The sequence below is a fragment of the Toxotes jaculatrix genome, chromosome 9 (genome assembly GCF_017976425.1).
Source record: "Toxotes jaculatrix isolate fToxJac2 chromosome 9, fToxJac2.pri, whole genome shotgun sequence".
Classification (NCBI taxonomy): Eukaryota; Metazoa; Chordata; class Actinopteri; family Toxotidae; genus Toxotes; species Toxotes jaculatrix.
This window is the reverse complement of record NC_054402.1, coordinates 14,582,010-14,857,629: the sequence shown is the minus strand read 5'-3', so window position 1 is coordinate 14,857,629 and position 275,620 is coordinate 14,582,010. Positions and strand designations below refer to the sequence as shown.

Here is a 275,620-nt window from a genome sequence, read left to right as displayed (position 1 = left end):
GAACAGCGGAGAAAAAAAAAACAAAAAACAAAGGACAACTATGACACACTTGCCTGCAGCATTCATTTTTTTTATTTTCCGAGAAGATACCATCCTGATACCTACAAACTGACCGGAAAGCCAGCACAGACTTACATGAAATGAAATATGAGCTGTGAACATGACCACAAAACTGATCATGATGATGATGGTGATAAATGATGATCACAGCTGACGGTTAAAAAAAAAAAAAAGACAACCAAACAACTCTGTTCCTGCTCTGTCTTTATTGGACAATGTTGGCCAATGAGCCAAACCCTTTGACAACGCCTTACTAAGACTAGAAACATTGTTTTCATCATCATCATCATCATCATGGTCATAATCATCTTATTTTGCCTGCAAAGACTGAGTGCCAGGTATTATCACCCTTAGAAGACCAGAAAACTGTAAGCTTGAACGTTCGGACTGTGCAAACCCACTACTTTGCCATGGACTGTTCAAACTGAATGAAAATGCTTTCTTACTACGCATATAGAATGATTTCTCATCCCAGACCAGCGAGATAATCAGCCAATATAGAACAGAAGTAACCTCGAAACACGTGTGTGTGTGGCTGATCTCGGCCCATAGAATTCACAGGGGTATGTAAAAGAAAAAAATAAACATTAGTAATTAATGAAGTCCGTCATCAACAGCATCATCATGACAGTAGAAATGCTAAATAGTGATGATTACTTTTTGCCAGGTGGCGAAGGCGAGGTTCAAGCTGTATATTCAGTGGTGGAAAAAAAAAGTAGGCAGATCTAAAATGGCTACCTAACAAAGTGCTTCTCAACAGGAGCACTGGGCCCTTACAGAAGTTTGAATGACAGAACAGATGGGAACAAATGCAGTGTTTAAAACGTGGGTTAAAAGCTTCCACTTGTGGAAAAATAAATTCAGCCTCCGTGTCCCCTGATCCAAACAGCAATGCAATGGAAAACGCAAATCAAAGTTCTTTCTTCTTTGCACGTTTGCCCACAATGGGGTCTCTTGACTAGTAAACCATTTGTTCCAAGGTCCGTAATAAGGCTAAGAGTAACTAGTCTATACTGTGTGCACCTCATTTGACTTGAACTATGTAGACCTACAGGAACGGTTTTCCATTTCTCTAAATGTATAGACTCTAATGGGCAGTTTGGTTGTCATTTGAGATCCTCAGTCTTTTCCAGTGGCCGAGGTACCATATCAGAAAGCTTGCTTTTTAAAACTGTTGTAAATAACTGCGTAGCAAAACAGATCTCACCTGTCTTTTTTAATCATCTTAGATAACAATTCATTGCAATAATGAATATAAAAGAAAATGCCACTACTTGTAATTAAGATAAGATCTTTTTTTATAAATCTACATATTATATATATAATACAAATAAATATATATCTATAGAGAGCTATAGAAAACATTGATCACTGATTGTCAGAGGCCATGGCATACATTCTGTTATATGGCTGTTTTTTGATAACTTGAGAATATTAATATGCCACAGTCTTTGTGTGTCCTACTCAACACTGAATGTCCATCTGGTACTCACGCGGACACACACACGTAGAGACGCACGCACACACATTGCTGCATACACAGGGTCAGCTCAGAGTGATCACTCCAGCACCATGAGAGGTTCGGATGATTTTGTTTTTGCCTGTCTGTCTGTTTCACCGTTGGTTATTCACTGCTTTTTCATTGTCTAACAGTGTTTTTACCCCAAAATCTCTCTGTTGGTGGGCTGCAAAGGCCCCCCGAGACAGCGTGTAGTCGCCAGTATTCAACACTAAAGCTAATACAATGAGAACACATTTTAGCAGGCCTCGAGAGAGGATGGGCCACTGTGATTAATGTACTGTAGGGAAACAATGCTGTATGACATTTCAACAGTGTAGCATTTGTGTTGCATTTCATATCACCTCTGTGCTTTTTGTTGTTTGTCTTCTCACCAAATGTGAGTCAGCGACAGATTGAAATCCAGAGTTCAGACTGAAGGGGGTTTGTACTTTTTGAGGACATGATTGGATCCATCGTGCGAGGCAAGAGCAATCAATCCTGTAACATTTTTAAAATCTATTATATACTGTTTGGCGGCCTTTTTGGTACATTTACTTACTACAGGCCTTGGGGATATGAAAATTCACATGATGCACAGGTACTGTGTCATAATACAGTCTGATACTGTATGTGGGAATGAAATAGTGTTTTCTGCCCTGCTCACGTCTGCTATTTCTCCTGTGACCTACATCTTACCTGTCAAATCTTCCTTGTTTTGTCTTCCCCTCTCCCTCTGCTTTCATCTCCCCTCCTGTCCCACTGTAAGACAGAATCTGTACAAAGTGCATCTCAGCAACAGCAAATGACTACATTTTCTGCCCTGATACACTGCAAAATAATGGGCTAGAGATGAAACAAGAACCTGAGACACCAGTTGACAATCTTGAGTTTCTTCTGGCTCCTTGTTCAGAACATTGCATAACTTTTTGCGTTGTGACGCACAAAAACGTATTCTCTTGAAAAACTTCTCTGTGAAATTCACACACATACCTCATCATGCATCAGATGTGCTCAAGTCAAAGTCAACAGACAAAAACATAAATAGAAAATGATATAAAATAACAAGTATCTTGAACAGCATATTAAAACCTTCTTTATGTCTGAAACAAATGAGACAGACACTTTCCAATCACTTCCTCTCAGCCCAGAGGATCAGTGCAGCACTACTGCAGCAGTCCAGCATGCAAGAAGTATCAGGTTTCTATAATGAGTACATTTGAGAAAGACAGTTAACACTGATCTAGCTATCACCAGACCAGAAGCATCAGGCAGTTAAACTGTACATGACATTGTTGCATTTATTTCTTTGCCACCTCCAGCACATAAGATTTCATGTGTAGACAGCAAAACGCTGACTGCTGGCTTTAACACTCTGTTTCTTTCTTTCTTTCTTTCTTTCTTTCTTTCTTTCTTTCCATTTGGTTTCTTTTTCTAGTAAAACATCAGTGCTGAACCCGCTCTCTCTGTGTGGTTATTTATCCACCGATTCTGCTGTGTATTGCAAACAGGCTGCAGGCTTTGTTTACAGCCAAATCATGGGAAGTTATTGGGGAGTTTTTCAACTTATTGGTTTAACGTCTTCTTTGTTTTATTTTATAGTTTATATTTATATTGTTGTTTTCTTATGAATAGGCCCAGTTCATAGCAATGTCTCCACAAAGTCCAGATGCTTATGATAATATGGTGATGTGCTATGGCTAAATCTGATTGCAAGTCAAGGGATCACCAATGTCAATGGAATTCATCCTCAAGGGGAGTCATGAATGTCTGGACATACTTTTGTGCCAATCCTTCAAATAGTTGTTAAGCTACTTAGAACCACAAGCATAGCTAGAAATTACATTTGTTGAGAAATTCACTAATTAGCCGTGAGCCCAGTTGAACATTTTTATGTTTGCTGTCACTGAGGTCTCAAAGTGGAGGATTTAACAACAGAGCAAGTTCAAACCAGAGTCAGAGTTTTCTTTCCCTTTTTTTTCTTTCTTTTTCTCTTTTTTTTTTTTTAATCTTCCGTTGTGTGTTTGTGTCTCTGATGTTGTAGACCAGCAGTTACGGGGTTAAAAATTCCCTGCTGCGATTTTGTCATTTGAGCTCCTTTTTTCAATCCATGGAGACCTAACGCTCCTAATGCAGAGCCATCACTGACAAGAATTTCCCATTATTTCCCATCTCGCTCACATTCTCTCTCTCTCCCTCTCACACACACACACACACGCACACATAACATGCTGGGTTATTACTGACAAGTATTTCCCATTTACCCCAAGATGAAGCAAAATAACAATTTTGAGGCGGTTTTGCCACCCTTTTAACCTTGCACCTTCACATGCAAATGCACATGTGCGCAAACACACACACACACTCACACACCTCTTTTATTGTCACTTGCAGAGTGAAAACAGTCTTTTCACCTTTTTATTTTCATTGGCTCACTTCATCTCCCCTTTCTCTGTCTCTGTCTATCCCTCTCTCAGCTCTGCATTACGCCCCGTTTTTTTTCAACCTCTCCTCTTCTCATTCTCTTTATCTTCCCTCATCCTGTTATACTTCACCTCTCCATTTTTGCATCCCTCTCTCATGGGAGTCCATCTCAAACCCCAATTTCTCATCCACAGCTCGTCTTCCGATATCACTGCCTTCCCTGCTCTCTCTTTTTTCTTCAAGGCATCTCTCATGATCGGAGAGGAAATTAAATTCCACCAACACTCTCACAAGCAGCTCTTCCTTTATGCTGTTTTGTTGTTATTGCTGCTGGTGGTGCTGTGGTCTATTTATTTAAAGACTGCTGAGAAGTGTGGTTCCAGCATACAGTACATACTTACTTATGTACAGTACACACAGGTACATAGATATCTATATCTGTATCTATGTTTGTACCCTCATCCCGTGATAAATGTATTTGACAATATTAATGTGTTATATATTACATACATTCAGAATCAGTGACCACAGACCCTCAGGTCAAGTTATATACAAGTGCAAGTCTCCTTCTCTTTAATACAGCTCTCAAGAAACTGTAGAGAGGTAGAGAAAGAAATATTTCAGCTGTGCCTTTATAAATGCACACTGAGTTCATTTTTTGATGCTTGGTGCAAAAAGCAGCATATCCCCAGAGTGCTTTTTAAAACTACTGACAGCCTCTTTAATCCAATGCCCAATGGCTCCAACAGTATCACTTTCTCCCCTAAATGTGATGAGTTAGCTGAATATTTCAAAGAAAAGATAACAACGTTTAGATTATATTCAATCAGAAAGCTTTAATAACGCTTGCTCATCCACTCTGTGTCTGCATACACAGCTGACATGGCCCCATTTAGAGTGGCTGAACTGATCTCATACCTTCATGCTCTTTGATCTAGCTAACATTAAAAAATGATAACGTGCTGTATAGCACGTTTCCTTATAATGCCATTCTTTATAATAAGTTCTGAGTAACTCCAGATCAGAGTCAAACGCAAATAATCCTTATTAAATGTGGATCCAAGGAGGGTAGGGTCAACAAAAGCTGAACATTATAACCTTCATGAAACTTCATGAATCGGTTTAAGTTAGAGTTACCAAAAATGGCTACTGAGTCCATTTTTAGTGCTATGCAGATGATACACAGCTAAATGTGTCATCTACCAAAGTAATCCCTGTCAGTATTAAAATTACTTTGATGCAGATTCTGATGATGCAGATAAATCCAGATTTTTGCAGTTTTTGCTTTGGGACCTGATTACAGCCTGTATGGTCTATGTACACACGTGCACAGCATTTTAATGTTCAAGAAATGTTGCCAAAGTGAAAATGACCACCAGCAGGCTTGGCTTAATAACTTTCCCGTCTATGCTGCTGAAGAAAACCCTTGGTAATATGAAAATTGTTCAAAATTCTGCTGCGAGACTCCTCAGAAAGACCTGTAAGGCCCATCCACTGTTTTTCAAATCCCAAAACACCCGAGTATACTGAATATCAAACATGCTTTTAAGGTATTAGACACCTTAGATCCATGGGCACAGACCTTCAAGCTGCACTAGTAGTGAGATTTGTGACCAACAGCCTGTACATTCTGTACAGTTATTTCCTTTGGTGGGTTTCTCAAAATATTTTTGTGTTTGTCGTTCATTTTAATTGTAGCTCTGAACTGAGTCTGGTTTGATTTTCCTAATTTGACTGCCTTACTGATATATTTGGGCCATAATAAATGTGGGTTTAAATATCAAAACTTGATACCGTTTCACAAAGAAAAATTACCATGTCTCAGGCTCACACATATAGTCTGCACAGCTGTGGGTTGAGTTACTGCATACCTCCAGTGCTGAGGGACCCTGCTCATAATACGGTGGATTTTCTCTCCACTTCTAAATCCAGACAGAGCTAAAGAAGAGTCTTTTATATATACTGTAGCTTTCATCTCACAGGCAGACAACAAAATAACCCTTAGACGAAAAAAGAAACTAGTCTTTGCGATTCGATCTGCCTGCTTTGAGTCCCCTGCCTCTGTTTGTGTAGGAGCTCAGGTGATTTTAAAGTTTAAAAGAGGTCTCACTTACGGATTTGGATTTGTTTCTTTGTCATCTCAAACTGGCCAGCTTTAGTGTCTCTGCTCAGTTAAGAGTTTGAGGCACCAGTTTTGCAATTTTTACAGTAAAAAGTCTGTCCATGCTTTCATGTAACTGGGACATATTTTTAAACATTTTTCAACTCAAATGTGAAAAAAACAAACAAAAACATGTCGCCAGGTTACATCAGTTGACTCTGAAAAGTTGACTCTTCAGGGATACAGAGTATATGATGCGCATCAATGTTATGCTCTCAAAGTGATTTTTAATGCTTTTTTTTTCTTTTCTTATTTGCCTGCATTGATCTGGGAACCCCTGATGCTCTTCCCAAGGAGCATCAATACAACAGAGACAACAAAGAAACTGAATTATCTTCTTATTTTCGTTTGCCATTATTCTTCAAAGGCAATGCTGAGAATACAAAGGCATGAGAGAGACCACAGAGGTTGGTTGTCAAAAGCAGAACTTTAGGGCTTGAATGTATTACACAGATTTTATTCAAATTTTATCATTAGAAAATTTGTCAGGAAGTCACTTTTTTTTTCCTCAGCAAAGATTACTTACAAACTTAGTATCATCCGAGCCACAGGGGCTGTAAGAAATTATATTTAGAAAAAATTTTTTTTTACATGCATTGGGGATAAAATTGTAATAGAAGAGAATAATAAAATATTACTGCTGGTCAGGTCATGAGTTCTTTAAAGAGACAAACTGGTGTTAACAAACAAAAAAGGGGGGATAACTGTTACAACATAACCAAACAGTATTTGTATTACTCTAGAATTAAAGAGTTGTTTAATCATATTGGAGAACATAACCCTCAGAACACAGCAGCAGAATGTAGTTTCCAGTAGCCAGTAACACTTTACAATGTGTTTACAGCACAACAGAGCTTAAAATATAAGCTGAAGAAAACATAGTCATAAAGGAATTTCACTTTAATTTTCCATCATGCAAACCACACACGCAGTAGCTGCTCACCACAGATCTTCAGGCTCTTTTTCAGGTCCACAAATCTTAATGACAAAAGCATCAAACATTAACAAGCCTTATTCACAGAAGACACTTTCACACATGCCACAGTAAGAAAAGCACATTTGGTAGAGAAGAGCCATTGTTAATGTTATTAGTACGGTAACACACCTGTTCTTTTCCTGCTGTGACAAGGCAAAAATTTTGTTGTGAAAAACAGTAAAGGTGACATATCAGTTTAAAACAGATGGACAAATATACAGAGCCACAACTATTTCCATGTAAACGATATATTTTAACACAAACACTTGACAGCAAAACATAAATAGTATAAAAATCTCTCTCTACAAGTAACAGTTGTGATTTCTAAGTATTAAATTATATAGGCAAGCACCCATGCAGTGGATTAAGTGGCACAAAATTGATGCATTAATGTAAAGAAACACATCTTGATCCCATTTTGTCAAATGCACCATTATAAAACTTTTCCACAGTAGTAAGAACATGTTGCATTAATATGCAAGCATTTAATGTTCTGCACATTTTGTGTATATTTGGATGCAGCACTGAACATCTGCTCAAACATACGTTATATGTTCATCTAATAACCAGCTCTGTGTGCCTAACAAATCCAGACATTTATTATCATGGCACCTTTTCTGTCCTGTCACCCAGTGTAATGAAGACATTATAAGGCACTGCTTTATCATGATGGTCTTGAATATGCCAGCCCTCCATCTCTGTCTTCTCCTTGGCCAAATTCTCATCAGTAGTGATCCTTTAAGTGGCTCACACTGTCTTTAAAGATATGGGTGTGTATGAAATTAGGGTTGATTAGGGAAGTTTCTGATGCACACATGCTGTGTTCTTTCCGGTATTAAAAACACAGCAGAGGCTGGTGAAAATCTAATTTATTCATCACTTTCTCTCGCTTATCAGTCTCTTTTATCAGTCTTTTTCTCAGTGGCTCTGATGATCTTTATGCAGCTGCATTCTTTCTTTCTCCACCTGGAGGCGTTCTCTCTCAATCTGCAGTCTGCCGGCCTCAAATTTGAAGAACTGCAGTCTCTCTTTTTCCAGCTGCAGTCTCTCCTTCTCCAGTTTTAGCCTCTCCGTCTCCAGATCCACCACTGACATCCACCCTTTACCCTCCTTCTCTCTCTCCCTCTGTCCATCATAAGAACAGGATAAAGAAGGCGTGGAGGACGAAGGCGGGCCTTGTTGTGGTGGCAGGTTAAACGAGGAATCGACGTGCTCTGATTGGCTGAGGAGCAAAAGCCTCAGCCTCTCCCTCTCCACCTGTAACCTCTCTCTCTCCAGCAGCAGTCGCTCCTTCTCTACCTCCATCTGACGAAGACGCTCCTTCTCCACCACCAGCCGCTCTTTCTCCACTGCCAGGCGCTCAGTTTCCACCGCCAGGCGTTGTTTTTCCAGCTCCAGTCGCTGTTTCTCTACAGCAACCAGAAACCCTGCACCCATGTTTTCATGATTGGTGAGTCCTCCCAGAGCATGAGGCGGCGTCCCCATCGGGCCATCAACCAGCGGCAGGTCTCTGCTGGTGGTGGAGGTCGGAGCCTTGGAGGAGTTGTGCAGGCCCGAGTTGTTGTGAGAATAAACATCGCCAACACTCCCCTCGGCACGTGACTCAATGTCACTGAGGAGGGAGGGAATATCATCTTCATCTAGTTCTCCTTCTCCGTCTCCCACATCACCATCACCATCCAGCTGGAGGGAGAGAGTGACATCATTAAAGGGAGACGCCACCGATTTTGCATGTAAAGTTCAGCTCACTTGTCATAAGAAGTGCTGTTAGTCAGCTTGTGAAAACAGCTGTGTAATGTGGTTCTGGAGCGAGCTTTCCAAAGTCTCAGAAAATACCCCTGAAGAAAAATGTGATCAAGATGTATTATGGGAAATGTAGGCTTAACACATACAAGAGACTAAAAGTCAGAATATGTATGCTTCTGCAGCTTCCAGCTTGTTTATCTTCGATAATCGTTTATCGTCTTTAATAAAGTTTAGCTTATTATTATTAAGGTATGCTTTAATTCACTTTAATAACACTGTTAAGAAATAAAGTGGAAGATTTTTTTAAGGAATTATTGTGAAAGATAGTATTAAGAGGCCAAATAGCAAAAGAAAGTCAGACAGTCAAGATAACTGTGAACAAATCTTGATGCACTCAAAAAAAATGTTGAGTTTAAATGAAATCCCAATTGATTAATTAACACATCCTTAATTTAATTTGAGCTCTACCTTGCGAACCTACGCGAGCCCAATCAAAAGACCAGATTAACAAGAGCCACTCAGGCGACATAACATGACGTATAATCACTGTGATATATTAAACATAACTACCTTTGCTGATGAGGATATTCATTAAGTTAATTAACACATTAGCAAATACTTGCATGTCAATTTAGGGTGCTTGTCTTCTCATTACAGGAGTGGCTTTATCATGAGCTCTGTATCACAAAGCATGAAGATGGTTGAGAAAATCATTTTGTCCTCACTGACATGAAAATTTATTAAACAGACTCTAAGGTTTAATCAGAATATATCCACTATTAAGGGAATCTGTGGAATAAGTTTTTATCTTGTATTGTGATTGTACACATACAGACACTATAGGATGATGTAGTTGTCTTCCTTACTCTGTATTCACTGACGTCGTCCTCCATCTTCATGCCCGGGGGTGCCATCATGGCTTGACCACTCGGCTCGCCGAGAGCCGCCAGCTCCGGCCAGTCGCAGTGACAATCTTTTGGGAGGCCTGAGAGGTCAAGCAGCTGGTCGCACCCAGATCCCAGAGAGGCTGCCTCATGCTCAGGGGAGGACTGATCGTACTCCGTCTTCAGGGCCAAAGATGAGGACGAGGAGGAGGAGAGAGAGAGCTCAGCCTGAAGCTGTTTCCTCTTCATCAGTGCGCGCCAGTCCAGGTAACGTCGCTTCACCTGTAGAGGAGACGAGAAAGTTACAGAACCGGCAGTTAAGAGATCAGAGGGGGTGAGTTTTTTTTATTTTTCTGTAGGAACACTAAGAAATAAAGACTAAAAGATGAAAAAAGTGATTTGAACACACCTCAGCAGCAGTTCGTAGCTCGCCCTCCCCCAGTGAATTGACACCTCGCGCCACTTCCTCCCATGCCTGTCTCTTCAGCTCATTAATGGCTGTGTTCTGTTCAGACACACAGAAGAGAAGAAGAACAAGAACAAACAATTAGATTGTTTTGTTCTAACAACCCTAACAAGGAGTTTTGACGGCAGTGTAGTGTTGTGATAAATGAAGAAGTACTTGTGGGACTGTAGAACAGAGTGAGCAATGCAGGCTCCTGTCAAAATAGTGGAAATGCTAGTTTCCCATAAAACATTACAAAGTTGCTTAGTCTATAACACAAAACTGCCCAACCAATGCTGGATTTTTAAAGCAGTCTGCTAATTATATATCAATCAATACAGCATTTTTAAACATAAATTATTAACATGTTTGACAAGTATTCCTTTTAGAAGTTTTTTTTAGAAGAACTGGGACCATGGTGTGTGATTTGCAGGCCGACTTATATGTTTATACCAGAGTATCTACTAATATCAACCAGTAAATCAACCTGGGTGACTGATCTATCCAGCTTTACTCTTTCTCTGACTCCCCTCAGGCAATTCTGTGATGTACTGTATATATTATAAATTTGAAAAAAACATGAGTGTAGTTTTTTCGTTAATAATGAGTGAGTACACTCACTGAGGCTTACATTAAACAGCTGGTTTAAAAAACTTAATTTGCACATTTACCTTTGAGGTTACAAAAAGGTACAGAAGGGAAGAAAGCTGCTAATTAGAAAGGACGGGAGAGTTAGCTAATTGGTCTATGCTGTTGCTGATCTGTTCAATGCTTCAGATGACAGAGTTCACCAAAAATGATCAGAGAAGAGCAGCACCTGCTGTCTGGAGAACAACACATCCCTCCTCTTGTGGATCTCCCTGATGAGCGTCTGTGTTTCTCGCACACTGTAGTTGCTCTTCCTCTTCCTTTTCAGATGTTTCACCTGCAGGAAATCCAGCTTGGCAGCAAGGAGGGGACAGAAACCCCAGAAATACAGAGAGAGAAAAACAGAAAGAGGAGAGATAACTGAGGAAAAATAAGAAAGAAGGACAAGGGGAGGAGAGAGGTGTAGGTATGGAGGGGGAAATAGAAAATAAAGGAGGAGGAAGGTATCAGAAGAGGAAGGGACAATAAAAACAGAGCTACAAAGAGAAACAGGGCACAGGTCAGAGTAAAGGGGTGACAGCCCTCAGATGGAGAGAAGTGTGGATGTCTGTTGTTAAGGTCAGTCCATGTCTAGCAGTATAGCTTCCCTTAAAAAGCACAAGAGTTTTCTTCAGGGAGGAATTCCTCTGTGGCTCCAGCAGTTCCAGTGAAGTTGTCCCACCTGGGAGACGAATCCCAGCTGTTACACTAGAGGTAGGCACTGTGTAACAACATGTGAGACTTAGAGTCATGGAAATATCTAGTTTAAAGAAGTGTGGGCAGCTGCACAGGTTACACCAGGTAGGCTGGAAGAGTACATCATCAAAAGCTGTCTTTTTCTCCCAGTCTGAGTGAAGGGTTCTTGCCTTGATGAGGCCCTGATCTGATGTAGCTAAGGCCACAGAGCACTTCTGATCAAAGATTTTCTGGGTTTTCCACTTTTATTTTCTGGACTGGACTGTTACCAGGTGTGCTTACACAAGCAAAGAAGCATCATATGATAAAGTGATTGTGTAGTCTTCCTGGTTGTTAAGATTCAGAACACTGAAAAGCTTTAATATGAAAAAAGGGAGAAACCACAAATGCTGACATTGACAGCAGAAGCAGCAGCCGAATTACAACACAGAGAAACAGAAGGCCAATATAAAGTAAATAAAGCACATCACAAATGATATTAAGGGTAATATATGTTCCTGTCTCACTTTCTTTTGCATTCAAAATCTTGTCGTGAGGTTCGTTTTAGATAAGGTGGAAACTAATTTTATATTAGATCACTGGTGCCATACAGATGCTTTTCAAAGGGGTCGCAGTAAAGGGGAAACATGTTTTTATTCTCTCATTCATTTTTGAGTGAGGGATCCCTAACTAAAAAATTCGTCAATAAACAGAATTACCTCTCCTATTTGATTACTGCAACCAAACATTCAACGATGTGTAATGGATATATTTTATTAAAATAAAATACTAGACATATTCAGTGAACAGTGAGACATTTTATGCAAGTATATTTGGCATGTACGTTTCTTCTGTCAGCTTACATGTAAACAAAATGCCTATATATGCAGTCTGTGCTTATGTCCTCGTGTATCTCCCAAATATTTATAATTAAAATAACGTTGTTTTTTTCGAGGTGTACTGGGCTACGAGATTCTTATTTTTGTAACCAGACGAGCCCAAAATATTTTCATCACCACGATAAGACATGTAACGCTGTCTTGTGTATTGCCTAACCCTCCACCACCACCAGTGAAACATTATTTGTGATATAGTGTGAAGACAACTCACCTTGAGCTCACAGTACCGCTATCAAAACAACATCGGAGAAATGAAATTTATATGCTGCTTTCATGGATACCTCGGAGAATGAGAATGCTGAGGTTCAAATTATGAAAGGCGATTGAGACGTTAGTCAAAAAAAACAGTACATCGCTAATTTTTCCATTCCGTTATAGAGGAAATGGGGTACACTTATACAAGAATTGTTCGTTAATTGATATCTTGTAACATTTTCCTCTCAAATGTCACATCTCAGCCATGTGAACGCTGCACTGCAGTGCCGGCAGTTCTCACTACTTTAACGCAGCTTGTTGGTGTTTACAATATTCCTGAGAGCATTTGAAGGTAACGTTAGTAGATGGCTCCCATTGGTCAATCCTCCACCGCGCCCACTTATGACGATATTGACTCTCGCCGGACTCTTTTTTGGAGCGTGTTCCGGTATTACATTCAAAATGTAAACTGTTTAGAATAGTGTTATGAACATCTTTCATTCAATCGCAGCTGTGGCGCTTCCTTGTGAAACCCTGAATGTCTGAGACAGAACATTTCCACTGTTCTGTTGTCGGTCAAACCCCTACATGCTAACGCGAGATGCTAATGTTAGCTCACCAAGAGTCTATGAACAGCCTGAAGTTGTGGCGGAGTCCAGATGACAGGGTGGGACAGAGGTGAGGACATGGGTTCTGTCCGGTGGGCTTTTCGCTGTGGGTCGTGGACACCGAGCAGATGCGACTGGCTTTTCGCTGCTCGTTGCATCCAGAGAGAGGAAAAAGACAGAATCGGACAGTTTGTGTTTGCCAAAGATGCGAAATCAGCCATGGTGAGTCCGAATGTTAACTTTCTGTCACCTTCCCCTCTCGCCACAGCAAGATATCCGTGAGTAATACATCGTCTATCTGTCTGTCAGGCTGGCAGGTTGTTGCTCAGGAGGTTTGTCTGTGAGAGGATGGGGGTCCCATGGTCAGAGATCAGACTGGAGCGATCTCCCAGAGGGAAACCTTACCTGGCAGCACCGCTGAAGGTTCATCATACTTCTTCTTCTTGTACAGTGTTTGCAGAAAACATATCAGTCTTAAATTTTAACGGTTGACCTCACTTTGTTGTGCTGTCTCTTCACTGATACTCTGCCTTTGCCTTCATAAGCATATACTTTTAACACACTGTGATGTGGTTGTAAGCAGATGTAAGTGTTTGTTATTGTGTTTCTTTATGTCCTGTGGGCACCCATAAGTGAGGGCTGTTGTATAAACAGATAATAAATGGTAAATAAATGACACATGCTGTGTTGCACCACATGTGTTTCTAGTCTGTTTGACTTAGTTCTATATATTTCATTTTGTAGTTAGTAGGTTTTGGGTTTTTTTGGTCATATAATTGAAAGTATTTAATGTTTCAATATCTCTGATCTCCCTTGTTGCTGTCTGAAACCAGGTCAGTTCAGATTCAGGTCAGGCCTGGAGTTTCAACATCTCCCACCAGGGGGACTATGCTGTGCTTGCTGCAGAGCAGGGTGTGCAGGTGGGAGTGGATATCATGAAGACCACCATGCCAGGTAAATGCTGAAGTTAACACTTAAAGCAGCACTAATAATATCAATCATTAATAAAAGATTAAAAAAAATAGCTGCACTTTTGTAGTTTTTGACCAAGTGTGAATTTCCTCCTTAGAGTTGAATGAAAAGGCTCACAAACAACACAGCAAGCTGAAGAGGCCTTTCATTGTAAATCTATTGTTTTTCTCTTCAGGCACACTCTTCTTTGAAATTACTTCCCATCTCAGTAATCTGTGCAAAAAACAACCTGAACAATTTTGGCATTAAACATAGGAAATAGCTTGACTTTGGGGCACAAAAAGCACACACACACACTGAAAACAACAGTGGAGAGACATCAATCTTAACAACAAGCTTTAGTTCTAAGTGGCTGTTTCTAGTCTTCAGCGAGCTTTGACTTGATCTCTGCTGGTGTGTTCAAGCCACAAATTAATCAAATTGTGATGCTTCTGTCAGGATCATGGCAAAAGCATGAAGATCAAACTACAACAGTCATTGTCAGCTGTTGATTTCAACCACATCACACTAAGGCTAATTAACCCATAACATACCAATCTGTTAGCTGTAATCATTAGTGGAGTCAGCCTGTCTGAAGTGGAGCGCAGATGTTTTGTTGCTTGTGTATTTCCCAGCTCAACCACAATGAGTCACTGTTGTCTTGTGGGTGAAATAGGTGTAAGCCAAGCTGCTTGTGTGCAATTGTTTAGATTTCTCTGTGCGTGTGTGGTTGTGTGTGTGAGCGTGTGTATGTTATGAGACATTTCTCAGAAAGGCACCAGTCCAGGCCACACTAATCTCAAAACTTATTTTGAATAATATTACACTTCTGTTTTGCATCTAACACTTTCCTCCATCTTCCTCTTACTTCATGTTGTTTTCCCTTCATTTTCCGACTTTCCCTTCCTCCTGTCTCTTTCCTCTTTCTCTTTTCTGCCTTCCCTCCCTTCCTCTTTCTTCCCCTCCAGGTAGCAGCTCTGTGCCGGAGTTTTTCCGCATCATGACTCGTCAGTTTACAGTGTATGAGTGGAGTGTCATCCAATCAGCTGGCGCAGAGCACCAGCAGCTCGCCGCGTTCTACCGCCACTGGGTAACCACAGCAACCATACTTCCTTGTCGTCACATTGCTTTGCTGCTGGGCCCCACGGGCTGTTTTTTTTTTTTTTTTCTTTTTTTTGTGTGAAAATCAAACGTAGGGAGAAAATAACATTGCCAGTGTCCTTTGAGACACATACACACCTATGTACGTTTTGTACATAAATTTGTGAATTCTTCTCAAGTCGCATTTTCCTCCATGTCTGTCTTTTCTTCACATTCTCTCGTCCTCTATCTCTGCATTTCATCCTCGCAGACACATGGTACTGCTGTCTTTCTTTTCCATTTTTCTGTTTTCTCCTTCTTTCTCTCATTTTCTTTCCTTCTTGCACACACACACACACACACACAGATGGACAGCGATAGCTATGGTGGTGCTAAGTAAAGATGTGAGATTGAGAGGGTGGCACAGAGACGTCAAGCTCTGATATCATCACCACACTGTTGACTAATGGCAGAGCTCGACGGTTGCCATAGCGATTAGCCTTGTAATACTGTTATTGTGGCTCATTGGCTGCCAAGCAGGGTTGGTTTTGGCTGGACACACACACGTACACACACAAAGTCCCTCTTTTGTATACACATACTGTTATACATGTGTGCATAGATTCCCATCTGTTGTGGATTTAAGTTTTTGTGCTGCTGAGCCACACATACACACACACAAATAAGCACTCAGACTGTTCTTCTCACCTGTGTTAGACGTATTTTTCTTTATGTGCCTGTGATGATTTGTTGTAGTAACTGATCAGTTTTGCTCCCTTTACACCAAGGCCCTGAAGGAGAGCTTCATCAAAGCCATCGGCACAGGTCTGGGCTTCAACCTGCAGAGGGTAGAGTTTCACCTGTCCTCTGAACCACTCACACAGGGCCAGGCACTGCGCCAGACGAAGATGCATCTAGATGAGGATGAAGAAGAGGACTGGATATTTGAAGTGAGTCTGTTGTAAGACAGGTACAAAGAGTAGCCTACAAGAGAACGTAAACTACCCGTCTTCTTGTTCATGGTCTGTCAAAGGACAAATTGAAAACAGACTAAAGATGGATGCAATGGTTTAGTCACCACATTTGAAAAAAGTATGGGCATGCACAATTCCCAAAGAGAAACAGCAACATGTCTGTGTTGGAAGCAGTCTGCAGTGTTTTCTCCTGCTGATCAGGTGCCAGATTCAAAAGGCATTCTGCCAAGCTATTTTATTTTCTGTGTTTTCCACTTGTGCCATAGCCTGTTTAAGATGCACTGGGCTTTATTCACATCATACATATTAAATTTGGATTCTGTATTCACTGTTGAACAGTGTTCAGAGCGGGTTCTGTACTCTTCCAGATGCTGATTTTTAATACAAATTCAGAACAAATAGTTTCTTTTTAGTGGAAGGAGGGATACTTTTATTGCAAGGACGAATTTTCTCCTTCAGGTTGTTTTGTCATCTACTGTTTTCATGCTCAAGAATGAATTTTCAGTCTCAATTTTTAAGCCTGAATGAACGAGAAGTCCTTTAAGTGCTTAGAGGAATGGAAATCTGAACATCTACTTTTTTCCATGACAACTGGGCAACTCGATCTGCTTAGGAAAATCATGTGGTCCAATCAGAATCACTCTAATAAAGCTACTGACTGGATGTTGTAGTAAGACCATTTTGTCAGTTTTGCAGTTTTTAAATTATTTTTAATCAGTTACTTCCTATTATTAAAGCATTTTGTGGCATAATTTGTAGTAAAGTAACATGTATTGCAGCATTTAGAAGCAGCTTTTAGGAAACCAATGAGCTTAAATGCAGTGGTGCTGCTGGGTCCTCTGTGCTCTGTTCCCCCGTGGCTGCGCCCTGCAAAGCTTCTGCAAAGTGAATCACAGGTGGTCCTACAGACAAAGCCACACAAGAGATTGCGATGGGGGGCTCTCAAGTGGCCCTCCAGCCCTCCTAACACCGTGACAAGAGATTAGAGGAGTGCACCCCTCTGTCAGAGCAGAAGAATCATCTATTGCCACTCCTTTCCCCTTCTATTTCCTATTTCATCTCCTCTTTTCTGCTCTTCTTGTCTTCTCTCCTCACCTTCATTCCCCCTCCTCTCCACTTCTCCCTTTGATGTTTTCTCCAATATCTCCGTCTCTTCGCCGTGTTCCTTCATTTTACTGTACCTGCCTCCTCTCCTCTCTCCCCCCTGTATTTTTCCTCTCTGTTCCTATACCCCTCCACCTCTTACTCCTTTTCTCCATGCTCAGTGGCAGAGGGATTAATGAGTGAGTGCTAAAAGGTTACCACTGGTTTGAAAAGGCTGATATTACATCTCCTCTCCTCTCCTCTTCTCTCCTCTACTCTCCTCTCCTCTCGAGGTCGTGGAGGCCTAATGCTGTTTTTGTGTCTGTGTTTTGACACCAGGGAATAACAGCTCACTTGTATCGATCGCAGGTAGATGGTAATGTGTGTGTCTTTTTTTAACTATAGAAGGGTAAAAGTGAAGTAATAGCAACATATTGTATAGTCTGTTGGATTTGTAAAGGGTTCAAAACATGAGGACATGCAGGATTGTTCAAGAATGAATGAAGCAAAGAGGAACAGAGAGAAAAGCAGATTTTTTTATATATAACACTGAAAAACTCACCCACATTGTCTCATTTTAGCCCTGGTTTATTTTGTATTTATTTAACAGTACATTTCAGTTTAAATGGCCATCATCAGATAGATGAACAGGCATCACACCAGTTTCAAGTTAATACACAGATGCTAGACTGGTTGTGTTTTTTTGTGTCATTATAAATGACACACCTCCAAGCTTTTGGATGGTTGGTTGGACAAAACAAGATGTTTGAAGATGTCACCTTGGTCTCTGGGAGTTTGTGATTGGCTTTTTTAACTATTTGCTGATATTTTTCTGAGTTAGAGCCCTAAGTCATGCTCATGCTGTTGTTTTGTCAAAAAATATATGAATGTATATAAGGATAATATACAATTTCACATTTTAGATGCTCAACAGGTGAAAGACACCAACGCACCTCAGTGTGTCTCTATGTCTTTAACAACACATCATTATGTCTGATCAGTGAGTGATTGCAGTGACCTCGAGAGGTCAAATGAACTCAAATCGATTTCACTGATTTGTCTTACGTACAAATAGATGCAGAGCTCTGAGTGTTACCACAGAGATGAGATGAGCAGCAGTGCTCTTGACTTCATGTCCTCTGTCTCAGTGTGTGCTGATTGGCTGGATCAGAGAGAAGCTATGAGACTTATTACTTCCTGCTGACCTCTTATGATGTCACCCCCGCAGGCTTTTAGGCACAGATGCTGAGGGACTGTAACAACACTCTCCTCTTTATAATCAGCAAAATGACAAAAAAATTAAATACAGTTCCTGGTGATATTTCTCTCACTAACTCCCCACCACACACACACACCACAACCACCACCACCACCTGTTACTCCCACATGTACACATTCAGCTTTGGCCTCCAAGTGTATTTTGGCAGCATCAAAGACAAAATACACCATTTTAACAAAAAAGAAGCACGCCGTTGGTATTTGGAGTAGAAGTTGCAGAGTTGACATAATCCTTCCCTCCAGGAAAAAAAAAACTTTGAATGGATGTTTGTAGGACAAACAGTGGGTGGGGGCATGCTGAACAATGTGTGTGTTGTTTAAAATGTGAGTATAGGATGCAAAACACAAATGCAACCATAGCATGTTTTATGTTGAAATAAGGGCAAAAGTAGACAAAATATCTTCATAGATTCACATAAACAAAGCTGTAAAATTGGATAGGAATCTGCTTTTGCCACATGGATTAATCACATATACTCTAGAATGGATTTATTTCTGCAACCTCTACAGTGATATTATTCAGTGAACATGCGTCTGCTTGAGGTTACCGGGTATCACAAGCACCATTTTTGCATGGGAAGCGATGTGTGACCTGTAAATGCAGTGGTTATCTGACTGCACCTTCACTCGCTCTTATTAGAAATCATGCAAACACGTAGATATTCACATGCATATATTCAAGAGATTATACACGAGTGGACGCATGCTGGGTTAATGTGTGACTGAACGTCTGATAAGGATGCATGTATGCGACTTTCATCATATCGTATGTATTTGCTCTGAATTTGAATGAGCTTAAAGGTTAATTTTTTTTCTATTTAGTGTGGTACGCCATATACTGTGTTTGCATGGGCTGATGTGCAGACTTTTATGTGTGTGTGTATGTGTATGTGATTCTGCAGGAGAGCTTGCTGGATGCTGACCATCATGTTGCTGTAGCACTCAGCCCAGGAGACAAACCAGATTCAGTAAGGACAGATAACGTCTATATGTTGAACATTTGACAGTTGCTTGAGCTTTTCTCAAGATTTTATTTTACATTTGTCCATTTTCAGTCACTTTAAAGGCTAAACAGACTCAATAATATAATTTAATTGCAGCACTATTAGACACTACAGTCTGTTTCTAAAACTAAACACTTTCTTTTGTGTCCCCCTCAGCCTCATCCTTCATCTCTTCCTCGTCCCACCACATTTGCGCTGCTGTCATTCAGCGACCTCATCTCCTCGGCCTCACCTCTGACAGAGGAGGACCCCGCCTACTGGGACAGCTTCAAGATGAAGGCTGAAGCTCCACAGAGACAGACAGAGATGCACACATCCAAATAACCATCTGACACATACCTGCCATATACAGACACACACATACGCATTCATACTTCAGAAGTGCCAAAAAAAGAAACACTGGTACACTGACAGTGAAGCTGCTTTCTCATTCAACACAAGTCCAGTCAAGTCCAAGCCAAAAGTCGAAGTTTGTCGTGCAGAGCGTGCATAGTATGTATGATAAGTAATATGAATTAATAGATAAATAAATTGTGATACATTTATTTTAATCAAATCTCAATGTGGTCATGGATGCAAAGATCAAATAAAGATTAAAACAACAAAGCAATTTCTGTGCAGGGTGTTGGTGAAAGAAACAATAATATAAAACAATAGAGCTGGACAACTAATCAGTATTACTTAAAAGAATTCAGTGGAATTTCATATCATGATCATATTGGGTTATCCTCTTTCAAACTTCTGTCATCCCAGTTATTCCTTTCAAGCAAAATATAATTCAAAACAAAACAAAAAAGCAAAAGCTTTTTAGCCTAACAGTGGAATACATTTCAGTAGAAATTTAATTTCACATTTGATCTTGCATTACTTTGCCATTTTATCATGACTTATATTGAAGTCAGAAAGACTTTCATGGTAATATTTATATATTGATTTCAACCATAATGCTAAACCCTGTGTGCATGTACATGTTGTGTGTGTGTGTCTATGAGAGAGAGAGAGAGAGGCTTGAATCTCCTGCCTTTCTCCTCTCCCCTGAACAGCTAAATGTCTCCGCCTCACTTCTGTTTTATCTTGCATTCATCCTTTCTTTCTTCCTCTATGCTATCTCTGCTATTTTGTATCTTTCGCTCCTTTTCTCCACGTCTATCTCGTCTCTCCATCTGGTAACGTATCTTTTAATCAAGGACTTTTAGTCGACCACTGCGTTCTCACTTTGTCTTTCTATTTCTTTGCAGTTCGTTTCTCCTCCACCCTCTCTCTCTCTCGCTCAAGGCTCATAGATGTAGTGTCAGTCTTCATGTTTCTTTCTGCATTACATTACTTCAGTCACAACCTATAATTACAAGCCTCCTCACCTGTATGCACACACGCACAAGGAAATGACTGGCTATCAGAGGTCAAATAATATGTATGTACTATATTTGTGACATTACACACTCCTGCATCCCTTTCCTGAGGTGAGCGGATGCATAAACACGTGAAGTGAAGATCAATGAGTTATCCCACTGCCAAACCTAAAGTGAATTTGTAGTTAAATTTGAATTAAAATCAGACCAAAATAATCTGACCAATTCTAATTCACAACAGGAAAAGGAAAGTATTGGTTTCTCTGTTTCTTATTCTATATACATAAAATGACCCAAACACACATACTGACAATGACCTGCGATTTCACACACTGACCTGTTAACCTGCTGCTCATCTTCATATTAGTTTACCGTCTCTCTTTCTTACTGTCTGTCTTTTTTTGTGTTTTCAGTCATTTGTTACCATCTCTTTTTCCCTGCCTCCACCTCTATAGCCTACTATTTTGACATCACTGTGCTTTTTGACCTTAGCATTCCAGGGACAATAGAGGGGAATTATGAGTATTGATGAAATGGCAACCTGCTGTCCAGATGGCTTCCACGGAGGTCCTTTGTTTGTATGTGAGAGACACAACAAGTATAGACAGCATGTCAAAGAAAGAGTGTAGTCAGTCAAGTGTGTGTAGGTGAGCATGTGCATGTGCATATACTGTGACTGAAAGAAAAAGAGCTTGAAAACACACACATTGCCTCCAGCTGGAGTGAATTAGTTTGCCTCCTCGCCATCTTAAATATTGTGTTTTCTGCAGCAGTGAAGGAGGAGAGAGGAGGCAGTGGGGTCAGACTGGAGTCACACAGGCTTTCCTCAGAGAGAAGCCATTTTTAGTTGCCTCATTTTACTGCTGTTTTTTTTTTCACATGTGGGATGGAGACATGAGTGCTTTGGGCATCAGACTGAGAGCTTAGTCTGAGGTGAGAGATGAGACCCATCTCATCCTGCTGTTGAGGATAAGAACAAAGTTTCTTCCTCTGGAGGAGGAGGAGAGCACTTTGTGCCACATTTAGACTTTCACTGGCACATTAAAAAAAATAGATTCAGTTTCAAGGCTGCATAAATGTTTTCTAAGCTGCTGCTTTTCAACCATTGTTACAGAGTGATACCATTTTAGTACGATGACAGTTACAACCCTATCAAGTGCTCTGTGTTTGAATGAATCTCATACTGTATATCACATAATGCTAATTAAAGAAACTATGTAGGATGGACTGCTAAAGAGAACAACTGACTCTACTGACTGTAGAGTAAGTTTCAGTCAGTCTACAGGTTTTGGTCCACACTGAAAAATATGTTTACAACTATTGGATGAATTGTCATGAAATCTGATAAAGAAGACCAAATACCTGTAAAATAATGACAGAAAGCAGATGAGCACGTCTCTAAATGGTGTATGCCAAACTATAATTGAGCATGTTAGCATTTAGCCAGCGCAGAGCCCCTTCCCTGGCTACACTCTTGTTAGTTTTAGTTCCTGTAAGAGTGATTTCAGGAGGATGATCACTTAATTAAGACAACATATTAGCAAATAGCAGAAGATCCTCCACTGGGTATCGTTCAAAAATTTTCGATACCGATACCCTGCCTTTGATACCAATTTCTGAACAATACTTTTACCAATAACAAATTTTTTAATCTACATTACACATTGAAAAACTTTGGTTTTATTTTTCACTTTCTGCACTTTTTCATTCATACATGGAAAACGTTCAAAAAGTGAAAAAAGTACAAAGCAACAAATGTAACTAACACAACGACCCAGTGCAAATAGTTTTCAGTGCAAAATTAACAGTTTCAAGTCAGTATATTAGGCTTACTGCAGCATGCCATTATATCACTCAGCAATTCTTTTTTTTATAATTAAAAATTTTAATTGAATTTTTAGGCAGCATATAGGTAAGTATAGGGTGATAATACAAATGTTGGGTCATATAACGTCATATAAAAAGAAAAAAAGAGTTTAGACGATCAAAACAAATATCACATATAAAAAGAAATCCGCATATAAGAAATCCAGTCCAGCAATTCTTCTTTAGAAAAATCAGCATGTCTGCTTTTTCAGGTGTCAGACGAGCTCCCTCCAGGCTAATAGTTTCCCCAGCAGTAGAAAATGTACATTCTGAGGGTGTGGATATTGCTTGCATACAGAGATAACTTGTTGCCAATTCAGAATTGGTAGTGTCCATCAAGCCTATACATATTTTGCATTGTGCACTGTTAGTATCGATGCTGCTAAAACAGAGCCACACTCTAGATCTTTTCCACATTTTAAATGGATTTACACGGATTACAGTCGGAAGAATGCACGCAACGACACAGCTTCGCGTGAGCTACGTAGCTCAAACAAATGTAGCTGACAGCTTTGCGACAGAGTGAGCTACGTAGCTCAAGCGAAGCTGTGTCGTTGCATGTATTCTTCCGACTGCAATCCGTGTAAATCTATGGAAAATGTGGAAAAGATCTAGAGCAGGGGTCGGAAACCTTAAATACTCAAAGAGCCACTTGGACTGTCTCCTGTGGAAAAGAAAACACCTGGAGCCACAAAACCATTTGACAACTAAAATGAGGACAACAGTGCATGTATCGTTTTTTTTTTTTTTACCTGTATGCTATGTATAAAAAACTAGAGTGTGTTCCATTTATGAAATCAGTGACCTGATACAGAGAATACAAAGTTTTATTTATGCATGTAACAAAAGCATTTCGAACTCCGAAAAAAAGACAATTGGTTGATGCTTACTTTAAAATAAAATACTCAATGTCTATTTGAGTCCTCCTTGTATTTATGAAATAAAGATCCAAACTTAAATTAAAGCTGCAAGCAGCGATGGGCGGGCCCTCGCAGTCCTTGCCAGGAGTCGCAGCCAGTGCAGCCATGCACAAGAGTCCTATTTTAGTAAGACCTAAAAATGTCAAAAAAAAAAAAAAAAAAAAAAAATGTCATACGGCCGTAAGGCTTCAAAATATGCCAAAAAAAAGTCATATTTTAGTAAGACTTCAAAATGTCATAAAAAATGACATATGGCCGTAAGACTTAGAAATATGCCAAAAAAAGTAATACTTTAGTAAGGCCTCAAAAAGTCATTAAAAAAAAAGTCATAGTATAGTATGACGTCAAAATATGCCAAAAAGTCATACTTTAGTGAGGCCTCAAAATGTAATAAAAAACGTCAAACTGCAGTATGACGTAAAAATATGCCAGAAAAAGTCATACTTTAGTAAGGCCTCAAAATGTCATAAAAAACATCATAGAATAGTATGACGTCAAAATATGCCAAAAAAAGTCTTACTTTAGTAAGGCCTCAAAATGTCTTAAAAAAGTCAAAGTATAGTATGACGTCAAAATATGCTAAAAAAGTCATACTTTAGAAAGGCCCTGAAATGTCATAAAAATGTCATAGTATGGTATGACGTCAAAATTTGCCAAAAAAAAGTCATACTTTAGTAAGGCCTCAAACTGTCATAAAAATGGTCATAGTATAGTAAGGCTCAAAATCGGCAAAAAAAAGTCAATTTTTTTTTTGGCCTCAAAATGTCATAAAAAACGTCATAGTATAGTAAGGCGTCAAAATCGGCCAAAAATAATCAAAATTTTTTTCGACCTCAAAATGTCACAAAAAACGTCATAGTATAGTAAGGCGTCAAAATTTTTTTCGACCTCAAAATGTCACAAAAAACGTCATAGTATAGTAAGGCGTTTTTTTCAAGCAAAAAAAGTCAAAATTTTTTTCGACCTCAAAATGTCATAAAAAACGTCATAGTATAGTAAGGCGTTTTTTTCGGGCAAAAAAAGTCAAAATTTTTTTCGACCTCAAAATGTCATAAAAATGTCATAGTATATAGTAAGGCGTCAAAATCGGACAAAAAAAGTCAAAATTTTTTTCGACCTCAAAATGTCATAAAAAACGTCATAGTATAGTAAGGCGTTTTTTTCGGGCAAAAAAAGTCAAAATTTTTTTCGACCTCAAAATGTCATAAAAATGTCATAGTATATAGTAAGGCGTCAAAATCGGACAAAAAAAGTCAAAATTTTTTTCGACCTCCAAAAGTCATAAAAAACGTCATAGTATAACAAGGCGTTTTTTTCGGGCAAAAAAAGTCAAAATTTTTTTCGACCTCAAAATGTCATAAAAAATCTCATAGTATAGTAAGGCGTTTTTTTCGGGCAAAAAAAGTCCAAATTTTTTTCGACCTCAAAATGTCATAAAAAACGTCATAGTATAGTAAGGCGTTTTTTTTCGAGCAAAAAAAGTCAAAAATTTTTTCGACCTCAAAATGTCATAAAAAACGTCATAGTATAGTAAGGCATCAAAATCGGACAAAAAAAGTCAAAATTTTTTTCGACCTCCAAAAGTCATAAAAAACGTCATAGTATAGTAAGGCATTTTTTTCGGGCAAAAAATGTCAAAATTTTTTTTGACCTCAAAATGTCATAAAAAACGTCATAGTATAGTAAGGCGTCAAAATCGGACAAAAAAAGTCAAAATTTTTTTCGACCTCCAAAAGTCATAAAAAACGTCATAGTATAGTAAGGCGTTTTTTTTTGGGCAAAAAAAGTCCAAATTTTTTTCGACCTCAAAATGTCATAAAAATCGTCATAGTATAGTAAGGCGTCAAAATCGGACAAAAAAAGTCAAAATTTTTTTCGACCTCCAAAAGTCATAAAAAACATCATAGTATAGTAAGGCGTTTTTTTCGGGCAAAAAAAGTCAAAATTTTTCCGACCTCCAAAAGTCATAAAAAACGTCATAGTATAGTAAGACGTTTTTTTCGAGCAAAAAAAGTCAAAATTTTTTTCGACCTCAAAATGTCATAAAAAACGTCATAGTATAGTAAGGCGTCAAAATCGGACAAAAAAAGTCAAAATTTTTTTCGACCTCAAAATGTCATAAAAAACGTCATAGTATAGTGAGGCGTCAAAATCGGACAAAAAAAGTCAAAAATTTTTTCGACCTCCAAAAGTCATAAAAAACGTCATAGTATAGTAAGGCGTTTTTTTCGGGCAAAAAAAGGCAAAATTTTTTTCGACCTCCAAAAGTCATAAAAAACGTCATAGTATAGTAGGGCGTTTTTTTCGGGCAAAAAAAGTCAAAATTTTTTTCGACCTCAAAATGTCATAAAAAACGTCATAGTATAGTAAGGCGTCAAAAACGGACAAAAAAAGTCAAAATTTTTTTCGACCTCCAAAAGTCATAAAAAACGTCATAGTATAGTAAGGCATTTTTTTCGGGCAAAAAAAGTCAAAATTTTTTTCGACCTCAAAATGTCATAAAAAACGTCATAGTATAGTAAGGCGTCAAAATCGGACAAAAAAAGTCAAAATTTTTTTCGACCTCCAAAAGTCATAAAAAACGTCATAGTATAGTAAGGCGTTTTTTTTGGGCAAAAAAAGTCCAAATTTTTTTCGACCTCAAAATGTCATAAAAATCGTCATAGTATAGTAAGGCGTCAAAATCGGACAAAAAAAGTCAAAATTTTTTTCGACCTCAAAATGTCATAAAAAACGTCATAGTATAGTAAGGCGTCAAAATCGGACAAAAAAAGTCAAAATTTTTTTCGACCTCCAAAAGTCATAAAAAACGTCATAGTATAGTAAGGCTTTTTTTTCGGCCAAAAAAATTCAAAATTTTTTTTGACCTCAAAATGTCATAAAAAACGTCATAGTATAGTAAGGCGTTTTTTTTCGGGCAAAAAAAGTCAAAATTTTTTTCGACCTCAAAATGTCATAAAAAACGTCATAGTATAGTAAGGCGTCAAAATCGGACAAAAAAAGTCAAAATTTTTTTCGACCTCCAAAAGTCATAAAAAACGTCATAGTATAGTAAGGCGTTTTTTTTGGGCAAAAAAAGTCAAAATTTTTTTCGACCTCAAAATGTCATAAAAATCGTCATAGTATAGTAAGGCGTCAAAATCGGACAAAAAAAGTCAAAATTTTTTTCAACCTCCAAAAGTCATAAAAAACGTCATAGTATAGTAAGGCGTTTTTTTCGGGCAAAAAAAGTCAAAATTTTTCCGACCTCCAAAAGTCATAAAAAACGTCATAGTATAGTAAGACGTTTTTTTCGAGCAAAAAAAGTCAAAATTTTTTTCGACCTCAAAATGTCATAAAAAACGTCATAGTATAGTAAGGCGTATTTTTCGGGCAAAAAAAGTCAAAATTTTTTTCGACCTCAAAATGTCATAAAAAACGTCATAGTATAGTAAGGCGTCAAAATCGGACAAAAAAAGTCAAAATTTTTTTCGACCTCAAAATGTCATAAAAAACGTCATAGTATAGTAAGGCGTCAAAATCGGACAAAAAAAGTCAAAATTTTTTTCGACCTCAAAATGTCATAAAAAACGTCATAGTATAGTAAGGCGTCAAAATCGGACAAAAAAAGTCAAAATTTTTTTCGACCTCCAAAAGTCATAAAAAACGTCATAGTATAGTAAGGCGTTTTTTTCGGGCAAAAAAAGTCCAAATTTTTTTCGACCTCAAAATGTCATAAAAAACGTCATAGTATAGTAAGGCGTTTTTTTCGGGCAAAAAAAGTCAAAATTTTTTTCGACCTCAAAATGTCATAAAAAACGTCATAGTATAGTAAGGCGTCAAAATCGGACAAAAAAAGTCAAAATTTTTTTAGACCTCAAAATGTCATAAAAAACGTCATAGTATAGTAAGGCGTCAAAATCGGACAAAAAAAGTCAAAAAAATTTTCGACCTCCAAAAGTCATAAAAAAACGTCATAGTATAGTAAGGCGTCAAAATCGGACAAAAAAAGTCAAAAATTTTTTCGACCTCCAAAAGTCATAAAAAACGTCATAGTATAGTAAGGCGTTTTTTTCGGGCAAAAAAAGTCAAAATTTTTTTCGACCTCAAAATGTCATAAAAAACGCCATAGTATAGTAAGGCGTTTTTTTCGGGCAAAAAAAGTCAAAATTTTTTTCGACCTCAAAATGTCATAAAAAACGTCATAGTATAGTAAGGCGTCAAAATCGGACAAAAAAAGTCAAAATTTTTTTCGACCTCAAAATGTCATAAAAAACGTCATAGTATAGTAAGGCGTCAAAATCGGACAAAAAAAGTCAAAAATTTTTTCGACCTCCAAAAGTCATAAAAAAACGTCATAGTATAGTAAGGCGTTTTTTTCGGCCAAAAAAATTCAAAATTTTTTTCGACCTCAAAATGTCATAAAAAACGTCATAGTATAGTAAGGCGTTTTTTTCGGGCAAAAAAAGTCAAAAATTTTTTTCGACCTCAAAATGTCATAAAAAACGTCATAGTATAGTAAGGCGTCAAAATCGGACAAAAAAAGTCAAAATTTTTTTCGACCTCAAAATGTCATAAAAAACGTCATAGTATAGTAAGGCGTCAAAATCGGACAAAAAAAGTCAAAATTTTTTTCGACCTCCAAAAGTCATAAAAAACGTCATAGTATAGTAAGGCGTTTTTTTCGGGCAAAAAAAGTCCAAATTTTTTTCGACCTCAAAATGTCATAAAAAACGTCATAGTATAGTAAGGCGTTTTTTTCGGGCAAAAAAAGTCAAAATTTTTTTCGACCTCAAAATGTCATAAAAAACGTCATAGTATAGTAAGGCGTCAAAATCGGACAAAAAAAGTCAAAATTTTTTTAGACCTCAAAATGTCATAAAAAACGTCATAGTATAGTAAGGCGTCAAAATCGGACAAAAAAAGTCAAAAAAATTTTCGACCTCCAAAAGTCATAAAAAAACGTCATAGTATAGTAAGGCGTCAAAATCGGACAAAAAAAGTCAAAATTTTTTTCGACCTCCAAAAGTCATAAAAAACGTCATAGTATAGTAAGGCGTATTTTTCGGGCAAAAAAAGTCAAAATTTTTTTCGACCTCAAAATGTCATAAAAAACGCCATAGTATAGTAAGGCGTCAAAATCGGACAAAAAAAGTCAAAATTTTTTTCGACCTCCAAATGTCATAAAAAACGTCATAGTATAGTAAGGCGTCAAAATCGGACAAAAAAAGTCAAAATTTTTTTCGACCTCCAAAAGTCATAAAAAAACGTCATAGTATAGTAAGGCGTTTTTTTCGGGCAAAAAAAGTCCAAATTTTTTTCGACCTCAAAATGTCATAAAAAACGTCATAGTATAGTAAGGCGTTTTTTTCGGGCAAAAAAAGTCAAAATTTTTTTCGACCTCAAAATGTCATAAAAAACGCCATAGTATAGTAAGGCGTCAAAATCGGACAAAAAAAGTCAAAATTTTTTTCGACCTCAAAATGTCATAAAAAACGTCATAGTATAGTAAGGCGTCAAAATCGGACAAAAAAAGTCAAAAATTTTTTCGACCTCCAAAAGTCATAAAAAACGTCATAGTATAGTAAGGCGTTTTTTTCGGCCAAAAAAATTCAAAATTTTTTTCGACCTCAAAATGTCATAAAAAACGTCATAGTATAGTAAGGCGTTTTTTTCGGGCAAAAAAAGTCAAAAATTTTTTCGACCTCAAAATGTCATAAAAAACGTCATAGTATAGTAAGGCGTCAAAATCGGACAAAAAAAGTCAAAATTTTTTTCGACCTCAAAATGTCATAAAAAACGTCATAGTATAGTGAGGCGTCAAAATCGGACAAAAAAAGTCAAAAATTTTTTCGACCTCCAAAAGTCATAAAAAACGTCATAGTATAGTAAGGCGTTTTTTTCGGGCAAAAAAAGTCAAAATTTTTTTCGACCTCCAAAAGTCATAAAAAACGTCATAGTATAGTAGGGCGTTTTTTCGGGCAAAAAAAGTCAAAATTTTTTTCGACCTCAAAATGTCATAAAAAACGCCATAGTATAGTAAGGCGTTTTTTTCGGGCAAAAAAAGTCAAAATTTTTCCGACCTCCAAAAGTCATAAAAAACGTCATAGTATAGTAAGACGTTTTTTTCGAGCAAAAAAAGTCAAAATTTTTTTAGACCTCAAAATGTCATAAAAAACGCCATAGTATAGTAAGGCGTCAAAATCGGACAAAAAAAGTCAAAATTTTTTTCGACCTCAAAATGTCATAAAAAACGTCATAGTATAGTGAGGCGTCAAAATCGGACAAAAAAAGTCAAAAATTTTTTCGACCTCCAAAAGTCATAAAAAACGTCATAGTATAGTAAGGCGTTTTTTTCGGGCAAAAAAAGTCAAAATTTTTTTCGACCTCCAAAAGTCATAAAAAACGTCATAGTATAGTAAGGCGTTTTTTTTGGGCAAAAAAAGTCCAAATTTTTTTCGACCTCAAAATGTCATAAAAATCGTCATAGTATAGTAAGGCGTCAAAATCGGACAAAAAAAGTCAAAATTTTTTTCGACCTCCAAAAGTCATAAAAAACATCATAGTATAGTAAGGCGTTTTTTTCGGGCAAAAAAAGTCAAAATTTTTCCGACCTCCAAAAGTCATAAAAAACATCATAGTATAGTAAGACGTTTTTTCGAGCAAAAAAAGTCAAAAATTTTTTCGACCTCAAAATGTCATAAAAAACGTCATAGTATAGTAAGGCATCAAAATCGGACAAAAAAAGTCAAAATTTTTTTCGACCTCCAAAAGTCATAAAAAACGTCATAATATAGTAAGGCATTTTTTTCGGGCAAAAAAAGTCAAAATTTTTTTCGACCTCAAAATGTCATAAAAAACGTCATAGTATAGTAAGGCGTCAAAATCGGACAAAAAAAGTCAAAATTTTTTTCGACCTCCAAAAGTCATAAAAAACGTCATAGTATAGTAAGGCGTTTTTTTTGGGCAAAAAAAGTCCAAATTTTTTTCGACCTCAAAATGTCATAAAAAACGTCATAGTATAGTAAGGCGTCAAAATCGGACAAAAAAAGTCAAAATTTTTTTCGACCTCCAAAAGTCATAAAAAACGTCATAGTATAGTAAGGCGTCAAAATCGGACAAAAAAAGTCAAAATTTTTTTCGACCTCCAAAAGTCATAAAAAACGTCATAGTATAGTAAGGCGTTTTTTTTGGGCAAAAAAAGTCCAAATTTTTTTCGACCTCAAAATGTCATAAAAATCGTCATAGTATAGTAAGGCGTCAAAATCGGACAAAAAAAGTCAAAATTTTTTTCGACCTCAAAATGTCATAAAAAACGTCATAGTATAGTAAGGCGTCAAAATCGGACAAAAAAAGTCAAAATTTTTTTCGACCTCCAAAAGTCATAAAAAACGTCATAGTATAGTAAGGCGTTTTTTTCGGGCAAAAAAAGTCAAAATTTTTTTCGACCTCAAAATGTCATAAAAAACGTCATAGTATAGTAAGGCGTCAAAATCGGACAAAAAAAGTCAAAATTTTTTTCGACCTCCAAAAGTCATAAAAAACGTCATAGTATAGTAAGGCGTTTTTTTTGGGCAAAAAAAGTCAAAATTTTTTTAGACCTCAAAATGTCATAAAAATCGTCATAGTATAGTAAGGCGTCAAAATCGGACAAAAAAAGTCAAAATTTTTTTCGACCTCCAAAAGTCATAAAAAACGTCATAGTATAGTAAGGCGTTTTTTTCGGGCAAAAAAAGTCAAAATTTTTCCGACCTCCAAAAGTCATAAAAAACGTCATAGTATAGTAAGACGTTTTTTTCGAGCAAAAAAAGTAAAAATTTTTTTCGACCTCAAAATGTCATAAAAAACGTCATAGTATAGTAAGGCGTATTTTTCGGGCAAAAAAAGTCAAAATTTTTTTCCACCTCAAAATGTCATAAAAAACGTCATAGTATAGTAAGGCGTCAAAATCGGACAAAAAAAGTCAAAATTTTTTTCGACCTCAAAATGTCATAAAAAACGTCATAGTATAGTAAGGCGTCAAAATCGGACAAAAAAAGTCAAAATTTTTTTCCACCTCAAAATGTCATAAAAAACGTCATAGTATAGTAAGGCGTCAAAATCGGACAAAAAAAGTCAAAATTTTTTTCGACCTCCAAAAGTCATAAAAAACGTCATAGTATAGTAAGGCGTTTTTTTCGGGCAAAAAAAGTCCAAATTTTTTTCGACCTCAAAATGTCATAAAAAACGTCATAGTATAGTAAGGCGTTTTTTTCGGGCAAAAAAAGTCAAAATTTTTTTCGACCTCAAAATGTCATAAAAAACGTCATAGTATAGTAAGGCGTCAAAATCGGACAAAAAAAGTCAAAATTTTTTTAGACCTCAAAATGTCATAAAAAACGTCATAGTATAGTAAGGCGTCAAAATCGGACAAAAAAAGTCAAAAAAATTTTCGACCTCCAAAAGTCATAAAAAAACGTCATAGTATAGTAAGGCGTCAAAATCGGACAAAAAAAGTCAAAATTTTTTTCGACCTCCAAAAGTCATAAAAAACGTCATAGTATAGTAAGGCGTTTTTTTTCGGGCAAAAAAAGTCAAAATTTTTTTCGACCTCAAAATGTCATAAAAAACGCCATAGTATAGTAAGGCGTATTTTTCGGGCAAAAAAAAGTCAAAATTTTTTTCGACCTCAAAATGTCATAAAAAACGTCATAGTATAGTAAGGCGTCAAAATCGGACAAAAAAAGTCAAAATTTTTTTCGACCTCCAAATGTCATAAAAAACGTCATAGTATAGTAAGGCGTCAAAATCGGACAAAAAAAGTCAAAATTTTTTTCGACCTCCAAAAGTCATAAAAAACGTCATAGTATAGTAAGGCGTTTTTTTCGGGCAAAAAAAGTCAAAATTTTTCCGACCTCCAAAAGTCATAAAAAACGTCATAGTATAGTAAGACGTTTTTTTCGAGCAAAAAAAGTAAAAATTTTTTTCGACCTCAAAATGTCATAAAAAACGTCATAGTATAGTAAGGCGTATTTTTCGGGCAAAAAAAGTCAAAATTTTTTTCCACCTCAAAATGTCATAAAAAACGTCATAGTATAGTAAGGCGTCAAAATCGGACAAAAAAAGTCAAAATTTTTTTCCACCTCAAAATGTCATAAAAAACGTCATAGTATAGTAAGGCGTCAAAATCGGACAAAAAAAGTCAAAATTTTTTTCGACCTCAAAATGTCATAAAAAACGTCATAGTATAGTAAGGCGTCAAAATCGGACAAAAAAAGTCAAAATTTTTTTCGACCTCCAAAAGTCATAAAAAACGTCATAGTATAGTAAGGCGTTTTTTTCGGGCAAAAAAAGTCCAAATTTTTTTCGACCTCAAAATGTCATAAAAAACGTCATAGTATAGTAAGGCGTTTTTTTCGGGCAAAAAAAGTCAAAATTTTTTTCGACCTCAAAATGTCATAAAAAACGTCATAGTATAGTAAGGCGTCAAAATCGGACAAAAAAAGTCAAAATTTTTTTAGACCTCAAAATGTCATAAAAAACGTCATAGTATAGTAAGGCGTCAAAATCGGACAAAAAAAGTCAAAAAAAATTTCGACCTCCAAAAGTCATAAAAAAACGTCATAGTATAGTAAGGCGTCAAAATCGGACAAAAAAAGTCAAAAATTTTTTCGACCTCCAAAAGTCATAAAAAACGTCATAGTATAGTAAGGCGTTTTTTTCGGGCAAAAAAAGTCAAAATTTTTTTCGACCTCAAAATGTCATAAAAAACGCCATAGTATAGTAAGGCGTTTTTTTCGGGCAAAAAAAGTCAAAATTTTTTTCGACCTCAAAATGTCATAAAAAACGTCATAGTATAGTAAGGCGTCAAAATCGGACAAAAAAAGTCAAAATTTTTTTCGACCTCAAAATGTCATAAAAAACGTCATAGTATAGTAAGGCGTCAAAATCGGACAAAAAAAGTCAAAAATTTTTTCGACCTCCAAAAGTCATAAAAAAACGTCATAGTATAGTAAGGCGTTTTTTTCGGGCAAAAAAAGTCAAAAATTTTTTTCGACCTCAAAATGTCATAAAAAACGTCATAGTATAGTAAGGCGTCAAAATCGGACAAAAAAAGTCAAAATTTTTTTCGACCTCAAAATGTCATAAAAAACGTCATAGTATAGTAAGGCGTCAAAATCGGACAAAAAAAGTCAAAATTTTTTTCGACCTCCAAAAGTCATAAAAAACGTCATAGTATAGTAAGGCGTTTTTTTCGGGCAAAAAAAGTCCAAATTTTTTTCGACCTCAAAATGTCATAAAAAACGTCATAGTATAGTAAGGCGTTTTTTTCGGGCAAAAAAAGTCAAAATTTTTTTCGACCTCAAAATGTCATAAAAAACGTCATAGTATAGTAAGGCGTCAAAATCGGACAAAAAAAGTCAAAATTTTTTTAGACCTCAAAATGTCATAAAAAACGTCATAGTATAGTAAGGCGTCAAAATCGGACAAAAAAAGTCAAAAAAATTTTCGACCTCCAAAAGTCATAAAAAAACGTCATAGTATAGTAAGGCGTCAAAATCGGACAAAAAAAGTCAAAATTTTTTTCGACCTCCAAAAGTCATAAAAAACGTCATAGTATAGTAAGGCGTATTTTTCGGGCAAAAAAAGTCAAAATTTTTTTCGACCTCAAAATGTCATAAAAAACGCCATAGTATAGTAAGGCGTCAAAATCGGACAAAAAAAGTCAAAATTTTTTTCGACCTCCAAATGTCATAAAAAACGTCATAGTATAGTAAGGCGTCAAAATCGGACAAAAAAAGTCAAAATTTTTTTCGACCTCCAAAAGTCATAAAAAAACGTCATAGTATAGTAAGGCGTTTTTTTCGGGCAAAAAAAGTCCAAATTTTTTTCGACCTCAAAATGTCATAAAAAACGTCATAGTATAGTAAGGCGTTTTTTTCGGGCAAAAAAAGTCAAAATTTTTTTCGACCTCAAAATGTCATAAAAAACGCCATAGTATAGTAAGGCGTCAAAATCGGACAAAAAAAGTCAAAATTTTTTTCGACCTCAAAATGTCATAAAAAACGTCATAGTATAGTAAGGCGTCAAAATCGGACAAAAAAAGTCAAAAATTTTTTCGACCTCCAAAAGTCATAAAAAACGTCATAGTATAGTAAGGCGTTTTTTTCGGCCAAAAAAATTCAAAATTTTTTTCGACCTCAAAATGTCATAAAAAACGTCATAGTATAGTAAGGCGTTTTTTTCGGGCAAAAAAAGTCAAAAATTTTTTCGACCTCAAAATGTCATAAAAAACGTCATAGTATAGTAAGGCGTCAAAATCGGACAAAAAAAGTCAAAATTTTTTTCGACCTCAAAATGTCATAAAAAACGTCATAGTATAGTGAGGCGTCAAAATCGGACAAAAAAAGTCAAAAATTTTTTCGACCTCCAAAAGTCATAAAAAACGTCATAGTATAGTAAGGCGTTTTTTTCGGGCAAAAAAAGTCAAAATTTTTTTCGACCTCCAAAAGTCATAAAAAACGTCATAGTATAGTAGGGCGTTTTTTTCGGGCAAAAAAAGTCAAAATTTTTTTCGACCTCAAAATGTCATAAAAAACGCCATAGTATAGTAAGGCGTTTTTTTCGGGCAAAAAAAGTCAAAATTTTTCCGACCTCCAAAAGTCATAAAAAACGTCATAGTATAGTAAGACGTTTTTTTCGAGCAAAAAAAGTCAAAATTTTTTTAGACCTCAAAATGTCATAAAAAACGCCATAGTATAGTAAGGCGTCAAAATCGGACAAAAAAAGTCAAAATTTTTTTCGACCTCAAAATGTCATAAAAAACGTCATAGTATAGTGAGGCGTCAAAATCGGACAAAAAAAGTCAAAAATTTTTTCGACCTCCAAAAGTCATAAAAAACGTCATAGTATAGTAAGGCGTTTTTTTCGGGCAAAAAAAGTCAAAATTTTTTTCGACCTCCAAAAGTCATAAAAAACGTCATAGTATAGTAGGGCGTTTTTTTCGGGCAAAAAAAGTCAAAATTTTTTTCGACCTCAAAATGTCATAAAAAACGTCATAGTATAGTAAGGCGTCAAAAACGGACAAAAAAAGTCAAAATTTTTTTCGACCTCCAAAAGTCATAAAAAACGTCATAGTATAGTAAGGCATTTTTTTCGGGCAAAAAAAGTCAAAATTTTTTTCGACCTCAAAATGTCATAAAAAACGTCATAGTATAGTAAGGCGTCAAAATCGGACAAAAAAAGTCAAAAATTTTTTCGACCTCCAAAAGTCATAAAAAACGTCATAGTATAGTAAGGCGTTTTTTTCGGGCAAAAAAAGTCAAAATTTTTTTCGACCTCAAAATGTCATAAAAAACGTCATAGTATAGTAAGGCGTCAAAATCGGACAAAAAAAGTCAAAATTTTTTTAGACCTCAAAATGTCATAAAAAACGTCATAGTATAGTAAGGCGTCAAAATCGGACAAAAAAAGTCAAAAAAATTTTCGACCTCCAAAAGTCATAAAAAAACGTCATAGTATAGTAAGGCGTCAAAATCGGACAAAAAAAGTCAAAAATTTTTTCGACCTCCAAAAGTCATAAAAAACGTCATAGTATAGTAAGGCGTTTTTTTCGGGCAAAAAAAGTCAAAATTTTTTTCGACCTCAAAATGTCATAAAAAACGCCATAGTATAGTAAGGCGTTTTTTTTCGGGCAAAAAAAGTCAAAATTTTTTTCGACCTCCAAAAGTCATAAAAAACGTCATAGTATAGTAAGGCATTTTTTTCGGGCAAAAAAAGTCAAAATTTTTTTCGACCTCAAAATGTCATAAAAAACGTCATAGTATAGTAAGGCGTCAAAATCGGACAAAAAAAGTCAAAATTTTTTTCGACCTCCAAAAGTCATAAAAAACGTCATAGTATAGTAAGGCGTTTTTTTTGGGCAAAAAAAGTCCAAATTTTTTTCGACCTCAAAATGTCATAAAAATCGTCATAGTATAGTAAGGCGTCAAAATCGGACAAAAAAAGTCAAAATTTTTTTCGACCTCCAAAAGTCATAAAAAACATCATAGTATAGTAAGGCGTTTTTTTCGGGCAAAAAAAGTCAAAATTTTTCCGACCTCCAAAAGTCATAAAAAACATCATAGTATAGTAAGACGTTTTTTCGAGCAAAAAAAGTCAAAAATTTTTTCGACCTCAAAATGTCATAAAAAACGTCATAGTATAGTAAGGCATCAAAATCGGACAAAAAAAGTCAAAATTTTTTTCGACCTCCAAAAGTCATAAAAAACGTCATAATATAGTAAGGCATTTTTTTCGGGCAAAAAAAGTCAAAATTTTTTTCGACCTCAAAATGTCATAAAAAACGTCATAGTATAGTAAGGCGTCAAAATCGGACAAAAAAAGTCAAAATTTTTTTCGACCTCCAAAAGTCATAAAAAACGTCATAGTATAGTAAGGCGTTTTTTTTGGGCAAAAAAAGTCCAAATTTTTTTCGACCTCAAAATGTCATAAAAAACGTCATAGTATAGTAAGGCGTCAAAATCGGACAAAAAAAGTCAAAATTTTTTTCGACCTCCAAAAGTCATAAAAAACGTCATAGTATAGTAAGGCGTCAAAATCGGACAAAAAAAGTCAAAATTTTTTTCGACCTCCAAAAGTCATAAAAAACGTCATAGTATAGTAAGGCGTTTTTTTTGGGCAAAAAAAGTCCAAATTTTTTTCGACCTCAAAATGTCATAAAAATCGTCATAGTATAGTAAGGCGTCAAAATCGGACAAAAAAAGTCAAAATTTTTTTCGACCTCAAAATGTCATAAAAAACGTCATAGTATAGTAAGGCGTCAAAATCGGACAAAAAAAGTCAAAATTTTTTTCGACCTCCAAAAGTCATAAAAAACGTCATAGTATAGTAAGGCGTTTTTTTCGGGCAAAAAAAGTCAAAATTTTTTTCGACCTCAAAATGTCATAAAAAACGTCATAGTATAGTAAGGCGTCAAAATCGGACAAAAAAAGTCAAAATTTTTTTCGACCTCCAAAAGTCATAAAAAACGTCATAGTATAGTAAGGCGTTTTTTTTTGGGCAAAAAAAGTCAAAATTTTTTTAGACCTCAAAATGTCATAAAAATCGTCATAGTATAGTAAGGCGTCAAAATCGGACAAAAAAAGTCAAAATTTTTTTCGACCTCCAAAAGTCATAAAAAACGTCATAGTATAGTAAGGCGTTTTTTTCGGGCAAAAAAAGTCAAAATTTTTCCGACCTCCAAAAGTCATAAAAAACGTCATAGTATAGTAAGACGTTTTTTTCGAGCAAAAAAAGTAAAAATTTTTTTCGACCTCAAAATGTCATAAAAAACGTCATAGTATAGTAAGGCGTATTTTTCGGGCAAAAAAAGTCAAAATTTTTTTCCACCTCAAAATGTCATAAAAAACGTCATAGTATAGTAAGGCGTTTTTTTCGGGCAAAAAAAGTCCAAATTTTTTTCGACCTCAAAATGTCATAAAAAACGTCATAGTATAGTAAGGCGTTTTTTTCGGGCAAAAAAAGTCAAAATTTTTTTCGACCTCAAAATGTCATAAAAAACGTCATAGTATAGTAAGGCGTCAAAATCGGACAAAAAAAGTCAAAATTTTTTTCGACCTCCAAATGTCATAAAAAACGTCATAGTATAGTAAGGCGTCAAAATCGGACAAAAAAAGTCAAAATTTTTTTCGACCTCCAAAAGTCATAAAAAAACGTCATAGTATAGTAAGGCGTTTTTTTCGGGCAAAAAAAGTCCAAATTTTTTTCGACCTCAAAATGTCATAAAAAACGTCATAGTATAGTAAGGCGTTTTTTTCGGGCAAAAAAAGTCAAAATTTTTTTCGACCTCAAAATGTCATAAAAAACGCCATAGTATAGTAAGGCGTCAAAATCGGACAAAAAAAGTCAAAATTTTTTTCGACCTCCAAAAGTCATAAAAAACGTCATAGTATAGTAAGGCGTCAAAATCGGACAAAAAAAGTCAAAATTTTTTTCGACCTCAAAATGTCATAAAAAACGTCATAGTATAGTAAGGCGTCAAAATCGGACAAAAAAAGTCAAAAATTTTTTCGACCTCAAAATGTCATAAAAAACGTCATAGTATAGTAAGGCGTCAAAATCGGACAAAAAAAGTCAAAATTTTTTTCGACCTCCAAATGTCATAAAAAACGTCATAGTATAGTAAGGCGTCAAAATCGGACAAAAAAAGTCAAAATTTTTTTCGACCTCCAAAAGTCATAAAAAAACGTCATAGTATAGTAAGGCGTTTTTTTCGGGCAAAAAAAGTCCAAATTTTTTTCGACCTCAAAATGTCATAAAAAACGTCATAGTATAGTAAGGCGTTTTTTTCGGGCAAAAAAAGTCAAAATTTTTTTCGACCTCAAAATGTCATAAAAAACGCCATAGTATAGTAAGGCGTCAAAATCGGACAAAAAAAGTCAAAATTTTTTTCAACCTCCAAAAGTCATAAAAAACGTCATAGTATAGTAAGGCGTCAAAATCGGACAAAAAAAGTCAAAATTTTTTTCGACCTCAAAATGTCATAAAAAACGTCATAGTATAGTAAGGCGTCAAAATCGGACAAAAAAAGTCAACAATTTTTTCGACCTCCAAAAGTCATAAAAAACGTCATAGTATAGTAAGGCGTTTTTTTCGGGCAAAAAAAGTCAAAATTTTTCCGACCTCCAAAAGTCATAAAAAACGTCATAGTATAGTAAGACGTTTTTTTCGAGCAAAAAAAGTAAAAATTTTTTTCGACCTCAAAATGTCATAAAAAACGTCATAGTATAGTAAGGCGTATTTTTCGGGCAAAAAAAGTCAAAATTTTTTTCCACCTCAAAATGTCATAAAAAACGTCATAGTATAGTAAGGCGTCAAAATCGGACAAAAAAAGTCAAAATTTTTTTCGACCTCAAAATGTCATAAAAAACGTCATAGTATAGTAAGGCGTCAAAATCGGACAAAAAAAGTCAAAATTTTTTTCCACCTCAAAATGTCATAAAAAACGTCATAGTATAGTAAGGCGTCAAAATCGGACAAAAAAAGTCAAAATTTTTTTCGACCTCCAAAAGTCATAAAAAACGTCATAGTATAGTAAGGCGTTTTTTTCGGGCAAAAAAAGTCCAAATTTTTTTCGACCTCAAAATGTCATAAAAAACGTCATAGTATAGTAAGGCGTCAAAATCGGACAAAAAAAGTCAACAATTTTTTCGACCTCCAAAAGTCATAAAAAACGTCATAGTATAGTAAGGCGTTTTTTTCGGCCAAAAAAATTCAAAATTTTTTTCGACCTCAAAATGTCATAAAAAACGTCATAGTATAGTAAGGCGTTTTTTTCGGGCAAAAAAAGTCAAAAATTTTTTCGACCTCAAAATGTCATAAAAACCGTCATAGTATAGTAAGGCGTCAAAATCGGACAAAAAAAGTCAAAATTTTTTTCGACCTCAAAATGTCATAAAAAACGTCATAGTATAGTAAGGCGTCAAAATTGGACAAAAAAAGTCAAAATTTTTTTCGACCTCCAAATGTCATAAAAAACGTCATAGTATAGTAAGGCGTCAAAATCGGACAAAAAAAGTCAAAATTTTTTTCGACCTCAAAATGTCATAAAAAACGCCATAGTATAGTAAGGCGTCAAAATCGGACAAAAAAAGTCAAAATTTTTTTCGACCTCCAAAAGTCATAAAAAACGTCATAGTATAGTAAGGCGTCAAAATCGGACAAAAAAAGTCAAAATTTTTTTCGACCTCAAAATGTCATAAAAAACGCCATAGTATAGTAAGGCGTATTTTTCGGGCAAAAAAAGTCAAAATTTTTTTCGACCTCAAAATGTCATAAAAAACGTCATAGTATAGTAAGGCGTCAAAATCGGACAAAAAAAGTCAAAATTTTTTTCGACCTCCAAATGTCATAAAAAACGTCATAGTATAGTAAGGCGTCAAAATCGGACAAAAAAAGTCAAAATTTTTTTCGACCTCCAAAAGTCATAAAAAAACGTCATAGTATAGTAAGGCGTTTTTTTCGGGCAAAAAAAGTCCAAATTTTTTTCGACCTCAAAATGTCATAAAAAACGTCATAGTATAGTAAGGCGTTTTTTTCGGGCAAAAAAAGTCAAAATTTTTTTCGACCTCAAAATGTCATAAAAAACGCCATAGTATAGTAAGGCGTCAAAATCGGACAAAAAAAGTCAAAATTTTTTTCGACCTCCAAAAGTCATAAAAAACGTCATAGTATAGTAAGGCGTCAAAATCGGACAAAAAAAGTCAAAATTTTTTTCGACCTCAAAATGTCATAAAAAACGTCATAGTATAGTAAGGCGTCAAAATCGGACAAAAAAAGTCAAAAATTTTTTCGACCTCCAAAAGTCATAAAAAACGTCATAGTATAGTAAGGCGTTTTTTTCGGCCAAAAAAATTCAAAATTTTTTTCGACCTCAAAATGTCATAAAAAACGACATAGTATAGTAAGGCTTTTTTTTCGGGCAAAAAAAGTCAAAATTTTTTTCGACCTCAAAATGTCATAAAAAACGTCATAGTATAGTAAGGCGTCAAAATCGGACAAAAAAAGTCAAAAATTTTTTCGACCTCAAAATGTCATAAAAAACGTCATAGTATAGTAAGGCGTCAAAATCGGACAAAAAAAGTCAAAATTTTTTTCGACCTCCAAAAGTCATAAAAAACGTCATAGTATAGTAAGGCGTTTTTTTCGGGCAAAAAAAGTCAAAATTTTTTTCGACCTCAAAATGTCATAAAAAACGTCATAGTATAGTAAGGCGTTTTTTTCGGGCAAAAAAAGTCAAAATTTTTTTCCACCTCAAAATGTCATAAAAAACGTCATAGTATAGTAAGGCGTCAAAATCGGACAAAAAAAGTCAAAATTTTTTTCCACCTCAAAATGTCATAAAAAACGTCATAGTATAGTAAGGCGTCAAAATCGGACAAAAAAAGTCAAAAATTTTTTCGACCTCAAAATGTCATAAAAAACGTCATAGTATAGTAAGGCGTCAAAATCGGACAAAAAAAGTCAAAAATTTTTTCGACCTCAAAATGTCATAAAAAACGTCATAGTATAGTAAGGCGTTTTTTTTCGGGCAAAAAAAGTCAAAATTTTTTTCGACCTCAAAATGTCATAAAAAACGTCATAGTATAGTAAGGCGTCAAAATCGGACAAAAAAAGTCAAAAATTTTTTCGACCTCAAAATGTCATAAAAAACGTCATAGTATAGTAAGGCGTCAAAATCGGACAAAAAAAGTCAAAATTTTTTTCAACCTCCAAAAGTCATAAAAAACGTCATAGTATAGTAAGGCGTTTTTTTCGGGCAAAAAAAGTCAAAATTTTTTTCGACCTCCAAAAGTCATAAAAAACGTCATAGTATAGTAAGGCGTCAAAATCGGACAAAAAAGTCAAAATTTTTTTCCACCTCAAAATGTCATAAAAAACGTCATACTATAGTAAGGCGTCAAAATCGGACAAAAAAAGTCAAAAATTTTTTCGACCTCAAAATGTCATAAAAAACGTCATAGTATAGTAAGGCGTTTTTTTCGGGCAAAAAAAGTCAAAATTTTTGTCGACCTCAAAATGTCATAAAAAACGTCATAGTATAGTAAGGCGTCAAAATCGGACAAAAAAAGTCAAAAAATTTTTCGACCTCCAAAAGTCATAAAAAACGTCATAGTATAGTAAGGCGTTTTTTTCGGGCAAAAAAAGTTCAAATTTTTTTCGACCTCAAAATGTCATAAAAAACGTCATAGTATAGTAAGGCGTCAAAATCGGACAAAAAAAGTCAAAATTTTTTTCGACCTCAAAATGTCATAAAAAACGTCATAGTATAGTAAGGCGTTTTTTTCGGGCAAAAAAAGTCAAAATTTTTTTCGACCTCCAAAAGTCATAAAAAAACGTCATAGTATAGTAAGGCGTTTTTTTCGGGCAAAAAAAGTCCAAATTTTTTTCGACCTCAAAATGTCATAAAAAACGTCATAGTATAGTAAGGCGTTTTTTTCGGGCAAAAAAAGTCAAAATTTTTTTCGACCTCAAAATGTCATAAAAAACGTCATAGTATAGTAAGGCGTTTTTTTCGGGCAAAAAAAGTCAAAATTTTTTTCGACCTCAAAATGTCATAAAAAACGTCATAGTATAGTAAGGCGTTTTTTTCGGGCAAAAAAAGTCAAAATTTTTTTCGACCTCAAAATGTCATAAAAAACGTCATAGTATAGTAAGGCGTCAAAATCGGACAAAAAAAGTCAAAATTTTTTTCGACCTCCAAAAGTCATAAAAAACGTCATAGTATAGTAAGGCGTTTTTTTCGGGCAAAAAAAGTCAAAAAATTTTTCGACCTCCAAAAGTCATAAAAAAACGTCATAGTATAGTAAGGCGTTTTTTTCGGGCAAAAAAAGTCAAAATTTTTTTCGACCTCCAAAAGTCATAAAAAACGTCATAGTATAGTAAGGCGTCAAAATCGGAAAAAAAAAGGCAAAATTTTTTTCCACCTCAAAATGTCATAAAAAACGTCATAGTATAGTAAGGCGTCAAAATCGGACAAAAAAAGTCAAAAATTTTTTCGACCTCAAAATGTCATAAAAAACGTCATAGTATAGTAAGGCGTCAAAATCGGACAAAAAAAGTCAAAAAATTTTTCGACCTCAAAATGTCATAAAAAACGTCATAGTATAGTAAGGCGTTTTTTTTCGGGCAAAAAAAGTCAAAATTTTTTTCCACCTCAAAATGTCATAAAAAACGTCATAGTATAGTAGGGCGTCAAAATCGGACAAAAAAAGTCAAAAATTTTTTCGACCTCCAAAAGTCATAAAAAACGTCATAGTATAGTAAGGCGTTTTTTTCGGGCAAAAAAAGTCAAAATTTTTTTCCACCTCAAAATGTCATAAAAAACGTCATAGTATAGTAAGGCGTCAAAATCGGACAAAAAAAGTCAAAAATTTTTTCGACCTCCAAAAGTCATAAAAAACGTCATAGTATAGTAAGGCGTTTTTTTTGGGCAAAAAAAGTCAAAATTTTTTTCTACCTCCAAAAGTCATAAAAATACGTCATAGTATAGTAAGGCGTTTTTTTCGGGCAAAAAAAGTCAAAATTTTTTTCGACCTCAAAATGTCATAAAAAACGTCATAGTATAGTAAGGCGTCAAAATCGGACAAAAAAAGTCAAAAAAATTTTCGACCTCCAAATGTCATAAAAAACGTCATAGTATAGTAAGGCGTCAAAATCGGACAAAAAAAGTCAAAAAATTTTTCGACCTCCAAAAGTCATAAAAAACGTCATAGTATAGTAAGGCGTCAAAATCGGACAAAAAAAGTCAAAATTTTTTTCGACCTCAAAATGTCATAAAAAACGTCATAGTATAGTAAGGCGTCAAAATCGGACAAAAAAAGTCAAAAAATTTTTCGACCTCCAAAAGTCATAAAAAACGTCATAGTATAGTAAGGCGTTTTTTTCGGGCAAAAAAAGTCAAAATTTTTTTCGACCTCAAAATGTCATAAAAAACGTCATAGTATAGTAAGGCGTCAAAATCGGACAAAAAAAGTCAAAATTTTTTTCGACCTCAAAATGTCATAAAAAACGTCATACTATAGTAAGGCGTCAAAATCGGACAAAAAAAGTCAAAAATTTTTTCGACCTCAAAATGTCATAAAAAACGTCATAGTATAGTAAGGCGTTTTTTTCGGGCAAAAAAAGTCAAAATTTTTTTCGACCTCAAAATGTCATAAAAAACGTCATAGTATAGTAAGGCGTCAAAATCGGACAAAAAAAGTCAAAAAATTTTTCGACCTCCAAAAGTCATAAAAAACGTCATAGTATAGTAAGGCGTTTTTTTCGGGCAAAAAAAGTCAAAATTTTTTTCGACCTCAAAATGTCATAAAAAACGTCATAGTATAGTAAGGCGTTTTTTTCGGGCAAAAAAAGTCAAAATTTTTTTCGACCTCAAAATGTCATAAAAACGTCATAGTATAGTAAGGCGTTTTTTTTCGGGCAAAAAAAGTCAAAATTTTTTTCGACCTCAAAATGTCATAAAAAACGTCATAGTATAGTAAGGCGTTTTTTTCGGGCAAAAAAAGTCCAAATTTTTTTCGACCTCAAAATGTCATAAAAAACGTCATAGTATAGTAAGGCGTCAAAATCGGACAAAAAAAGTCAAAAATTTTTTCGACCTCCAAAAGTCATAAAAAACGTCATAGTATAGTAAGGCGTCAAAATCGGAAAAAAAAAGGCAAAATTTTTTTCCACCTCAAAATGTCATAAAAAACGTCATAGTATAGTAAGGCGTCAAAATCGGACAAAAAAAGTCAAAATTTTTTTCGACCTCCAAAAGTCATAAAAAACGTCATAGTATAGTAAGGCGTTTTTTTCGGGCAAAAAAAGTCAAAATTTTTTTAGACCTCAAAATGTCATAAAAAACGTCATAGTATAGTAAGGCGTCAAAATCGGACAAAAAAAGTCAAAATTTTTTTAGACCTCAAAATGTCATAAAAAACGTCATGGTATAGTAAGGCGTTTTTTTCGGGCAAAAAAAGTCAAAATTTTTTTCGACCTCAAAATGTCATAAAAAACGTCATAGTATAGTAAGGCGTCAAAATCGGACAAAAAAAGTCAAAATTTTTTTCGACCTCCAAAAGTCATAAAAAACGTCATAGTATAGTAAGGCGTTTTTTTTCGGGCAAAAAAAGTCAAAATTTTTTTCGACCCCAAAATGTCATAAAAAACGTCATAGTATAGTAAGGCGTCAAAATCGGACAAAAAAAGTCAAAATTTTTTTCGACCTCCAAAAGTCATAAAAAACGTCATAGTATAGTAAGGCGTTTTTTTCGGGCAAAAAAAGTCAAAATTTTTTTAGACCTCAAAATGTCATAAAAAACGTCATAGTATAGTAAGGCGTTTTTTTCGGGCAAAAAAAGTCAAAATTTTTTTCGACCTCAAAATGTCATAAAAAACGTCATAGTATAGTAAGGCGTCAAAATCGGACAAAAAAAGTCAAAAAATTTTTCGACCTCCAAAAGTCATAAAAAACGTCATAGTATAGTAAGGCGTTTTTTTCGGGCAAAAAAAGTCAAAATTTTTTTCGACCTCAAAATGTCATAAAAAACGTCATAGTATAGTAAGGCGTTTTTTTCGGGCAAAAAAAGTCAAAATTTTTTTCGACCTCAAAATGTCATAAAAAACGTCATAGTATAGTAAGGCGTTTTTTTCGGGCAAAAAAAGTCAAAATTTTTTTCGACCTCAAAATGTCATAAAAAACGTCATAGTATAGTAAGGCGTCAAAATCGGACAAAAAAAGTCAAAATTTTTTTCGACCTCCAAAAGTCATAAAAAACGTCATAGTATAGTAAGGCGTTTTTTTCGGGCAAAAAAAGTCAAAATTTTTTTCGACCTCCAAAAGTCATAAAAAAACGTCATAGTATAGTAAGGCGTCAAAATCGGACAAAAAAAGTCAAAAATTTTTTCCACCTCAAAATGTCATAAAAAACGTCATAGTATAGTAAGGCGTCAAAATCGGACAAAAAAAGTCAAAAATTTTTTCGACCTCAAAATGTCATAAAAAACGTCATAGTATAGTAAGGCGTCAAAATCGGACAAAAAAAGTCAAAAATTTTTTCGACCTCAAAATGTCATAAAAAACGTCATAGTATAGTAAGGCGTTTTTTTTCGGGCAAAAAAAGTCAAAATTTTTTTCGACCTCAAAATGTCATAAAAAACGTCATAGTATAGTAAGGCGTCAAAATCGGACAAAAAAAGTCAAAAATTTTTTCGACCTCAAAATGTCATAAAAAACGTCATAGTATAGTAAGGCGTCAAAATCGGACAAAAAAAGTCAAAATTTTTTTCGACCTCCAAAAGTCATAAAAAACGTCATAGTATAGTAAGGCGTTTTTTTCGGGCAAAAAAAGTCAAAATTTTTTTCGACCTCAAAATGTCATAAAAAACGTCATAGTATAGTAAGGCGTTTTTTTCGGGCAAAAAAAGTCAAAATTTTTTTCCACCTCAAAATGTCATAAAAAACGTCATAGTATAGTAAGGCGTCAAAATCGGACAAAAAAAGTCAAAATTTTTTTCCACCTCCAAAAGTCATAAAAAACGTCATAGTATAGTAAGGCGTCAAAATCGGACAAAAAAAGTCAAAATTTTTTTCGACCTCAAAATGTCATAAAAAACGTCATAGTATAGTAAGGCGTCAAAATCGGACAAAAAAAGTCAACATTTTTTTCGACCTCCAAAATTCATAAAAAACGTCATAGTATAGTAAGGCGTTTTTTTCGGGCAAAAAAAGTCAAAATTTTTTTCGACCTCAAAATGTCATAAAAAACGCCATAGTATAGTAAGGCGTTTTTTTCGGGCAAAAAAAGTCAAAAATTTTTTCCACCTCAAAATGTCATAAAAAACGTCATAGTATAGTAAGGCGTCAAAATCGGACAAAAAAAGTCAAAATTTTTTTCGACCTCAAAATGTCATAAAAAACGTCATAGTATAGTGAGGCGTCAAAATCGGACAAAAAAAGTCAAAAATTTTTTCGACCTCCAAAAGTCATAAAAAACGTCATAGTATAGTAAGGCGTTTTTTTCGGGCAAAAAAAGTCAAAATTTTTTTCGACCTCCAAAAGTCATAAAAAACGTCATAGTATAGTAGGGCGTTTTTTTCGGGCAAAAAAAGTCAAAATTTTTTTCGACCTCAAAATGTCATAAAAAACGTCATAGTATAGTAAGGCGTTTTTTTCGGGCAAAAAAAGTCAAAATTTTTTTCGACCTCAAAATGTCATAAAAAACGTCATAGTATAGTAAGGCGTTTTTTTCGGGCAAAAAAAGTCAAAATTTTTTTCGACCTCAAAATGTCATAAAAAACGTCATAGTATAGTAAGGCGTCAAAATCGGACAAAAAAATTCAAAAAATTTTTCGACCTCCAAAAGTCATAAAAAACGTCATAGTATAGTAAGGCGTTTTTTTCGGGCAAAAAAAGTCAAAAATTTTTTCGACCTCAAAATGTCATAAAAAACGTCATAGTATGGTAAGGCGTTTTTTTCGGGCAAAAAAAGTCAAAATTTTTTTCGACCTCAAAATGTCATAAAAAACGTCATAGTATAGTAAGGCGTTTTTTTCGGGCAAAAAAAGTCAAAATTTTTTTCGACCTCAAAATGTCATAAAAAACGTCATAGTATAGTAAGGCGTCAAAATCGGACAAAAAAAGTCAAAATTTTTTTCGACCTCCAAAAGTCATAAAAAACGTCATAGTATAGTAAGGCGTTTTTTTCGGGCAAAAAAAGTCAAAATTTTTTTCGACCTCCAAAAGTCATAAAAAAACGTCATAGTATAGTAAGGCGTTTTTTTCGGGCAAAAAAAGTCAAAATTTTTTTCGACCTCAAAATGTCATAAAAAACGTCATAGTATAGTAAGGCGTTTTTTTCGGGCAAAAAAAGTCAAAATTTTTTTCGACCTCAAAATGTCATAAAAAACGTCATAGTATAGTAAGGCGTCAAAATCGGACAAAAAAAGTCAAAATTTTTTTCCACCTCAAAATGTCATAAAAAACGTCATAGTATAGTAAGGCGTCAAAATCGGACAAAAAAAGTCAAAAAATTTTTCGACCTCCAAAAGTCATAAAAAACGTCATAGTATAGTAAGGCGTTTTTTTCGGGCAAAAAAAGTCAAAATTTTTTTCGACCTCAAAATGTCATAAAAAACGTCATAGTATAGTAAGGCGTTTTTTTCGGGCAAAAAAAGTCAAAATTTTTTTCGACCTCAAAATGTCATAAAAAACGTCATAGTATAGTAAGGCGTCAAAATCGGACAAAAAAAGTCAAAATTTTTTTCGACCTCCAAAAGTCATAAAAAACGTCATAGTATAGTAAGGCGTTTTTTTCGGGCAAAAAAAGTCAAAAAATTTTTCGACCTCCAAAAGTCATAAAAAAACGTCATAGTATAGTAAGGCGTTTTTTTCGGGCAAAAAAAGTCAAAATTTTTTTCGACCTCCAAAAGTCATAAAAAACGTCATAGTATAGTAAGGCGTCAAAATCGGAAAAAAAAAGGCAAAATTTTTTTCCACCTCAAAATGTCATAAAAAACGTCATAGTATAGTAAGGCGTCAAAATCGGACAAAAAAAGTCAAAAATTTTTTCGACCTCAAAATGTCATAAAAAACGTCATAGTATAGTAAGGCGTCAAAATCGGACAAAAAAAGTCAAAAAATTTTTCGACCTCAAAATGTCATAAAAAACGTCATAGTATAGTAAGGCGTTTTTTTTCGGGCAAAAAAAGTCAAAATTTTTTTCCACCTCAAAATGTCATAAAAAACGTCATAGTATAGTAGGGCGTCAAAATCGGACAAAAAAAGTCAAAAAATTTTTCGACCTCCAAAAGTCATAAAAAACGTCATAGTATAGTAAGGCGTTTTTTTCGGGCAAAAAAAGTCAAAATTTTTTTCCACCTCAAAATGTCATAAAAAACGTCATAGTATAGTAAGGCGTCAAAATCGGACAAAAAAAGTCAAAATTTTTTTCGACCTCAAAATGTCATAAAAAACGTCATACTATAGTAAGGCGTCAAAATCGGACAAAAAAAGTCAAAAATTTTTTCGACCTCAAAATGTCATAAAAAACGTCATAGTATAGTAAGGCGTTTTTTTCGGGCAAAAAAAGTCAAAATTTTTTTCGACCTCAAAATGTCATAAAAAACGTCATAGTATAGTAAGGCGTCAAAATCGGACAAAAAAAGTCAAAAAATTTTTCGACCTCCAAAAGTCATAAAAAACGTCATAGTATAGTAAGGCGTTTTTTTCGGGCAAAAAAAGTCAAAATTTTTTTCGACCTCAAAATGTCATAAAAAACGTCATAGTATAGTAAGGCGTTTTTTTCGGGCAAAAAAAGTCAAAATTTTTTTCGACCTCAAAATGTCATAAAAAACGTCATAGTATAGTAAGGCGTTTTTTTCGGGCAAAAAAAGTCAAAATTTTTTTCGACCTCAAAATGTCATAAAAAACGTCATAGTATAGTAAGGCGTCAAAATCGGACAAAAAAAGTCAAAATTTTTTTCGACCTCCAAAAGTCATAAAAAACGTCATAGTATAGTAAGGCGTTTTTTTCGGGCAAAAAAAGTCAAAAAATTTTTCGACCTCCAAAAGTCATAAAAAAACGTCATAGTATAGTAAGGCGTTTTTTTCGGGCAAAAAAAGTCAAAATTTTTTTCGACCTCCAAAAGTCATAAAAAACGTCATAGTATAGTAAGGCGTCAAAATCGGAAAAAAAAAGGCAAAATTTTTTTCCACCTCAAAATGTCATAAAAAAACGTCATAGTATAGTAAGGCGTCAAAATCGGACAAAAAAAGTCAAAAATTTTTTCGACCTCAAAATGTCATAAAAAACGTCATAGTATAGTAAGGCGTCAAAATCGGACAAAAAAAGTCAAAAAATTTTTCGACCTCAAAATGTCATAAAAAACGTCATAGTATAGTAAGGCGTTTTTTTTCGGGCAAAAAAAGTCAAAATTTTTTTCCACCTCAAAATGTCATAAAAAACGTCATAGTATAGTAGGGCGTCAAAATCGGACAAAAAAAGTCAAAAAATTTTTCGACCTCCAAAAGTCATAAAAAAACGTCATAGTATAGTAAGGCGTTTTTTTCGGGCAAAAAAAGTCAAAATTTTTTTCGACCTCCAAAAGTCATAAAAAACGTCATAGTATAGTAAGGCGTCAAAATCGGAAAAAAAAAGGCAAAATTTTTTTCCACCTCAAAATGTCATAAAAAAACGTCATAGTATAGTAAGGCGTCAAAATCGGACAAAAAAAGTCAAAAATTTTTTCGACCTCAAAATGTCATAAAAAACGTCATAGTATAGTAAGGCGTCAAAATCGGACAAAAAAAGTCAAAAAATTTTTCGACCTCAAAATGTCATAAAAAACGTCATAGTATAGTAAGGCGTTTTTTTTCGGGCAAAAAAAGTCAAAATTTTTTTCCACCTCAAAATGTCATAAAAAACGTCATAGTATAGTAAGGCGTCAAAATCGGACAAAAAAAGTCAAAATTTTTTTCGACCTCAAAATGTCATAAAAAACGTCATAGTATAGTAAGGCGTCAAAATCGGACAAAAAAAGTCAAAATTTTTTTCGACCTCCAAAAGTCATAAAAAACGTCATAGTATAGTAAGGCGTTTTTTTCGGGCAAAAAAAGTCAAAATTTTTTTCGACCTCCAAAAGTCATAAAAAAACGTCATAGTATAGTAAGGCGTTTTTTTCGGGCAAAAAAAGTCAAAATTTTTTTCGACCTCAAAATGTCATAAAAAACGTCATAGTATAGTAAGGCGTTTTTTTCGGGCAAAAAAAGTCAAAATTTTTTTCCACCTCAAAATGTCATAAAAAACGTCATAGTATAGTAAGGCGTCAAAATCGGACAAAAAAAGTCAAAAATTTTTTCGACCTCAAAATGTCATAAAAAACGTCATAGTATAGTAAGGCGTTTTTTTTCGGGCAAAAAAAGTCAAAATTTTTGTCGACCTCAAAATGTCATAAAAAACGTCATAGTATAGTAAGGCGTCAAAATCGGACAAAAAAAGTCAAAAAATTTTTCGACCTCCAAAAGTCATAAAAAACGTCATAGTATAGTAAGGCGTTTTTTTCGGGCAAAAAAAGTTCAAATTTTTTTCGACCTCAAAATGTCATAAAAAACGTCATAGTATAGTAAGGCGTTTTTTTCGGGCAAAAAAAGTCAAAATTTTTTTCGACCTCCAAAAGTCATAAAAAACGTCATAGTATAGTAAGGCGTCAAAATCGGACAAAAAAGTCAAAATTTTTTTCCACCTCAAAATGTCATAAAAAACGTCATAGTATAGTAAGGCGTCAAAATCGGACAAAAAAAGTCAAAATTTTTTTCGACCTCCAAATGTCATAAAAAACGTCATAGTATAGTAAGGCGTTTTTTTCGGGCAAAAAAAGTCAAAATTTTTTTCGACCTCAAAATGTCATAAAAAACGTCATAGTATAGTAAGGCGTTTTTTTCGGGCAAAAAAAAGTCAAAATTTTTTTCGACCTCAAAATGTCATAAAAAACGTCATAGTATAGTAAGGCGTCAAAATCGGACAAAAAAAGTCAAAAAAATTTTCGACCTCCAAATGTCATAAAAAACGTCATAGTATAGTAAGGCGTCAAAATCGGACAAAAAAAGTCAAAAAATTTTTCGACCTCCAAAAGTCATAAAAAACGTCATAGTATAGTAAGGCGTCAAAATCGGACAAAAAAAGTCCAAATTTTTTTCGACCTCAAAATGTCATAAAAAACGTCATAGTATAGTAGGGCGTCAAAATCGGACAAAAAAAGTCAAAAAATTTTTCGACCTCCAAAAGTCATAAAAAACGTCATAGTATAGTAAGGCGTTTTTTTCGGGCAAAAAAAGTCAAAATTTTTTTCCACCTCAAAATGTCATAAAAAACGTCATAGTATAGTAAGGCGTCAAAATCGGACAAAAAAAGTCAAAATTTTTTTCGACCTCAAAATGTCATAAAAAACGTCATACTATAGTAAGGCGTCAAAATCGGACAAAAAAAGTCAAAAATTTTTTCGACCTCAAAATGTCATAAAAAACGTCATAGTATAGTAAGGCGTTTTTTTCGGGCAAAAAAAGTCAAAATTTTTTTCGACCTCAAAATGTCATAAAAAACGTCATAGTATAGTAAGGCGTCAAAATCGGACAAAAAAAGTCAAAAAATTTTTCGACCTCCAAAAGTCATAAAAAACGTCATAGTATAGTAAGGCGTTTTTTTCGGGCAAAAAAAGTCAAAATTTTTTTCGACCTCAAAATGTCATAAAAAACGTCATAGTATAGTAAGGCGTTTTTTTCGGGCAAAAAAAGTCAAAAAATTTTTCGACCTCCAAAAGTCATAAAAAACGTCATAGTATAGTAAGGCGTTTTTTTCGGGCAAAAAAAGTCAAAATTTTTTTCCACCTCAAAATGTCATAAAAAACGTCATAGTATAGTAAGGCGTCAAAATCGGACAAAAAAAGTCAAAATTTTTTTCGACCTCAAAATGTCATAAAAAACGTCATAGTATAGTAAGGCGTCAAAATCGGACAAAAAAAGTCAAAAATTTTTTCGACCTCAAAATGTCATAAAAAACGTCATAGTATAGTAAGGCGTCAAAATCGGACAAAAAAAGTCAAAAAAATTTTCGACCTCCAAATGTCATAAAAAACGTCATAGTATAGTAAGGCGTCAAAATCGGACAAAAAAAGTCAAAAAATTTTTCGACCTCCAAAAGTCATAAAAAACGTCATAGTATAGTAAGGCGTCAAAATCGGACAAAAAAAGTCAAAATTTTTTTCGACCTCAAAATGTCATAAAAAACGTCATAGTATAGTAAGGCGTCAAAATCGGACAAAAAAAGTCAAAAAATTTTTCGACCTCCAAAAGTCATAAAAAACGTCATAGTATAGTAAGGCGTTTTTTTCGGGCAAAAAAAGTCAAAATTTTTTTCGACCTCAAAATGTCATAAAAAACGTCATAGTATAGTAAGGCGTTTTTTTCGGGCAAAAAAAGTCAAAATTTTTTTCGACCTCAAAATGTCATAAAAAACGTCATAGTATAGTAAGGCGTTTTTTTCGGGCAAAAAAAGTCAAAATTTTTTTCGACCTCAAAATGTCATAAAAAACGTCATAGTATAGTAAGGCGTCAAAATCGGACAAAAAAAGTCAAAATTTTTTTCGACCTCCAAAAGTCATAAAAAACGTCATAGTATAGTAAGGCGTTTTTTTCGGGCAAAAAAAGTCAAAATTTTTTTCGACCTCCAAAAGTCATAAAAAAACGTCATAGTATAGTAAGGCGTTTTTTTCGGGCAAAAAAAGTCAAAATTTTTTTCAACCTCAAAATGTCATAAAAAACGTCATAGTATAGTAAGGCGTCAAAATCGGACAAAAAAAGTCAAAATTTTTTTCAACCTCCAAAAGTCATAAAAAACGTCATAGTATAGTAAGGCGTTTTTTTCGGGCAAAAAAAGTCAAAATTTTTTTCGACCTCAAAATGTCATAAAAAACGCCATAGTATAGTAAGGCGTTTTTTTCGGGAAAAAAAAGTCAAAATTTTTTTCCACCTCAAAATGTCATAAAAAACGTCATAGTATAGTAAGGCGTTTTTTTCGGGCAAAAAAAGTCAAAATTTTTTTCCACCTCAAAATGTCATAAAAAACGTCATAGTATAGTAAGGCGTCAAAATCGGACAAAAAAAGTCAAAAATTTTTTCGACCTCCAAAAGTCATAAAAAACGTCATAGTATAGTAAGGCGTTTTTTTTGGGCAAAAAAAGTCAAAATTTTTTTCTACCTCCAAAAGTCATAAAAATACGTCATAGTATAGTAAGGCGTTTTTTTCGGGCAAAAAAAGTCAAAATTTTTTTCGACCTCAAAATGTCATAAAAAACGTCATAGTATAGTAAGGCGTCAAAATCGGACAAAAAAAGTCAAAAAAATTTTCGACCTCCAAATGTCATAAAAAACGTCATAGTATAGTAAGGCGTCAAAATCGGACAAAAAAAGTCAAAAAATTTTTCGACCTCCAAAAGTCATAAAAAACGTCATAGTATAGTAAGGCGTCAAAATCGGACAAAAAAAGTCAAAATTTTTTTCGACCTCAAAATGTCATAAAAAACGTCATAGTATAGTAAGGCGTCAAAATCGGACAAAAAAAGTCAAAAAATTTTTCGACCTCCAAAAGTCATAAAAAACGTCATAGTATAGTAAGGCGTTTTTTTCGGGCAAAAAAAGTCAAAATTTTTTTCGACCTCAAAATGTCATAAAAAACGTCATAGTATAGTAAGGCGTCAAAATCGGACAAAAAAAGTCAAAATTTTTTTCGACCTCAAAATGTCATAAAAAACGTCATAGTATAGTAAGGCGTTTTTTTCGGGCAAAAAAAGTCAAAATTTTTTTCGACCTCAAAATGTCATAAAAAACGTCATAGTATAGTAAGGCGTTTTTTTCGGGCAAAAAAAGTCAAAATTTTTTTCGACCTCAAAATGTCATAAAAAACGTCATAGTATAGTAAGGCGTCAAAATCGGACAAAAAAAGTCAAAATTTTTTTCGACCTCCAAAAGTCATAAAAAACGTCATAGTATAGTAAGGCGTTTTTTTCGGGCAAAAAAAGTCAAAAAATTTTTCGACCTCCAAAAGTCATAAAAAAACGTCATAGTATAGTAAGGCGTTTTTTTCGGGCAAAAAAAGTCAAAATTTTTTTCGACCTCCAAAAGTCATAAAAAACGTCATAGTATAGTAAGGCGTCAAAATCGGAAAAAAAAAGGCAAAATTTTTTTCCACCTCAAAATGTCATAAAAAACGTCATAGTATAGTAAGGCGTCAAAATCGGACAAAAAAAGTCAAAAATTTTTTCGACCTCAAAATGTCATAAAAAACGTCATAGTATAGTAAGGCGTCAAAATCGGACAAAAAAAGTCAAAAAATTTTTCGACCTCAAAATGTCATAAAAAACGTCATAGTATAGTAAGGCGTTTTTTTTCGGGCAAAAAAAGTCAAAATTTTTTTCCACCTCAAAATGTCATAAAAAACGTCATAGTATAGTAGGGCGTCAAAATCGGACAAAAAAAGTCAAAAAATTTTTCGACCTCCAAAAGTCATAAAAAACGTCATAGTATAGTAAGGCGTTTTTTTCGGGCAAAAAAAGTCAAAATTTTTTTCCACCTCAAAATGTCATAAAAAACGTCATAGTATAGTAAGGCGTCAAAATCGGACAAAAAAAGTCAAAATTTTTTTCGACCTCAAAATGTCATAAAAAACGTCATAGTATAGTAAGGCGTTTTTTTCGGGCAAAAAAAGTCAAAATTTTTTTCGACCTCAAAATGTCATAAAAAACGTCATAGTATAGTAAGGCGTTTTTTTCGGGCAAAAAAAGTCAAAATTTTTTTCGACCTCAAAATGTCATAAAAAACGTCATAGTATAGTAAGGCGTCAAAATCGGACAAAAAAAGTCAAAATTTTTTTCGACCTCCAAAAGTCATAAAAAACGTCATAGTATAGTAAGGCGTTTTTTTCGGGCAAAAAAAGTCAAAATTTTTTTCGACCTCCAAAAGTCATAAAAAAACGTCATAGTATAGTAAGGCGTTTTTTTCGGGCAAAAAAAGTCAAAATTTTTTTCAACCTCAAAATGTCATAAAAAACGTCATAGTATAGTAAGGCGTCAAAATCGGACAAAAAAAGTCAAAATTTTTTTCAACCTCCAAAAGTCATAAAAAACGTCATAGTATAGTAAGGCGTTTTTTTCGGGCAAAAAAAGTCAAAATTTTTTTCGACCTCAAAATGTCATAAAAAACGCCATAGTATAGTAAGGCGTTTTTTTCGGGAAAAAAAAGTCAAAATTTTTTTCCACCTCAAAATGTCATAAAAAACGTCATAGTATAGTAAGGCGTCAAAATCGGACAAAAAAAGTCACAATTTTTTTCGACCTCAAAATGTCATAAAAAACGTCATAGTATAGTAAGGCGTCAAAATCGGACAAAAAAAGTCAAAAAATTTTCGACCTCCAAAAGTCATAAAAAACGTCATAGTATAGTAAGGCGTTTTTTTTGGGCAAAAAAAGTCAAAATTTTTTTCGACCTCCAAAAGTCATAAAAAAACGTCATAGTATAGTAAGGCGTTTTTTTCGGGCAAAAAAAGTCAAAATTTTTTTCCACCTCAAAATGTCATAAAAAACGTCATAGTATAGTAAGGCGTCAAAATCGGACAAAAAAAGTCAAAAAAATTTTCGACCTCCAAATGTCATAAAAAACGTCATAGTATAGTAAGGCGTCAAAATCGGACAAAAAAAGTCAAAAAATTTTTCGACCTCCAAAAGTCATAAAAAACGTCATAGTATAGTAAGGCGTTTTTTTCGGGCAAAAAAACTCAAAATTTTTTTCGACCTCAAAATGTCATAAAAAACGTCATAGTATAGTAGGGCGTCAAAATCGGACAAAAAAAGTCAAAAAATTTTTCGACCTCCAAAAGTCATAAAAAACGTCATAGTATAGTAAGGCGTTTTTTTCGGGCAAAAAAAGTCAAAATTTTTTTCCACCTCAAAATGTCATAAAAAACGTCATAGTATAGTAAGGCGTCAAAATCGGACAAAAAAAGTCAAAATTTTTTTCGACCTCAAAATGTCATAAAAAACGTCATACTATAGTAAGGCGTCAAAATCGGACAAAAAAAGTCAAAAATTTTTTCGACCTCAAAATGTCATAAAAAACGTCATAGTATAGTAAGGCGTTTTTTTCGGGCAAAAAAAGTTCAAATTTTTTTCGACCTCAAAATGTCATAAAAAACGTCATAGTATAGTAAGGCGTCAAAATCGGACAAAAAAAGTCAAAATTTTTTTCGACCTCAAAATGTCATAAAAAACGTCATAGTATAGTAAGGCGTTTTTTTCGGGAAAAAAAAGTCAAAATTTTTTTCGACCTCCAAAAGTCATAAAAAAACGTCATAGTATAGTAAGGCGTTTTTTTCGGGCAAAAAAAGTCAAAATTTTTTTCCACCTCAAAATGTCATAAAAAACGTCATAGTATAGTAGGCGTTTTTTTCGGGCAAAAAAAGTCAAAATTTTTTTCGACCTCCAAAAGTCATAAAAAACGTCATAGTATAGTAAGGCGTTTTTTTCGGGCAAAAAAAGTCAAAATTTTTTTCGACCTCCAAAAGTCATAAAAAACGTCATAGTATAGTAAGGCGTCAAAATCGGACAAAAAAGTCAAAAATTTTTTCCACCTCAAAATGTCATAAAAAACGTCATAGTATAGTAAGGCGTCAAAATCGGACAAAAAAAGTCAAAAATTTTTTCGACCTCAAAATGTCATAAAAAACGTCATAGTATAGTAAGGCGTCAAAATCGGACAAAAAAAGTCAAAAATTTTTTCCACCTCAAAATGTCATAAAAAACGTCATAGTATAGTAAGGCGTCAAAATCGGACAAAAAAAGTCAAAATTTTTTTCAACCTCCAAAAGTCATAAAAAACGTCATAGTATAGTAAGGCGTTTTTTTCGGGCAAAAAAAGTCAAAATTTTTTTCGACCTCAAAATGTCATAAAAAACGCCATAGTATAGTAAGGCGTTTTTTTCGGGCAAAAAAAGTCAAAATTTTTTTCCACCTCAAAATGTCATAAAAAACGTCATAGTATAGTAAGGCGTCAAAATCGGACAAAAAAAGTCAAAAATTTTTTCGACCTCAAAATGTCATAAAAACGTCATAGTATAGTAAGGCGTCAAAATCGGACAAAAAAAGTCAAAAAATTTTTCGACCTCCAAAAGTCATAAAAAACGTCATAGTATAGTAAGGCGTTTTTTTTCGGGCAAAAAAAGTCAAAATTTTTTTCGACCTCAAAATGTCATAAAAAACGTCATAGTATAGTAAGGCGTCAAAATCGGACATAAAAAGTCAAAAAATTTTTCGACCTCCAAAAGTCATAAAAAACGTCATAGTATAGTAAGGCGTTTTTTTCGGGCAAAAAAAGTCAAAATTTTTTTCGACCTCAAAATGTCATAAAAAACGTCATAGTATAGTAGGGCGTCAAAATCGGACAAAAAAAGTCAAAAAATTTTTCGACCTCCAAAAGTCATAAAAAACGTCATAGTATAGTAAGGCGTTTTTTTCGGGCAAAAAAAGTCAAAATTTTTTTCGACGTCAAAATGTCATAAAAAACGTCATAGTATAGTAAGGCGTCAAAATCGGACAAAAAAAGTCAAAATTTTTTTCGACCTCCAAAAGTCATAAAAAACGTCATAGTATAGTAAGGCGTTTTTTTCGGGCAAAAAAAGTCAAAAAATTTTTCGACCTCCAAAAGTCATAAAAAAACGTCATAGTATAGTAAGGCGTTTTTTTCGGGCAAAAAAAGTGCAAATTTTTTTCGACCTCCAAAAGTCATAAAAAACGTCATAGTATAGTAAGGCGTCAAAATCGGACAAAAAAAGTCAAAAATTTTTTCGACCTCCAAAAGTCATAAAAAACGTCATAGTATAGTAAGGCGTTTTTTTCGGGCAAAAAAAGTCCAAATTTTTTTCGACCTCAAAATGTCATAAAAAACGTCATACTATAGTAAGGCGTCAAAATCGGACAAAAAAAGTCAAAAATTTTTTCGACCTCCAAAAGTCATAAAAAACGTCATAGTATAGTAAGGCGTTTTTTTCGGGCAAAAAAAGTCCAAATTTTTTTCGACCTCAAAATGTCATAAAAAACGTCATAGTATAGTAAGGCGTTTTTTTCGGGCAAAAAAAGTCCAAATTTTTTTCGACCTCAAAATGTCATAAAAAACGTCATAGTATAGTAAGGCGTTTTTTTCGGGCAAAAAAAGTCCAAATTTTTGTCGACCTCAAAATGTCATAAAAAACGTCATAGTATAGTAAGGCGTCAAAATCGGACAAAAAAAGTCAAAATTTTTTTCGACCTCCAAAAGTCATAAAAAAACGTCATAGTATAGTAAGGCGTTTTTTTCGGGCAAAAAAAGTCCAAATTTTTTTCGACCTCAAAATGTCATAAAAAACGTCATAGTATAGTAAGGCGTCAAAATCGGACAAAAAAAGTCAAAAAATTTTTCGACCTCCAAATGTCATAAAAAACGTCATAGTATAGTAAGGCGTCAAAATCGGACAAAAAAAGTCAAAAAATTTTTCGACCTCCAAAAGTCATAAAAAACGTCATAGTATAGTAAGGCGTTTTTTTCGGGCAAAAAAACTCAAAATTTTTTTCGACCTCAAAATGTCATAGAAAACGTCATAGTATAGTAGGGCGTCAAAATCGGACAAAAAAAGTCAAAAAATTTTTCGACCTCCAAAAGTCATAAAAAACGTCATAGTATAGTAAGGCGTTTTTTTCAGGCAAAAAAAGTCCAAATTTTTTTCGACTTCAAAATGTCATAAAAAACGTCATAGTATAGTAAGGCGTTTTTTTCGGGCAAAAAAAGTCCAAATTTTTTTCCACCTCAAAATGTCATAAAAAACGTCATAGTATAGTAAGGTGTCAAAATCGGACAAAAAAAGTCAAAATTTTTTTCGACCTCCAAAAGTCATAAAAAACGTCATAGTATAGTAAGGCGTCAAAATCGGACAAAAAAAGTCAAAAAATTTTTCGACCTCCAAAAGTCATAAAAAACGTCATAGTATAGTAAGGCGTCAAAATCGGACAAAAAAAGTCAAAATTTTTTTCGACCTCAAAATGTCATAAAAAACGTCATAGTATAGTAAGGCGTCAAAATCGGACAAAAAAAGTCAAAAAATTTTTCGACCTCCAAAAGTCATAAAAAACGTCATAGTATAGTAAGGCGTTTTTTTCGGGCAAAAAAAGTCAAAATTTTTTTCGACCTCAAAATGTCATAAAAAACGTCATAGTATAGTAAGGCGTCAAAATCGGACAAAAAAAGTCAAAATTTTTTTCGACCTCAAAATGTCATAAAAAACGTCATAGTATAGTAAGGCGTTTTTTTCGGGCAAAAAAAGTCAAAATTTTTTTCGACCTCAAAATGTCATAAAAAACGTCATAGTATAGTAAGGCGTTTTTTTCGGGCAAAAAAAGTCAAAATTTTTTTCGACCTCAAAATGTCATAAAAAACGTCATAGTATAGTAAGGCGTCAAAATCGGACAAAAAAAGTCAAAATTTTTTTCGACCTCCAAAAGTCATAAAAAACGTCATAGTATAGTAAGGCGTTTTTTTCGGGCAAAAAAAGTCAAAAAATTTTTCGACCTCCAAAAGTCATAAAAAAACGTCATAGTATAGTAAGGCGTTTTTTTCGGGCAAAAAAAGTCAAAATTTTTTTCGACCTCCAAAAGTCATAAAAAACGTCATAGTATAGTAAGGCGTCAAAATCGGAAAAAAAAAGGCAAAATTTTTTTCCACCTCAAAATGTCATAAAAAACGTCATAGTATAGTAAGGCGTCAAAATCGGACAAAAAAAGTCAAAAATTTTTTCGACCTCAAAATGTCATAAAAAACGTCATAGTATAGTAAGGCGTCAAAATCGGACAAAAAAAGTCAAAAAATTTTTCGACCTCAAAATGTCATAAAAAACGTCATAGTATAGTAAGGCGTTTTTTTTCGGGCAAAAAAAGTCAAAATTTTTTTCCACCTCAAAATGTCATAAAAAACGTCATAGTATAGTAGGGCGTCAAAATCGGACAAAAAAAGTCAAAAAATTTTTCGACCTCCAAAAGTCATAAAAAACGTCATAGTATAGTAAGGCGTTTTTTTCGGGCAAAAAAAGTCAAAATTTTTTTCCACCTCAAAATGTCATAAAAAACGTCATAGTATAGTAAGGCGTCAAAATCGGACAAAAAAAGTCAAAATTTTTTTCGACCTCAAAATGTCATAAAAAACGTCATAGTATAGTAAGGCGTTTTTTTCGGGCAAAAAAAGTCAAAATTTTTTTCGACCTCAAAATGTCATAAAAAACGTCATAGTATAGTAAGGCGTTTTTTTCGGGCAAAAAAAGTCAAAATTTTTTTCGACCTCAAAATGTCATAAAAAACGTCATAGTATAGTAAGGCGTCAAAATCGGACAAAAAAAGTCAAAATTTTTTTCGACCTCCAAAAGTCATAAAAAACGTCATAGTATAGTAAGGCGTTTTTTTCGGGCAAAAAAAGTCAAAATTTTTTTCGACCTCCAAAAGTCATAAAAAAACGTCATAGTATAGTAAGGCGTTTTTTTCGGGCAAAAAAAGTCAAAATTTTTTTCAACCTCAAAATGTCATAAAAAACGTCATAGTATAGTAAGGCGTCAAAATCGGACAAAAAAAGTCAAAATTTTTTTCAACCTCCAAAAGTCATAAAAAACGTCATAGTATAGTAAGGCGTTTTTTTCGGGCAAAAAAAGTCAAAATTTTTTTCGACCTCAAAATGTCATAAAAAACGCCATAGTATAGTAAGGCGTTTTTTTCGGGAAAAAAAAGTCAAAATTTTTTTCCACCTCAAAATGTCATAAAAAACGTCATAGTATAGTAAGGCGTCAAAATCGGACAAAAAAAGTCACAATTTTTTTCGACCTCAAAATGTCATAAAAAACGTCATAGTATAGTAAGGCGTCAAAATCGGACAAAAAAAGTCAAAAAATTTTCGACCTCCAAAAGTCATAAAAAACGTCATAGTATAGTAAGGCGTTTTTTTTGGGCAAAAAAAGTCAAAATTTTTTTCGACCTCCAAAAGTCATAAAAAAACGTCATAGTATAGTAAGGCGTTTTTTTCGGGCAAAAAAAGTCAAAATTTTTTTCCACCTCAAAATGTCATAAAAAACGTCATAGTATAGTAAGGCGTCAAAATCGGACAAAAAAAGTCAAAAAAATTTTCGACCTCCAAATGTCATAAAAAACGTCATAGTATAGTAAGGCGTCAAAATCGGACAAAAAAAGTCAAAAAATTTTTCGACCTCCAAAAGTCATAAAAAACGTCATAGTATAGTAAGGCGTTTTTTTCGGGCAAAAAAACTCAAAATTTTTTTCGACCTCAAAATGTCATAAAAAACGTCATAGTATAGTAGGGCGTCAAAATCGGACAAAAAAAGTCAAAAAATTTTTCGACCTCCAAAAGTCATAAAAAACGTCATAGTATAGTAAGGCGTTTTTTTCGGGCAAAAAAAGTCAAAATTTTTTTCCACCTCAAAATGTCATAAAAAACGTCATAGTATAGTAAGGCGTCAAAATCGGACAAAAAAAGTCAAAATTTTTTTCGACCTCAAAATGTCATAAAAAACGTCATACTATAGTAAGGCGTCAAAATCGGACAAAAAAAGTCAAAAATTTTTTCGACCTCAAAATGTCATAAAAAACGTCATAGTATAGTAAGGCGTTTTTTTCGGGCAAAAAAAGTTCAAATTTTTTTCGACCTCAAAATGTCATAAAAAACGTCATAGTATAGTAAGGCGTCAAAATCGGACAAAAAAAGTCAAAATTTTTTTCGACCTCAAAATGTCATAAAAAACGTCATAGTATAGTAAGGCGTTTTTTTCGGGAAAAAAAAGTCAAAATTTTTTTCGACCTCCAAAAGTCATAAAAAAACGTCATAGTATAGTAAGGCGTTTTTTTCGGGCAAAAAAAGTCAAAATTTTTTTCCACCTCAAAATGTCATAAAAAACGTCATAGTATAGTAGGCGTTTTTTTCGGGCAAAAAAAGTCAAAATTTTTTTCGACCTCCAAAAGTCATAAAAAACGTCATAGTATAGTAAGGCGTTTTTTTCGGGCAAAAAAAGTCAAAATTTTTTTCGACCTCCAAAAGTCATAAAAAACGTCATAGTATAGTAAGGCGTCAAAATCGGACAAAAAAGTCAAAAATTTTTTCCACCTCAAAATGTCATAAAAAACGTCATAGTATAGTAAGGCGTCAAAATCGGACAAAAAAAGTCAAAAATTTTTTCGACCTCAAAATGTCATAAAAAACGTCATAGTATAGTAAGGCGTCAAAATCGGACAAAAAAAGTCAAAAATTTTTTCCACCTCAAAATGTCATAAAAAACGTCATAGTATAGTAAGGCGTCAAAATCGGACAAAAAAAGTCAAAATTTTTTTCAACCTCCAAAAGTCATAAAAAACGTCATAGTATAGTAAGGCGTTTTTTTCGGGCAAAAAAAGTCAAAATTTTTTTCGACCTCAAAATGTCATAAAAAACGCCATAGTATAGTAAGGCGTTTTTTTCGGGCAAAAAAAGTCAAAATTTTTTTCCACCTCAAAATGTCATAAAAAACGTCATAGTATAGTAAGGCGTCAAAATCGGACAAAAAAAGTCAAAAATTTTTTCGACCTCAAAATGTCATAAAAACGTCATAGTATAGTAAGGCGTCAAAATCGGACAAAAAAAGTCAAAAAATTTTTCGACCTCCAAAAGTCATAAAAAACGTCATAGTATAGTAAGGCGTTTTTTTTCGGGCAAAAAAAGTCAAAATTTTTTTCGACCTCAAAATGTCATAAAAAACGTCATAGTATAGTAAGGCGTCAAAATCGGACATAAAAAGTCAAAAAATTTTTCGACCTCCAAAAGTCATAAAAAACGTCATAGTATAGTAAGGCGTTTTTTTCGGGCAAAAAAAGTCAAAATTTTTTTCGACCTCAAAATGTCATAAAAAACGTCATAGTATAGTAGGGCGTCAAAATCGGACAAAAAAAGTCAAAAAATTTTTCGACCTCCAAAAGTCATAAAAAACGTCATAGTATAGTAAGGCGTTTTTTTCGGGCAAAAAAAGTCAAAATTTTTTTCGACGTCAAAATGTCATAAAAAACGTCATAGTATAGTAAGGCGTCAAAATCGGACAAAAAAAGTCAAAATTTTTTTCGACCTCCAAAAGTCATAAAAAACGTCATAGTATAGTAAGGCGTTTTTTTCGGGCAAAAAAAGTCAAAAAATTTTTCGACCTCCAAAAGTCATAAAAAAACGTCATAGTATAGTAAGGCGTTTTTTTCGGGCAAAAAAAGTGCAAATTTTTTTCGACCTCCAAAAGTCATAAAAAACGTCATAGTATAGTAAGGCGTCAAAATCGGACAAAAAAAGTCAAAAATTTTTTCGACCTCCAAAAGTCATAAAAAACGTCATAGTATAGTAAGGCGTTTTTTTCGGGCAAAAAAAGTCCAAATTTTTTTCGACCTCAAAATGTCATAAAAAACGTCATACTATAGTAAGGCGTCAAAATCGGACAAAAAAAGTCAAAAATTTTTTCGACCTCCAAAAGTCATAAAAAACGTCATAGTATAGTAAGGCGTTTTTTTCGGGCAAAAAAAGTCCAAATTTTTTTCGACCTCAAAATGTCATAAAAAACGTCATAGTATAGTAAGGCGTTTTTTTCGGGCAAAAAAAGTCCAAATTTTTTTCGACCTCAAAATGTCATAAAAAACGTCATAGTATAGTAAGGCGTTTTTTTCGGGCAAAAAAAGTCCAAATTTTTGTCGACCTCAAAATGTCATAAAAAACGTCATAGTATAGTAAGGCGTCAAAATCGGACAAAAAAAGTCAAAATTTTTTTCGACCTCCAAAAGTCATAAAAAAACGTCATAGTATAGTAAGGCGTTTTTTTCGGGCAAAAAAAGTCCAAATTTTTTTCGACCTCAAAATGTCATAAAAAACGTCATAGTATAGTAAGGCGTCAAAATCGGACAAAAAAAGTCAAAAAATTTTTCGACCTCCAAATGTCATAAAAAACGTCATAGTATAGTAAGGCGTCAAAATCGGACAAAAAAAGTCAAAAAATTTTTCGACCTCCAAAAGTCATAAAAAACGTCATAGTATAGTAAGGCGTTTTTTTCGGGCAAAAAAACTCAAAATTTTTTTCGACCTCAAAATGTCATAGAAAACGTCATAGTATAGTAGGGCGTCAAAATCGGACAAAAAAAGTCAAAAAATTTTTCGACCTCCAAAAGTCATAAAAAACGTCATAGTATAGTAAGGCGTTTTTTTCAGGCAAAAAAAGTCCAAATTTTTTTCGACTTCAAAATGTCATAAAAAACGTCATAGTATAGTAAGGCGTTTTTTTCGGGCAAAAAAAGTCCAAATTTTTTTCCACCTCAAAATGTCATAAAAAACGTCATAGTATAGTAAGGTGTCAAAATCGGACAAAAAAAGTCAAAATTTTTTTCGACCTCCAAAAGTCATAAAAAACGTCACAGTATAGTAAGGCGTTTTTTTCGGGCAAAAAAAGTCCAAATTTTTTTAGACCTCAAAATGTCATAAAAAACGTCATAGTATAGTAAGGCGTCAAAATCGGACAAAAAAAGTCAAAAATTTTTTCGACCTCAAAATGTCACAAAAAACGTCATAGTATAGTAAGGCGTCAAAATCGGACAAAAAAAGTCAAAAATTTTTTCGACCTCAAAAAGTCATAAAAAACGTCATAGTATAGTAAGGCGTTTTTTTCGGGCAAAAAAAGTCCAAATTTTTTTAGACCTCCAAAAGTCATAAAAAACGTCATAGTATAGTAAGGCGTTTTTTTCGGGCAAAAAAAGTCAAAATTTTTTTAGACCTCAAAATGTCATAAAAAACGTCATAGTATAGTAAGGCGTAAAAATCGGACAAAAAAAGTCAAAAAATTTTTCGACGTCCAAAAGTCATAAAAAACGTCATAGTATAGTAAGGCGTTTTTTTCGGGCAAAAAAAGTCAAAATTTTTTTCGACCTCAAAATGTCATAAAAAACGTCATAGTATAGTAAGGCGTCAAAATTGGACAAAAAAAGTCAAAAAAATTTTTCGACCTCAAAATGTCATAAAAAACGTCGTACCGCAGTATGATGTCAAAATCGGCCACAAAAAGTCAAAATTTTTTTGGACCTCAAAATGTCATAAAAAACGTCATAGTATAGTAAGGTGTCAAAATCGGCCAAAAAAAGTCATACTTCATTATGACCTCAAAATGTCATAAAAATGGTCATAATATAGTATGACGTCAAAATATGCCAAAAAAACTCATACTTTAGTAAGGCCTCAAAATGTCATAAAAAAACGTCATACCGTGATATGACGTTTGGTCACTTTTTAGCACGTTGAGGGGGTCAAATTAGCCGACACAGCGGAGGAAGAAAAATTAAAGAGGAGAATAATAATAATCCCTTCAGTTACAATAGGGCTTCGCATCAATTTTGTGCTTGTGCCCTAATTATCCACCTGCAGCGAACCAAAAATACCATCTGCTTCTGTGTTCTGTCATCATTTTATCACTTGTACTGGAGCGTGCAGTCAGCTGTCAACCTGAACAAAAAGCAAAAAATTAGCCTATAATTAAAATATTTATTTTACGTGGTTAATGTGATTTTTGCTCCTGAACCTCAGTGCACAGCGTCTGCACATCAGGACTGCAAGCTGTCGTCTGTGAAACTTTTCTTTTCTTGGATTTATCTATTGTTTCCCTACCAAGGGTCGAAAAGCTCAATAAGCTGTTTTGAGCTACTTTGGGTCTTTAGGTTTAAAAAGCAAATTATTCCTCAACCACTGCTGTGAGGACGTTTTACAGGGAGGCCTAAAGTGTGATTTACTGTGGTGTCAAAGACCAGACTTTGTTATGTCTTTCTGGCTGGCTTGAAAACAAAGTATTTTTTTTTCTTTTTTTTTTTTCCTCATGGATACTTGAATCTTTGGTACTTCTAAAGGAGTGGGATGCTACTTTGATGCAGCTTGGAGTCAGCAAAGAGATGGCTGACAATGCTCTGACAAAGCTTTCCTTTTTCAGCCCAAGCTTTAAGCTTCATGTTTGCTCAGATATGAAACAGTGTCACTGCAATGGATGAGAGAACTGGAGTCCAAGTGCCATTGGAATTTAGTTCAGATTTTCAGTCAATGTATAACGTTTCACTTTTGCCATTTTGCATCCCCAAATTAACTAATTAAACCCAGCACAAAAAGCTGTGAATGAATGTAAATTTATCTGTCAGATGTAAAAAGTTACTTTAAACATCAGCTGGTTGGATGTTTGTGCATGTGTGTCATCAGTCATCTCTTTGTTTATTTTTTTCCCCGCTTTGTAACATGCTCTGTGCAGGCCAGCATGTGATTAGAAAGTCATGCCACATTTGACACAATCAAAACACACTCACACAGCTCACGCTGACACACACAAGGGTAGATATATGTGTGTGTGTGTTAGCCAGGTGGTAAAAGTAAAACTAGAAACCTTGGGACTTTGACCAACAAGTCCTAATCTTGAGTTATTTTTAGAGTCACTTATTGGGCCAAAAAGCATGAGCATCATATCATGTATGCAGACATAAAAGTAATGGCAATAAGGTGCATGCAAAAACTGCAACATGCTGTAGATTCCTTAAGCACAACTGCCAGAGAAAAAAATTTAGAATCATAATTTCCACAATGTTACTCCCTCCACAGCAGTACTATTAGATATTACGCTTGTATTTCTCCTATCACCTCTTGTAACCTTGTTTCTTTGTGTTCTCCCTTTACTTTTATTTGTACAAGCATTGCCATCATCCTTATCAAACTACACATATTCCATGTAAAAATTCATGAATCATCTTTGCTTTGCAGAATAACTGAATGAAATGCTCTGTATTTAAGATGTAGATATTTTTTCTTTCCAAATCATGGCATTAATCTTGTACATTCACTGTCAAATCAAATACTCCATGCTCTGCTTGTGTTACACTAAGAGACATGAGGTATTGGTTTGTATTTTCACCTAATCCTCCCGTCATCTGCCTGGCTGACATCAGTCAGGTACTTAATGGTGTCTGTTGAATGCGCAGCATGGTATTACACTTATTCTTAGTAACAGAGTATTAGTGCACATACCATGTAATTGCAGTACATGCAGCTGAATGGTGAGGGATGACTAGAATCCTAAAACCAAACTGATGCAGATGTTAGATTACAGAGATTCATCTATGGATTTCTCATGTTGCAAACATTAAAATTCAGTGCTGCATTAATCACCTGTAGATTAGCTGTATTATCCTTTATATATTAAAATGACATTGGAAGGATACTATCAGTGGTGGAATGTAACAAAGTATTTATACTTTGTTACAAAGTATTTATACTTTGTTACTGTACTTAAGTATTTTTTTACGTATCTGAACTTAAGTAAAAATAATAATACATACTTTTGATTTTACTCCATTACATTTTGCAGCAATTATCTGTACTTTCTACTCCACTACATTTCTACAATTTATGCCGTTACTCTTTATATGTTATGAACATAATTTCCTCAAAATCTTGCATGAAAAAAAATAGACTGATTGCGTTGAGGCGTCGCTTGCCATTGCCAACCAATCAGGTGGCTCTATTACCTCCAGTGATGGCAGAGTGCGCATTTGTTAGCAGCACAAGCTAGTGGACTGGCCTAATTCCAGTGAGAAGAAATGACATGCAACATCAACATGAACCCAGAGCCAACGTCAGCTGAGCATGAGCCTGAGCCCTCCAGCTCAGAATCAGACAGCCATCTTTGGCCATATTTAAGCAGGTATTGTATAGTTGCTTGTGAGCAGTGACATAGGCAGAGGCATAAATCAGTGTATCTACTTTCACTTTTACTAAGTACCACTGGATACTATATTTTAAACAATATTTCCCATGGCAGTATATGTTAATATACACTTTATATAAATAAAAGAAGAAAAGAAGTGTGTACCAAGTAGTTAAAGTGTTGTTTTTATAAGATTCAGGATTTCAATTGGCAGTAAGTTTTTCCCATTTCGCTCCACACAGCAGACAGCAGCAGGCAATCTGCTGACTATTTGAACTGTGCATTATGCAAAACTAAACCTAATAATCCTGATGCTTACCTTAATCCAAAACCCAATACCTAACCATAAATTAGATCCTTCCAGCACTGAGATGTAACTGAATATTCATTGTGGAGGATTTTTCTCATCTTTCTATCTCTGGACACACACACACACCAGTGTCCAGGATGCAACATTTGCTCACCCATTCTCTTACATGTGCAGAACAAGCAGCCTTAAGACACACATACACACATTCGGACAACTTAATCACATCCACCGTTGCTGCCCTATTTTCCATATGTAACTGGGGCACCTACATCCAGCCAGCTGTATTAATGCAAACCAGAGCGTGTGTGTGTGTTCCCTGCCGTCTGCATAAATGCAATCTAGTGCTGCAGGCAGAACTCTAGCATCAGTCACAAGGGCATGGTGGAGGGGAGGGAGCGGGAGAGTAACTGCCGTTTCCTTGGAGAGAAACAGGGAAGCAAAGAGAAAAAAGGGAAGCAGAAGGAAGGGGAAATGAAGGCTCTGAAGCAAAAATAAATAAATAAATAAAAAGTGAGATGAAGAGAGTGAAATGAGGTAATAAAAGGTTTAAAAGAATTTAAAAAAAAAAGATTGGCAAGATCTTGAGAAAATAAAAGATTAAATAAAGACTCGATAGAACAATTGTCACTCCAAACAAGCATCTGAACTTAATTAAATCTGCATCAAATTACCTTCATGACAACAATTTCAGGGAACAGGTGATCATCGTCTGAAACCACCACACAGCGATGCCAACTCTGAAATTTAGGCCACGAAACCCGCTCTCATACTGGAGCTGGAAATATATTTCTGAAATGATTTAATTGCTTCACAAATCTATATTCTCAGTCCTTGAATGGAAGCTCTCAAACCGCTGATATGGAGCTTCCAGTCATGCAAGAAGAGATGGTTTGGAGAGCGGAGATGAAAGTAATGTTTAGGCAATGGAGATGGGAAGGGAAAAGAAAATGCAGTTGATTGTTTTCAAATAATTTAAGAGAGAAAGGCAAAAAAGGATGAAATTACAGGATAATCAAAACCCAAAGTATGAAGAGAGAAAAGGACTGAAAAGAAAAAGAAATGCAATTCTTCAACTTGTTGCCAGTAACAGCAACAATCTGTAGTTGAGTTTATCGAACTGATCGATTGCTGGACCTTGAAACAACTCATTAACACACACAGACACATACATGAGCTTATGAAAATGATTGGTGGTTGTGAGTTCTTAGGGAATAGTCGTGGGCACACAAAATCAATTCACCTTTAGGCACTGACACACACACATACACACACACACACACACACACACACAGCATTAACGTCAGAGCAACGTCAGAACTGCCACAGTGGATTAGACCCCAGTTTTGGTCAGCAGCTGCACCTGTCCCCCAGAGATTATATGGTGTTTCCTTACACCAGCTACTGTAACTGTGTGTTAAACACACAAACAAACACGTTACAGCAAAGATGCTGGACGTGTTTGTTGGAAAAGATAATTATATATGTAGATATAATTTTTTAGGACGTTACAGTTTGTGATGATAATTACTTAATATTCTCCTTAAAAAGGCATTGAATGGTTTATTGTAGCTGCTGCCTGAATGTTTCTGCTGTTCAATATATACAGTGTGACTGTTGGAGATTTAAAACGCCAAAGTTCAGGAATTTTTCAGTTTACAGAGTCTGAATTTACAGTGCAGTAAACTGAACATCTGCATTTCACCATATACTAAAAAATCTGCACACACACAAACAAAGCAACACCTCCACAGTTACATCCATGCGCTGAATGCATTGTAAAACATGCTGATGCACAAAAAGAAATACAACCACACCCACACTTGTACACAGAGAGACACACATACGCAGAGGGATTTGTTTTGACACTGACAGTGAGTCCTGAGGGAGCAAACCATGCATCACCCCAAAAATAAACCTCACTCTAGGGTAGGAGACAAAGGGTATGGACATCATACATAAACAGGCATTCAAGTGCACATCTACACCAACTCAAACTGGTGCACATGCACACACACACTCAATAGTTTAATACCATTATTAAACTATTATCAGTGCTTCATCTCTTACAACTTGCAGCTTTTTGTGAATGAGCTTTTTAAAGAAGATTGATTCAGATGTATTTTCTGGCTTTGGTGACTAAGGACAATCTAATTTCTAGTGCTGCCAGATGAATTCTAATCTTTACGTAATGGTTCTAGATACTCAGACTCATGTCTAACTTGAATCAGCTCTAACAAGAGTCAGAAAACAAAGAGAGAGGCAAAAAATTTAATCTTCCAACTAAGGTCATAGATGCCCCTTGAGTATGCTGGCAATAACTACAGCTCAGCCAACCTTACCAGGACACTGTAAATTAATCTCTTTAGAACATTTTACCGCGCATTGTCTTAAACGTTGTCTTCACATGTTCTGATAAGCAACAAATAATAATGCATATGTATTTTCCACATTTTTATTTTGTTTTGTCATTAAGTCCAGTGAAAAATTACCGGTCACTTCTGGAGTGACCTCCTGGAGTTTGTGACTTCCAGGAGGTCAGCCACATCTGCAGAAGATGCTGTACATGTTGGAGGTTATGGTCTTTAATTAAGGAAAAAGACAAAAATACAGCCTGTTTTATCTCTTCACAGCTATCACCATGCTGCAAACCCTTTTCCATTAATTTTCCCTGGTAATGCCTTTTAGCGACCACTGGTTGTGCTGACTAGCTCCCAGAGATTAAAGTGTAGCAGAGCGTTGCTGGAAAAAAAAAGCTTGTGCTCAGCAGTCTCCACTGGATGAAAAATATTTCACAAATGAAAACACATCAGACCACACATGCAGCATTCCAGTGTCCAAATATTTAACCTTTGATAGAAATAATCAGGGGTTTGTGGAATAAGATGATCACACATCAAATCCAACACTGCAGCTCACATCTTGGTGATCATAACAAAGGACTATAAACAGCAGTAATGTTTTCACACGTGGATGAAAGTATTAAGTGAATTTAGTACATTTAAAATAGAAAGAAGGAAGAAGTGTTTGAATGTATGCAAAAAAAATGCAAATGTCAATAAATCGCTCCAAGCTGATCTCTGCTCGCATTTGGTTATCGGTTCACAGGCCTTTAAACATGATTAAATAGTTCATTCTCCTTCTGTCTAACCACTAAAGGTTGAAAAATTATCAAAACATCAATAAATTCCCATCAGTTTCTTTATCAGCATGTGGGTGTATTCACGTACACACACAAAGAACATAATCATTCTCACGCACACAGTGAGGATTGTTGGATTGTTTTTGCAGCTGAGTCAGAGAAGACGAATAGATCAAGTTCACAGAGGTCAAATGCCAAACAGGCCGGGGGAATGTTTACTGTTAAACTGTATTTAAACTCTGTGCGTGCTCACAGGCGCGAGAGCATGGATGTCCATGATAGTACACTGCATACTACATACAGTATATGTTTACACTCAACATGTGTTTATGAATGTGTGAACATGCCTGAGCCTTTCAAATTTGAAAAGAAGCAGAGGAGGAGATGGGATGAAGAGGGTGAAATGAGGAAAATATGGAGAAGGGGGAAACATTCCAATCCAATGTTTTCACTTTCATCTGATTATAATTTATGAATCTTGAGTTATTTTTCTGAAGCGGTAAATATATGTTGCAATCAGACTATCCAAGAAAATTATTAACCAGGACTATCGCATTGCACTTTTGTCTGAGTAAAAAATAAATCAGCCTCGTTGGAGGAGTGTTTGAATTCTAAAGAGATTGTGTCATTTTGGCACATATACACAAATTTTTTACACTGCAAAATTTACACTGCACTGTACACTGTAGAAAAAGTGCCCAGTCTTCACACTTTAATTGCATCTATGTTATGCATAGTGTTTACAATGCAGTTTTAGGGAAAGGATGCATGTGTCTGCTCTGAGGATGGATTCTTTTATACTCGATACAGAACTGGGATTGTAGAGAGATTAACAGATCGAACCAGGGATGCAAATCTGTAGGTTCTCCTCTAATTTCACTTGGGTGTGATTTCTAAAAGTCTTGTTTCATGAGGAAGATACTGAAGCTGAACAATGTTTGGTTGAGTGTTTCCTTGACTGGCATGCCTCTCAACTTATCCAAGAAACTGTCCGTTCCACCTCGGCAGCCACCACATTGCCTGAATTTGGATTTTCTAGCTCCAAAAAAACTGGCAAGATGGTGAGAAGCCTGAATTCCCCCACATTTTAACAAATGTTAAGTATGCACTTGCATCCCCACTATCAACTAATTTATAGCTACCTCTGTGATTTGTCTTTAACAGATGAGTAATACTCTCCATGATCATTTTTCTCAGATGACTGACACTGAGAAAAATGTGTTTTCATTTCATTCCAAAAATTTGTTGCAGAGATAACAACCAGTTCAAGCATAAATCTGACTTTAAAGCACTTTAGATGTGTGAATGTAAGTTCCTTCCTTTTGTGCTCTTCAGTATTCTCAACATCTTTCTATCACCAGCTTTGCTTTTTACAGTGTTCTTTGCCTCCCTTTCCCTCCTCCACTCTATGCCTATGTTCCCTAATCTCTTAAACTGCACCTTAATTAATTTACGCTCATTCTTTCACTTACTCTGAATCCATCTTCGAACAGGCCTCTGCTCCTCACAGTCACCTCTTTGTTCCTCTTCTCCTCTTGTTAAGGAGGTTAGAAGTTCTCAACAGCTTTCGCACAAGGATAAAAATGTCAGACAAAAACCACACACACAGACACACAAAATTTCTGAGGCATCAATGATTAAAAGACAAGTCAAACCAGCTCCCAGGACACCACGCAACCTGATTCCTGCATGCTGAATTAGTATTGGGTCAAGGTCACCTCTCCGTCCATAACTCTCACTTTACATGACCTGCTTATTTATCAGGAGCTGTGTAAAACTGAGGACTCACAACTACATGGTCACATACTGTCTCTTACACACACACATGCACACACACAAAACAAAACAACTGTGAAATACATTGTAATATCTTTCCCTTTCACTGCCAGCAAATTATAACCCAAACAAGTTCAGGGAAGAGGTGAACAGTGTGAATCCCCAATGATGTACAAAGACACGAACACACAGCAGGTGGAGCGTCCCAGCTCTAATTAGCTGGATATTTGCAGTAATGGATTTCTCTCATAATTTATGCGGCATGATTAAATTACCGAGCAATCTGATTGGTCCAAATGAGTATCTAATGAGAGCATGATAATGAAGTTACAGGGTGTTCCAGGAAGTAGGATGTTACTGAGAGCGTATCCTTAAATCACAATCACAACAATACACACACATGCACACACGCATATACTCACAAGAGGTTTGTACAGTTTGTTTCATCAGCTGTGTATCTGTGTCCAGCAAGGTCCTTTGAACAGCACTGGACTGACTTCAAAGCCTGACACACACACACACACACAATTAGACACAGTTAGTCTCAGGAGTGTTAAATGAGAACATTGTGTATTATCTCCTGTTTCAGTTTTATCAAAACAACATTTTTTTGGAAAAGATCATGCACCCAAATTAACCAGCAGCATTGTCCATTTTATGAGTGATCTTCATATTAAGGAACAGTTCAACATTTTTGGTAAATAAGCTCATTGGCAGCAGTCAGGAAACGGCCAGCCTGGCTCTATCTGACGGTAACAAAATCTACCTACTAGCACCTAAAAAGTTCGTAATATAACATTTTTCCTTTGTGAAATCTGTACAAAAAATAAAATGTCAAAATGTTCTGTAGACCTGAGGGTAAAGTTGGGGGTAATTTATTGTGGGTTTATATGGACAATAATATAAAAATGTTGACAATCTTTAAGATGTCAAAATGACAGAAACAGCTGTTCTGCTCATTCATATTTCCAAATTTTCCAGTTGGTAATAGCTGTATTTCTCTGTAATGTAATAAACCACGAGTTATTCTTTACACACCCAGTCAGTGCAGTCACATACTCACAGTCAAACAGACACACACACGCTGATGAATTAACATTCTGCAGCACAGTTTTCATGAGTCAGCAAGTTAGCAATAAAAAGTCATAAAAAATCATGACATCTCCCGCCAACTGTTCATTACAATTACTGTGAATTCTGTCAGTCCAGACGTTCAGTTGTTTAGTTACAGCTGAGTCAATCACGGAGAAGTGAAGTAAGTCATGAACTCCCACAAGGATAGTGGACTTGTGCTGTATTTCAGCTCCAAGAAAAACTGATGCCAACCTCTGACAAAAATATGTCTGATTTCAGTCTGTCATAGGTCAGATTATAGCAGAAAATCCGGGCTTTCTAGGGCAGTGGACATTATGTTTGAAATGCTGGCGCTAATGGTGTGTTTTCTAGTAATCCTGTAGGTAAAAATGCTGTCCCAGAGATATTAAACACTGATCTCTGAGATTAACAAGGATTTCACATATGAGCAACCACAGAGACATCCAGAAAAATATATATATTCATGCTCCAGTCAACAAAATGTGCATCGTTTTGCTCATCCAAAGGCACATGTAGAGGGAGTGAAAGTGTTGGGGGTGGTTACAAGCTCTCACAGACAGACACTTGTAAATACACTAACAAAAACACATGCAGATTCACGCAAAGGGCAGCCTACTCACACGGCCTTGCGAGGTTGCCTCTATGATCTTTTAATTTGCATGGATCAGCACTAATCCCCGATCCTGCTCATCTCTTTTCCACTCCAGTGACCCTGGTGGAAAATATCAGAGCCAGGCAGGATGTGTGGATTATTGCTTGTTTGGGATAAAGTCGTCTGAGGTTTCAGTTTGTCTGTCATCTCTTTCACCCAGAGCCCACTGGAAATTATTTGACCACATATCTTTTAGGTTTGTTTGTAAAGATTCTTCAGCAGTTACTCTTGCATGTTGTGCACTTTTCTTTGTGCCATTTAACCCATTAATGTACAAATTTACCCGCTTTCACCAAGCTGATGAGAGAGGGACATGGCTTGGAGGAAAGGGAAGAATGGAGTGATCTGAAAGAGAGAAAACAAGGGAGAGGGAAGCAGTGATTCATTGCTGAGAAACCAAGCAAACACACTACAAAACACACACGCAGATTATGTACACAGATACAGATGCACACGCTTGCTAGCTGGTAGGGTGTGTGATAGGGGCGTGTGTGGATACGCCCCGTCAACCAGAGTGTCTGACACTTTATTACCAAACAAAAACCGCAAGGAAGATGAAGGTCAATCCTTTCTTCATATATCTTCATCCACATGTTCACAGCCTGTAGATACATATTAATCTGATGAAGGTTGCAAAACATCACACCTTCTGTTATTGAATTCATTTTTCTGTTTGCTCTTGAAAGAGTGTTACACTTCTTTCTACTGATTAGTCTGCCAGTTATTTGCATATTAAATCAGTTTGTCTGAATGTTGGAAAATAGTGGGAAAAAAAAGACTTCAGATGTCTTCAAACCCCAAAATATTCAGTTAGCCATCACATAACACAAAGAAAATCTGCAAAAATTCACATCTGAGAAGCTGGAACTAGAGAATGTTTGGTATTTTTTGCTTGAAAGTTAGCAAGGTATTAAACTATTAATGATTATCACAATAGTTGGTAATTAATTTTCTATTAGTGGACTAATTGAATAATTACTCTACTTTACTCCTACTCTACTCAAGTGCTGTTTAGAGTTTTGTTTGTTTTATGATCTACACAAACCATTATAGTAAATTTAAAAGAACAGTTTGACATTTTGGGAAATGTGTCTTTTTTTTTCTTTGAGAGATAGATGAGAAGATCAGTCCTCATATCTGTGCTGTAAGTATGAGGCTAGAGCAAGCAGATGATTGAGTGTAGCAAAAAAAAAAGAAAAAAGGAGGAAACAGCTAGCCTGTGTCTTTCCAAAGGTATCCACTTATCAGCACCTCGAAATCTCACTAATTAACACATAACTTGTCATCAACCTCTCTGTGATGAAAAAACACCAGGGATCATCTGTGTGCGGCTGTTGTTCACTAATAAATAGCTACACAAAACCACAAATTTCTCCGAGATTGAAGGTATTTCCAAAAATGTTGTCTACATACAGAAATCAGAGAGTGTCTCATCTACAGATGCATCCATATATAATTTCTGCATAATTCATTTTGATGCGGAGTCATCTGACACACACACATATACACACGCCGTAACCCCACACCACCCTCGTAACTCCCTGTCGAACTATTAATACTGTCAGCACCCCCATAACTCAGCCCTGCTTCATTTGGCTAATATGACAGGCACAGTGTGTAAATTACATGACCTTTGTCCATTCATTCATACCTAACTTGTGTGTGTGCATGTGTTTGTGTGTGTCATTTCCATTAGCATGTTAGCTTGTGTGATGTTATGCCACAGCCCATATCACCCGCCTGTGAAGTGAAGACGGTTTATGTGAAATATTCAAACCTCCCAGAGCCAATTAGTGTAATGGAGGTGCATATTTGCATATATGGAGGGTGAGAGGGGGTAAATGGTAAAGGGAGGAAGGATGGAAGGAGGGCTGGAGGGTAAGAGGAATGAGGAGATAAGATAAAACTGAACAGAGAAGCAAGGCGAACTATGAGAAGACATGGGAGTGAAATGAACAACATAATTGAAATTGTTATTGGATGCTTTGCAGGCTTCTGGCAAAAGTGTTATTTGACTGTTAAAAAAAAATCCCTGCTTGTTACCATAGTTTACATAGCAACCAGTTTCATTTTGCATGTTGCATGCAGGCTGGAAATTATCAAAACAGTTTGAAAGCATCCTTGAACAGTCAGATTGTTTCTCTGAAACTACCCAGTACGCTCTTTGTAAGGTGGCCTACATATGCTCTTTTACACATACAGAATATCTGTGGTTTTCTGTCCAACTGGTTAAGTTACATGTTGACAAGCGAATTAAAAGAGATGAATTTCAACCACCTGTGTTAGTCTTTGTTAGTGAGAGCAAGAATACGGTTCTGAAGGTTCTCTCAGAGCTGGAACATAACAAAACAAATCTGATAATGTGGCAGAACTGGAGAAAAAAAAGTGGGAAAATGCATGAAAGGTTTACAAACACAAAACCCAAAAAAACCTCTGGTATTTTCAGGGAAGTAAAAGCCTTTTAAGACAGTAGTAGGGGTCTCAGAAACTGATTTCATCAAATTATTGAGTGTGTTTGTCCTGCCCTGCCTTTTTTACATCTACACACACAACAAACATATTGAATTCTACGTCTAGCAATGAGGGAAAAAAACAAAAACAGAAATTAATGCATGAAGATCTATACAGTATAACTGTGATTATTTTTTTTCACTTTTATCATACACACAGACTCACATGTTCATATCAGTCATGCATCAATGTATAAATGCACGTATACACAAGAACAGCCGCAGTCTTTCTTCCTTATTAAAGATACTTGGGTGTTTTTTTATTTACATTATATAAGACAAGAAGATGTGCCCTTAATGTCAGTTAGAAACCAACAGCTGTCATCAAGCCTCTTCCACACACACACCTGATTCCAACAACAGGGTCAAACACGGCCCATGTCCAGAGTCAGCTCCCTGTGTTCACAATATGACACCAAAGTACAAAACACTGACCAGATTTTGGACACATGACATTGGCCAGTGTTTCCCAAAGTGAGGTCTGAGAGATATCACAGGGAAATGATGATTTGTTAAACATCACAAACATTTTATTTGTTTCAAACCAAGCTGATGAACAAATGTTATGGAAGCTACTATTCTCATGTGGATGAAGCTTTATAGACTGAAGATGGGTGGAGTAATGTGCATCTTTTCTAGGAGCTGGGGTTTTTTTTCTTGAAGACCCTGGAGATGGATGACAAGTGTCAGCCATGTTTGTTTCTGCTGTTAAAACCAGGCTAATATTAAACCAACAGGGACCAGTTTCCTATCAGCTTAGACCTGCTGCACTGTAAGTAAGTGGGAATGAAGTTGATCTTGGCAACAAGACAGTTTATAACAATGTCCTGCAAAAAACATATGTTAAGCAACTTTATTTTATCAATAAAAATGAAAGTGTCATGCTCATTCAGTTGAAGAAAATGTTTCATAAATCCACCATGAAAATTATTCAAAATGTGACGTTGAGTGGAAAAAAATAGAATAGTGTCAAATGAAACATCTTACATTTTTTCCTTGATTATTAAAACAAAAAAAAGACATTTCTTGAGGGTAGGTAGGTTTTGTGGAACACTGGCATGTTGGGAAAACCAGCCTGGCTTTAGATGGCACACATAATGTATTTGGCTGAAATAGAAAAGGGACAACAAAGCAATGGAAAACGTGAAAATGTTAAATAATTTTGTGACTTATACCAAACAAATCTCCTATATACTTTTTGTTACAATCTCCATGTTTCAGTTTGAATATATTAAATAGATCTAAATTGTACAGATTTGTTACAGGTACAGTAGGCCTCTATTAACAAATTATTACAAACTGAACATGTTCTCATAATGTTTGACACACACACTCACGCACACAAAGACATACTCACACAGGCAGACACAGTTGCTGGAGTTACGGATGTATTTGGCTTTGTCTCACTGGACACTGGACCTGCTAACACTTACCTCAGGCTCAAGACAACATTTGTTTGTGTTCATTGATTGACACAGCCTATACAGTGATGTGTGCCTGTGTATGAGTCAGTCACCTACAGTATGCACTGCAGAGTTTAATGGTCCATGACCAACAACAACACTGTAGAGAACCGGTACCTGCAACACCTCCGCATCATAACAGCAAGACTTGTAAGATCTGACCAAACAGCTAATATTATGCCAGGAATCTACACACTTGGACACACGAGCATTGGACACAAGTTGCGTGGGTGTAACGCTGGTGTAACGTCCTTTATTTAGCCTGGATGCAGAATTCAGGCACTGCTGAAGTTGAGAGTAAATGACACCTGCACTGCATTTATGCTACAATGGATTTATTAAGTGCACATTAATGTATGTGAGTAGTATAGAATAATGCCACGATGACAGTCAGAGAGCACTTGGGCGTCTCTATATGTGAAAGCCTGCCTTGGTAAAACCTACCCCAGGCACAACAACACAACTGTCAAATACACTTTAGAGTGGTTCACCTTCCATGCAAAAACCCTAAGGAAATTCTGTCTTTCTTTTTTTTTCTTTTTTTACTGTTATACAGAATGCAAAAGCAGTGTCCATGCACGTTTTTTCCCAATAGTGGATGTAACATGGTGGATGATTTGCTCTTGCTTATGTAACTTTATAGTCAAATTATAAAGTCAGATAGGTTTGCAATGGCAACTCAAAAAGCACCCATGGCTATCTCTGGTACTTCATAATCTTTAATTATATGCGTCTGATCTTGTACTGTGGATATTGAACTTTACAATATGAGGCTATGCTGCTGTAGATCTTCCATGAGTAACTTCATATTGCTCCTTGTCCTATGTTTGTAATTTAGCCCACTATAATATGCAAGAGGGACTACTTATTTGTATTATCTCATATTTGTCTGTATGAGATTTTTGATACAACTAAATTAGAGCTAAAGACATTTCAGCTACCTCTGTGGTGTTTCCATAAATGGCCCATGTGGCCTCTCAAACATTTGTGAAATCATACTTTACTTTATAATCAGCTGCAAAATTAAGGCTAACCAATATTATCTTTCCTAGGCCTTATAGACATGGGAAACTTCCCTCGGGCTATTGGAAAAACGAGTGACCCATCCTCAAGCGTACTTGGCAATTCACACTGAACCAGAACTTACTCTTTCTCGACAGTGTGAATACAAAGAGAGAGGTCAAAGTGCAAATCCTCTGAACCACTGATTTATGCATATACAGGATCTATGTTTTGCTGATATTTTTAGGTGGGTGTTGCAGATTCTCGTTCTCTATAACGCAAAAAAAATATGAATGTTATAGACCTTTTGGTCTCAGGAACTGTTTTGGCTTTGTTGCCACAAAGTATGAAAGTGTGGACAATGTTATGCTGCTGTCTAAGAGGCGTAGAAAACCTCTACTAAAAATATTCTACTGACTTAAATTCTGTGTTGCCACTTGTCTTCAAATCATTGTAAATACGTTCCCTAGGGTTAAGATCACAAAGATGGCCCACTAAACAATGGCACCTAGTTCAGGGTTAATACACATACTTTCTTTGTGTTACAATTCCTGATGTTTTTAGGCTAAAAATTATGCTTCCATGTGTTTGACTGACTGGATTTATCTTTAGATGTTATTATTGTCTAGTCCGTTGTTAGTTCTATACTGCATAGTATACTTTAAGCGACAGGAAACAATTAAAAATAGCATATAGTTATTTTTTGTTTACAGTGAGTATGGATAGGAGTATATGGGGTATATGGATAAAAATCTTCTCAAAAATATATTTGCATTTTCTTTGTTAGCAAAATTGTCTATTTTCATTGCCATCAGGATCTTCACAGAACATGCTGTAAATGTGCAAGCGTTTCTGATGCTACTGCTGTCAGAGAATCTAATGGCAATAATGGCTATAATGAGCTATGACCAAAGTTTTCAAGCACTAGTAACCCACCACTGGTTCACACACTGGCAGGTCAAAGGAAATCTCTTTGACCTATTTTCCTTTTCTCTCATCTTTTTCATCTAATATGGAACATTACTTTGTTGTGCTGGTGTCAGTCTCAATGCCCTTTAGTGGGTGAAACGTTTGGCCATTAGTTGGGCATTAGTTTTTGTGCCCAAGGTGAAATTAACCTTCAGATGTTTTCCTGCAAGCTGTGGTTTATACACAGTAGCATAGCCAGCTCATGCTCCTGTTCCTGCCAAGGCCAGTGAGTTGACAAAGTGTTTGGCTATCAAAATGTCTCACCCTTTCACAACTGAAAGTACACAGCACACAGCAGGAATCAATCCTTTACTTAAAAAGCAAGACAAGCCTGTGCTGGTGGGGTCTCAGAATTTAAAACACGCACATTTTATTTGAGCTTTTAGAGGTTGAGCAACGAGTGTGTCGTTTGGCAAGATGTAGTGAAACTATGTCAAAAATGTATTTTGCCTTTTTGAAGAAAAAATATTAAAATGTAGTTTTTTTTTAGTAAATTAGTTTTTTTTTCTCTGTAGGCCTGTTTCACTGATGAAGAACAATGGCTGCAATGTAGTATACGTTACATTACATAAATACCCAAATGTGCCAAGTCTCTACTCAAAGACTATCTCAGGTCAAAGCTTCACTTCTCACTTTATAATGTTTATGAAGATTCTCTTTGACAAAAACTCCTGACATTTACTTTCCCATGTCTGGGTTACTGAGCTACGCTTAAGCATTTGGAAGGCCTGAGATTTCCACTGAGTAAATCATCCTCAGTCTACCAATAAACATAGTAGACTTGAATTTGAAACCTGTTAGTTAAATTTGCGAGGGGCTAGTATATATTTTTAATTCCATGTGGTAAAAAACAATGTAATTAAAAAAGATTATATATGTAAATGTGAACCGTGTCAAGCGTGCATACTGTGACTGCGTACAAGATGGTATAGTACTATATTATTAGTACTATATTGTGTGTATTATTGGTTGATCTGGACAAGAAAACAGATGAAGAGATTTTCAAATATCTGATCTCTCTGAGGAGCACTTCATTTATTTTGCTAACCACTCATGACTGTCTGAAAATGAAATACACATCTAGTTGGGACTCCTGGTGGCCTGCTGGGATAAGGTTCCCATGACTTGGAAGATCACAGGTTCAAATGTGGCTCATAAAATTTGGAATATGTCATTCCCTCATTCAAATCCTTAACTCTCCAGTGTAAGCTAATGACACAGAAATGTCATAAAAATATTATAAGTGGAAACATAAGATAAATGAAGTGTTCCTTGTGTTATTTTTTTCTTTTCAAATATTTAAAAATTAATCCATCTTGTGTTTGTCCCGATTTGAGCAGTAAAAAGGCACTGAGCTGGGAATAATTTTCAGTCCTAAACATATTACCTGCAATGAAATGGCTGGATTGTTGTTGGTTATAGTTTGCTGTGGGTTAAAAGCAAAAAAAGGCTCTACGATCAGCTTAGCATTTTTGGCATTTGTCCTTTGATGACCCCTTTTCAAACCTATCTCCTTATTTGTGCCTCTCATTTGTCTCTCCCCACCCCGACCAACTGGTCCTAGGTTGACGGATGGATGACACGAGCAGCAGATGTTAGGAGTATGTTTAGTTAAGCATGACATGAATTAGGGACAGTTGGAAGGGGAGGAATAGGAGTTGTATTGTTCTTCAATAGTGGTCTTCCTTGTACAAGAGGCCATGATGCACAGCAATCATTTGTGTCAATGTTGCCATCTTCCCTTTGGAAGGTACATACAACTTCATTCCTCAGCATCCACTTTGTTGATGGAAAGTGGATTTGTTCTATTTGCGCAATTCCATTGCTAATGAGTGCAACACTGGTGGTGTAGATGGTCTCTCTCCAGGTCATCTCCAAGCACAGTTGTCTCTAGACCCAGCTCAGGGTACCATTTGGGTGTGAAGACCACTGGAGAGAGCTGGACACCAGGTATGGAGCTGAGGAATCCAGTTAGATGTTAGGTTTTTTTATGTTTCGACTAATTGCCCCATCAGTACACTTCCTTGGGGAAGGAGCTGTGCAAGACTTGCACAGTTGCTGTTCCTCAAGCCTTCTGAGCCATGTCTCCATTGCACAGGGGGGATGAGGACTTGTTGTTCTTTTTCACCTATGATGAGAGCATTTTTTTTAAGTTTGATTCATACAGGCCATCCCACAGGCCTGAATCCAAGTTTTCACATAATGCATTTGCATATCCAAAGATCCGAGTAATCGGTTCCCTGCATGTTCCCCAGATTCAAATCCAGCCTCTCACATAATGTATATCTGTGCATCCTAGTCTGTGTGTGGAACCTACAAACTTGTTTCTCTTAGAAACATGGTCCCAATGCTGTAGGAGACTTTCCTCATAGAGGCCGGGGGAGCAGAGCGAGAGCTGGTCAGCGAGGCATGACTGTGAGATGTCCCCGCCTCCAGGAAGTAGCATGTCCCTGGGATCTCTTTGGGAAAATTCTCAGGGAGCTCCAGTCGTGAACGAGGGACAAATGAAAATGAACGGTCGTCTTTCAGCAACCTGTGGAGAAGAGAAGAGAAGAGAAGAGAAGAGAAGAGAAGAGAAGAGAAGAGAAGAGAAGAGAAGAGAAGAGAAGTTATTAAAAAAAATAAAGTTAAAAAAATAAAAATAAACAGAAAATATGAGATAAAATGAGATAAGATAAGATCCATCACCGCAAGCTTAATTAATCATTAGACATGCAAACACACACACACGCACAGTTGGAGTGCTCTGCAAAGTAAGAAGAGATCACAGATGTTTCTAATATCAAGTGATGGGCTCATAATTATAGCACACTGTCTATTCACAAGAAGATTGTAACCCATCCCCAAAAAAATTTATTATGACTGTATGGTTTAATAAAAGATCATTTACATATTTGTGTACTTGTATATCAGTAAATTTGTATGCATATTGCAGCGACTTACTGGTAAGTTGTGGGACTAACATTGATGCACCTCGGATGGCTCCCCGATTCAAACTTGCTGGCCAGTGTCACATTGTTCCCGAACAGGCAGTAACGCGGCATTTTAACGCCGACCACACCTGCCAGCACCGAGCCTGTGTGGATGCCTATCCTCAGCTAGGAGACGCAAGGAGGAAGGAAAGGAAGTGATGGGAGAAGATTGCAGAGAAATAAAGAGGTAGAGAGATTAGAGCAATAACAGAACCGTAACTGGGAGGTATTTTGATTATGAATTTATTATTTAAGTCACTTATCAAGCACACTGTAAGACATTTGCTAATTCTAGCTTCTCAAATGTGAACATTTAATGCTTTTCTTTGTTATATGTGATAGGAAACTGAATATCTTTAGGTCTTGGATTGTTGGTTGGACAAGTAAGCAAATTAAAACCTGGAAAAGGATAATGATTTTTTGTTGTTGTAGTTGTTTATAATTTCTGACATTAACCAAGAAAAAAAAACAGCAGATGCTTCAACTGCTGATGAAAACATGGCCTTAACCTTCCATGTCTGGCTTTGAAGATACAAGAGCAAACTCATCTTCTGAGCATGAATTTAATTCATCCTGGCAGCTAATATGACTAACCTGTACTGCAACAACATACCTGACAATGCTGTGAATGTTAATGAATTGGATCTCCCCGCTGAACTGACCTGCGGCACAAAGGGCTATCTTGTTTTTGAACCAGAAGTGCTGTGCGTGCATTGATCCGCTGAATGAAAAATGTATTGTCACAGTCATACTTCTAAATTAGTGTAGTGGTTCTTATCTAATCTGATATTCTGTGGCAGCAGATTTTCAGAGTTATGAAAATCCTAAAATAGGAAGAGTGAGGGAGGGAAATTAATGAAATAAATAATTTTCCATCTCCCCTTGGTAACAGATATAGGGCAGCAACATGGTGCTCATGTTATAATATGGCTGAAATATGAATCTATAAATGGCTGGAGGCAGAGTGAAAGCTATCTAGCCATCATTCCAATTTGACCATCCCACTTCATGGCCACTCGACCAGCTATTGATTTCCTCCTCTTGGGAACAAGTCATCACACATACCATACACACACAAACACATATGTACACACACACAAAAGCCAGTGGAACCCAGTAGATTTCTAATGATCTACTTGAGCATTTCATCACCTCGGTAACCAACGCCACTGTTTGAATGCCAGCACACTGCAAGGTAGTCATGGCAACAACAGGCGATGAGGGTAGTGAGGTAGAAAGAGCACAGACAGACAGAAAGACAGAAATAAAGACAATGGAGAGAGAGAGACAGAGAGAGGCAAAAATAAAGCTATAATGAGATGGCAAAACCTTGACATCTCCGGAGGACAGATAAAGAAAACGAGAGAGACAGAAAGCGAGAGAGAACGGGCTGGTAGGTGCACCAGTGTGACCTATTTTTCCAGCTAAACTGCTTACAGATGGCCATGCACTTGTCTGTCTGTCTCTACCACAGACAACCACTCACAGACACACACAAACAAATCTGTATCCAGCGCCCACTCTCCTCTTTATTTCTTAGTCTCAAAACACAGACACAGTAACACTCTTCCCCTTCTTTTTTTTTGCTATGAGTCAGCATCCACTGCACATGGCCCTTCAGCGAGCCAATGAGCAAACGGCACAGTAGCACTGACAACCAATCACATCCTAACCTCTGGCCAAGCTGACGGAAAGATACAGAGATGGAGACAGAATGAGGCAAAGAGAGGAGGAAGTACTCAGGTACCAGTTTATTAAGAAGTAAAGTCTTACTTTTATGAAGGTTACAAGGCTCAGATTTTTTTTTTAGAGAAGGCGTTGAATCAACATTATGATAACTTTGGAAGATGTAGTTTTTGGTGTGGTTTATACAGAGAGGTGTTTCTGTTATTTAACCTACAATCATTCAGCCTACACTCACAAAATAATACTATAACACACAAGCATTGTCATAGGGAAAAGTTGTACAGTACAGTTTTTAGTCCTGGAAAAAGCCAGCTAACTGATTTGTTGTAAACTTAACTTTAACTTTGAGACACAAGAAGAAATCTGAAACATTTTCTATACATTTTATAGACAAATCAACACAGTCAGACTAACCTTTAATGAAAATAATGATTAGAAAAAAAATCTTAGCTTTCTTGCATCCACTAATATGAATTATTTTATATTTAATAATAATAATAATAATATGTTTAATAATCTCAGGTGAATACAAGCCTGTATTCAGAGATTGTAACACTGATCATATATTGAAGATACTATAGTTACTACAATGGTTATAGTGAGAAAACCATTGAAGGTTGGGCACAATTCCTATTAGTGCTGATAATATAAGCACTACATCCCTGATATTGACACCCACTCACCTACTCATACAGCCACTCATACACACAAGCACACACATATGCAAAGATTGTGCTACATGCCTGAAATTGAAGCAGCGATATAGATGAAAACAAATAACGTTTTGTTTCGATATACGTTTCTCTCTTGACATCTCACTGGTCTGTATATTTATCTCAGTGTCCCTGGATCACTCTGCTCTCTCTCACTAAACATTTTCTCTCAGTTTTCTCTCACAGCTCTCATGCTAGTTTGCATAACAGTGCAACATTGGCTGGAGTTGAGTGCACTCACTGAACGGCATTTATCATGCTGAAGCGTTGAATATCTCTATAACTCTCCTTTATGCCAACATGAAGTGACGAGAGATAAGAAAGAGGAGAGGATAACGGAGAGTGCAATATATATATAAAAGAAGAGAGAAGGGAAGAAGAATAAAAACTGAGAGAAAACGCCAATAAGAAACTGCAGAGGAAAATGAAAGGGGTGGGTTAGAGAGAGGCTGCAGAGGAAAGAGCAAGGGAAAGCGAGGTGGGGGGAGGGAAAGATAAAGAGAGGAAGAGGAAAAACAGAGAGAGAGAGAAAGTGGAAGAGCAAGAGAGCAGGCCAAAAATGCTTGGCAAGGCCTTTCTATTTTGAGACAAATGGACAATGTTAGGAGCACAGCAGTGCACAGAACAGTGTCCTGTCTGTTATTCAGCAGCTATCTGTCTTAGCCTCTCGCTCACGTACACGTTTTGTCTGTGTCATTCTCTATGCATATTTTTAAACAAGTCAAAACCACATGTCCTTGGTGGCAAAAAAAGAAAAAGGAGCCTTCTCAAGCATCAAAACAGGATCAATCATTTCAACTGAAGTTGCAGTGTTAAAAGAATAAGGCTGTGTTATTCTATATTTTTCGTATTGACAACAGTTTCCATAAAAAGACCAAAAGCAGCAATGTCTTGAACAGTGTTTTATCTCTTTCCAGTTTCCCTTTGTGGAAGGCACTCAGCTCCAAGCCCATTTAATACTTCTGGATATTTAAAAACAAGTTGCAAATATATAGTTTCATTTAAAAAAAAGGCTCAGTCGTTGCTGAAACAGAGCATTGCAATTTTTAGAAAATGTTACTCAAACAGAAGTAAATAGTGCACTTGTGAGGAGCTATTTCTATTTCATGAGAGTTGTCCACAGTAAGAAAAACATAGAACATCAACATCCCTATCATGTGATATGACTGAATATGGTAAAATGTAAGATAGAGCACGACGAGACCGTTCCAAATGTCTTTCTCCTTTACCACGCTGCATTTGTAGTTTGTGTTTCACTGATGATCTGTGACAAAAATGCAACATATTGTAGGTAATGACTTTGACTTATATTTATAGCATTACACGTAAGCACCCTGGCCCGCTAAGCTACGAAGGCAGCCTAGAGTGATGGCTGACCTTGACAGAGACTGGTCTGAGGCATAAATATATGATATCCTGTGTCCCCTTTTCATTCTACTGAAATTAACATGAGAGGTTTAAACTCAATTCCCTCAGCTGTGCCTCTTACTATCCCTCCCTACTTATGTATCCTCATCTTTTCTGTCCCTCTCTCTCTCTCTTTAGTCATGCACCATTCAGTTGGCTTTTAACTAGATAACATATGTAATATCAACCATTACTCTGTAAATACATAAGACCAGTTAATTGTAGTTCCACAACTGACAATTTAAATGTTAATTTTGTCTTAACAATGAACCTTAGCAGCATTACCTGCTGAAGGTGGATCAGCACTCACAGTACCAGCTGCAGAGCATGTGATGAAAAGCAGACTGTGGACTATCATTAAAACTTAACAAAACCCAACTGTTTTCAGTGTCCCATTGCCAACATGCAAAAATAAACCATGACGGTTAAGAAAATAAACCAAAAGGAACTTGTTATATTGTATACTGTCCAGCACACAGCAAATTTATATGCAACATAAACTACAGACCGTTAAAAAAAAATGTCAATCAAGCAATCCTTGGGAGGTTGCATGAGGTGAATACACTGTAAGCCACACAAAATGGAGGAGGAAAAAACATCACATATGTACACCCACACAGCACACATATAATCATATGTCCACTGTAAACACAAATGTATCTACATTAAGAAACATCCACAGACACAAACACAGCTGCATGCTGTTTGTAGTCCTACTGTTGATTCTATAGTGCTTTCGGTTGAATGACACATGCACCTGGCTGAGAGGAAAATAAGCGTAACTCGAACACAGACACACACCATTACAGTGCACCGTATCTCTTGCCTCATTTCACGAAAACAAACGCCTCTGAATCATTAGCACCAAAAACTAAAAAAAAAATTCTTTTATTATTATGTTTATTATTGCTCCTATTTTCCCCCCTTAGAACTACAGGAAATGTGTTTTTTTTTTCTACTAAAAATAAAATTAAAAATTGATTATAGTACTGAGAGCTTCTGGATTTTCTGATGCTAGGCCAAACACTGAGATGTGCCAATTCACATTTAATGTAGAATTACAGTATGTGGGTTTATATTGAACCTTGATCTAAAATGCACTCTGCATATAAATACTCCACTTGTTGTTCAAAAGGTTCGAACATCTTAATCAACGTGTTAATAAGTTGTAATCCCCAAACACTAACTAGCTGATTAAACATTTCAATCACAAACTGAACACTAAGAGAGTTCAACATCATTTTTTTATTAATGCAAAATATTTAATTACTTTTTAATTTGGATCCACAGAGTGGTGTTTACTGATGAGACACGTGCCAGATATTTCTCAACAAAGAAAGAGTGGGGAAATGATCGAGAATTGTTGATGACATTTCTAAGAGCGCATGAAAAGGTCACTCCAAGTAACACTAAGCTAAATGCAAAATCATGACCAATCTCCAATGCCTTAAAAGTAAGGGATTTCTCTATCAATGTCTCTCTTTATGAAAATGAAAACACTGATACCCTATACCAATATCCATCTTCCCCTTTTCATAAACCCATCCATCCGTCTCCATCACCAGAATATACCAATATGTCAATCACAACATCATCCCTTCCAGTCACTGATGTATTCTGTTATCACCTTGGCAACTGCACACGATGCGGCCTGTAGTGCTGTAACCTTGACTATCAGTGTGGATATGGAAAAATAGTCAATAATGTGCAAATACCAACACAAATATATTCAGAATCAGAAAACCACACACATTTAGATACAGCAAAAACAGACACGGGCACACAGATGCACAATCCCTCATGTCCCAAACTACCACCTGTTAAAATTACAATATGGCACGAATGTCTAAAGATGGCATGAAACTGTTCTCAGCAGGAAGAAGTAATGGCAATACTGGCTACTCCTAGAGCTGCAACAATTAGATGATTAATTATTTAGTCTGTCAACATAAAATTACTCTGATGATCGAATAATTGTTTTAGTGATATTTTAAGCAAAAATGTCAAGTTTATTTGCTGTTTTTAGCTTCTATAATGTGAAGATGTGATGATTTACATTGTCGTACATGATAGTAAACTGAATGTCTCTGGATTTTAGATTGTTGATGCGACAAAATAAAATATTTGAAGATGTCAGATGTCAGCACAAGATTGCTTGAGCAAGCTTTTGCAGTGGAATCATCAGAGCAAATGGTCACATTTTTATTTTCTATAAAATATGTAATATTAGGCTTATTAAGCTTCAGTGAAATTGCACAGTGGCAAAACATCACACTGCAAAAGCCATGTACTTAGTAAAGCGATTGTTTAAACTGTTTTATTGTAATTATTCATAACAAGACAACATGTGTCTGTGTGATTCGGCTCAGCAGGTGACTGATTGATCAATCACAGTGTATGTTCACTTTGCGGTAATTAGGGACACCACAATGTACCGAAAAGGAAAACCTTCTGTGTTTGGACAAGTTGAGAAAAACAGCCCAATAAGTCACAGTCAGGTGCTGGTGTGTAACAAAAAAAAAAAAAAAAATTACCATAAAACTGCAGATCAGACCTTTAAATGCTCTAAAATTGGCATATGCATCCTTTCCTATCTTTAAAGTTCTGGGTGGCTTTAACATCAAGTTTCTTTCAATGATCATATGGCAGCTTTAAAGAATAAAGAGAAACCTCACAGACCTTTGGAACCACCCAACCAGCCTTATGTCAGTTACATACGTAACCGCCTCAGACACTGCATGGTGCAGCATGAATCAAAACTCACCTTAATAGGTTTCCCATCAGGTGTCAACACTTCCTCGGAGAGCTCCATCATCTTCAGAGCCATGTGAGCAATTGGCTTTGCGTGACTGTCAACCTTCTTGTGAAGTCCTCCTGCCACACAGTAGGCGTCACCTATTGTCTCGATCTGTATGAGAAATAAGAAGAGAAATAAGTGGTAATTTAATGACTCATACCATCTCCACTGAGTGTTAAAAGCCCTCCTTCGTTCCTCTTGTAATGTAAGAACTACAGTATCTGTCTGTTTTGTCACTCTTGGCCTACATCTTTCACAGCAAGGGTTGGGGAGCATTTGGAGAGGATCTCTTGTGCTGCTTCTGACCCAGCCTGAGAAGTAAAAAAAAAATATCCCATATCCAAATGCAACTTCATCTTAACCATGTATTGCCACAAACAGAGCCCATTTTCACCATAGCTTAAGTCTTATTAAATGTTTTTAAAGTCAGTTACACATTTTAAAAAACTGTATTAAAAACACGACAAGTGTGTTTATTTTATTTTATTTTATTTTATTTGTTTGCAGGACACCATAAACGATCATTCATCGATATTCATCAGAATGACTGGTTTTATTCCATATTATTCTTACTGTCAACAAATCTTATAAAAAGGTCAAAACCAACAATGTATCATCCAACTTTATGACTTCCCTCGGCTGTCTCTGGCTCTCAGTCCCATTGAAGACGTACATGTTTACAAATGGCTCACAAATATACAGTTTCATACACACACACACACACACACACACACACACACACACGCACGCACGCACGCACGCACGCACACACACACATACATACATACACAAGAGTGAATAGTGGCTCTGCTGGGAACTATTTTCAGTGGCAGATTAAAACACATTTAGTGAATGCTCGCAGCAGCAGAAGGGTGTATGTGGGATTGACTCAAAATAAACTACAGTGCCCACGTTCATTGTAATGAAGGAATGTGTCACTCAATGCAGTGGTGTGGCTTATTAATGTGTTTTTAATGCTGCTCAGACAACAATGGAGCAGGTTAATTCTCAATACATATTTGTTTAATAAAACAATAGTAAACAACAGCTTCATATGCAGATGAACTAAGATTTGAACCATGAAACCAAGTCATTCATACTGCTTGTTTGGGCTTGAGATTGTGGTAGTAGCAAGTCTTCCTCGTTTAAGAATTACTTCCTGTAGCCAAATGAGCAAATGTGAATAAAGCAAACCATGAGTGCCACTTTCAGGGATGTGTTGCCATAATTCCAGCGGAACCAGTTAGCTAGGTGTTATGACAGCTGACAGAGTGCTTACAAAGAAAAAAAAAAGATGGCACAGAGGGAGAGAATGGAGGGAATAAAGAAAACCAGGAGACAAACTGCTCTCATTTAGGCCCGCCACTGGCTAAATCATTTCGACAGTAACCATGACAATGGCAGCATATGGGTCCCTCAATCTCTTCACCGTGTCCTCTTGTTCCCGCTTTCCCTTTTGCCCACACACACTCGCTCTTCCACCGCTATGCACATAAACCCTCTTACATACATTCAATCTGTCTGCCTTCCTCTCTCTATCTCTTCTTCCTTTCCTCCAGACATCTGAGACACTTCTGAGAGATAACACAGAGGAAAAGCGTGTTTTTATGGGAAAGTATATGTTGTTGCCACAGGGACAGAGGTAATGAGATAGAGAGGAAAGATGATGGCAAAGGTGACGACAGAGAAAAGCAAATGTGGAAAGAGTAGGAATGAAGAGAAAGACGCCATCTGATGATAGAAGGCAAGAATAAAGAGAGGGAAAGACAGCAGACTACAATGATGACTGTAACCAGGCCCAAACCCACACTGTCAGATGGACAATATTGACACATCTTTGTTAAGCTCCCACAGACTGGCCATTAGTCAGTTACTTTTTCCACAACACAAGCACACACACATAAGAGTACACACATACACAACTATATCCAGTACACACCCTAAAGGTTTGGCTGATCTAACTCAAGTGCTAACACTTTAAAAACTCCAAGAAGTGAGGGCTCTACCTTTCTGGGAAACTGTCACTTCCTGGAAAACAATTAATATTTGATGATGCCCTCATTCTGCACAGGTGTGCTCATAAACCAATAAAGCCATTTACATCTTTGCAGCACCCCCCGGCTTCTGACCTTCCTTTCAAATCAAACTGCCTTCCTAACTGATATCCCATTGTTTCACAGTCAACAGGTATTACTTCATCACATAAAGCAAACTATGTGCATCTTTCTGTCCACTGACCTTGTAAACATCCAGGATGCCACACTGGTAGTCGAAGCGTGTGTAAAGCTCGTTCAGCATGGAGATGACCTGCATCGGTGTGCACTGGGCACACACAGCAGTAAAACCCACGATGTCCGAGAACAGCATGGTGACGTCATCAAATTTGCGAGCGGGCACCGGCTGACCCTGCCACAGTTTCTGTGCCACATCACCTGGAAATATGGAGTAAAGGAGATCCACGGTTCTCCTCTTTTCCTCCTCCAGCGCCTGGTGAGTCCGTTCTAATGTGGCCTTGGAGAGGAGAGGACAGGAGAGGAGAGAAGGAGATTAGGAGGTTTTGTTCTGTGTGCTTTGCTCCGATGAAGGCCCTGATGACAACTATGTTGAGATGTGGGAGTACTGCACCAAATTAAAACTGCTGGTGTGTGTAAATGTATTTGTGTATTAGTTTGATTTATTTTTTTGATTGTGTGTTTCTGCATATGCTTATTTGTATCTGTGGGCGATCATCTTAATGCCAAGTCTGTCTAATGCAGAGCTATACCATTGTTCAAGCAGGCATGTCGACAAAGATATAGCTATTTATAACAGTGGCCTGGGGGAGTATTTGCAGAGAGGGAGTGATGCAGTGAGCAGATGCATAGGATTGGGTCAAGATTCAGAGACTTGCTCAAGGGTACTTTGAAAGTCAATTATAAGAGCAAGTCCCAGGAGCCATGATCTTCTAGCCAGAATTGATTTAAACAGGCAACACTGAGATTTCACCACAGTTGCTGCATCAGTGACCTACAAAACATACTGAAAATGTCCCCTAAATCACCCCAAATCATTTTACCAGTGCTACCTGTGACACAAGTTAGCACCAATTTATAAAAATAACGCTTGCATCATGTGTTCAGATTACACGCTGTCTTACAACAAGAAGCCACAAAGAAGCAAAAAATCTAACAGACTACCGGTAATCCTTTTTTTTTCACAGTAGCTAACTGAATAAACTTAAGTTTTCTGCTCTGTAAATAGATGCAGAACCAGAGTCAACTAGAAACCATTTTACCTTGAGTTTGTCCATTCTTTTCTTCAGGCCATCCTGGGCCTTGGCCTGCTCCCCCACCAGGATAACGTCCCGCGTAGCATCGTGGATGGGGATATCTGACAGGTGGAGGCCCCTGCCCATCAGCTCCTCCAACTTATCAACACGTGGCGAGCCCAGAAACATCAGAGAGCAGGACTCGGGCACATGGATCATCTGACCCTTCAATTCCATGACCTGGCAAGGAGAGCAATCACATTGTTGAGTTTTCTTACTAAATATTCATTTAGAAAAGACAATTCTGATCATATGTAGATTGCAGAAATACATTGAAGCAGAGGAGAAGGAGAGATGGAAGACATTTTGTGAGATTTAGACAGTTGTGCACGGTATTTTTTTTCATTATTAGACTCTCATTAGTATTAGGCTCTTCTCTAAACCAGGAGCCACAGTCATTTTCATACTAACATACTGAAAAGTGTAATTTTATAATATATAGATGTTAAATAAAGTGCTGTCATTAGTAGATTACACAAAAGATGCACAGAATGTACAACAGGCCTGAAATCATATACAGTATGCAACCCCATTCCCAGCCCATATGATTATTCTTTTACAGAAACATATAAACAGACAAATAATGAGCCTAATGAATACAAACATGTGTTTTCTGTGCTTACATGCCTGCACATGGACGCATATTTATACGTACGCACACACATACATGCACATACTTATCCATATGTAATTATACAATTATACAATTATACAATACAACAGCAGATTACTGTGACTTTCATATAGAAAAGTCTAATATATAATGCTTGCTGACCTGTATGGACAGAGCCTGTAAAAACTGGGTAAACTGGTGACCCAGATATTAATGAGACAACCCTGTCATCATCATCATGTCACTGGTTTGACTCAAATGTCCTTGGAAAAACAAATACTTCAGTGGTATACCTATATAATGTCTTTGAAGATGACATATTTGTGAGGGTATAAGACAACTTAGGAATCAAGCTTGTCAGTCAAGTACAGCTTAGAATTGATTATTTTATCATTTTGTTATTTTATTCCTTGCCGATACAGAAGAGAGAGATTGAAACAGGCATGGGTGGCAAATTACCCAAGGAGATATTGAGGAAAGACATTACTGCCCTTTTGAATATGAGTCTTAGGTGTTTCATGGTGCTAACTATGTACTTGTGCTTGAGGCCCTGTGGATAAGCCACTCTTCTCCTTCTCCCTCAGTACAAGTTCTCGCTCTCCTGCTGAGTCCTTGCCCCTGTTCCTTCCTCTTCTTTAGTTTCTCTTTTCCGTTTTCTCTCCATCTTCACCTGTCTTACATTCCTGCCTCTCTGTCTTTTTCTATGTCCAAGCTCTTCTTCTTTCTGTCTCCCCCATTCCCTCTCTCTCTCTCTTTTTCTCCATAGTGTCAGATAGATTATTCCGCCAGTGAGCACACTGCAGCCCTGTTTTATTTATAGCACAAGGCTCTCCTAGGTCTGCATAATGCATACAGTCTACATCCACACACACACACACACACACACAGTATTTCCCTACACACAAAACATAGAATATATCCAACAGGGAGACACACATACTGCCTTTGACTGTCTGTTTCTCGGAAACACTGACATACATATATATAAACACACATCCAAACATATATGCACATATGCAGCCTACAACCCACAGGGTCCGAGTTCAAAACACACCCATCCCCTGAAACACAACTTGCTGTGTTTCAGTTTGTACGAACTACTGGTTGACAGACTCAGAACCACCAGGTACGGTTATTCTGCATTACTGTAAATACACATGTGCATACTGTATGCCTAACATCTGCACATGGTACCACACTAAAGCACCAAGTAGTTATATGACACACACCCTGCCCCTCATATATGTATATGTATATGTGTGTGCGTGTGTGTGTGTGTGTGTGTGTGTGTGTGTCAGAAGTGGGTGAACGTGAGCTTACTATCAACCATCTCCATGGAGACTATAAAATCAGGGAAGGCAGCAGCCAGATGCAAAATGAATAACCTACTACTCTAATGCAGCTTGTACAAATGTACTGTTCTTTCTCATCTGTCTCCACTCTGTCTTTAAATACCTTTATATGTCTGTCTGTCTCTCTCATTAAATAAAGTATTAGAGATGTTTATTCTTTAAATGATACACGGGTTTCAGGTAAAGCTCAAATTACTAATTGATCTCCCTCGTTAAAGAAAAAATGCTAACAGTATACTCAAAGTAAAGATCTAGGCTCACAGTGACATTGCTTCAGTAAAGTCCATCAGAGTTACAACCTTGTTTCACCACTACCACTGATCTCTGCAATTACTTGGGTGCGTACAATGTTATTAATAATGATAGGTATTGTGAAAATAAGATCCAAGTTGAGAGTTACGTTTCAACTGGTAGGAAACGGCAAAGGAGCAGATTGGTTTGTTTAATTCTTTGATACAACTGACAAGTAGACTGAACAGGATTTCTCTCAGATGTTGTACATTCAGTGCGTATATCTGACGGAAAAGAAAAATGTGGTGTTGTGGTATGAAACCTATATAGTTGTACAGTTTCCTGTGAGCACTGTATAGCCTCAAATGGTCGATTGCCCTGTTTTGCAACATCAGGAGAGAGACCCTGCTAGAGGCCAGCAACTTCATCAAACCTTCATCATCCTGCATCTCCTCTTAATGTTGTGTTGTTTTGTTTTTCTGTTGGTGTTTCACTGCTTTACTGCTACAAAATGAAGGTTGAAATTTTCTTCTAACAGCTGTTGTTGTGGCTTATTTGATCATGTACGGTAGGTATAATTATACCAGTGTTTCACCACCTTACTATGTGTGTCTGTCTCTGCTTCTCTGTCACTCTCATTTTCTGTTTTACTCTGCCACAAACTCACTCACACATGCACGCACACGCACACACACGCACACACAGACACACACACTGATGCACAGATTGAATCATACATGGACACACACACACACATCCCTGGAGGCAGTTGTGTTGGCCTAGTTGTGCGCCGCTGTTTAACTCAGCACTCTCCTCTCCTTCTGCCTGCACCTCTGTCATCACAGTGCAGAGAAATTGGAGGTGAGTGAGTGAATGAGGAAGGAAGGGCAAAAGGAACATAGTGGTTAGGAAATAGAAAGCATAACATAAAGACAGGAGACAGGGAAATTAAGGTGTGAAAGCTGAATGAAAAAGGGAAGAGAACGGAGAGGAATTATTAGAAATAGCAGCACTGTACGAGTCATGAAACAAAAACATTCAGTAAAAACAACAATAAGAGGGCGTGACTGAAATTTACAGAGGCCAAATGTACAGAAGACATGTAAAAAGCAGATAAAAACACAACAATCTGTAAGGCCAGTATGCTGTTCAGCATGTAGTAGAGATTAGTCTTTGCAGGAAGCTGTTACACATTTACACTGAGCACTTGATCAAGGTCACTGCATTGTCACCACAAGGAGATAACATTTTTTTCAAAGTAGTTCTGCACCTGTAGCTATGAGAAATCTCCACAGATAAGCTGCTTGCACGAAACATCAAATGCACATTTAAACCCTGTATTATTATTATTTTAAATCAAATAAAGCACAAGTAAAAACTTAAGAGGAAAACTATGCACATGCAAATACTATAGCCACTTAAGCAAGACCAAAACAATGCATCTAATTCAATATCAACAAGTTTTCCAAACCATGACAGGTCACCGGAGCAAATTTGTATTATCATGGAGCCTACTATAAGTATTATTGATTGCTGTCTTGAAGTTTTGTGACTTGCCCTTGAGAAGTGCATCCCTCCCGCTTCCATCTTCTAGTAGTCATTCTGTGTGCATATTAGGGTATTTTGTGTTTATGCATGGTTGAGGTTTGTGTGATAATGCAAGCCTATGCAAATGTTTATTTCATTCCTCATAATCGTAAAGAAGGAGCAGCACACACTGTGATGTGCACATTTTACAGATTATCGAAATGTACAGATTCAGGTTACTACCGCCACAGGCAACAGGGAGCTGAAGGCAGGTGAAAAGGAGAGAAGGGAGGGGAAAGAAGGAAAAAAGATGGCTGGAAAAAAAGGGCCAGAGATGGAAATAGAGGTAGAAAGAGAGGGGGAGTAATGAGAGAGGGAGACAACTGAGAGACACGCAAGGAGAAGGAGACGCACCGGACTTGAAAAATGGAAAAGAGGTACGAGAAAGAGAGAGAGATGGAGAGGAGGATAGCGGGAGGTGGAACGGACAGCTAATGGATTGTCTTTTGTGAGCAGACTCTGGCTTGTCAACAGACTCTCATTTGCATGAACAAGCACTGAGCAGCAAAGAGTCAATGAGTCAGCCTCTCTCATCCCCCTCTCTCTCTCTCTCGCTTTCCCTCACATATACACACACACACACAAAATGCTGCAATGCTCTTATGCTGTCAGACCCTGGCTATATTGTGCAGTACTCTCACAGTACATCCCACTCTCACAGTAAAATACATACACAACGAAAAACTCACACACAGCACGTAGCCTACATAACAAAAAAAAAAAAAAAAAAAAGACACGGGATGCAAGGTACAAGGACAGAGGATGTCTTTGTACCTTGCTGTTTCAGATGAAAGAGTCAGCAGAAGCTTAAAAACGCTGATGTCACATAAAAAAAAAAAATCACACTTGCAAGGTAAATTAATTTTATACTTAAATCAGAGGTAAAGGAGTCTTTGTGAAATAAGCACACAGTGTCATATTGCAGCATCTATGCAAGCAATGAAAAACAATAACACTGACGATGTTTAAATCCAACTGGGTACAGGTAATCAGCTGACAGGACTGTCTGAGTCACGCTTAAATCCTTGAAAACCTTTATTTCATTCACACACTAGAGCAGTGGTCATGTTAGAAAACACACTTCACACCTATTGGTCCAGCTTCAGAGCACAATTTCCTTTAACAATTTAAATGAGATACATGCAGATCACACCTATGGTGCACATTTGGCAAAATGCAACAAAATGAAGAAAATATTTAATGACTGCAGCAGCAAGACGGTGTAACAACCAGACACACACCTTCTTGGCTTTGGGGTTTTTATTGGGCTGTTGGAAAGCTCCAGGGAATTTAAAGTCCCAGCTAATACTGATGATGGAAGGTCCACACCACACCCCACAAAAACTAAAACCCAAGCCACCTCAGTATGTAATAATAAGGTGCACTTTAGCTTTTAATGAACCACACTGAATCTTTCTGGTAACAAACAGACCATGGAGAAGGCCATTTTCTGGACATCTCACTTGGACATCAGCTTGTCAGGAACAACGCAAAGTGATCAACGCCACTGTAAATGATGCACCTGTTGGCCGAATGTTTTTTTTGTCATCTTTTTTTGTGACCAGTTTTTCATCCAACTGAAGTGGTATGCCTGAGAGATTAAAAAAAAGGTATTAAGCCAACAATCATATTTCTATTCTCTTTTTTGTTTCAACAATCAGACTAAAAATATCATGTTATGTTCATTACTTGTGGTGTTTTCTACTTGTCTCTATGCCTTCTCTTCTTCCTCGCTTGCATTTTCATTCGCCCTGTTTTGTGAATTTATCAAGAGTAGACAGAGGCAGAGAGGGCAGTGATTTTCAAAGCACTCTCTACTGAACAAACAAACCATCACAGCAGTGATTTATCTAGAAACAGATCAAAGGTGGTGCTAATGTCAAGATTCTCTTTGTACTCAGACACGCAGGTGCAAACACACACACAAAAACAAGCCTCATTCAGAATATAATACAACAGCATTTGTTAAATATCAAGTATGACACTGCAGATTTGAGCATCCTGATGGTTCTTCAAGCAACTACGTGTCACAATCTTCCTTGTGTTCAATCTCCACTTTAACGAGCCTGGTACATGGGGTAAAAACATCATAGCAAAGAGCAGGACTTGTATCTAAATACTCAAAACAGGCAATTTTGTCAACAACTGCTGAAAATCAGCTTAAGCCAAAACAGCTGCTGGTTTAGGCTCCAGCTCTTGCTACATTTTTGTTGATCTAACACTTCATACACAGTTCACTTAGACATAGACTTTCAGGACCGTAAAAACAGCACTGACTCATCCTCACCAGAATTGTGACTCTTTGACCTAAGGAGTCTGGGAACTTTTGGATATTTACAGCAATAGCATCATTACTGTGGAGGCAGTTGTTGTGATTCATGGATTCTCTGTCTTTTTCACTATTTTATTTTTAAGAGAAAGAAAATATCAACATCCAAGTAAAACCACATCCACAGCTTGGCCCCCAAAAAATCAACAGTTATGTTTTCCCTGTTATACATCAAGCAGGCTTGTGTATTACGCCCGACAACCAATAAAGCACACATAGGCTGAGTGTATGCTTACATCTGAGCTTAGTTCAGCTCCGTGCCAGGCTTCAAAATCATATTTTAAAAAGGTATTGATTTACTTCCAAGAGGTCAGCCGAGCTGAACATGGTAAATCAGTGATTCTGGGTTTGATCAAACAACTCTGAAGTTAATCATGTCATGATGAAACAGCCTTTGCATGCATTTACTGTAAGTTCTACAAGTCATTTAAACTCTGAAACATTATACTAAAACTTAAACCTGCTCCACTTCTGTCTGATGCAGATAGCCTGGGGAAGGAGAATTCACCTTAAAGGATGCAGGAAACTGTAGTGCAAGAAGGATGTGATGAAGGAGATGATACACTGCTTAGAGGAGAGCTCTTGACAGTGCACCCTGTGTATGCTCCCCTATGTGCTGACCACAGTGCTCACACTAACCAGAGAGACAGAAAAAGAAGCGGTTTGACCTTTTCAGTAGGTCTTTGGATGTCTCTTGCACAGCCCATGTCCCTGGGTGAAGACAGGAAAGAAGTCAAACTGAAAATCCACTACAGGCCACCCAAATACACACACACACAGTGCGGCACAGGGGAGCGTGGCCTCTTTACCTTGGCCTGTCGCCTTCTCTTGCTGCCCTTTCTAGTGAAAATGTCAGCCCGTCCTTCTCTTTCTCTCTCTCCTCTTTCTGCCTCTCTGCCCAGATGACACAAGATTCAGATGGCAAAAATAAAGAAAAACAATGTCCGCCCACCATGCTCCACAAACACACACTGCAACACAAATCTTAAAAGTGTCTAGTTGATGGTGTTGGGAGCTTGGAGGCAGTGTCTGACTTAAACTTCAGCAGTGCCAGGTCTGATCACTGATGACACACACAGAAGGGAATAGAAAAGGCAGCTACACTGACTCAGTGAAACCAGCATGAATGTGCTGAAGTACCTTTTTGACCAGTGGGCAGTGGATAGGACAGATGAGAAAGACAAGAGATTATGAGGCCACTGTACAGAACCAGAACACAGATACCTCAACTAGCCCTGAGCTCAAATACAGCTGTAACTGAACTTCCTGTCAGTAATTTAAGTATACCACTCATCTCACATCTAAAAAAGGCTGAAACTCAAATCTTATGAATGGTTTATTTTAAAAATACAAAATATTATGGTTAATTTATGCAACTGCAAACTACCATAAAATGTAACACAAGGTGAAACATAAAAAGCCAAGTAAAGTCTGTCATATCAGGGAACTCTAATAGAGAAGTGGAAACAGGAGAAAGGGAAAGGCTCATTAGAGAGAAAGCATTTTTTGAGCAACCGCTGTTTCTTTTCTGTTTTTGACATATGTAAGTTCTTTTTAAATTAATTTACAATCGGAACGTGTAACAGGGAGAAAATTAAAAAGCTGGGAATATGTGAGAGGAGAAACAGTAAAGCTTCCTGAGGAGAAAAAAAAAAATACAGAAACTGGTACGCAGCACAGAGGGAGAGAGAATGATTGTGAAAATATGAGAGACACTGACAGAGACTGACCCAATTAGAGCTCTGTGTACACAAAGCTGAAACACTAGCCTTTACACTACAGTCCAAACATCTTTCATGAGGGGAGCCCGGATGAATGATTGACTTTTGTGGTGTTCACTCAAACATAAATTTTCTCATAGCTCCAAGTTCACAAATTGTGACATCCTAACTACTACTTCAAATTATCTTTACAAACCATAGGCAATGTGATTTGCACAGTGAAAATGCGATTACATTATAGTAATAGAGCTGCAGATTTTCAGTCTTTCGATGGAAAATAAATTGGGAACTATTTTTGTGATCAAATTATAATTTCAGTCATTTTTCAGTTGCCAGTTCCAGCTTCTGAAATGTGAGAATACGATGCTTTTCTTTGTTATGAATAATAACAAACTGAATATCTTTGGGTTTTGGACTCTTGGTCGAATGAAGCAGGACGTTTAAAGACATCTTTTTCACTATTTTCTGACATTTTATAGACAAAACAATTAGCTGAATAAACGAGAAAAATAAGCAGTAATAATCGTTCGGTTGCATCCCTAAATAATAGATTAAGGATGTAGTCCTTTACAGTTCATGCTTAAATACAATATTTATACACGATGGATTGCTCTCTGTAATCCTTTGAACATAAAACATTCTCGACAACACTGACATGACATGAATTAAAATGGAGCAGTAGCACACCCCCAATCGTCTTGCATCTTGCAGCAAACTAAAACAAATTTCTTGACATAATCTGCAAAAACTGATTTTATCAGGTTGGTGTAGAAATGTATTTTCACCAGTTTGAGTGCGGTGTGAAGATGTTAGCTGTCTGTGGGTTCCATTTTCATGCCAGGGCAGAGACTAGTGCAAACAGCGCTATGACAAGGAAGCAAAACATGACAGGACTTCCAACTGCACCATTTGCCTTTGGCTGCAGATCTGTGGTGCAGTTCATTCACATTTTGCCTCTCTGTATGATAATACATATAATTTTCCTGTTTGGAGAAAAATATGTAAGTAGAGAAACTCAGGATAATTATTTAGCTCCATACCCTGCCCCTATACTCACCCACGCTTTTGCTCATAGTTCTGCTTTGCCTGAAAAGATAGCAGGTGAGCTTAGAAACATCCAAACAGTTTGTGTACATACATTAAGACATACATTAGCACTGCACGATGGTCATTCTCAAAGAACTCCTTATCTCATCTGGCTCACTCATAGAAGTAGCCCCGAGCAAGACAAGAAACCACTGAGACACCACGCAGCATAAAAGAAGAAGAAACACAACCTTTAAATGCCTGAGATGAGGAATTGTGCTAAACTAATGGCTGAGAACTGCCTCAGAATCAGTGGCACATACTCTATATGAGAACATTAGAGGACCCTTTTTTAAAAGTCAGTTTTTGCACCCTTTCTATTTTTATCCTTAAAACTACAGATCCAGAAGCTATCCTCAGATCCAGAAGCTATCCTATCCAGAAGTCTCAATGCAGTGCTTCTGCAAGAAGTTCAGAATGAATTGGTGCAAATTTGCTACCAAAACTATCAGAAACCAGTTTACACCTTTTTGGTGGATAAAAGCATACATATCTCTTCTCCTGGGGCCCATTATGTGCCTGTGAAGACAGCACTTTCTTTCAGTTCAAATATACTCCTCGTTTTGAATGTGTGACTTAAGCTCAAGACGTACCTTGCTCACTCACACATATAAAAACACACAGACACATAGCACAGCACTGCACCCGGATTGATCAATCTCCTCTCTGTCCATTCTTTTTAGCATCAGGACGGTTGGTGCTGTCACGGACAGCCTGCGGAGACCGCCCAATCAATAAAGAACTGGATATAGCATACAACTCCAATTGATTAATTGTTTCTGGCAAATTGGAACCAATTCAAATCTCACTCCTGCAAAAACATCACTGCCTTACGGTTGTGATGCAGCATGTAGTGGAATGGCACATAGACAGAGTCCAATAAATTGTCTGATTTTTCTTTTTACCCAATATTTAACAATAGGCCACAGCACTGCTACCCTTCCTTCAAGACTAAGAGCTTCAGCAAATAACTGATATATTAAACTATACCAAACTCGGACACAGCGCTATGTCTTGACACTACTTTCTGTCCTCCAGGGGAGAACACTTTGGAAACCAGTGCGTTAGCAGCCAATGGGGACATTTATAACACACTGTAAATTGAATCAGATTTGTGGCCTTCTTGTGCTCCACCTATTTCAAATGAAACACTGCAAACTCTCATTTGATAACATAACAGCACAGCACAGATGCCTAAGGTCCCTATTTGTACTTTTTTTTTATTTTCAGTACATAGTGTTCTGTGCTTGACCGTGACAGACTGAATAAATCATACATGAAAAAAGAGCTGTTATATAACAAATTACCAATTAATTAAAGCTGCAATAAAATTGGTGTATTTCCCCACGGATGATATTTTATACTTTTACTATCAACAATTCCATAAAATGACCAAAGCCAACAATGATTTGTCCTACTTGGAAGCATCGTCTGTGCAGCCAAAGTTTGATACTGGCTTAAACTATCTTGCATGTCTTCAATGTGGTCCACGAACTAGAAAAACACACAAAAGACTGCCATACCACAGCACTTGGGTGACATATTTCTATATTAACATAAATACATACTATGTGTAGTTTACTCCTCTCAGCAGTGTAAACACAGAACAGTCTTCCCAACTTTGAGCTAATCTCCAGTATGAGTCTAAAAGTCTTTGGCAGAGCCATATTTTCAACAAACTACCAGCCATGAGCATTTTAATAAGGATTAATGATCAATGTGTTATTCACTGCAATGATATTAATCTATTTTGCATTTCAATAATTTCTGGGTCACAGTGGAGCTCCATGGCGTGGAGGCTTAAGCTATGTCTGCATTCATTACTGGGTCTGGTTTCTTCAGGGGATTTGTTGATAAAAAAGATATCACATCAGATAACACCTTATCATTTAAATTTGAAATTGCATTTCAGTTTACCGGGTGGTTAAGGGGCCAATTTATTCCATCATAACCGACTGCTTTGGAAACCCCCTCCCCCCACACTTTCCCAATGTCAGATGAGGGGAGTGTGTGTCTGTAACTTTTCCAAACCGACAATCCTTCATTCACACTTCACGTCGCGTTTGGTGTCAGCCATGCAGAGGTGAGAAAGTAAGCAGGGTTTTAACTTCTCTCTGTAGCTCTTTTTTTTTTCAGTGCTTTTCTGGCACTTTTCACATGTACACTCAAGTGCAACACAGTGAATGCCTTCCTAGAGAGACTGTCTGAAAAAGTGAACCATTAGCACTATTTCTAAACAATATCCAGACCACTCTCTTGGACTGCCGGCTTTTCACCCTGCCCTTGAGTGTGGCCATTCAAAAGTATAAATACTTTTGATTCCCAAAATGGTCGGACAGCACATTGCACTAACCTCTTCTTTTCGAATATTACCTGACTCTTACTATCCCTGCAATAATTCCCTATAATATGTGCTAAAGAGTAGGATCTGAGAAACAGTGTCATCTGTTATATATGATATCTTTACCTTCTCCTTGGTGCCAGCCTGTGTGGTGTCAGGCCTGGTACGGATGGTAAATGGGGAAGCAAGCCTCAGCAAGATACCCTGGAACGAAGGCTCCATCTTGGGCGAGACAATCTCAAAACAGTCCCTGAATGAGAGGCTCCGGTGAGGCTCAATGCGAGCCTGTCTCCTCAGTCCTTCTCCGAGCTGCAGTAGCTCCATGCGAGGCCCCAGGACAAGGTGGAATGGAAAGGCACGGCAAAACGTGGCCAGGCCAATGCGCAGATCACTGGGGTTGGTGGAGAGTGAGAGGGGGGGACGTTTGGTGCTCACTGAAGCGGCATTTGGGAGGGAAGAGAGGGAGGAAGGGCATGTCTCCTGGATTTGGAAGGACAGACAAACTGTGGGAACAGAGGTTGGAAAAGGAGACGGAGGGGACGGGGACGAGGAGGGTGAGGCAGTGGGGGACGTAGTTGGAGTTGGGGTTGTGGAGTCGCCGTCTGTGTGTTCTGTATCTTCATTAGGCAATAAGGGAGTTAGAGGTGGTACCTCCTCCACCTCAACTTCTGAATGAAAGATCCGCCTGGCAACAGCTCTGATCAACCCTGGCATGACCAATCCAACAACAGGAGCAGGATTGAAACAATGAAGAAGCAACACCTTCCCTCTTCTATCACTTTCTCCTCGCTCTCCAATTTTGTCCAATTTTCTTCTCCCTTTCTCCTCCTCGTGGGGATCCTTGCACTGGAAGGAGGGACTCTCAGATGAGGCACGGCGCCCCGTGGAGGTGCGAATGTGTTCCAAAATGGCGTCAAAGCCATTGAAGAAGTCCTGGAGGTTGCCACCTACAGCCCGAAGCACTCGTTCGTTTTCTTCAAAGCAGAGGCCAAAGAACTCTTCCCCAAAATGTTCCCGTAGCTCACAGAATGGTACCCCTGGGACAGAGGGGATGCAAAACATCGTCAGTGATGCAGAATTGCTCTCTATTGAGGATACTCACAAATTACCATCGTCACAAAGAGTGATACACAATAAATACCTGCAGTAGGATCAAGGCAACATTAATCATTCAGCAGACTTGCATCTTGTTTCACTGTCTTTCCATAATATTTCTAATTGCAGAAATCTGCACTGGAACACCCCCTAAGTGTATATGATAATTTCCTGTTACAGCTGCCGTTTACATCAAACCTAACGTTATCTGTGCTCCATGACATGTTTTGGCTACGAACTAATCTGAGCATATCAACCACAGAAAATCAAAGTAATCAAACATCAAAGCCTTGCGAAAATAATGAATATTGATAAGATAAAGTAATCATGTCATATGCCTACTGACTGAATAATAACTAAGAAAAAAACAGGATTAAAGGATTATCGCAAAATTAAATTTGATATTTAATCTAAATAAAACCTGACACTAGAAAACAGAACAAAATCAGAAAAATCCAAATATGTAATCGAATATAAACAAAATTTGGGAAGCTCTAATGAAGACATTATAGCGCACAACTACACAAACTGCCTGTGTCTGTTCAGAACTGAACTCAAAGTCTTAGTTTAGCATGACGCATAGCATTGAGAGCATCATACACACAGGTGAGAGAGGTAAGAGGGAGAGTGATGCTGACAGCCAGATTGGTGTGGCTTAGCAGTGGTGTGGATATTTTACCAAGCTTTCAATTTCTGAGTGGATTTACACTCTAATGTTCAACTACGGCCTTGAGCTTTGAGTTTTGATTGAATGAATGAAATTGCAACTACAAGAGGCCAAAAATGGTTGAGGTTGTATGGGCACAGATGTCTTCTCTGGCACTAAGGCCTCCTGGACGCCTCCCACTGCAAGTATTTCAGGCACATCCAACTGGGAGGAGAACCCTGGGCAGATCCAGAACAAGCTGCAGGGATTATATATCTGTCCATCTGGACAGGGAAAGCTTCGGGAAACCCCCATCACCACCACCAGGAAGAGCTGGAAGATGTGGCTGGGGAGAATGATCTCTGAGCTACTTGGTTAGCCTGCTGCCACCAAGACTATCACCCAGATAAGCAGCCTAAAATGGATGGATGAAAATCTATAAACTGCACCAAGTCAGCTCTGCTTTACTCATGGAAGGCTGCCCCACTTCCTGCTTGTGTAACAGGCTGCTCAAACACTATACTGCTAAAACACTACACTATAATTACACATAGACTGCAAGCACAAATTGAATGGACAGCGTAAGACAAATTGGCTCTGAGGTTTTTTTATTTATTTATTCATATCTGGCCTTGAGACATTTGTCACAATTCAGAGAGGTTGAGAGGGAAAATGAAATTTAAAAAAACACAGGAAGATAGAGAGAGATGGAGAGAGGAGAGGATGATCTGTAAGCAAAGGCAGAAGGAGACTAAAAGAGAGGAGGCATAGCATGGCAAGGAGAGTGATGGAGATGGATAAGAAGATGACAAAGGAGTTAACAAATACAGTGGTAATGTACAGTTAATTGTAGCTCTGCACAACAGAAAGACAGGACAGAGAAAGAGGACTAGAGGGAGGTAAAAGATGGATGCAGGAAGAGATCTTAGATGGTACAGAGGGAGGACAAAGCTGTACCGAGTGAGTCACCAGGACAATGTGTGTGTGTGATATGTTTTTTCATGTTAGGCCATAGAGACAGTAGAAGCCTCCAGAGTGAGTCATATAGTGTGTGTGTGTGTGTGTGTGTGTGTGTGTGTGTGTGTGTGTGTGTGTGTGTGTGTGTGTGTGTGTGTGTGTGTGTGTTTTTGCATGTGTAAATAGTTGTATATTTGTGTCTGCATGCGCACTACCCAGGACATGATACTGTAGCTCCCTTTTTCATTAAAAGTGTTTTAGAGGTGTAGCATCTGGGGGATGGTTTTGCGCAAGTGTGTGTGTGTGTGTGTGTGTGTGTGTGTGTGTGTGTGTGTGTGTGTGTGTGTGTGTGTGTAAGTGTCCACACACACATAAACAAACAATACTAATACTAAAGGACATGCATAGAGGGAAAAGAGAGAAGCTGAGCTATTTGTGTCTTGGCGCGCAATAAAAATAACACAGTACAACACAACTGATCTGGGACAGAAACAAATATATACACAAATACATAACCACATCAACTCATATACAGAGAAGAACACATACACGTGTATAAAGCCCCTCCCCACCCTCCCTCCCTTTGTCAAAATAATACACACGTCTTACTTTATTTCACATACTTACCCAGTATGGTGGCCATGTACTGTAGGATTTGTAGGACATCTTCCTCTGACCCAGAGTTTTCTAGAAATGGGCACTTCTCCTCTCTCTTCTCTCGTCGCCTCTCCTCACTGCCAACTTCCTGGCACCTGTCAAAGACACAAACCCAACAAGCACACACACGTACACAGAGTAAGCCATGATTAGCAACGAGCTCAGCAAATAAGAAGAGCTGATAAGGTGTTATTAAGCTAATAATGGGAAGAACCTCCACCTTATCACAAGATGTACCAAGGACTTTTTTCGTTTTGGGGCATAAATCTCAAAGACACCATCTGCATGGCTAAAAAGGTTAAGTGTTAAGTATATCTGTGTTTTTTTGTCATTTGGGTGACCTGACACTGATTAACCTGTGTAGGTCTATATTTGCTGGTCACTAAGCAGATCCACTGAAGCAGCTGGAGAACAGAAAGACAGGGAAATGAGCTCAAGGTCATCTCAACAATGGTAATAAGAGAGGAGTGAGCAATGCCCTTTCACTTCCCCACACAGATTCACGCAACACAGATTTGTCCAACAGAAAGAATATCACCAGATTTATTTGTTTTTGTTTTTTGACTCTTTTTAGATTAAAATAATAGCGATACTAAATATGAAAATAACACTAGTAAACAGAATGTGTGTGTAAACTGTGGGTCTGCTGCATTGTACATAAATCAAGCAGAGACAAAAATAAGTGAAAGAAAAATCATCAAAGAAAAAGAAAAATTCAAGAGTTTTTATATTTGTATGCAGTATGTGCTTCATTCACTATTAGTATGTGTTGTGCCTGGTTGAGAGTTTTACTGTTTTGAGAGGAAGGTACAGTGAGAGAGAGAGAGAGAGAGAGGCAGAGACATGAAGAGGTGAAGGAGTGTGTCTATATATGTGTGTGTTTTTGTCTGTCTGTCTGTCTGTGTCTATGTGACCAAAAAAAATAAGGAAAAGACAAGGAGGCAGAGAGAATGAGGGGTAGCAGAGACAGTGAAATGCTCACAGAGACTGAACAGGTGTGTGTTTGTACATGTGTGACAGAAAGACAGCTAGACAGGCAGATTGAGAAGTGAGAAAAATAGAGGCAAAGGAGAGAAATTGAGTGATGGGGACCCTAGACAAGACAGCAGGTACACAGCAAGTGACAGAGAGAGAGAGAGAGTAGCTGAGGATGGAGACTGATAAAAGAGGACGAGAGTCATAAAAAGAACCAGCAACAGAGGCAGACGGCAAGAGAGAAAGTCAGTCGTACCTGATCTCTTGTTGTCTGTAGAATTGTAGAGTTCGCTGCAGAGCCTCCTGAACAGTCTGTGTCTGTAAGAAGAAGTGAATACATTAGACAAGTATTCAAGTAAGTGCATTTGTGTGTCTGTGTGTGTATGTGTATGCATGTATGCATGCCTTTGTTTATGCATTTATGTGTAATTGCACCACATATTTAGTAAAACCCTGCTAATAAAATCACTGAAATACAGTGCACAGAAATTGGTGGCCTTCTTCCTTGGTGTTGTGAACAGCTCCCATCAGATCAGTGTTCATAACATAAATGAGGACACATTCTAAACACAGTAAACACTGAGTATATATTAAAAACTTAGATGAGTGTGACACACATCTAAGCAGTAAATAAGCAGTAATAGCCAGTAAATCCCCACCCCCATCAAAAGATTTTTTTTAAATTTGTATTTAATATTTCTTTCTTTTAAACATCTGCTTTTTTTAAGTTGGCAATAATAATAATAGTGAGAATGATTCCAAATTGACCAAAACATACGTACTCCTGGACTGATTTGTGCATGTGTGTGTGCGTGTGGGCGGGTGGGTGTTTGTGCGTGTGTCTGTGCAGCTGGCGTATTTTGCGTTACTGACGACCTAAGCTTGAGAGGGCGGGTCCAATGTGATTATCTGTGATGTGGTTCAAATGCAGGGATGTAGTGACAATACTAGAACACAGTGTGCCAGCTGGAGAGGTCATTCTGAGGCCTCCGCCCATTCCGGACAGATACAGGAGTAATTTTGCGCGGGTGTGTGTATGTGTGTGTTTCTGTAAAGACACAGAGAGGGAGTGAGAGAGATACAGCAAAAACATGAGACAATGAGGAAAGAGAGAGAGAGACAGGGTGTGTTAGGTCAGCGAACTAATCTACATGTTTCAAAGGTTAATACAGCTTTCACTGTGAAATAAGAAGCATCATATTGTAGCTAACCAACTGGACAAAGTAATACAAATGTTTGGAGTTTCTCTTCTTCAGTGCTGACTTGTTTTCCCTTATTCTGTATGTACATACCCTCAACAAAACGCTGATATATTTTCACTTTCGGCGACAGGAAGCCACATGTCAACTTAGCAACAGTAGGAGCAAGACGGGTGCTTTTTACAAGCAACTGTGTCGGCCTGATGGCTAAAAAGAAAAATACCCAGAAGGCCATATTTTTGGACTATTTGTGAGGAACAAAAACTTGCTTTTACACACTGTCTTTCTATTCTCCACTTAAACATCTGTGTGAATGTCTACAGTATATGTGTGCATGTACGTGTGATAACTGGTGGAAATGGTGTTTTCTCATGACGGTGCCCGCTAACTGCATCCTTGATTCAGCTACTCATTTACCACAGAACATGCACATTATGGTGTGCACACAAGATTCTACAACATGGCCAAACACACAGGCTCAAATCGTTATCAGCCACGCACACATACACGTGCACACACGTGTAAACATACTGTACACATAAATCATCATTAGTCTGCATTGTTACAATCGCTGGCATGTTTACTGTACACACAACTCCTTACCCCCGCCACGCATTAATCTCACTCAGTCACAGACACGAATCTGCTTAGCTGGTAGGATCTGGTTTGCAGCTAGTAGACCAGCCAAAATTACTTGGTTGCTGGGATAAGTTGTTAATACACAACATCTAAACTGAGGGAAACAGAATCATGGTAATTAACTGAATTAAGATTTAAAAAAAAAACATTATCATGTTATTGTGGCAATGGTGACGGTGTGTAGGCTGGTGAAATGTGGTGGTGAAAAGATCTTCCATCAAAATAAAAGTGTCCAGAAAAAACTGAGGTATAAACTAAACTCTCCAATGTTCTAATTCTTCTGAGACACACATACTTCTCTGCTCCTTTATGTCTATCCTTTCTTTTTCTAGTTCCCATCGTCTTTATCCAAACCATTCTGTCTTTTTTGTTTGCTCTGTTTCTTTACTTTGGGCAGGGGAGAAGAATCTCACTCAACAGTCTCTCCATTCCTCTTCCTCTGTTGCTCTGCATTGCTTTCTCTCCATGTGAGTCTCAGTTCTACTTTTCTCTGCTGTGGGTGAATCTGCCCTTCCTGTCTGTCTGTGTGACTGATTCCCTCCAGCACAAACGCACATACACACAGACGCACACACACAGTGCAGCAGACCAGCTCCTCCTTTCCTCCTCTTATTGCATCTTCCTCCTCCAAATTTCCATTAGCATGAACTGGTGTGGTCACAGAGCAGTAGGTACTGGTGCTTCAGCACAGCTGGAAAGCTGCCACCACGACTAAAGAAAATAGAAATTCATACACCAGATGAGACCTTGCAAGATAAATCCCAGCATGAAATGCATCAGGCCTCTCTGTCAGAGAGCAGGCAAGTAATAAGGCAGGTACAAAGAAAACAATTCTGTTGCAATCTGATTTGTATCAGGTTTTTTGAGACTGTCCCTGAGCATAGTTTAGCAATTAATGCGACTATGAAGCACTGCTGTTTTCACAGGATAATGCAGCAAGTGCATCGGACATCGCAGGGGTGTATATTTTGCCCTGACTGGGTTAAATATTTGATGATATCTTGCTGTTGTTCCCTACAAAGGTTGAATGCACTTGCTCTAAATCTCTTTGGACAAAAAGGAATGTAATTTAATACAAAAGATTTGCGCCAGGTAAATGGTTAGGCGTTGCTATTTGTCACTAGAATTAAATACTGGCCAGATGGGGAGACAATGATGTATTTTTAAAATCAACAAGAAGAAAAACGTGCAAGTTGAAGTGATGGTTTCAGCAGATAAGGATACCCTTGTGCCACTGCTGCTTGCAAACCCCTTAGCATAGTCTACTGTAGTGTGGCAGAGTTATTGAGTCATGCACTGTTTTTCATTAAATGCACCGATGATGTTACAGAGATGTTACAGTGAAATTGAGGTGAAGGGGAAATTTTTATTTTAGCTCTGTGTGCTTCTATATTGTTTTCATGCTTTTCTTGAAAATGGAAAATGGCCAGAAGAGTTTTGATTTAATATTCTTCTCTGTTGGAAATTAAATCATCAGAAGGTGTGGAGATCAGCATGTTCACTCCACATCTTAAGAAAAAAAAATATACAAACGATAGAGACGTGTTTCACAACAAACAGCCAACTTCAACTGGTAAACTCAAACAGAGTGGGATGAAGAAATTTCTTTGAAAACAGTCAACATGTGCACATATGCAGCAAAATAACCAAACTGTGTATCCAGCTAAAATAAAATTATTTCCTGATAGGGAAGTCGAGACCACAGGTTCAAGATGTGGATTTACCAGAATACCCATATTCACACACTCACACATTTGTCTCACACTTTTCATATTTGTGGCCAACACTCACGGCCTTTTGATCAACATCATGGGTCACTAAGCTAATGGCCACCTTCAATGTGTATACACACAACTGAGTAAGGGAGACAGAAAATGAATGTTTGCACACTTGTGTGTGTGTGTTGTTGTTGCTTCTGGGTCAGTGTGGTCAGGGTGAAGACAACCACATGGAGCATGCTCTGTTCTCTCTGTCATGGTCCACTGCAGTCAACAACAGACACTGCCACTGCACGCAGCCGCTGTGTGTGTGTGTGTGTGTGTGTGTGTGTGTGTGTGTGTGTGTGTGTGTGTGTGTGTGTGTGTGCGTGCGTGCGTGCGTGCACACAAAAGAGAACAAAAAAGATAAACACTGTGTTGTGTTGTGAGTGAGTGAATATATTTGTGTCAATCGGCTAATTTGCTTCTGTAAGTTCCTACTTATGGCAGCAATCACATTTTTTGATGGAACCATTGCTATCAATGTATCCAGACACTGTAAAAAGGCCTTGGATATTTATCCTTTCCCTGTCCCTGTGACCAAAGCCCATCACCATAATAGCCCTTACATTAGATTTAAAAAAAAAAGGCTCTATCTATGCCTAGAGCATACCTGTAATTGCACTTACAAGCAGACAAATAGATGCTTTCATGCAGACGGAGACACACATCCACAATATTACAGACATGTAAATGCTGGCTATCGTCACAATTGAGTGTGATACAAACCTGTCTTTAAGTGTTCCCTCTACCCATTTTTTTACAGAACTATTAAAGATCAGGGCCAGTAAGAGCTGAAGCTGAGAGTTGAAGTTGGCTCTCACTGGCCCTCTCCACTATACACTAACTTCAGATTTTTAGCTGTGCTGTTGAATTTTATTATTTTGCAAGGTTGTGCCTGGGCAGCAAAAAAACTGACAATCCCTGGTCTCTTATATTGATTTCTCTGCAACATCTATTTCTCCCAGGAATGGGACCACAGCGTCTGAGCATTTGCAGTCTGAAGAAACCTATTCCCACAACCCCCTGTAGTCTAATGAAAACACAGCAGTGCTCTTATTACGTGGGGAACCAACATAAATAGACCTGGAACTTACGTAAGATCAAAACTCCTAGATTAGACGCAATGACTAGAGCACAAAAATGTTTATCTATCTATCCATTTATTATTAATCCAGCTACCTATCCATCAGCTCATCCTCTCTGTCTGTGATAAAATGTGGAATACGTAAATTCAAATAAGATGCAAAAATGTTGGCTACTGGAACTCCCTTGGTGGAGTTGAATAGAGTTTGGCATAGACTATGCCTGACTGTGATAGGCTGAGAGACTTGTCAGTACCTCGGTAAAATCAACACTAAGATACACACTGGAAGTGAATTGGGTGATAATTTTAATATCAACATTGAATCAGATGGCTCACAGTAATGCTGTAACGAGATGCTCATGTTGCTCTGTTGGTGTTAGATGTGTAAGTAAGCAGTTGTTACCCCTCTGCAATTTTTGACCCCTAGTAGTCAAAAATTGCTGACAGTTTCTAGATAGGTTATAGCTCATTCAGTGAAAGCTGAATGGGCTATAACTTATCTAGAAAAAATAACTTTGTTTACCAGAGAGTTTTTAACTTGTAAATAAAGCTTAAGTTCCTGTAACACTGCAAGTGTCTGTCTATGTGCGTATGTCGGGATTTGTCTGCTTCGGCTTTAGATTGCTGAGTGTATATGCTTGGTACAAGAGACCAAATTTTCCATATTTTACTTCTTTATGCTCTGGCCAGAAATAAGTTCGGACTAAACCAGGTCAGATCTTTAGCCTCTGTCAACAACATCTTTGGTATCTTTGGTATGCTATGGTATGGCTATGAAGCAGTCACATAATATCAGGGTTGAAAAACTTGTTTGCTCTGTCAGTCAATTTACATAACATGACTTTTTTTAGTTGGTTTTGCTAATTTGAAGCCAGCAAAGTGCAGCATTTCCTGATGCAGGTTCACATTTTGCCGTTTATGAGGACAGGCTATTTGACCTCTTTGACAGTCTGTCAACTGCTTCATGAAAAAGAAAACAGAATATGGTACGAACTATTGGAAATGGATATGGTCGGAAGTCTTGTACAGTTTTACACAGCTTTACACTAATTCAGCTTAATATCACTTGGCTATGTAGCTGCTTTAAGACCATGGTATGATTTCTTCACGTGAAAGTTAAAGTCCTTTCTCGTATGTTTTTTTCTGTTTTGTCCACATCAACCATCTGTCTGTATATCTGTCTACTTCTCAGTATATTTTGTTGCTGAGCAGCAACATAGCAGGGGCCACATAACAGGAGATGCAATCAAATCCCAACTATGCAATAGCAAATGCCCTAATCACTCGCCATCTATCACAATTGCGCTCAGTTCTAATAGCTGCTTTATTACATTACAGCCTGTAATACAACTGAGACATGGACAGTACCGAGACACACAGGCTCATTCGTCACACTCCTCACATCATTACACATACACCGACATGGCATGGGTATCTCTCTCTCTCTCACACACTCACTCACTCACACACTCACACACACACACACACACACATACACACACACACACAGCAACATATTTATTATATAATCTGCCAGATGATTCAGGCTGTCAGAGGTTAAGGATGAAAAGTGGAGTTTTTCATAGACAGCACAGCACACATCATATCATGATAGAAGAAAAGACATCGTCTGGGATTTCTAAGAATCATACTGTGGTGGAATATTCTGAATGCTGTATTTTCCCATGGTAGTAAATGCTGTGTTCCTTCTGAACTCTGGAGACAGCTTTAGCCTCTGGCTGTTTGGTCATCACATCGACTGTTTACTATTGAGTGTCTTCTGAAGACCAGTAGTCATTGATTTGGTCACTAATGCCCAGCTCTAATTGTGACAAATAAACAAGATCTAAAACACTTCAACATAATTTAGATGAATACGGTTCAACTTTTTGGGGGAAAAAAAATTAGTTTGGTTATAAGGCAGGATATTCTCATAAATTTCACAAGTCAGTAGCCTAACACTCGCTGAGTCCTTTCTGAATATTACAGTAGTTATGTAGGAGACAAGATGCCTTTATGAATGTAGCACTACAACTTTCTATTGGCATAATTAATGATATTTCGTGAAAGTACAGTCAAGTTGGTCAGACAGCGCTGGAGGCCTACCGTGGGTGAGGTCAGTCGCCTCAGGCTCTCCCCCAGGGAGTCCAGGTTCACCCGCCTCCTCCTTGTGACCCTCTTGTGGGGTCCTTGCTGCTCCTCGCCCGCCGGGCACGCCGACCTCTCGGCGAGGCTGCGGCCGTTCCAGAGCACCGCTCTGTGGGAAGAAGGGAAAGAGGAGAAGGGGCAGCCTCGGCTCTCTTCCGCCGGCTCCAAACCGCTGTCACCTCCGTCTCCCCCGGGGCTTTCGAGCCCGCAGTCCGAGCCCACCGAGCTGCTGAACGACTCGGAGGAGATCTTCCGCGACGACGAGGACATGGTGATGGTGAGGAAGAGGAGGATGGTGATGGTGACAGTGGTAGTGTTGTGGACGATGATGATGATGATGATGCTACAGCCGGTTCCGTACCAAGTCCACCTCTACGCCGGGGAGTCATCAGATTTTGTGTGTGTGGGGGTGGTGAGAGGGTTGGTGGAGGGTTGAGTGGGTGAGGGGGGGTAAGGTCTGGCTATAAGATTATGTATGCATATGAATTGTGTGCGTGTGCGTGCGCGTGAGATAATGTCCAGGTCTGTCTGTGTCTATGTGTGTATATGAGATGCGTCTGTCTGCGTGTGAGACTCGGCAACCTATTCAGAGGGATAGGGGAGGGTGAGGGGGGCTCGACCGAGAACTAGAGCACCAACGGCACGCAAACATTTATGTAAGGGGGAGGAGGTGGTGGGGGTATCGCCTCTTAACACCCAAAAACAAATCCAACCTGCTCCCTGGACGGCCAACCCCTCTCCAAAAGGATGCTTCAAATAAAATTAGTAATAATAATAAAAACTATTTTAAAGCAGTCGTTGCTTTAAGTGGCGAAATTGCAAAAAAACTGAAAAATGACAAAGGTCGCCAAAATCGACAACATGTTGGCCCACCACGGTAATTCCGACACGTTAATTATTCCTCTCGCACACTGTGAATTTTGGCATCCGAAGAATGTGGCGTCTCCCCTTTACCTCCCCACTTTTGCCGGAGAGAAATCCCCAAAGTCACGGCAGATGTGTCTGCTTCTCTCTCTCCTCCGTCGCTTCGCCTCCTCCTCGTCCTCTGCGACAGCGGTTCTCCAGTCTGTCTGCCAACTAACCGCCCTCTCATCGTTCGCCCATCTTCCACTTGCACTCCTTCACCGCTGGCCCTCGGCTTTTGTCGTCTCGTCTCTTTCGGTCGTCGCTCGGAGTCTGCAGGGCAAAGAGGTGGCTCGCGTGGAGGTGCGCGAGACGGGGAACAGGGGACAGAGAGAGTGAGAGCGCGCGCGGTCATACACCGGCGATGTGCTGTGCGGATGAGAGCGGTCTGCCGAGTTCGCGCTGTGAAGCACGCATCAGCTGCGCTGAGCTGAGCTGCAATTGGACAACAAACCAATCAGAGGATGGATGGATGGATGGATAGATAGATAGATAGATAGATATATAGATAGATAGATAATGCAAAGTTGGAAAATTGGCTAAATAGTTGTTACAATCATAACAGAATTTATCCAAGGGCTATTTAAAAGCCTATGTGCACCGTCAGGTGGAGACATGCTGAAGCTCCTTTAGATATTTTGATTTAGTGTTGCGTGTTTTCCTGAAAAACACTTAAGTTCGTAAGTTTCTAGAGACAATACTGAAAACACAAACTTAGTGTGGTCATGGTAGTCCTCCTCCCAGGGGCTTGACAGCCATGTCTGTGGGGAAACGTCAGGTTTGTCTCAGAAATGTAATTCAAAATTAACATCTCAACATTTACTCAACAACTTTTTCAAAAAAATGTTTCAATAATTTTCTTTTTTTTGGTAAGGTGTCGAGTAAATGTTCTTCTTTATTTCAACATAGCGTCATTTACACTTTTCTACAATAGTGACATCCTGGCAGGAAACAAACAGGCAATTGTTCCTTTGTCAATTATCTAACTGGAAATGGCAATCAAGCAACATCTGATAGTAATCAAACAACAGTCATGGCCAATAAGCCAAGTTCATGGCAATGTGCCAAATGTGTTCAACATGGGTATACAAGGACAAATACGGCTCCACAGGCATATAATGGAGCTGGCAGCAGTGCTACATGCTTGTTGCGTCCCATCAGAGAGCAGGATGATGCTTGTGTCTGGCACTAATCACAGCCATGACCTTGACCTTGATTGGCAGAGCATGTCTGTTCATTAAGGGCCTCAAAGGGAAAAGCAGAGACAGAGACACTGAAACAGACATGATGCATCATGTAAGTGCACACATGTGAGCGCGCATACACACATCACAGTGCAATTTCCTGGAGGTGCCTACTAATTCATTTGACTTTCTGGAGCAGCATGACCCCAATACACTGCATAGAATTTTGCTCCCTCTCTCTCTCTCTAACACACACCCACACACTCTCTCTTTCTCTCACACTAACACACTGCACACACTATACACTCTAACACACAGTCTCCATCTCCCTTTCCTTATCTGGTCGCTTGCTCTTAGCAATCAGTCTGCCATCCATCAGTAATAATGTGGGCATTTAATAAAGCCAACACTACTATGGTATAAATAATTTTCCAGAGTAGATAAGGCCACTAGCCGAGGGACTGCCTTGAGCTGGCAGCCTGCCGTCTATAGCTGAGTGCAGACAGGGCAATAGCCTAGAAACGGTACTATCAGGGAATTAGAATAGATAAGAGTGGTACCTCCTGGTGTATCACAATATCTTATTCAATAGGTACATTTAACATGGATGACACCACATTTACAATATTATTGCACATGAACATTATCATGGAAACAAAGTATGGCACAATCTTTCCCTTAGTCTAACTGGCACTGCACCCAAGAAATGGAATTAATTGATGAAGCCACTGTGTAGTGCTAAGTTTTTAATTGTAATAATTCCAATTATTAATATTTATGAGAGATATATTTAATTATGAGAGTCAAAAAGTTAGAAATGTTAATTTATTATTAGTCAAACGAAACTTTTCCTGTCATAGCATCCCATCTGTAAGAGTCTTGCACACATTGTCAGCTTTGGTTTTCACAGTATAGGAAGCCTTGACGGCTCCAAAACATTAACATGAATGAAAATATGCATGTACATGTACTGAGGAGTTGAGGAATTTTCTCTTATTCTGGATGGTTTGAAATATTAATCCATGTACAACCAAGATGAGGAAGACATTCTAAGTCACTAGTAAGCCAGATGCATTATTAATTTAGAGTAAATTTTAAAATATCAAGCAGTACATTTTACAGTATTGTAGTAAACAGGGCCATGAAAAGTAAGTACATGAGAGGAGAGGGAGGAAATAACTAGCATGTTTTGCAGACAGATTTACAGTGTCAATTCAGGTGCAACCCTGCATATTTACATGATGTCTAAAAGCCTGGACCCCCCCCCCACACACACACACACACACACACAGAAACACGCGATATTTCAAATAAAAGAATGCAAAAAGGGACAAAACCATATATAGAGAAAGCCATCCAGAAACAGAAACAGACTGTCAAAATCTGAAATACGTGTAGATGTGGAATGCGGGAAGATAAGAAGAGGTTCAGGCCCTGTGACACACACCAGCAAGTCAAAACCAGATGCCTTCACCCACAGATAAGCAGACAGTCGTACAAACACACAAGCATAGCACACAAACATAAAACACAATTGTACAGTCATCCATGTGCCTGCCACACCACACACAGACACACAGAATTTGAGCATTTCATTATCAGAGTTTATAGTTCTCCTATAGCTCTCCTGTGTGTGTTGTGCCTGTGGGAAGTGTTTTAGGAGGCTGTCAGCTTCGATTTTGTGACACAGAAGGCACTGTATTATTGCCCCATCTTTTTGTCAACTATACTGTATGTCCCCTGCTTGCTAATGGTGCAGAATGACTGTGTGAAGCATAAAAGAGAATGTGAAAGAATTAGAAAGAGATGAAATGAGTGAACCTGAGGCAGAAAGAGCGAATAAATGAATGAAACAAAGCTACAGAGGACAAAACAGCATGGTGCAGGGTCGGTGGGGAGGGTTGTAAACTCACACTAGAAAAGATGTGCATGTGAGGCAGAGACAGACAAAGAGAAATGGCTGTCTCGGTCATAAATCTGCCCCCAGCCAATCTAATTGGCCATAACCATAGATCACTCCATGCCACTCTGCTGCTATTAACCATGAACCTGGGCCTCTCTGTCACTTGCACAATATAAATAACCTGTTGTACTGTTCCAACAGTGTTAAAGAGTAGCAAATTGTATGTTGTGGTGTTACACTGAAAACTGCATCACAGATTCAGCTGAATTTGCTGAAAATGATTACGTTACAACCTGACCTTTGGATACACATTTTGATTGTGGGATATTTTTTTTTTTTGATAGTTACATCATATTCAAGTGGTGGACAATAGAGGTGACAAACAAATTGAATTAGTGCTGATTTATGATGGAACTGGCCTCTAACACACATATAAATGACACATAACAAGCAATCTATTGACTGCCCAGCAGCAGAGACACTGTGGTGGCCATGGCTTGCAGATAGGTGCAATGAAACAGGTCTTGCCAAGGTGGTGTTAAAATAATGATAAATAATAACAATACACAATGCTGCCTCCTCAGGGAAATTAATTTTCTCTGTGTCCCTGCGTCCTTGCTGACAGGCAGTTTACTTTTGGCCTACACTCTTGTTCAGTGTGCCTTAAAATAAGCACAAGCCTAGGAGAGAGGTGATTTCAGGTAAAGTGAAACAGTTTTTGGCAAATTGCAGTTTAGACTATGTTGTTGTTTTTCACCGAAACAGTTCCTCCTTAAGGTGCTCACAGTAAAGTCAAATTGTAGAAACACTTTCTTTAACCTTAAAAGTTATCATCCATGTGAGCAAACAATGCAAAAAGATTTATTCAGATATCTGTTGAAACCTAAATCTATTCATGTGTTCAGGTAATTTAGCTGAGCTGAATACAGTCATTCAGGAACCAATGTAGTAGCTTGTTGGAATGTTATTGTTTGATGAAAAAAAAAAATGATCAGAAACAAACGTTAAACCTTGTTTAAAAAAAGTCCTGTCTTAATAATATATCTTCTTCAGACAGTGGAGTTGAACATTTTAACCCTTCTCTTCTATTTGTACTCTTACAGCTCTTCCTATTCCTATGACTCTCCCAGATAGTGACTCCTTTGGGTTTCTAAGAAGAGGGACTGATGTCTCTGACTGCTGAGCATGTAAGTGAGTGAGAAAATAAATCCTGATTCTGATGTTTTTCCCCTTCTGTGTGATCACATATACTAATAGTACAATAAAAACCACATCAAAGTCGTCATCTTTTGTGATTCACACATATTCAGCACTAACCAGCTGCACCCATGCACCACATGGTGTCTGAGGTGAAACCTGGAAATAAGGTGAGTCCCTGAAGTGATGAGCTAATCAAAAAGCCAATGGCATAGCTGAAAAAAAAATGATGAGGTCACATGCGGGGGCAAGATGGATGATTACTCATGAGAGGAGTGTATGCATGTCAGACTCGATGTGAGGACTGTGATGCTGCAACAGTTGTGTGCATATGTGTGTGTATATACACTGGCCCATGTGGCTGTGATGACACTGAAACCTCTTAGAATTGACAGCTGCGAAAGATCATGAGGCCACGGAGTAAGAAATTAAATCCCTGGGCTGGAGAGCAGGAGAGGCCAGTATTTACAAAAGAAGCTTGAAAAGTAGGGGGTATGACACATAGACACAAAGCTTCAATTCATGTCTTGGCTGCGAGGAACTTCTTTATAGGTTTTCCACTATGTTCCGCTATTCTGTTTTATGTTGGAAAGCTTACTCCAAAAAAGAAACAAGAAACAAAACACTCTCATGTACCCATATGCAAAAGAGTCCAGAAAAGCAGACGGGTCAACACAGCTTTACAAGCAGAGTGCCAATGTAGGACTTTATGTTGTCAAAATATTTCATTTTTGAGTATTTTATTTCTTTTAAGAATAAATCTTGTTGTTTTAGGGATGTATCTGAGACCAGATGTCTTTTTTCCTATTTTCCAGTGAGTGCTGACAGAGTTACAGCTGCTTATGTTGCTGTAAAACTCATCTGGCAAAAATGTAGACAAATGTGTACTTTTATGGTTGAAGGGAAATACTGTGGTTACTGCTGCCTGAGAGAAATGTTTTTTTTTAATCAGCACTCCATATCTATTTGACTGATACTTGTGTTTGATATGCAAATCACTACAGTAATTCTATTCACTATGACAAGGTCATGCTTACTGGGGTTTACACAAGCCAGTAATTTACATTGTCACCCCACAGGAAACTTCTAATAAAATATCCAAAAGTTTGGATGCAAACTAGGAAAAGAGTCTTATTTAACACTGAAATACCTTCAAAAACTTTATACACAAATTACAGTGTTTATGGTTTTATTTTGAAAATCTGATTTTGGCCTTGGGTTTTTCAATGTAAAAACGATGTGATAGGAAACCATTTCTGGCTTGATGATGTAACACAAATAACAGCTAATGCATGAATCAAATTATTTATTTTGTATTTAAGTAAAAAAAAAAAAGCTATGTTCTCACAATAATAATTTCTAAATTTTACATCACTCTGAATAATGTCTGCACCACATTCACCGAATGTGACTCTTGCACAGTGTCTGTGTACATGTGTGCGTGTTATCATCCCTACTTAAAAAACACGTACAGCTTTCTGTCAGTGCATCCAGCTAGCCCTCAGTCTTGGTACAATCATACGGTTTCCACCACTGTGCAAACTGCAAGACTTTCTTCCTCTGATCATCAAAGTTCTCTCTGATCGGTTTCCTCCAACGTCGTGGCTCCAAGTCCATCATGCCTCCGACCACTTCCTGTGAGAGACAGAGAGATTGATGATCGTTCTGAAATGTTGCTGTGATGTTAGCTGGAATTAATTTGTTATGGCACAAAAACATAAATAAAGAACAGCCTCAAAATCCTTATAATGTTCATGTGAAGCAACATTGGCATGACACATGGCAAAATAAGTATAGCTACTGCAGGTTGTAAGCACAACTGGGTTGTACACAACTATTCTTGTACTGGTACAGTGGAACAATTGATTTATCAATAAACAGATGTTCTTTAGACTTTATTGCACAATATCGTGTCAGCACTTTAGTGTGTCTGATAATGGCAAACGTATGCAACGTATTAAGATTTAAAGTGATGTGAAAATCAGGTTCAGAGTTGAGCAATAGCTGCAACACACTGTCACATATGAAGAGTTAAGTTTTGTGAAATTATCTGGAACCAAATGACGGTGACTTTTACTAGCTAAAAAAAGAAAGACAGCATAATGATGCATGAGGCACAACAGCCTTAATAAACAAGCTGACCTTGCCAAAGTAATGGGGAAACTTCTTTTCATTTTCAATGACATGAGCAAACCCTCCCTGGAGACCAAAGTCTACAGCAAAGTAGGGCAGGCCTCGAGGAACCTAGGAGGGCAATACACAAAAAAATTAAAAACAATTAACAAGGACAAGACAATACAAGAACGGAAAGGAGTGAGGAAAGAGAAGAAAGGAAAAGCAAGACAGAGGGCAAAAACATGAGAGAAAACATCTATCATCACACAAGACAATGAAAGAAAGACAGACAAAAGAAAAGACAGCATACAGCTTGTCGGATGTCTTTTGAAGAGAGGTCAACAATCTTCTTGTTCATGGCCCATTCCTCATCGCACTCCATGATAGCTTTCTGGAAACAGACCGAAAACAGCTGTAGTACTACATCTGATGTGATACGTGTTTGACTTTTATGCTTTAGTCTCAAAACCTATCATATACCAGACAACACTCCTATCCAGTGTATCCAAGACATGTTTAATCAGAATGATGAGGCTTTACACACACAGACCTTAAAATATATAGGTGCCATATCGCCCAGCTCTCGGGGCAGTGGGATACACTCTAGGACCATGTGCTGTCTCCTGCGTGGGTTCATGTGTGTTTCCATGAACACACAGTCCAGCTCCTGGGACTCAAACATACGCACCAAAGTACGCCGGAACAGCTGAGGACAGCAAAGCAGCACAGAAGTGAACTCAATTAAATTTTAATCATTCTCGTTTGACGTAAACAGGGAAAATGAAAGCAGCGGTTGGTTTTGATTTCATGTGCCACCGCTGTTGAACGACAGTCAAAGATGTTGTCAGTTTAGCCTGGAGTGACAGGACTTGGAGACCTGACTGGCCCACCTGCATTTCTGACCAGACATCCTCATCCAATCCAGTGGCAGAGCAGTGATGCTGGAGAGGACAGATGAGACAGTGGCCCTCTGTCATTGACACTCCCGCAGGCAGGCTCAAGTAGACCTGAACACAAGATCACAAATACATGCATGTTCAGAAATGAAGTGATTAATCCCTTTTAAGCCGCTTTTTTCCTGACCAGCAGCCGAGAAGTTTTTTCAATTTAGACCTGCAATGATGAGACAGTTAATCTATTTACTGATTGACTCAAAATTAATTATCAGCAATTCTAATCACCAATTGATGGCATTGAATTGTGTATGTCAAAATTCTATTTGGGATTTGGACTGCTAGTCTGACAAAACAAGACACTGAAAAGACAAAACCTTTGGGAAATAACGCATCAATTAAGCGCCTAATGATTTCAGTACAAATTCCCTCCTCCCGTTTTAAAACAGCCTACATTCAGCATCCCTTACCTTGCTCCCTATTGCCACTATGAGGTGCTTCTGGAGCTCTTGGCTGCTGAAGCAGTGCTGGCATTTCTCCATAGAGGCAGTCAGCCTCCTACTCTCCCCGATGGCTCTGTTCCTCATCCTCTCCTCCTCCCTCCCCTCGCCCTCCCGCTGCGCTGCACTCGACACAAACATGTCATCCAGCGTGTAGTTGTCGCCGTCTGTCTTCCCCATCATCTGGAGAGTCGAGTGGAGTACAAGTGGTGGTGATGGAGACGACGGGCACGACAGACGAGAAGGAGAGGAGAAGTGGAAAAAGAGATGGAGATGTAGGGGAAAAAAGAGAGGAAGAGAGAGCAGTGAGCAGCGTGTAACAGGAGTGTGATAATTACTGGCCAAATCTGGCGTATTTTCTCTAGCTAACAAAAAAGTACGTGAGAACATGCTGAAGTATAAATAATCACACTCTTCGCAAATGCAAATTGTTTTTGTGGAACAATTAAGTAAATTATAGTTATGTTTAATGATGAGGAGACTAAATGTAGCTTTAACTTATCATTTCAGGCTTAAAACAAACAATTCTAGCCTGGCACTTTTTAAAAGAAGAAATAAAATAATGATAAGCCTTCAAAAACTACTGTAGAGATACCGACTGGCCTCAGAAACCGGTTGCTATCTTCTGTAATTGGTGTATGTAGATGCTGACGCAACATTAACGTCTGTGCCGTTTCCACAGCATATTCTGTGTGTATGTGTGTGTGCGTGTGTGTGCGCGTTGTGCCTGAATCGCCCTGTATGTAAGGTGGTCTCAGTGTGTTAACAGTGTGAGGCAGGACACCAAGTATCGACTCTGGTGTTTCTACGTCTGAGTCTTGTCACCATGACGACCGGGCAACAGGTTGGAATCTGTGTGTATGTGAGAGAGCGAGAGGCAAGCATGGCTGAAGTGTGTGTGCATGACTCGCTGTGTAGGAGAGAGTGTGTGAGTGAGAGTGAAAATTGGATTAGTTTAGTGACAGTGTGGGAGGGAATGTGTGTGTGTGTGTGTGTACTGGAGTGAGTGTGTGCAAAGGACTGCACATAAGTGTGCAGCAGCACATGCTGCATTTGTCCAAGAGCAGACAGTTTTATGTTCTTACACACACACATACCACCACACTTACTGTCATACACTTGCATGTAGACTAATTAAGCATAATATGGTAGCAATAAATCAGTGTCCATGCTGTCAGCTTTCAGCTGACAACTTAAATTATAGAAAATTATTTAAAAAATGCATCACATTAAATCTCCAAGCAATGCTAGTCACAGACTCTTGTCTCTGACCAATGGATAAAACTTGCGATATTCCCTGAAAACATGGTGTAATCCTTCCCTAAATGGCAACAGCACAGCTACCTACGGGGTTTTTACTCTGAGGCGAAACACTGAGATAGAGAGATGGTTAAGAGCAGTCAGGGTTTTCTATCTTGTGTCTCCACAATCAGCGGCCATTAGTGGCACACAGAGCCCTCTTTCTGGATACACATTCATTATTGATAAATGTCAGCGTTTTTGGCCAACAGAATAGAAGCAGAGAGCGACAAAGTGGCCAAAGTACATGGACTTGTAAAGACTGTGTTATGGGTGATGGTGTGTTTGTGTGACATGCTCTTTATTTCTGTAGCCAAAGATCAGATAAACAAGCAGTAATTAGTTCTTCCTCCTTCAGTGTCTTCTTTGTCTGGATACACCAATGTCAAATTGTAAGTGCAGCCCTACATTGCACCATAGTGCACAGGGGAAACACCATTACAACCAATCTGGCTACAGTTGTCATGAGAGATGTACGGAAGAAAAATAATGACGAGAGGCTGGTCGCTGGAATAAAGAGAGGGTTATAAGAAATTGAGAAAGGCACATTAGCAATGTAAGAGGAGAAGTAAAGATGGAGAATAAAACCTGGAGGATAAAAGAAGAAACAGAAGTAGAGAAGGAGTGAAGGAAGAGAAGAGGCAGACCGCAAACGCAAAAAATCTCAATGCAACATCAAAAGGGAGTGGGGAAGAAAGGACATACAAAAGAAGAGAAAATGAACACACCCACTGTGTGTAATGTAATGTGCCCATAATTATTACGGATGAATGAATGAGTGAATGATTTCTAACTTACAGAAGAGTGCAATAACATTTAAACTATGTAGATCCTTGGACCAGATAACATGAGTGCAAGACTCCCAGCATCCATCTTGTTAACATGGCCTTCAACAAGACACTGACTTGAGCAAAAAGAAAAGTAAGAATGGAAAAAAAAAATAGGTCTGTCATATATCATATTTTTCCAGATTAACTGATGAATCACATAATTTCCAAAACGTCTAAATTTAAGATAAATTCCAGAGATACCAGGAACTGAACTGTTGTCATTAAAATAAAAAAAATAATAAAATAAATAAATTAAATAAAATGGTTAATCCCCAAGAGAGTATGAATATGCTTGGCAACTCTAACAGCAATCTGGCTGTTAATTTAAGAGATATGTTGTGCGCAAAGGCTCATGTAGTTTCATCCTTTGAGAAATATGAATCTGTTCAGTGAGGATCACGACCATCTGCTCAATCAATTTTTTATTTTTTTAAATTTTTTTATTTCAAGCTAAATTTTATGGTTCTCTGGTCAGCAGCTGGTCAGTAGTTAGTGGAGATATCTTGCTCTGTACCAAACACTTGGTTGGACAGTTACACGAACAGATGGGCCGCCTGACATCACCATCTTTTAGCCCTACTGCTTTCATTACAACAACCTAAATTTACTAATCAAGCACCTCTTTGCAAGCTTGAGGCACTCGGGCATGCATTTTTGATTGTCATCACATTCCTTATCAAATGACTGATAAATTACTGTGGACTATTTTTTTACATGATATAGAACAGATGGAAGAAGGGTTAGAGAAGAAAAGTATTATAGAGATAATTATAGAAGGAGCGAAAGAGATAGGGAGGAAGGGTCAGCAAGAGAAGTGTAGTGTGAAGCAGGGATGGGAGGGAGCTGCTGGGACAAAATACACTTTTCTCTCTTTCTCTCTTTCTCTCTCTCTCTCTCTCTCTCTCTCTCTCTCTCTCTCTCTCTCTCTCTCTTCCTCTCTCTCTCTCAGATCATAAATCTATAGCTGTGATTAGAAGTGGTATTTATAGAAGCCCTGCCATGGTAACTGTAGATGTATTTTTAGTGTCACTCTTTGTAGGTGCAGAACGTGTGTGTATATTTTTATATGCATGCAAGTGTAATGAATATATGAGTGAAGGAGAGTGATTGTGTGTGTGTGTGTGTGTGTGTGTGTGTGTGTGTGTGTGTGTGTGTGTGTGTGTGTGTGTGTGTGTGTGTGTGAGTGAGTGAGTGAGTGAGTGAGTGAGTGAGTGAGTGAGGGAAAGTGAGCGTGTGAAGCCAGAGAAAGTCGGACAATGGAAAAACAAGAACTGAATGAACTAAAGCATTTGTCTTTTTTTCTTTAATCGCCATGGCAACTCCTCCATACCTTTGCTTATTAATGCTTCCCTTTCATACACACACACACGCGCACACACACCTGTGAGTGGGATTTTCACACTACTTGGAATATTTCAACCTACAGAGAAAGAAGTAAACAAGTGAAAGAGAGAAGAAGGAATAGTGAAAATGTGTCTCGGCTCATGGAAAAGTGCAGTCTGCGAAACTGCTGATAGACTGACACACGCACCACAACCTGCCAGTACCCATCTGCTGCTGTGCGTCTATTTCAAGCACACAGAGGAGGAGAGTCGCAGAGACAGACGAGTAGATGTAAGACTAGTAGTGGAGAAAAATGGATAACGGCACAAAGCCAAATGCCGACCTACATGACAGAACAGATCCCAAAAGTCTCTCGTTTCCCAAGGTAAGTATGACAGAATTAATCTAGGTGACACAAATGCACATCCATATAGCTCCTTAGCTGTGCCATATTTTTATGTCTACCTTCATCTACCTTTGCTTACAACACTGTGAGTATTGGTGAAACAACATGATTTGTACATTTGCTGTGTATCAGTCCCCACACTTTATTTACAAAGGGTTCAGTTACAGCTGATCTAATCAGCCAGCGATGTCTGCTGGCTAAAAATGAGAAGCCTCCTACCAGTAAGATTTTATTTCCAGCCCTCACAGCCCATTACTACCTAATTTACTACCTATATATGTAGTAATTATAAGAGGCATTTATTATTTGTTTTGCAATATTTGTTTTGTTTCATTTTTTTTATTTGCCAAAATTGCCTGCAATAATTAACAATTCCTGCCTCCTTTGCTGTGTTTAAAACCTGTTATTTACCAGATCTGAATTTTTACTGCTCATTTGATGTTTGGTATTATTTGCCCTTTCTAAAGCACTTTGGAATCACAAACCCACTCCCTATGTAGATATGAAGGGCTCATGCTAAGCTAATGAAAACACAAAAAATTCAGAGTTTCAGTTTATAATACAGATTAGCAGTGACAAAAAAAATCCACCCAACAAAAACCAAGTGATGAGCAACTGCAGCAACTTGACAAAAGCCAGAGTGCAAAGCCAACTTCATCTGCCTTTACTTGAGTTTGCCAACCACAGGTACAAACAGTTTGTCTGTCCCGCACTGATTCATTATTTTCAACCCAATCAAACTGCTGTGTCCACAACGGATACATTTGCTTTTCTTTTGTCTCCATAAGTTGAGGAAGCTGCCACAATTTTGAGTACACACTAACTCTGAGGTGGCGTCCAATCTCAGAACACGTAAGAGGCAAGAAAGTGGACCAATGACAGAGGAGAAAGGGGAAAACAGTAGAAACAATAACCTGATCACAGAGAGGAAAATAATCTTTGGAAAAAAACACAGGAAAGAACTAGGTCAGTTATCACCAGTTACAAATCAATTCGATAACAAAATCTGACTATTAGTGAGTGTGGAAACCCACCAGGGCCTCAACAGTTTTCCAGTGTGCTACAGAGCAACCCCAGGTATGCTTTCAGGCTCAAACAATCCAGTACAGTTTGATTAAAAAAATAATTAAGTAATCAAACACCTTAGTTTTTGTAAGTTAATGCAATCTGCCTGCTTTGATTATGTTATAGTATGTATTTGTAATGAGACTAGTTGTAATCTTGTTATCTTAGGTTGTAAGATTGTGAAAAACCTCATCCTGTTTCTCTAGGTCTGTGGTCAATAATTTTTGGTCACACTGTTCATTCTGGTAATAGTTATCCGTATCCTAAAGTGTCGTCCTTGTTGCCAAGTTGTGCGCAGCACTGCCAACTGGTAAGACTATCATTTACTTACCTTGGCAGCCATGCGAGAGTAGAGGGCATTCTGATCCTGTGCAGTGCTCATCTTCTCCCTCCTCACCATTTCTTGCAAACCAACATTGTCATCATCCTGGAAATAGCGCACACGCTGCCCGTCAACATGGGTCTCAATCTGAAAAGAGAGGTAAAGAGGTATGTGAGATAAAAGGGACATTCACTGAGAATTGGGTGTTATTTTAAAAAAAAACAAAAAAAAACCAAAAAGATTTAATCTTAAAATCCATTGAAAAGGGGGGATGAGAAAATGTGAGACAAAGACAGTGGAGACAAGAAAGACCAAGACCGCTCAATAATACATTTATAATAACCACAAACAGAGAGTGGACAAGAGAGCTTTGTTTACATTACAAATGTTTCAGCTCAGAGTCAGGTGGAGTCCCTGCTCTCATTACACACTCATGAATACCAAACGACAAGGAACAAATAGCAGGACACAAGCCTCTCATTTGCTCCCCCCTTTCTCTGTACAGCTACCTTGTAGTTGCAGTAGTGTGCTCCAGGATCCTCTCTGTCTTTTTTCTAACAGGTAGCTTATTGGTGCAGTTCAAGATTTATTTTTTCCATGTGCATAGCAGCAGATTTTCTGAATTTATTCCTCTGTAGAAAACTTCCCTCCCTGCTGTCCTGTCATTTTTTTTCATACCACCCGCCATCCCTCTCTCATTACCGGTTTCTTTTTCCGTCGTCCTCCGTGGGGCTCCTGAGGTCCAGATGGGGGCTTGACTGGCCAGGCCCGACCTGACTGATCTGTTCTAAACAGCAGGACCTCCTGGTCTTCAGTGGAGCGACCTGGGACCTGGAAAACCAAAACACATCCAGGTCATTATCCATTTTTTCTGTATATTAAGGCCCAACTAAATTCACTGCCAGAAGACTGAAGCATTCTTTTCAGACTTTGAGGCATCAAACCTCAGGATAAAACCACAAAATTAATGCCTGGAACGGTCCACTGTCTCCAACAAATGTCAGGTCAGAAATGCAGCATTTGCTGACCTGGCTTATAATAGCTTGGATGACTAATGCTCAGACTTTAATTCCATTATGGAGGGCCCTACAGCAACAGGTTCAATCTTTTGAAAACAAAAAGTTGCAATTAACTTACAAAGTCTAAAACACAGAAAGCAGTGTGTTTTCATTAATCCTGTACCAGTATCAGTTGAACTATTTTGTCAGTAGCTGGATGGGTTCCACCTGCTCCTGGATATATGTTAGGGGAGCAGTAGGAGAAAACAGAGGTGTCAGGACAGACGAAGGGCATATAAATATAAGCAGGTGTTATAAACTGTATAAGTAAATATAAACACCTAAATTAAGCTGGCTTATTCCAAAGAAATGTCATTAGTCTTGAAAAGGCTGGGTTAAAATCTGGGGAGACAGTTAAAAGAAACTGAAACAGACAGTAAGACGGACTGTCAGAAAAAATACGATAGGAGAGAATATTTCCTTTGCTCCAGTCAGCACAGTTAGGCCTTCCAAGGCTCCACACACAGTGAAAACACTAAATATGAGCTGGACAGGCAGCAAGAGTCAAAACACTGAATACGGAAGATAAGCCAAAAGTCTTCCATAACAAGACAGAATGGAAAGATCTCGAATGAGTGCAAATCAACGGCACTCCATCTTTAAGTGGGCTGAAGTACCTCTCAGCTGATAAGCGCACTAAAACCTAAGAATTATGACATTTTCTCAAAAATCTTACGGAGGATTTCACCCTAGTCCTTCAATTTGGACGGGGTGGCCTTACTGGGGATGAGTCTGGCCTAACTTACAAATGATGATATACAGGTTATATAAATAAACACAACCTGCTTCCCATGTGTGTATAAAGCTGTCTGGAATATGTTCATGTCGGAAGTACGCTGCTAATTATCTGGGAATAAGAGTGTGTGTGTGTGTAGCCAGAAAAGGCATTAGCAATGCCAGTGAGAGGAGATAAAGCAGTGCTGAGGTACCAGTGTCATTGCTCTCTGTTGATTGACTATACTACAAACACAGACAGGATGGTATATATACTCTCTGTCTCTTTCTCCTTCTGTTGCTCTCTTTTTCAAACACAAACACACACACACACACATTAACACAAGGGCACACACTGAATGACCTCTGGTAGGAGAGTTTCGTCAGCACTAAAAGACATTTGTACCCATTAGGGATCTGCTAAAATGCCGAACAGGAGCCGTTTCTATACAGAGAGCAAGATGTAAGAGCCGAGCACTGAGGAGACTTCAAACAAACAAATTCCTTTTAAAAGCAGTCAGATGTAACAGCAGAGTTTCTTGTACACACTGAAGACGAGTGTGTGCACGGCGCTTTTCTTGCCTGCTACATGGTGTGAGAGATGAATGCTGAAGTAATCTGTGTGTGTGTACATGTCTTTCTATGGTTGTGTGGGAAAAAAATTTTGTTTTTGTCATTATCATTCTGTGACATTTTGATCGGTCCTTACAACTTTAAAAGTCTGTTTGAGGGTTAAGACTTGGTTTTAAGGTTCAGGTTAGAATTAGGTTTAGGTTAGGGTTGGGGTAACGGGCTAGGGAATGCATTAAGTCAACTTGTGTCCTCACAACTACAGAAAGACTAACCTGTGTGTGTGGGTATGGGTGTGTGTGTGTTAAGTTTAGAAAAGATATAGCCTTGAGTGTTTGGATTTGCATTTAGACGATGAGAGAGGAAAAAGAAGTCGCCAGCAGATAAATCTGACACAAGAAGATTCAATTCACAATGTGTGTGTGAGTGTGTGTCTTGGTCAGAGCTGTGTATCAGTCTCGTCCTGTGTGTGCATGTGTTTACATCTGTATATGTTTTGAGTGTTTATGCATCTATCCAATTTAGGATGGCGTGTCTGTATCTGGGAATATATGTGATTATACATGTGAAAATCTGCAGTGTGTTTTAATGAAGTGTGATGGATATATAGTAAATCTAGGGGAAACAGAACTGTGTAGATATCAGCACTGGGGAAAACATCTCTTACGGAACAGCAGGCATTTAGACAGAAAAAGGCAGATAAAAAGAGGAGAGAAGGAGGAAGAAAAAAATATCTTCTCTCTCCTTCCATCTTTTTTTCCAGAAAGAGGGGGGCTGCAAGTTTAAAAAAACAAAACAAAACAAAAAAAACTTGTGCAGTCTAATACAACTGGAGAATTTTGGAGGATATACGTAGAAGTGCTGTTGAGCGTTGAATTGTTTACCGAGAGAAGTGTCTCAGTATTTGTCTCCCCTCATGGACACCCGTTACATTTGTTAGACAATGAGTGTAAAACTTACATATAGTATCTACAGACCTGGTTTGATTTAGCCGTTTCATGTAGCTTCTTTCGGGCAGCGTGGTTCTCTTTGGCTCTCCGTGCTGCATCCAGCTGTGATCTCAGCTTCTCAACCACGGCCTGAAACACACACAAATACACACACATTTTTGAAAAACAGCAGGTCAGTATATGTTAGTCAATGTTACTGTGTGCAGTTTTTTTGGCGACACAAAATGTGTTTACAGTGTTAAAGGAAATGCTTACGTAAGCCTATAAAATCAAATTAAAGCACACTAACAACTGATGCTGGATTATTATTAACATCATATGGTTTCTAAATAATGGCAGACATGTAAAAATAAATTGCAGTATTTATAGCTGAGTATTTTCCATTATTACAGTTTAGAATATTTTTTTCCATAAGTGTTCTTGGCAGCTGTCAGATAAGAGACTCTGAGGCTGAACACTGTAAAACAGAAAAACTACAGAGGACCGACAGAAAAATATCTGTCTCGAGCACACATATACACACAGAACCTCTTAAGCCATACTGCCATGACAGATATCGATACCTTTATGTAGACGGCATAAAAGTGCACGACTGTTAAAGGCACATAACACGCACTAACACACACTAATACACAGAGAGGTTTGGGAATATTCGTTTGATTGCATTGTCGTGTAGGGAGATGCTTGCTGCCAGGGTGATAACACTAAGGATTATAGGTATGAGGGCGTGTGTATCTAAGTGTGTGCGTGTTTCAACAGACAGCCCTTTAACACTCTCTATAAGAGTTCCCAATAGGACTCTTAGCATTGACACGTGAAGACAGAGAGAGGGGGAGTTAAGTGCACAGATCAATAAACGCTATAAACTGATGGATCCCCTGATGTGCTGTTAAATCTATGCAAACAATAGAGCTGAAGGAAATGTGTTGAGAAAAAGCAAATCAATGGCAACTTCCCCCTCGCTGAAGCTAGTTTAATGCAAGTTCACCCTTAAAAACAACTATAAAATATAATCATAAAAGTGACTGAAAGACATATATATATATATAGATATATAGATAGATAGATAGATACAGATATAGATAGATAGAGAAATATACACACACAGTCAACCATTCAAAACTATCACACTCTAAAAGTAAATCCAAAGGATAAATAAATGAAAAATGAAAACACCATATTGGTGCAGTACAAGATACCAATTGGTGATGGTTATGTGGTGATGTTTTACTCAAGGACTGTTGCATTATGGGTTGATTGTAGCCTCAAAGTTGCTAGGTTACCTAGTCTCTTCAAGTTAGTCCCTCCCAAAAGTGTCTATTTAGCCCAGTTTAACCTACAGGAGATTTGGAGGGCCTGAGTAACAGGCCATGGAGGAAATAAATTCCTAATGAGATAAAAACAAATCAGAAGAGTTTCCCAATGAAAAGCTTAAAAAGCCAATCTGAGATTTCATCTTTTAAAAGAAAAAAAATCCTAAAACTGGTCTTGGAAAACAAGAGAGGAGTCTTGTAATCAGCCTCAATAGAATAATTTCCACTGGAAGTCACAGAGACTGACGGTAACATAATGATACCCTACTCACCGTTTTGCCCTTGATCTCTGCCTTCACCAACTCACTGGCCAGTCTGTTCATCTCCTCCTCTGACAGCAGGGGAATCTCCTCTTCCTCCTCCTCTTCTTCCTCACTTTCACACTCATTCCTAGGTAAACATTAAAGAGGAGAGTTTGAAGGGCAGAGCAAAACCAAGAGGTAGAGAGGGAAATGTAAAAATTAAAGGCCAAACATTTCCTCATTTTAATCACAATATGTAACCAATTTATGATGCAACAAATTCAAAACCTTAATAAAAAACCCTTTTTAAATTAAACACATCTGTCTAGTTGGTTCATGATGTTATAATATCAGTGATACACTAACACCTAGCCATTTAATTTCCTCTTGTTCAGAACTTCTCCTGCTCTTTACCTCCAGATTTCCCCCATAACTAACCCTCTAAACAACAGGATTCAGTGACTTAATTATCCCGCCCTAGTAATAGTCCTCTAACGGGAAACGTATTTGTAAAGTTTTTTAATTTAACCATTTAGTTGTTTTCTTCCAAGCTCTCACAGTGTTTATCTGTTATGATTCATTTGAGTCTTTGTGCCCCCCAGAGATCATTACAGCTTTGCCTGCGAGGATCTGAACTGCAGCCTGGAAAGCATCGTTCTAGGCTATTACACTTCTCATAGCCTCATTTCATTCTGCTGCCACACTGCAGACTCATTTCATGCTGCAGGGGTTCTGGGTGCTGGTTTGCCCAAACAACTTAGCCTAATGAGGCAAAGCACAGAACTAAGAAGGCTTTACAAAGCAGTGATACTCCAACATCTGGCCTACAACACTGCTATGAAAACATGTAAGCTTATGATGCAGTCAGTTGCTGTGCCAGTAAGTGTTGTTACAGTTTAGTGTCACTTTAAATGATACAGCATGTTCATGTATGTTGCAGATATAGCTTAAAGAAATGCATAATAACGGGTAACAATGGCTGAGATTAACATGAAAGAGGAATGACGATGAGCGAGACAGAAATAGAATTACAAGAAAGGAGGACTGGGTGAGCATGGTGAAATCAGCAGTGAGCTGTGTTAATGGTACAGCTATTAAGACAGAAATATGACAGATAATATATGAGTTACAGGCTCGGAGCTCAAATACCAAGGGGGTTTCCAGGGACTATTGAGACTAATGTTTAAAAGCAGATAAGGACTTTAAGAGTTCTTGCGGGTCCTTTGAAACTAATCAAGTACATATGTGAGGACACAGCCAGGTTTAATGGAGGGGATTACTGTGAGAACATCTCTGGAGCAGCTGTAATATGAATACATTAACATGATACAACGTACTTGGATACTCCACTGTCTCTTAAAAGTTTCACAAGTGTCTGTAGTTTATGTTGCTTGTGTGGGCCCCATTACAAATCAGACATACAATCTGGCATCGGCACAGGCAGCACCACGCCAACAGCTCAAAAGCAGAATGTCAGACATCTGTGTCTACACTGACGGACAAGGAATGACAAATGCAAGTCCATCCATACACAAATACAACCTGAGCATTCAGGCCATACAGCAGTGTTACATGTCACATATGCTAACCTTGTATTGAAGATAACAAAATAACAAGCTTAAAAACCTTGATGTTGTCACAGCAGTTTTATCACTACGCAGACCGTCTTGAGCAGCAGTTACAGCTTTCCCAGGATCCCTCTCCTTCTCCTGCTGTGGTTTTTCCAGGCTCCCAGATTCTTGACCGGCACTGCTACTCTTCTTCCAGGCGGGTACACTGGTGTTATGTGGACCAGAGTTTTCATCATCAGAGCTGGGTTTCAGGAATCCTGTGGAGGGCCGAGCTGGAGGAGGACGACGCTCTGGAACTGCACAGCAAATAGGTGACAAAGCAAGTTAAGGCTTTTGAGAGTCTTGGCTTAATAAGCTTCCTGATATGCGATAGAAACTGAGCAGAAATGTGACCTATGTTATTTCTCCCTCTCAAAAATGAAGAAGGAAAACAGCACAAGGTTTAACCCCCATGAACAGAAAATGCGATTTAACACAGCATAAGATAAAAATGCTGTTTACGTCTGCAAAATGTGACTCAGACATCTATTAGAAAAGGCTTTGAGATCAACCCACCTTCACCACTGTCATCATCTTCTGAGGGTTTGAGGAAGCGGCCTTTTAGTGACCCAAGGGACAGGGAACGTTGACTCCAACTTTCCCCAGATGATGATGACGCAGCACTGGGCCAATCTCTTTCTCTATTTCTTTCACTATCTCTGTCCCTTTCTCTGGCATTATCTCTTTCTCTGTCTCTTCTTCCGTCCCTTTCTCTGTCTCTATCCCTATTTCGGTCTCTTTCTCTGTTTCTATCTCTGTCCTTCTCTCTATACCTGTCTCCATCTCGACCTCTTTCCTCCCCTTCCCCTTGATACCCTCCCCTCTCCCCATGGTGTCTCCCTCTGTCTCGGGGTGATGAGTCTCCTTCTCTTTCATTTTTTCTCCGCCGACCTCCGTCTTCCCCATCTCCCTCTTTCCTCCTCCATCTCTCTCTGGCCTCATTCTCTCCTTTCCTCCACCCGCCTCTTGATGAGCCGTCTTCTTCTCCTCCTCCCCTCCTCTGTCCATACACAGCTTTCTCAGCTTCGGCAAGTCTCTGCTGAAATTCTTCCATTGACTATAAAAAGAGAAACACATAGAACATATTAAATTACTTGAACACTTTGTCCAATTTTACAGCTCATATCTTCACAAACATCCAAACCCTTCACCCGTGGCACTTTACTGGAGGCCCATTTGAAAATGTACCAACATTGTGCATGGTGAATAAAACCAAGCCTAGCAGACATATTGTATCTGATAGCAGTGGTTTGTAGACTGGATGCAGATTTCTTTCATAATTTCCAGCTGATAACTGGAAATGAACATCATGTCACTGAAAGCTCCTGCTTGAACACAAGTGATGCATACAAAAGCATAAAAACCCACACACACGCCCTCAAGATAATATAGTGCCACACAAATCCCCAAAAACCCATGTGCATACATATAGATTATATTGTTAAAGATATGGTACAGCGACTGTATAAAAGGTGTCTCTGCTTTACAAGAAGAAACACAATTGAGGTACAGCTCTGTGACAGGCTGAGCTCTGACAAAGGAAAAAGAAAGCAGACACGCACGCACACAGATAGATAGATATACACACAATGTTCTGACAGTGACAGTTTCTATGTTGTCAACCGAAGCCACAAACGCTGACACTGCTGAAATTAACTTAACAAAGGACACTGGGTACTGTTTGTGTGTGTGTGATGTCAGACAACAAAGAGGCAGATTTCCAATAAAACAACGTATCAAGAGTCACACTCTTCACACACTGGTGAGCAAGTATGTATGTGTGCGCGTGTGAACTCACAATGTGTGTAAATCTTTGACTTCTAAGTGCCTGTACCTTGACATGTAAGTCAGAGTAGCTGGAAATATTTTTTTTAATGCTCAAATCTCCATTTACATTAAACTGAATATTACGCAACGTTCTCATCTCTGCAGTGGCTTTTTCTCATAACCGTATGTGCCCGCTAAATCGTGCATGTGGATGTGTGAGCCGCTGCCAGTGTGCCATCAGTTCTCACTCCATATCTCTCAGCCACCACATCGTTGAGGCTGCGCTGCTCCCTCTCTGCCTGCTCCTTCATCCTCTGGTAGCTCTTCCTCAGCCAACTCAGACCCCCATCATTAATTACTGGGCCTGCAGGAATGGAGGGATTAAAAGAGTCAAAAAGAGGCACAGAGAAAAACTTGTTTGCACCATTTAATGAATTCTGAGCCCCAGTGAGTCTCAGATTTTCCACATTATGACTCTCAAATCAAAAGTTTATAAAACAGAATGTCGAGTGATGTTGATGTCAAGCGGTTTCATCTTGATATGGATTAACACTGAAATGATGAGTAAAAAGAAGCTGAAAAAGAAATTAAATCCACAAAAGAAACTGAATCACATGCTGGAGGAAAGGCAGGCCCAGCAAAAAAAAAAAAACAGGAGACAATTAAGGAAGGAAAGGATAAAACAGAATTAAAGTTCATAAATCCGTTTTCTTTCAAAAACAACCATTCATACAACTTCCCAGAGAGATAAAACATGACAAATGTACTGAACAAAACCAAATGTCTCTCTGGTCAAAGTCAATAGTAAATATTTGATTCAGTGTGTTTGAGAACAAGGCATTGCTTAATCATCTGCAGCTTCTGCTTTAAACTGTAGGTGGACAACAAAACACTGAAGGAACAAAAAGAGACAAGTGTACGGTGACTGCAGATGGTGAGTGTGACTGGCTGATGAGCCAAGACTGTAATGATGGCTGACAAATGACAGCTGGAGGAATTCATACTCTTGATATCTCTGTCATCATGGCCTCTTCTATTTAGTTTAGAAAAGTAATCCAATGTATAAAATATAAGTCTATTTTGTAAATAAAAAAATATTTCCTCTACTGGTCCTCTACTCGCTGGTTTCTGAATTGCTTTTTTCTTGTTCCACCTCTTCAAGCTGTATAATACCTTTTTTTTTCACCTTTTATCCTGGAGTTGACCCCATGTTACCGGATCATTTATCAGCGAGTGTTTCCTGGACTTTTTTTTCTGAACAAAACAAAGTGTATCCGATGTTAAAAATGAATACACACAGCAGTCTTTACCTCCTGCGACCCCATAATTATAACACAAGATGAAGTAAACAACATTCCCATCTGGCACACAGTTTGAAGGAGAGGGAGAGAGAGGGAGAGAGGGGGAGAGGGGGGGGGGAGAGAGAGAGTGTGTGTGTGATGTTTGCGTCAGCTTATTCTGCCTTGCTGTTAAAGTAAATGTTTCTAATAGAGAGGACGTGCCAGCTCTAGAGGGAACTGTACCTACTGTGCAGTGATATGAGACACATGTACACATACCTGCATTTGCTTGTCAGCTTAACACAGCTTATTCTGTCTGTCTGTCTCTCTCACTCTTTCCTTAAACCCCTAACACAGAAGCTCTTCCTCTTTTCCGTCCTCTCTGTCTTCTGCTGAATGTCCGTGCTGACATTTGTGCATATATAACTGCAGCCAAGTCCTCTCTGATTTTAAAATTCAATTCTGCACTTTCAGCACACTAAACTCTCCACGTCATCCATCTCACAGTAGCTCCCCTCTGACTGTCAGACATAATACATGCATTCTACCTATCCGTAGAGTACATATATCCACAGTACATAAGAACAATCATCAAGAGTAGTAACACAAATCTTCTGCCTCTACAATCAATATTTCCTATTTAACAATATTTAAATGGACCATGAGGTGAGACTGTTTTGTCTACTGCGCTTTCCAAGGTCAAGAGTGAAATTTAATAGTCAACTTTGTGATGAGAAGTCATTAAAGTGATCAAATTTTTTTGTTTTAAGCTTCTTCTTTGTACCCAACATATTAATCGCCAATTCCAGTGAGTGACTGCAATAATAATCCACACACACTGGTCAAGTGTATCATTAATTTAAGCACCTTGTTTAATCTGGTTGGTCTTAGTTTGTGGAAAGAAAAAAAATGAGGCCAGCAAGAAAGGAGAGGAAAGAATGAGACAAGTGAGGTCTGAAGGTGAGAAAATGAAAGGAAATGAGAGAAAATTTGGGATGAGGACAACACAGTGCAGAGGAAAGAGCATAAAGTGCTGTAAGTAAACATGGGAATGTGTGATGAGCTGAACTGCACGCTGTTTTTACTTTTTTTCCTTTGCAAGAGGGGAACAGTGAGGCAACAGTTCTCTTCTACAATGGATTTCTGTTTGGGCTTGAACGTTGGCAAAAATAAGATTAATAAATAAATTCTGGAGTGAAACTTTATTCTGGTCTTGAAACCAAAAATATTTATGCTCTACATAGCTGGAAAATGTCTTGATATTGACTAGTGATCTCAAGTGATGATTACCTTTCTTTACTGCAGTAGCAGCCATCTCCTCTGGGGGCAGACCAGTTCCCCCATCCTTCCAGTACGGGTTTAGCTCCAATTTGTGTAAACCAGCCTGAGGGAACCACAAACACACACACACACTAGAATCATTTCTGTATATCTACAATTCCTCGACAGGGGAACAAATGTGAAAAACCCAGACAAAAACACCCTGCAGTCAACAACAAATATACACACACACACACCAGAGTACTGCTGTCCGAGAGGGGACACCCTCTGTTACCTTGGTAACCACACAGTTGGTAAAATGAGGAGAGTGACTACCACAGTGTTTTCAGCTAGTGTGCAATTCATGCATGATTGCTCTTTACCTCCCTCTTACACAGAAAAACAGATTATTTTGCATTAGGATTCAAATAACAGGTACATGTCAATGACACACTCTGCATCAGAGGAACTATATGGCTGTTTATACCTCCCCTGGGGTTCGACAGTGCAACAAGAACCAAAGCAGAAAGGAACTGAAGATTAAAAAGTGGAGAAAACAGACACACACCTGTTCAATAGCCTGAGCCTTTGCCCTCTCCTCCTCTTTCTGTCGTTCTTTCTCAGCCCTCCTGTCTGCTGTGGAAGTGGTTCTCATCGTCAGGAAGTCAAAGGTCATCCATTCATCTCTCTATAGGACAGAGCCGGACAATGTAAATTGTGGGGTGGCACCAAACATTATTCGCATTATTACCCAGTATCTGTGTAACTAGGTAAATGTGTTACCTGGACATTCTGGGATGGGCTGAGGTTGCTCTCTGAAGGCTTGGACTCGTCAGAAACCTGCCAAGGTTTAGCTGCTTGAGTCTGAGGCTGAGCCTCAATCCACTCGTCCTCTGCGTCCTGACAGAGAGAGAGAAAGAGAGGGAAAAGTGCGGGCAAGAGAAAGATGATGAAGAACAAAAACAGTATGAGAGATTATCATATCAAAACAAAAGGATGGAAAATAAATAAATGAAAGCTGAGACCAGAAGCTACATTTCAAAATCCCTTCATAACAAAAAGTTTGTTTTATCAAAGCCTCTTGAGGAGTTCTAAATATAACTGCACAGCTCACTAGGAATGGCAGACTACAAAATTTTCACCTCCCAAGAAAAACCTTCTCCCAGTTACAAATCACCATTAGCCTGGCAGAATTCAAGTCACTTTTAAATTCTTTTACTTAGTTATTAACCAGTGTAGCAAGACCTGCTGACACTATTCAGGTTTTAACTTGAGACTTTAGTTAAAAGAATCCTGAAGAGGATAATGACCCAATAACCTACCTCTGAGCTGTCACTGGAGCCATTTCCTGCTTCTGCTGTCTTCTTCTCCTTCTTGGCTTTCTTCTTCTTCTCCTTTTTCTTTTTAGATTTCTTCTCTTTCTTCTTCTTGCTCTTCACAGAGCCATCCTGTAGGGGTTACAGATTCAATTATGTTTATTTTCATTAGTTGTGTTACTGTTTGTTATTAAAATATCTAGGAGGTATCCACAAGATATCCAAGAATAACCATTTGCCTCCAGTTATTTTTCTCCATACTGGCAGACCATCAAGGGGTGCGTTAAGCATAACTGACAACATCAGAAAACACTAGTTCTTTCTATCATTATCATCAGCTTCTTCCTGTTTCTCCTCTGGATCATTGCTTTAATATAAATTGTAATGACCATGAAAGTGTAGACAAATGTTTAATACAATTGCAGAATACTGTAATGAACAGCACCTATAAAGGTGTGACACTACTAATCATCCTACATACCAGCAAAACTACTGTTTTGAGGCATGTCAGTCATTATATGCACAACTTTAAGTGAAAAACACTTTGCATCTTACCTCCTCTATCTGCTCCAGCCTCTGGTTGACCTCAGGGAGCATCCAAGTGTCCTCCCCTCTCTGCCTCTTCAGCTCCTTCCTCTTCTCTTCTCTCTCATGCTGCTGTTTGGCCTGGGCACCAGCATGGAAATAAGAGAGGTAATTAAAAAAAAAACAAAAAACAGAACAATACAGTTCAAAGAAAGGGTACACCAGCATTTGCATTTTCAGACATGTCTATCTACTGTCAATCTAATTAAGTGTAGAGCTACAATGACTGTCTGGGCTGAAATAGAGGCACTGATGTAAAATTCAGCCATTCTTTTATTTAAAGTATTTTTATTGAAAGAGTTTCTGGAGCAATTTAACAACTAAAATTAAATTAAAAATGTCCCCATTCTGCTCTCATTTCTCCACGCATCTGAAGAAACACCCTTTCCACCGCAAGCACCCTCAGAAAAAACACAAAGCCAGAGCACATTTTTACCCATCCCACCCTTACAAAAACTAAACATGAAGGCTCCAATTGTGGACGCATGAGCAAAACACAACAAATGCAAGTAGTAAAGACACTGGTGAATTATCATAGTTATATTCTATGGAACATCCCAGAATTTCTTCTCAGAGACAGTTCACAAAATGACTGCAATCAAAACACTTGTTAACTGGAGCCCTACTTGCAATCACAACATGAACAAATCTTAGAAGAGAAAACAACAAGATAAAAACATATGAAAGGAATGACAGTCTCCACACTCCCATGATACCGCTGATGAGAACTATGATTTTCAAATATTTGAGCACCACATTTATACCTATTGGATGCAATGGCGGTACCACTAAAATGTTTATGAGCCAATCGCTCTTCAAACTCAGGCAAAATAAATCAGACCCTGCTACACTCTTTGCTTTGGCCTGTTCAAGCACAGGTGAGTCGGGCAGATAATGTCTTTACGGCCTTTAATGCTCATCTACTGCAGACATCGTCTGCTCTGAGTTAGTTTGTGTATCTGGCAACAGTGCAAACAAAGCTGCACAGCAAAAGGACAACGCACAATTAGAAAAGTGTTTGCAAATGTGATAACAACAAGACCTGCCCTAATCTTTACGCTGAGCTCCGTGTACAACTGCGACCATGACATAAAAGCTGTATAAACACAGCTGCAGGTCTCATATCTACCCAACCCAGTGTTTGTCCTGTAACTCGCTGCCTGCAGCTTAACTGTGTCCGCCTGTCCAGACACACATTGTCAGGCCAAATGTGAAGACGCACAAATGCTCTGGGCTGTCCGAGACACACCATGAGATGGGAAAACACACAAAAATCCCAATGTATATCACAGATGAGGACAGTACCGTGAAAACAAAACCGCCAAACCCCTCCGTGCACATTAACGGAACCTGTTAGCATACTTAGCTTGTTAGCTTTCATTCGAGCAAAACAGGCATCACTTACGCCACGACGAACACCAATGAAGCAAACCCAAATTTACAAATAGGGGTGTTGTTTCCTCTCCTCACAGGTCATACCTTTTCTATCGCTTCTCGTCGGGCCTGTCGTTTACTTTCCTTTCTTTCTTCGATGCTGTTTGAACTTTCAAAACTGACTCCGTACGCCGCCATGATACTGCCGTCAATGTTTTTGTTGTGTGTCGTAATGCGTCGCTGTTTACGTCAACTGTTGATTCATGGTACGTGTAGTCCAAAGTAATCCTGTTTGATAACGGGGAAAAAACGAGAAGCCTCAGGAGAATCAACAGAGGAGTCTTCAAGGATGGACAAAATGCAGTAGATGTGTATATATAAACACCCCATTCCAACACAATGGGCATTAATGTGCTGCTTTAATAGCCTGCACTGAAGGAATTAGCTCCTGTTCAGCCACAAAGAGTACATCAGTGACACTGTTGGGTTATGAGACCTGGCTCTTAATTGTGTTTCAGTAAATACCAAAGGTGTTAGGTGGGGTTCATGTCAGTGCTTTGTGCAGGCTAGTCAACTTGTTCTTCACCAAACCCAGAAAAATGTTCCTTCATGGTGCACAGGGGCACTGCCACATGCATGAAACAGTCATCAACAGTCATCAACATCTTTCCCAAACTCTTGCGACAGAGCACCCTATTGTCTAAAATATGACTATATGCTTTAGTATTAAGATTTCCCTTAATAGGACCTTGCCCAATTCTTGAAAAAAAAAAAAGGAGTAAAGGGTTACCCACATAGCCTACTGTTGGTCATATAGAAAACCCACACTTACTTTATGCTATTAAATCTCACCCTGGAATTATTCCCTTTTCAACACAGCACATCACACATATCACTAATCCATTAGAGAAGAAACTGTAACACATTATTTCAGTATAAATGTCTCTTGACTCCTGTGAGCTGAAGATTTTAAATGTCTTGTCGCCTGTCAAATCAATGGGCTATACCTGGGGGAGGCACACCTTTAAATTTTAATTATCTCTCCAAATGTCAGGCACAAACCTGCTGTCACATGCACAATAACACTGCTGCGCACTCACACACATATTATTGTGCATGACACCACAAAAGAAATCTCTCCCTTTTTCTCTCTCTCTCGCACCCACCCACACACACACATAAAATCTGCTTCTCCTTAATCAATAAACTGCTGTCAATAAAAGCCACCAGAACCACCTCCTGCCTCCTGCCACCACAATGTGTTTGTGTGTGTGTGGGTCACAGAGGATTGAGGAGCCACAGGGGTAATTTACCAGGAGCCGCTGACCCATTACCAACCTGCCACAGAGGGACCACAACAAATTACCACGCTCCACTCCACTGCCATCAATACCCCATTATGCCACAATTCATTCTGTCTCCACAGCCGTCTGGTAAAATTTGTAAATAGGATGTAGTGTGATCATGTGTGAGTGCAGGAGAGAAAGAGAGATGAAGTCATAGTTCAGCATTACTACATTACACAAACTAACAAACTGTTTTTAAATTGAAATCCAGTATTGATTGCTCACGAGTTCCTAACATTAACAGGTGTTTCAGTTAAATTTGATCCTGATTTAATATCAAAGAATCCACATTCTAGGTTGCACACAAAGTTTTTTAATTAAGTTGCACTTAAATTAATTGTACTACATGATTCAAATGCTACTGAGCTGGCAAAAAATGGCGTCAGCACCATTTTTAAATCTGGCAATTTAAGGATTAATATTGCAGCTCTGGAATTAACTGAAATGAATTCAAATTAGTAACTGCATTTGATTATAGATCATGTTTAAACAATCTTCTCTAAACCATACTGTGTGTTCAACGGCTTCTATTAAACAGTCCAAACAAATGACCTTTATTTAAACGTGCTGCCAAATCAGCCCATTGTTACTACTTGAGAGGACACTTCAGGTGCTTCAAAAGAGGACGTGTTTTGTACAAAAACATTAATCTGAACTCTTTGTTCAGCAACAGTACTCTCTGCATGTGTGACTAAAATTATGTGTAATTTCTAAAAGCATCATTTTCTATGATGTGGGTAGAGTAACCAGCTTTTCAGCTGTTTTATCCAAATGTGGGACATTTCATGTTTATGATTCATCTTCCAAATAAGACCACTAAGGTGAAAAGAAATGGTGCAAAAGTCCATTAACTTTGTTAAAACATCTTTTTTTTCAGTAAAGTCACAACATACAACACATGTTATGTAAGCCTATTCATATGCAAACGACATTAACACTGTCTATGGTGCAGTACATTGATTTTATTAATCAATGTACAAATACATGGTTTGGACAATGACCCATGACCATGAGCTGTTACCTCTGTGAGACACATTTTTGTTCTTGTTCTGCTCCGTCAATATGAACAAACCCCCCACAGCCTGAAACGCCATGTTACACCTTGGCCCTTTAACTTGAAAAGGTCGAGCATGCACTGTTACCAGCTTAATTACAGCTCAGTGAATTCAGAGCAGACACTGTGGTCAAAGACAGTGGAAGAAGCAAGGCAGAGAGAGAGATTATTGCTGGTGATCTCCTGTGTAGCACAGGGACACTGTGTGCCTATTAATTCTGCATCTTTACCCCAAACGCTACCTCTAGCTTTGCTTTAGCTATGTGATTGGGATTATCTGCTTCAGGACTGTTACAGGTATGTCTGATGCATCTCTTCAGAAACAGCATTGTGTTCTAGGCTCAGTCCATTTTCCAAACTAATACATACTAATAGTTCAAAGACATGCCACGATTTGGTCTCATATTTGACTGCCTTTAAACCTAAACACAGGACGTTGTCAGTGACCTTATGAAGTTCCAACTTGATCCATTGTCAAAAAATGATGCAAGAAGTGCACATGGACAGACATTTTATAAAAGCAGTACATTTATTTTGCAGCATTTTTTCTGTTCATTTTTCTCTTCATCATTTAAACAAATGAAAAGTTTTCCATTTTACGTTGCATTAAATGGTTCATGTAGCAGAATTCATACCGTCTCCCAACATGTGTTTGTAGCTAAATTATTATAAATTATGTGCGTCAGTCAATTCATCTCCCTCAGTCCTTCTCTAATATGACACACCAGTTTCCCTGGTCATGGTAGCTGCTCTGCACTTTGACCCCATCCACCTGACCACACAGCTGTTCCAGCTCCCCCTGCTGGAACACATGGTAATAGCGGTGGAAGACGGGTGCTGGACTGCTCTCAGACTCAGACTTCAGAGCACAGCTGGACGTCTGTGCGGTGTCACCATTTGGACTGGGTTTAGAATCTGAGCTGTGAGTGGCGTCACTGGTGTCAAGACCTGATCCAAGAGACATGCTAGAGTCAAAACTTGAGTTGGGGTCACTGTTACAGTCTAATCTGGTTTCAGAACTCAAACTAGAGGGTGAACAAGAGTTACTTGAAGTCTTTTTGGACTTGTCTTTCCTTTTGTCCTTCTTTCCACTCTCTCCTGATTCTTCCTCACCTTGTCTTTTCCCCTCTTTCAGATGCCAGGGAACCAAAAGGTCTTGGGTGTTGAAGGCTGTGCGGTTGGTGTGTACACTCAATTTGCCATCAGTCACTTTGCTAACATCTTGGATGCTGTCTTTGTCTTCTAAATGTCTGCTGGTACGGATTCTGGATTTCCCATGAAGCTCCTGTCTGTCCTCTGATGCGTTGTCGATGGGGCAGAGGTTCTCAGGATGCTCTTTGTTCTTTTCTTTGAGGTACTTGGACCTCTGCTTGTTGTACTCTTGTTCAAAAGCCCAAACGTAGATGAGCGCTCGACCTCCAGGCTTCAAAAGTCTCAGCAGCTCCCTCACTGCTGCCAGCCGACGTTCCTACAACACACACACACACACACACACACACACACACACACACACACACACACACACACACACACACACACACACACACACACACACACACACACACACACACACACACACAACCTTCTGACCATTTCAATCAGCCAGAAACTAAAAACTTCAGAAACTAAACTCCCAAATAAACTAAGGGACTAAAAATGTGGGCAATCTTGTATTTGCATTTCTCCTGTATTTTAAGACTTGAAGGTTAGGCTAATTTGACTGATGCAAGATTAAAAGTGATGGCTTGGCTTGACTTGAGGCATATTTCTTCAAGCAATGAGACAAGAAACTGTTTTGTGATTGTGGTGTTTGAACCAAAATTGGAAAGGAGGCTGCAGAGGTGGAAAAGTTTAGAAGAGAAGCTTAGTTCCTAAAATGATTCCACTGATGCATAGTCTTGTGTTGGGTGTTTCTGTGTGTGTCCATCTCTCTGAAAAAGTGATATAAAGATGGAACTGTTATTCTTTGTGTGTAAGTACCTGTGTGGAAAAGTGGTGTATGACAGCTATGGAGATACAGGCGTCACAGGAGGCTGTTCGCAGAGGGACAGTGAGAGCATCGGAGACAAACGCCTGGAAACCTCTCTCTGCACAGATTTGCACAAGAGCACTGCTACGGTCACAGCCAACCTGAAGAGAGACAAAATACACACACACACACACACACACACACACACACACAAAATCATTCACAAATAGGAACATAGGTACAGAGTCTAAACAAAAGCACTGACGCAGTCCTGTTCTAAGATGTACTTACTTATACACTCTTCTTCTTTCACCTTGCAAACATTTAATCTAAAACTATACATATAGCAGCAGGAAAGTATAAACAAGGAGTCAAATATGAGCAAAAGATATATAAAAATTGTTGTAGGCAGATGGATTGAATGATAGAAAAACTGAGAAATGCAGCAAGTGGAGAAATGTATAGAACAGAGAAGCTGGAAAAAGAAATGTAAAAGGAAGAAAAGAAAGGACTAAGGGGACTGGATGGTAGATATAATAATTTAACACATTTTGTCTAAAGGAGCAATTCAATCAGGCTTCATGAGTCATAAGATCTCATCCCAAAAGAGACAGAGGTGATAACATAGTGAGAAAGGCTACACACATGCACAAGTAGACAAACAGGCTCAATCTGTCACTGACATGCAAACACAAAAAAAGGTCAAGCCTTTTTCATTTCAATTAACACTAAGAAGGTTAACGGTGTTAATCTGTAAAGAGAGAGAAATAGAATGAGAAGGGAAGAGGGAGAGGAGAAATATAGAGAACACAATAAGAAAGTGCAGAGGGAATAAAATAAATTTAAAAGGGAAAAACAGATAGAGAAACCCAGAAGATTCAGCTCAGGAAGTTAATGTGTGACCTGATCACAGTGTTCTCAGTAATAATTTATCGTGGTTACGGTCTGAGTCAGGATAAGCTGCTTACACGCACCTCCAAATCCCAAACATGAATATCCCAGTGTGCATACGTAAACAGAAAATTTAGGATATTACCATGGAAACTGAGCTAATGCAAACAATGACAACCAGCAGAAATCAGAGTGAGAGGAGCAGGGGCCCCAGCAACAAGGATTATCATTCCTAGGTATATTATTTAGCTCATTTAAATGTTGAGACAACTTAAAAAAAACAAACTAGCTACTAACTGATTACAGATATCTCCCTTCATATGAACAATCTGACTGGCTGTTGCACCAAGCATTACCCGCATTAACAGTCTGACTCACACTCCGGAGGTAAATAAGTAAACAGCAGCGTAATGATGCAAACCTTTGTCTTCTCCCTCACTTCACTCTGGAGCAGGCAGAGATGTAACACCCGTATTGGGGCACTGAAGACTTCACACAGCTGCTCTTTTTCGATTACATTTGTGAGAAAGCTGAGCACCGAAGGAAGGCCTCTGCCAACTTGTCCTTCTAAATCTAACAGAGCCCCTGCTTGTTTTTGTGAAGCAGCAGCTGAATTGTTCTACCGCAAAGGATTCACTGTTTGCTGTCTTTTCTGCAACTGATTTGCTGGCTGTGTCTGTGACAAGTGGTGTGATAACTGTCTACGTAAATGACTGTTCTGAAAGTGTGTGGTACTTCAGAGTGATGATAATCTAAGACACAGTAGCAATAAAGATGGAGGGAAATAGGAAATTTCCCCACAGGGATTGCTAAAGTATCGCAAAATTACAGACATTATTATAATATATTATGACACTCACCGCAATCACCTCTGGGTTGACACCCAGGTATTTCCCATTTCCACAGCCCACATCAGCCAGCACGCTGCCAGGTGGGAGCGAGGACAGGAAGTGGCAAACACGGGGCCAGGGGGAGTGGCGAGTGCTGCTGAAGTGGGAGGCGATGGCGTCGTAAACCCGGTGCACATACTCCTCCTCCAGACGGGTTGCGTCGGCATGGCAACAAGGAAGGGAAAGGGGAGATGGCGGAGAGGGCGAGGGTGTTGAGGGGGCTCCCTGACTGTCACAGGTAGAGGGAAAGGCTGGAGACAGAGAGAGAGAGGGAGGAGAAGGAAGAAGGTGGAATGATGAGACAAAGAGTAGCACATACACACCTATATACCTGTTACATTCACCACTACTTCACTCTGACCAGCTATCCTGCACAAAATGTCATTACAACTGCAACTATAATTTATATTGCACTTGCAAGATTCTCACCACAGCGGCAGGGCTCATGTCTGATCTTGCGGAAAGTGAAAGAAGTGCGAGTGCCCCTCTTGCTTAAGGTGAGATTGCTGTTGGTCCCGTGGTCAGAAGCTGTACCGACATGGGATTGTGGATCGCAGGTTGGAACCATGTCAAACTTCCGAGGAGTAATCCTGAGAGAAGATAAGAGACAGCTGTTGTAGTAATTTAATATCAGACACAAACTAACAATAACTAATCTGAACAGCTGTTGTACGTAACGTGAACACCAGAGGTTGTGAAAGAGACCAAACCCTGAATCTGTCATTGGTTTTTTTCTTCATGTGAAAGGATTAAAATGAGGACAAAACCTAAGGCTCATGTCAAGATCAAACTGACTCCTTGCGGTAGATACTGATCCATCAGACACAGTCCAGCTCACCCATGGGTCCAGAGGTATCTGCTCTCTCCCTTCATCACCAGGAGGCTCCGTCCCGGCAGCACCACAGATACAAGACGACCATCAGGATGACGGAATTCCATCACCGTCTGTAATAATACACAAAAAAGCACATACAAGCTTTAAAAAACTATCTGAGGGCCTCTGGTTTGTTGATGGAGTGGTGAGAGTTTTGTTTTGGGGGGCTACTAGCCCAGTTATTTGGAATATATATGATCGGGTTACATGAGGTTATGAGAGAGACACGCATGTCGAAACAAGTACATGACAAACTGAAAAGGTTTGGGTACTTAAAGGATAATTGAACCTGTGCCCTTTTTCCCCATCTTTCTGGGTCTAAATGATTAATAGGGACAAAAACGTTTGGAATCAGTCGAATACTGAGTGAGAACCAGCAACCGGTGAAACAAAACAAAAAAATAAAATAAAATAAAATATAAAACCTTCTTTCCTTTGACTCAACAGTTTTGAGTGACCTCACTCACAGTAAACACACTATCTGCTTGCTTTCTCACCAACAACCAGCAGAGGCATCTCGCTGTTTGATCCTAATGTTTCCTTACAACGCATAACAGCGTGAGCTCTGCTGGGAAATTACATCTACACAATTTCAAACTGCATCTCTCCAACTTCTGACAGCAGGAAAATTGGATTTCGTGAAGTAGAGGCGTGTGTGTGTGTCTGTGTAAGGTGGAGGGGGGTGTGTTTGTGTATGATTGTGAGAGTGCAATGCACGCGCAACACCAGCAAATGATGAGATCTTTCCCTCAAACCACAACTGAAATCTCTCTTTCACACTCACAAGCAAACGCGCACACATGCACACACGTAGACACATACACACAGAGGACTGTGCCGTTCCCATCTGAGGAGTATTAGCTGATCAATGAAACCAGTGAAATGTGACTAAATCAATGGTGACGCTGCTAGCTACGCTTTACTACAAGACTATTCATCATTCTCACATTCGAACAAGTGCATGCATATAGGTGTGTGCGTGCGTGTATATGCAAACATGACCAGGCTCAATAAGCCTGAAAAGTGCAGCTATGTCTCACAGAAGGAAACCAGTTTGCATGAAGTTTACATGTGTTTAATAAATGATGGATGAACCAGTTCAGTTACTTTTTACTTTTGGAAGCAGTGAAATCAAATCAAGTTAAATCAAATCAGTTGACAGTTGCTGAAAGTGAGATTTTATGATGTGCTGCATCTTGTCTGCAAAAATCGAAACTGAATCAAATCGCAGTTGAATTGAGTTGTTACATGCACAGATGAACAAAATACAAAAAAATACACTGAATAACACAGCCCTGCAGTGAGTCAAAATGTCTACCTAGTACATTGCATAGTTCATGTGTATCAATAGTTGTTAATTTTATAATATTGGCATATTATTAACTTCTTTGTTGAACAATGGTTAGTCCTCTCTTTATATATAAAGGTTTGCCTCCTTTGTATCATTTTTCCAAAAAGTCTTTTAAATCTCTCATCTATTATATTCTCACCATATTCAGAGAATATTGCTTTTAGGGGATGAAATATTTAATTTCACCCTATTGATTCATATCACTGAGTTCTTTACAATATTGGTTTCACCTTTTTCCTTAAGCACCTGATATAACTGTAACTACTTAGTGTGCACTTTTTTTTGTGGCACAAAATCTGTACTGAAGACCTAGGACAAAGAAAACACCGCACTCGCTCACACACTTGCTGCCTGTCAATCTGTGTGTGTGTGACAGATGCTTTGACAGACGACAGATGACTGCTAATAGAGCCCCTGAGTTTCAGACAAGCAGGAACAGATGGGTGTTCATCTACAGCAGTCACCCTGCAGATACTAAACCAGCGTCACAGCTCCAGGTCACATCATCTAGTCACACCTGGAACAGTGAAAGACATAGTAACACCCACTGCTCAGAGGAAAATGTGTATCTCTTTTGTTCATTCGTCGCTTACAAAATTTCTTAAAACGATTGCCACACCTCAAAAAAATAAAAAAATAAAAAAATAAAAAAAAACCAAAAGAGTCCGTATTAAGTGAAGGCCACAGTGAGCAAGAAAGTGTGATAGTATATAAGTGTGTTAGAGAGAATGAAGGTAGCAAGCAAGGTGACAAAATGTTCTCAGTAAAATCACATGGACACACACACACACTTGTGCCCCCTGAGACAGATGAATCACACTGGTCAGTGAAGTGACGGTTAATTTGATTGATCAGAGCAGAACACAGCAAATCATACAAACAGAGAGAGAAGTGCATCTAGAAACACTATTATTACATTCACGTCTGCCTTTTAACTGTTCTGCTGTTGTTTTATGTTAAAATGCAACTTTCATTTTTAATTATTGCTAATTGCACCTCCAGTGCCACTGATCAATACTGGCTACGCAAGCTGATTGATGAGTTACCAACCCATATGTCTGTGGGGAGAAGTTCTCTGGACCAGCTAATGCTGCTTCAATCACTAAATGATGAACTGGCTTCTTACCTTTGATCCCAGGCTCAGCGACAGGATGGTGTCCTCAAAGGCAGAGTGAGTGTCCACGTGAGGAGGAATACCTGAGAACATTATAAACACGTATGTAGAATGAAAATCATTAGACAAAAAATCATCAGGAGTGAAACATTAAAGTGTTCAGGGTTCAGTGTTTTGGGAGGATGTTGATGGATATCACTGAACCTTTTCCGATGTGAGAAACTCAACTCATTCAGACACTTAGTAAAAAATTTAAATCAAAAACCAACCATAATTCATCTTAATTATTCCTTCTTTCCTTATTTCAGCCCCTAAATGCAACTGATGCAATTTTATTAACAAACAGGAAGCAGTGACTTAAATTCCTCATGGATGCATGTTGGAAAGATTTCTGCTGCCACCTTGTGGTAGGAATTAGTCAATTCTGCTTCTATGCTCCTTAAATTATGTTAGAAAAATCAGAATAGTTTCAATAACCATGGCTCAATAATTAACTCTGAAAGACAAATGACTACATTTAGTTTTACTAGTGTCTGAAATATATTAAGTGCCCCACACTAATTTAACATCAGAATTTTTATCCTCCACGGGCTCCCACACCTCCCTACAAGACTCCCTTACCACTTCCTGCAACACACATACATACATACATACAGTTGACTAGATTTGATAAAGTCCAGAGTATAAATAATTTAGTTTTTAATAGAACATTGCATGTTTTTCTTTTTTTTAGCCAGCTATCAGTTTTTTCACATGCGGTCAGGTGTTTTCACATATCCTCACTGATAACCTGAGAAACCCATCTAAAAGTCATTAGAGACATTACTGGAATAACTCACCCTGTCCAGACTCATATTGGTTGACAGTCAGCTGGTCTGGCATACTGTCAATGTGTCCGTTCTTCAGACATCGCTCCAAAACAGGCAGACACTCCCCAGGAAGACCTGGATACCCGCACAAACACACGTACATGAGATCTTCTGTTGCTTGTTCCTAATTTTCTTCTAAAGAATTTCTTCTTCTTCAATGAGAAACAATCATAACGTGGTGTCTAACGACACCCTGTCCAATAAAAGAATGGAAACAGAAATGCTGAGGTGTCTGATTAAATTTAGCAGTGGAGAACAAAAAACACTGATAGATGACAATTCTCTCAGTAGGATTTGATGATTTCTGACTTTTAACAACTGCTATTGGTAGTACCATAAAAGACAATGTTGACAATAGAACAACAGCAATTCAAAGCACGCAGGGTCCCAAAATCTCAGCTTTGCAGTCAATGAGTAAAATGTTATCTTAAGTGATAGGAATAATGAGCAAACCTACAAAATCTGAATTAGTGTATTAGTTATTTGCATTTTTATTATTTTTCAACTTTATTTTTCACAGATGAAGACACTTATCATTAACATTAACAAAAAAAAAAAGAAAAAAAAGATTACCTGATGGTAATGGCTTGTCCTTATCCACATTGTTGTTGTCGTAGCGAAATTCAAACCCATAATGTTTGACTCTTCTGTGCTTCAGAGCTTTTTGAACTAAAAGTCATTTAGAATGAAGTTAGCAAATCAGGTTGGTAAAAAAAAAAGGTTATTCTTGTATTTCGTTCCTCAACTGTATAGAATGATAATTTTGCACATTAAAATGATACCGACTTAAAAATGATTGTTCATGATTCAGTCAGACTGATGGTGCACAATTTTACTTTTACTTTTACAATTACTATCATTTCTATCATTACTATCAATGTAGCTGTGCGTGTCTGATTTGAAAGATGTATCCCTGCCCTGCAAAAAGATTTTTTTGTATTTTAATTTTCCAATCAGTTTTCCCATCAGCACTGCTCTATTCTGCCTAATCTTTACACTAATGTTAGATTCAATGCTAAAGACCTACTGTAGGTTTATGATCAAATTACTGGGAGAACATTATGAGAAGTTCTACAAAGCAGTTTAGCCAGAACTTAAGAATGAAACATAAACCAGGTCCCTCACCAGTGACACTGTCATCAGTGGACGACCAGTCTATAGCAGCAAGCAACAGAGCCTCTTCCTCTGAAGACACAAAATCTTCCACCAAGATTAATCCCTCTGGCAAAGGAACAGACTTCTTCTCCTCCTCACAGGTTACTGCACACAGACATACACAACACATATAGTCAGGATCACATTACTGGCTGCAAAAAAATGTTTCTTAAAGGACACACACACCAATCAAAGTAAAACAAAGTAAACAATGTATGTTTAAAACAAGTATTGCAGTAATGTGTGTGTAGCTCAGTGTAAGCACCTGAGTTGACATAACTGAGGTAGAGTGTGACACAGTTCTCTCCACATTGGAGCTTTTGTCCATTAAGGTGGATGAGGGCTTTCCGAGCACTCTCGTCTGATCTGGAGACAGAATGACAATTAAAAGAGTGTGAGTTTAAAACTACAATTTTCCAGAGACGATCAGTATAAAATAAGTTCTTGGTCTGATTAGCTGCTGTCCACACATCCAACTGTACCTGTATGTGACAAAAGCATAAGGCTTGTGAGGTGGCATTATCAGGGTCTCCACCTCCCCCATCTCTTTCAGCGCTGCACAAAGCTCCTCTCGACTGACGCCGTTCCCCAAGCCGCCGTTAGCCACCACCAAACTCTGCAGAAGAGACAGAGGTAGACAGCAGCAACGAATAGTCGGTTTATCTATTAGTTGATCAACAGAAAGGGTGATGGTTTCATGCCATGATCCTGAAGATCTGTTATTTATTTGTTAGTTGTTAGTTATTATTGTATTAGTTATTTGCATTTTCATTATTTTTCAACTTTATTTTTCACAGATGAAGACACTTAACATTAACTTATAACGAGATCATAATCATTCTAACATAAAGACTCATGTACTCAACACATGTACAAACATTAGTGTAAGTTCTTTGTTAAGTTTGGTGGTGTCATTGTATTTTATGTGTCCTTGAACGCAACTCACCAAAGCAAATTTCTGGTGATCTCACACCTGATTCAGACTTTTATTAGCACACACATTCTGTTTCAACACAAACACTGCGGGCAGGACAAATGACCCCAAGTCGGCTACAAACCCTACAAACTGATATTATTTGTTTGTTTATATGACTGAAATCTGTATTTACAAGCTCATTTAAAAACAATGCCTGAAAATTAGACATGGTCGCCCGCGTGTCTTTCTTTATTAAACTTGCATTCAATTTGCATGAGAATAAACTTTGAATTGTATTTTATTGTCCAATAGCGTCAAAAAAAGTACGTTAGAAGCAGAATAATGTACGTTAGCTGGCTATACTCCTGCCTGACAGCTGATATACTTCATGTTTTTTAAATCGTTTTTTTGTTACCTTGGTGGGCTGCGGTGTCGTGCTAATGCCTTCATGTTTCAGCAAAGTGTGACTCGCTTTTAATTGTTTTCTGAGAACTTTCTTCTCCTCTTTACTCCTTCTGACGGCCTTCACGCAGTTTTCCAAACTAGGATCCATAGTTCGTCAATTTATTTCGTCCGGGTGCAACAGACACCAAGGACTATGAGTTCCGGAAGACTCTTATCGCCGGAGTTGTATTATTAGTATAATTTGTATGTAATTAAGGAATTAAAAAAAAAAACCCAACAACATTCAATTCATTTTTGTTTATTTGCAGAAAAATTACCGTATCCCGGTGGAAACAGAGTATTGCTTTTTCTCAGTAACTGAAACTCAAATAAACTCTTAAATGATGTTGCTCTGTACTGTATATGCTAGATGTGTGAGTGTACTGTAAGCTTGTAGTGAGTAGTCAGCGTTTTCCTCTGTACTTCTCTTGCTGGTATCATACATCTTACATGTATCACAAGAATAAAAGTCAGAAGTCATCAGGATATCATAATAAAATGAAAATGTAGGTAATCAAATGTGCATCATTAACATAATAAATAAAACCTAAATAATGATTCTTCAGGCAATAGACTAAATATACATATTTACACTGAGGGCTTGGGGCTCTAAAAAGGCCTTACACCCATATCTTCCAAAGACATGGATGAGCAGAGGACCACTAATATAGGGAAATAAAGTCTATCTTTGTAACTCAGTAGTGCATCTCTGGTGACATGTGATATCCTACTGTGTAATATTCCACCTGGGACATATTGTTCTTATGTGGAATGTATCTATAGTATTATGCTAATAATGGGATTACTCTTGCTGTTTTTGTCTGAGTGGTTCCTCTCTCCTCTGTTCTCATATCCAAGCCTTACTGGTGACCAGTGTCTTTCCCTGTGGCTCCATTATATAGGACCTAAACCCTGATGGTAAATCTATGCTGCATGCCTTGCTAATCTCCTCCACAAAAGACAGACAAAAACGCTCCATGGATAATTCCCCAGTAACATGATGCCATGGGATAAAATGCAAATATATAGGATGGCTACCCTGTGGAGACTATTTGTCATTCCATTTTCATCCATTTTCTTTTATCAGACTCAAAATCTGGCAACTGAAGATAATCTTGTATTACTCAAGTATGAAAAAGTATTATCACAATGGGCTGGTTTGCTTACTTTTAATACATCCTTTTCAGCAAGACCCAACACCCTACACATCAGGACAGCTGCAGATCAGATACAAGCAGTCGGTCATGTTCATGGCATGAGTGCTGAATTGTAATTGATGAATTCTGTGTATTGTTCTGTCTTTGATGTAGTGCCTACCCTGGTCACTGCTCTCTGTCTGCTTCCTCCCTCAAAGGAGCCAATTAGCTTGGATCCTGTGTATGAATTCCTCTACAGCCAGATTAATGACTCTACAGCCCCTCTGGGTATGAGAGTGTGCTCCAGCATGCATGTGCACATCTTTGTATGTGTTTGTGAGCATGAAGCATTTTATGCGTGTGGATGTGTGTGTCTGCTGTGTGTGTACATGCATACACGGGTGTGTTGTGTAATGAAGCCCTCACCTGTCCTCAGCCATCTCAGTAATTACAGCGCCAGGCTGAGCTGCTGGCCAGTGGGAACCCTTCGTCGTCTTAACAGCATGCTCAGTTTAGTCTACAAAACAACAGCTGGTCAGACAGGAAAGCACAAGGCTGACCTCTCCGACATGACAACCTCACTCCATCTCGTTTTTAAAAGCAGTCTAATTAAATCTTCACTCTTTTTATGAGCCTTGGATGACATTCCACAACACCAATCAGGTTCATTGTGGTTGGAGGATTAATCTGGGACAGTGTTAGAAAGAATTAAAGCTTTTGCCTCAGTTTTTTTCAGCATTCACAACATTAAATACAACATTTTTATCCAGTGTGAAAATCCTAAAAGATGTTACCAAAGTGTTAAAATTGAGAACAGGGGCAAAATGGGATGATTCAATTGGCATGAATCGGGTCTACATCTACATTATCTATATTTAACTTTAAAATTTTCTGATGGTGACTGATGGACAGTTTTGTTACTGTTTATTACCCTGATATCACGCAATCTTCCTTAGCACAAGAAGCAGCTTTTTTTCTCTTGGAAATGTTCCAAATTTCCATTTTTGTTGATTGCTTGAAGGACTTCCATGTCCTTGCTGTTTGGAAAGATGAGGTTTAAAGTTCATTTTTGACCTTGGAAACAGCACTTGAGAAAGCCAATTTAATAGATCATTAGTGATCTATCTGCCAATGGAGATCATGTAACACGATGAGCTCAGCTTTATAGTGAGATTTGTTACTCCAGCGCTGTTTCCATGGTGAAAGAAAAACTTTGGACCACATCTTATAAATATAACAACAATACAATTCAGTCAGTCAGCCATTCATGAACTTATGAAGGATGAATGTGAATGAGTGAATCAGCATTGTATCAAGTGGAAATGTCATTTCAAGGCTATGAACAGGAGATTAGGAAGCTATTTCCCTTGCCAGTGCTCAAGGACAGCTTCACCTCACACATCAGCCAAGCTCTGAAAAAGCAGCGTAATGGTGAGAACTAGAGTGCAACCACTTGTGTACCCTGAGGCATGCCATCACCCTTTGAAATGCAGGGCTGGTAGCCAGAGGCCAAACTCCTGTTGCTGGCATCTTTGTATTCTAATTAGCTGGAGACTGTAGGACAGAGATGGACGGATAAAGAAACCAGATCCTACTGGTTTTTTTTTAAACAGTGGTTCTGATCTCTGCTGCTCTCTAGGGACTCTGTGCAATCAGATATCCTTCTGTTCTTTGTTCCGTGGAGATGATGGAAAAAGATACAAATGTAACGAAATAGCAAAATAAAAAACACAGACATACAGTTGCATTTCTGAAATCTACTTGCTTAAAAGAGGTCTGACAGAGGAGGTCTGTTCTTTTGCCTCTGCAAAAGAACAATGCCTCTTTCCAGAGTCTGAAACATCTGTAATATTTTTGCTACACGATCACTTGTGGGGCCAATTTAATTCAAAATGAAATATAACTGATGTGCAACCAGGGTATTCTAAATCTTCTGGAGGTGTAAGAATGCAAACAGCCAAGGGTTTGTCTTGCTTTGCACAGTTGTAAACAAGAGGAGACTGTGTCATACTGTATCACAGAAGAAAAAAAAATCAGTTTATTCATTGGTCAGCTATTCATGGCTATAAGACAGAGATAGAAGTTACTAGTAGAAGTCTTTGGCAACAGGTCTGAAGTTCAAAAATATTTCAACTGGCCGAAATATTAAGGGGGCTGAGTATTTTGTTTGGTTTTCCATCTGGTGTCTGTATTATCTCTCAGTCAGCTGAGATGAATTCCTGTCTCTTCTCCAATCACTGCTGCTACAGTGGAAAAGATTTAGTTACTTTAAATGAGCAAAGCTGTGGGCTAAATAATTTTTCAGTGCCAGCTATTTGTAGACTAATGTGCAGGCTCAACCACAGGACAATTGGTATTTATTGAATGAGAGGAAATAATTTCCTTTCCTTTTTGCAATAAAACTGAGTGTACATTTTTATCTTTTGACAGAGGCAGGCGAGCTGTTTCCCCACGCTTCTCATCTTTATAGTGAGCTAAGCTAATCACCTCCTGGCTGTAGAATAGTGTACAGACATAAGAGTTTTAAATCACTATTTACAAATGTTTTAATTCACCACTCAGTGATTAATTTCATGTTCATTATGTACTTTGTATATTGTAAACATATTGTTCCAAAGTGTTTGTAAAGAGATATTTTTGATGATTTTTTCATTACACTTAAAGCTAACAAGCATGAAACTGTCGCCAAACTAGCTTTCGCTTAAACAGCATTTGTACTGCACATACGTATATGCACGTACACACACACTTACACACAGAATGTGAGGAATGGTGTCTCTGAGGCCTTGTTGACACCCCTCTGTCTCTCCACTGATTTAGAGGGCAACCCTGCCAGCACTTTTCTATCCTAAACACACATACACACATACACACAGCTGCCACAGTGGGCCATAGGCCAACCTGGACAGAGATGCCTGCACATCTCACCCTGCTTTATTCAATCACCCCAGCACTGGATCTCTGTGACAATGGGAATCCCTGAGTGAAACAGCTTTTGGTCCCACGCTGGCAGAGCAGCAGGGTGATAAAATGGCAGCCGTTTTGATCTGTTAAATCCTCTGGGAATGACCTTGGAATCCAGTGATGGAAAGGTTTAAGGGAATCGTGCCCATACACACTTTGTCCTGCTATGACCCTTCTGTGTCTATGGGAGAAGGTGTGTGTCGAGGGGGTTTAACACTAGTTCAGAGATAACACTGTTCTAAGCAGCTGTCAAGTGAGAGATGAGCTGAGAGGTCACTGTCAAAACCCTTTTCTTAGCACGGGCATAACGTAGAGGAAGGAGAATGTAAAGATACAATGGGTGTGTGTGTCACCACATTAGTATTATTACATATTTAAACAAGTACTTTAAACAAACAAAACAAAAATGTTGCTTTCTTGCAGAGAGGTAGAGAAAAAATCAATACAATTTTCTTGTCTGTCTGCTCCAGCTTTTCCTAGCATAGAGACTGGAAACGGTTAGGCTCTGTCTTAAGGGAGTCTCCAGTGGTTGTCTGACATACTCATCGTGGCAGCAAGACTCCAGGAAGTCACCACACACATTTAAGAAATAGTTTGTTAAATAATCCCTTGTAAGACCACAGTGTGTCATTTTTACACTTTGGTTTTTGTACAAATTAATAAAACAAGGTGCTGGTACATGGATTTTGTGACCTTTGGTCTGGGCAGGTTGGCTGTTTTCAGTCTTTGTGCTAAGCTAGGCTAAATGTATGTTTGCTGTTGTGCTGTGTTTAGCGTACAGACAAGAGAGGGGCATTGATTTTTTCATCTAACTTTCAGCAAGAAAGCAGACAAGCATATTTTGCAAAATGTTGAACTATGTATATTCTGTATATCACCAGAAAAAACTTTTGGGCTGGAAACATACTAGGTGTTTGGATCTTACAACATTAGAGCTACATGAAACATAATCTATATTTTGCCTATTGTGTTTGTGCTGTACAGTATATTGGTCCCTCTTTGCCCATCAGTCTGTCTACACTCCACTAAGTGAACAGTATTTGATTCACCCCGGCTGCCTGTGTCTATTCATCCATCAGTCAAGTCGAACTGATTTAGAAAGGCTGCCAGCCACTATGCGTGACACTCCTCCATGACCTATGTATCCCTTCATTGTCTTTAAAGACTGGCAGTCATCATCCAACAGCCAAGAAAAACATTCAAAGTAAGTATAGTATAGTGGCATAAAGTACTGTATTGTATATGTCATCATACTTTTCTTAGTGCCCCACAAGTTTGGCTGCTTGCGTATGAGTCATGAACTGGCAGGACAGACGGCAAGATGAACTATGGCATCAGCTGGTTTAAAACCTACGTGCCTCATATTTTACATTTTGGAGAGGTTGGTCTGTTATTCTTCTTTGCCTCTGTGCATATGCTCCCCAGACACTGACTGATACTGTTACCGTTTCCTATATCCATCAGACAATGAGATTATTGTGTTTAGAATAAAAGTAATCCACCTCGTATCTGCAATAAGGCTTTATAAATAACCCTGAGTCCCTCCTCTGTTGTGTGTGTGTGAGCGACACAGACTCGGTATGGTTTTGGATGGGAAACACTCCAGTGGACGAGATTGTGGAAAATAACACACTCTATTGGTTGTTTAGTTGGTGTGTGACATCAGTCTGTGTGTATGTGGACCATGGGCGGTCCACTAAGGATGGCTATTTGAGGAGTGGGCCCTGCCCCTGGTGACCACAGAGAGCTGGACAACAGAAGGACCAGCTGCAACTGCATGCTTCAGAGAAGAAGTGCCATCACAGAGAAGTTTCTAGAGAAGACAAGCTGCTGTATCAGAGATCAAGATAAAGAAAGGAGCAGACGAAAACATCTGCTTTCTCCTCTTCCTGTTCATAGTGAGATCACAGCCAAAAGAGGAAAGGTAACAGCTCAGTGACGGGATCTAGTTTGTTTTATCATACTGAGTAATGTGTGATATTACTGGGGGAATAATATAAGCTACCATGCCAATCAAAACTTCTGCAACTGACAACTGAGAGGTGGAAAAAAAAATCAGAGCATGTAAAGGGATTTTCTCATGGTACATCAAATAACGTAAGGGATCTTTTTCCTGACAGTACTTTTTTATCTGTTAGTGGATTATTATTATTGCTTTGTGTGTGTGTGTGTGTGGGGGGGGGGGGGGGGGGGGGGGGGGGGGGGTGTATGTAAGGTGATATATTGGCCCCCCACTCCCTGCAGATTGATGGTAACTGTGAATAGATGTAGCAACCCAACTGAGAAGTGACGGATCCCTCTAATCTATGATAAGAGAGGCTACATACATGCACACACAAACACAGGGCATGTGCCACTGACACATACACACACCTTTATATACATACTTTTAAATGCCTACTTGTATATTGTGCTCAATCCTGTATTTCTATCTAAAATACTGTGTTATTTGGTTGTTGTCCACCTCTGCCCCCTCTCAGGTTGTGGATCGGTTTCCAAAAAAAGGACCCATAGCTATCTGCAACCACAACCACAAATCTCCTCCTTTTCTCCCTCCCCCCTCTTCTTGGCAGCAGGTCCCCCTGTTCCTCACCAGCCTTGCCTATCCTCTCAACCTGTCATACGACCATGGACCGCTCAACGCAGGAGCTGTTCCTCAACTTCATGATCGTCTTAATCACTGTGCTGCTGATGTGGCTGCTGGTGAAAGCCTACCAGGACTGAACCATGGAGCAAGAAGTGAGGAGATGAAGGAGAGGCAGAGAGGATGGAGATTCAGGAGTAGGGGGAAGCCAGCATGGTTACTGTAGGACTTTGTGCAGACAGAGCGTTTACATCTTTTCATTCTATTAGACTACAGTCACTGATCTGATCCAGAGCTTCAGAGTATTCATAGCAAGTCAAAAAAAAAAAAAAAACTATGTGATTGCTAAGGCCAGGGCAAATTGTCAAGGACAAAGTAGACTTGGATCCGTACTTGTATTCTGAGATGTTGACTGAATGTGGCCTTGAAATTCTGGCAAGAGCCAAAAGGTTAAGCAATAGTAGGCTACAGATGGAAAGGATAGAATGAACAAATAAAAATGACTGAACTGGGGATTGAGTCTCTACTTTTTCACTGTGAAAACCTTTACATGTCACCATAAATAGCAATGTGTTCCTACATTGAATTATGCCATTGTGCCTGTTGTTCTGTTTCTACTGAAGTGATCAATATGTCAAATGCAGGCACTGTATTTACTCACAGAAGATGACATCAACACAAATAATGAAGCATTATGTTTATGTTCACTTCTTGCCATAAAGCAGTCTTTCATTTGTTGGATTCTTTTTCTTTTTCCACAACACAAGCTTATTGTGCATTCATGATTTACACCATGAAGCCCATATTTTTCTCCTTGTGGTTCCTGAAACTTTAAGTTATTGTATTCTTTGAAGCTGCAGAGTGTTTCTCTATGACAGACAGGTACAGATAAAGCTGCACATTTGCATCAAACAAGCATTTTCTGAAGAAGATCAGGTGATCTATCTATTGTTTACATATAGAGTTGCTATTTGCAGTGCATCACAAGAGGAGAAACAGGGCATGCATGGATAAATGACAGTCTGAAACAGAACAAAGGTTTTTCTTTAAAGTGAAAATCCTCCCAGATAATTTACACAGTATTGCCATGGAGCTATTTTAGGTGAATTTTAAATCGTGTAATATACATGAGCAGCTCTCTATCAGTTAGAAAAAAGGATCAAGAGGCAAATCTGGAAAATAATATAGAAAAGCCCACACATAGGACGACTTTATGAAAATATTACAAAATAATGTGCCTTTTCTAATCTTTACTATCAAGCACATTCAGTTGAAAGGGCTTTCAGATAGTTCACTATACATTCATCACATGGGTTCTTCCTACATGTAAAAGTGCCTATACAGACACTTGTGACTTGATACTGTATTTTGTATACAGTACAAAATAATTTAATCCATACAGGTTGCAAAATCACCAAATTCAGGAAAAGTGAAGGAGGTTGAATTATTTGTCAAGGCTGTGTAAATGAAGCCTCAAACGTGTTAGATAATAAAATCTTCTTTTCTTTATTCTACCTGCAAGAGAGCTGATAAGTTTACAGATACCGTGAGTTCTTTTTTGAGTGAAATATATTAATCAAACAAAATCAAAAAAAATAAAATAAAAAATACTGAGGTACTAAAATAGGATTTCTAAAATAGTCTTATGTTCAATAGGGTTCCTCCATGGGAGGGACCATATTTAGATTGACACAACAAAGAGCCTATGACAGCAGGTGCTTCACACATACAATTTTAAGGATCAAATCTTCAAATAAAAAAATAAATAAATCGTTTGGCTCAGGTGCTCTCATTTTATGATGATCTGTAAGAGGAGATGTGGTGTTAGTTGATGACAAACTCTTGATTGTCATTCTCTCTTGAGCTGGTAGCTGTCCATCATGCATACAAGTTTGAAAGGCAATGGAGACTCATCGTAGGTAACATCCACTTGGAGGTTTGGTGCATGGCTGTGCGTGGTTGAGTGTCTGCTCTGTATCATTCTCTGTCACCCCACGGGTCTCTGTATCTGTTGAAGCCGATGAGCTGGCAGTGAAACTCAGTGAGCGCTCTGGGCATGGGTGCCACTTCCTCCCACTGACTCCTCCCACTGTAGTACACCTGCACAGGTTACAAGAAAACACACTGATTGTACAAATAATATCCAGACCTGGTTAATCCATCCTCTCCTCTTTGTCTCTGTTCTCTCAGACCTTCCACCACCTTCCGTGGATGAAAAAGGTGAATTTCCTTTCCTACCTGAACTTCATCAGTGATCTCGTCAGGGGAATAATCTCCACCCAGGATGTAGATTCTGTCTATCATACCAACTGCTCCAGCATTGAACCCAGCACACTCAAACGACCCTTCACCTTTCCACACACAGGTCTCTGGACAAAAACTGTAGACCTGGATGGGAACAAAAAGAAACACTTTCAAACTTTCCTGTGCTGGAAAAACTATAACTTTTTAATGCTTTCAGACGATAGGGCAATTATTGATCAACTCATTCATTCATCAGTGCCCTTCTTATGACCCACCTTATAAGTGGAAAGGTCACAGAGGTGCAGCGTGTTATGAATTGACACTGCCTTGACCAGTGTAGCATGGAAGAACTGGCCAAACTCTGCCACCAGGCGGCTCCACTGGTCCTGTTGGGCATCATAGCTGAAGAAGCAATCCAGTGAGGGGTTGAAGGAGTCTGTGATTTCTACCTCTGATCCCAGGGTATAGATAATGCTGCCACAAGCACTGGCCTCAGGGTAGAAGATGGCAGTGGGTAGTGGGCTGACTGAGCACCAGGTCTGGGTCAGAGGGTTATAATATTCCACCTAGAATACAGGATAAAAAAAAGAACAGAAAGTTCTCCTACACATTTCAAACAACTATTTGATCTCAATCATACATAAAGCAAGCACTTTTACCTCCAGCAAACTGGGAGCTCCCCCTCTGGATCCCTTGGTCCGTCCCCCAATGACATACACTCGGTCCATGCAAGTCACAGCTGTATGCATGGTGCGGGGCTTCAGCATAACTGGTGCAGGTGTGCAGGTTAGGGTCACAGGACAGAAGCACCAAACCTCGTTGGTGGCATCGTGGAACGGTTCTGCTACATGGAGACGTATCGCCCGGCAACAGTTTCCACGACAGCCACCTGTGACAAACATCTTAAATCCAGTGGAAAGAGGATAAGACGGTGTAATTTTTCAAACTGCAAATGAGAGCATGATAAAAAAACATATGTAGTTATAAAACTACTGTACTGTAAATCTCCTGATTTCAGTCAACATATTGATTCCCTGACTTCAGGAAATACAGTTGTGAAGAACTTGTTGACTTTTTCAGCAAATATTTGATCTGCTTTTATGCAATGCCTATAGATAAAGGTAATACTTGAACAAAAAAAGCAAGGAAATTTTTTTCAATCATTTACTCAATAAAAATGTCAACAGAAACGATGTTCTGTGGAAGAAGTAACTATTATCCTGCTGAACTTTAAGGCCACTGTTCCATGTAAAATTCCCTGAAATGGAAGATGTTTGAGAGTTTTCTTGCATGTTGCATACTGCCCATTTCAAAACCCCCTCACACAAATCTGGGCTTTGACTAGGCCATTCCACAACCCTCCATTTCTTCTTTCTTTCTGAACCATTTCCCAGTGTGCTTAAGATCCTTGTCCTGTTAAAAGCTCCACTTCGGGGTTCAACTTCAACTTTCAGACTGATGGCCTCACATTATCTTCAAGCACTCTTTGCCATGATACAGAATTCATAGTTGAATCAATGATTGCAATCTCCTGAGGCAGCAAAGCAACCATAACCATAACATTTCCAACACCATGCTGCACAGATGGTATGGGATTCTTCTCCTGAAAAGCTGTCTGTGGTCTGCGCCAAACATGCCTGATCTTACTATGGCCAAACAACTCTATCTTTGATTCGTCTGTCCAGAGCACATTTTTCAAAATGGCCCAATCTTTGCCAGTATGTTCACTGGCAAACTGCGGTCTTTCTCTAATGTTCTTTTTGGACAGCAAAGGCTTTTTCTTGGCACACCTCCCATGCAGGTCAAATTTGTGCAGTCTCCTTCTGATTGTAGCACTTTGATACAAACATTTGCAAGAGTTACATGCGGATCCTGTGATGAGATTCTGTTCTTTGGCTGAATTTTCTGGAGCAGCCCGTCCTGGACAACTTAATTTGAACGGTGCCAATTGTAGATGATTTTCCCTACAGTGGAATGATTTGACTGATTTGTTTCAAATAATTTGGAGATCTTTTTTAAATCCCTTGTCAGACTCAGAGGCATCCACAACCATTTTCCTGGAGAAAAAGGCCTAGATCTTGGCATGATGACACTACACATTTCAATAGTAAAGAGAACACCAGGCCCTAGAAGTCAGAGGTTTAAATAAGACAGGTTCCATCTGTGCTCTCGTAAGGTGGTTCTAAACATTGGCATCTGATCTGGAACACCTGATTCTAATTTTATGATCTGAAGATGTGATAAATGTAGGGGGTGTGGATATGTTTTGCCATGTAACTAATTTTTTGTGATTTTTTATTTTAATTTGGGAGATAAAAAAAACTTTCAAGCAAAGAAATGTGGGAATAAAAACCTCACTCTCTGCTAACCTGCTAACAACTCATGGCCTCACTAAGCTTATGACTTATATTAAGGGGTCACAAGTTGACATTGCTTAATTATAAAGGCTCTCAAGCCAAAAATGTTGGGAACCACTGCTCTAAAGTGCAGCACCTCTACCCCAAAATGTACCTTCTCAGCATAGCTGGTCAGGTATGATCCCGGTGGGTCTGGCAAACTGGTTGTCCCCTCCCCATGCCCTGTTTCCAGCTCTTTCCACTGGTCTGTTTCCAGACAGTAGCAGAAGGTGTGGCGGATCTCTCCATTCTCCTCCGTCTTGTGGATGTAGATGTAGCTCTGCACAGTAGCTGGCCTGGCATCAGTGAGTAGACCCTTGTACTGAGCCTGTCTGTTCTGGGCCTCTGACAGCAGGGTGAGGCAGGACTCCTCAGCGGAGAGCAGAGTGTCTGAATCATGCAGAGTCTGAAAGAGAACGCGTCGGGTAAGTAACATGGGTTGATGAGACAATCGCAAAACTCCTACATCAAAAACATGCAGTGTGTTCATACCTTTAGTGCAGGTGCAGGTAGATGGTGAAGTCTGGTTAGAGATAATAATCCTGGCAACAGCTTCTTTCTTCCTGTTAGATCATGTTGTATCCATCTAAGAAGTGACATCACCACAGCCTCCTCACTGGGCATGTTTAAAGTGTCTGACCGTAGGCATGCCTCCAACACATCTACCTGTAAGAAGCGATCGGTAAAACTGAGTTATGATTTTGTAAATATATAATTATTGGAGCAACATCATGCCCTTACTTTTTCATTCACTGTCTGTCATTAACTTGGAATCCTTTAATTAAATAAATATAGAAGTAGTCATACATCTTCTATCTAAATCATAACTTTATTTCAACATGTGGAAGATTTAAGAGAGCCAGGGAAGGTGAAACACATTGATAAGTTTTGTTTCTATATCTTTTTTCTCAGCCTTATACTTAAGCAGCACCTGCATGTCCAGAAAGTCCTGGGTTTTGGAAAGTTCAGAGAAGTTCTGAACCACAAACTCATTGGCACTTTGGAGGAGGGAGGCCGAGCCATAGGCCTCAGCGAGGGACAAGAGGGACAGACAGTTACAAAGATCCATGGTTCCAATCAGGAAGTCACTGCACGCTTTGGACAGGACTGATACCTGAAGAAACAACAACAACAGGGTAAATATACATGATTCTAGCTCCATGTCCATTCTGAAAATAACATATTTTGAAATACATATGATGAACACATAAAAAAAAATGCAAGTTATAAATAATCTAATTCATCTATTTAAAGATGAAAACAGTCCAATTACAAGTACTGTATTAAGACATTTGTTTTCAGTACATATTTTTCCTTGGCCTAGCAGAGTTTTATTTAATTCCAGTTTCTGCATACTAAACTCACAGTGGCCTGACAACACGCAGCCATTTTGTTTTCAGTCCAACTATCAATATTTGAACTGATGAAAAAATGGGAGATGTGTGCCAGGCTAAAGTAACACCATGTAAAAATGTGCCAGTAATGATATAAACTCAAGCAGTATGAAAAGAAAAAAGATTACATGCACAATATCACTCAATATAACTGCACCATCTGGTCCCAAATTTACTGAGATGTTTTGACAAACCAAATACAGTTTTTGTCAAAGATGACATCCTAAAATGTTAGAATACATTTTGGGACCAGAGTAGTTTTCCTAATATTCAAGATTTTCTCTTTAAATCATTTACTCAGCAACTGTAGCACCACCGCCTGGTACAGGAGGCTGTAGCCGTTTCACATACTGCATTTTCTCTTGCAGACATGCCACATCTTTGAGTGAAAGAGAACAAAAAGAATGCAGAGATGTTAAGTCATGTGCTAATAGTTGTATTTCTACCTGCAGAAAGGAGGCAAGCTGAAAAAGCATTTCTACGTTGCTTTCAGTGATGAGTGCCTCTCCTGAATAGGCAAAGTCCAGGAAAGAACCCACCACCACCGGACACTGATTACCCAGGGTCACCGAGCCGTCACCACGCTCTCGCATATCCACCTCAAACATAGCCCTAAACAAAGAACAGTTACACATGGTTTTAACAAATATAGATAGATAGATAGATGGATAGATAGATAGATAGATAGATAGATAGATAGATAGATAGATAGATAGATAGATAGATAGATAGATAGATAGATACCTGAAGAAATCACTGCATGCAGCAAGAACACAGCGGTGGCAGGGAAAACTGTGTTCTTGGACTTTAATGGTGAAATCAAACAGCAAGCCTCGCTCTCTCAATGATCTGAGCACGCCCAGTAGCTGCAGTCCATGGGACTCAGACACCCGCAGCAGGGTCCGGTGCTCTGGGACCCCGTTGCATTGTGGAGCGCTGCCAGGTTCACTATTGGGAGGGCTGCTGCTGGAGTTGTGGGCGTTGGTGACACAGGAGGATGACTCTTGATTTTCGTCCATCTTCCCAAATTCTGACAATGAAAAAAAAAATCCAAATGTCATAATGCATTTTCAAAGAATGTAGTGAGTCTCAGCCTGTCCCCACATAGTATGTGAATAGTATGTCTGCGAGAGAAATGTGTCTAGTGGTTGGAAAAGAAAATTCATAGAAAAATCAACTTCACTTCTGCAGATCTGTAAAACACTCTACACTCTCATCCCTCTACAATACAAGCATATTACTCAGAACAGTTTAAAGAAAGCTTGGTCTGTGTCTAGCACATTCGGTAACATCACACAATTACTCAGATCTAAATAAAAATATACATCACATTACCTTAGGTGATGTTTCGCTATCAAGAGTCAAGCATATATAAATGTAGGAATACAGGTGAGATATACCAGTATATGGTCTGAAGCAGAGAAAGCACTACTCACAGTGTCAGCACCTCGGACAGCTCTTTCTCATGCCATTCCAACTTCCGCAAGCCTGAAATCACGCGATGATTCGGACACCTTTTTTTTTTTTTTTTTTTTTTTTTGGCGATTCTACTTGTCGCTAACATGATGTTACTTTAAATGTTTTGCGAACAATATATATATATTTCTTGTCTATAAACCCCCTCGAGAGCGTATATGTGCGGTTCTTTGTTTGCGGCAAAGATAGGCGCAATGATAGCTGGGAACTGTAGTTCTCTCTCATTGGTGGGCTTAAAACTCACCCACCTGAACTGGACACTAGTGTGTCCAATTCATGTTTAAGTTTAGTCTGTGGTTACATATATTAACTGTTTTCAGTTGCAAATAGATGTTAATGGGGGTTCACTAATACTACTAAAACTACTGCTCACTAGTAAACCCGCTGGGTTTGCTGGTCGGAGGTTTTTATGATTGCATTTGCTCTGCAGATAACCATAGTGTTGTTGTTGTTGTTTATTTGTTTATTTATTTTTACCCTAAATGCAGCAATCATGACACGGCACTTACTATGCAGTTTGTGTTTATACTGTTTGAGTACGAGTCGGCAGTTTGTGGTTCAGTTGAATTATATCGTGCTAAACTGACACGTGTTTCTATTATTTTGTCCACCCCATTTCTATCAGCGAGCGCTGGCTAACAAATCACCTCTCTGTATAACGGCATACAGTTCAACAGCAATACAAACTACGTCAGGTTTTTTTTCCTGTATATTTCTTTCATAAGAGTGTGTGTCCTTCGTGGACACTGAAACCCTACCTAGTTACAGGCATTGTTCTCGGCTGTGGATATGGAGAAAATTGAGGCAATGTGTTGCAATGTCGTTCCTCACCACTAGATGGCGCTGCCTTGCTGTGAAGCAACATCTGTGTTAGTGCTCATGCATTAGGTAAAAAACACGGAATCTGAATCGGTAAAAGTGAACTTCCAGTCCTGCTGCAGTACCGTTTCACCACCACAGTGCTGCTGACCAAATAACACTTTGCTGTTTGGAAATGTTGATTACAAAAGACACACAACAGCAGGCCTTTGTAGACGTGCACTAATACCACTACAACGTGGGTTCATTCTAGTAATAACGATAATAATGATAATAATATGCGTGCAACAACATACCGTATCTCACCGACACACAAAAGAACAAAGAACTAAGCGAGACTACACAACAGAATATAAATCAGACTGTTTCTTCATTTTCATGGTAGACTAACCAGTAATAGTCGATTTACACTGACCCTAACGCTTCACAATTGAGCGAATGAGAGGAGGCCCTGCTATATCACTGAAAACAGAAACTAAGGCCATTCCTTCGCTCCTATCATTATGATCATTATTATGCGAATATTATTAAAGCCTATACACTGTATGTTATCGGTGGGTCGGGCCCCCTCCTCTCTCCTTGCATCCCTGCATCCCTCCCTCCCTCTTTCTCTCTCTCCCTCCCTCCCGGCAGTGCATCCCCATCCCCCACACGGTGGCCGTCTCTTCGGGTGAAAACTGTCTTCCCAGCGCCACTGGCCCGACAAAACGTTGCTGTAGCAGAGCCAGTCCGCACCGACCGGAGCAGAGCAGACACACGGGAGAGAGCACGTACACACACGGGAAATCCTTTTTTGTGTTCGACCGAGTGGCTTTGGTGAGTCTCATCCGCTGTTTATTATGGAGGACAGGAATGTCCATGTGTCGACTTTCTAGTTGTTCGTTTTTTTCTATCTTTTTTTCCTCCTCCGTATCCCTTCAATTGTCCTCCGTGGTGGTGGCTACAGTAGGGAACTAGCGGGCTAAGCTAAACGGGCTAGCTCAAATAGCGGAATGAATCTGATACTAGTTGTCCTGTTGTTAAGTCTTTTAAGGTTAGTGGTTTGCGGCAGGCAGTTAAAAAATTAGCTGTTGTTGTGCCGGTACAGTCTGCCCTGACCTACTGTGAGTGTTTTTCATTGTCATTTGCTAATCTTGCCCCAGCTAGCCCGCTAATTAGCAATTTGAGCAGCGTGTGTTGAGGGATGCGGGGATGCTACGGCGGGTTAGCGGTTGTCTTTTCAGGCTAGCAAGCGAGCTAAGCTAACGTTAGTATTATGTGACCCGCACGGATTCCTGCACGGGGTGCTTCGGAATGGTTGAATAGTAATGCTAACGGTAGCTAATCTGGTGATAATTGGCAAGATGGCATCTCGGAGTTGTTATCTAGAAATCGGTGGATTTTCAAAATGGTGTCTTAAGCTTGTTTGAGTGTGACCATTTTTGTCCAACCATGGCTGTTTTGGCGTTGCTTGCTATCTGTGGAATGCAGTGCACCGCCAGTGCATGCCATACTCTGATGGACATAACTAGTGATTAATCACTGATGTGGTGGTAAATACAAATGATTGCGTATTATGCTGTGTTCTTCAGGCTACAGCCAGCGTTATGAGCAAAACAACAGTGTTTTGGAGTGGAACTAAATTGTTATTAACTGACTTCTGCAATGCATCTGTGTTATGTTATGCATATGTAAATGTTTGCAAACTGACTTTAGGTGTTTCGCTACATCAGTGCACTTCACGTATTCATAGGTTTATAACAGACATGTAGTTCCTCCACATTTTCAGTTTCAGTGAGATGAAGTCCCCAGCTACGGCCAGAGGAAGTACTATAAATGCAAAAGTGCACAGAGATTTGCCCCCTCACGATTAATCTGTATGTTATTTTATGATTAATCTAATAATCTTTCAATCTATAAAAAGGCAGAAACAGTGAAAATGCGTACCCCGGATTCACAGAGCCCATGGCTAGGTTTTCAAACATGTTTTGTCTGACCAGGTGTCTCAAAAGATGTTTGTTTTGCAGTAAAATAGTCAGAGAAAAGCGGCAGTAGTTGTAAACAGATTATGGTGGTTATCAAAATTTGTCTTGACTAATTTTCTATCAACTTATTTCAGCAGAAGAAGCGATACAGCAGTTTGACAGGGTATCACTCTGCTTTCTGGGTGTCATAATGCAAGGACCTCACATAGTGCAAAAGAGACAGGATTACACACAATGCTAGTAAACTGCAAGTAAACTGAGTGCAGTTCAAACATTATTCTGCTGAGACTGGGAGAAGTACACTGCAGCATTTATTAAAACATATTAAAGTAATGGTAAAATACTTTTTGTTGTTTGTTATTATAACATCTAGTAGAGTCCCCCTCCAACTCCTTCACAGCGCTCTTTTTAAGACTCTAGTGAAATCAAGAAGCATCTGGCAGAATTGCATCCCCCAAGATGAAGGCCTATTAAAAGCAAGGACAATGATCAACCTTGAGAAATCCACTCAGAAATCATGGTATGTTGGTTGTATTTTAAGTAAATCTAAAAATCTGCCAAATTTTTTTCAGAGAACTAGCCATTTGACAGAATAATCAAGTGATGCTGAAATAAATATCTGTCGAAGTGTTTGCTGGTTTAATTTAATCTTCAGTCAAAGGTGACCCCTGTCTACCATGCTAGAGGAAATGGGGGTGGGGGGCATTTGGGTTTTGGCATGCATTGAGCACAGTCTCATGTGTATGAATAGCAGGCTGTACAATGCAACTATAAAACTGTCACACTATTGAAAGCTGGAGTCACTTAATGTTACGAGTGCCAGTGGTTCTATAACAGGCTGTTGTCTTTCGAGCACTTCATTCCCTTGCGTTTTGAACTGCTTAATGAGTTGCTCATCACAGGTCAATGAGCGAAACACATACAGGCGACAGCTTCCAGATTCGCCCCTCTCTGGTCTACCATGTCCAGCTGCTTGTCCCTGTCCAACTTGATGACGGTTTTCTTAATGGAGCCAATAGATGCAAACATCTGTAGGGTTGCTGGAAAGTAGGTGATTAACAATGAGGTTGCCATATTTGAAGGTTAAGTTGTAGTTGATTATCATTGTAGTTCATTGCTAAACTTGGGGCTGGAACTAATGATTATACTAAAAATCCATTCTCTATTGATCAGCTAATTGAATAATTGATTAGTTAAAATCAATATTGAATATTGCCATTAATGGCTAGTCTTCAAGGAACCCTGACTAACTGGGAGACATCACATCAAGCATTCAACACTGGTTCTTGGAGTGGTAATTTCAATTATATTGAATAAAGAAGGAATTATATGTGCTACATAGAGTGTTAAACCAACACACAAGCCCACATTGGTTTGGACTGACATTTAGCAGTTACACCACTGTACCCACATACAAACTAGAGAACTATTTTGCTCGGTTTTGTATTAATACATTACTATGTTTCTTTATATTTGGGTGTGTGATCAACCCTAAAGGATGCATGTATCCCTGTGGGAGACACTTTCCATCCACTGTTATTGAGAGACGGATGAGGTGATGTTTGTCATGCTGCACCTGTCCTGTTGACGGTGCCAATGGTGTTTAATTTTCATCAGATCAATAAGTAATAAACTCACGTTCATATTACCTGGTTGTGACCTTTTCATTGCATGCCGACAATAAAAAGGTGAAACAACTTCACATATGCAACTCTAGGTTCTCCTTTGTCTTTCGTGTAGTGGGAATATGCTGAAAGAATTGGTCACACCTTTAATGAAAAACATACAAATGTTTTTCATTAAACACATTTGTGGATTGCAACTGAGAGCACTCTGTAGGTTAGGGAGAATATTTAATTGTGGTGTAGTATTAATTAAATTGGATGTCCATAAATGTTAGGAGTTGTAGGCAGACTTTTCCAACAGTTACTTTGTCCATTGGTCTCACTTCAAGGCTCAGCGAGTTTCTAATGAGCTTTTTACAGGTGCGCACATGAATGACCGAACGATTTCCTTCAATCTGGAGAAATCTGATTACTGACCTGCTGCATGTGTACACATATTTACAGAAACCAGGTTACTACAGCACACATAAACATGTATATTGGCTGTGTAACCTGATTTTTCTGAGTAACCAGGTTACCTATGAGCATGAAAACAATGATTGTAAAATCACATTTTATTAAATTTGGTTAGTAAATGAACTAAAGGAATGCTCCTCAAGTAGCAGTGTGCTCTTATTTGCTTAGAACTACTAAAGCAGTTTGAAGTGTCAGTCTGTCACATTTGTATTGAATTTGAATCAGATGAACTCATTGTTTAGAAAGATTGACTCTTCAACACGTACCCAAACACATTCCTGATTGGTGTTGTCTGGATACATCATTGCCTGGTGATTGATCTTTGATCTAAGTGTGTGTGTGTTTGTGTGCATGTGCATGTATGCACTGGCAGGTTAGAGATGTCACAGGGAATAAAGGACCAGGATGAAAGGTTGAACCAATCCCTCGAGGCAAAGTTGTAATGTATTCAGCTGTCAGTCATGCTGGGGGGTCTGCTACTGTGTACATGCACACACATGGACTTACACATGTCTGCGCTGTGAACTGTTGTTTGATTAGTGGTACTTACTGTCATGATCAAGGGTGTTTTCTGTTTTGAACTGGACATACTGTCTGGTAGTCGTTATTTCAAGCCATTAGTCAACTAGTCGTCATACGTTTATCATACTAATTTAATCATTAGAATATATGTGTATTTTTGGGGGGCATCAGAAAATGGTTTGAGTTCCAAGGCTGAGAAAGTGTTTTAAGTAACATCACTGTACTACTCACACGAAAATACAAAACTGTATTGAGTTGTTGAGTACCTTTTATTTTATTACTAAAATTACTAAAATGCCCAATCAGAGAACTTGCCCAGTAACATTACTATATAATAACAGCGGGGAACAGCCGTGTAAACGATGTCTTTCTGTTCCAGTTCCTGTAGGGTTTGATTTTTATTTTTCCCTGCTGCTAACCGACCAATCAAAACTTGGTCAGCTAAGAGTCTTCTCACTGATCAACATTTGGCCTCCAATTAGGAGGCAGCCCTAAAGATGACTTCCACATAAGGGATAATACCTAAACAGTTGTGCCTCTGTTTTGAGTTTTGAGTTAACATGACCGTAACCCACAAATTACAAAATAAACAATTCTGAAAAAGGCTTAAGTTCTTATAGCGGTGTTATTGGGAATTACTGCACCTCAACACAATGCAGAATGGTAATGGAGGAGCTGTTATCAACAGAAAAACGTAGAGGTGATGACACCTCAAAAAAGTTTATGTTTACATATGTCAGCACACATCTTGGATCAAATGCTGTTATAGCAAAAAAGGTACTGTACAGTAGTGTCTTGTACACTAGAGTGAAATTGGGACAGTGTTTTTATTTTAGTTCTCTATACCCAGAGCCCTGCTGTATCTAATCAAAAGCTAGTATACACCTGGGACACTTTGAATAGGCCTTTTCATGGCTGACATTTTGACATATGACAGTAGGGGAAAAAAATTAAATAAATTATGGCCAAATTTCTTTTAGCTTTTTCAGTTTCAGGGTCCTACTGTTGTGCATGCTGACTTTCAGTCAAGCAGTTATCACTTAAAAAACAGACCTGCTGCACTGTTGGCTTATTGTTGGTATGGCTGTTAGCAAGCAGTTCGCGACTTACACACCCGGTAGACATGGAGCAACAAGAGCATTGAGGTCTGTATGTTTAGGCAGTTTGAAATATCTGCAGCCACTAAGTACGTCTCCATCCACCTGTTTTTATGTGCATTTTCCACTTGCACATAAAAGGAAAGTGGAAACAGTGGAATTTCCACACAATCTCAAAATATTGCGAAAAATATTATTTTGCACTTGGTTAAGGTGGAAAAGTTCGTGTATCGAGAAGTAAAAACGTGGAAAAGTGCAATGCAAAGACGTAGCATAACAGATCTTTGTGTAGTGATGATGATGATTCTCAGAACTAGCTCCTAGTATTTGCATAACGGTAGTGGATGGAAACAAGCATTAAATCATGTTTTTATTTGCTGAATTTTTTTTCCCTAAATTTGCTTAAAATTTGCACAACATTTGGAGGAAACCCGGAATGACTGGTATTGTTAGCAATACTTAAAAGCCCCTAATCATGATTTTGTTAAAACCTTCAGTAAGATATTACTGGCTGACATTTTAACTACAATATTATGGACTTTTTCCCCTCCTGTATTTGTCAAGTTCCTGGTCCATTGTGGGCAGTAATGTCTGTCTGCTCTTAATATCGCCTAGTGGTATTGATTGTTTGTCATGGGTTTAACTGCCCAGTCCTAGATCATAAAGCTATCTGCCCTCTTTTTTTGTGTGTATGCGCACACATGCACTTCCGTTCATTTATGCATTTTTATCTGTAGATGTGCTTAATGAAGTGTTTAATTGTTATCCCAGAATTTCTGCAAGATTATGGCCTACACATATGACTTTTGTAAGGAATAATTATTTTTTTCCAGCAGCATTAGAAATGTTTAAATGGCTATTAGAATTCAAAATCAAACTGCTCGTTATTTGCTTTCCTAACTTAATTTATTTGTCATTTATAAGTAATCAATAGTAGTAGTCAGTAATTTGGATTACCTTTGCTTTGTGGTTTCTGTAAGTGTGCTTTGTAGTCAAACATGCAGAGGCTTACAGTAAGAGACGGGTTTTTATATTATCATAACAAATAGTGATTATGCAGTGTTGATGGTACCATGTATAAACGTGAAAGTCACATTTTTTCTATAGTATCTATGTAGCTTTTAATAACTCACTTGTTATAGAGGTGGTCACCATTGGTTAAACCACTTGCAGCTGCCACTAAACTGGGAGAGTGGCCTTTGCATCCACATATGCTACCAGATACATGCTACCGTGTTACCCCTGTATGCAGGTTTGCAGCTGCTGAAATTTTAACATCCCTGTCTGTAACAATTCTATGGATGTTTTCAGCTATTCCTTCACTTGCACACACAAATAAGGGTCTGGCATTACGCATTTGTGGGCTCATGTACAATAGCACTATCAACACAGACTGCTATAGAATATGAATGCCATGTTTTCAAGGGCCCTTAAAAGTCCACTTGGTTGGCAATGATGGACATCTAGCTATTTTTTGGACTCTTTTGAGTAAATTTTAACATGGTATCTTGCAAACTTGCCCCTCTGTTTGTCATCCATGCAACAATTCCCTTGTATGGTGTGTAATGAATGTCAGAGACTCACTTGCGACTTGCTGTAGACTTCTAGGCTTGTTTCCAGCATCGTTCAGTCCTACTATCAGTGTTGTAATTCCCTAGTTGCAGTGAGAACTCATTAAAAGTCGTATTACTTGATGCTCCCTTTTAAGAAACTTGGACAGAAGCCTCTAATTAACACCTTTAAAAAGACTCTTTTTGTTGAGGACAACTTTTTCACCACCATCTCTATTCCTTTTAACGTCAGTGGAGGTAATGCTATTAATGTTTACACCATAAAATGTGATAATTTTAGACTTCTTCCTGCATCAAACCCTACATTTTAATACCTTTAATTTTCAAAATGCATCACAGCGAAATATAAAATTATTGCAGTGTACATACTGGGTTCTAAGACTAAGATAACTACTTATCTTTAATTGACGGATTATTTCTTATATTGTCTTCTATTCTCTACAGAGGTAGAGTGACTCCACAGTGACTCTCGTCATGCTGACTTCAGTGGCAATACTAAGAAAGCTTTCCATACCATTTACCATAATAGCATGGGATAGACTATTACAGTAAATAGTATTAAAATACATTTAGTACTACTTCTGAATGTGTGTTAATACTCAATGACCACAGCAGGGGTGATCTCCATAAATGGATAATAGTGAAGGATGTTTATTTCACTGTATAGGCACTTTGTATGAAAAACATTTCCATTTTCAGTGGGGCCAGCACAAGATTGTCACATAATCCGGGGATGCAGACCCACGAGGTGTGTGACTGATGAGATGATTTTGGAAAGGAGAATAGAAGAATAGGATGTCGGCACAGAGAAAAGGGGAGATGCTGTCCCAAAGTGTATAGTGCTGTCCTAGATCTAAAATAGCCCTGAGCTGTTTGGAGCTCGTTGCTACGGGGCAAGTCTGATTGTGTGGAAGGCAAGGGGGATTTCTGATTCCATCACACTGCCTTTCAATATTGTAGTACGATGGATGTGGTCTTGGACTTGATTAGGGATGACAGCTCTGATTATGATAGCAGGCACTATTAGTCTCTCACTTAGGCTTGTGTGTTCATTCAGATTTCAGTAGATGGGATTTCCACAGTAATAAAAGCCCTGGAAACCTTTTTTTTCAAAATCAGCTTCGTACTGTGATGGGATCCTACATAAGCACAAGATTTCCTATGAAAATTATAGCAGTTTACGTTATTTCACGAGAGGTTCCTGTTTTTCTGTCTTTTTTTGTCTGTGCTCTTCTCACTGATTTGAAGTGGGCAGGGACAAGATGATGCCACAGACTTCTGAAATCCAATCAGATTTTAGCAAAAATTTGAATCAGAATCAGATGATTATATGCAAGTTTTCAGGGGCTTTAACATAGATTTATTGTTGGCGCTCAGTAGTATAGTACGATAGGGCTGCAACTAACCTATCTTCATTATCAGTAAGCTGCCACTTATTTCCTCAATTAACTGGTTAATTGTTTGGTCTATAAAATGTTAGAAAATGAGGAAAATATGGCAACAACATTTTCCCAGAACCCATGTAACCTCCTTAAATTGCTCGTTTTGTCCAAACAATGGTCCAGAATCCAAAGATTTGTGAATTAATTATCATAGAGGATAACAAAAACAAGAACATTTTTACATTTGCTCGAAGAAGAAAACATTTTTGATTTTTTTGATTAAAGTTCTACACAATTAACCATTGATGATAGATTGAACTGTATTTTACAGTGTACTTAGCCAAAACTAAAATAATATGCTATAGAATAAAATCAACAGATATGTAAAGATCCTCCTAATGCAACATATTAAATGCATGACTCACTGTCGAGGTAAGTATTTTAAGTATTAATTGGTCTGTAAGAGGCAGAAATACACACTACAAAATTGACGCTCTAGATCACACTCAGCAGTTAAATGTCTTATGGTTTTTCTTTCTCTGTTTCCTTCTCATATGACCCAAGTGAAATGCTTTCCTTCTGAAGGATTAAAAAAAAAAAGCAGTTCAGTTCTATTCTCTCCTGTGCTGAAGTGTGATAACGCCCACCGGTTTTGATTTGTTGCTTAAAGAGTAGATGCCTGGTGAGGTATTATGTGGGAGGATAGAGTCGGTGTGGGGGTTGTGTTGTATTGTACATGTTCTCCAGGAATGGTAGCTCTTTGTGTGTGTGTGTGTGTGTGTGTGTGTGTGTGTGTGTGTGTGTGTGTGTGTGTGTGTGTGTGTGTGTGGTTTTTATTCTTTCACAATCCTTCCCTCCTCTTCCCGCATTATTACCTCTTCTGCTCCCCCTAGGCTGCAGGAATCTCCCTTTATGGAGTGGAACCAACATTATTGTTTTGAAATGCGCACATATATTAACATGCTCAAATTAAATATGTGGGCATGAACTTTGAAAATCTGAAATAAAGCAACACAGTGTCACAGCAATGCGTTCACACAAAACATTAAAAGATACACACACAAAATATCCCAGCTCTGTTAGCATGCAGGGTTGCGAGCTACGTTTTTGTGCTGTGGCCTTGAGGCTATAGTGTGTGAGTTCAGCCCAAATGAAATCCCACTAATAGAGTTTAAGCTTAACAAAGTCCTGAAAAATAACTCAGGTTAAGCCAGGGAGCAGTAAGGTCTCCATAATAATGTCAGTCAGTGCTGAATGAGTCCCCTGCTCTGTGTGTGTTCACATGCGAGACAGAGAGCGAGCTTCTAATACAAAATCACGTAAGTATTTGGACTTGCAGTAATAGCTGAAATGTCAGTTGCCAGAAAAATAAAGAACTGTTTTTCGTTAATAATTTAATCATTTCAGACATTTGTCAAGCAAAAATGCCACATTTTGTGGTCGCACCTTCGGAAAAGTGAGGATTTGTTAAAACAAGGAATTTAAAATGCGTCTACTTTTTAAAAAACATTTTACAGACAAAACCCTTAGTAAATTGATCAAGAATAAGAAATAATTGACATATTAATCCATAATGGAAATAATTGTTAGTCGCAGCCCTAGTTGTGTGTATTCGGTTCTTCATACAGCATCATACAATATCTTCAGGCAGTACAATTTTTTTACTGTCTGTTTGAACTACAGGTCAAGTTGAGACAAAAACATTTTTCATCTTTATTGAGTGAGTGTGGGGAAAAACATCTTTTCCAAGTGAAGAGTGAATGAAAACTGTAATTTAGTATTTGAACAGTGGTCTAGTGATAAGACAGGTACAGACGGCACTACACTAGTCAAATCAGAATTGCACACATCATCCACTAGACAGTGCACAGCATCTTTTGGTTGTTGTGAAGCAGTGTCACTTTTCACTGCAAATCCTATTTTCTGATAAATGTTTTTCATCATCGCAGTGTCAGAAAGGTAGCAGGGAAAAAAAATGAAGTGAGACCCAATTCCATGTTGAGGATGGCAGGCTGTTATAGAGCCAAACATGCGGTAACATGGTCACTGCTTTGATTGTCATAACCTACAGAGAGGTGTAATAGCTGTCAGCAGATAAGTGAAAACGCTTCACATCACATGCAGTTTTATCATCGGCGCCAGAGTCTGTGTAAGCAGCTGTCCTTTGACTGATGAAGGGGTGCTACACTGCAGCCAGCCCCTGCTGGCTTTGAAGTCAGGTGTGTTTGTATCAAGGAGAGAAGGGTGAAAAAACAGATAAATCAGTTTTTACAAAAAGGGGCCAAGAGACAGTGATAAAGTGTATGCACGGTATAGGCATAGACTGTAATGTCGCTGGCTTAAAAAAAAAAAAAAGAAAAAAAGCAAAAACAATACAACTCTAGTTTTATACCAACCTTTTGTGACCAGTTAACCCTCAGTGGCTATTGGCGAACACAACTCTTTAGTGCATCATGTACTTTCAGCCTTTTATCTCATTCACAGTAAAAATGGAAAAAAAAGTTAACGAAAATTCAGTGCTTTTTTTTTTTAAATGCACATAGAATATGTGATGGTTTCAACTCTTTTTTTCACCTGATGGTAGTTTTAAAAAAATCCCAGCAAAACATGTATTTTCTCAGCTTTTGAACAATACAAAATCATAAGACTCATGTCGTTAACCAGTAATTATTCTGATAATTGTTTCGTCATTTTTAGTCATATATGAAATGAAAAAAAATGCTATTATTAGTTGATGGATAGAAATGGTAATGGCTGGCTATTTTGATAATGGGTTAATCATTCCCAGTTTCAGTTCCTAGTTCCTAGTTTCACCTTCTCACTTGAGATTTTTCTCCCTTTCTTCACTGTGTGACACTAAATGGAGAATCTTTGGGCTTTGGAGTGTTGCTAAGTTGAAAGAACATTTCAGGGTTCTTGGATTTTATGACAAATTGATTCTTTGAGGAAAATAATCCTCAAATTATGAAAATAATCATGCGTGAATCAGTAAAACAATAGATTAATTAGAAACAACAGTTCAAGTGCCATAACTGCTTTCAAACCATGGAGGAGATTTGTGGACTCTGCTCTCCTCTTTTGCTCTCTGTCATACAAATAAATATACAGTGTCTTTGTCTCTGTATGGTGAATGTGGAGAAGGGTCTTTTACAATCATGGATAGTGGCCTGTCGAACAGAAGGACCTCTGGTTAGAATTTTTTTTATTTTTTATTTTTTCAGCAATAGAGAGCCCGAAGCACCTCATCGCCACCTCCCCCTGAAAACAAAGGGAGTTGTGGTTAGACACTCCTACTTATCACATGCATTTCTGCCATCCATCCTGTCACACACACACACACACCTTCATTAGGCACATTGTGGTGCCCCTCTTGTTCTCACCCATTCACTTTTCATCACCTTTTCCTGCACACACACACACACAAACACACACACTTTCTGTTGCTCAGGCTGGAACAGATGAACACATGTCTCTCTCCCTCTCTACTCCATTCACAGCTGTAATTGGGTATGTGTCTGTTTGCAGCATAAGACCCCAGGGTTAGCTTAGCCACCTGTCTGTGTGTTAATGGGCATTGTTCCCTCACTCTACACATTTACATGCACATTACAACTAAATTCATGTGAAAAATCACCAGATGAAGATAATAACTTGATTTAAGCTCTCACATGGCTCGTTGTAACTTTGGTTGGATGGTTTGGTAAGATAATCAACGTATGCAATGCTTGGGAGAAAATTTAAAAAGTGCCTCAATATAATAGAACATACAGTATTAAAACTCAAGTCAGTTAATAGTCATAGGGTTTCTTCAACTGACTATTAACAATAGTGATTTTAACTCTTTTTAATTTATCAAAAAGCAGCCTATAGCAGTGCTCATGGCATCTGCTTTAGGAATAATGTTGGTTGATCTGTTTAACCACCACTGTGGTCCAGACTTAAATATCTAACTATATATTGTTTGAATTGCCATGAAAGTTTTATACAGACAAGGGGATGTATGACTTTTTTTTTTTTTTTTTTTTTTTTTTACAGACATTCATGTTCCCCTCAGGATGAATTATAGTAACTTATAATAAAAATGCTGATTTGCTAATTTGCACACATAACAAAGATGGTGATAACCATCATGTTGGCGTTGTCATTGTGAGCATGCTAAGGTTAGTCTTTATGCTACACAGAGTTCGTGTTTGTTGACCTGTCCTCCAGGCCTGCCTAACTAATTTGCATATTGAAATCCAATCACAGTGCTGGCAGAATGGGGATAACAAGGACACATTTTAATACCTGGTATAACTGCAAAGGCCCATGGATCGGATGTCATTCTCCTGATAATGTAACCAGATACAGATCACATGTTAATACCAGTTACAGTCTTATGAGCCTTGCAAATCAGCTGTGTTGAACTTTAAGACTTGAACTGCGAGCTTGGAAGACATTTTGGGGAAATCAGGGATTGTATTTTTAAGCTGGTCTTTTATGTGGCATTTGCAGTAATCTTAGGGTTTTGCTTTAATCTTGTTATAATCAAACTGTTAGTTTGCATGTAGAGACACTGATTAACTGAGGTGGAGAAAGCTAATGATAAATTAATTGAAGAAGAACAGCAGAGAGGACTGGAAGGTGGGAGGCAGAGAAGCCAGAGGAGGGAATTAAAGCAGAGGAGATAGATTAATGAGGAATGTACTGTGAGGTGTGTTCAGCAATAGGTTAATCAATTCCCCTGGGACATTCTTTTGTTATGAGATATGAATTTGAGTAATGAACCAGAGCTGACATATCACCACTCTTGTTTTGCTACACACCCACAAACACACACAGGTTCATGTTTTTATTCATGTTTTAGCCCATGCATGTGTGTGTTTTAAGGACATAACAAAAGCAAAAGCAACTGCACCCACGTGTTCATACTCGCATTCAGTTGTCAAGTGTCTTAGGGCGTTTTGACGTTGGTGTTCCTGGATGGAGCATTGAAATGCTTCCTTGCCTAATTTGAAGTGTCACTTGGTGCCGTTTGGCATCACCATGGTACAGTGTATGCCCAGGCTGTATGACAAGTAAGGCTGTAATCATGTAAAGAATTGAACTGGCTCTGAAGCACAAGCCCGGGATGGATCAGTTCAGATTTAAGCTGGGAGTGCATTATTTGGCACAATCCAGTTCACAAATGTATATTTGTGTAGTAAGCAGAATTGGACAAATGAGCTTGGATAGTGTGTACATGGTGAATGGCTGGGTGATGTGCCGTGTACAGAGAGCTTGCCACAACATATTTCACACAGTCTTATAGATTAACACACAACAGAGCTCCACTTCAAACCAGACAGAGCTGGCCTGATCACTGCCGTCACATACCAAGTCCCATCTCTTTTAAAAACTGAAGTAAAAACACACGATACACATGAACTCAAATAACGCACAGCTCACACACATACATACACACACACACCCTTCCTCTTTATTTATTCCTCAGCCGTTCCGCTCTGTGTTTGTGCAATGCTCTTGTGGTTCTGGCTCATGTGTGTACTGGATCATGCTTACTCATGGCTCGGTGCAAGACTCGGCCTATTCGTACTATATTTTGTTCTCTGTCCTGTTGTTTTGCTCTCTGTCACTTGCTCGCTCACTGGATGTGTTGTGCTTTTTCATTGGCTGTCTTGATGTTTGCTTTGCTGCTTGTATTCAATGTTTTGTACAGCACATTACATATATATATATACACACACACACTCATGCTTCACTCTCGCTTGGACATACACAAATATATATATAGATATAGATATAGACTATTTACACATGAATAAAATACTACCTCAAGTCTGTTGTAACAGGAAGTATTGCTACAATACAGTGTCACATACACTGTAGATTTTTTTGCACATTATAGCAGTAAACACCATTCCCATTTCTCATAAGATGTATAGAAATTGCATTATCATGCACTGTTTTGTATTTAGCACAGTTATTAAATGCATTTATTGGCGGCTAAAGACACAGCAGTTACCACAACCACTCACTCAGACATGCTGTCCTAATCACTGTCTCCCCTGCTGCTATCACTAACCATTTGCTGTTGCACTGGTGCTTGCTTTTTTGCTGGTTTTTTTTTTTTCATTTATTTATTTTTCTTTTCCCTTTTCCTGTGTTCGTTGTAATCATGACCTCTCGCTGTTTTAATTTCAGATTTGCATATCCACTTCCACTCCTTCCTCATTTGCATACAGCAAGAATGGCGAGCGGGCATCCCACAGACAAATTCAGTTTCATGTATCAACCAGACACGCACAAGAGGTACGGGGCACGCATGCACACACACTCACACACATACGCAAACACAGAATTTCCCATGCCCATATTCTCAATGATCAGGTAAGTTGAAATAATAGAGGAGCACTTGAGGTCCTTTCATCTGCATTGTGAGACTGGTGATGAAAGATGCCTTATTGACAGGATGTAGTATAAATAGCTCTTGTTATTAGGCATCTTCACCCCAACCATTTCCAGCACCTTAAATTTTTAGTGGCCACTCCTCCGTTCAGTCCTGTAGTAGAGGCCAGGCTGGTAGAGCTCGCCTTGCCTTTTTTTTTTTTTTTTTGGTGCAGTAGTGAAAATAAGGCAGATGTGCAACATTTGGCCAGCTGTATTTAATGCCACACAGGAAACCAAAGCATTATTTTCAGTGGATCCATGCGTTCTTGTGCTTTTCTGTCAGTACCTGTTTTGTTCCAATAGTCTGTGTTTTTAAATACATGCTTATGTTGAGCCTACTTGAGGGTGAGGATTCACGGAGCTTGATTTTTGTTGCATGCTGGCAAAATCCTTCAGCTGGATGTCGCCTTAAGAATCTGAGTTTGGGATTAATGTGTGTGATGAGTGTGTGCGTATGCTTGATAATCGTAACAATTTTCTTTCCAATTTACATGGCTTACGTCTCTCTCCCCTCCATTTTTCTTCTTTCGCCTCTTACACCCCTCCCCATCTTTGCCACCCTTTCTTTTTCTCTCTCAGTAAGAACAGGTTATCTTCAGCAATGAATCCAGTCTACAGCCCTGTTCAGCCTGGCACCCCATATGGAAACCCCAAGAACATGGCCTTTACAGGTAAAGCTAATAGGCAGATACGGATTTATCATCCTCTATACCACTGTTAAAGTGTCTTTAATGATGGCTGCTGTTGGCAAATGTCACTGAGTTATAAACCAGTGAAGAAAATGCCTAAAAGACGGTTCTGCTGATGGCCTCTCGATGCTCTTAGATATTTTATTAGAATGACAATTGTTAAGGAACCCCTGTCATTGTATTGCACCAACATACTCACCATCACTCTTCTTGAAAAATAGGTGTTTAATACATATTATTCTTATCTAGTTTTGGCAAAAAAGATGCTAAACAGTCATAAGCCTTCAAAGTAATGGCACCGTCCTACCCAGAATTATGGGGAGAACCCAGACCACACCCATGATTTCAACAGTGTGTTTCAGAGAAGAAGTTTCATTCGAGAGTATTTCAAAAATCATTTTCATTTAAAACATTTTAATAATGTTCTTTCTGCAATAGAGAAGACAATTTACATAGTAATTTAAATAGTTCACAAAAATTGGAATTGTTCAATATAAAGCTTTATACCTTAGATGTGTGGCTCTATACCCAAAAATGTAGCATCCAGAACCATCATGTATGATAGAAAAGTGATACAATAGAAACCAGTAAAAAAAAAGGTTTTGAAGTAAACATTACTCTTTCTGGTGTTGACTGAGATTACAAGCTGATGAGATTACACCAACAGGCTGGGAGAACACAGAGCCTTGTTCAAAGAACTGGTCAGTCTCTATTGAGGAAAGGTTTCACATGGCAGATTGCAGAGTCCATATCTATAAGTTCTGGAGTCTGTGGAATCTTTGTAGGCCTTGAACATCAGCAGTCTGTGCAACAAGGCAAGATTCAACAAGGAAGAAGAACAGCTTGGTTATTAAGATTATGTTCATGGTGGTGTGCAGACATCTGAGTAAAGGAGTAATCTACAAAGGCAGAGAAACAGGCCCTCTTGCTTGTGTGCGTTTTGTGCAGCTGCTCCAAACTTTGACATCCAAGTAAGCTGGTTAGATTTGTTACGCTGTACCATAATATGCCACAAAAGACTGTTTCTTTTGTCTCTTGTGGCATAACTCTAACCAGATGCAGACGCATGAAGCTTGGATAATTGGAATGCTCCATGATATAATTTTACTAGCAACTATGTGTCTTTATGAATGTTCTCTTCAGACTGAGTCCTCCTCTCTTTATCTCTTTGAATATGCTGTTTTTTGTTTTGTATTGTTTTGTTTTGTTTTGTTTTTTTGGTTTTTTTTTTGATAGTGCAGTTTAAACTGCAAGTCAAAGGTGATTTCAGGATTGATGAATATTTAGATTAGAAAGTTTGTACATGAATTTAGAAAAGGAGATGATGCAGTAAAATAAAAGTCCTGTTGTCACTTAAAGTTATGTGCTTTCACACCTGTTTAGCTTACGTTTGCATGTTAACCAGAAGACAGACGTGACAAAGTATGAGGGGCAGCAGATGTTGAGTGATGAATGTCAGTAAACACTACATCTCATATGTGTTCACTGATGTGAAAGCACTTAGCACAGACACATTAAAACAATAAAATGCTTCATAAATGTTGATTTCCATCTATGCAAACCAAGATTGTTTGAATAAAGGAAAATGAGTCCCGTATCTCTTATCTACAGACATCACCAGGAATAACGTAACAGACAGGAGCAATAACGAAATATAATTGGTTGTAATCTTAATATGGATTTGAACATATTCAAGCATGGTTTAATTTACAATATCACCATCAGTGAAAGGCTGTCAAAAGCTGGATTGTTCATGTATTTCAGTTTTCTTTGCAGTAATACTCTCAGATGCAGATTTTTTTTCATGTACCCTTTCATAGCTCTGGAGTCCAGAAAAGTGAATACAATAGAGCTATATAAAATAACGCACTGTTTTCCAGAAGATTATTTCCATACCCTTGAGTTGCCAGGCAACATTTACACAGAACTGTCGACTCAAGTTCATGCTTTACTGTTAATATATATTTAAAACGGACACATCTCAGCCTTGTCTAAAATAGGTAAATGGGCTTACAGTGACAACTAAAGAAGGAGCATTTGTTCATTATGATTCCATTTATTACACGATGAATTAAATGAGTAACCAGACATTTGAACCATGCAGTATCACAATGGTTGTTGCATACTATCAATTTTGTGTTATTTTTCTAAATGAAAAACCACTGTAAATGAAGCAGTCTCCATGTTAAAGGCTCCACTGTTTGACTATCTACTTAAGTGATAAATCTAGAAATAGTTTAAATTCTAATTACAATATAATCAAATGCAGTAATAAATTGCAAATGTAAATTTCTTTAATTAAGTTTTGCTGCATTGAAAATACCCTCATTAGGTTTTTGAAATTAAATGTGAACTATGTACTAAAACACCTCAAGGGTCCTTCGCAACCTTAGCTCTGCTGCAGCATAGATTGATGCAGATACTTATTAGACCTGTTACATCTGACTGTAAAGCAGCAGTCAGTAGCTAAAGCTAGATATAGAAAAGGCTGAAGGCAAGAGAACAGATAGTCTGAGAGACAGACTGCCAGTAATAGCGAGCAGTGAGCAGCACTTTGCTCATGTACATTCTTTCTCTTAACACTCCTGCTTTTCTCCTCCCGTCCTCCCTCTTTATCTCGCTCCGTCGAACTCACACCTTTTTTTTTTTCAGTGAAACCAGCTTATTCTCAGGTCAAAATCTACTTTGTTTGCTTGACATATAATTGATGACGCACAACATGATGTGTGGTGTGTGCGTGCAGCCCCCTTGCACGTGTCTGTGTGCATTACTAATGTTTCTGAATTTATCTCCACCCACACCATATTGGCAGGTGTGTCCCGTCTGCCAGATTGGTGTATGTAAGACGCATTCAGCCGACTATGTTATTGGTGCAGACACGTTTTTTAATGAGTGCCATCTGTGCACATCATGCACTGAACCAAATACTGTCCTACCTGCAAGTGTATGTGGGGGGTATATTTTGTGTGTGTTTATGTGGCCCTCTGTTTGTTAAGCTATGGTTTCTAATCTTTCCTCTCTCTTCTCTCTCCCCTCCTGCAGGCTATCCAGGGGGGTATCCTGCCACGGCTCCCACCTATACGCCCAACCTCTATCAAACAGGCAGTCCTGGGTATCCACCAGGTGAGCTGGAACACGAAAACACACACAGACAATTTGATGACTTAGTTTATATTTTAAAAGGTAGTATCTAGGGAGACAAGCTGTCATTTCAGCCCAATTTAGTTGGAATTAATTAGTGGGATTTTAGTTTTTTCTTTTCAAGGAACGAAAATCAGAGATAAACAAACCACAAAGACGACATTGAAGTTTGATGTAAAAGATGCCACACAGACACACGTGTATATGCAGATGATTTTACAGTTTAATCATTATTATGTTTTTAACTATTAAACAAGGACATGTGTTTTATTCTGCCTGCTTTTTGTTGAGCAGACATGACACAGTTGCCCACTGTTTGTGTGTTTATTTGCAGAGCACAAAATGGAAAAATGTAACAATACGGTGCTTGATTATTATAGGGTAAAACAGAAGGGAAGAGCCACAGAGTAAAAATAAATGTGCAGGCAGAGCCAAAAAGCCAAGTGCTTTATTGTGTGGCTCCTAAAGAGAAGCAAAGATCAAATTTCAGAGGCGAAATATAACTATTGACAACAAATAATGCAGCCATCATCTGTGCAAACTTGACGCTACAGTACTGTTACAGATTTAAATTCAGAATAAAAACTGGCCAGGTATTTGCACTGAGCAACTGAACAGTTTCTTTTTTTTTTTTATAAACTTTCTAATTCCGTTTCAAGGACCTCAATAAGAAATTTTAAGTATGGCATTTGAAGTTCTGGAAAGTGGTAACTGTTCCTAGTTTGGTAATTTTGAATGTTAATTCTGCTGAAAGAATATTTAAAAACAGTAGGCAGAGGGTTTTTGTAATAACCATCTATAAACTGAGCAAACACTATAACTGTTCCACCACTTCCTCTTGAATCATTTTCAGAAATATTTTAATCCCGCTGATTAGTAACCAGTGAATACCAGTTCACACCCTGACAAGCAGTCGAGTAATGTGTTGGTGTGAAATGAAAGTTAGTCAGTGTTTAGGTTAAGGTTGAGATAACACTTGATGTGATGAATAAATTACACACTGATGGAATTTTAATTTCAAGTCAGAGGATCCATTACTGCTGCTGCTTTATATTGCTGCATAGTAATGCACTGAATTTATGTGTTTATTATGCGTACTTAACCTAGAGCAAATATTGTTCTCCTACATATTTAATCTTTTTTTGAATCATGTGTGGTTAGCACTTTGTTATAGATCAAATGTTGCTGGTTAAATTGAAGTAATATAACGATCCCTCATGCAGTCAGACTGCTGTGTAGAGCTCTGCACAGGTCGCAGTAAGGGGAAGGCAGTATGGATTAGGTGGTGATCTCAGCCTAAAGGGCACTGATGGTGGAGGAACGGGAAGCTAGCCAGTAACAGCTGCCAGCAGCCGTATAGCAGCAGATACATACTCTGCTGGGGATCAGTTCCTGGCCCTCACAGCAGATGGGAATCACAGTTGTTATGTCAGTGTTTTCCAGATACGGTGCTTCTGTATAGATATAGATAGTTTAGTGTGATAGGATCTTAAAACTTTTCAGCCTAGAAACCCAGATGGAGTCCAGTGTGATCTCAGTTGGGCTCATTGTCTTGTGACATGAATGCTGTTATTTGGGGATATTCAGAAACATGAGAACATGACACTTTGGTTTCACACCTTATTCATGCGCTGCTGCCCTTCAACTGATCTCTAACAACAATTATTTGATATAATTTTTTCTCTGTTAATATGCCTGAGACGGGTACCTGAATGTAAGCTTGGAAAACAAAAAAAATTGTTTAATTATTTTCAAGCACATTTTGAATATTAAACGGAGAATGGGGTAATTATTTGTGGTACAATAAAAATCTAATGGAAATGTGTGTGTGAGGGAGGAAGGAGGCTACACACAAGACAAAACAAACAGTAAAGAATAAGCTGATTTGAGGAACTCGCAGGAGAAAGGGGGATAGTAACTAAATTATTATTATTAAAGTTGTAATATTGTACTGTTAATAAGATGCTTTTTTTTTTTCAATTAGGTCTTTGAAAACATTCATTGAAATTCATGACTAATGAGAGTTAGAGCATGGGGGTTCTGTGTATCAGCAACGAGAAGTGGAGAAAGAAAACTCAGTCCTTTTGAAGACCTGGTAGAATATGAGTGGATGTCTTAAAATGTATTAAAAACGTTTGTCTTGGGAAACATTAAGAAGATTATCACCTCAACAACAGCATGCTTGGAAAGTATCAGTTACCGTGAATAGACACCTACTTGCATTGTACCCTATGCTCCTGAATTTTAAATATGTTACCAATGCAGGATGGGTTTGTAGATTTCATCTGTGCTGCTTTTGAAGCCCCTCTCCTCTCATCCCCTCCCCCAGTTTGGTTTTATCTTTTGGAAGTCTAACAAAAATATCAGGTATGCTCTGGCAAAGCTCACACAGCTTTGTTCCAGCAGAAGACCCGAACCACATTATTGAGGCTGTTGTTGTGTGACTGCACATTTTCTTTTCTTTGCATTCTGCAGTGCTCAATGTATGGTGAAATTAAAATGTTTAAATTTTTCAGACAAGCCGGCTATGGTCTGATTAGAAACGTGTCTTGGTCAATGTCATTATTTCTCAAGACCATTGAATAGTCAAAATGTTTTCTATCAGCAGGGCTTTTGTGTAATTGTCACACACCATTGTCCTCTAATGCCCTGCATGCATGTTAGAGCAAAGAATGTGTGTGACAGTATGCACACACACACGCACTTTTAGACACACACAGAGCAGCTCCAGCATCTCTTTGTTCCCTTGTCCTTGTGTGAGAGAAGCACTTTCATAAGCTCTGCTGCAGCAGCTAGCTAGTAGCATGTTTGACCTTCAGGCTCCTCCGAGTGGCCGTTCAGAGGTACTGCACTCCAGAAAGCAGAGCCCAGTAAACAGCAGACATGAACGCAATGAGTCCGAATTAAATCCCTTCACTCTACTACAGTAGACCTCATGCTTTTCAGTCTTTTGATGCAGTGTGAGTTAAATGGTGGCTACACTTAAATCATGTGGAGTCTTTGTGCCATTGAGGCTGGCAGGCTTCTTTACCGAATACAGTCCTTGAAAACAAATGTACTCCATGTACTCTCACTACCTACGCAAGGCAAAGATGCTGTTTACAGATCTTCTTCTTTAGACTGGCTAAATGAGGCATTTTAAGACTCTCAGTCCCCTAGCTGTATTGTTTTGAGACTTCCATCAAAAAGCTACACCAGTCCCCCATCTGGTGGATTTTGTTGGAAATGCAAACAATAATATATGTGGGTAAAAGCTGAAATAATGTGTTAAAATGTGTGTATTTTCACATATTAGAGCTAAATTGCTGTGACTGTGTATTTTAATAATTTTGTTGAGCAGCCAACTGTTTTTGATGCTTACGGTTCATTCTGGCTCACATCCTCCCTTCACATGCTGTATCAACAGACGATAGAGTTTCCGCATCTTAAATCTCTTTATTTTGGTTTTGCAGCCTGCAACTTAAATGTTTTACTCTAACCACTATTATGTAGTGTTAGGTGTTCAGTGAAATAAGCTCAGCAAACCTTGTGCACTACAGCACTACCTGCCCAGAACCAAATCATAAACAAAGTCAGTATATTAAGAAAGTTTACCATATAAATTTGTAAGGTAACATTATGTCAGTGTTGTGTTTACAGCTTGTTGCAGTAACCAAAAAACAGCAATTGCTGGATAGGAGAAAACAAAATCTTTTCAATTACTTAACTTAATTCACTTGTCATTCCTCTTTTTCTTTCTCCCCTTTTACTTTTGCTTGATTCTGTGTAGGATATACCACAGCAGGCACCCCATACAAAGTGCCACCCACTCAGTCAAATGGAGCACCCCCTCCCTACACCCCGACCCCGACCCCATACCCCACAGCTATGTACCCCATCCGCAGTGCCTACCCTCAGCAGAACATATACGCACAGGTAAGGATATTGAATTAGAGCTGACATTACCTTGCAGAAACTCTTGTTACTCTGCTAATGAAAAAAAAGTTGATCAGGTTTATCATGTTGCACCTGTTCTGTTGCCAGCACCACTCAACTTAATCACTTTGGTAAACACGTTTGTGCTGCCTGGTCGATCGATGTCATTTTACTGCATGTTACATACAGTCAGGTGAGGCAGTGTGACACCAAATGGCTTGTCGTCTTTTCAATAGTTCCAACACGAGAAGCGTTTTCTTTCAGCTTTAAAACATTTTTTAATGAGCTGGGGAAGGTTGAACATCTTTTTTTTTTTCTTTGTGTCACATTCTGCAGAATGTGTCTTTTAAATGGCATTTAATTTCTGCTGGCTGCAGGGACACAGCTTTGATTCAGACCTAGCACAGTATGAGAGACTGACTAAAGAGAGAATTTCCTCTTGAAAAATCAGTTGGATTAAAAAACAAGGCACAGTCATTGTTCTGTTATGTTCAGATACTGTTAAAAGTGTAGCTTAATCAGTTCTTTGAATGTAAGTGATGGGTTTTATGTTTTTGTTGCAGTGTTAATAGGATTTTTTTTTTTAACCAAAGAATCAGTTTGGTTAACAGTCTACATAAACTCCAGAAATTAAACTCCCAAGCTATATTAGTAGATGAAAATGAATTTCGACATATCTTGTTTACATTTCACCCAGAAAAACCCTGAGGACTGGGCAAATTAGACTGAAAACAGATTAAAAAGATGTAGCTTTGCTTGAGATGCAGTTACACACACCCAGACAACAACATAGCCATCATTCTGCTCTTTTGTAATTTGGTGCTGTACTACTTTGTAATAGTTCAATTTGAAGAGTGGAAATGTGAGAGGGGTTGAAAATGCGGGAAAGTCACCAACCCTATCCTGTGTTCATCCTGACAGGGAGCTTACTATACCCAGCCAGTGTATGCGGCTCAGCCGCATGTGATCCATCACACCACCGTGGTGCAGCCCAATAGTATCCCCTCCACAGCCCTCTACCCTGCCCCCGTCCCTGTACCTGCTCCTCGCAACAACGGCATGGCTGCCATGGGGATGGTAGCTGGGACAACCATGGCTATGAGCGCAGGTAAAACCAAGGACTCCGATTATTTGTTTATTTCAGTTTTAAGACATGACATGTCAGATTAAGGTACCGGCTTCCTGACTGCTAAGAAATTTTACGTTTTTTATTCATGCTTCAGATCTGGTCAGAATATCATAAAACTAATTCAGTTAAGCTAAGCTAAGTTTAGCTAACTGGAATTTAAGTTAAGAATGAAAACAAATTTTAAAATCAGTTGATAAGTTGACTGTCTGTCTTTTAAAGGAAAAATCGGCAAAAACTAAAAACAGTCATTAGCTGCAACCCTAGTAGAAATGGATTTCTTACATTTACTCAGCGTCCCTCAAATCCAGAAACAAAAAAAAAAACAATGTAGACATCAGTATAGACAGTAGAGACTTAACATAGCTGTTTAACAGATGGATTCTTAAATGGCTAAAACTCATTAACAGTTTTTTTAACTTCCTGTAGGGACCCTGCTGACAACGCCCCAGCACCCCCCGATTGGAGCACACCCAGTTACTGTGCCAACCTACAGGCCCCAAGGGACACCTGGGTACAGCTACGTACCACCTCACTGGTAGAGCCCACCCATCATGTGAGTGTCTGGCCTCCTGCTGTGTTTGATTTTTTTCCCCCCTCTTTGAGATGTTCCTCGCTACCGCAATTTTCTCTCCTCCATCTGTTTCCTCCTCCTTCCCCCTCCTCCTCTCTTGCTTTTCATTCCTCCTTTTGTTCCTCTGTTGTCTGTCTCTGACTTGAACAAACTGTGCTGCCTCACATTTCTTCCCCCTCTTTTCCTCAGAGATCTGAGGCAGTCTCTAAATCAATCGCCAATGTGTGCGTCTGCTCTTCTTTTCCCACCAGATCTGGAGTCCACCATCGTATGCAACTGCTCAAATCTTACACGGGCTCCCACTGGTAACCATGGGAACTCGGCACCTGTCTGCAAGAACAAAACTAAAGTGCAACAGCCACTTTACTATTATTGTTATTGTTATTATGCGACATTCTCTAACGTTTTTACAAAAGCTGCTTTTATTTTTTATTTTTTTTTCTCTGTTCATTTGCCAACCAGTCATTACTTTATTTTGTATGGTTATTTTATTTTATTTTCTCATTTTCTTTTGCTGTGTCTGTCATTGGAACTCCAGAAGGACTCTTGACCAATCACGGGTGTCGGTCACTCCTGTTTCTGTGTTGTGCTGGTGTGTGTGGTCCTGCCTGCTGCTGCTCAGTTGGCTGGAAAATATTGGGCACTTATTCTCCATTATCATCTCCATCATTCCCTACAAAGATTTACTGACTTATGCTGCCAAATTTTCTAACGACTAGATATCAGCACAGGGTTTTAACATAATTAGGATTTTTGTTTTTTGGATTATTTAATTTTTTGATATTCTTTCTTTTTACCACACTCAACTGAATTACTTAACTTTTTCCTGTAGACTTTTTTCCCCCCCCAACCTTTGTTCTTCCTTCCTCTTCATCCCTTTTTATCTGCTTCGTTTCATTTTCAGTGTAATCTCAGTCGTCTTCCAGCACATAGCTGTCTGTCCGGCAGTAGTCTGTTAGTCATCCCTGTCATTTTGTCCCCATGTAAGTTGCTGTGTCACAATGAGCAGAGCACTTACCGATCATCACCCATCCGGCTGTGTGTCCCACCGTGTCCACATAAGCATAGCACCTAGCACACACTTGAGAAAACATCACCTACTTCATGCTACATACTATGCAGGCTAGTATGTTGTGACACTATCGAAATCTTAACCTAGCTACAGAATATTCTGGGGTCGTTCGGGTCCTGTCAGCTTTTTTACGTGGTTAGCGTAGGTCAATACATTAAGAAAATGTAAAAACTATTTATACTAACTGTGTCAACAGCATGGGTGGTCGTGCACACTTTCTCACACGTACACAAACACACATACACACACAGGGGCTCCTGTGGTATGTTGGAAAATACATGATATACACATAATATTGGCACTTACTGTACAGTACATCCAGTTCTGTTGTTAACTGATCAACACATACACACAAAAGCAAACACACACATGGATTTCTAGGGGTGTGCATGGCAGACACAGCCAGCAGAGAAGGAGTTTAAAGGGATCGTGTTGGCACTAAGCGAGGAGAGTAGGACGAGACGGGGAGAGCAAACAAGGGAGGAGGAGGAGATGACATATTCACAGTTGGTCATTTCATTTCAAGGTACAAGGCATTTGAGTTTGTGACATCTTACCTGCAAGAAACTGCACTCACACTCTGCTATTTTTGCACTATATGGATTGTACATTGATCTCTCACTGTGATTATATCATCTCCTCCTCCTTCCTTCTTCCCGGCCAGGACTAATAACCAAACACTCTACAAATAGAAACCCATACTCTTGAGTGTACAGTTAATAATGGACCAGTCAAATAGATGTGCTGATGGATAGGTTAAATCGACTCCTCAATTTCTCAGTGCTGTGAGTTCTGAAAAGAGCAAACCAATGACGTGGATGGTTGTTCAAAACATTTAAGCTGAAATTGTGTCCAGTCAGAAGGCTGCAATGTGTATACACCTGGTCCATGTCATAGCAATGGCTTGTAATTCTCAGAATTGAGATGTGTGAGATTGAAAGAGCAAAACCAGACTGTAATCAGAAAAGTGGCGTTTTTTTGTGTCCATGGCAGGAGTGCACAGCCATGATGTTGCTTGGATTTAAACCAGTTCAGTTCTTTCGGGAGAGAGGGGAAAAAAAGCAGCACGACCTTCAAGGGACAGTAAGAGGCTTTTAGACATTTAGCAGTATTATGAAAAAAAAAATTTCGTTTACTGTGCTTATTCCTGCAAGAGTCAGAGATTTACACATATCTGCTTTTACTGACTGCATTTCAACATTGTTCTCCATTTCCAGCCTAAACCTTTGTTTTAATAAAACACTTATTAGATGGGGATAATATTTCAGCCAGTAAGACATGGACCATATGCATCTGTATACTGTTGCTTCTTTGCACTGTGCTTCTACATGCAGAGGTATTTACATCCACAGTATGACGATCATCTTAATCACAAAGTCTTTGTTTATTAGTCCTTGGTTGGAGAAAATGGAGGTGTAGGGTGGTGGTGGTGGTGGTGGGGTTTAATATTTAGTTGAGGCCTGTGGCATTTTTCAGGATCTACTAAAAAAAAAAAAAGGAGAGAGAAGAAAAAAGAAAAAGACTCAAATCACAGCTTCATGATCTGTAGAGTACAGATTGGTGTAACGAAAAGCATTTACCACGCAGGTATGTAGATGAAGTGGTTTGATATTGCAATAAAACGAGGGAAAGCCTCCAACTGTTAACATACCATAATTATTTTATCAGCGTTTTGAATTGATTTTGAAAAAATGCTTATTGTTGTAATCTCTAAATATGGATCACAGGCTCTATATGCAGCCTCCATTCAATAATTATTACAGTTACTGCTAAGAAGAGTAGAACATATCAGAAAATTTGGGGTGTTGAATAACTTTGTGGGTAAATATTGCACAACATAAGAAAACTTGATGACTACAATTTAATGCTAAGTAACAGGTACCTAGGCTTTGTAGTGCAAGAGGGATGAAGAAGCAATTTATATTGTAATTAAAAATAAAACAATAAGGTCGAGTGTTTGAGGTATTCTTAGTCCAGGTGTTTGTACACTAGTAGGTTAATTCTCAAGAAAATATTGCATAATGCCGCTGTCGGATGAAAACCGTCTTTGAGGCTCAAATGTCTTTGAGCCTTATTTTTTAAATGACCCCTGTATTTTAGAAGATATCAAGTGGATGTTATTGGCATGAGGCTCATAAAATGTTCCCGCCATGTAAGGATCTGAAAAAAAAAAATCCAGAAACCGGATTTTCTTGCGACAGCAGTAATGTTACTCGTTATTAGGATTTATTTAACCAACCACTACTTCTGTCAGTATTTCTCAATTAAATCTTGCATTTTGTTTTTTGTTTTTTCTTTCTTCTTTCCCTCTGATCAATTAAGCATAATGGGTATGCATAATATTCAGGTGTATTTCACTATAGCATTGGATCTCTGAGTTTAAAAAAAAATGCAGTATATTTATACAGCAAGTGGTACAGTAATGTATTTCTAGCTACGCATGGTTGCATCAGTGTGGCAGCTACTGTTTGTGCTTTTAATATATTTTATTTTTACCTCCTCTTCTGCATCTCTGTCCTCTACATATCTGTCACTGAGGGAGGGGAGGAGTTAACACAAGGTCTGTAAATAAAGTTAGGACTTCTGGAAATTCTCGTCACCAAATTCCCACATTTTTGTGATTGTTGCCTGAATTTACAGACCTTGAGAAAGTAGAGGATGAATGACAGAACTGAAATGGATAGCATTATTTTGGCTGAGGGAAAAAGGTTACCCTGATGCCCTTGGGAAGCCATCATCTCTGTCCGTTTCTCTTCTGTGGGTGCAAAGATCTATCCGAATCTTGTCTTGAAAACCCTCTGCCTCCATGCCCTTTGCTCTGTGCCATATTTCACAAACTGTTGTTCAGTAAATATTAGTTTCTTCTCCTAAGTAACTGGTGAATTCTGAGTCCTTGTTATGTCTAGCTTCCTGTGAATCTGTGTTTTCCTATTGCTGTCCTGTTTCTCTCATTGTTGTTAATGCATATTGCCTGTCTCACTTTTATCTTTCTTACTGAATCCTCTGTTTATCCTGTTTTCACTTTGTGCCACAACTTTCATTTTGCATCCCTTCAAGCTTTCAGAGATGTGAAATGATGTTGGATCATATGTTCTGCTCCCTCCCTTCTTCGCTCTTACCCTCTTCTTTAACCCCCTGCTCTCACACCTTCATGTTTCTGGCCTTTTATATCAGTCCAGCCTTTGCAACCCTCAACACCCCCGTCTTAATAGCAGTAATACAGAATTATATGATGGTCATTAAATTGGTGTTATTAATGGTGATAATCTACTTTACATTTTGGCATGTGTGAGATTCCACTGAGCCTTTTTAAACACTAGATGTCGCTAGTGACAAAGTCTAGAAGTGGCATCACCATGGTTCGAGGCTTTGAGCCAGCACGATAAATTAATCATTTATCAGTGTCACTTACCTTTTAGATTCACAGTTGGGTGTCACATTGAGGTATTTTTGGGGAGGAGGGTGTTTTTTTCCCCAGATTAAATGTCTTTTTTTTTTTTTTTCTTTCTTTTTTTTGGACATTTTCAGATGCCATATTAGATGACAAAAACAAGATGCTAAATAAGGTTTTATTTGCTGTTATAAGAGCTGATGATTATTTTAGTTTCTCTTTAATGGGCTGTGGACCAATGCTCTTTAAAAACTGTAGTGCTGTTTTTAATGTGGCGGCTCAGTAGAGCATTTGGGTTAGCTGAATGAAAAACTTTTTTCAGGGTGGTGAAACTGCTTCCTTATTTCACTCCATTCCTTGCCTCTCATTTATTTCAATTTGCACTTAAGTGAAATCAGTTGAACACTTTGATGTGTTTTTCGGGGGTGGGGGTGCAAAGTTGTCTTAATCATGAGTCTTCTATCACCTTTTTCTTTTTCATTCTGTCCTCTATGACATTTCCAAACATTGAAAGGTGGTAACTTTAATGAGGATTAGTCAGTTCTTTTTTTTTGTTTGTTTGTTTGTTTGTTTGTTTTTCCATTGTATTTTAATCTTGCGCCTCTTCACCTTAACAGTGAAAATGCGTCCGGAATCATTCGTAACACCTCTACTCTCCTTCCATCTTCCCTCTCCCCTGTCTCTTCCTTTTTGCCTTGCAGTTGCTAAGTCTTAGTTTTTTTTTTTTTTTTTTCACGAGTATAAATTAAAACACTACTATCACAGTGAATAGTAGGCTCTTAAATGTCTTTGATGTTCTGCTGCAGCTTTTTAATTTCAGTTTGTCAGAGATATCTCTTAGTTTAATTTGACACTAAATGTGATGCAAAAAGTGGAAATTCCTTGTCTTCCAAAAAAAAAAAAAAGAAGCATACTTGTATCCCTCTACGGATCGAGTATTAGGAACAACCCCATCTTTGGAAGTTTTAGTTTGGTACCCAGTTTGCACATTCTATGGTATATCTGTTACCGTAAGGTTGTGTTTGAAACTGAAGCCCAACGTCTGTTCAGCGTTGAGAGAAGTGAATTGTATGTTAGCTATTTGGTCCAGAGTGACGGACCTGCGTCAGGCTTGTGATATGAAGTGTAAATCTGTTTTTAATTTTTTTTTTTTTTTTAATGTTTTTTGTTTTTGTTTTTTTTTTTTTTTGTTTGTTTTTTTGAGGGTTTTTTTTTTTAAAGATCAGTTAGTGATCTTAGTACTATAACTAAGCCAAGTTTGTAATTGTATATTTACTGTAAAATGTAGAACATTGAATAACTATTAAAATTTTCCTATAAAAGGAAGATTGTCTTGTGTGACTTTATTTCACTTTTATTTAAACACCGAACAAATGTCCTTAACAGTTGCCCTCAGTAACAATATAATCTGTATATATGGTACAGATCCACACAGACTACTATGAAAAATGTGTCATTTTCTGTAAGTGATACCTGTTTATTTTGTTGAATGAAACTGCTTCCCTAGAAAAGGGGTGTGACTCTGTGTAGGTCAGCTATATACAAATCTCTGCATGAATCCCAAGTCACGCTAGATTTGTTATAATAAAAAGGAACTCTGCCCTGAAACAGTACTACTCATTTTTAATTTCAATTTAAGCGGTGCGGCTCCTTAAAGTGAAAATGTCAGAAACACAAAACTCTAGTGATAGTGTTATGGTAAGCACAAATCTAATCTCTAAGTCATAAATGGGGATGCCCAGTTGTCTGGAGCTTCTGATTCGCAGCTTCCAATTCAAGGAAAGTTAAGAGAATCTTATTAAATCATTATTCTAATTGTGAAACCACAGAAAAGTATAATTTCTCTGGGGTTTTTCCCTGACCCCACCTGGTCCAGATTTAAAACTGCAATACCTTGACTTGCAAATCTGCACTAGATTAACAGGAGGAGAGCAAAGACTCTTCAAAGCTTCATATTTCTGAAACCTTTATTGTATTTGTGAAAAAGGAAATAAGAACAATTTCACTGCAACTGTTGGTGGTTGAGTTGCATCCTCCTTTTCCATGTTCCCTTTTAAGAACTGTTGGGCGTGAGGACACAAACACAAGTTACAATGCTTGCGGTACTTTTTCAAAAGCGCAATCTGCAAATAGACAAACCAGGATGGATTATTTCCCTTGTGGCTGGCAGCAAGAAAACACTCACTCTTTCACTTCTCTCTGGCTCCATCACCAGACATCCGACCAGGTTGAGCAATAGCAACCAGCACACGTACAGGCTCTGAACAAACACTGACACACACCTCTTTAATGCACAAAGCCCCACCAAACACACACACACAGCCTCATATCTTTGTCCTTATGTGCAGTGTGAATGGGTTGCAGAATGGAAAATTCTGTCTGTTTTAACAGTAACCTTAGAGAGAAAAATTGTCATTTGTCATTAAATCTTTGTCGATATGTCAAGCAGTATTTCCTCATTAGCCAGATAACATTAAATCCGAGTATACTGCAGTTTTGGTGCTTTAAACAATTACTTTTGAATTTGATGAAAATGTTTTTAAGAACATAACCAAACTGTTACAAGCATGTAAGACTTAGTGTCTTGACTGAGCAATCCTGATTTGATCTTTCTGTGGCAGTGTAAGCAGTTTTCATTCTTAAATTACATCAGATTAGTGTTTCAGAGGTCTGAATCACACTTTGAGTCAAAAGACAGGAAACAGGCAAATTCATGTATAGAAGCATTACAAAGAAAAGGGGCTAATGCAACATTATCCTCTGAAAACCATTAAGCCATTACAAACACACAAAAGTAGTTTGGAAAGATGTCTGAAAATAAGCAAAACATGTATTTCATTTTTACCAGTAAGTGTACAAACTGAAAACCACGGGAAAGTGTCAAAATGTGGTTAATGTGATAAGTGTTTATGATAATGACCTCAGTGACCACAGAGGTCCATAACTGACTAATTAATGACTTAATTTGATATGTTGTTTCCTTTGTCCTCTGCTGGGATCTCGTGGGACAGATCACACTGCAACACATGGCCTCTCAGCATGAGATCAAACCCTCGTCCAGCAGATATTTCAAAGTAGAGACGATTTCTTCTTTCTGAAGGAAAAAAAGTATTCTGATCACAGTATAGACTTTTTATGACTTTTTATTTAAGACTAGGACTGTGTGTGAAAACAAGCTTTATGAAATCATTGTTTTTTAATGCTTTATTGAAATATTGGCTTTAAGTATATTAAGTATATGCTGTATCCCCATTGCACAGCGTTTTTCCACATAGTACTGCCAAAGGCTCTGGTTTTTGCTTGCTATTTAAGATTCTCATCAGATTTTTAAAAACTGAAAAACTGCTTTACTAAAATGAAAAAAAAGAACGAAAGAAAAATGAAGAATCAGGTTGACATTTTCTTCAAATCCTTTGTGTCTTTATCCATTAAAATAGTTCCTCTTTAATGAGAACTATTTAATAATTAGACAACATAGACTCAGTGCTGCACAGTATGTACATGACTAATCTGTCAGTGTGAGAATATTCACGCTGTCATTTGTGTATTCAGCTGACATAAACAAAATACACAATTCTCTTTAAGCAGAAATCAGGTAAATCCTAACATCCTGTTGCAGATGTCTCTCAAACATTCATACATTAAGTACTGGGCAAAACTGCACATACACACGAAATCACGCATTAAACAGTTTAAAGGATTTTAAATTGATGTGACAGTGATGCTCAATCCGGAAAAACCAGATACAGGTTGCAAAAGCATTCTGCCTGCCACTGAAATTAATCCTGAGGTATTTGTTAGGATTGTAAAACCATATGAAAACAGGCAGGCACGCACTACAAAGTCTGAAATGAAAACATTTAGCTAAAGTGGTATACATGGACCTTAGGGTCAACTGATCAATTGCCAGGAAAGGTCTTTTGTGGGAAACCACACACGGCGTCTGTTTGGTTTGGCTTTGGTTTGCTGGAATAAATTTCAGGGAGACTGTCACATTGAAGCCAGTAAGACCAGTCCAGCAGTGTGCAATGCAAAATAAAATATTTGTCCATGGTGTGATCTAATCAAAACAACGTCAGATGACTAAAGCATGAATGCAGAGGAGGTTCTGAGACAGAATTCAGATTGAGTTTGCAGATATGCCACAGAATTGTGCAACTTGCATTCCTGAAACACAGCGACGTGCTTCAGATTTATTTTTACCCAGAACACTGAATGACGGCGGCTTCACACTTAAGATATTACTGCCACTGAAGAAGCCCTTTTGCACTACAGCAGTTACCCCTTCATCGGGACGCCTTTGTAAAAGTTCGTCTTTTCCAGTCATGCTGGTGAAAAAGAGGAGCAGAGGAGGGTGGAGGCCTAAAATGACTGTGTTTGAATCAGAGAGGCTCTTACAGTCCTGCACAATCATTATGAAATATGCTGATCAAGCTTTGTGCGACTTGTTGCTGAAGGGAAATCGGCTCCACTTCCCTGTCTGCACACGTTCGTGTTTCAACATGATGAATGAGGTATTTCAGAAGAGGTCTGCTGGACGCTGGTCAACTGTCAGCGTGATCTTGCTGAGTATTTAGAAATGTAATCATCTAAGTGACTATACCCTCTTTCATGTATTCATTCTCTCTTTCAGTGGCAGGAAGACAAAGAGAAATGAAACAGAGTGATTTATTCCTTTTGTCAGCTTTCACTGTTCTCACATGCATGTGTTTGTTACAGATGGCATTTAGCCTTATGTATCCTTAAAACCATTTTTATATTAATACTTTTTTCAAACCTTCTGAATGTAATTTCCTGTTTATTCTGTTTATAATGAATGAAAGATTTTATGCTGTATCAAATTGTGTGTGGTCAAGGGTAACGGCAGCCAATTTTCCAGTCTAGTGTTTACTGAATCTACACAAGCAGCTAACTTATAATTATTCATCTTGTTATTCATTTCTAAGCAGTGACTAGTTCCTGTGAAAACTATAGTTTACTTGACATGAAAGTCATAAACACTACCATTATCTCTCACACAAACACACACTCATAAGAGGGACTTGTCAGCTGATGGCCTCTCAGGATTTGTTAATATACATGAGGAAATCTGGCTTCTCAAACTCTCTTCACACACAAACTCAGTCAGCATAACACTGATATCATCAGCTTCAGAGTTAATAGCAACAATACAAAGTTTTACAGCAGTTCAATAAAATACTATTCAAAGACTAACATGACTCAGGCTGTAAATTATTTTCTTTAAAACACACAAGACCAAAAAACACAAGTTTCAATCCACATAATGTTTTCTGTCACTTAATCTCATTTTTGAGGAGGGTCCAAACCATGGTGTTGACCATACTGTTAACCATAGTTAATATTAAACGATTACACAATGAAGGATGGCTTCACTGTGAATGACAAGGCCAGCACAAATTCACTGTCATGTGATAAAATGAGGAAATCGATGTAATCTCTGTGCAGAAGGAATTGATGCAGTGGTGACTCTTGGACCAGAGCATGGAAGACAAAAGCAAGAGTACATAACATACTACAATGTTTTGTGTAGTTTGAAAACACAGATATGCAACAACAGTGGAGCCTCTTAATCTCGAGGTCAGCTATTATTTCTGTTTTTCACATTTCTTGGTTCACGTACATCAGCCAGTCAAGTATGTAAACAATAGTTCATGTGCTGATGATGATACAGATTTGAATCTGTAAACAAAGTTGTGATGTTTGGTGTAAGAATACACTTTCATGAAATCACTGTAATTCATTCATTTCATTCTATTACAGTGTTTTATAAATACACTGATTTGCCTTCAGCTCAGTCTGAAATGACACTGACTAGCTCAATGAGGGCAGTAAGGGACTTAAAGGACAGGGGACAGGCAGACACATCCATTTACTTTAATAAACACAATACCTGACCTCTTTATGAATGTAACTGTTAACAATTTGTACTTGGCAGATAATGCTGTGCTGTCCAACGCAGTATTTTTAAAATTATGAATCCAAAATTAGAGAAACTGTTATGGCCACATCTCATCAGATATATTCTGATGGAAACCGGATTCTGAGCAGGAAGCCGAGTGTTGACAAAACAAATAAGAGCACAATAAAAGTATCATAAAATCCCAATGAGCTGAGACGTAGCAACACATGAAGTCAAGCTCTGTCACTCAGTCAATTAGCTGAAAATAGATATTCTTCTAACTCAAAGATGCAGCCAAACCCAGCTTAGAGTCAGGGTACACCCTAGACAGGTTACCAGTCTATCACAGGACATAAAATCCATTTACACCTATAGCCAGTTAACCTAGTCTCTGTGTCTCTATGAAACCAGAGGAAATAGCGGCACAAGGAGAACATGGAGATTCTACACAGGTTTCAACCCACAACCTTCTGGCTCTGAGGCGACAGTGCTAACCACTGCACCCTCATGCTAACACTTAGTATTCACTTCTGTTTCAGTCTGAGGGTCTTGTAGGGGGGTGCGCTTGTGGCCTTTGACATGTTCATGCCCGAAGGGGCCTATTGTCTCGTAACCGTCCACGGATTAAGGCACTTTTAAAGTCCACCTGTCAGCCTGCCTGCCATGAAAACAGCCATTACTCGTGGCAGTGGTGTAACTGAAACAAAACAACAACATAAAAACGCTCAGACGCGACTTAAATTCTGCGTTTTTGCCTTTGCCCTGATTATGCAGTGCAAGACGCAATGCGCGTGCGTGGGCCAGGTCTAGCGCGCGCGACGTTGTCCGGCGCCGCAGCAGCAGTAGTAACTGTGTGAAGAGCGCGTGCAGCCACCGGAGCCGCCTCACAGCAGGTAGGACCGGGACACTTCAAACCACACTTGTACCCAGTGTTTACGATATAAAACCGCTTTCAGCGTGATTTCTTTACACGTGTTTTTTTTTCCTTCTTCTTCGGCGTGTTTCCCTCCTCGTTGAACTGCTCTTTGTTGTTACAGAGGGGACGAAACAAGGGATCAGGTCGAGTCTTTTGCTATGGCTGAGTCGCCAACTTGTTGATGTTGCCACCGAAATTTATTTCAGTCATTCAGGGTAAGTTTTCAATTCATGTATCTCCTTTTTTCAGTTTTATTGCCTGTTTTCTCACTAAGTCGTAAAGGAATGTGAAACAGGCGTCATAACAACACAATACTCCCAGTGGGCATAGCGTGGCTGTGTTGCGCATTACCAGTCTTATCGTACCTGATATACATGGCATTTTTGCTCCAGTGGTGTCATTGTAATGTGGTTTTCACAGCTTTATAGTCTTTCAAGACGTCTGAATAATTCTTACATGTATTAAAGTGCTACTACAGCCAAAGAAAGGTTGTTAATGAAATAGATACCGAACGAAATAAACCAGCAGGACGCCTGTGGTACAAAAATAAGTCACAGACAGGGCCCACAAACCCACCGAGCCTGGCAAAGGTCTTTCTGTTATGGTGGAGGAAGTTTTGTGCAAAGTGTGAAAGTTGGAAACTAGTTATTGTGCATATGATAATAAGAGGTTTTCTGTTGTGAAAACATTTGTTGCATCCAAATTCCAGTGAACATGTTCTCCTTAAATCTGGGAGGTTAAAAAACCAGAACCAGTGTGCCCTCTGGCAAGGCTCTAACTTAATGCCAGCTGAACTGTAGTGTGCCTCAGGGCGCTGAGGTTTTATGGTGCACATACCAGGTGTGAATACTTGTGACAACACCTTTGTGAAGTTTTCAGAAACTGGCACAAGATTTTCCAGAACGTCACAATGAAAATGAAGCCAGAAAATTCAGAGTAATAGTTAACTATAGTTAATAACTTCTCACACCACAAAAATGAGGCTGTAAAATCATCCGGTGAAAGTGCCACTCATGCAGTTGGTGTACATTTTTTAGCTTGACAAAAGGCAGACAAAGCATTCAAACAATGTTTTTTTATTGGCAAATATTTGTTCATATTTCAAATTTGTGGATACTGTTATGAATCTTGCATCCTTGATCCATGGCTTTTTATTCAATACAGCATCTCCAATACGGTTGGAGTCGTATGACAACTAGCAGTGTGTCCACAGAATAACCATCTGTCTCCGTATCTGTACCATCTAAGAAAACCCAGTGCAATGTTTCATAGGAGCTGACTCACATCAATATTTTAAAGCAACAGGAGATTAAGTTTACAGTTTACAGAGAACAAATACTGATATGAAGAAACCTCAACAAGACCTCCAAGTCAGAATGAGACAAAAGCACAGGATGTATAAAATACACCCTGCACTTTGTCCTCAACTCCTGCAAATAATGATTTTTTTCATTATCTATTAATCTGCTCATTGTTCTCGTTGTGAACCAATTTATCGTTCAGTCTAAATGGTTAAAAATAGCCATCACAGTTTCCTTAAGTGAAGGTGACATTTTCAGATGCTTTGATTTGTTCCAACAATGGTCTAAAACATCTAAATATTCAGTTTACTGTCACATAAGACAAAAAAACAGCAAATCTTCCCAACGGAAGAGTTGGAAATCTGTAATTTTTTGGTATTATGGCTTTAAAAATTACTTTAATAACTGATTGATGAATGACTCATCAATTACTGGACTGTTGGGTGTTACATACACCATTTCTGCCCTTACACCAGTGGAAAAATACAGATGTGAGATTTTTGCAATGTTCTCATATTACACAAATTCATATAGCATATTGTTCAACTACCTCTTTTTTTACTAAAAACCAGACAGTGAGTAATTCCTGTAAAAACAAGCTGTCACATCACAGATGTAATAACCCAGAGTCATTTGGATGGGCTGCCATGTGTAAAGACCTGGCACCCATGCCATGGGACTTTTGGCATAGTTGCTGTGTTTTTAGAGAAGATTCCTTTCTGCCAGGCAGTGGTCAGGCTTCTGTAGGTGTTTTGTCTGTCTGACTACGAACAGACTAATGTAACGCTGGTTTAGAGGCACACAGACAGAGACAAGAGACATGATAGCTGGTTAGCGACAGAGACCGAAACAAGGTCAGGGTTGTTTATAGGACAAAGTTAAGTGCACATCATTATCTCACAGAGTAAGTAATCTAAGGCTTCATGGCAGCCATCCCAAACATACCATACACACTGCTCCTTTAAATTGGTCACTTAATGTGAGTGTCCTAAGATAAACCCACCTTCTCTGGTCTGAGTAGGACTTAGAGGGAAGACTCCTATAGTTTGTCTTAATTGGGAACCATAGTGACCAGAGCGGATGTTAAAACAGCTACTGTATATTTCTCCTGAATTGCCAGAGATGCACCAGGGACTCAGTCAGCGAAGACTTTGTCCTGTATTTGTTCTTTTCTGACTCTACTTTCACCAGAGCTGCATTCACATCCCCTCTGGGAGACAAAGCCATGACAACAGCCACCACAGGACACAGGCTAACTGCTACTTACTACTCTGTTAAGCTTTTGATGAGTTTTTTTTTTTGCCTCACAAAAGGAAAGGTGTGTTTCAAGCTGTCACAGCAATTTGTAACAGCTCATGTTTGGAAAAACATGTTTTTCTTTTATTAACATTAGAAGGAACCAATAACAGCTATTTTTCAAGAGGAAAAACAAATGCCTAGACAGCAACAGAGGTTGAAAATATTTGTTATTCTAATGATAGACAGGTGTAGGACAGAAATGTGAGAGACACAAATGAAGTAAATATGTCTGTGTGGCACCTGTGGTCATGCTTTTTTGTTTGCGTGTGTCCTGTGTGGATGAGCCAAAAAAAATATTTACGAAAAATGTGACAATTGAGATTGATGCAGAAAAGAAATAAATAACTACTGTTGGAACACCAACAGAGACGTAGATGGCAGTTCAGAGGTGTGGAGCCAGGCTAATAAAATGCCCCCAAAAAATTCTTAAAAGAAGTAACAACTCTTTAATCTGATAATTGATGGATACGTCACTAGCTATTTAGTGGCTATTGCATAACAAATCAAAATAACCCCACCGCTCTCCACCTCAAACAGATATCAGCTAACTTGATGTCATGTTGATCAGGCTAGAAGAAATTTTGTAGTGTGTCCACAATGAGTCTTCATTGACTGGTGTCCTCACTTCCCCTGCGTTTGGCAAACACCTGATAAGAGTCATACAGAGAACAGTCTGATCTGCTGTCTGTCAGTCTTTACACGCCTGATGAAGTCCTCAGTCCAAATCTTTACAGCGGCATGCAGCAACTCGTTTTTTTGTCTGCAAGTTACAGCAAATTATTAAGAACAGAGCACTGCGTATTGCCACATGCAGCCTTGTGATCTAAACCACTTTTGAAGGCATTCCTGTCCATCTGTACTTTTTCAGTGAACTAGAAGTAACTGGCTTAATATTTCGGTTTGGTTCTACCAGAAGAGGATTTTCAGCACTAGATTAACACATAAAGCTCTCTGTTTAGCCATGCAGTAATGCCCATATTTGTAAAACTTCTACCCATCTTCTGTGGAAATCAAACAGTGAGTACAGTGTTTTAAGTTCAAATGTGTGTGCTGCTTGCTTGGTACGTGTGAGATAGCCTTTGTTCTCCAAGTTGTTTATTAGGACCGCCGACTGACCGTCCAGTGAGCATTTTATTCTCCTGAGCATATGGCAAGCAGTGCGCTTGTGTTCAACACCAGCCCTCCTCATCACCCTTGTATCTATTTATGGTGCAGCTGATTGGTTTAAAATGTCTCCTGTGTAATGGCCACAGTGCCTGTCCTCAGGATTGATAGACTCGTATTAGGCAGCACCATATTAGCTGAGATAATTAGTAAAGTGTTTTTTTTTTTCTAATTAAGACAAAGAGCTTTGACATCTGCAGCATGCAATTGTGCATGTTCTGCCACAGCATCTGCACCTGTCTTCACTGGGGAAATGAAATAATGTTTATTGTTTATCACAGCAAAGAGGATGTGTATGATTGTGTGCATGTTTGGTACACTTAAGTGGGTGTCTTTGAATTTGGCAGGCTAATCTATATATGTGTGTCTGCAAACATGATTGTATTGTATGATAGTGATTTTAGTTTCCTCCCCAGTCATTTTGTGTGTCATTATTCAAATTCACTACAACCAAAGCATTATTGTGTGTTAGCCTGTATGTGTATGTGTGTGTCAGTGAATGAGTGTGTGCTGTATTTCAGCAGAGGACCAGAGAGTGAGGAGCAGTGGGCATGAATCATTGATTAGCGTGGCCAGGGACAGTAGAGATCAGAGATGGGAAAGTAATTACAGCTGAATGGTTCCCCCATGTCTCACCCCAACACAACATCTTGCTTCTCCCTTCATTTACATCTCCTGCTCTGTGTATGTTACACAGAGTGTGATCACAGGCAACAGTTATTTGCCCTTATCTGCCAGTTACCTGCACTTCTAGATTAGATTACAGGGAAAGAACTGTGTAGCCAGCTGGACAGAGATAATAAATCTGGATTATTTCGTATCTGTCTGTGTGTATGTCGTGCTACCGTTGGTTTAAACAGAAAAGTCTAATTTGTGTTTTTGTATACATAATTGTATTTGTACGTGTTCAGTAGAAAAGTAGAGACAAACAATTTAAAGATGTCAACTTAAGGTCTTGAAAGGTGTGCTGGACATTTTCACAGTTTTCTTATTACTTAACAATGAATTGTAAAAGTAATTAAGACAGTTGTTTTGACCACTTAGGCAGCAAAACATGCTGTGAACACAACTTCTAAAGTTGATTTGGCAACTTTGTGAGCAAACAGTTGCCCTTTTACACATCCAGCAGACACTGAGCAATATAAGCATGCATTTGGAGCTGTTTTTGTAAGTCCAGTTTTCACTCTTTTTGGTCTCCACCAACTCCTGGGTCTTGAGAAGGCTCATTTGGCGCTGGGATGGTAGAGTATAGTGAAGTTATTCAAGCTTTGTCCCTGAGAAAAAAACCTGGAAATGGCACTGATTCTGAGCCAAGTTAAAGGCTCCACATTCACATGCTGAATAATCATTAAAACCTAGTATGTGCTGTCTGACTTAGAAGCCTGTTGGGTGCTACGTTCAGTTGTTAATCTATATTTGTCCTGAGCTGCAGTCACATTCTTGTAATCATAGTTTGTAAATGATCTTGCGTCACCTTCAGCTCTGCCTTCTGGCAGGACTGAGGGAAGAAGTATGCTGCAGCATGTCTCTCTTGTCAAAGCGTGTGTGAGTGAGAGAGAGGGAGGTAATCAGAGTGCAGAGGCAACATTACTCCTGTTGCCAAACTTTGGGTGTGTGCTGAAGCTGTGTAGGTGTTTTTTATAGACTTCAGCAGGCAGGGGAATTAGCTCAAATGGTAGAGCGCTCGCTTAGCATGCGAGAGGTAGCGGGATCGATGCCCGCATTCTCCAATAAGCTTTTTGAGTGTGGACATGTACTGTACTGTGCTTCAAGGGTAGGAGGATTTCTACACATTGTTAGGTGTACCTGTGCAAGCAGTGTCTGTTTTCTCACAGAGGGCTTTAAAGAGAAGCTGTAGGGACACGTTTCAGGAAACCTGCCAGAAAATACTACAATTACGTGAGCAGAAAAAGCTGCACTGAGTCATGAAGTAAAAGTAAAAATGACTCATTCACACCCGTAATGACATAGGCAAATCAGTTCCTGCAAAGGTCAGTGAGCAGTGTTTTAATTAGTGTTTGCTGTTAGTGTCAGGATGTAGCAAACATGTGGCCTGAAATGACGCACACTGTTTTTGTTTTTATGTTCTGAGAAGCTCATCTAAAAATAGTCATATTTATTAACTGCACTCGCAAACCTTTGTGTCTTTCATTTGCGTCATTTTAACATTCTTTGCCTTGTTCTCGGAAGAGCAAATCAGGTCAAGTCAATTTTATTTACGACAGGAGTTATCTCAGGACACTGTTCATGTCGATCAGAGGCCTGCTCTGTACTTTTTATATTATTTTTTACAGAAAATGTTTCCAAAATTTTGTTATGAGACAGCACTATGACAATATTTATTTATACTTATGCATTAACATGTCATTTAAGAAACATCACAGATACCTGAGGCGTCTCTGTAAACACACAGAATCACGTATTCTGACAGCAAATACTGACTCTGGCATCAATTCTGGTGATATAAATCTTGTGAAATGAAAAGCTGAGATTTCCAAATGAATCACTTTCTTGACATTTTTTTTCCCTGTGGGTTTGTGATGTGGTGTGGTGTCTCTCTGTGTTTCTTGATGTGCATTACTGTCTATCATTGCCACAATTAAACTAAGCTAAACCCCGATGAGGAAATGGATGTATAGCCTGGAGAGTAGCTGTGAGCAAACACTTAGGCCAGAAGCCATCAGAGGCTCCCACACAAGCACAAACACACACATAGAGTGCAGATATGATTACATAGAGCCCTGTGATTACTTATTGCTCTCTGGAGTGTTTGAAAATTGGAAGCACGACCATGTCAAACATACACACACACACACTTGGGATTTCAGACTCTTTGTCATGCTTTACTCTGTACACTGTTCATGCTGTTTGGACACTGTAATAGCAGAAATATATCACGAAAGTCACACAAATATAACACATTACTGTTACTGAAAGTAAAATGAGTCTGACGTGTATGTTTTCCTCCAGTAAATATTTTAATTTGAATCAATTAGGGGTGAAACATTGAAGTCCATAGTCAACTACAGTATATGTTATTCATGTGCTCATTTATATTGAATTATTTCAATAGGAATTATTTGTATCATGACATCATTTAGATTTAAGATTTCCCAGAAGATTGGTCTCCTGCTGTTTCTTAAGTCAAGACTGGTCAGCAAATCAAAACTCTGATTTGTAAATGTAAGTGAGTCATTATCAAATAATGCCGACTGCCGTGCACTCCGAAACCTTTGTTAATCCTCTGTGCACAGAAATGTTTTACGGTTTGCTGGCATTCTGCCCTCTCCACCCCCTCCTCTCCTTCAGTTACTCTACCAGGAATTATGAAATCGTCGCTGTTTTTCTCAGGAACCTGTATGGCACACATTTTTTGTAGAACACACAACCACTGTTTTTTAAGCAGTTCTATCACATACCGCACATGTCCGCACTCAGACACACATACACGCATAGGCTTTTTGGATAATGGGGTGTTAGTTGTGAAATGCCATGAGTCACACAGTCTGACAGGGCTATGAAGCCTATCACTTACTCGCCCACATGCTGCCATGAAAAAGAAATGGTTATGACTGATGGTGGTGGTGGGGGCAATAATTAAGATTGTTGATTAATCTGTGTGTGTAACAGCCTGTTCCAGACACTGCGAGTTGTGAGTGGGAGACCAGACAGTCTGCAGTGGTTTTCATTTCGAAACTTGCAGCTGTCCAGCTTCTACTTGTTAGAAAATGATAGAAGGATTAAATAGTCACAATCTAATGGACTGGCTCGTATTTTGTTGCCATTCTGTATTTTAGTGCAGTTTTTCTTGCAGCTACTATCACTAAATACACGCTGACCAAGCTGTGCAATTGCAGGTGGAAAGTATAAGTTCTAGGTGGAATTATAAGGTATTGGTACAGAATTGGGGTGTTTTTATTTTGTGCAACTTAATTCTTCTATTCTGCTACTCTAAATATTGTGCCTTGGTACTCTGTGTCACTAATATAATAGCTGTTTTTGCAGATTTTACTTTAAAAACATATGCTGATGGGATATGTAATGATATATAACGTACTGTTCAGTTGCACCACTGGTTCCCAGTCTTTTTTGCTCTTTAAATGTATGTAAATGCGCCCACGTTTATCGAGTCTGAGCCACACTCTGAGAAGGCTCAGGGCACTTTATGAGAATCCCAACATGTATACATCATGACAGGGGTTTTACAGGCCTGGAGGTGAAACTAACAGGGATATCAGGTCTTTTATTGGATTAATGGCTTTTTAAACAAAATGTTTTTTGGCTTATTATATCAGCTCCTTTCTCCTACTTCCTGGATTCTTCTTGCTGCTCTTCCTAGATGGCTCTTGAGGGTCATGAATCATTGCATTTTGCCTCAACTGGGATATTCCCACTGGGCTGCACTGGTATCAAATAAGATAAGATACACCTTTATTAGTCCCACAATGGAGAAATTGCATGTAGTTAAATGAACAGTTAACCAAGGGAATGAAAAAGGGGGACTTAGTCCAGTTGGTCCAGGACTAAATGCAGAGTTTGCAGGGCTCCAGGCAACTGCCTCCCTGTGATTTGTGAGATATTGATGGTATGAATAAAACAAATACTAATCTCATGTGCCCTCTTGTGGAGAGTTTCATTTTCTATTTTTGTCAGCACTTATACGTCCATAACATTTTAACTGTGTATATTCACATCATCTTTCTTCTTTTTGTTTCACTTAAAATATTAACATTATTGTCAGTATTTTATATATGGACATTATTGCCACTATAACAACCCCCTTGTCTCTCTCCTTGTCCCTCCTCCAGAATGTGAAGATGCCACATTCTGTCGACTCCCTCCCTACGGGAACTCTCATCTCTAAAACCTTCTCCTTGGACTTCTTTTCCACCAGCGCACACCCGACTGAGCCTTACACAGAGGACACCTTCATCGCCAGCGCCACTAACATAAGCAACATCAGCGGGATAGACATCCCTCGCTGCACCTATAAGGAAGACTTTAAACGTATTTTGCTCCCTGCTGTGTACACTTTTGTCTTCCTGCTCGGTCTTCCTCTCAATGCTGCTGTCATACTGAAGATATGGAGGACGAGGCCCAATGTTTCCAAAAACAACATCTACATGCTCAACTTGGCCATAGCTGACTTTCTGTATGTGATGTCACTTCCTTTGCTCATCTACAACTACGGCAGTCATGACTACTGGCCTTTTGGGGAGTTCGCCTGTAAGCTGGTCAGGTTTCAGTTCTACAGGTGAGGTACTTGACTGAATGTTGGCTAATTACCTCTGTAAACAGCAGTGTGTTTTAAGTATTCCATCATTTTTGAACTTCCCAGTTAAATGAGAATACTTGATCTTTCGTAAGTTCTCAATATGCATCAAAGGATCGAAGTTGTCAGACCACATCTCAAGCCCTGCCTACTTCAACGCATCAGCTCACCCGGCCAGTTTCTGTTTGCAGGATACAGGCTTGTCACACACATTGTTTTGAAAGCTACATAATTTTAAACAAGGCCCCATGATTCCTCTGTGAGAAAGGTGTAGGATAGGAGGTTTCAGATGCTAAAAAATGACCTGACAAGCACTTTGTTTGAAACACACTGAGGCCCTTAGCAGTGCACAGATACTGGGCTGAAAGCTTTTACAAACAGATGATCGTATCTCACACCAGTCGGAACAAAAATTAAAGCTTTTCACTTCTTCCCTTCTCCATTATCTTCCGGTATACTCCATTTGTAGTCATGTGTAGTGATATTTCAGTGAAAGAAGCTGGTGAGCAGCACGTTTACTTTAACTCACCCTATTTATATCAACTATATAAACACTTAAAGAGCTGTTTATAAAACACCGTAATATAGTTGTAAGTAGATACAAGTGTTTATTAATTTATTTGTCATAACACATGGGTTATAATATAAAATATGTCTTAAGTGGGGAAGTTATAGTTAAAAATGGCTTACAACTGCATTATAATGAATTTAAACTATTAAATGTTTATACACTGCTTATAAATGATAAACAGTGGGACTTAAAGTGTAACCAGCTGGTCTGCTGCACACACCATTGCTTGTTATTTTATTTCATAAAGCATGAGTGTGTTAAGTACAACACTAACCTGATGTTGCACTTGCTGGTGTTTGACACAAGGTGACCCCACCACACACTAATGTAATAGATACAATACAAATAATAAGATTAAACCTAACACTTATTCCTTTTCTGTTTCCTGTTTTAGTAATCTTCATGGCAGCATCCTCTTCCTCACCTGCATCAGCGTGCAGCGCTACATGGGCATTTGCCATCCCCTCGCGATGTGGCACAAGCAGGGTGGTCGCCGAATGGCGTGGTGTATCTGCGGAGGTGTGTGGCTGGTGGTGGCTGTCCTGTGTGCGCCGACTTTTCACTTCGCTGCGACGGGAATCCAGCGCAACCGCACAGTGTGTTACGATTTAAGTACACCAAGCCATTCAGTAGACTACTACCCTTACGGAATGGCTCTGACCTGTCTTGGCTTCTTGTTGCCTTTCATGGGTGTGATGGTGTGCTACTGCCGTATGGCCCACATCCTCTGCCGCCCAGTGTCCTACCAGGGTGTCTCCATTGCGACTGGAGAGAAGCGGGACAAGGCGGTGAGGATGATCATTGTGGTGGCGGCGGTGTTCTGCATAAGCTTCCTGCCATTTCACCTCACCAAGACCATGTACCTGGTGATACGTACTCTGCCTGGTGCGCCCTGCGAGACGAGAAATTTGTTTTCAATCATCTATAAGAGTACCAGGCCATTCGCCAGCATGAACAGCTTTCTGGACCCTATTCTGTTTTATTTCACCCAGCCACGATACCGCCAGAGCACCAGAAGGTTTATGCTTAAAGTCACCACTCTCAGGGACAAGGGTACCAGTGTGTGAGCTAACAAGAACTCATACACTACAACGGTATCTCTTAAAGCCTTATTGTATGTATTGTTTTTTAAACACTTCTCATGTTATTGTATTTCTGTTGCAAGCAGTTGTTCAGGCTTTTAACTACTAGTTACTGTAACAACAAACTGTACCTACCTAAGAGGATCAAAGGTTTAGAGGCACTGGCATATCAAAAGGTCTTCTGAAATCCAGCATGAAGGTTGTTGTCTTGTAATATGAAAGGTTAACTGAGCAAACTAGGAGGATAAATGTTGAGAGAGTTGAAATGAAAATTGTATCCTTCTCCTACCTACACCATCTTGACTTTTACATTAACCATCACAGACTATGGGTGTATTTTATTGGCGGAATTCATTGAGATTCGTGACTCTCTTTATTTAGTTACTTTTTGGCTGAGGAATACTGTAACATGCTCTGATTGTATCATCGGCGAATTGAGGCATTCACATCCTGCACTGTCCTCATTAACTGTGAAATATTAGTGGTGGGTAGAAAAGGAGGAACATTTATCGTTTTTTTTTTTTTTTTCATTTTCTTTTGACAATGTGAAGTGTACAGTAAAAACTAAATACTCTAGAATAATAAAATAAAGAGGGGTTTCTTCCACTCCAGCAGGTCTCCATGTTACATGGAAGATGATTTTTAGAGATATGTGATGTGGAAGTGGAGATACCTGGTAAAAGAGAGAAGGACAGAACAACTAATTTAAGTTTTGGGATAAAATCCACTGTGGCTCTAAAATGCTCAAAATGACTGTAAATTTTTACGACTGCATGTTGGATTTGCATGAAATACTTGTGTGTGGAAATCAGCAAGGGAGAAACGTGCCTCACAAACACAGAACTGCAAAAACATGTCAGATAGAAACTGAAAAATGTATGTGCATTTTTGTGTCAAAAGAGTGTTACACTTTTACATGAAGGTTTCCACTGTTTCTCTTTTTGACAAATGACGTGTTGTTTCAGCATCATTCAAGCTGTAGGGATCGTTGTTGCACGTTTTCACCACTGGATGGTGTGTGCGCCCCACTACTGTAACACCACTGCACTGAAATGTTGATGGATGTTAGGTGTTAGAGAAACGACAGCAGAAAGAAAAAGTTAAATGAAAAGAAGCTCTACTCTTGAGTGCATGTGAACTGTGTAGTACTCAATACTGTTTTGATATCGCTAACCAGATACGGTACTGTCTAAATTTGTACAGTATACACAATGGAGGAAATTTTCATTTTAAACCCCTCTCTGCTGTTTCTTATGGAGTTATACCAAGTAACTGAGTTACTGAATTTATGATTTGTTCACCTAAAATGTTCATGAAATGAACATAAGTGCATTCATTGTAAATGGGCATATTGATGTTGTTTGCTGTAACTGCATTTTAGCTTAATGTTAATTGAACTAAATTCAAATTTGAATGTTTTTCTTAGCACTTATTTTTCCAGTTACTTTTGTATGTTGTCTTTCAAACACATGCTGTAAAGAAAACAACAGTTTATTTTTTGTCCTTTTTATATAATGGAATATTTTTTTATTGCTGCACTTTGTGTTCACTGAATCACCAGCCCTTCTGTTTTGTTTCTAGATGGCTGTTAAGGCCCAGACGAGTACTTTGGAAAAGCTTTCTGTCTTCTTGGTGTGGCTTCCCTATTATTCTAGAAACAGTGAATCTGTGCATCATGATGATGCTTTGACACTGCAGAGATCTTATTGCCATAAAGGTTAAGTAAATCTTGTATGAATTTGACCAGATTTTTCATTGCACTTATACAAGTAATTGTGGTATTTAGCTAAGACATTTACTATCAACATAAATGAAACCTGATTATAAAATGTACCTGAGGTGGCTAGTTTAATGCTGAGTGTGTTAACTTAAGTAGTTCAGTGTCTCCTTATCCATAATTTACACCACACTCTCCCAACTTCGAAATCAGGATGTCATGTGGACCTCTCTGATTTGACAATTTGAAAATCAAATTTTTTGAATAATTATTAATTCTCATTTTTAAATAAATGTAGGCAGCTTTCAATCTGCGACTACTGTTTGAGTTTTGCGCCCAATGGGGAAAGAACTGTCGTGTAAATTTAATGTGAACGTGTAATTTTCATGCATTTTAGATGTAATGTACATTTTGACCACAACATGGGGTCATGTGCTTAAAAATGTTCTGTGTGTATGTGTCTTCAGTAATGTAGTAATATACTGTACATAGTGTTCACCTGGCTTCAGCAATAAGTGGCCACACTGTCAGTCTGATTTTTGTTTTGGTTTTTTTCTTCCCTCAACTGTCTGAAACACGTTGAGTGTCTGGTCAGTTTAGAGAGATCCAGATGTTTGTGTACTGTGCCAACATGTTTGTGTCAATCAGTGTTATTTAGAAGAATTCTTATTTTTGTAAAATACTCTAACACAGAAATAGAATTTTTATTTTTGTTACATAGCGTTAAATATGTTGATGAAACATTTGTTTTTTTCTTCTTACTGTGCAGCCTCCTTGAGTTACTTGTGAAAATATTTTGGTTGCTGTCCTAATGTAAAACTAACGGAAAATAACCATTAAAAAAGTCATGCAAACAGTCACAAAAAATATTTTTTTATTTAACACCCCACCCTCCACGTTACATATATCTAAGAGTTAAATGGTGATGGAGGAGATTGTGTTGCTTGTTCTTTTCTCTATGTAACTTCCCTGACAGTGACAACTTGTATGTAATTTCGCCTGGCAACATGACAGTATCTGGTACAAATTTCCTTGCAATTTATTAGGCCAAATTCATATTACCTCAAAACTTGAGTGCACGCTTTCTAAAGTGAATAAAGATGAACTGTAAAAACAGCCAACAGATGGAGATTGTGTAGTGGAAAGATTTGAAATACTGGAGCAGTTCTATGAGGTTAACTGGTTAAAATTGTGCAGGAAATTCAGCAATTTGTTATAAAAACAACTGAATCCTGCTTCAGTGATACAGAACTGGAGACAAATTCTGTGAGTTCATTGAATTTGCATCCAAACTAACTGTCACAGATGTCACTTTATTAAATCAGTGTATTCTCACCAGTGACCTGACCTTTTCATCCTGTGGAGGGCGCTGCTGCACGCGTCTCCTCCTCTCTGAGTGAATGTAACACAGAATTCCCCTTTGGAACAAAAGGACCTGTTAACCAGACGGCCACATGGGAAGCACCACAGAGGGGTTATTGTGCATGAGTGCAAACTTTTTTCTTTGACCCCCGCCCTCTCTTGGATGCTGACACACTAATTCACCAACACCATCATAACACACTCTGGTACAGAGGAGCTGCTGAATATGCAGTTACCAATGCAGATTAAATCAGTGTGTATCATTATCTGGCCTCTTCTGAGTCTTCACCTCTAAAGACAGAAATACAGTAAACTTTATGCTATATTTCAGGAATCAGTGTGGTTTATTGTGATATCTTCTTAGGGATATTTCTCTATATAACTAAGAAGTTTTACAAAAATGCTGCAGGTCCAAATTTTATCTTTAAAATGTGTAGTTCTTTTCTGTATAAAACTCTTGACAGTACTGCTGTCTTTTTCGCAGGGGAATGGGCTATAATTACATCTAGTTTGTCCACAGTATCTGCCTTCTGCTATCAAAAAAGAAAAAGCTTTTCCTCTCAATCCCCGAGGGGGCTATGACAGCCCCTATACCCCTAGTCCCCGCCCACCCTCTTCTGCCCTATCTCAGGCATTAACATGCAAAAAAAACAACATAAGTCACGGAAAAAACCCCAAATCATGTCAAAACAAGGAATCCACAAACAGATTGGGAATTAACAGTGAAATGATGCGTCGGGCCCGTGCAGGCGTGCTACCCTGGCGATGGGCAGAGGTATAGAAAAAGTGAGGGATAACGATGGAAAAGTTGTGTTTGTGAACAGGTTGGGAAAGTTTTGGCCAAAAAAAACTACTTGTAGCGCTTTTACTCCTTGCACGGATGCGGTTTCGGGAATCGACAACATGTAAGTTTTTGCAACAGGGCAGCACTCACCTACTTACTAAGTGAAAAGTTTATCACTTGCCTAACCTCGTTTCAGTGCGGTTTGAGGATTTGCCAGCAATTAAGTTTTTTTTTTTTTTGTTAGTGATTGTTTTCATGCCGTTAGGCTGCTTGTCGGGGAGGAAATTGACCACTGTTCAAAAAGGTGCTTGGACCTGTAATATCCGTGAAGTGAAAATGTGTGTGTGAAATCTACCAGAGAAAGACATGAACAATGGCAGGAAGAGAGAGGAAGAATGCGGCTGTGTATCGCAGCGTCTCTTTCAAAAAGTTGGGGTCCTGGAGCGCCAACAGTAGTGAGGACCAGCAACACAAATCAGAGGATTTGGAGGCAGCTGGCGTCGCCCTTCCCCCGGAGCTCAGCAAAGCAGAACAGCCTTTGGCGACGCGTAATGTCAGTGTGTCAAGAAAAGTTTCCAAAATCTCTGCCACCACCGCCGGCCTCCCAACCGCAGATCCAAAGAGAGGCTCCTCCACTCCTCTCTCCTCTATTTCTCCATCCATCCGCCAGCTCACTGAGAAGTTCAGTAGCAGTAGCAGCGGCAGCGTCGGCGGCTCCGCCAGGACGCGCAGAGCCTCACCGGGAGACGGTGCAGCAGTGACGCGAGGGTACAGCACTCTTCCCCGGGCCAGAGGCTCAAGGAGAGACGGGTCTCTGTCTCGTAAATCTTTTCACGAGGACAGCGGTGGTGGATATCTCCACGATAGTGATACCAATACTACCACCACCACCACTACTACTACTGCAGAGTCTCTCACAGACATTAAAGTGCAAAAGTTTCACTCTGGCACTGACTCCGTTTCAGGCTCGGACTCAGAGAAGAAAAGTGAGAAGCGGATTTTTACACGTTTGTCAACGGACAGCAGTAGCAGCAGCTCTGGTAAGAGAAATTATTCACAGATCAATGCATGCACCTCTGATCACAGAAAGACTCTGACAACAGATGAGGAAGAGGATGTTACTAGTAGATGGGTTCCTCCACCCTGTAAATCTCACAGAAGTTATCTCCCTACACACCACAGTGACTTTATTCCCCTGCACTCTGACAAGTGGCCCAGTGTCACCAAAATTAGACAACTTTTTGATGAGAGACAAAACAAAGCTACACAGCAGCACAAGACTGACACTTGCGAAATCTTAAAAGCAGCCGGCAGAGGCCAACTACACGAGCACAGCCTCAGTGAGAGCGCTCCTCTATCGGATAGAAATGACAAACTCTCACCTTGCAGCTCAGCTAATGAAGCCAATAGCTTGCCTTTGCATCACAAAAGCATAGTTGGAGCACAAAGCAGAGGAAGCAGTGCTGAAAAGGAAACATTTTGTTATGGTATGGACATTGATTCCAAAGCTGACCACCAGCAGGACTCAAATGATGAGGAGGCAGACATAGACACACAAAGTTCTTATTACAACAAAGTCTCTGGCAGAAATACTTTACAAAGCAGCAGAAGTAGCAGTCATAGTTGCACTGGGGGTAGTCACTACCGTAGGATTAACCCATCTCCATTCAGATCTCATAGTCCCAGCACTGAGGCGGAGGCAATCTGTAAGACCCCCAGGACGACAGGGTTGACATCTGACCCCAGCCCTGACCTTCAACCCCCTGCTACTTCGTCTTGGAGTCAGTCGTTGAGCTTAGACACCTCCTCCTGCTCCTCCTCTCTTCAGGAGCCGACAGTGAGGGAGAGAAGGGATAGACAGGGGGTCGGGCTGCCCAGGGATAGTTTACATTCCTCACATAGCTCCTCTAGAGCGCCAGCCCTCACCTCCTCCTCCCCCTCCTTTGCTCCAGCTCCAGATAAAGCCATTACCTCCTCCTCCTCTACTGTAGCTCCCTCCACTGAGCTAAGAGCCCCAGCAAGAGTTCCCTCTCCCCTCAGCTCCCGCTGGAGGTTTAGTTCTGGAGACGAAGAGGAGGAGCACACCAGGAGAAGAAGAGGAGGTGGTTGGAGTGTTCCCTCTGGCCCCGCTCCTTCCCTCTCCTACAGAGGAGGAGAAAGGGGCGCTACAGAGCGAGGAGGCAGCTATTTATCCCGCAGTAAAAATGGCTGGTGGGGTGCTAAGGGCATTGGCAGATCTTCAGGCAGTGAGGAGGACAGCCCTGGTTCTTTAGGCCCCCAGAGTCGAGAGGCAGTGCGCCGCCGCTCGCTGAGAAAGAAGAAGAAGGTCAGTGGAGCTGCTCTAGCAACAGGCCGTGATGATTACGATGATCATGATGGCGAATCAGAAGACAGTGACAGTGACATGGCCTTGACAATGGAACACTTAGAGAGGCATCACCAGCAAAACGCAGGAGGAGACTTTGCAGGAACGGTATCTCGGAGCCACTCGGCAAGAGAACCCAGTGGTCATAGTCACAGAGCCAGGGTGCAGCAATGGGAGCGCATCTCCTCACCTGTGGCTTCCACAACACTTCCTGGTGTGTCACGAGTGTCAAAGGTCAATATCCCCCCATTTGTTTCAAGTCCCGGTGGTTCACGTTGCAGCAGCCGCTACTGCAGCACTGAGATGCTGAAGGAGGAGGGCCAGGCTAGCTGCGCCAACCGTGCAGCAAATGTGATTTTTAACTCGGGTGAAGCAGGAGGCAGCACTAGCAGAACTGCATCCTCATCCATGTTGAGTAAAACTTACCATGGAAATTTTACCATGTACCGCTCCCCGAGCTTTGGCCATGGAGATAACTTCTCCCGAACGCCTGTGCGGGTGCGCCCCAAGATTGTACCTGTAGTGACCCCCTCTCCTAGTGTACTTTCTAGAGAAGGTGAGGTATCTACAGGGGTTAGGGGTGGTCAGACCAAGGCATTAAGGACAGGTGGGGGTGGGGTAGATAGTGATAATAAAAGCAGAATATCTATGTCCAACCCTGATATCACCTCAGAAACTATGACACTCTTAAGCTTTCTGAAATCTGACCTGTCAGAGCTTAAGGTGCGGAAAACAAGTGGAGGGGACAGATCTGGGCCCGTGGAGGGGTCATCGGTGTACAGGATGGGCTCACGTACCCATGGCGGGACCCTTCTACCTTCTGGTCGTCGACCATCACTGAAAGACCTGACTGCCACCCTTCGGCGTGCAAAATCCTTCACTACTTCGGACAAACCCACACCAGCTGTGAGGTGTTACTTGACAGGTGGCACTGCAAAGAGGAGCTCCTCTGAGCAGCAGCTTGACTTGGATGGAGAGAGGGATGGAGGGAGGGTGTCAGTGTCAGACAGGGAAGTAGAAAGTGATGGGGGGGATTTTAGGGTTGGGAGAGGGCAAAGAATGAGAGATTATGGATTTGATGATGATGAGGAGGAAGTGATGCCGACTCCATTGCAGCAGAGGTATGTGCAGGAAGCACGGCAGGTCATTCGAGATATTTGCCAGATGAACACTAGGGAAGATGATGATAATGATGTAGATGTAAGAAGAACTGATGATTACTTGGAGGATAAATGTTTCCCGGTCAAGAAACCAATTGAGGCGAAGGAAAAAGCAGGAGTGAGTGTTAAGGATGAGGCAAGGACAGATCAAGAGGCTGAATTTAAGAACACAAAAGACAGGGATAAACATGAGAGGGAGAGAGAGAACAGGGAGAGGGAGAGGAGTGAGAGGGATGGACAAAGTATGCAGTTGGAGAAGCTAAACAGCAGGGGCACAGAGTACGGGGAGAAGGCAAAGAGACAGAGTAGAGAGACGGAGAGAGCCTTACTGAAGGGAGACTCGGAGGAAAGCATGTTCTACGACCGCTCTGTGGATGAACTTTCAGGCCACGAGTCTAGTTTAACAGATGAAGGGATTGTGACAGAGCCAGAGACGGGCCCCACTGACCCTTCCGAGAGGTCATTCCTGGGGTCAGCAGGGGTTAATTTGGGATCTCGAATACCTAGGGATGTGCTAGGACAGCCTGTCACCGTATGGAAGCAGTCTGCTCTCCATGAGGTGGAAGGGTTTAAGCAGGAGAGAGAAGAGATGACAGAGAACAGCGTGAGTTGTACAAATCATCTGAATGAAGTCAGTGTACCTCCCTCCTCGCTTCTTCCTACCCGTATGGCTGAAAGTGACAGCATTATCATGGACTTGAACAATACTGCTGGTATCAACAATGTCATCTCTACCAGTGAGGAGATCAACACCAACAGCACAGTGTCGCAGGGGTCTGTGGCCACTGTAGGAGGAGGAGGACTTGAAGCCCCTGCGACTCCAAGTGCAATTCGTCGACGGCGCAAGTTTTCCCCTTCTGGTAATAACAACACAGGCTCTGATTCCAGTAATGGCAGTAATACAGAGTCAACAATAGCAGCTGCTGGAAATGGGGAGTCCACAGTCTACCGCTCTCTCAGTGACCCCATGCCTCAACGATTCTGTTCTGTGGGAGAAGAAGGGAATAACAAGTTTTCCTCTGTAGACAGCAACCTGTTAGGATCACTATCTGTCAAAGGAGGAGGAGCTGGGGCTCCAGAGGCCTCTCCTGTGGCCACCTTGTCAGAATACAAAGGCAGTGTGGCCAGTGACTTGTCCGTTTACAGTGATGGTGGGCTCCGGGAGGATAGCGTCCGTGACTACAGTGGTGTGATCAGGAGCATTGTTGCTGAACCAGGTGCAATGGACAGACTGATGACAGATGAGCACGGTAATGGCAAAGCTCCCAAAAAGAAGTCATTCAGTGACCCCAGTCGCCGTAGTGATGCCCCTTTACTTTCTCAGAGTGATCCTCAGTGTAAAGGTCAGTGTGGTAGCACTCAACCAATCAGTGAGCTTGATCATCCTGGCCAGATCCCACCTTCTAGCAGTGAGCCAATCCTGAGCGAGCAAAGAGAGGAACTGTGGGAGCCAGAGGCTAACCCTAAGCACGCATTGCCAACAGAGCCGCATCACCATGCAAACAGCAGTAATAAAGTCAAGAAACCTCGATCCCAGTCAGAGTGTGCCCCCCTCTCTGATAACCATGAAGATGAAGATAACGATGTCATAGATGAAGGTGGAGAGGAGAAAGAAGAAGATGTGAGGAAGTTTAACTTTGACCTCAAGCTCGCTGAGGTCCTGTCTCCTAGAATGATTCGTCGCCCCCCCAGAAAGCGTCCAAACAGGCTGGCTCTCTTTTTCCCTCATGAGGACCCATTTGAACCTCCAGAACGGGGTTTGGAGGGACAAGAGGATCAGAGTGACCAAACCGACCTCACCCGTCCTCTTCCCCCTCCCCCGGTGCAATCCAAACCCAAAACCAGATCCAAGCATGTCCGCCATGCCAGTGAACCCGCCACCTTTATCCCTATCTCCCCACCCCCACAACTCCAGCCGCTGAAGGAAGTGGACTGCCTTGCTGTTCGGCGGGCTGCAGAGGCTCCAACCTTAAGTAAACTTCCAGGAGATGAAGCTCCGTCTCTCGAAGATGTGACCCAGAAGTATATTCTTGAATTAAACACTGCTGAGAAAGACACTGAGGGCCCAGGGCCTCTTCTAGTGCCCAGGGATGGTGTTGAAGGTTCGGTATCAGCTTCAGAGGGGCCCTGCGAGAGCAGCACCAGTGGAATTACAGAAGCTGGACCACAGAAGAAGGGCTCAGAGGACACTGTATCCACGCCTACCCTGCAGAGGACCAAGCCCAGGGTGGTGAGTTCAGATTTTTTTTTCTGTCCTTTTAGCATTGTCAATGTCAGGTGTGTGATTTTTATTGATACTTTCTACAGAAAAGAAGCAATACTACGCACAGTTTAAACTTTGATGTGGTTTAATTCAAAGAACTAATGCTGCTGTTAAAGGTTCCCCTTTTCTTCGTGGCAGATATAGTGAGGGAATAGTTTTCTGTGGATATAAATTAGATGGTTTCAATGTACATGTTTTGTATGGTTTTAAACTTGATTTGTATTTGAGTGTAAAAGAAAAGGGGGTGAGTGATTTGTAATTGGGCCTACTTTTTTCCAGATGGATCAAATGTGGCGAATCTTATTAATGTAATAATGGAAGATAGGTTTTGAGCTAATACCAGTTGTCTTAAATCAGTACATAATGTTGTGCTGTACATTTGGCTTACTGTTATGATTTCACACCTACGCCCAGTGCGTGTCTGTGTCTGTGCTTTCATGAAGTGCCGTGGATCAGGACTCATATGGTTAGTCTCAGAGTGCATTTGGGAGCAGTACTACAATACAGAAGCCATTAAAGGCTGAGCAGTGTTAAACAAACATCAGAGGATGTTATTAGTTTGATTAAACAAATCTCAGACAAAGGGCATTAAGGAGTGGACCAAGGCCTGCTGCATGTGTGTGTGTCTCTGAGTCTGTTTTCATTTATTTGTTTCATTCAATATCTGTTGTCTCTGTGCCAGGATTATAGAGAGGGGATATAATAAACAGTTCACCCAAACACAGATTGGATGTGTGTGTGGATGTATCTGTGATGCTGCATTTACTCAGTAGTGTCTAAACACTGAGGGGCTTTTTCTGGCTTGTTATGTAATAACAGTACAGAGGTTAGCATTGTATGATAAGGCTAAAGTGTAAAAACTTAAATACCGATAAATTCTGTGAAGTTTCTTAGCAGTAGCCACTCTTGAGGTTTGACTTGTTTAATATAGCACAGAGCAGTGGGAATTAAGCGTGTTTGTCTGTGTGTGTGTCTATGCATGTGCGTCTCTTTGCGGCTGCTTTGTGTCTCATTTTGGCTATTTTGTGTCTCTTTATGGGATGTCCTGCAGGCTATGACCAGGGCCCCCCTAACCCTTGGGCCCCTGGACCTGTGCTGGATAGGCCTGTTCAGTAATCCTTCCATGTTTCTAGATACACTATACTCAAAGTTCTTTTCTGTGGTCAGTAATTGCCAGACACACCCACCCTTACTAATAGTACACCCCCAGCTTACACACACACACACACACACACACACACACACACACACACACACACACACACACACACACACACACACACACACACACACACACACTGCCTCTCGTGGAGGTCTTGGAAGTCAAAGTGATTATACAGTCATGGATGTGACTGCATAGATGTGGAGAATTAAAAACAACAACTGAACTCAGGACAGAAGATTGCAGACACAACGTCCAGGGCTTTAGTTTCATTACATCATTACTGTCTTGTTTTCTGTGGCAGTGACCATTTTGCCCATTGATTTTTTTTTTTTTTTACCTCTATTATTTATCTATCAGTCTTAATTAGTTGTTGATTGTTTTACTCCCTTACCCATTGTCCTTAGCTGAGTGACCTCAGGAGGCAGGAAATGAATTTAGGGAAATGGGAAGTTGTTGTGGTTACTGAAGTGTTTGATGATGTCCAGCACTACCGGCTGGCGTGTGCGTATGTGCACTCCATTGTGTTTGGTGTGTGGACGTTTGTGTCTCGCCTGCATATGTGTGTGTATTATGAACTGGTTTCCTCCTCCCCTTCTTCTTCTTTCTGTGTGTGTGTATGTGTTTGTGCGTGCATGCGCATATTGTTTGTCTGGAATATATCAGTGCCTTGTTGGAACGTTTGGAGCCCAGAGTTTTGCCAACACTCTGTGTTTAGAGCAGCACCCCTACAGCTCTGGTGCACTGTGGCTGTGTGTGTGTGATTTGGACTGAATGTAATAATAACTGTGCCAAGCTAAAATGGAGCGCAGACAAGTTCTGAGAAAGTAAGGAAGGGATAAAGAAAGGAAGAAAGAAGGTGAGAGAGAGGGAACTTTTTCCTTTTCTGGAGACTGGAGTTTGGCTCGTTTTACCCACTGTGCAGTTCCTGTTTTCTCACATCAAAAGCTCTCATTAATTTCACCTTATTTCTTTGTTTCAGACCTACTTTTCCTCTCTATTTGCCTCTATTTACCTTTTTCTTTCTCATCCCCTTCTTGTCTCCTCTCCTTGTCCAGCTGTTTTGTCAGTCATAGTTGGTAGTTTGCACATTTGAAATACAATATCAGTATGTTGCATTTTCACTGCATACTTTCACCCCATGTCCATATATCTTTTTTATACCAATTCTCCAGCATTCCTCTTCATGTTATCTTATTCTTCTTTTTAGTGTCTCTGGAACATTGCAGTGAAGTGAGGTCATAACGTTTGTCTTGGTGTGAGGCAGGCTGCCGAGCCAAATGTCAGGTAGAGAGAGAAAGAAAGACAGAGACAAAAAAAAGAGAGTTGGAAGGAAACACTTGCTGGCTAAAAAAAAGTTACAGGATCAAAATAGAACTGAGAGAGAACTGAAGAATGAAACAGTGATGGAGGGAGGGGGAGTCGGGGGAGTGAGGGAACGAGACGTAATAGAAGATGGGAGAAAGTGCTACGTTTTAGCAGACTGGTCGTATGCACAAAACCAATATCTCAATATCCATCGTAATATGTTGTGATTTACGTATAGTATAAAGAACTACTGGCTCTATTCATCTATTCGTGCACTGTTTCCTAAAGTAGTCCAGTAAATGTGCTAACTAGCTTATTTTGTCCACGCTGTGCAAAATGAACACTTCTTGCAGGTACAGAACAGCTCTTCCTTCACATCAGCTGCACAGACAGGTTCAAACAAATAGTACTATAACATATCACTGACAAACAGCAGTGTCTGTTTGTTGAAAGAGTCAAATAAGATACACACATTGTTTTTTCCCTCAGTTTGAGGGCTTATAATACCTCTTGAATGAGTGTGTGTGTCTGTGTGTGCATGAGCTTCCCCACTGTTTGAGTAGTTTTCACTTTTTTTTAGCAGGCAGCAGGAATGTGGCCCGTCTTTCCTTCTCCTCTTGTTGCATAACAGTCTTTAACTTCCCAAAAGAGCTGAAGACTCTCAAGGATTCGTTTGTGTCATACATTAGTGGCCTAATTTTGATATGGCATCATTTAAAACAATACTTTTTTGGTATATTATTTGCAGGAATATAAAATGTTTTTTTTCTCTAAAATTGCACTATTTGATACAAGAAACAAGCCAAACTACTCAGAGGCATCAGTGTTAAATTTTGTTTTACTACAAGTAAGAACTTGCTTGAATAAAAGTCTAAAATTAGCATGGATGATGGAAATTAAGTAAACAAGACTAAGATTATGTTCTGTCATCCACTGACAATTTCTGGTTCTTGCCATCAGTGCTGCCGACACAGTCTGTACTTACCCACCGATATTAATGTGGTTGTACGTGCTTCTTGTCTAGTCTTGAACAAAGGACAGCTGTCCATGTACCACTCTCTTTCTTCTTCTTACAAAGTGTTTTGGAGTCATATGAAATAATTTAACTCAAAAGTCCTTTGACCATAGAGTACCTTTGATCCAATTGATGAGGCCAGTACAGGCTTAGAGAGGATGCTAGCAGGCGAGCTAATGGGAGACAAAGAGGGGAAGGCAGAAAGCCAGAGAGAAGGAAAGAGGCAAGAAGGTTGTTTTTTTGCTGCGCTCTGCATGGATTAGGTCTAAAAGCACAGTGTTTATAGCTTCAGATTTATGACTGACTTTGTTTTATCAGGCCACCCACGTGGAATCAAATACTTTGCCTCTGCCCAGTCTTTTTCTTTCACTCTCCTGTTGCAAGCCCCACTCCTGCCCAGATGTAGTCATGCTGCAGAGGAAGAGTAAAGGTAGAGATGTGTAGATATTGCAGTGGTAACCTGGATTGTTGTTGGGGCATAGGTTTCACTGCAGGTGAAACTGAGAGGCAGACTTTTGCATTCTTCACAACAAAGATAGCCACAACAAAAGCAACTTTTAGTTTTGACTGTTGTCTAAAGGTATGTCTGAGAAGCTGTTAGAAATGCATTATAGGGAAAAAGAGATTGGTGAGTCACCACTGAATCACAGATGCCCAAAAAATGCTACTCTGCTGCTCTCTATTAATTAAAATGATCAATCATCATCCAAGTTTGGCTATAGTCTGGCTAATTAGTGATATCACGGCAGGGTTTTTTCCATCAGCTGTCAAAGGCAAAGTGACTCTGTGGCATCACTGATTGTGGTGTGGCCATATGGGAAGTATGCTGAAAAGTTTCCGAACATAGAGATCAGAGCTGCAAATGTTTTTGGCCATAAGTAGCAGTGATCACATGAGTCAGTTGTTTTCTTCCATGATTAAATGTCACAGATGGCAAAATACTCAGGTATTTGGTACCCAGGTGGGCATGTGTCGAAGAAAGGGGGCATTTTACTTTGATTAGATTATGGTATTTAAATGAGGCGTTTACAGTCTGATTGGGCTATTATTCAAAATAAATGCGGAAAACATGCACCAGAAATTGTGGGGGTGCAACAGAACCATCAGATTTCCTGCTAATGGACCTCTATTCTGTAAAAAAAATGGGGTTAGAAAGTGCACCATCAAACCTTTTATTTAGTGACCAGAGGAGAGGAAGGAGCTTATCCAATGAGCAACTTGCCCCTTTGAAATCAGGACTTAAAAGTAAAGTGAAAGGACACACGCGCACAGGATATAGTGTGGGTGCAAGGGGCTCTTTTTTGACATGTAAAGGTCAACTCAGATTAAGTGAAGTCCAGAAAGTGAGGGATGCTGAGAGAGTTAAAGGGTGAGGGAGAGATGAAAGGATGAGGATGTGGTTTATTCTGGCTAAATGTCTCCGTGACTCTGCAGATGAGAAGGAAGAGGTGGGATGAATCAGAGGATCAAAAGGTCACACTGCAGACTTGTCTGTGTGTTCTGGTGGAGGTAGAAAGCTGAAAGGGATGGATCACTGTACTGGGAGACTGACTTTAGCCTGGTGTTGTGTGTTGTTGTTTTTTTTTTTTGCTATGGTTTCTGTTCCTATGTAGTTAAGGTCCCAAGAGAGCTGAGAATTATGGAGAGAAAACATCCCCTACCTCCAGCCATCTCGTCCTCTACTCACATTCACACACTCGAGATATTTTGCCTGTCTCCTTCCCTCTCTCTCTCTCTCTCTCTCTCTCTCTCACACACACACATGCACCCTGGTGTATTGCTTTTGGGACAGGCACAACACAAATGTTTAGTGTTCCTCTCAGTGAGTGTGTGAGTGTCTCAGAGGGGGGTGATTTAATGATGGACCTATTTGGTTGACAGAGGAGCTGATTTAAGAGATACTGAAGTAATTTTGATAGATAACCGATAACCGTGCGTGTATTAGTGGTTCACATTTGTGCAGCCAGGGGAAATAAAAAGCTCTTTGCTAAAGAAGAGGCCAGTATATTGTTTCCTGCAGCATGCTCTTTTAACTCCATATGTCTTTCTGTCTGTCTCTGTCTTTTTATACGACTATCAGAGGTATACGACTCTTAAACGAGTCTCATGTCTGTGCAGTCAACATGTAGTTGGAGCCAGCAGTGGGTTAGCTTAGTTTAACACTGAAGACTGAAAACAGGCGGAAGCAACTGGCCAGGCTCTGTCCTTCTGACTCTCGATTGTTTAATCCATAAAAAAAAAAAACAAGTGTAAAAACAACATGTTGTGGTTTTACAAGGGGCAATAACTTCCAACTCCTCACAAATAAACAGTCTAGCAACTCCCTGGCATCTAAAAACGCCCTGTAAAACATACAATTTCCATTTTTTACACTTTGGTTTTTGTAGGTATTAAACAAGGAAGATATAATGTGTTCATTCTTGTGCTTTTGAGGTGCTCATGGACAGATTTGTACGTGGCCAGGTTAGGTATTTACTGCTGTTTCCAGTGTTATTCTCAGTGTTTATATTCATTTAATTTTCTTTAGTCTTGTTTAGCTTGTACCAGCAATACTAATGAAGGATTTTAATGCTAGGGTAAAATCCTAGACCTATCAATTGTACGAATAATCCAGGTTTTTTGAAGGGGGTTTTGAACATTGAAAAAAAAAAATGCATGTAAACTCGACTGACATCGTGTCACTGCGAACAAATCACAAGACGAGGCTCCAGCTGGTTTCTCACAGTGGGAAAAAAAAAACCTCCGTGGGAAAACAGTTCTGGGTGTCCTTAACCTTGGTTGGTGACAGTTGAAATATGCTTTGAAAATCTTTAACTTTCTCTTCTGAGGATAGAATCTGTATTTTTTTTTAAGTTCACTGTCGCTCAGCGGTGGAAAGTAATGTCAGTTTAAGCCTGTTAACAGTTGCTGTTCAGGTTCTTCTTCTATCTTCTTTTCCTCTTTGTTATCCTCATTTCTTTTCCCAGTCACCTCCCCTCCCGACTGTCCCTTTCTAACTCTCTCCTCTTTCAGTCTGCGTGGATCCACCCAGTGTAATTACAGAGCAGTTTGCTTATGTAAGGAAAGCCTCCTCTGAAACAGCACTTTCTAGCAGAGCTGCTATTTCAGCTCTTTTGTGCACACAGGCAGATTTCTACGTACTGAGATGTGTTTTTGTGTGTACAAGTGAACCTGTTTGTGAGTGACACAAATGAGTTGCACTTTCACCTGGTTCTTTACACTAATTTGCAAATAGGCTCATATGTTAAAAATTGGTTGTGTGTGTGCCATAGACATACAGTTAGGTATATCTTTGGCAGGGTTTCTCTCAGTCATGTTGGTCTTCCCTGTAGTTTTCTGTCTGAGTCATACATCTGCAGTCCACGTGGCCATAAAGATGTCTGATGTGAGAGTTCCTGTTTTCAGTTTGCTGGTGATTCACCTCATGCAGGGCTGCGCCGTTGTCCTACGTGTCATGTCATGTTGGTACTAATTTATTCATTCATTCATTCATTCATTCATTTTGGGAATAAGAAAGAAAATGGATAAAAGCTGCAGTGAAAATGCCACAATGTATTTTTAGTTTGTAATGGACAAAAAACACTGTATTGACTATCCAAAGCTATTGGGTTTTTGAGAACAAAAGCAGAATAGTTTTTCAAATTTTATCAGTTAAATGTCGTAACACTGGCATACACATACTCAATAACGGACAGTCAAGTTACAGTATTATGGATGCACATGCTGGGTTTGTGCTCTCGCACATTATCTCCCTATCTTGTGAACTTAGACTGATTGTCATGAACGTGTTGCCTGCGCCCACCCCAGTCACTCACACAATGGTACAACTGTGTCGTCCGTGCACTGTGTAGCTTAGCATAGTTTACAGCGTGGTCGGACACACACACACACACACAGGCGCTCACACTCTCTTAAACATGGTCTAGGCTTTGGTCTAACTGTGGGTTGACTGGGTCCTATTCTCTTATTTGTCTTCTGTCATCCAGAGAAACATGACAGTAGAAATTCTCTGCTTCTTCCTCCCTCCTCTGTTTCTGCCCTTGTCTTCCTCTCACCCTCTTCTTCATCCGTCTTATGGCATCAGTCCGCCGGTTTGGATCATGTTCTAGCTGCCAGTTGAGAAACTCTCGTCAAAATGACAATGGGAGACGCTGGAAGAGTCGGAGTGCTGTTCCTGAGTGGCTGCTGGGATCTCGGATTAAGGCCCAGGGAGAGGAGGAAGATGATTGGAAAAGAGAGACAGGAGCAGCGAAGGCCAAAGCAGCCTCACAGGCAGGTGGAGTTGGTCCTCTGTGTGTTTCTGTGTATGTATGTTACACGGTTCAAGTCTACTTTTTGGATCCAGAGTCCTCAGTGGAGTCACATTCATCGTTTCTTGATAGTTTTCCTTAAGTTTCGGTGGATTCAGTTAAGTTGTGCAGTATTAGTGTGGAAACAATGAATTTCATCCAAGGGTGGGTTGTTTAACTTTCAGTTAAAACTTTTAATTTAAGTATGTGTGTATGCACAAGTGCATTGTTGGCGGCTGAATCAGAGGTTAGATAAGTCTTGTAATTTTTAGCTCTTCGCTGCTGTCATCATATTAGCTCGTCAGTGAGATCACCCCTATCATGTGGACTTCATCATCACGTGCCCCCATGTTGTCATTACATCATCCACAGCATGTGGAGGACATCACCGTGGACCACTTTCTGTTTACGTGCCATTCACGGTTCAGTCTCTAGTTTTGTCCGAGTAAATACTTGCAGGCAGAAGTATGTTACCAGAGAAATTGCAACTGGTTTGTTCATCCAGGCAGAACAGATGTCTTGACATCAAACTAATGTGACACTCTTGCTTTTCCAGCCTTGTCAGAAAATTTTACATAGTGGTCAGCAGTACCACAAGGACACTTCTCCTTAATATGTGCATCCTTTTTGCTGATGTTTCTGCTTTATTCCTTTGTATTTTTCTTTTCTGTGATCTTTTCTGTTATCTAATCATTTTGAGACAGGACTTTTTTTTAACTGTCTACTTAAGCTGAGAGCACCTCCACAGTTGAAGTGTTAGCTCCAGAGTTAGGGAAAACTGGGCGTGGAGTTTCATTAACCAAGCAGACCTAATATCCAGCATTTAGCTGGCACCACTGAGTTCAACCGCAGTTTGAATTTAGAAAACGTAATTGTAACTAGAATGGTACTACTGTGTGCAACATTGCTCTACATTTGCATTGACAGTGTTTGTGTGTCAATCTGTTATAGTCCATGAGACTGATTATTAACTTGTGCTCATGGGACAGGTGTAATTATTGTGTCTATGTAACACGAGCAGTATACAAATGTGTGACTTTATGAAGATATATTGATGGATTCAAATATTTTATACTTTGTATTAAATGAGAGAATATAATAATTGAGCGGCAAGTCCTTAGTTTAATTTTTTTACTATTCAAGAAGAGTATTATACCAATCACCAATGAACACTCAGACTGTCCTGCCCTCTCAGGTGAGAGTTGAGAGGCTTGATCTCTCTGGCCGCTGCCAACCTTTGTACTTTAGTAAAATGTTTTGTCCCAAGATGAGTTTTCACAAAACTCTGAGTCAGCCTGAAAACATGTTGACCTTACCTCAACCGCGAAAACTTGGACGTGTGTGTGTGTGTGTGTGTTAGAGTGTGAATGAGAGAGAGAATGAGACAGGCATAGGGGAGTGTGTGAGTGTGAGAGTCAGTGTGTGTGTATTTTTGAAAAGATGAGGGTTCTTGCTCCCTTTCCTCCCCATGTCTGTCTTTTTTCTGTCTTTCTCTCTCGCTCTCTCCCCCTGCTTTCTCTCTATCTGACTCTTTTCCACTTTTCCTTTGTCACTCCCTGTGGCTTTGTTGTAGCTTGCTGACACGATAGGGATCTAAGTCTGTGTGTGCAAATGGCAAGTTTTTTAACAAACACAGAACTATCAGCATCAATATCAAACCAACTGACTGTTTCCCAACCTGTCTGCCATTTGAGTCTTGAATTTGTGATGATTCCTCACTGGTTTATTTCATGTGATACTGTGCTTCACCTTTTAAAAGCAAGTAGTCAAAGTAGTGAAAAGTCAGAAAGCAAACATTTGTATAACAGAAATACATTGTAGTGTTTAATCAGTGTGTGTGAACTAGACTGTTGGTTTCAGTGACTGTGAGAAAATTTGTTTTAAATGATAAGAAGCAATTAAATATGACTTCAGTCACAATGTCACGCATATCAGTTCCCTAGGGTTCTTTGCTATTGTGTGTTGTTTGCAGGTTTTTATAACACAATTAAAGAATATACTTAGCTAATAATTTAGGTTCTTGGAAACATAGTTGATGAATAGAGTGTGTTTTGCATCACATTTATTAGGAACCCCTGTACACCTGCCTATACATGCAGTCATCCAATCAGCAGTGGCAGCAGTGCAATACATAAAATCCTGCAGATGCAGGCCAGGAGCTTCAGTTAATGTTCATGTCAAATGGGGACAAAATGTGATCTCAGTGACTCTGAATGTAGCATTATTGTTGGTAATAGATGGGCTGGTTTGAGTATTTTTGCAACTGCTGATCTCCTGTGATTTTACTGCAAAACAGTCTCTAGAGTTTTTTCTCAGAGTGGTGCCTTAAACAAAAATCACCTAGAGGCAGCAGCAGTTCTGTGGACAGAAACACCTTGCTGATGACAGAGGTCAGAGGAGGAAGGACAGACTGGTTTGAGCTGACAGGAAGGCTGCAGTGAGGCTGCAGTGGGCACAGGGTTACCAAAACTGGATAGTTGAAGACTGGAGCTCATTGAGTGCATATGACAGTAGTTTCCAGCCTGGGGTTAGTCCTCCAAGTGGTCACAAGATAAATCTGAAGGGTACTGAGGAATTAAAGAAATGAGACCACCACTGAATGTGGCCTCAGTGATCAAATCTCAATGTGTCCTGGATGCATTCACACCTGCGCTTAGAGCTGTCCACATGTGATCGGATCAGCCTAGACACATACTAATACCAGGTGTGAACAGGGCCTAATACCTCATCTGGCATTAGATCCAAAACTAATCAGTCCTGCAAGTTTCATGCTCAGAGTCACCTTGGCAGCGATGGAGTTGTAGATACCAGTGTGAGTTAGGACTTAGTTTTGGCACAAATACTGCTGTTAATTTGAAATACTTGAACCAGAATCGACCATATCAAAACATTTCCAGTGATACCAGCCGCAGTCACTGCTTTTATATCTGATCTTGGTTGGATTAGAAATGTCCAAACTAAAACTTGCAAACTTTTTCCAGGTATTTGTCTTGCCAAGCTTTGCTAGCAAGCCCGTTGAGTTATGAAGTTTTCGTCCAGTGGCTGAGACTGTGTGTGCATGTGCTGACCCGCTGTCCTTTGGCTGTCTCTCTCATATTCGTCCAGTGGAGCGGAAATTTTGCCAAATATAACAGCAGTAATCACTATGGCAATGATGATGGTTAATGATGATTGCCATTTATCTGCAGATTGGAATTGTGTGTGTGTGTGTGTGTGTCCAAAGGTATGTTTGAAGGGCTCACACAAAGGTCCCATCACCCAGTGACAGCCAGGGGTTGTGGGTAATCAGGTCCGTTTTTCCTGAAACAATGTGGTCCTTCTTCACTCCTCAATAGGCTTCTTATTTCCAACCAGGCCTCGACTTTTTCCCCCTTCAAACATTTTATTCACTAGTTGGCATTTCAATTGTGTGGTTCTGAAATGTTATTGTGAAAGGAGGAGAGAAATTGTTGAAGGTCCACACTGTGCACTACAGAGATACCATTCACATTAAACATCACTGGAGCGCATTTTTTTCCTGAGAAATGTCAGGCCAGGACTAAATCTTGGTTACTGTTCTCCAGTGTAATAACAACAGCAGGATTTTTGCCATTTAGGGACCTAAAAACATGCCTGTGGTAATATTTTGGGGTCTAAATCCACTAAGTGGGAATAAATACCAGTGGGTCTGACACATTTTGCACACTTATTATAACATTCATTGTCATTTTGTTGCTCTATTTTTGTTTCATCCAGTTGCATGGCTGTTGTATCATCTTATTATCTGGCATATTATCATCATTTCAGTGCAACCACCACAGTTAAAAGTTACAAGGTTGTGAATGAAGGCTGAGCAGACAAAACACTCATGATTAGAAGACGCCAATGCCTAAAAATAGCTCCCAATCTGACCTTGAATTTGGAAACCATCTGTTGAGGGTGATACCTTTTTTGTCTTGAAACAGTTATTTAGTTGCACTTCGCTTTGTTTTGACATCATCTTTTTCCAACTTGTTTTTCATTATCAACACAGAATAAAACATAGAAAAAACATAAACATTATACATTATATCAACAAGTGTAAAAGAAACAGAAATGCAAATGGAGCCTTTATCTTAACAGCAACCTGTATAGCTGTGATGTTCTCATCCGAGCCATCTTGGTTTTCGGGCTCTTTCTGGGAAGATAACGTCTTCATTGTTAAAACTTCCCCCAAAGCTCTTATTGGCCTGGATGTTTCTCTAAATGAGGTAACAGCCTTAATTGAGAGCTAAAACTTGTTCAAGAAATCAGAGCTGTGGGCAGTGATTCAGAGGTCTGGAACCAGGCTACTCTCTCTTTTCTTTTTTAACCAAATGATTGTATCAATAGTGATCGTCTGTTGGATGCTCTCGAAACCCTCAAAACACCTGACATCCTCAGGCATTGATCAGTTCTATTGAAGTTAAGGTATCTACATAACAATGTAGGTTAAAGTCATGCTAGTATTCAGGTTAATGTGAACGAGAAGGCTGTTGCAGCATTATTGTGCCTCAGCAGAATACTGTTATTAGCCTTTGAAATCCAGCCTGTGATCTATGTGGCACCTTGTCACTGTCCACTTTGTAATAATACGAAACTGCCATAAGGATAATAAATGGCTTCAGCTCTGCACTCCTTCATACAGACTTGAAAAACATGTTCTTTATATTTGAAAACACGCGGTATTGGCTTTTAATTTGAAAAATGTGCGCAGAGGTGAAAACGGCACGGATCCTGCCTTTTAAGGAGCTATTTCTTCTGTGTTATCCTTCTCGCAGGAACCATAATTGTCTTCATTGAGAGGGCAGGGCAGGAAGTGGGTTTGGGGGAGGCATTTTTGACCATTGCGTTCGTACACACACACACATACACACACTCACACAAACACACTACCATCCTGCAGCTCTCTTAATGTGTTTGTCAGAGCAAAAAGACAGAAAATTCAGTGGGAGAATTTTTTTCAGCAGCTAACACTGTATTCAGGATAGATGGCGATGGACTTTTTTTTTTTTGGGCTCAAGAAAGATGATGGTCACCCCCATGTTTATTCGTTGTCATCCATGGCAACCGTTTGTGTGGGACGGGTGTGTGTGTGTGTGTGTGTGTGTGTGTGTGTGTGTGTGTGTGTGTGTGTGTGTGTGTGTGTGTGTGTATGTTGCCGTAGGAATGTGGTGACATCAGAGGGCCTAGAGTTTCTGTTTGAGAGAAGAGAAGAAGAAGGAGGAGGAAAGGAAGACATTTGGGACCATAAAACAAACTCACATCTCTTCTGCACCTTTCTGTTCACCCCATCAGTTGCTTCTCCCCTCGTATGTTTATCCTCCACCTTTTCCCCCACTGAGATCATTGTTTCTGCCTCTGTCTCTCTGGCCTTGTCTCTGACTCCGTCTCCGTGCTTCTCTTTCTGTCTCCTTCACCTCTCTCGCTCTATTTTTATCCCCTCTCCCACTGAGCTCACATCTGGATCTTATTGACAAAGTGAACAGCCCTTCAGCCATAAAAGACTCTATGTGTGTGTGCAAAGCATGGCAGACCTAGTTTCACCAAAACACACATGCATTCACACATGGTGAATGAACAATCAGCAGCAGTCACAACACTGCTGGGATTAGTTGAGAAATTTCCTGTTTAGGAGAAATGTCGGCATTATTTATTTATTTATTTATTTATTGTTTTTTTTCAGTACACCTAATTTCAAGGAATTCAGCAAAATACTATCTGTGAATAACACAAATTTGAACATATTTTTACATAAGAGCTGCCTAAATGTGGATTTTCAGCATGTAGCAAAATGTCCTCTGAAAGGGTTGAAATATTTAATCGAACTGGTCATTATGTAAGTATGTGTTACAAGATATCAGTCAGTGTAATAGATTAATAGTAATCATCAGCTTCAAGTTTCAACCCCTTATGTAATAATGTGACAGCTATTAAACAAAGAAATTATGTGATTTCCCATCATTTGGGAATTTCCAGGCCTTTAAGATGTAGATATTACGTGTCGACAAGATAAACTTTCCAGCTGTTATTACATTGTATCTCAATATTACATTTTAGCGCAGCTTATATTTCTATAAGGAATGATAATGAAAAACATAGGGATGTTCTTATTATTCTTACATTATATTATGGTAAATAAACTGTGAATACACAGGTTACACTATGGCTGCTTTGTGTTTGGTGCTTGAAGTAGATCTGCAACACTTTACAGTATAAGGTGCAGCTTCTAACATAAAGTGTTCAGTGTGAGTTGGACAACAGTAGACTACAGCCCTATTCTGTATCTTATAAATCAGCTGAATGTATGTAGAAACTGTTGTTCGAAAAAAAAAAATTGCCTTTCATTGTTTGGTTACTTTTGAACAATAATGGTGTGTATTGTGGGAGAATTTGGCTGAGGATGTTGAACTGTACCAAACATATAATTATGCATTTTTTTTTTTTTCTGGAACCACTGAGCTAAAATGAGTTGTACACCGAAAGAGTCACAGCCCTGCAGGCTCACTGTGTTAATACTAAGCTTTTGATTGTCTTTACATCTTAATGTGGATCCAGGAAAGAAATAAAATCTTCTCAGCCTCTTCTAAAGCCTGACCTATTAATCTCTGGCCCTGACTTAGTCAATCTCAACCAAGCGTTTATACCAAACAGTAATAAATTAAAACTACATTTGAGTGGTTTTTATGTAATATATGCTATTGATTGTATATTTGGGGTGCAGCACAGAGCCTCCTATCTATTGTAATTATTTTGCAGTCTATAAAATTCAGTTGTGCTTTGGGACTTTGGGTCAATAAACACATGACTCTGACTGTCATGTAGAGACTCAGTACAGCATAACTCTGACAACTGCCTCAGGTGCTGAGGTCTAAAAAACTCTGTTCGTCGCTGTCTGAGGTGAGCAGCCTCCAGGGTCGACACAGCACCTTTTGACCTCTCTGCCCTCACCTCTGCCTCACCTCTGTGGCTTCTAGACATGCATTAACCCAGTGGAGAGTTAACAGCGAGTTACATGACAGCCTCTTATCTACCTAATGACAGGCTGCAGTGCTGATTTAAAAAGAAAGGGCGAGGGGGGTCACATTTACTCTTTTACAGCGTATTGGGGAGTTTGAAAATCCGCGAGTTTACTGTCAGTGTAAAAGGGTCGACATGGATAAGAAAACTGCAGGAAATAAATCAGGGACCAGGCTTGAGGCCCAAGTCAACGCAGATAATGAGCGATGGTGATAATGGGAAAATGTACAACAAGAGCATGGACTGGATGAGGCTCAGTGTGAATCACGTTAAACTCCTGCCGCAGTAGTATCAGTGTCTTTGTCTCTGTGTCTTCACAGTACAGTCAGTGGTGGTTCATAAGATTTACTTTATTTACAAAATAAAGATTTAGGACTTGCCTTGTGTTATCCACAGTGACTATAGTGATTGGGGAGCTTGTGTTTGGGTTGTGTGTGTGTGTGTGTGTGTACGCGCGCTCTATTAATAGGGCGAGGAATGGTACAGGCCTGGGAATGTTGTCCTCTCCGGAAAAACAAATCCCCCCCCCCACCCCCCGCCCCTTCTGTCCTTCTCTCTCTTTCTCTGCCTCTCCATGTGAGATGGGAATGACATGATGGGGAGGGAAAGAAAAATGACAAGATAAGGGGGGAGAGGGAGGAATATGGCATGGGGGAAGATGAGAGAAGGGAAGGGAAGAGCTGTTTTTTTTCCTTCGAGCAGAAAAGGGAATCTTTGTCCTCTAATTTTGCTGCCATCATTTTTGTCGACTGCCTTTTCGTCTTTCTTTTTTCCTCTGCTCAGTCTTAAGTTTTGGTAAAGTTATGATTTAAAAACCTCATCCATTCATGGGCAGTCTTCATCAAAGGACACATGAGCATAAAATGCTGTAAAACATACACATAGCTACATTTTTTGGCGATTTAATGATTTACTTGATGACAGTATGACATCAGAAGACATGCCGTCCTCTCCTTCTTTGCTTTTTACTTGTTTCTATCTGTCCCACCTGCTCAAGGGTCCTTGGAGTATTGGGCATTACAGAAACCAGAAGCCATAATAGATCCACTGACTCTACGCATTAAACTAGATTTTAACCCCTGAATTAGATGTCCATAGAGTAATTTCAACCAAATCAGTTGTTGTTTGATGCTCTGTTTTATTGGGCTCAGACATACTGATAATGAAGGTAATTGTTGTTTGCAGTTCTTCTATGGTGGACTTACAGTACTTTGCCTGAGGATTTCTGTGTTTTAATTACTTGACAAACGTATTACAACAAACAACCACAATACAGACCAAAACAGTTTAGGTCTTAAAACCAATTTTTAAACTGGGAGCCACAAGATGGACGATGGAAGACCTGACATTGTTTATATTGTACTCCATTTGTCGTTAATCAGATTATGCAGACCCAAATAATATGTAGTGAACCTGGCTTTTTAGGATCCCTGGGGTTCTGGGAATTAATTATATTAGTGCTAATATTGGATTTTAGTTACATGTAACTTCCAGTGGAAGCTTTGCAGCCATGTTAATACAGTAGCTGCACATTTTCAGCTGTTCTGAAAGGATGATTGAAGCATGTAGCATGAGCTATGACGCAATGTACAAGATAAATGTGTCTCCCCAGCTTTAAATGCTCTTTCTCTATTTTTGGACCTAAATGTCAAACAGGTCACACATTTCACTGATGGTTTATGTCTGCACTGATCGGTGTATATTTATATGTGCAGTACATTCCTCCTTGTGCAATATGTGCGGATGGATGCATTGTTTGTGTGTGTGTGTGTGTGTGTGTGTGTGTCAATGTAGACATGCTACCTGGATTCATGCATTCCAGTCATTTGGGCTCAGGCCAGAACATTCTGGGAAGCAGACTGGTGCAAAAGGGAGGGAGGGGCGGATGGAATGAAAAAAAATAAGACAGGAAAAGAAAGAATGAAAGGATTCTTACTTCTTATGACTCCTTCCATTCTGAGGCACAGATCCCAGGGGTCTATTTTTGTCCCCTCTGAGGAGCCGTAGCCATAAACAGGCCGAATGTGATGTAATTGCTTGTCTTTTTTCTTCCTTTGTTCTCCTCTTTCTTTCTTCCTTACTCCCGCCCTTTCACTGCCTCTCAAATATTGAAATTTTGTTTTTTATTCTTTTATTTTAATGTTCTTGAATTATGACTTCTGTCACCTGAGGGACGGAGAATACCGTAATAATGCTGAAAGACTTCTGAAGCGTTTTGTTGAAAAATTAACTTCAACATACACCACATTCATTTTTTCCTGGCAATTCACATTAAAGTTAACATAAAGTACTTTTTTTTGTGCACTCAATGCCACAGACATTATTCTAGTGCCTTAGAGTGGACGATGGGGTGAGGACTGTTGGAGAGCGGTAAAACTGGGCGGCAATGTACAAGTGGCAAGGCAAGGAAACTTTAGTTTGAGTTTAGTCAGCGTGCGTTTGCTGATCTAATCGCTCCCACTGAGAGCAACGCTGGGATTGAGCCCGTATCACACACACACGTATGCAGACACACACACACACGCAACACTGCCATATAAGGAGAGAGCGAGAGGGAATCGGGCAGGGTTGAAACAGGGGGTCTCTTTTCTTCTCTCCCTTTTTTTTCCATTTTCTCTTGTTATCCTGAAGTTCACTGGCTCTCTCTCTTTCTTTCTTCATGCTGTCATCTTCCGTTTTAGTTTGCTCTCTCATCCCGCTCCTTGTGCTCTCATACTTTGTCCCCCACCACCATCAACACCACCAAGTCCGAAACTGTCTCTCTCTTTCTCTCAGAAGACGGTACACACCCAGTTTTTGGAAAGCTCTCTCTGTACCATTTAAATCTTTTTTTTTCCTGCCTGACTTTACTTATGAGTACACATTAACTAAGTGTCCCACTGCTCACTGGCCCCTGTTCAAACAGACCATTGATATTAACCCAGTCCAAACACATGGTACACAGGCATGTAAGACCATTAGGAAATAAGTTAGTTTTAATCTAGATCATAAGCAAACAAAGGAGCACTTCCACTACCACTGATACAATGCGACAAAGGCTATTCTTATACTCTGTGGCTGTTTGTTCTCGCTTCATTGTTATTGACTGTTTTCTGCAGACTCTCTGTGTTTCAAAATGTTTTTTAGAGACTGAGCCCCGCAGGCGACCCCATGTGCATTTGACATTTCATAATGTGTTCTCAGTGGTTTGGCTTGACCAGTGAGTTGTAAACCACTTTGTGCAGTTTAGCAGCTGATATCAATATTTGGGAATATGAGGCTCTCGCAGGAAACTGACAATACTTTGGCTGAATAGTTGAATAAGTGTCATATTTTACTGTAAACTACCTCAAAAAAGCCTGTTTCTGTTTGCATTATTGATCCTTTGTGTTGGTTTGTTGGTATAACCTTGGTCTGTATCCCAGACCAAGGTTACTTTGCTCTCCTCGTGTCTTATTATTAATTCCCTGAAGTTAAGTCAAGCCTCTTGGACCTACGGTGCGTTTGTGGGGAGTCAGAAAGTTCAGTGTTACATTGTTGGTGAATATTCTGACAAAGCAGCAGTTAATGTGTACAGTAAAGATGACAGAGAGCACCCCCTGTGGCTTTTGTGTTTTCTATGTGTGTGTGTGTGTTTATGTATTGTGGTGGAATGTGACTGTTTCATGTGAGCAGTTATAAACGGATCCATTTTCCTGGGAGTATCCGGCATCAGTGTGTGTGTGTGTGTGTGTGTGTGTGTGTGTGTGTGTGTGTGCGTCTTTGTGTCTGTAGTGAAGATAAAGAAAATGCTTCCTTTTTTGAGTTCTATCCCGCTGGGAGCACAACTCATAGGAGGGTAGTCCTCAATGAAGTCCTCTTCTGTTCACATGGATGATGACTACGGAGGAGCTCTTGTGTTTCGCATTCCACTTTCAGCACATAGCTTTATGTAAGCTTATGTGCAGGTTGAACATGTGACATATGTCATTGTTGCAGTGAAAAGTACATATGACTCAACAACCTTTATTGGATTACCATCAGGTATTCAGGTTCCCCTCATGGTTTAATTTGTCCAATACTTTGGTTTATGATCAAATACCTGCAAACCTAATGACATTCCCATCAGCCTCAGCTGTTGCCTGCTTTGGAGAACAGACTGTGACTAAGACCAAGTAATCGCCTCCGTCATAACCTAGATCTGGAAACCCTTCTACCTTGTTTATCACCTTTTCTTGCAGCACTATTGAGTTGACCTACATCCTTGCCACAACTTTTCTTTTAAAAATCTATTTCAGGCCTGCCGGTTATAGGTATTAATGGTTCACAGCCAGTTATCCAGTTGGACCACCAGATGTTGTTGCTAGGAGATTTGTGACGCAACTGTAAAGCCTCTGTAGTGTAACACTGCAGGCTAAACGTTGTGTGTAGGTGCTAATCATGAGGTGCTCTGCGCTGCTTGGTTTTTCGTTCTCATTCATGCTTTCTCTTCCATTCAGATGTTTCTGTGGCAACCAGGGTTACATAGCAACTAACTGGCCAATAACAGAGCTTGATCTCGCTCAATCTTTTCTCTTGCTCCATCTGTTTCTCTCCCCATCTCACCTGCCCTCCTGTCCAAACTGAAAGAGTCTCAGAGGAGTTGCTCTGCAGCCCTCTTGTTAGATTGTCAGTTGTTACTGAGCCCTTTTAGAAGAAAAAGTGATAACCATGGCTGCTCATCCTCCACAGAAGCAGCAAGTAGCAAAAGTTTCACATGGTCAAACTAAAGCAGCAAAATAGCAGAAAATCTGTGCTCTGTGTCGTGGGAGGTGACTGGTTTCCCTCTCTGTTGCCACTGCCTCTGGGCTGTGTGGCAAAGCTACCACCAGGCTTTGACTGAACTGAATAAATGCAACAACTGGCATCTTTCTGATCTGCAGTAGCCTTTAGACTTTCTGTCACTGAAATCAAAACCATTCATCGCTGAGCATTTCTTCTGCTGGCACTTCATAGGAGCAGGTTTGTGAAAGGATTGACTTCCCGGACCATCCACGGAAATCTGTGTGAGCTCCTTCAATCACTGCAGCCTGCATTCACTTTCACACAGAGCGAGTGAAGCGGCTAAGCAGGCAGCTGCCGCACTGCACAGTTTCCAGGTGTGCAAGTGTGCAAATCAGAGATTTGCTGCATGAATAGAAAAGTGGACAATAATCTGGAGCAGAGCTGCAATGATTAGACGATTAGTTAATTAAAACCAATCAGCAGCTGTTCTGATAACGGAATAATGATGAATGATTTAAATAATCAAACCGGATCCCTTGTCACTCTTTGATAGGTTAACCATGCTGCGTCTCCTCAGAGGTGTAACTATTTTAACTATTTTTCACTTCATTGTGCCTCTCGGTCGCAACGCTCAGTAAGAATTTACATTTGACGCAAGTGATGTGTCCATGCATGTAATCCACAGTAACCCCAGCCCCAGTTGTAGCGTCACTGTCCTCAGCATAACTCCTGACACTTTTGCCGCATATTAGAGCTTCACACATGAGATATAGTGAGAACAGACAGCTTGTTTGCAAAGGGGCATCTATCATGATCGATCAACAGCTCTAGAGGATTTGGCTTCTTATGGACCTGTAGTAAGTGTACCAGAAAAAAAGAAAAAGACTATAAAAAACTTATCAAAGGGTATCTGCTCTGTTAAACGTCAAAAAAACGTCCCATGTGGTTTGCCCTGTAGAGTTACATTCTCTCGTCGAAGTACATGGTGTTCAGAGAGATTTATTCTTCGGAGAGTGATGTATCTCAGTGTGAATGGGGATTAAATGTTCAGTAAAACTTTTCTGCATTAAATGCAGCTAAAGAGATATCTCTCTCCCTTTTTTTCCCCATCTAATTCTCTGTTTTTCGATACCTAGTCTCCACCCTGCTACACCCTCTCATGAGATCTGTCTTTGTTCTGGTGCTTTGTTGTGTCACTCCCCTGTTTGTGTGTGTGTGTGTGTGTGTGTGCATGTGCATGTGCATGTTATTCTCTGACCTCATCATTTGACTTCAGATTAGCTCTTTAGCTGCCTGCCGTGCACACATATGGCACCGAAATTCTTCCGTGTCCCAGTGTTTGTGGTGTTTGAGCATTTTAATTATTGTAAATCTAGTCAAAGCTGTTCTATATTCTCTGACACCACACACACACACAACGACACACATGCGAGAATTTCAGGCCATGAGGGGTCAGGAATGTCGAAGAAAGAAGGGTAAAGAGAGGAAATGGAGAGAAAGAGGGATAAGGGGGAGGAAGAGGGACTAAAGAGGGGGAAAGAAAGTGAAAAGTGAAGTATGAGGTAGAAAAGAGAGAGATTGGCTTAATCTGCAGTATAGTGTTTAGTCTCGGCTAAGCTGAAGTATTATAGCAGTACAGTCTGCTGGAAGCAGTGGTGACTAACTGCAGTTTGAAATTTCACAAAGCCTCACGGTCTGATTCGCTCTCGTTTCTTTTTCTCCATCCCTGTTTGTCCCTTCCTCCTCCACTCTCAGTCTCAAACTACTATACATATCACTGCTCTTGGGGCAGAGTGTGTGGGAACATGTCCAAGTGCTGCTGACAGGCCAACATTAGCATGTGCATCTTTTGTGAAGAACAGTTTTCCTGGGAAATCCAGCTGACAGTCTCTTCAGATTCCCTACATCACTGGTATATCTTGTGAAAATAACAGTTTGAAAGGGGATTTTACTTCTCAGACTTTGTGAGGGTGGCAGTGTGAGAGACTTGAGAGTATTTCTAGACATTAACAGAGACAGAGAAGGAGATGGCAAAGGGCGGCAGAAAGGACAAACTGGGTGGGAGAGGCAGAGACACAGAGAAGGTATTTCCGGAGTGGTGTTGGGGTTAAGACTAGTCTCTGTGGCTGATGGCTATCTCTGGAGCCCATTGCATTGTGGGATAGGTTGTTGGACAGGAAGTGGATGGGATGTCAGATTACAGGCTGCTGTAGGACATGCATGCAGTGAATCAAAGGCTCCTCCTGGTGTGTCACTCTGATGATGTCTGGTTCGGGTGTCTGCTAAAGTTTCTGCGAAGATTAGAAAGATGGTAAACTTGTATATGAGTTTTATCATGTATCAAGCAGGGACTTTTAGCAAGGCCCCTGCTTGCTTTAAGTTTTGAGGATATGATTCATAAAATCATAGAATCACGGCCTTAAACTATGACATTGAAAGTGCTTGAATTTTAAAATAAAAAATTGTCTTTAGTTTGCTTTGCCTTTCTGTAGCTCTTCTTCTTTAATGTTCCACACTTTCCTTTTAAAGGAAATGTTGATGAGTAGTTACTGAACCCTCACTCCAAAATATGTTAAATGTGAGATTGTCAGACGTGCTATGAATGGTCCTTTATTCATATATCTCACAGTACATCAAATACTGAAGTACGCTGAGACCTTGATTCAGGTTCTGTGATTACAAATCCACAGTTTTGTTAATGTGCAGACTTTCATTTAATCAATTAATCTTTTGGCCCTCACATCAGAAACAGTAAAAGCAAAATACCCAGTACAATTTTCATCTGACAGGCTGTTGATTTAAATATAGTTGAGTCATGGAGTCAGGAGAAGTCTCATATGTTCTGGAAGTTTGCTCCAGCTCTGTGGTGCATAATAACTAATGCTGCTCCTCAGTGTTAAGTTTGAAGTTTGGGAACAGGCCGCTACCACACGACTTAAAAGGCAGAGAGAGTGTTCATGATAAAAGACATTTTAGATGTTTAGATGTTTAACTCCAGGGAGAGAGGTTTAGTCAAAGACATTAGTACTTTACAGTCAAGCAGTTTGAGAAAATATACTTTATCATACAATATAGATTTGTCAATCATGAAAGATTTTGCTGCACCAGTTATGTCTGAATAGGATCTCTTTAATTTATCTGGGTGCCTTAGACCATTGAGAGCAATGCTGCAAATCACTGAGCAGGACTGCTTCATGCCAGCGCTGAATTTGTGAAATTTTTTTATATTGCTGTGATAAAGGGCTTTGATATCTCAGATATTTCACAGTGGAATAGTCAGACGTTGACATCCTCCTCTGGCTATTTTGTCTGTAAGTTCCTTAGTTCAGTCTCCAGCACATTTACTATATTATGATGTATATCGATATTGTGATATAATATTACACAGAGCAGGATGGAAGATATATTGCCCATATTGCCCAGCTCTACAGCCCTTTAACGATCAACATTTTTGTGCAGTAGAAGCAAACAGGTCTTCCTGAGGCTTTGTGCTTTAATTGTGTCTCTGATTCTTCAGGTGTCTCCTCATCTGTTTTGTTTGTTGCTTTTTCAGGACATAGTGACGATATATCAGACCATCTCGGGTTTCTTCATGTGTGTATCCACGTGTGTGTGTGTGTGTGTGTCGGAGAGAGGAGGAATATAATTCTCGGATGCCTACAAAATGTGTGTCTGTTTGTGCATGTGTATATTAGCCCAAGTACCAATCGTGTGTCCTTGCCTCAGCCTCACCTCTGAGGGACAAAGGGTCTTTTCACAGTGCATGCATCTCTCTCTCTCTCTCTCTCTCTCTCTCTCTCTCTCTCTCTCTCTCTCTCTCTCTCTCTCTCTCTCTCTTTTTCTGTCTCTCTCTCACACACACAAATACACACCATCCCATAAGGGCGTATTTGGAGAGCAAGTAGATCTGGTTACCTGTGCGTTCTCTCTCTGTCTCTCTCTCTCTCACACACGCACATACACATGATACAGTTTCAGCAAAGTAGAAACACAGCTCAGTTTCATACCTGGTGCTGTTTGCTGTGCTGTCATTTCTGATCTGAAGGCAAATGGGAACTGCCTGAAACCAAGAAAACCCCTTTTTCATTATGTTTTTCTAAAAATTAATAATTTTATTATCCCAGTTTACATGTGGCTTCTATTTGACATGATGTGCATGGTCTCTGAATGACTTTGGGAATTCCCTGTGTAACACTTTTAACAGTGATTTTACCTTGACCCTGTGGCAGGAAGAAAAACACATACACACTCTTTAATTATTTTTTTCATTATGACTACTGCCCCCTTGTGGGTACCGTTTATGTATCTGTGCACAGCAGGAGATGCGCTAGTTTATGAAGCACAGGTTGAGTAATGTGTGCCTTTGCATCTTAGACATTTAATTGACATTTGTAGTCCTCCAGTCGAGATAAAGTTTATGTGCATTCATTCATACAGTAAAGAACTTAAGAGACCGTCAGATGGAGTGAGGGTGAGACAGGGTAAGATGTACCTGGAGACAGAGACATAAAGAGGAGTGGAACGCGGAGATAAATCGATAAAATGGGGTGTATGTGGACAGGCAGAGCTTTATCCTGACCTCCCATGTTGTGGGAGGCGGTGGGAGTAATCTTTTTCCTGGAACCGTCTGTCATTATCCTGTTACCCAGCACTGACACAGGGAGCAAACAGAGCTCCTCACACCTGGTGTGCACACAACCACACACACATACACACCTGAATGACTCATGGTTTTAGTGCATAAAACAATTTCCATTTTGTTGTACTTCATTTATTCTGTCTATTAGTGCCGTGTGTGTGAGTGTATCTGTAACTGTATGAGGGTTGTTGTGATAAACGCCAGATGGATAACTGGACAAAGGCACACACACACACAAACATACTCTGACACACCCACACACACACGCACAGGCTCTGGTACAAGCTGTATGCACGCACAGGTGTGTGATGTGAAATCTGTTTTGATCTGTTTGGGCAGTCATGCGTCCACCTCTCCTAAGGTTACTCGCTCTTTCTGTCTCTCTCCCTCACACACACAGAAACACACAAACCACACACCTGTGGACCAGTGGGTATGCTGACAGGTGTCATCAGTCCTCCTACATGTTTATCTGTAGAGTGACTCCAGACTGACTCAGGTTTTGTCGGGGAATACTGGCTCAGGTCTGGGATAGAGATGTCACATCAGCTGTCATTTAGCAGCACTTAGTAACACTCACTGACACAGCCAGGCGGGGTGGCTGAGCAAGAATTAAACCACGCACACATTTCTTTGCAGGGTGGGGAGGAAATAGGGAGCTAAACCACGGCTGCAAATTCAGCCCACTCGTGATCATCAGCATATGCGTGTCTGGCATGGTGTTCTGGTGTGTTTATTTATAAATGTTGTTGGCTGTGTCGCTGCATGAATATAGAAACATTAGATTTTTTTTTTTTAGACAAATGAAGGCGGTTATCAGGCTGCAGATTTTATTTTTCTGGTGAGTGTGCAGACCGAAAAAGCAAGGTTGTGAAATAGAGCCTGCCTGTTCGGTTCGCTCACTGTTTCATCATATTTCATTCATTTCTGCCAATCTGCAAGCTGAACATAATCAAAATGAACTCATATTTCCCAGAAAAGGGGGCAGGGATTGACCATGTTGTTAGCATGTCTGTGTGTCTGTGTCTGTGTCTGTGTATGTGTGTGTGTGTGTGTGTGTGTGTGTGTGTGTGTGTGTGTGTGTGTGTGTGTGTGTGTTACCGGCTATGAGCTAGTAAGTCATTCAGGGAGAACACTCCCTCCCCAGGCTGTCGAAACACACACAAACACACGCACACTTTATGGCTTTTTTTTCTTCACTACCTAGCAACTGCATTAGTCCAAAACTAAACAGGAAATGCTGAGGATATGGGGTTTGGAGTTGCTATAGAAACAAGAAGCTATGGATGCTGATGTAACAGGTCAGGTGATGATTATGACTTGTGTGCTCTCGTATAGCTCAAAGGATGAGTCTGGTGATATTTTCTATTTTTCTCATTGTTGAAAAGGAAAAGGAAAAGAAAAGCCCAGTCCTCTGTGCCACAGTGCTCCGTTGTTGTCCAAAAACATTAAAAAAAAAACACCATTGCACTTAGACTTAAGCTTGGTTTAGAAATTATTGAGAGATGAACTAACAACTTGCTGGTTTTGGTCTTGCAAACCTTTAATGCAGATGTGATGGAGCTGACATTTGTATAGTTCCAAGTACTTGTGTAGTAAAAGTCCTAGATTTCACAATGCCAAACTCACAGATATATCCTATTATTTGTGTGGTTAATGGCTCACTGAGTGGAACACTTCTGTTAATGTATTTTAAACAGGAGGTCAATCGAAATCAGGCTGAATGCTGACTATTGAAAGGGAGGGCTGTACAGAAATGAGAAAGAAGAGTTAGAGGTGTTGGCATGAATACATGGATTGTGTGAATGAATGAAGACAGAAACACTGAGTTACAGATATAAAGAAGAAGACAACTCCTTGTTTTTTCTTTACAGAACATCAAAGAATCAGACCTTGGAGGAAAGTTGTTAATTTGAAAGATTTTAGAATACATGCTTATTTTAGCATTGATGTGCCTTTATTTTTAAACAGTATTATTAGACCTTGGCACAAGGATGCTACATGCTTACTGGCTCACTGGTGTTGATGGAATATTCCGGTATCAAAATTTGGTGCCGAATGACAGTTTTTGATAATTGATTGTATCCAAGTAACTTGTTTAACTTAAAAGTAAAATAAGTATGGAAGTTTGGTACCCGGCCCTAAGTGCACATTTAAAAATATTCTTTTCTCCAACTCCAAACATGCCTAAGAGATTGTCATCTCTGATCTCTGTCACCAGACCTTCAAAACAGTCTTATTGTTTCTATGGTAACAAGGATTAAAGGCCAATTTCCTGCCACGAGCTTGACCTTTAAATGTCCTTTTGTGACCTTTTTCTGCTGTCACCATCTGATCTCTGTTGAGGAGAAAGAGCCTAAAGCCCGTCTGGGTTTATTGCTTGCTGGCTGAAAAAGAAGGTGAAAACTGCCTCGTACAAAGCTGAACTCCAGTGTGAAATTCAACACATTTCAGTGAATCACTAAACTGACTGACAGTGAATCGGTTTATTCTCTTACATCATATTCTCAGTGTTTATTGTTGCCTCAGCCAAATCATTAATCTGTGCAATGTAGAAATGCACTGCATTGACCCTGCTGACATCAAATAACTTTTTTTTTTTTAATATTGCATGGCTCAGTGTATTTTTAAAGATACTGCTGCTTCTCTCAGTTTATTTACAAGCAGTTCAGCTCAAACCCACATGCTGTGCCACCTTCTGCTTCTGCAAGTTTTTCATTGAAACTGCATTTTAGATTTCTGTACTCAAGCACAAACGCTCAGGCAGTGGCTGCACTGCATGTTTTAGACCATCAACTTCATTGAGTAATGCAGTTGCGAACGTGAAAGCTGCCCCTAAGATGGAAAATGGTCCTTATTGTAAATATATGATGATATTGATCAAAAATAAATGAAGGCATGGAAATCAAGAAAGAAAAACAAATAACCCCTTGAATTACTTGAAGAGTTTTATTGTGAAGGTATTGAGGTTGTAAATGCTATGGCACTAGAAAAATTTGTTCTAAATTGAAAATACATACATAATGCATAAAATTGAAAGTTCATAGGCTAACTGACAACAGTTTTGATAAAGGAAAAAAAAAACTCCAGTTGGAACACCTGTGGGTTTGGGACTGTTGCTTGGACCAAACAGCCAATTTCAAGACATAGCCTTGGGCCAAAAGAAAAGATAATGGGCATTTTCTGCTGTATTTTCACATTTGGATGGACACGTGTGTGGCCTGGAAGAATGGAAGTTCAGGCTGCCGCAAATTTGCATAATTTGTAGTTGATGGGCTAAAACATGCAAAACACAGGTATGGTCCTTTAAAATTACATCCATTCTCACTGTTGTCATGGTTATCTGTGGGCTGCTGCCATTCAGTGCTCTGCTCAGTCTGTCTGTATAGACATTAAATAGACCGAAAGGGTTTTCTTTTTCAAATCTGTATTTCTCAGTAGGGGGAGAAAGGGCTGTATAGTTAAAAATTTCACTTGAGTCAACTTGAAGGGAGCTTTAGACAGCGTTGTCATCAAATGTTTGGTACTGTGCGTGACATTAAGAAGATGTTATCACGGCACAGGGATTATTTGATAGATGTATAGCTAGAAGGAGATGGTTGGGTGGACACTGCTAAAGTTCTGTCATCCTCCCCCTTCTTCATCCCTCGCATGCCTCAATCGATGATTTATGGGAGGATTGGTCGAGTCTGGCTGAGCGAAGCAGAGCGGAGCTGAGCGCTGTGAGCGTCTGCCCTGCCTGCTGTCTCTCATTATACACACCCAGGGGGAGGGCCATGACACACTCACACCCACCCACACACACACACAGACACACACTCACATATACACTTTCTGTCTCTCCCCTGGTCCACACACACCTCGACATGCGCTCAGATCTTGCTTACATCATCCATGCAGTAGGAGCAGATCCGACACCCATGCATACATGCTGAAGCGTGCTCCAGTGCCTTTCACATGCGGTGTGTGTGCGCTGCATGACACACACGCAGCCGAGCCTACCTGCTACAGAACAGACACACACTTTGACACGCACTGAGGACACAACGCTGAATTTGAAAAAGAGGAGACAATTTGCAGAGAGGTTGTTTTCTAAGGGACTGAATTATTCAGAAGCATTTGTTGCCAGAAGAGCAGAGGAGAGAAAAAACAACTGGAAGAAACATGTTTATTTAATGTTGTCAGTAAGAGGAAAGGTGGTGATTCCTTCCACCCTCAGGTGTCTCTTTCTCTTTTTATGTGACGTTGTTCTGCTGACATGAAGACCGAGTTTGTGTGAGTAAACAAACTGACAAAAACCCCAGGTTGTTTCGTGTGTGTCTATGTGCCAAACTGAGCGTGCGTTTGGGTACGTGGACCGTTCCGTATGCTGCAGATGGTTCGAACCCTAGCCCAGTTCAGCATTGCTCTGGAGGAAATGAATGAGAATGGGGAGAATACAGGAGATGAAGGAGGAGGAGGTGGTGGTGGAGGAGAGAGAGATGTTGGTGTAGGAGGAGGAGGAGGAGAAGTGGTGGACAGAGATGCTGTGGATCAGTTCAGAAACAACAACGGGAATGGGAACTCCAGCGGGACTTTGAATGGGAATGGGCTTTGTGCTGGAAGCCCCAACGGAGAGGTAGACTAGAATTTCTTGCTTTATTTATTAATATATTTCAGTGAAGATATGTGTTTTTTGTGTGTCTGTGTGTCATTCCTGTCTTGCACCTTTACTGCATGTCCAGGGCTGCCTGTCCAAGTCATTTTCGATTTCACTCCATCAAAAAAAATCACTTTTTCCTCTCTTGCTCTACCTCTCACTCTTCTTCTCACACTTTTGACTTTAAATCCTGCTTCCAGTAGACCTCTCTTTTTCACCATTATAGCTCACTCCATGTATTTAATTTGTTTGTCCCCCTTGGATAATGTCTCTTTCTTCAGATCCTTCTCTCTCTCATGCCTCTCTATAATAGAATTAGAGCTGAGTGAATCACACGATTAGCTCCAACACCTACTGTCACAAACACTCACAGAGCTCTCTGTAGTCCCACTGTCTGTCCATCTGCACTCATTCATGAATCCCTACAATCACTGTCCAGTGTTTAGATCAATATCTTTAGTAGATTTATTAAAAAGCCTAATATATTTATTTATTTATTTGTTTGTTTGTTTGTTTTTTTCAAGGTGCCTGTTGTAGTGTTTCTTTATGCTTGTGAATTATGCACCTCATGTTGAAGTTATGTGCGTTTGAGTCGGAACAGAATCAACAAACACGCTTTGGATTACATGCACACATGTATGGACTCACACATCACTGTGGACATAACACAGCTGCTGTATTTCTTCTATAATCTTAACACCCAGCCTGTTAATCCACGCCACAAGGATTTAAGTGTATTTGTATGTGGGAGGGTCTATTACAGCACAGCTAAATGTTCTCTTCCCACACAACTTGGTGACACTTGACATAAACCCCTCGTATTTATCATTTATAAGTAGCATACAAACATAAAATAAACTGTTTATAAAGCATTATAATGAAGTAGTGCGTTTATACAGCAGCATCTAGTTATGGATGCTTCACAGGAGAAGTTTAAGTTGTTGACATTCATCAGTGAACGCTTAAAAAGACCTTTTAGCTGTTTGCAGCTACATTATAGTCTGTTATAAACCAATTATTAAATTTCTTTTATAAAGTGATACCTCTTACGTTTAGATGTCAGTTCTCTCTTGAAACATTTTATCTCATTTTAAACCACAGTAAGAACACTAGTCTTTCTTACTGTAGGTCTGTCAGTCAGTTTTCTAAAAATCGTCAAAGTAATTGTGTGTAATTGTATATTATTACAGTGTAAGTACGAAATACTTCCTGTCCTCTTTGGGTTTGTGGTATTGAAAAAGTAAATATCGACACAGAAGAAGATTAATTGCACACCTTAACGTTGATTATTTTATGAACTGATTGTGTGAATGTGAGGAGCTGCAGAGGGGAAAGAGGATGATAAGAGTTTGGAGAGGAAAGGAATGGAAGAGGTAATGATGATGGAAGAGTTGAGAGGTGGATCAATAGTGTGTGCGTGCGTGTCTGAAAGAGAGAGAAAAGTATTGATCAGTATGGAGTAGGTCAGCAGTCTGTGGCCTGAAAACGACAATTAGGGAGTACATAGAGACACGCATGCTTATCCTCTTCCTTACATTTGCATGCCAGAATTACATAAGATCGCTGAAAGGCAGAGGCTGAGGAGGAAGTGAAGGATGAGACTCCTTCACTTTCAGAGGTTCCACCTCGAAACATGGACAAGACGTGAAAATCAGTCTTAGGGTTGTTTGTTTATTTTTTTTTTTTACAGAGGTGTGTGCATGAATAGAGGAAGAGATGGGTGATGAGGGTGCTTTCTCTTTGGGCTAAGAGGCTGCCTGTTGCTGCTTTCGCCAGGCTGTTGCCAGGGGATACAGTCGTCGGGGAAGGGAGGGAGGAAGATGAGGGCGGCAGGTGTGACAACAGCGATGAGATGAGAGGAAAGAGCTGTGTTTCAGTCGCTGATGCTTTTAATGAAATAACTTTAGCTCAGATCTCAAACAAAATGAGATGCCCATATGCTGTGCTGATGTGAGAATAGCCTACATGTTCAGAAATTTAGCAACATGCAAAGAAATTAGAATGACATACCAGATGTAGTAGTTAGCTATACAATCCTTGGTATTAGTAATTTTGATATTAGATATTTGTTGTTTTTTTTTAACTTTGTGAAAGTCTTTGTGGCATTCTGTCAACTGAAAGACAGACAAACAAAAATAATTAGTTCCCAAAACACAACATTTTTGATAGAATTGTTTGTGAGAAGCTGTATTATTCCAAACTCACAATCTTTACACCTGTGCCCCATTATAACATGTTCACATCTTTTTTTTGGTGGTCACAGAAAGAAAGGCTGTGACCTTACAAAATATTTGATAGCTCAAAATTAAAGGCAGCTGTGGCACTTAGAAATTGGGAAATTCACTTTGTTGGCAAAAGACCACTTTTAGATACTAAATTGTCTGCACAGAAGAGGTACTGGATGAAAAAAGGAAGTTATTTTCTATCAAATAATGAACACAAAAAATTCTGCAATTGAATGCCAATTGAATGTATAACATTCTGTTTTAGCCATTCAGAGGCACTCAAACACCAAAATGTAGCACTGTCAAACTACCAAGGACAAAATTACAGGAACAGTTTTCTGCTGTTTTATATAAATAAAATGTGAGCAGTAAGCAAAAAAAATATCAAAAGGAATAATACAGAAATCCATTTTGAAATAAAGCAAAAAAGAAGAAGAAAATAAAACACTGATCTCCTTTGCTTTTTGTCTGGTCTTGACTGTAGAGTTGTTTGATGTTGTGGTAACAGCAGTATAATATGACAGTGAACAGGACAACATGCGCTCATAACAGTGCTAGCAAAGACAGAAATACAGCACATACATAGTTAATAAACATTATGACATTATGAAACCACAAGCACAATAATGTCAAGTCAAACAGAACGGCATTAGACAAAGCTGCCTGAGCTCTGACTCTGGTGTATGTTATCTTTACGGTTATGCTGTAATGTTTGGCTGCAGTTGTGAGGAATAGCTTTATGGACCCCCTGTGTCCACACCATTATTAAGACACCGGTGCTCACAGAGGGACACATGAGAACATGCTGTACTACATGTACTACTTGCTCACTCGCTCACACACACACACACACACGTGAAGGTTTGCCCTAAGGTCCCCTCATGTGAGACGGGCTGATGAGCCATCCATTCAGTCACATTGATCGCTGCACCACAGGCTACGACCCTGACTGCCAAGTGAACTTGAGATAGTGTGTTTGAGATTGTGAACGTGACTGAGAGAAAAGACTAACAATACACTTACAGGGCTCTAAACATACTAATGCGCCCGCTTACGCTCTTTGTGCAACTCTGTGAATTCCATCTCAAATGAACTGACTGTGACGTACGGACTTGTCTCTCTAAACAGATCTTAGCTCGGCTGTTTTGGGCTCATTAAATTTAACAAACACAGACTTGCTCTTTAGGCCACATCATTCCTTAGAACCAGGCTGTTAAAAAAATCAAGGTTATCTGATTACAAATAATTCAAAGCTGTGATCTCATGATCTCACTTAATCTTTTTAATATGTGAGCAAAACAAGCAGATTTGAACAAATTCATATTTTGTAAATTTCTTTCCCACGTCCTCACTTCTTTCCCAGTTTTCACCATTCGTTGTGTAACCCCTCAACCAGAGGCTCATGACAGTGACAACTACCACATAACTGTGGCCCATGTCTGGTCCCTCTGCACTGGTCCCATAACCACTTCTTCTACTGTTTAACCTGCAGTGTAGAGGATGATCAGATGCTGCTCACAGGAGCTGATGCAGACACCCTTTCAGTTCTCCAGCAGCATTGTGTGCCTCTGTTGAAAATAAAAGCCCCCTTCCTGGTAATTCCACACTCAGATAGCCAGTATTTGTTGCCCTTGTGCTTGATGAATTTTCAGGTGTTTCAGGGTCTGGTGTCAGGGCCGGGGCTCTTTTTTTATCTAGTAGATATTCATGGTGTCAGTGGTGACAAACATCCAGAGGCTGTGAGTTCTGTCCCTGTTGTGGTTAAAATACAAAGTATTCTCTCTGCATTAATGTACAGAGAGAACTCCAGTGGCAACTGGAGTCAGGTTTTCAGACTGTACATCATATACAACACCCTCTATTGTTAGATCAACAGAGGAGGGATCCTTCTTCCAGGATGGACAGACTTTCAATAAATCATATGTCATATGTCATATGTCAATGATCAAAACATGAGACCAGACTTTTAATTAATAAGAAGTGTCTTTAGAGGACATGAAAATGTTTAAGAAATAATTTTATCACACTACAAAGAGTGTATTCCAATTGCAGTTACACTAAACACGTCCTGTCTATGTTAAGGGAGACTTGTGTACACACTTACCTGTTTTTCACTCCCCACCCTTGGCCTGATGAGCTCGGCAGGGGAGAAAAATGAAGCAAACAGTGACTCATCCTGTGTCATCGTGGTACCACAGGTTAGAGTGTGAGACTGTTGTTTATTACACTGCTTTCAGCTGAACTTTCTGGTCTGATGGTTGACTCCGGCTGGACTGAGAGTGTCTCTGCAGTACTTTTGGCTCTGCTGCTTGAGACCAGCCTGTCCTGTGACCGTTCAGCCTCTCAGCTGGGGTTACTATGGTAACTCCACTAGCAAAATGAAACTAGCATTCCTAGCATTATTTCACCGCGCTCTGATGTGTGTGTCTGTGTGTGCGCGTTTGTGTGTGTCTAATCTAATAAAGACAACCAGTACAGAACAGAGGACATTCCTGTCTTCAGGGAAGTTCCCCTCTTGTTTTACTTCATTGTCACACACAGACACACGCTACTCCCTGTCTTCTTGTTGCCAGGTCATGGGGGTCAGCATCATTACCAGCTGACCAACTCTTAGGAGACTACAATCATACAGCGTGCACGTGTTGATTTACCTGAACTGTAGTGAAAGCCGTTGAGTGTTTGTTTTCAACAGGCTGACGTCAAAGTAATGATTCCAATCAAGCGGTCGCAAGAAAGAAAAAGTGGATCCGCATTCGTTAATTTGGTCACCGTAAATGAGGTTTAATTTGTATGAGACATGGGAGCAGAGGCAGCTGTGTTCTTGTGTGGAGTGCAGTGTGTGTGTGTGTGTGTGCAGCACCGTGTCAGGAAATGCTTACAGAAACAGCATCTATCATCGCTGCTGAAGCTGCTGGAGGAATGCAGCTTTTACTAAATGTAGTTGGACTTTAAATACAATAGTTCTCAGCTGTCAGAAGGAACAAGGAATGATCTGCCAGTTCTCCCTTTTCGAGAGGCAGACATCATCTTTTAGCATCGGTTAATAAGTCAGAGTATTAAAGCTCTGATGAGCTGGACAGGGGAGAAATAATAAAGCATATCCCTACAGATAACTGCCAAGCAAATCAACTGCTCATTTAAACCTGATAGCGTCACACATTATTTACTCTCAAATATGTATTTTCTGGTTCCAGTGGTAGTTTAATTAAGTGCTAGTGCTAAAATTATTAGCCAATCATTTACTTGACTGACTGAAAATTAAGTGGCAACGATTTAAGTCACTCATCATCAAAGCTTCTCAAATACTAAGATTAGCATGATGTGTTGTAATTCTCTGAAGTGTATGAGATTTTTCCCCCTTTATGGTTGGCTGTTGCAGCTGGTGACTCTAATATACACGTTGTTTCAGACTCTGAATGTGAAGCAAGAAGAAGGTCCATGATTGAAATGTTATATCTCTAATAAACTCAGTGCTCACTTGCAAACATGCAACTTTTTAAATAATAAAATATTCTCTGCAACTTGAGTTTGATACTGTAACAAAGGCGAATCTGCGATTCTTGTCTTGTTTTGCTCGGTGTCACTCCAGCAGTGCTCGTACTTACTGTAATGGGACTGAACCACAAGGTATTTTGAACAGATGTACTTGAATAGTGTCCGTACATGGAGGGTAATTCAGCAGCAGAAATGTATGATTACTGTGTTATTGTGTTTCCCTCTTTAGCCATGTTTAGCCCTGTATTTATTCTCTCCACTCCATTGTGTTTGTGTTTGTATGTCAGGACAGAGTTTACTTGGATTGAATTCTTCACTCTGTGAAGGAACAATTGATGATGCTTATTTTAATAGGAACTATTTGACAAAGGAGGTGGGATGTAAAAATCAACCTAAGATTCACTATTTTAAGAAAAAAACAACAGCAACAACCTAAAAGTAACATGCATTTCTGCATGCTGTTTCACCATTTTCCACTCCCAATCACTTTCATGCACTCTCTTTCTCTCACTCTCTCTCTCTCACACACACACACACACACACACACACACTCCTCCATCCACACACCACCTCTCACCCTCCGGTGGTAGCCCGCAGAGCCCCTGGGATCCCTACAGATGCCACACTAAACATGGCCTTTCTGGGAAGTTATTGTTACAGTTATTTATAGGGCACAGTCCTGCTGGCAGAGGGGAGCAGGGGAAGAGGGAAAAAAGACTCTCATCTGTGTATGGCCTCTCTGTGAGTGTGTGTGTGTGTAAGTGTGTGAAAGACAGCGAGAGAGAGAGAGAGAGAGAGAGAGAGAGAGAGAGAGAGAGAGAGAGAGAGAGAGAGAGAGAGAGCAGGAGACATTGTGGTTGTATGTACACCATAGGGTTTTGCCTGTGGCTCCGTCTGATATTTATAAGTCATGTTTGGTACCACAGTATTTTGGGGGTCTCCCCTGAGACCTCTGAGACCCCTGAGATAATGTGTCTGACTTGTTCCATGATCCTTATTCTCTATACTCTCTCTCGCTTGTTATTCTCCCATCTCTCTGTTGCAAGTAATAGGATGGACTTGAGCATTTTATGACCAGGAGAAGGAGAGATGGATTTCACCTTTCAATAGTTTTTTTTAGGGGAAAGTTGTTGGAACACTGTATTTTAGCTTTTATGTTACTGTGTAGAGGAGTAAAATATAATGTGAATAAATGTGTCTGTGCTTATCGCAGACATTAGAAAAATCATCTCACTCTTTTTTTAAATTTTGATTTCTCTCTTCCTGCCCTTCTTTCTGTCCTCTGTCTTTCTTTGTTGCTCTCTCTTTCATGGTGTCTGTTTCCTTCTTGGCCTTCATGTGTTGGGCTTGTGTCCACTCTGTGCTGGAGCAGCTCATTCACTTGCATCCGTAGATCATGAGTCATTGTTAGGGTGAACTGCTGAGTCATGCTTTGCTTCTGAGGACTTCCTGACCTCAGTGAGTCCCTGTGTCTTTGTGTATGTGTGTCAGCCATGAATCTGCAACTATTGTGACATCTTTGCAGTCTTATCTATGTTTGCCTTCCTTATAATAATACTTATAATGTAGCATACTGACATTTAGGATCTAATATTTCAATCACACAGTTCCAGGAACTTGAAGCCGAAGGAACCAAAAAGTCTGCAGTTAGCCTTGCTAGCAATGGGCCTGTCTCCAAAGTTCAAAGGAAGTGCTGAGTTATTTTTCCCCTTTAGTACGTATCAGCAGTGAAAAAAAATTACCATATAAAGTGAAGTTTTAGTTTCCCCTACTTGCTCTTAACTCAATTCCACTACCTCATAATCTTTCTTTTATAGACTGCTTGCAGTCTGAATTAATTTGTGCGCATGTTGTTGCAGTTTTGAAGCGTGTGTTTGATGAGTCAGCAACATTCAGTACAGCAGAACCAGCCCTGATAGTTCATGGGCCATCAGGAAGCACCTCCATGGGAACAGGGTCTATGACACAGGGGACTGAAACCAGAGCTGTAAATATGTTTATGTGTGTATGTCCAAAATCAGGCAGTAAAAACTTTTCTGTGACTCTTCTGTGTTTCTCCACTATATTGGAGATATTTTACATTTTACTGTCACATTGCCTAGTATGAGAAACACTCTACAGGAGTAGTTATATGAGTGATTAAGAGAATCCAGGCTGGGTCGGCGTTTGTGTGTGTGTTTGTATGCTGTTTTATGTCTGCGAAAATGCGCCATCTCCATATTTTGTATCTGTAGTAAGATGTTGTTTTAGATACACAACTAACCACAGTATTAAATGTGTGAGTGCGTGGGAAGGATAAATCTACAATCCTGATTGATCTGCTTCTTCCTCATTCTTCACAGGACATGAGGAAACATGTGATGATGACCCTCTTGGACACAGAGCAGTCATATGTGGAGTCGCTGCGCACTCTCATTCAGGTAACACACAAACACAACTGCACACACTCATACACTGGTCTTACAAATGAAAAGTGTTCACCAACAGGCTCACTCTTTCTTTGTATCGAGCTGTGAGCACAACACAAACACACACGTCCTACACAAAAAAACAAACACACATAAAAACAAACAGGCCATTTTGGATTCACAGAATCCAAAGAATTGCTGAGGACCTGAATAACAACTGTAGGTAACAAAGGTGTTATGTAATCCACTTATTGTCATTCATCCTGTGGATAATCTGCTAACCCCACCACATCTCACTGTCATCAGCATTATCTGCTCACACACACACACACACCTACACACACACACACTATATCCTACACCTATCTCTTTTCCAAGAGCTAGCAAACCTTTACCCCAAATCTTAGACACATCCCCCTCTCTAGCACCTTCACGGACACACACACACACACATACCTGCGATTACCCTACATTGTTGTATAACATGTCACCAATCGCTGTGTGTGGGCAAAATTGTGTGTGTGCGTGTGTGTGACTGTGCGTGCACAGTCCACATGCACACTGACTTTGCTGAACGTCTGCCTATGCATGTGTTTCTGCATATGTGTGTGTGCGTGTGGCCACAAAGTGAATAATGGCGGGCTGTGTTCCCATGGCGACACAGGGAAAATAAGTGTTACCACGGTGACTGCAGTGAAAGTGCAGATCCCTGAAGGAGGATGTCAGATGTGGTTCAGCTGAGACAGCTCTACAGCGGCGCTGTCCAAAGTTGAAATCTCACACTTTGCAGTTTCTTTTTTGGGACTTTTGGGGAAGGTTTCTGTATAACAACATTATTACTAATTAATAACTATATTAAATTTTTGATCAGTTTAGTCAGCTGAGGTACAGTCAGATACCTGGACTGACATAAAGAATTAATATGATCTGTTCAAATCAATGTTCTTGTAACAATAATTGATCAAATAACAAAGTGTAATGTGAAATGGCTCAGTCATAGTGATGAACCCACAGAAAATTAACACCCGACTCTGCAGTTCCCCTCAGCTCTATGGAGCATCTTTCAGCTCGTTGTTTAGCTGCTCGCTCACAACTTTTCTGCTTTTGTCCAGCCCCACTGCTGTCGTAGTGTCATTTTCGGCCGCAGCAGGCAGCTGTTTTCTGCTAAAAAGCTCTGAAAACCCACTGCACATTATCTTCCCAGCAATAAAAAGAAAAGTTAGCAGTTAGCTGCTGAACACAATGCAATGAGATGAGAAACACATTGTAATGCGCTTATGTGATGCTATACAAATGAAGTCAATTATTCTGAGGTCAGGCTTAATGTCTCTTTGCAGTTTTAGGCAGCTCGGACAGTAACATACCTGTCAGAAGTAGATGCCATGAGAGTTTTAACTTAATGGCTGTTATAAGAGGAAGGGACAGGAAGAGCAATCTACACGCATCATACGTAGTCACTCTGGGAATGAAACGCAGATTAACATCAGATGTGAAGTGTCTCTAGCCTACCTGTACCGTTGATCTCAAGAAGAGCTACAACTTCGAAAAGCTTTATGAGGCAAAAAATGTCCAAAATTGTCAGCTCTGAATTGCCCTTTGCTTCCCTGTGAGATCAAGTTAGCCATTCCAGATAGTTACTGAGCTCTTATGTAACACAATTCCCTGGAAATGTTGTTGAACGAATTACAAGCTGAATCATTTGTGATTTAAAAATGTCTTAAATCCCTTCTTGTCCCAGTTTTGATTAGTCATTAGTCATTTAGAAGTCGGGCCGCAAGAGAGAGTCAAGCCTCTTGGGCCACTGCTGACAGCCAAACTAATAAATCCACTAACATTGATATTATTGTGTGTAAAAGAGCAAATGAATAAAATTATGTCAGACAAGAGTTTTGATGCAGGTATTTTGAATCCGACTTAATGTGTTTGTGACTGAAACATTTACGTCAACCTGGCCGGTGCCACGTTTGCATCATATTGTAATTCCAAGTTGGAGAAATCAAGCATTTCTCAATTCAGCTAATTTCAAAAGGATCTATACACTATTTCTTTGTATCTGGGTTCAGTTGTTAACAATCTGATACAAATCCTTAACATAAAGTAGCAAATGTATCTATTGTAACTAAGGCCAGCTGCTGGGGTAACCACTGGCATAGTGTGTGGTTTCTCCCAAGTTCTTCATTTTCTGTCGACTCCATGTGAATGCAGCTTTCATTACATGCCACACACATACAGAGTGTTAGAATTTAATGAAAATCTGGCCTGGCAGCATAGTAATAGGAAAACACCAACACGAGATAGATTTGTATTGATAATTGCTGCTAAAACCAGGTCACTCACATTCAGGTCATACAGAAAATGCTCCCAAAAAAAACGTCCATTTTATCCCAACAGGCAGGAGCTGTTAAGCTCTTAGTAACACAGAGACAGCTGACCTGAGACCAGTCTCTTCCTATGGTCTGTGTGCCATATCAGTATAAACTGTGACATAGGTTAGTTTCTGGAAAATGGAAAATCTTGACCCTGAATTTAGAAATCATTGTTTCACCCAGAAGTGTTAGTGATTGCTACCACTGTATAAATGTTATCGCTACATCTTTGACTTTATCTCAATTATATTATATATAATTATCTCAAATTTATATTATCTCACAGAATGCAGTATATCATATCACTAAACCCTGAGATCATCAACTTAAGTCAGGATTAAATGTTGAATAATGTAAAAATGAAATTAAAAATTAAAGTGCTTTTTGCCCTTAAAGCAGGAATGTGACTCGGCAGATTATCTCTTTAGATCACTGATCAAAAGCAGACACAGATCCAGATCCATGGCACAGCTGCAGTCACAGTCTGTGTTTTGAGAACTATAAATGGAAAACAGTCCCAATTACCTCCTCTTTAAGAGCAAGGGAAAAACCCGATCCTGTCACAGACCCGAGTCTGTGAGAAAGTGACAGTGACAAACTTTTTCTGTTTCATTTAAAATGATTCTGCATCACAAATCACTGATATTGACCTTTGGTTAGTCAGATTGTAGCTTCATTATTTTGAAGGCAGGACTTTTACTAGGAGTGGATTATTTTTAGACTTTTAGCTACACAGCAATAGGACTACTTCTTATACCACTGTATTTTTTTATATTGTTGACATTGAATTGGAAGGAGAGAGGTATACTATACTTCAGATGGATAGGTTATGAAAAACATGTAGCGCGTCATCCTTGTTACCTCGTGCCCTTTTGGGACAGTGTGGGTTTATGAGTGGACATTTATGATGAAATACAGATTAAAGGAACCCCATGTGCCATGTTTTGCACCTTTAACACATACACAAGCTAACCACTGCTGCTTGTCTATTGAAAGTGTATATGCAAAACACACTAACACACACAAATGGATTGAAACAAAGCAGTGTCTGGATGCATGTGTGTGCGACAGACCTGACTGGCTGTGGGGTCGCTGTCAGGAATGTGGGTGAAACGGCCAAAAACGGAAACATTTCGTTGAAATTGTGTGTGCAAGCAGGAGGAATGCTGAGCAGCAGCTTATTTAAAGGCATTTTCTAATAATAGTAACATTTTTGTAGCCCTGTTGTGCAGGAGAAGCAGTGGAAGGAAAAGGGAAACCTTCCCCCCTTCCTCTTTTCCCAGAAAACACACCTCCCCCTGCTTCTCCCTCCTTGTTATACAAAGTTAACATTAATTATTGAGAACATGCTCATGCTCATTTTATATTTATTATTTATTAAATGTTAAATGTTGGACTTTGAAATGACCGATATTTGGTCACATTACAAGAATAAAATACATACATCACCAGTATAGTAATGTGTTATGTTTCATGTGATTTCATATGTAAACCATATTGCTGGAGCTGAACTTGGCATTGAAATTGCTCCTGACAGTCGTACAAGCTGCTGGTTCGTCACTGCTTTTTCAGCTGATCTCATGCTTATTTAAATGATCTGAAATGGTCAGTAATTAACTGGTGGTTCTGTTCTCTTCCCTCCCAGGGCTACATGCGTCCTCTCAAACAACCAGACAGCGGCTCTATAGTGGACCCTCTGCTGGTGGACGAGATGTTTTACCAGATCCCAGAGATCCTGGAGCACCACGAGCACTTCCTGGAGCAGGTCTCCGGCTGCGTCAGCCAATGGCATGACAGACAGACTGTGGGACACCTCCTCATCCAATCAGTGAGTAGAGATGACAGTAAATAAGAGTAGTGTGACTGTACATTAAAGTCACACGCAGGTTTGTAGCAGATATAAAGCTCAGATTTTGGGTCAGACATGAACTTACCAGAGTAGGAGTGTGTGTGTGTGTCCATTTTTTCATTGCAAGGCTTCTTCATGATTTCTCACATATCACTGAGCTGACGAGACTCTTAAACTTAAGCCAGCAAGTCCAACTGTGACTGTGAAAGAGTTTACTTGCAGAGTAAAGCCTGACCAGTACAATAGTTACAGCTAAGCCCATATCACTATCACTATTATCAGGGTATATGTTAGCCGACTAGATAAAATAAGTCACAGAGGAGAAAGTTTGAGGTACTAAACATTTGTCTCCGTTACATAGTTTGTCCACCATAGTTTACATTTCAACTGTAAAATGTCCTGCTTAGTTTACTTTTGCTAGTTTGCATATAATTATTTAATAACCGGATGTAAGTAATTCTAATAAAAAAAAAAAAACAGTAATTTTCTCATTTCAAATTGTCATCCTCAATATAAACCACAAAAATCCAGTATCTGTCAGGCTCTAGAACCGATATCCTCTTTGTGCTGCAGGAATGTATTCAGCATGTTTGCATTGTTAGCTTCTATATGCAGAATGTAGTCTGACAGTGTGAGATAGTTAACCTCTACCAGCAAGCAGTAATCTCTTAACTTCTCTGAGCACCCCCAGGCTTGAGAACAATAAGGCCGTACTGTGTGAGAAAGACCCGGGGAATCCTAAAACTTGTGTTTAGAGTGTGGCAGCATGAATTATGGTTGCACATCCTCAGTCAGCAAAATTACTAACTAACTAACCACCAGATACTCAGTCCACCTAAAAGTACACCTCATTCTTCAAACAGCAGCAAACCATAAAAAGCACTTGTAATACATGTGTAATAGAAGACACCATGTAAAACTGTGGCCTTCAGACTGTTTTGACAAATTCTTTATTCTTGGAAAGTGAAGTTAAAGGGTTATTCTTTTCAAATGTAGTTGCAGTTATCTTTGTAATACAGGTACACATATTATCATTTACCTTTAAATTTAATTCCAATTTTTTCCCATGAATTTGTCCTGAACTTTTATGATCCTCTGTGGTGCTTCAGTAAAGTGCCTCTACAGACATGACCTATCTATTTTCCTGACTACAGCTTGAATGAATAAACAATCTTTAAAAGCATCCCTGACAGCAGGGCAGACTGAAGGGAAGCTGTTTTATTAAGAAATGGTCTATAGTTGGTAACACTAGTTTAATATTTTGTTTTCCCGATGACCTCTCTGCGACCCATTTAAAATTTCCCATGACCCAAGGGTGGTTCTCAACCTAGACTTCAGAAAACATTGCTCTAAAGCATCAGTGCTGAGCTAAATGTCAGGTTTTGGTCTTTGAAAATGAAAGAGAGAAGAGTTTCTATCCAAGCTGACAACTTTACACAGACTTTGAACAAACACAGGCAGACATTTGTTAAAGTAAAAGCAGCTCTGATACCAATTTTCTTCAGTTTCCTGAACAGACCAAAACACTGCATGGCCACAGGTTTTGTTTTTTATTGACTGGGGAAGCCTTTGCTCTCTTGCTATGCTAATGCTATTGTTATCTCTCTTAGCACCTCTCAGCTTGAGTGAAACCATATCACACTCTCACAAAGACAATATGGCAAATTAAAGAAACTTTAACCAAATTAGAAGTAGATGAAGCAGGCCGAGGCAAAGAACTACCCAAACTTTTTAACACTTCATGCCTCCTGAAATACATTCTCAGATACGTAATATATAGATACAAATTAATAACTTGTGATATGATATATGTTGCTATCGGTGAGTTTTCCTTTAAAAATAGAAAGTAGGAAACAAGTAGGAACAGAAAAATATAATGGGAAGTAGAACGATGTGAGTGGTGGGTGTTTTTCCTGTTCAGTTGAAGCTGCTGCAGATCCCTACTGCTTCGACTGAGCCTCCCTCCCCTCCCCCCACCTCTCTGCCCCTCCCCCCTTCGTTTCTCCCCTCTGCAGCTCTTAAAGCTGCAGCAGCAGCAACACACTCAAGGCCTCGTTGGCGCAGTAGGCAGCGCGTCAGTCTCATAATCTGAAGGTCGTGAGTTCGAGCCTCACACGGGGCAGCTTGTTTTGCTCAGGTTTTTTCTGTTTGAAGTGGGAGATGATTTAGCACATTTGCCTCTTGGTTTGTGGGAATTGTCTCTCTGCTGGCATTCGGAGCACATTTGTCTGCCGAGCAGCAGTAAATCTCTCTAGATTTGTGGAAAACATTACAAAAGAGTTATTTCATAACACTGACTGAGTTTAGAAAATCATAATACTATCCCCTCCCTCTGCTCAGTCAGTGTTCTGTTATCATAAAGGGTTTCATGTCTGACAGATTCTCTCCTTCCCAAAAACATATAAATAATCTATTATCAACCCCTTAAGCATCCTGGAATCGACTATCTATATTTTACATTTACATACTTATAAAATATTGACTATCTAAAATATGTTGGAGAGCTGTTTCAATGTATTATCACACTTTTAGACCTTACTGGCATGCTTCATTAAGTCTCTTCCTCAGACTATGAAAAAAACATTTAATTGATTTTGATAAAAATACTTTAGTGTTTAAATAATTGAACGAATTTGGATTTGATTTGGCATGTGTTCATAAAATATAGTGTACCAGACACTAGACTGGTACACTGTGTTTTATGACTTTACAAGACTTATTTTCTTTATTGTGTGTGTGGTGTGATGCAAGTTCCAGCAACATTTATCATGATAGAGAAAGACAATGAAGGTTCAAAGTTCATTTTGTTAATCCATAAAGTCCTGGAATCAACACTGATAAGAGAACATAGGAAATAAATAGTTAGAAAATAAAACCATAAAGTCACATATAAAAGGATCATAAACAACAACAGATTAAAAAGAAATTTGATTAAAAAGATTTAAATGAAATTACATTAAAATTACAACTATAAAAGAACTAAAAGAATTTAACTACATACAGGCATACAATCACTAGATGTTTAGTAAGAAGCAGACAAAGGAGAAGATCCCAACTATATTTCATCCTAAAAGACAGTGTTTACTTGACATTACGAGTGGTAACATTAGTGGGTTAAAAAGTAAAGCATAAAACCATGCACTAAGTTATCTACATTATTTTGGGATTGCTTTTAAGGAGCCCTTGTATAATCTCTGCCTCTAAGGTTAGAGGGTTTGACGGCTTTTCAATTTAGGTTAAGAGCGCACTAATATATTTAGAGGGAAATCTTTAACAGAGCTCCCGCTGAAGAACATTAAGTGTCAGCTTTTATAACGGAGCCACACTTCCTCTTCTTTCTGCCATTTCTATCCTCTGCTGTGACTAATCCTCACATTCTCCACAAAGATTGAGAAGAGGGAGGATGGAGAGAGGACACTGGGAAATGGGTGATAGGAAAAGGCGAAGCAAAAGGCTATGAGGAATAGGAGAGGGTCAGGCTGTTTCATGAAAGGGTAGAAAGCCGGTTACTCTGTGACGTCAAATAAGGCGCCACACTGTGCCTTATGTCTGTTAACACACTCTCTCTCTCTCTCTCTCTCTCTCTCTCTCTCTCTCTCTCTCTCTCTCTCTCTCTCTCTCTCTCTCTGCTCATGTCTCTACTCCTTTTCTTTTATAGCTCTATCAGTCTCTCTCTGTTCTTCTCTACCATCTATTTGTGAAAAGAAATCAGGTCAGGGTGATTCATCCGTGTGTTCGTGTGTGTTTCTGTTTATGTGTGCTTGAGAGAGGCAGAGAAAAAAGACAGATGGACAGAAAGACTCCTTTTTCTAATGCCAATGAAAACAAATTGAAAAACACTTATACTAAGGTTTCTTTTGTAATGTCTCCAATTTCAACTCAATGTTGTTGTTATTATGACTATACAGTAACAAATACAACACATACTAAATGTCAGCTGTTGACATCCTCTGTTGAGTGAGAATATTATTTACTCACTCAACTAACACTTACTAAGTTTGAACCTAACTTACAGCTTATATAAATAAATATTCACATTTGTGTGCTAACATGCTAAGCTAAGATAGTAAACATGTTAAACATTATATCTGCTATATCTGTTTCAGTTCTAGTAACCATCGTAGTATAATAGATGTAGGATTGTTCTATTCCCTGTTGAGTCACTTCCCGGAGATCACTGATCAAGAGTGATATTCTACTTTCCTTGAGATATCTAGCATAAAGAAAGCTATCATCGCACAGAAATTTTACTTTACTAGATTTGAGATACAAGCTGGAAATAGCACAGATCTGCATCAGCTTTGACCTGGACTGCTTTATTTTTCTGCTTCTACCATTAGACTTAGTCTAACATTGTGACAATCCCATAAAATTAAACACAACTTAACTTAAATGTCCCTCTCTTCTACTTTCCCCCCAGTTTTCCAAAGACACTCTAGCTAATATGTATTCAGCGTACATAGACAACTTTCTCAGCGCCAAAGATGCTGTGAGGATTGCCAAGGAGGCCAAGCCAGCGTTTCACAAGTTTCTGGAGGTGAGTTTTGGACTGAGACACAGGATGTCCTTTTCTTTATTCTTTATATGCTGGTTTGGAAACCTAGAGCCAGATCTAGAAATGTTTCCCTGCCTGGTGGAAAGACCCTTTAACCAGTTTTTAAAGCCTGAATCTCTCCACCAAAACAAATAATAATGGCATTTCTAAAGAGGAGTTTGCCAACTTGTTGAGAGTTTGTACACTCCACACTGCCCAATTTAAAATGGCTGTTGGAGGGTTAAGGTTTTAGGGTTCATTTTAGAATTAGGTTGCATGTGTAAAGAATGCATCATGTCAATGATGGGTCCCCACAAATGTTGTATGACAAGGTTGTGTATGTATAGACTTGTTTTTATATCCTGGTGGGGACTTACACCCGACTGCATGCTAACCAACGAGGACCAAAAATTAAGATCCCCATGGGTAGAGACTGCTTTTTGAGGGTTAAGACCTGGGTTTAGGGTTCAGGTTTGAATTGGGTTTTGGTTAGGGCTAGGGTAAGGTTTAGGGTTAGGTATTTTGTTGAGATGGTTGAGGTTAGGGTAAGGGGCTAGGGAAATCATTATGTCACTGAGTGTACCCCACATAGATAGTGAAACAAGTCTGTGTGTGTATTTGTGTGTGTGCGTGCATATGCTTCCTGTCTTCTTCCCCATGTTTATCCATGTTGGTATTCCCATGAGTTTTGTCTTTGAAAGAGAAAGGCTTGATTCATTGTGCACTGAAGTTGTGGACTTAAAAATCTGCCATAAGAATTGAGAATTGTGTGTTTAGTTATTAATGCTATTGAAAAGTGTTTAACAAGTGATTTTACGCTTATGATCAAACTGAAAATACATATATCTGTCATTAAGTTCAGGCAAAATGTTTTGACAAGGAGCTGAAACCTGGCAAGAGCTGACAAAAGTTTTTCCTGTAATATTCTCATTTCTAAATTAAATGGTATCAAATTTAATCTGGGAGACTTGTGGCTTACTGTGCTCAATTTAATATATATATATTTTTATCTTTCTGGGTCACTCCATTTTCCTAAACTGAAAGTACAGACGAATAATTGTCCGTGAAATGTTCTACAAACCATCTCTTTAAACCACTTCAACCGGATAATTTGACTTAAAAACCTGTGGATAACAATATGTCCAGTTAAATTTGGTACGCCACTGTAGTACCCTTTGATACTGTGGTGT

At 38.9% G+C, this 275,620-nt stretch overlaps 10 protein-coding genes and 2 non-coding genes across 15 annotated transcripts in view; 7 read left to right on the top strand and 5 right to left on the bottom strand.

Annotated features, from left to right (window-relative positions):
* Window positions 1-7,803: 7,803 nt before the first annotated feature.
* On the bottom strand, window positions 7,804-11,573 carry msantd4 (Myb/SANT-like DNA-binding domain containing 4 with coiled-coils). Its single transcript, XM_041046597.1, has 5 exons — window positions 11,504-11,573; window positions 11,012-11,364; window positions 10,159-10,254; window positions 9,732-10,031; window positions 7,804-8,802 (listed from the first exon to the last, which is right to left on the bottom strand). The coding sequence occupies exons 1-5, from the start codon at window positions 11,571-11,573 to the stop codon at window positions 8,038-8,040; spliced, it is 1,584 nt and encodes a 527-aa protein (XP_040902531.1). The 3' UTR covers window positions 7,804-8,037.
* Window positions 11,574-13,002: 1,429 nt separating this feature from the next.
* aasdhppt (aminoadipate-semialdehyde dehydrogenase-phosphopantetheinyl transferase) lies at window positions 13,003-20,385 on the top strand. The gene is made up of 7 exons (XM_041046567.1): window positions 13,003-13,420; window positions 13,508-13,621; window positions 14,032-14,152; window positions 15,118-15,239; window positions 16,018-16,179; window positions 19,467-19,532; window positions 19,725-20,385. The coding sequence occupies exons 1-7, from the start codon at window positions 13,250-13,252 to the stop codon at window positions 19,890-19,892; spliced, it is 924 nt and encodes a 307-aa protein (XP_040902501.1). The 5' UTR covers window positions 13,003-13,249; the 3' UTR covers window positions 19,893-20,385.
* A 63,393-nt stretch (window positions 20,386-83,778) lies between these two features.
* gucy1a2 (guanylate cyclase 1, soluble, alpha 2) lies at window positions 83,779-117,037 on the bottom strand. Its single transcript, XM_041046738.1, has 9 exons — window positions 116,726-117,037; window positions 110,194-110,255; window positions 108,933-109,057; window positions 105,734-106,644; window positions 94,315-94,527; window positions 93,279-93,551; window positions 91,008-91,151; window positions 84,409-84,563; window positions 83,779-83,998 (listed from the first exon to the last, which is right to left on the bottom strand). The coding sequence occupies exons 1-9, from the start codon at window positions 117,035-117,037 to the stop codon at window positions 83,779-83,781; spliced, it is 2,415 nt and encodes an 804-aa protein (XP_040902672.1).
* Window positions 117,038-121,830: 4,793 nt separating this feature from the next.
* On the bottom strand, window positions 121,831-144,948 carry cwf19l2 (CWF19 like cell cycle control factor 2). 2 transcript variants are annotated; one of them, XM_041047108.1, is made up of 19 exons: window positions 144,852-144,948; window positions 143,343-143,453; window positions 142,794-142,919; window positions 142,255-142,371; window positions 142,040-142,159; window positions 141,502-141,595; window positions 139,180-139,295; window positions 137,681-138,221; window positions 137,181-137,421; window positions 135,585-135,702; window positions 134,027-134,128; window positions 131,410-131,538; window positions 130,717-130,854; window positions 125,433-125,645; window positions 124,960-125,076; window positions 124,620-124,775; window positions 124,380-124,460; window positions 124,097-124,198; window positions 121,831-123,589 (listed from the first exon to the last, which is right to left on the bottom strand). In XM_041047108.1, the coding sequence occupies exons 1-19, from the start codon at window positions 144,942-144,944 to the stop codon at window positions 123,449-123,451; spliced, it is 2,856 nt and encodes a 951-aa protein (XP_040903042.1). In that variant the 5' UTR covers window positions 144,945-144,948; the 3' UTR covers window positions 121,831-123,448. The 2 variants fall into 2 exon arrangements, with proteins under 2 accessions (XP_040903042.1, XP_040903043.1); XM_041047109.1 differs by having other exon boundaries at window positions 121,832-123,589; window positions 137,687-138,221.
* Window positions 144,949-147,674: 2,726 nt separating this feature from the next.
* alkbh8 (alkB homolog 8, tRNA methyltransferase) lies at window positions 147,675-157,728 on the bottom strand. The gene is made up of 12 exons (XM_041047373.1): window positions 157,591-157,728; window positions 156,742-156,875; window positions 156,525-156,625; window positions 156,230-156,364; window positions 155,678-155,773; window positions 155,075-155,179; window positions 154,248-154,318; window positions 151,735-151,841; window positions 151,326-151,486; window positions 150,867-151,147; window positions 149,127-149,276; window positions 147,675-148,614 (listed from the first exon to the last, which is right to left on the bottom strand). The coding sequence occupies exons 1-12, from the start codon at window positions 157,726-157,728 to the stop codon at window positions 147,847-147,849; spliced, it is 2,247 nt and encodes a 748-aa protein (XP_040903307.1). The 3' UTR covers window positions 147,675-147,846.
* A 5,715-nt stretch (window positions 157,729-163,443) lies between these two features.
* Window positions 163,444-165,038, top strand: LOC121187312 (sarcolipin). The gene is made up of 2 exons (XM_041046495.1): window positions 163,444-163,643; window positions 164,200-165,038. The coding sequence occupies exon 2, from the start codon at window positions 164,348-164,350 to the stop codon at window positions 164,441-164,443; it is 96 nt and encodes a 31-aa protein (XP_040902429.1). The 5' UTR covers window positions 163,444-163,643; window positions 164,200-164,347; the 3' UTR covers window positions 164,444-165,038.
* Window positions 165,039-166,280: 1,242 nt separating this feature from the next.
* kbtbd3 (kelch repeat and BTB (POZ) domain containing 3) lies at window positions 166,281-171,205 on the bottom strand. The gene is made up of 9 exons (XM_041046830.1): window positions 171,082-171,205; window positions 170,784-170,949; window positions 169,875-170,057; window positions 169,436-169,609; window positions 169,059-169,349; window positions 167,207-167,449; window positions 166,823-167,113; window positions 166,542-166,691; window positions 166,281-166,403 (listed from the first exon to the last, which is right to left on the bottom strand). Exons 2-9 carry the CDS (start codon window positions 170,943-170,945, stop codon window positions 166,281-166,283), a joined length of 1,617 nt encoding a protein of 538 aa, XP_040902764.1. The 5' UTR covers window positions 170,946-170,949; window positions 171,082-171,205.
* Window positions 171,206-173,314: 2,109 nt separating this feature from the next.
* Window positions 173,315-202,548, top strand: fam168a (family with sequence similarity 168 member A). Of its 2 annotated transcripts, XM_041046834.1 has the most exons (8): window positions 173,315-173,448; window positions 187,433-187,540; window positions 188,258-188,349; window positions 191,410-191,490; window positions 195,278-195,423; window positions 196,345-196,531; window positions 196,979-197,105; window positions 197,375-202,548. In XM_041046834.1, exons 2-7 carry the CDS (start codon window positions 187,479-187,481, stop codon window positions 197,089-197,091), a joined length of 681 nt encoding a protein of 226 aa, XP_040902768.1. In that variant the 5' UTR covers window positions 173,315-173,448; window positions 187,433-187,478; the 3' UTR covers window positions 197,092-197,105; window positions 197,375-202,548. The 2 variants fall into 2 exon arrangements, with proteins under 2 accessions (XP_040902768.1, XP_040902769.1); XM_041046835.1 differs by lacking the exon at window positions 187,433-187,540.
* A 5,737-nt stretch (window positions 202,549-208,285) lies between these two features.
* On the top strand, window positions 208,286-221,556 carry LOC121187694 (P2Y purinoceptor 3). Of its 2 annotated transcripts, XM_041047066.1 has the most exons (4): window positions 208,286-208,399; window positions 208,544-208,637; window positions 216,995-217,440; window positions 218,424-221,556. In XM_041047066.1, exons 3-4 carry the CDS (start codon window positions 217,004-217,006, stop codon window positions 219,094-219,096), a joined length of 1,110 nt encoding a protein of 369 aa, XP_040903000.1. In that variant the 5' UTR covers window positions 208,286-208,399; window positions 208,544-208,637; window positions 216,995-217,003; the 3' UTR covers window positions 219,097-221,556. The 2 variants fall into 2 exon arrangements, with proteins under 2 accessions (XP_040903000.1, XP_040902999.1); XM_041047065.1 differs by lacking the exons at window positions 208,286-208,399; window positions 208,544-208,637 and adding an exon at window positions 211,916-212,039.
* On the top strand, window positions 213,844-213,916 carry trnaa-agc. Its single transcript has one exon. It is a non-coding gene; the product is annotated as a tRNA-Ala (tRNA).
* A 1,339-nt stretch (window positions 221,557-222,895) lies between the features above and the next one.
* The window catches only part of LOC121187054 (rho guanine nucleotide exchange factor 17-like), a 63,728-nt gene continuing 11,003 nt past the window's right edge, over window positions 222,896-275,620 (top strand). The window contains exons 1-4 of the mRNA XM_041046129.1: window positions 222,896-228,729; window positions 265,616-265,693; window positions 269,693-269,875; window positions 274,317-274,433. Coding sequence (XP_040902063.1) covers window positions 223,348-228,729; window positions 265,616-265,693; window positions 269,693-269,875; window positions 274,317-274,433 — 5,760 coding nt within the window. The 5' untranslated portion in view covers window positions 222,896-223,347. The remainder of the gene's footprint in view (window positions 228,730-265,615; window positions 265,694-269,692; window positions 269,876-274,316; window positions 274,434-275,620) is intronic.
* trnam-cau lies at window positions 271,946-272,018 on the top strand. Its single transcript has one exon. It is a non-coding gene; the product is annotated as a tRNA-Met (tRNA).

Bases quoted from the DNA above. Each gene is read 5' to 3' on its own strand.
- aasdhppt (XM_041046567.1), top strand. From the start codon at position 13,250: ATGACAGGGTGGGACAGAGGTGAGGACATGGGTTCTGTCCGGTGGGCT. The intron at 13,622-14,031 runs GTTCATCATACT...GTCTGAAACCAG, and splicing joins ACCTGGCAGCACCGCTGAAG to GTCAGTTCAGATTCAGGTCA. The intron at 14,153-15,117 runs GTAAATGCTGAA...CTTCCCCTCCAG, and splicing joins CATGAAGACCACCATGCCAG to GTAGCAGCTCTGTGCCGGAG.
- fam168a (XM_041046834.1), top strand. From the start codon at position 187,479: ATGGCGAGCGGGCATCCCACAGACAAATTCAGTTTCATGTATCAACCA. The intron at 188,350-191,409 runs GTAAAGCTAATA...CCCCTCCTGCAG, and splicing joins CAAGAACATGGCCTTTACAG to GCTATCCAGGGGGGTATCCT. The intron at 196,532-196,978 runs GTAAAACCAAGG...AACTTCCTGTAG, and splicing joins AACCATGGCTATGAGCGCAG to GGACCCTGCTGACAACGCCC.
- gucy1a2 (XM_041046738.1), bottom strand. From the start codon at position 117,037: ATGTCCTCGTCGTCGCGGAAGATCTCCTCCGAGTCGTTCAGCAGCTCG. The intron at 109,058-110,193 runs GTACGACTGACT...TGTCTTTGACAG, and splicing joins TACAGACAACAAGAGATCAG to GTGCCAGGAAGTTGGCAGTG. The intron at 91,152-93,278 runs GTCAGTGGACAG...TTTCTCATACAG, and splicing joins GCATCCTGGATGTTTACAAG to ATCGAGACAATAGGTGACGC.
- LOC121187694 (XM_041047065.1), top strand. From the start codon at position 211,992: ATGCCCATATTTGTAAAACTTCTACCCATCTTCTGTGGAAATCAAACA. The intron at 212,040-216,994 runs GTGAGTACAGTG...TCCCTCCTCCAG, and splicing joins TCTTCTGTGGAAATCAAACA to AATGTGAAGATGCCACATTC. The intron at 217,441-218,423 runs GTGAGGTACTTG...TTCCTGTTTTAG, and splicing joins GTCAGGTTTCAGTTCTACAG to TAATCTTCATGGCAGCATCC.
- msantd4 (XM_041046597.1), bottom strand. From the start codon at position 11,573: ATGACTCTAAGTCTCACATGTTGTTACACAGTGCCTACCTCTAGTGTA. The intron at 10,255-11,011 runs GTGCTGCTCTTC...GTGTCTGAACAG, and splicing joins TGTTGTTCTCCAGACAGCAG to AACACAGCCATTAATGAGCT. The intron at 8,803-9,731 runs GTAAGGAAGACA...CTCTCCCTCCAG, and splicing joins ACGACGTCAGTGAATACAGA to CTGGATGGTGATGGTGATGT.
- LOC121187312 (XM_041046495.1), top strand. From the start codon at position 164,348: ATGGACCGCTCAACGCAGGAGCTGTTCCTCAACTTCATGATCGTCTTA.
- kbtbd3 (XM_041046830.1), bottom strand. From the start codon at position 170,945: ATGTTTGAGGTGGATATGCGAGAGCGTGGTGACGGCTCGGTGACCCTG. The intron at 170,058-170,783 runs GTAGAAATACAA...TTGTTTCTTCAG, and splicing joins AGCTTGCCTCCTTTCTGCAG to GTATCAGTCCTGTCCAAAGC. The intron at 169,610-169,874 runs GTGCTGCTTAAG...CGCTTCTTACAG, and splicing joins AGGACTTTCTGGACATGCAG to GTAGATGTGTTGGAGGCATG.
- alkbh8 (XM_041047373.1), bottom strand. From the start codon at position 157,728: ATGGATCCTAGTTTGGAAAACTGCGTGAAGGCCGTCAGAAGGAGTAAA. The intron at 154,319-155,074 runs GTGAGTTATTCC...TAATGTTCTCAG, and splicing joins CCAATATGAGTCTGGACAGG to GTATTCCTCCTCACGTGGAC. The intron at 148,615-149,126 runs GTACTTACACAC...TGTGTGTTGTAG, and splicing joins TACACCACTTTTCCACACAG to GAACGTCGGCTGGCAGCAGT.
- cwf19l2 (XM_041047108.1), bottom strand. From the start codon at position 144,944: ATGGCGGCGTACGGAGTCAGTTTTGAAAGTTCAAACAGCATCGAAGAA. The intron at 142,920-143,342 runs GTAAGATGCAAA...TAACCCCTACAG, and splicing joins GGCTGGAGCAGATAGAGGAG to GATGGCTCTGTGAAGAGCAA. The intron at 134,129-135,584 runs GTGAGTAGGGTA...TGTGTGTTTCAG, and splicing joins CAGAGATCAAGGGCAAAACG to GCCGTGGTTGAGAAGCTGAG.